The sequence below is a fragment of the Pangasianodon hypophthalmus genome, chromosome 18, assembly GCF_027358585.1.
Source record: "Pangasianodon hypophthalmus isolate fPanHyp1 chromosome 18, fPanHyp1.pri, whole genome shotgun sequence".
In the NCBI taxonomy this organism is placed as follows: domain Eukaryota; kingdom Metazoa; phylum Chordata; class Actinopteri; order Siluriformes; family Pangasiidae; genus Pangasianodon; species Pangasianodon hypophthalmus.
Genome location: NC_069727.1, coordinates 4,128,982 through 4,417,339, shown reverse-complemented (window position 1 = coordinate 4,417,339; position 288,358 = coordinate 4,128,982). Strand labels below are relative to the sequence as shown.

General features: G+C 39.3%; 2 protein-coding genes across 4 annotated transcripts; one reads left to right on the top strand and one right to left on the bottom strand.

Annotated features, from left to right (window-relative positions):
* Positions 1-25,151: 25,151 nt before the first annotated feature.
* Positions 25,152-114,216, bottom strand: chchd3a (coiled-coil-helix-coiled-coil-helix domain containing 3a). Of its 3 annotated transcripts, XM_026923295.3 has the most exons (11): positions 114,169-114,216; positions 113,929-114,018; positions 110,960-111,161; positions 110,576-110,869; positions 92,607-92,700; positions 76,823-77,003; positions 53,816-53,830; positions 52,152-52,235; positions 44,219-44,289; positions 31,618-31,753; positions 25,152-25,909 (listed from the first exon to the last, which is right to left on the bottom strand). In XM_026923295.3, the coding sequence occupies exons 2-11, from the start codon at positions 114,007-114,009 to the stop codon at positions 25,886-25,888; spliced, it is 1,182 nt and encodes a 393-aa protein (XP_026779096.3). In that variant the 5' UTR covers positions 114,010-114,018; positions 114,169-114,216; the 3' UTR covers positions 25,152-25,885. The 3 variants fall into 3 exon arrangements, with proteins under 3 accessions (XP_026779096.3, XP_026779097.3, XP_026779098.3); XM_026923296.3 differs by lacking the exons at positions 53,816-53,830; positions 114,169-114,216 and having other exon boundaries at positions 113,929-114,162; XM_026923297.3 differs by lacking the exons at positions 53,816-53,830; positions 110,576-110,869; positions 114,169-114,216 and having other exon boundaries at positions 113,929-114,162.
* A 16,887-nt stretch (positions 114,217-131,103) lies between these two features.
* Positions 131,104-285,483, top strand: exoc4 (exocyst complex component 4). Its single transcript, XM_034313148.2, has 18 exons — positions 131,104-131,262; positions 134,113-134,302; positions 136,938-137,132; positions 144,389-144,576; positions 151,151-151,251; positions 155,309-155,537; positions 159,882-160,056; positions 177,963-178,108; positions 179,031-179,119; positions 196,134-196,230; positions 235,630-235,843; positions 249,829-249,965; positions 251,402-251,557; positions 262,752-262,930; positions 270,005-270,146; positions 272,013-272,191; positions 273,913-274,072; positions 283,750-285,483. The coding sequence occupies exons 3-18, from the start codon at positions 136,965-136,967 to the stop codon at positions 283,985-283,987; spliced, it is 2,598 nt and encodes an 865-aa protein (XP_034169039.2). The 5' UTR covers positions 131,104-131,262; positions 134,113-134,302; positions 136,938-136,964; the 3' UTR covers positions 283,988-285,483.
* The last annotated feature ends 2,875 nt before the right edge of the window (positions 285,484-288,358 follow it).

Genomic DNA, 288,358 nt, shown 5'->3' with positions numbered 1-288,358 from the left:
GGCTTCTGAATCACACAGCGGAATATGAAGAATCCGTTCACACAGGTGAAATAAATTGCCTTCCACTGACCCTGATCCGAAGTGGAGCACATTACATGCTTAGTGAACAGCACGCTGGCGTACCTCACTTATGACTGACACGCTGAATGCCTCACCACGATGACTGACTATCAATCAGCCTGCCTTCCCTCAACTCAATTTCACCGATGATTGTGTTTGAATGGTTATTAGACCAGAACTGGAGAGTGTGCCACTGTCATCAAGTGTGTGTGTATGTGTGAGATGTGATGCAATGTGATATAGTCATGGGAATCTTAGCAGCGTGAATAAATATTGGCATTATTGGCAAATATGGTAATGATAGCAGTAGCTACATACTGGTCAGAGGGCACACATATTCAGGAAGGATGGTGAGAGCGTTAAGAGGGATAACTACGTTTTTTTAAAAAACAAGATTTTACCCAAATGCCATTACATTGCTCTGAAAATGCCCTAAAAGGAGGGGAAAAAACAGTTGGTTAACTATCTATCCTATTATTACAACCAAATTTATGTGGCTGAATTAAACATTATTTTTAACTTATAAACTTTATAATTTATAAACTTTATCTGTTATCTGTTGCACTTTATTCTCTGATTTAACTTAATTTTATTTTACTCTTTTCATGTTCATAATGTTTATTTTGATTTACCTTTATTTTGTTTAAATTAATTCTCCACTGTCTGTAAAGCACTTTATCTTACTTTTACCTTACCTATACCCTTTTAAATTTTATTTATTTTAATTATTAAAAATTATTATTTACATTTTTAAAATTTATTTGAATTATTAAAATATATTACGTTTTTTTATTTATTTGTTTGTTTGCTTTTTGTTTGTATTTTATTTTGTATTTTTGTTTTTGCTTTTGTTTTTCATTAATTCTCATCATTCACTACTTAATGCTGATTTTTCTTTTTTTCCCTTTTTTAACTTCTCAAGAATAGACGACAATCTTTGCATTGTTATTTCTAAACCTTGTTTTGTTATTTAATAAATAAAAAAACCTGTAATCATTTTCAGATTGCTGTGGTATTAGAGGAATAAAACACTTCATAACGTGCTGTCCTTCATGGTGGCCACAATAGCTCCCGTTGTTTATTATTTTCCTCTAACAGCGTGCATCTAAGGGTTTTATTCCATATTTATAAATCATACACTGTAAATCAAACAGTCTTTGGACACAAATAAAGCCATGTCTTGTCTGTGACCCATAAATACTGCCAAAGGCTGCATGGAGGGTCAGCCATTTTTGAAATGCTTCTCTGTTTTACAGTATCAGTGTGTGAGGCAAAGAGAACACAAATCTATATATCTGATCCCAGATCAGCAGAGCCTACAGACCTTTAGTGGCACTATCAGGCCTGAAGCTGCTTTCAGATTTGCTGTGGTCACGCTTAGTGGACAGAGTGTGATATGTGGCTATACGGTATATTGATCGCAGTGGGAGTCAGTGGAGGTTAATAGGGAGCTGTGTGTGTGTGTATGTGTGTGTATTGGGGGTGTGATGGAGAGTTATGGCTTTTTCAAGGTACACAAGGCGGAATGATTGACAGCTCCATTCGGGATGTATTTTTAATGGGGTATATTAAACAGCAGAGCAGTAGAGGGGAATAAAATGCTCTGCGAGGTCTGACCAGGAAACTACTTTCAGAAGAAAGCATGCAAACAGTCTACTCAGGAATAAAAATGTGAAAAAGAAAAAGAAGAGAGAACGAAAGGATGAGAGAGAAGAGAAAGACTCGTCCGTCTGCTTGTCTTCCTTCTTCAGGGAACGCTAGCCACTCCATTTTTACATGAAAGGCCTCTTTGTGTTTTTTTGTGATTGAGGGCATCTGAGCACCCTAAGGAGAGCTCTCTGTGGTGTGTGTGTGTGTGTGTGTGTGTGTGTGCGCGCGTGTGTCTGGACAGGATGCCGGTAACTCACAACGAGCAGAAAAAAATCCAATCCAATCATTCAGGTCAGTCAAAGCGCTGAGCCCACAAAAGCCGTGCGTACTGGGAACAAACCTGACACGTTCACAGTCGATTAAAGACAATGGGTGCAAACTGAAGATAAAGATTCAGTCAGAATAACACAATAACTCTCTCTCTCACACACACACACACACACACACACACTCATCCTGAAATCCCCTTCAGGCCCCCCTGCAACATTGATAAGCGCATGTCATTTTATTCCTTGTGCTCTAACCTACATTCTTGGGTGTAATCAAAATCAATAACGGCCCGAGGCCAGCGAAAGAAAAGCAAACTAATAAGCTCATGCTAATGAGGCTGGCAGAAAGGTCAAGTCTAAACAAAAGATTCCCCTCTCTCATCCCCCCATGCAAACACTTTCCTATTATAAATATTTAAGCATGATTACTGTTACAGGAGCAGGTAATTAAGCTGTCGCTGGAGCACTGCCTGATTGGGTCACTTGAATGAAGCCCCCCTCAGTTGCCTCTAATGTGCCCCTTTGTGGCAAAACAACACAACCAAAGCCTCTCAGTTGGGAATTTCTGCTCATGAACTCGGGACGGTATTGTCAACCCCCAAGTTCAGCAAGTGATGTCAAATCAACATGGCTGCTCACAGCAACAACAGTAATCAAAGTAACACTTCTTTACTTAAACTAGCCGAAAACACTGAGGCACTGGAAAGGGAGATGCATTTTTCTACTTTTTCTCATTTCACTGTCATGCATAAGCATTTCTACCAGTACAGCCCTTATCCATCCACTCAACAATCAATGTTTTCTATCACCCAATGTATATTTGCAATATATCATAAAACAGAAACAGTTTCTGTACACTGTAGATAAAATGTCTGCACTTACTCTTTCCCTTTGTTTGCAGAAACTGATTTGATTTAATTCCTGATTTATTTACTTTAAAACAAGGACTTTATGACCACAGACTATTTTTAAAGTCCATAAAATGGCTTCATAGCTGTGATTTAAATCTGTGTGCTGAAGTATTTCCTTCTGAAACAGGAAGTCCCCCCCCCCCCCCCATTTAATTGGACATTTAGCATTTAATTGGACAATCATAAAGTTGTTAACAGGTATGAATCTCCAAAGATTTTGGTTGTTTTCCCAGAAGTGATGAACTATAAAATTAAAAGGAGAATATCCCCAAAGCCTTTTTTAAAATTTATTTTTAGATATACTATTGTACTGGTGTCCAAAACACTGAAGGACAGGTACTGTTTAAATCTTTTTAGACGACCATCAAAACACTGCAGTTTCATCAGAGGTAAGATGACTGAAGAATCAGGAGAGCAAGAGCCAGATTATAATAAAAACAGATGGTTTATTGCATGCATGAAGACAACCTGGGCATCTAAACAAAGTTGGACATAGCCAGCTTTCATACTGATGCGTGCATGCAAGAAGACATGCTTTAGGCCATATAGATAATGCTCAAGGTTAAGATAGGAGAAAAACATGAGCAAGGACAAAATATCATGACACAAGGAACAGGCATCATGAGTGAACAAAGACAATTACAAAAATCACATTAAATTGATTTGTTCTTAAAATGAATAAATCATGTATCCATTAACAAATAATCACAGAAAAATAGAAAATAATCCCACAGTACTAAAAGCTCTGAAACACCATTTTGTTCAATTTCATGGGCATTTTAAGCTAGTCACCAAAGAACACCATTCACAGACTTTTTTTCACCCACAACCTTGTTCCAAAACTAGCTCAATTTAGCGTAAAACCTTCGACCCTGGCAGTCCTGATGGACGGCCATGAAGGTGAGGAAGAAAGGTAGTGAATATTAGCATGTCAGACTACAATGACACGGTGCCACAGGGGGTGGATGTGTGGATGAAGGCTATTTTCCAGTAGATGAACCCCGCTGGAGTCCCACAGCCTCGGGACACACCGCAATAAAGAAACCATACGTGTACATCTGTCAGCTACACACCATCTGTTTCTGTGTGTGCATAATGTAAAAATACACCATACGATACAATTCTGTTCTAACAACAAATACTTATCATGACTTAGGTCAACTTAGGAAAAAAAGAGTAACTGTTTCTGTATAAAAAGATACAATAGGATGGTCTAGTCCCATGAATTACAATTGAATACACATGAATGATTTATAACATTACTGGTTTTAATCACAAAATGTAATGGCCTGATCCTAGCTAACTTGCTAAAAAAATAGATACACATTTAAATGCTAGCTACCTGGCTAACAAACTTGTAACAAAATAATTTTAAAATCAGATTGTAATTTTTTCTCCATAACCGAGCAGTAAGTATGCGAGTATGTCTACTACATGACTGTAAGTTTCTCAGCAGTATGAGGCACTTTTCTTTGAACAAGTTTCTTCATGCTCTCTGGATATTTCCACATTTATCTTTTAGTAAAATTGTGTGTAAATGTTTTTGTAAGTCGAACCCAACTAAAACGTTTTGCTAATTTCCTTCATACTCATGTGTGTATGGTGCTGAATACTAATCATCTGTAAAAAAAAAAAAGAATAAATAAATTACTGAACACATTCATGGAATAGCTGATTTACATTTAGCCACGCCCACAAAACTCCATAAAAGGCGAAGCCTACAGTCAGCTTAAGACAGTAAAATGAAGACTAAATGGTATAATTGGCTGATTATGCATTTTGAAGCCAATCAGTCGAGGTTCACATTAGCGAGTCTCCTTGTTCATTAATGTACAGAAACTCACAAGCAAAATGAAGGATATGAACATGGATTTTCATGAACACCACATTTCTTGTGTGACTGTTCCTGCTAACAATTTACAAATTAATTTGTTTGTATTCATCTTGAAAGATGAGGCCCATTATTTGTAAGCGTAAGGACAGTAAAGTTACTGAGAGGTACACCTTTGATTTCAGAAACTGATAATGATGTACTCGTTGTACATTGCAGTCTTTTCCTTATAAGATCACTAATAAACAGGAAAATCAGTACCTGTTCATATACAAACTCAGTAGAGTATATATACATAGACATATGCATATATGTTCTTATACGAAGCCAATCTCCCTGAGCCTTGTTCTTGTATAACAGAAGAATATTACAGAAATGGAGAGATGTGAGAGGTGTGTGAACGTCGAGCAGAAGGTTATACAGGAGAGTGGGGAGGGTGCAGATGAGGGCTGAAATGTCTCAAATGTAGTGGCAGAGGAGTAATTTAAAAATGCCCTGAAAGGAAGAAAACAGTTTTCCAGTCTGGGAGTAAAAGGGATTGAGAGTTCACGCATGGATGGGTTTATGTACAAAACAAGTCTAACCCCCTCCTCAAGCCGGACTGGATTAATGTCCCGATATCTCAGAAAAAGAGAAATAAATATGAAGGCTCTTAGGCATGGAAGGATCAGCAGTTTGCTCCTGTCATGCTCATACATTAAAAATGATGTCCCTTTTGTCCCTTCATTTCCATGACAAATCAGTTCCTGTAATCACAGCAAAATCCCACAATCTTTAAAACTGCACTTAACAAACTCATCCCACGTGTACAGCTTTTCCCAGTGGGAATAGTTGAAGATCATAGCACCACTTAAGGCAACATCACATGCTCCAGGTGTTCATAAATGTGCAATGAGGAGCACAGGAGAAGCTGAGACTGAGTTTGATGCATAGTTCAGACCAAGCTGCTCAGTGAAGAGACAAAAAGAATGATAGCAGTGCAGAAAAAGGTAAAGGAAGCAGCCGCTCTGCCTCTCCAGAGACTTTCCACCAGCACACTATACTCTCAAGGCTCTTTTGTAAAGCTTCATTTTTCTCATCCTGAAAGGTTCGTCGCATACACACACACACACACACACACACACACACACACCATGCAAGGTCATTCTTTCTTCACCAGGACAGCAGCACTGAAGTTCATTATCAAGACGATCTCACAAGGAAGAATGTGTGTGGACTATAACCTTGGCTTCAGTCGCAAACACTTACACACACTTACACACACAATCCCTGAGAAATAACTACAGATACACATCACTTGTATCCACGTTGCTTGAGTATGCATCAAAATAAAAGCAGAAAATCTCTGAACACAAGTAGAGGTGTTACACACCTAGTACAGCTTTCATATAGATATATTTCAGGCTAGCTAGTAAAAAGAGGCACAAGCATAAAAAATAGAGGAGAATATGTGTTCAGTGATACATATTTAACTGCTTTTTGAAAGAGTGTGTGGAGCTTGACTGCTTAATAAAAAGTAGTGTTGAAGTTTTGAAGCACAGAAAGGAAAATCTGTACCAGGTATCTGTATTGCAGTCTCGATTAAGCTGTAAAAAGTCAGGAGACACACATAAAGATGGCTTAAGATAGGTCTAAAATGGATAACTAAGGTTGGGTCCATGCTGTTGTTTTTTATTCGGATCTTGATCAAGGCAGTCTTGAAACCTTTTTGGGAAACCCATGCTTGGGACAGGGTCAAACTCATGTGTGGATCTACAACAGTTTTTTTAAGTTCTAAATGATTAATAACAAAAAGTACACCACAGCTGCTCTAGGTGGCTGATCAGGACCATCTGGGTATTTATCTAATAAAATATAGCTGTATAATAGAAGATATTTTGTCTTGACATAGTAAGACTATGACTAATTTTTTTAAAAGAGGGAAGCATTTCATTGGATGCTGCTGTAAATATACAACTAGATTTCTCAGCAATTAAAAGGTGCATTGAAGGCAGGATAGATTACTATGAAATGTAGTGGATTAAAAGTATAAAATTTGCAAAAAAGGATTACTGTCCACTGTAACACCAGTCAATCCTAGCATAATGTTTCGTTACTATAGATAACATCACCTCCCTTTTTTTGCTGTAAGGGGGTGCAAACTTTTGTACATGACTGTAGTGTACTTGAAGGAAATTTAATGCCTTGGATCCTTGTCAATAGATTTAAGGTAACCTACTGTATCTTAACATGTTCATGCCAATAAAGCATGCTTAAATTAAACTAACAAACGAAAAAATGAATGACACTGAGAGACGGAGAGAGGAAGAAACACAGACAGAAAGACATTTTGACTGTAATGCACAGGTGCTGAGTGGGGTTTAACAGATGAGTTTCTGTGCTCGAGCGAGGCAATGAGACTTTGATTTATGCCTTATTTAACCTCATTCAATTATTACTACACACTCAAAATCTTAAGCCCTAATTACATTAGGAACAATTAAAATAAATGTCTTAGGCATATTTAGCTGGTCAATTAAAAAAAATCCTTTTGGGTGACTGGAGGGACAAAAAGATTTCTTATACTTTGCCAAAGACAAATGGGAATCAGAGCCATTAAGCCGAGGAGAGTTCCTCATGAGCTGGAGCTCCTTTCAAGACAGATGCATTATTTTTCAACTGTTGATCCTAATGAATAATTATTCCACTATGGCTTCCTAGCTTGAGGCTCTGCATGAGAGAAAGAGAGAGAGAGAGAGAGAGAGAGAGGGAGAGAGGGGAAGTGAGGCAGCAGAAAGAGAGAAAAGTCTGCAGTTTATAAATAATTTGGAGAAGTCGGTGGATGGTGTAGGCCGTTGATGAATAGAGCTATCAGACTAACGGAGCCCATAGAAGAGGCTGCCATCTGGCTCCCCATTAAAATAATGAAGTGTGCGTCGCCCAAACTGTGCTGAAGCAGATCGGCACTAGATAGGGTTTCTGGGAAAGTGGTGGGCAATCAGAGCAGCTCCCGGTACGGCCCGGAGTGAGACACACGCGTCACAGTTGATTGGTCGGAGTGATGCACCAGTCTCCGCCCACCAGGCCGTTTTTTACCTTTGCGTAGGCTGAGATGAGTCAGAGAGGATGGTAGTGATATAAGTGAAGGGACAGTGCATGAGGTTGAAAATCAGATTTAAAGTATGACTTTTTGACTTTCCGTCAACTATAAAATGGTTCTTGCTACAATTTGCACTTCCTTATCAAATGGTTCTTGCCTGGTTAAGATCTTGCCTAAGTAGGGCTATAGGACTCAAGTGTGGTATCAAGGCGTTTTCTCTATTGACTTGAACTTCTCTCGGATTTCTTGGAATTTGTACTTGGCCTTTCACACTGATCTTGCTAAATATGGTCTTAGTTTTGACCAAGAGTCTGTAAAATTAATGTTCATTCATCCTCCATTTTCATTCATTCATTTTCCTTCTACGTCTGAAAAGGTCAGCCCAGACTCCTCTATTCACAGCTACAGATTCCAGCTCCTCCTAGTGGATCCCTAGACATTCCCCAAATCAGCTGTGAGATACAATCTCTCCAGAAGGACCTGAGTCTTTCTGTCTAGGTCTCTCCGATGTGCCTGATACAGTTCTACTAAGATCTGACCAGGGGCATCCTAGTAATGAGCCCAAATTGAGCAGCACCTCTACTCTGAGGCTCTCCGGGATCGTCAAGCTGATCATGTTTTTATGTGAGTAATATGTGATCACAATGAGAAAAAAAAAAAAAATGAACATGCATTTCACCAAAATAACTTGAATAATATGTGATCACATGAAAAAATAACATCTTGAAAATGTTATTGAGAAAAATCAAATGTGAAAAAATAAAAACACAAACCCTAGTACTCTGTGTGAAAAGTCCACATGTGAAAATGTGTGAAGTGTAACATGTGAAGCCTCCAATGAATCACTTCACATGTGAAGTTAGTGTGACTTTTCTGGAAGTTTGGCGTTTGTGAAGCGATGAGCTGTTCCTCAGCAAAGGGTCCAAAAGTGTACGTTAATGTAGGCTGGTAACAATGATTTTTATGAATAGGACATAAATGTGGACTTTTATTCTGGTCACGAGTCAGAGGTTGTTTTATTAACAATCCAATGCAATCACAGAGCAAACACATGTATCTGTCTATTAGCAAGCGATATGGAGAAGATATGCAGAAGGAAATATCAAAGTCAAGGATGAAAAAAACAAGAGGCAATACAGATAAAAACACTCAGAATGCACAGTTTAAATGGTAAAACTTGGCAACAAGCAATAGTTTGATGTGTAGTGTTGTTTGCTAATGAGCCGACTCTTTGAGGTGATTGATGTGTCGTTTGCGAAAGAGTTGACTCTTTGAGGTGACTGATGCTTAGTTTGCTGAACGAGATGGCTCTTTGAGTCAGATCTTTTAGGTTATGTAGAGAGACAACACATTTATGTGCTGTAAGATTATCCCGTTAACTGGAAATGAATTTACTTAATGAAGCAAAGACACAGCAGGCACAATAACATTAACGCAGGGATGCTTACTATAGGCTGTTTGTCGATGCGCAGAATATTTGTAGTGCTTTGCTGAATTTTCCAATTATTTCAACAGATTTTACAAAACACAATGTAAAGTCATGTTATTTTACTAATTAGATAGAAGAGTAAGACTTCAGGAAACAATTTCAGCTACAGTCAACAAATGATAAGCTAATTAAACCTATTTCTAAACATTTTTACTCATTTCAAGCTTGAAATAGTCTTTTTCTATCAGCAGAAATTGTTGCTTGTTTTAAGCATTTAATTCTAGAAAGAATAACTGCCAATAGTATAAAAAAATAAAGCTTGCAATTAGTAAAAATGGAGAGAAATAGGTTTAATAATCTTATATTTTTGGTTAATTGTAATTGTATAATAGAAAGTACTAGATAAAGTTGACTAGTTTTAAGGTTTTCAATGGCTGTCATTTTTTGCAGTGGTCATTAAAATATTTTCCAGCAAATGTTTCCCAGTTTAGAGAAAAGTGGCAGGGAGCTGTTTGAGAATTGGCTTGAGAGTTGACTCTTGTTTGTGATCTGAGTCATATGATGTGACTCACTGAAACGAATTCCCATCAGTAGTGTAAACACACAGCGGTTAATGAAAGGGAAATGAGGGACAGGTGTGTGTAAATCAGCGTGCTGGTGAATGGACGTGTGCTAATGTCTGAACTGGAGAGTGGATTATTGCTGGTTCCTTTTCCAGCAGTCAGATTGTTTAAAATGCCGGCTACAGATGTATGTGCTGCCTCTTAAAATGCTCACCTTCATCTCAGCAAATAGCACAAAGCCATTTTGTTCTCTCAAGCACATAGGTGGGAAATGACTGAAAGTGCAGACTGAAGAAGGAAATCTTTCTCTCTTTTTCCTTTGCTGTCAATAGTAATATGGTTTAAGATGGAAATGTAACATGTGTCTCTGCCTGATGCCCTCTTTTACCCAATCTGGTTATTTTTTTCCATTTCTTAACAGGACATTAAAAGGACTTAATGGCATTCCTCAGGATGTTCAGAGTTTGGGATAATTTTGATCGATACTTTTTCTGAACTTTGTCCCGGACTTTGTATGTTAGCTCCTTGGTCTTCACGATGCTGTATGTTTAGGTATGTTTGCTAACAATCTCTGGGTTCTTCCAGAAACAGGTGTATTTATATTGAGACTCCTTTCAGCTAATTATGTGACTTTGTGACTTCTGATGGCATAATTTTCACACATTCCCACACACACTTCAACATTATGGGCTATTTTGAGTAGAATCATGACATAATCCCAGTTAAGTCCATCTCAGTTCCATCTTGTAACACTAAAATGTTTGAGGAGAGTGAATACTTATGCAAGGCATGTAGCAAAACTAAAAACCAAGAGGTCTGATTAGCTGTTAGCAAACATCCAGCAACTGATGGCTACTAATAATAAGGCTAAATTTCAGTAATATATGACATTCACCCCTGAAAGTGCCAAATTATTGCTCAGTTATTTATCTTAAAGCATAGTATTCATTATCTATGACGAAATATTCAGTGACTACAGTGAAACCGATAGGTATGTAGTTACAAGAGCAGAGTGTCTTTCTTGTGTTTTTTTTTTTTCTAATATGCTTGTTGCATCAGAAATATAACATCCAGCTATGTCTTTAACAAGATGCACACTAGGCCTGGGGAGTCCTGACCACTTCACAGAGCGGCATCTGTGCATCTATTTAAACTAAGCACTTTAAATAAATAAATAAATAATCTATCTATCTATCTATCTATCTATCTATCTCTATATTTGGATGTTTACACCCCAATCGATTCTGGGTACAACTGAATACCAAATTTTAGCTCAACTGGTTCCTACAAAACAGCTCTTTTAAAATTTAACGTACACATTAGCACATAGATGCATCATCCAAATTTCAGCTTGACTGGCCTTCAAGGTTCATGAGAAACAGTTATCAGACTTTAGCCCCACCCCCTATGTATGACCACACCCCACCCTTTGCCCAACATGTCCTCAGAATCTTGTCATGTGTATACCTTTCAAGTTTTGTGTGAATGCACATAAGCATGTATGAGTTACAACTGTTTCAATAAATTAGGCTCAGCCTATAAATGTATATAAATGGCATCAAAGTTTGGCATCAAAAGTAGGTTTTGCATCTTATGCAAATTAGCAAAAAATCCATCATGGTGGATATTAGCGGGCGGGGTCCTGGATAAATCCTGCTTAAGCCAAGGAATACGAGGGGAAAAAATTGAGTTTAGGGTTTATAGTTCTGGAGATACAGACCAAAACATAAATTAAACACTGTAGCACCACCATTAGGCTGATTGAGCCCATCTCACATGCCTGGGTTCAGGCACAGCGTACTACCTGTTGATCAAGTTTCACATCTCTCAGACTTTTTAGCGCATGAATCTCTACCAACCGCAGGATAACATTTATTGCATTCCTATCAGAAATGACACAGCAAGTCACGCTTACACTTGTTCTGCTTCCTATTTTCTTATTTGTATTCTAACCTACTTTTATACAGTATGTTTCATGCACAGCATTAAAGAGCAACTCAGATTTAGTGAAACATAACAAAACATGATTTTAAATGGTTTTTAAAACACATTTGGATTTTTTTTACTTTAAACAAAAGTAATGTGTCGTTGCTAGTGTATTTCAATAAATAAAAACTGACCCAGGACTTGTACTGGGGAGTGGTGTTTATTTCATTACCAATTCCTTCCAAGTGCATCTTTGTGCTTGTCTATTGGACACAAAGATGCTCCTGTATCACACACTAGTGATAAACAGAAGAGTTACAAAAGTTTCAGTTGTGCTGATTTTCTTTGCCTTCAAGTGTATATGTTTATAAATGCCAGGCAATTGCAAAAATGACCAATCGCTTTCACGGCACAGGTGATTGACATTTTCTGATGGCCACAAAACTCCATAAAAGACAAAACCCACAGAGTTGAAAACAACAAAATGATGAGTAAATTGTAATGGAGCACCTCCTAGGCACAGCATGTGCTAAGTCTTCCAGTAATGTACCTCAACTACTGCAGTGCGTCAGCTCCCACAGACACACACTAACTCCTTCTTCCGTTAAATGGTGCCATTTGTCCTAATAACTAGTCTTGTTTGTGTTTGGAATTTATGGATTTATTTTGGATTGCATTCATTAAAGTCATTTTATTATATTTGGGTGTACAATTAAAATAAATATGCAATTTATACTTCAAAGTAATATATTACATTGCAAATATATATATACATATAAATATATATATATATATATATATATATATATATATATATATATTGCAGTAGCTCATTGTCAGTCACACAATTTGAAGCGAGGTTCACATGAGTGAGTCTCCTTATATGTAGATTTACACAAATATGAGCAGGTAGGATATGAACATTTTCCTGAGCTAACTGGATTTTCATGAATATCACATTTCTTTTGGAAATGCTCCTGTGAACGATTTACAAATAAGTTTGTTTGTATCAAGTTTGTGCTCATTGGCCCTTATTTATCAAGCGGAATATGAATGTATTTTTTTCGTAAATCGATCGTTTACACAGGACATTTGGTATTCATGAAAATCCCATAGTCCCATAGTGTGCTCCCGCCTGTGTGTAAATTTACACATAAGAAGCCTAATTAATGTAAACCTCAACTTCACATCATATACTTCCCATGGATTATTGCATAGATTATTATATCTTTTAATATCAAGTTTAAATTGCTTATTTAAATAAGAGGGTGAGACGGTGAGTGAGGGGGGTTGGAGAGTGAGGGGGGTTGGAGAATGAGTGAGGGGGTGAGAGGGTGAGTGAGGGGGGTTGGAGAATGAGTGAGGGGGTGAGAGGGTGAGTGAGGGGATGAGAGGGTGAGTGAGGGGGGGTGAGAGGGTGAGTGAGGGGATGAGAGGGTGAGTGAGGGGGGGTGAGAGGGTGAGTGAGGGGATGAGAGGGTGTGTGAGGGGGGTTGGAGAGTGAGTGAGGGGATGAGAGGGTGAGTGAGGGGGGGTGAGAGGGTGAGTGAGGGGGTGAGAGGGTGAGTGGGGGGGGTGAGAGGGTGAGTGAGGGGGTGAGAGGGTGAGTGAGGGGGTGAGTGAGGGGGTGAGAGGGTGAGTGAGGGGGTGAGAGGGTGAGTGAGGGGGTGAGTGAGGGGGTGAGAGGGTGAGTGAGGGGGGTGAGAGGGTGAGTGGGGGGATAAGAGGGTGAGTAAGGGGGTGAGAGGGTGAGTGAGAGGGTGAGTGGGGGGGTGAGAGGGTGAGTGAGAGGGTGAGTGAGGGGGTGAGAGGGTGAGTGAGAGGGTGAGTGGGGGGGTGAGAGGGTGAAGGGGTGAGTGAGAGGGTGAGTGGGGGGGTGAGAGGGTGAGTGAGAGGGTGAGAGGGTGAGTGAGGGGGTAATGGGGTGAGTGAGGGTGAGAGGGTGAGTGAGGGGGTAACGGGGTGAGTGAGGGGGAGTGAGGGTGAGTGAGGGGGTGAGAGGGTGAGTGAGGGGGAGTGAGGGTGAGTGAGGGGGTATGAGGGTGAGAGAGGGGGGTGAGAGAGGGTGAGTGAGGGGGTGAGAGAGTGAGTGAGGGGGGTGAGAGGGAGTGAGGGGGTGAGAGGGTGAGTGAGGGGGTGAGAGAGGGTGAGTGAGGGGGTGAGAGGGTGAATGAGGGGGTGAGAGGGTGAGTGAGAGGGTGAGTGAGGGGATGAGAGGGTGAGTGAGGGGGGTTGGAGGGTGAGTGAGGGGGTGAGAGGGTGAGTGAGGGGATGAGAGGGTGAGTGAGGGGGGTTGGAGGGTGAGTGAGGGGGTGAGAGGGTGAGTGAGGGAGTGAGAGAATGAGAGGGTGAGTGAGGGGGTGAGAGGGTGAGTGAGGGGGGTGAGAGGGTGAGTGAGAAGGTGAGAGGGTGAGTGAGAAGGTGAGAGGGTGAGTGAGGGGGGTGAGAGGGTGAGTGAGAAGGTGAGAGGGTGAGTGAGGGGATGAGAGGGTGAGTGAGGGGGTGAGAGGGGGATATGGGGGGGTGAGAGTTTGAGTGAGGGGGAGTGAGAGAATGAGAGGGTGAGTGAGGGGGTGAGAGGGTGAGAGGGTGAATGAGGTGGTGAGAGGGTGAGAGGGTGAGTGAGGGGGGTGAGAGGGAGAGTGAGGGGTGTGAGAGGGTGAGTGAGAGGGTAAATGAGGGGGGTGAGAGGGTGAGTGAGGGGGGTTGGAGGGTGAGTGAGGGGGGTGAGAGGGTGAGTGAGGGAGTGAGAGAATGAGAGGGTGAGTGAGGGGGTGAGAGGGCGAGTGAGGGGGGTGAGAGGGTGAGTGAGAGGGTGAGAGGGTGAGTGAGGGGGTGAGAGGGTGAGTGAGGGGGGTTGGAGGGTGAGTGAGGGGGGTGAGAGGGTGAGTGAGGGAGTGAGAGAATGAGAGGGTGAGTGAGGGGGTGAGAGGGCGAGTGAGGGGGGTGAGAGGGTGAGTGAGGGGGTGAGAGGGTGAGTGAGGGGGTGAGAGGGTGAGTGAGGGGGGTGAGAGGGTGAGTGAGGGGTGTGAGAGGGTGAGTGAGGGGGTGAGAGGGTGAGTGAGGGGGTGAGAGGGTGAGTGAGGGGGGTGAGAGGGTGAGTGAGGGGTGTGAGAGGGTGAGAGGGTGAGTGAGGGGGGTGAGAGGGTGAATGAGGGGGTGAGAGGGTGAGTGAGAGGGTGAGTGAGGGGGTGAGAGGGTGAGTGAGGGGGGTGAGAGGGTGAATGAGGGGGTGAGGAGGGTGAGTGAGGGGGTAACGGGGTGATGTGTCGTTTGTTGAGGACAGGTAACAGCACAAGACTCGGATTCTTAATGACTAGAGCTCTGTATTGTGACGTCCAGGTTCTAGAATTCCGGGGGACCAGAAAACGGTCTGCACTCGGTCAGTAAAGACACTCAGACACAGAAGAAGACATCTGGGGAAAAACAGAGAAAAACAGCAGGCCTCATAACAACAAACCATCTGCGAGGCTCAGAAAATCATCCTCAGTGACAGGTGAGGTGACATTTTATTATTTTATAACAATATTATTATTATTTAATGGTATTTTTTACTATTATCAGCAACTAGACCTACTAATGCGTGGGTATTATTTTTCACACAGATACTGATAACGCTGTGCTTCTGAATCATTTTCTAATCTATTTTTTGTTCGTAATATACCAGAATTTTATCCCGTAGTCTATAAAATAGGAGTTTGAGATGTTCCTTGGCTGGAAAACCTCACTTCCAGCGAAACAAACTGATCGATCCGCTCACTTTTTCCTCTGGATGGCAATTTCAGCTATGATTAGTTTCAATGGAACTTTTTTTTGTTTTGTTTTGTTTTTTTGTGCAAACAAGCATGTGAAAATGCACTTTTAATATGGCGACCATTAAAAATTACAGTGTAGAACAATAAATACAGCAATTTTCTATAGCAAATGTTACACTATATGGGATAAAGATGAAATATGTGCTAGTACAGTCAGTATCACTGATGATCGTGTGAGGTTTTTTTTGGAGAGGAAAAAGTAGCAGTGAGTATGTGACGTCATCCTCTTTGTTGCTATATATGATATAAGAAGTGGTGACAGGAATTGTTATGTTGTTTTAATCAACAGAGTCCAGTGGCCCATGTTTCTGTCCTGGTGAACGTGATGGTGTGGTTTTCAGATGTTGATGAAAGGAAGATGGTCGTATGCAGTTTACTGTGTTTTTCACACAGGCTAAACCAAAGCCCATTTCCCACCTCATCACCCATACATACTGCTCATTTTGCTTTTATTTACTGCTGCCAACTACTAAGTTCAGACCAAAAAGACAGCCTTATGCCAATGTGTGCTAATCAGAAAGTTCATTCTGCCTACCTTTCCTAGCCTACCTCACCTCACCTAGCCTGCCCCACCCAGCCTACCTCACCTAGCCTACCTCACCTAGCCTGCCTCACCCAGCCTACCTCACCTAGCCTGCCCCACCCGGCCTGCCTCACCCAGCCTGCCTCACCTAGCCTGCCTCACCCAGCCTGCCTCACCCAGCCTGCCCCTCCCAGCCTGCCTCACCCAGCCTGCCCCACCCAGCCTACCTCACCGAGCCTGCCTCACCTGGCCTGACCCACCCAGCCTACCTCACCGAGCCTGCCTCACCTGGCCTGACCCACCCAGCCTACCTTACTGAGCCTGCCTCACCTGGCCTGCCCCACACAGCCTTCCCCTCACGGCCTGCCTGGCCTACCCGGCTTGGCCCGCCCAGCCTGGCCCGACTGGCCTGCCCCGCCCGGTCTGCCCCACCCGGCCTGCCCCACTCAGACTACCTCACCCAGACTACCTTACCCAGCCTGGGCCCCCCAGCTTACCTCACCCAACTTACCTCACCTAAACTACCTTACCTAGCTCATATTTCCTAGACTACCATGTAGGTGTGTGTGTAGGTGTTTGTGTGTGCATGTATACACAGCTTTGCAGGCATGTGTGGATGGTGTGTAGGTAGGTAGGAAAGTATTTGTATAGGCAGGCGTGTGTGTGTGTGTGTGTGTGTGCACGCCAGTGCCAGATTGTGTGTAGGTGTGTGTGTGTGTGCACAGTTCGGTAGGTGTGAGTAGATGAGCAGGTGTGTGAGCAGGTGTGTAGGTGAGTAGGTGTGTAGGTATGTGTAGGTGGTATGTCAGTAAGCAGGTAGGCGGATAATTGTGTAGGTAGGTAGGTTGATTGTTAGGTGTGCAGTTAGGTGTGTGTGTGGGTAGGGGGTAGTTGGGTTGGTGGGTCAGCATGGAAGCTACATGGGTAAGTAGGTTTGTATGTAAGTACATGGATAGGTGGGCTGGTAGGTAGGCAGGTTGGTGGGTAAATGGCTAGGTGGGTGATTAGGTTATACAGGGAAATTGGCTGGTGTGTAGGTGGGTGGTTAGGAAGGTGGGTAGGGTGGGGAGGGCTTTCGAGTGTGTATGCTGGGCAGGGAAGGCTGGCGGGGTAGGCCAGTCGGGGTGGGAGGGCATGATAAGCTGGGTGGGGAGGGTGGGTGAGTGTGTAGGCCGTGTGGGACGGGCGGGTGGGGTGTGCTGGCGGGGGTGGGTGGGCGTGTTAGGCTGAGCGGGGCGGGCTAGGTGGGCTGTGCGTGGAGGGTGGGTGTCGTAGGCCAGGAGGGGCAGTTGGGTGTGGTAGGTTGGCGGGGGGGGTGAGGTAGTAGGGAGTTAGGTAGGTAGTTTGGATGAACCTCCTGTCTAGCACAAAAGGCATAAAATACATAAAATTTATTTATGTAGAAATTTATTTTGTAGAAAATTTATTTATGTAGCAGGTGTCCTTCATACTGTAACACATCATGTGGCAGCAGTGCAATAATTTTTTTTTAAAGTCTACATTTTTTTAATGATGTGTTTTTTCACATTATTCCCTTTTTCACATTATGGTCTATGATGAGGTGTCAATCCCATGATGGGTAAGACTCCCAAGACTAAACATGCAACAAACACGCTTGCCAATGAAATATAATATTTGTATCAGAATGAAGAACTGCAGGCTGACTGATGTATGTTTTTTTAATTAATTAATTATTAAATTCTTTGTAACTATTTTATTTAGTTATAGCCATATGTAGTTAAGCCAGGATTGTCAAACTCAAATTCTACCCTGGCCATGTCAGCATTTTTGTGAGAACCCAAAGGGCCGTTATATAAAACTATTAACTTTTTAATGTATTTAACATATTCTATCCATGAGCACCAGCACCTGGCTCTGAAATTAGAATAGGATGTTTCTATGAAAAAGAAAAGCTAAGAGAAACTATTGAATTATATGTACCCTTAGATGATACCAGTTATTATATTAAAGCATTTTACTGTACCAGTGTGTAACGAGGTGTTGATCTGATGATGGGAAAGACTCCTAACGCCAAAGTGGGGCAACCTAAGGCAGGACTGTTACTGGGTAGTTAGGCAGGTAGTTAGGTGGGTAGTTAGGCGGGTAGTTAGGCGGGTAGTTAGGTGGGTAGTTAGGCAGGTAGTTAGGTGGGTGGGTAGTTAGGTGGGTAGGTGGGTGGGTAGGTCGACCTCAAGTCTACCACATTAGCCCCAATACACAATGTCAAAACTTAGAAGTTATCAAAAGTTTTATTCAGTTTTATTCATAGTCTCTCCTTTTTAATAACAATTTCTACTGAAAGAAATTTGTTTGTGGCAGAGTAATGAAAACCAACTTATAGAATATGAGTTTTTTAAAAAAAGGAACTAGTTAAACTGATTCCTATAAAATCATAGAGCTAGGGTTAGGCTTCTTTAATAAATTCTTTTAGAAGTTGCACTCAAACGTTAATCATTTAAAATATATAGTATTTAAATGCAAATAATGATAGATAGATAGATAGATAGATAGATAGATAGATAGATAGATCTACTGAGCCAATAAGTTTATAAGCCAATAAGCTACAGACAGGTAGATCTACAACTTGTATAAGCCAGTGAGATTTCTGGGATTTGTTCAGGACCACAGACCATACAGGCTGCTTTGGATATAGAGTCCCATAATACATTTTATATACATTTAAATAGATTCATGCAATCTGCTACTGTTTTTTTTTAAAACACTGTGTTGATGTACATATAATATAGTATAAATATAGCAACACAGAAACAGAAAGATAGTATTAGTGGCAAATATGTTGGGAAGTTGAGAGAAATTCTAATGTAGTTGTTTGGACTGAATATTTAAAAAGCATTTCTATTTAATTACAAAGTTTCCTCAAAGGCAGTTGATCAGGATTTTAAGTGTTTATATTTCTCATTTTTAATTTTATGCAGATTTACAAGGCTAATAGGTGCTGAATCAGCTTAATGGAAGTGTGGTGTGATGATGGTATTTAGGCAACACATCAACTCAGTTAACTTAATATTTCATAATAATTTCAGAATATTTTTTAACGTATTTTTCAAAATATATTATGTCTTATAAACCTGGAGCATTACTGAAACGTAATACTCATACTTTTACTCAATTTCTTTTTCAGGAGGTAAAAGAAAACCCCACACTTTTTACTCCTTACATTTTCATTTAGATCTTCGAAGTGCCTGCTGTTACAAATCTCAAAGGCCAGTACATTTTACTGTTATTTTTTTTTCTTTTGCCAATCAGTCGAGTTCCACTCATTTGAATTTATTGATTCTTACCAATAACACAATCCTTACACACCTGATTTAACTCGTCAGCTCATTAACACTCTCTCGTTGAGGTTTAAGTAGGTGTGTGTTAGAGCAGAAGAAGTCTACAATGTGCACTGAGGGTCTATAGGAACAGGACTGAGAGTCACTGAGGACTGAAATGGAGCTCGATCTGTTCACCAGGGTTTGGTAATCAGAGGCGACCTCAATCGTCTGCACGCCAAACTGACCTCAAATGTCATTTCCACTGAGATGCCTGAGGAGATGGCAATTCTGCTGAAGGAAAAAAAATCAATTCTGGGTATAAAACAAATATTCACCTGTTGAATAGTCTGAAACCAGCCAGTATTTAGGTAACAGATAGGAAATTAGTGCTTGCCTAGAAGTAGTTTTGTTTTTGACTGGCGTTTTACAGAAACAGTTCAACTAGGAACATTGTGTCTGAAATAAAAAACCCTCTGACCTATAATCTAGAAAATCCAGAAGACTGGTGAGCAAAACAGCCCTTTCAGTAGGTTTGAAAACTACATGAGATTTTTAAAATTCAGACCCTCACTGTAATATGAAACCCGGTTCGTTTTAGTACTCAGTAACAGTTTAGAATCGTATGCGATTTGAGACACAACCCTAGTTTGTTTAGCGGAGGCAGATGGATGGGGAAAGATGTCCATTTTTATTGCTGAACTATGTTAGTGCAGCACGTCAGGATCAGTATACAATGGATATGAAAAGTCTACACAGCCCTGTTAAATCGCAGGTTTTTGTGATGGGAAAAAAAATAAAGATAAAAGATAAACAATTTCAGAACTTTTTCGACTCTCAATTTGAAATTACAACATATAAGAATTAAGTGAAAAACAATCAGAAACATTTTAGGGAAAAATAGGAAAAATAAAAAGGTTCAATAAACTAGTTGCATAAAAGTGGTTACGCCCCTATGTAAATAAAGGTGGTGCTATGTAAATAAAGACTATTATTATAAGTAGCCACTGGTACTATAAAGGTAGGAAGATAAAACAGTTTTTGAGTACCGCCCCCTTGCATTAAGCCCAATCATATTCTGCTGACATTGAAGCCTTCGGATTTTGCAAATGAAAAAAAAAATGATGGTGTGCCAAAAAACTAAGAAAACATGGTCAATGACTACGTCCAAACCAGTCTACTAACATTAGAAATACTTCCCACTGGAGTGTGATTTTGGACATATCCAGATTCAGACATTGCAGATTATGCATACATATGTGTGTAATGATTAAAAACTCAACTAAAGTCAAAAAAGTCTTTATGCTTTTTTTTTTAATAACTTGTTTGTGTGCCAGTGCTGCATCTCAGTGTGTTCCACTGGGAAGCAGCCAAATTGTAAATTCCCCCAGAGCCACAAGATTTAGCCATTAAAGTGTAATAAGAAAAAAGGACGTCCAATTCCCATCATGCCGAGTTGCAGATTGAAGGCAGAAGAGTCTCTAAGGGTCAGACACCTGGGAGTGTAATCCCCCCTGCGAGTGCTCGTCATTGATTAGAGCCTGGAGAAATACACTGCAGATTCGACACTCACACGGCAACAATCAGCAAAGCTATCAGAGAACGAGAGAAAGACTTATTGTCCTTTATCAGAAGTAAAGGGAAAGCTGTCCTAAAATCAATCAAATAACACCACACCACGCTCCTCCACACTTCTCTACCCTGACCTCTATTTTTCAAGGAGATAGTCTATCTGTGTGTACATGAAGAATTTCCCTGCTAGGCTTTAACATGCACTTTGTATAGTAACTCTCTTAACCTGCCACACGCTCAGGAACATTTCTACATTATTAGTCAGGCTGTATAAATGTCTCCCAAATACAAATACAAATAAATTACTCTGAGTGAACAGATAATGTGTTTTAAACAGATCTAGCACACTATTTAAATGTTTTCACAAGACATCTGCTTGAGACTAGAGGTGTGTATCCGAACTGGGATCCCAACAAAAGTCACACTAGTGGGAGGATCTTAATTTTCTGCAGACAATGAAAGACCATGATTTACATGAATGTGTGCCACTTGTTCATTCATCTTTAGTGGCTGCCTGGTCAGTGTGATGCTGGTTTAAACTAGGCTACTAGATTTAGCATATTTTGGGAAATTGAACCAACTAAATTTGTTAGAAAATACTGTAGGCAGGAGCAAACAAAAATAACTGTACGAGCGGTTGAGCACACATCTCTAGTTAAGACCAGTTATGAACTGAATGATGTAGCTGAGGTTGAGGATCTGTTCTTCTTTCATGTATCTATATCCCTGTCTGGATGGGATTAAACGTACATGGGGCCCTGCAGTAATTTCACAGCTGCTACTCTGTGATTTTATTTCTGTCCAGATCAGCCATGCAGGTGCTTTTTTGCTTCAAATTAAATTTTTTTAAATTGAATCTAATTGAATAATTTTCTCAAATTTTCCCGAATTATCTACTATTTTTCGCCGTACTCAGTGGTCTGATCATTTCAGTCCTGTCCGGATACACGGCAGTGATTTTCTACAAAGAAGATTTGTTGGCAAAATGGATGTTTGACTGCTGCTACTTGCTGTATTTAGCCTTGTAGCACTCATATCACCCAGGTATTAAACTCTTCCCAGTCACAAAACGAAAATGGATGCTTTAGAAGAGGCACTGAACCACATACTTAAACCTCGACTACACGCACTACCTGGGAAAGCATTTTCAGCAGGAGAAAGAAAATAAAATCACTAAGAAAAGTGAGATCTCGCAGGCTGGGTAACAGAGCCTTTATAACGGCAGCTACAGGTATAACGCATTACTTTATATTTGCATATGCACAATATCATAACTTTAATTTACTAGTTGTATCACTGCCAGATCCTTAAATATCTAACATTAAATGCTAATAAATTAATACTGTAAATGATTGAATTGTTCATATTCAAATTGCTAATCATTTATCAGATTTTAATGGTAAATATTTAAGAAACTGACCACATGAATATCTGGGTTTTAGAAAAGAAACTTGCTCCTCCTGTGGTAATTTTATTGCTGTCCAGATGCCAGAGTTTTATCACTGAGGAGAAGTGTAATAAAAATGTTTTACAGATGTCCTACTGATAAACTAATGCAATCCGAAGAGGGCTTATGTATGGTGGTTCAAATAGGGATCCAAATGCCACAGTTAACCACGTGACAAATCTACTAATACAATTTGTTTATGGCTGATTACAAATAAACATAAAGGTCATACAAATTCAATCCTTACCATCAATGCAAATCACCCAAAATATGTTTATCCCAATAGAGAGAAGAAATTATTTAAATGCCCAGATGCCAGCTTGATGTAAAATCTGATGTATTCACTGTATTAACATATATTTTCATATAAACAGCTCACTCTTGTGATCCTCGCCATTTGTAATGCAATTCTGATGTTTCTCGATACGCATGCATGCATGGACGTTCACTTGATGGTTGATGCAATTGTATGCAAAAGTGTAAAGTGTAAATGTCTCTCTCTCTCTCTCTCATTTTTTTTTTTTTTTTTTTTTTTTTTAGAAATTTACCCACTTATCTGCAGAAAATGTGGAAAAAAAAATCTTCTCCTCTCCTTTCCGGTGTTATTCTGCCTTTAGAATGTCCATATAAAAAACTTCACAATTGTCTAAACAACCTGTCAGCGTCTATTAGAAGCTACTTTACACTTGCCTTCCATATTTCCCAGTTGCCTTTCCCAGTGTTCCTACAACTGTAACCATTTAAACAATGACCATATTTTGTGTTCGCCGTCCCATGTTGAAAGCACAAATTCACACGATCCATCTGAAGTGTTTTTGCATCATAAAATATTAAATCCCATCAGACTTTACTATGCAAATGCATTCTTTTATCACTCTGGTTTACCAGAAGAAGCAGGTGTGTGTGTGTCGGGGGTGTTTTTCAATTTGCATATTCATCCAATCTGGATTTCTTGATGAGGGTGAAAGTGTAAGCCCCCTCTGTGCTTTTGCAGAGAAATTTAAGAGTCTCCAAAACATTTTAAATGACAAGATGCTTAATACAAATATACAGCAGACAAGTGAGTGCAAAAGTTTATATACCGTTAGGAAAAAATGGAGGCGAAGGTTATTTTGGATTGTTTTTTCTGTTGATTTGTGCTTATGTTGTTGCATGATACGTGTGTAATTCAACTTCGGAGAATTCTTTTTACATTCATTGTAGAATTTTTGAGGATTAATTGCAACATACACTATATGGCCAAAGTCAGGTGTACACAAACTTTTAGTCATATTGTGTAGACACAAACTGCACTAAACTTTGTCTATCTATTTTGATTGTTTCTTTCAATCTAACATGGGAAATTAGACTGTATTGTATTGTGAATGGAGTTAAAGTGAGGCAGATGGTGTTTTCTTTGCAGTGGCTCTAGAGTCCATGACCCTCGGAAGGTCTGATACCAACCTAAAATTTATAAACAGGTCGTTTCTTCTCTCTCATTTTAGCCACCTTAGCCCCAGTGCTTCTCTTCCATTCCTACAGCATCCAAGCAGTTTTAGCTGGCACCACATGGGAAGAGAGAAGAGCAGAGGAACCCACAACTCCCAGACACAATGATGAATAGCATACACACACACACACACACACACACACACACACACACACACACACACACACACCTTGTTAGCCATGTAATCACTTTTGGGCAATCTGGACAACTTTCTGATGCTCTCGATCTCGATTTTCATCCAGAGGGAGTGAAAGTAAAGCAGTACATTTTCTATATTCTAATAAAGCACTTGCCTATGTAGGAAACCAGAGTGTGTGTATCCATTGGGTTTTATAGTAATCACCAGGCATTTGGGGGGAAATAAGCTGCCACTTGTCTGTTTAAGTTAAGATTTAGACACTAGAAAATTTGACAGTCACACCTTTTTCTTCATTTTCTAGGACATTAGGTACAGCAATTTATAAGACCATGTGCAGGTAAACTTTTCTAGTGTCTATGACTTAACTAAAGCAGACGAGCAGTAGCTTTTACCGTAAAACCCTGTATGTATATACAGTACACTCCAGTTCCTACCACGATAGGCTTCATTACCATTAAAATTATTGTCAAAATGCTTTGACAATAAATGTTAATGAACTCAAAACATTCTCTAATTACCGTGACACAAAGCCAGAATCCATCTTTCAAGTAAGAAAACCGAGGTGAGACGAGGCGAGAGCCCCGGAGGAAAGATTGCTAATGTGAGATGGGGAAGTGGGCGGGGCTATCCGAGAGTTCAAAACACCTACTCAAGCGTCAATCATTCCTGATTCATTTGCAGTTGGCTCATCTGCTGTCTTTATTGGGGGAAATTTTAAAAAGTCACTTTTGGTGCATTTTTGAGTGAAAACTCAGCCGCGTTCTCCGATGTTAAAATGCGGAGCTCCTACGCAAAATGCATAAAGGTTGTCAGGTCTGGGAATGTGGTTCAGTTCGAATACTGTCTCCTAGCGACAGGCGTTAGTTCACTGCTCTTAAACTGTGAAGAGTTTTTCACATCTCGGAAGTTAGAAAAGAAGGCTGAAATTTAAATAAGAGGAAAGAAGGATGAGAGTGTGTGTGTGCACGAGTGAGACGCAGAAAGAATACGACCACAATCTGTCATTTTGTCTGAGGTGCAAAACAGCAACAATGATCGCATTAATAAAAGTATTTCTTGTTGCGCACACACACATACACACTCACACACACACACAATATCACTTAGGGGAAGGAAGAGGGGGGAAGAAAAAAAGACAAAAAAAAAAAAAGAACAGTGATGCGACAACAGTGATTCGGGTTTGCAATTTGAGCCTTTTATTCTCCCAGACAGATCACACTGTCTTTGTGCAGATAAAAAGCAAAAATAAAGCAGAAACATAATCAGCACTGTACACACACACACACACACAGACATGATGAACAGTTGCGCAGTAAGAGCCTGGGTCGAGACTGATGAGGACAGAAGTGTATTAACTTACACGATTATGTGAAGTTTGTGTGAATGAGGTGCCAAAACTTTTGCTTTACCGTACAATTCAAAGCACAAATCAATCTGAAGTTTTAGTGCAATTAGACAATAACAGTGTTTACACTGAAACAGCTTCCAGCTTCACACTAACAAAAATTTGACCCTTGACATTTGACACCCTCGCTAACTGCTGCTATTGAGTTTGTGAATTTTTTTTTAAAGCTGTGTTTTATTCCCCTGAGACACTCATTTGTTTTTCTGGTGTTTGGCACATTATAATACACATCTACACTGCTGCTGGTTCTCATACCTGTAACACTGCCCTACTCTGTAGAAGTGAAACATGGCCTCTTCATTGAGAAAGCAGAGAAGTATAGAGAGAGGGAGAAAAAAAAGAAAAAAGAGCAGTTCCCCTCTCTCCAGGTGCTGCAGTTTTCCATACTGTTCCTCTGAGTCAGGTGTGTATCTGTACGGTGCTCTATGTCCTCTAATCTTCTTTACAAACTTTCAGTAAGGTGACGCCACAAACATGGCTGCTTCTCCTATGTTCCTCAGAGCTAGCCTCCAGTCCTCAACTTGTTCTGGAAAAGAAAGAGAGAAGTTAAGAAATTGTACAAAACTGGACAAAAAGAAGTTTGCATGGGAAGGGATATGTGCAAGCAGAAGTCCTAAACACTCTGCCCTCTTCATCTATCAATAAAAATTTCATACTGGATACTGCAATGAGACAGAATGGGAGCTCCTGATGAGAGAAGGATAGTGTAATGAGAAATAGCAGAGCTACACAGAAAGCTATTTCCAGTCTTTATAAATGAAACACTGGTAGAAATTTGTCAAACAGTAGGGATTCTTAAGTACAGTTCTCATTAGGGACGCACCGATTCGATATCAAAGCTCTGGATGCTGGCCCGACACTGAACTGACACTTAGTTACCGAGCCAAAGCCTTCACAAGCTTCTGCAGTGCGAGGTGTGACTGCAGGAGGCTTTAGGACAAATGATGTCCTAGGTTCACATCTAAGCTCTGCCCTGTTTCAGTCATCACATGCAATCACAGGGTGCAATGTAAGTAGCTTGGACTGGAAAATATTCACTGGCATCGTGAATAAGCAAAAGTGTAAAGCCAACTGATGCTTTTGCCTAAAAATGTTACTCGTTAAAAAAGAAAAAACACTGTACATAGATTTGTTCTCTTGCTTGTTTCAGTAATACGAGTGGCCAATAAATAAATCAGTTTAAAGTTACATAAATGTAAACGTCATACAGGTCAGTCAGTAGTCAGTAGTTTTAGCTTGTGAGTTCATAGAAAATGTGTATACTTTGATATATAATGTTACTTTTTCAAAATTGTAGGAAATTGTTCGATGGATAGGGTTCCCAGGTAGAGCAACAGAAAAGAGTGCAAGAGAACAAAATCAGCCATGAGAGGAACGGCATAATCTCGGTCCCCTGTCAATCACAGTGACGCTAGCCAATCATGGGCATCTGTGAGTTCATGTATGTGGAAGAGGGTAGATAGCGCTTTCCTTAAAGAGTGTTACGCCGTCCCGTGATGCAGCATGAGCAGCAGTTCGAAAAGATGTATAAAGATATATATATAAAAAAAACATATATATGTATACTTTGACACATAAATTTATCGTCAAATTTGTCATTATGATGATACTTGACAAGACTTTATATGCACCATAATATTTGTTTTGTTGAGGTTTGCCAAAAAAAGTGACAGTAAAACAGTAAAAAGCTGAAAACTAATAATAATAATAATTTGTTACTGAAATTGTGGCGATACCTGCGATACTCTCATAAAGCTGAATCATCGTGTAAATAATTACGATATTAACAGTCATACTGACATTGTGCTCATGTCTACTGTCCTAAGATTTTGGTGAAGGACAATTTCATAAGAGAGAAGAAAATTTGACTCAAACAGGTGTTAATGCTAAATCCTAAACTCCTTCACCACAGAGAAAAAAAAAAATTAAAGTCAGTCTTGTAACAAAGAATAAAAATAGAAGGGAAAAATGGAGCTGTTGATGATAAAGTCTTATTGAGTGCAGTCCTCAGAGGCTGGGTGTGAGTTTTTATCTGCCTCTCTTCTCCTCTCAGTGTGCTATCAGCAGCAGGGCCTCTGCAGCGTCCATATTACAGAGAGCTGGAGTGGAGAGAGACGGTCAGAGCTAAATGTTATCAGTTCATTATTGATAAGCTGGAGGGCAATTACTCTCACAAAGCCACAGTGATGACGGCAGGCTGGCTTTAACCCTGCCTGAGAAGCATGTGTATCGGGTTCACGTGATCAAATGGATGTACAGGAGATTAGCACCAACAACTATAAAAGTTGTCACTCGTGCATGTTTATTTTATTAAACGTAATGTGAAAAGATCAGGATTGTCATAACTTGGCTGTGTTTCAACAAGTTCATACAGAATTAAGGGTGGCCAGTATAATGATACTGAAAAAAATATATTTATTGTATTTAGTTTTGCAAATAATGGACCACAATAAATGAGGCTGAAGCATGTGATAATTGTTCTTAATAACTGTGGCAAGTTCATCTCCTTGAGACTCCTCGACATGTAAAGCTGAAACATCGATTATCAGTTAAGATACCTTATGTACACTTTTCTGGCGATGATCTTTAGAATCTTGAATGTAGCTCTGCTAAGTTAATTCAGCATTTAGCGTGGGCAATATGGCAGTACTTTTAGATATTTTGCTTTAGTTTGGCAATATTGCAGTACTTTTAGATATTTTGCTTTAGTTTTGCAATATTGCAGTACTTTTAGATATTTTGCTTTAGTTTGGCAAACAAAGAACTGACTTAATTTCAAAAGATATATTAACATTTATGGGAGAAAAGTTCTCAGTCTTCATACATGAATTTCACAGGAGCTTCATTATTGGATTGTTCATTCTGATTATTGAAATTACCTGCATGTATTTCATGCTTTCGAGGTTGCCGGATTTTTTTTCTTTTTGGTAGAATTGTTGAGGCAAGATTCTAGACCTTTAAATCAAGCACTTGCCTTTACGCCAGAAAAAAAAATGCAATATGACATAACCTAAAAGCAAAAAACAGCTAGATTGCTGTGATAAACAAACAAAAGGTTGTCAAAGATTCAAATCTAATATATTGAATCTAATATACTGATATACTGCAATTTTGGTATTAACTCACGACACATGCTTACTTAAAGCACAAACAGGTCAACTATCAAAGATCAGAGGGTTTTATAGCTGAATGCAAGTAATTAATGAGAAATATGAGAGTAATAAATACAGTTTTAACATCTGATCACATATTACAGCACAGAAATGTGTCACTGTATTATGATAAGCCCTATAGTAATGGTACTCTGTAAATACAGACATAGGATGCGGCCTGATTTTATACATTTACCCATTGGATTTTGTTCAGAGTACTTGGCTATACCAAGCTGTGCACGCGCACACACACACACACACACACACACACACACACACACACACACACTCCTTGAATTTAATATTACGTTTTCTCTACATTATTTCATGATCTTTTGATGCAAGTCATAAAAATCAGATTTCCCTGATAACCGGGGCAAACATGAATGCACTTTAGAGCATGCATCTGATAAAAAAAGTGTTACAAGACACTACAGTCAGACTGGGTTTCAAATTTACAAAATAATAGCACACAGAAATGGTAGGAATGCTAAAAAGGTTACCTTGCACATACACAATAATGAATAAAACATGCGCATTTACATGATGCATTACTTAAACCCGGTGGAAATCGAGCAGCACTTTTTTTTTTATAACAACAATACCCATGAGAAGGGAAAAGGGCAGAGTAGCCAGTGCTCTGATGCAACTGTTACATTGTTCAAATCTAATAGAAAAGCTATCTGAATGTAAATCAAGCTGTGTTCTGGGAAACTCTCAGCGTGTGCTAAGGAACGCAGATGAGATAGTCGGAGTTACGCTCCAGTCTGAGGTTCGGTCCTCAACAGGAGGCCGAGTGAGAGATAATGGGAGAAAGCAGAACACACTCGCCTCGTCTTATTTCATTTAACACACACTTAAGCAGGACTGAGCGACGTCCTCTGTGCACCGGTGTTATGCAGATGGACGTTTTAGTGACTGACAGCCTGCAATTACAGGGGAAACTCGGAAGCGTCTGTAGCCAAGCGGAAAAGAAGAGGACGCTCCCGGCACAGAGCCAGCGTTCAGAAATGGAGGTTTGTGTCACTGAGGCACACAGAGTGTGTGTTTTATTACAGGGTTTCGCTGACAAGAGTGGCTGAGCTCTCGCTTGAGGGACAGAAGCAGGAGTTCAATGAATCTCAATGCAGTGGAGGAGTGCGCGAGTACTTGCGGATAACACATCTGCTCGATTGAGGTGACAGCTGGTTATTCTGGATATGGCACGTATACCTATAGCTCTCTCTAAAACAAGACCATCTCTATCCACATGCATACACACAGCGAAATAACTAAATGCTACGCTCCATTAGTTTGTTGGAATTTGAAGGCTCTGTAAGACTTTTCTGGTGAAAATGAATTAAGATTATAAATGTGCAGCGGTATGGGAAAATCCTTTGGGCATTGCTGTGGCTAAATTCCGGAAAATCGTTTTTAAAAAATGCAAAGAATGAATGAATTTATTGAATTTACTCTGCCTATGACATTCTTTTTACTTTAAAAACTTGTCTAGACTTTCTGCAAAAATCATGTTAGATAAACAACAACCGTAAGCTATGAATAAAGTAAAGGTATGGGTATAAAGCTAGGCATCAATTTCTTCGTTTTATTTTTATATTTAAATCAATAAACAGCAGTTGCTTTTAGACAACCACTGTATTGAGGTCTCCCTTCTCTTTTTTCACTTTTGGGGGCAACCCAAAAAAAAAATAAAAATAAAAAAAAATAAACTTTACTTCTGATTGAGAAACATGTTTCTACGTAGTTCAGAGAAGTGTGTAGTTTCAAGAAATTGTATCCTATATATAGTTCATCATGTGAAGAGTTTTTCCAAGCGTCCATATGTATAAATTTCTTAAAACATTAAATATTTCTTAAAAAATTTAAAAAATTGATGGAAGACCCTGCAGTTGACCTCATTCATTCATTTATTTATTAATGAATAAATCCTGATCAGGGTCACGGTGGGTCCGAAGTGGCACACTAGGCCATTGTAATATATGAAAATTTTTTATTTATTTGTTTGTGCCAAACAGTCATCATAAATGAACTTAAATCATACAAACCAGTTATATATACATATTTTTGGCCACTTATAGTTTCTTGCTCTTTTCCCACTCAAACCCGGATTTACTAAGTACTAATTAGTGTGTTACAAATTGTGTGTGCAAAATTGTCAATATTACACAAATGATGTCATGTGAAAAGAAGAGGGAAAAGAAAAGGGGACATGACAAGGTTTGAAAGAGGTTAAAGTGCGATGTGGCGAGCTTGGATCTCAAAGAAACCCCCGGAAGAGGAAAAACGTATCAGTTGTCAGTTGTGTGTGATTACATGTCACATGATATCTTTTGTACACTTTTCTGGCCACAAGCTTCAGTATCTGGGAGGATGCAAACTGACCGGCTGTCTGTACTTCTGTGTATACATTTTGCTGAACTTCTGAACAGAGCGATTATTTGAAAAATTTTCCCAGAGTGCCATCTTTAAGAATTATTAATGAGTTGATGCGTAAAGGAGAGAACCTCACACGTTTGCTGATTAGCTAGAGGAAAAAGTCAGCCTGCCTCTTTTCGTTGTTGGTCTTATACGGCATACAAGACTAACCTCAGTTACATACTAAAATCACCATCTAACAGTACGTAGTCCATAAATACATCTCTGAAATAAATACACCAGCAACACAAAAATACACACTGGCAGCTGTGCTCTCACTGATCAGTGCAGCGTAGAAAAACATGATTTGTTGTGTGGAACTTGTGTATGTGTTTATTCTGTATATGTGGATATACTGGAGTATGTTTATGTATGTGTATATATATGTGTGTGTGTGTGTGTGTGTGTGTGTGTGGATATGTATATTTCTCTTTCTCCTGTGTATTTCTTTGTTTTGCTGCAAAATGGTTATTTGCACAAGGGCATAACATTTCTTTTTCACTCGTTTTTCTTAATCATTTTTTCTTTAATATAAAATGTTCTTCTCTTCATGTACTTTTTCTCTCATCCTTTTCTTTCCTCCCCAACTGAGCAAACCTACTTTAGAAATACGCTCTAAATGGTATTTGGAAACAAAATGATTTAAAATACGCTCTCACACACTCACCTGTTTAGCGCTGTTGACACACTGCAGGTAGAGAGAGGCGATATTGGAGCAGAGGAGTGTTTTCCCAGCATTCTCTCTGTAGCACTTCAGAATCTGACCCTGCAGGTCGGCACACACAGGACTGATTTCATACCGCCTGTGAATGACCAGAGAGAAAGAGCAAGACACCGTCAGCGCCATCGTCCATCATCGTTACATTTCTCAGCTTGTAAATGAGACGGCAATATGAAAGCCTGACAGTGACGGAGGACCTTAAAATGACATTCTCGGTGCATGTTCTCTCCTAAACATCTGATCAATCGCTAATCAATGCTCAGGACTGATCAGTGGAGATCAGGTGTGGGGGATAATTGACTGCTCTCAGATGCAGAACTAAAGTGTAACGACATCGAGTGGGAGTTTCGCTCGTACAGAGAGGTGTGGGAGGCCCGAACGACAGAGATGGATTTCAGTACCCATTAACTTTGTGCACACATATGGATTTAATGAACTGACACACACTCTGACACTGAATGAGTGGATGTGACTTCATACTGAAAGCTACGATGTGAAATATATTCTAAAATAAAACTAAAGCAGACTATTTAAAAGTGGCTATGACCGAATATGAATAGTGTTTTTTTTTTTTTCAACAATATATAACAGTAATGGCAATTTTCTCTCCTTAAGCCAAATAGCAATAATACTGTGCAATATACTGTATATAGTTATATTTATTGCTGCTTATTGCACAACACTTTTTATTTTGTAAATCTGCCAAAAAACAGCCACAATGAGTATATCTTCCTTAATGAGAAAAAAAAACTATATATACACACACACACACACACACATACATATACATATATATATATATACACATATATATATACACATATATACATATATATATATATATATACATACATATACATATATATATATATATATATATATATATATATATATATATATATATATATATATAAAAAAATAACTTCTGCAAGTATAAGGCCTATAACCACCTTAAACTTTTCTTTACACAGAAATATTTTTCTATTAAGCCCACTACATGGTGAGGCTGAATCCCAAATATTCCCACATACCCTATTCTCTACATAGGGCATAACTTACATATGTAACTGACAGAACAACATTTGAGATTTGGCCACTGGTAATAAAAATGAAGCAGGAAGTCATTTTTGTATCCACATATTTAAAATAATTTCAAAAGCAACATTTTCTAATGAAACTATTATAAGTAGTTTTAAAGTTTTTAAGTACAATTTCTTTTAAACTTGATTAAAAAATTCCAGCTAGGATTATTTTATACAAAAGCTGGGACTGAAATACCACATTGTTTAAACACTGAAGTAGTGTCTCTGCTTTTATGTACCAGGTTCATCCTCAGGGAATGTGATTCCTTAAAACCACTGCCACTGAACAAAAAGAATTTAACCCAGAGTGTCCTGAGACTTTCAGCCAAGAATTTTCATTTCATTTCACTAGTAACATAGCGTATCTGCCACACAAAGTTAAGATGGATCTGTAAACCAGTTTGACTGATTTGGAAAAATAATCAATTCAAAAGAACGATTTGTTTCACGAATTGGATATCAGCATTCAACAACTATAATGACTCTGAGTTATCTGAGTTATAGACCAATGTGCCTGATTCATTAAAAAGAATCATTTCAAAAGAATGATTTGTTCACAAACTGGGCACTACCTCTGTGGCTCTATTTTAAGACACAGATACAGAGACGCACACACACACACACAAATTGACATCGTTGAAGAGTTCACTTTGCCAGTTCAACTGATTCATTAAAAGGAATCATTTCAAAAGAATGATCTGTTCACAAATCAAACAGAAGCTCTGTGGCTCTACTTTAACACACACACACACGCACACACACACAGTAGAAGCGTTCATGTTGGATGTGTAAACCAATCTGACTGATTCATTAAAAGAAATCAAGTCAAAAGAATGATTTGCTCACAAATTGGACAATACCTCTGTGGCTCTACTCTAACTTCTCACACACACAAATTAACACTGTGGAAGGGTTCACTCTAGACTTGTAAAACGATTTGTTGGATTCATTAAAAGAATCATTTCAAAAGAATGATTAATGTTATCTAAATAGTAAATAAAGTTTCTTTGGATAAACTACAGTATACATCGAGTGGAAGCAGGAAAACCTTTTTGCCTCCCCTCAACCCCAAACTACATTGAGTCGTCTAGAAAATACACAACTCCCTGCTGCCCCAGGGAAAACAAACACACAACCCCTTCATTTATCCACCATGACCTTTAGGGGAAGTAAAAATTAGGAGGAGACGTTATCTTCCTCTGTTCAGCGCTCTGCTGTGTTGATTTTTGGGCTCAGACATCAGCATAAGCTGCCTTGCTCTGATAGAGCATCATTAATATGACACGAGGAGGTCTAAAGGGAAATGAACGGAGGACGGCTGTCAAGCCTGTGAAGCACTATCTGATCTCTCTGTCTGATCTCTCCCCATCTCAGAGAAGGGATTCACCCTCTCTTTTTCTATCCATCTCTCTCTGTCCATTCTCCAGTCTGCTCTCAAACTGCACAGCTCCTGTCAATCACACATGCTCCCGCTTTTAACGAAAACACACTCTTGGGGAAACTTTAATAGGAAACTATTACGAAATGACAAGTTAAAAAAACAAAACAAAACAGGGAAATGCGAGATGCACAGTGCATCAATAGATGCAAAGACATTCACCTTTTTACCACCAGTTTATTTCATCAAAATATTTATTTACACCCAAATATTCCATAAAACACAATAGGATATATGCTGTATAACATAATATGGTTTTATTCCCCTTACACGTTAAGCAAGACTCCTATTCCGACATATAAAGGACAGATCAAGACAGTGTTTTTATCATCCATGATCCATAATGCATGAGTATTGAAGATATCTATAATCCCCCGTCTCTCTCTCTGACACACACATACACACACAGTATATATGAAGAGCTCTCTAAGGATGGAGAAAAAGCAATACAGGCTATAGATCATAGCAGAAAGGCAAAGAGTCAGATATGACACAGCACTGAAAGAGGCAACGATATGAGATGCTTTATCAGAGAGAAAAGAGGTGTGGGAGACCGAGAGAGAGAAATGGGAGATACATACATACACAAATCATTTAAAGGAGCTCAAGATTCATTCAGAGAAGGGTAGTGAAAAAAAGGGAGCGTGCAGTGTGTATGAGCAGGGAATGATTTTATACAGCAGTTGGTTGGTTATGAGCAGTTCTTCATTTTTACATTTCATTCATTTTTCAGTATTTTTATTTTTAAAAGCACATTTGGAGTGTTATACCTGTACCAATGAACTGGTGCCTTTTCTATCCTACATCCTTCAGAATCCAAGTCCACCGGCTTTAAAGACACATCAACTTTTTAAAAATACGCTCAGAGAAAATAAAGATGTGTGGAGAGTGGAGTGCCTTCTCAGAAGATTTTTGATCATATTTTATGACTTAAGCCTGTGGTATACTGAAATCCAATCCACTCCAACAGTCCTGAGCCCAATCCAAATGATATTGGGAAAACATTTGGCTATAAATTGGATGATTTAAATGTCCAATAAGTAAGATTGATTTCTGCATGGTTACCATAGTGACAGCAGTTAGCACTAATAAGGATTATAGATATTAAAAATGTTCAACCACGAATAAAACCATAAATGTTTCACCATGCTTATGTTTTATTTTTTGCTAAAACACTATATCTAAAGAAGTTGAGAACTGTTCAAGTCGATATTTACATATACAGCATTCTGCAGACACTTAAGTAAGCGTTCAGACGATCAGCGTTTTGCGCTTTGCTCACCGCTATGGTAGGTGCACTCTACGAATGATGAATGTTTTTACCGCAAGGTTGAAGCACTGATACATTACCAAGACACATCTGAAAGCATACGACATTTATAAGGCTGGCCCAGTCTGTAGCATCCCGGTTGCCACGTTGACCATTATTTAGGTACTGAAATGCACGAGTGACAGCAAATCTGCACCAACTATTAAGAGTGTATTCTGGATTAAGGTAAGCAGTATATAGCTAGCTAGTTTGTTTAATAAACACTAATAAACTAGACAGCTAGGGTTAGCAACAATCAGGGCATGTGCAGGGCATGGTGAAAATTGTGAGAGTTTTTCTGACTTTTCTGCCCTTGTGAAAAACATTTTGCCAGAGAACAAATGTTTGGCCTGTCCATTCAAACAGCCCCACGTTTCTGCCCAGTAGTTGTCCAATAGTCAGATTCTTTGAAATGCTGCCCACGGACGTAGGAGCTGCCTCTTAAAATGCTCACCCTCATTCCAGTGAATATCACAAAGTCATTACTTTCTGACAAGCACATCAGTGAGAAATGAGGGAAACCTCAAGTATGGAAGTTTGCATGAATTATTTGTGCATTTAGGAACGCTGCAGTGGTTGCAAGCTGCATTTGTTGCCATTGTTCACTATCTCTCTGGAATGCTGCTACTCTTTCAATGCTGCTGTGAAAGAGGTCCATTGGTTGGACTTTTGAAAAGGTTAGCATAACCTGTTTGAGTGAAAACTCAAGGTGTCAAATCCAAGCCCAGAGCGGTGTTGCCTGTTGGCAAAGAAGTACTGCTCTCTAAACTGAAAAACACTGTCTTCACCGATGGTTTTACAGCAGACTATCTGTAGGCGGTCTTACCCAGAGCGACTTACTGATGTACTTTTTACTCTCCACTGAAAAACATCCTCTTGATAGTATGAATAAGCCAAACTCTGAGAAGACTGGTTGTGTATTCTTCTCAGTGTTTTCCACTTTTGCCCAAAGCATTTGTCTGAGTATTACTGTCCTCTCAGCAGTGCTGAACAACTCCATCTATTAAACTGTCATAATCAAGAAAAAGTGTAGTCAGTAAACCTATACCCCTCGCCCCATTATCTCCATGACAGTCCGTATAGCTGTGCCACACATTATCAATAACTGAAGTAGCTTTAAAGTTAAGCTTCAGCGAGCGAGGATGACTTTAATGGCAAATAGGTTCGCCACCGATTTCTTGGGTCTTTTTTTCTTGCATCCTCAGAGAGAGAGAGAGAGAGAAGATCTAAGACTTAAGGAAATAAAACACAGAAAGGAAAAGTGGAAACCCAATTAAAAACACAAGGACCTACTGGTCACCTAATAAGAAACAGTGACACACTGGTCTGCAGTTAAAATTAAATTAGCCTGAAGAAGAATCGACAATCATACACTCATATCTCTTCATGGAAGTTAAATTAAAATAAGAGAAACTATATTTAATATGGTTTCCTTACACTGAGGACTGAAAAGAGGGCCACAGTGTTGTGTCGGGGGGGGGATAATGAACTGCAGAAATGTTTGTTGGTACTGGTGGGTGTGGTTTTAGAAAGGGTAACATTAGCTAGCTATTTTTTCCCCCAGATGGGAAACAGTAAGTAAGACCCAAGTAACAGTAAGAAAACAACAAACACTAACCAATCACAAGCATCTTTGAGCTCATGTATGCAGAAGAGGGGAGATAGCACCTCTGAGAGTCTTACACTGCATAAGCAGCAGTTTGAAAAGGAACGGATATTGGCTTCACGTGACTTGTACTTAACTAGTGGGTGAGAATTAGCAAGATCTCAAAAAAAAAAAAATAAAATAATGCTTCACTAAACTGTACGATATCTGTGTTTAGTTTAAAAGAAGATCAGACTAGAAAGTTAAACTGCTTCTGGGTCGTGATTTAATGAAGAAGGACAAATGTAAGTCCTGAGGCTGTTATAGAGTAGAAACATGAATGGAATATGAAATAGAGAGAGACTAAACCTCCACTTTGGCTTAAAGAAATACATATGGCATGTCCAGTGCAATAACATGGACTAATGGAACAGAAGAAACAAAAAATCTGCCTTTAAACCCAGTGTACTCAGCTTATTAAATACCACCACACATTTCTCAAAAGGCTCTGGACCGCTTGCCTTGACACTCATCTCTGTGTGTGTGTGTGTGTGTGTGTGTGTGTGTGTGTGTGTGTGTGTGTGTGTGTGTGTGTGTGTGTGAGAGAGAGAGAGTGTTTTGTCCCATGTCCAGAGTGCGGGTGGCCTTAAATGAACCGTCATCAATCTCTTAACAGACACGCGCCGATTTGTCATTGTTTACAACCACTTACACACTAATAAGGTTAAGAGGTGAAGCTTGCACTTGAAGAAAAAGAATCTGGAGTGGGACAAGCTGCGTGACTTAGAGAGACAAATAAAAACAAATGAAGCAGTTAAAAAGAAAAATGACAAGGTATCATTTTCATTGTTCATTTTTTTAAAAATAGGATCCATCAGTCCCACTAGAGCAGAAAGAGAGTGTGACCACATGCCTGACCTCTAACACACACTCATACCATTCCATTGCCAAGATAGATGAACGGAGATGGAGACAAAAATGATTCAGAGGAATAAAAAATGTGGATGACTGAAAGAATCAGGCAAGGGAAGAGATAAAAAGAAAAATAAATACAGTCAGAAATGAAATGAAAACAAAGAGAGAGAGCGTGGAGATTGAAGGTTAGAGGCAGAGAAAAAGAGAATGAGAGAGATAAGAGAGCGATATATATTGCCAATCTCGCCTCGTCACAAAAATCATCAATAAAAATCTAACGGGGAGCTACAGTGTAGTTATAGCTGGAGTCTGGGGAGCGGTTTAAAGACGAGTTTCATAACCTGTAGTAACACTAAGTGTGTGTGCGTAAGATCTATATTCATTACTACTCAATATCATTACAGGTTACAGAACAATAATGCACTATAGCAAAAACTACAAAATAAATTTGTACTCATGTATTACATTACATCATCTACAGACGGGTGACAAATTAAAGTAAAAAACAACAAACTGGTGAATCTGTTATGTTGTCATGGGGGGGATTTATTTTGCTGTCTGGTTTGAGAGAGGTATCACTGCATTTCAGTATAAACTTCTATCACCTTTATCCTATGCCTGATGGGCGTGGTCTCTTCCAGGATGACTCCGCCTCTATCCCAGGCTCAATGAATCGCTTGATGAGGATGAAACTGTTGTAAATCGTATGCTATGGCCTTCACACTCACCACATCTCAACCAAACGCCTATTGAAGATTTTAGAGTGACGTGTTAGACAGCGCCAGCGCTCTCCACCACCATCATCGCAACACCACCTGAGGAAAAATCTTTTGGAAGAAAGGTGTTCATCGCTCCAGTACAGTTCCAGAGACGTGTAGAATAAATAACAAGGAGCACTGAAGCTGTTCCTGTGACTCATGGCTGGTCAAACACCTTATTAACACACTATGTTGGATTTTGTCCAATATTTCAGTGTGAGCATCTAAATTATAACTCCAGTAAATATTGTTTGTACTATTACTATTAATTATGACTTAAAAATACAAGAAACTTCATAGATCAAAGTAAATAATTAAAATATGCTGTGATTAAATTATGTTAAGAAACAAACTGATGTTGTGGAACATTTGTGATTTGATACAGGCCTCTCTTATTTCCTCCAGCTTGTCAGGGTTAAAATTAAAAGTTACAGCTATACCCGTGACTGTTACCAAGCACTGACACTGGAGACTCCTTCCATAAATATTAAATAAAACTCTCCTTACAGAAAAAAACACCAAATCAACGACTAAAAGGGTTTTTTTTGTTAGACTTAGATTATGTCCCTGTGAATAATTTTTATCTTTAGTAGCAACTCAATCATTAATCAACACCTCCTGACCAATCAATCACATTGAAGAATATTACATTGCTGTGGTTTAATCATGCATAAACAATGCCATAATTCTGGGATTTCGGGGTCAGTAAATTGTCAGAGCAATAAAGTTGATGGATGGGTTATTAAAGAGAAAAATAAATGGACAAGGTTAGAAGGGGAAATGAGGTCATGAAGCAGCAGTGATCTGAGGTATAGGTTTATGGTTTAATCACAATCACCTGAAATAACCCCAATAACCGATTAGATGATTATGTAATAACTGTGACAGGTGTAATCTGTGTGTGTGTGTGTGTGTGTGTGTGTGTGTGTGTGTGTGTGTGTGTGTGGGGATAAGTAAGGAGTCCAACCACACAGTCAATCTAATACGCTCAACTATATTTCTCACTAATAGCTCTAATTGCATCCTTTCAGTGTAGGTCAAGCTGTGCTTCAGTAAGTGCTCATACAACATGATGTTTTTTTTTTTTTTTTAAAGGTTATAGCTGCTGAAGAGCAATATGGCTTCCCCGCTGTGTATTACAGCACTTTAGGACAGATGATATGAAGATGTGAGATCTCACTTTGCTGCACTGAGCGTTTGATGGATCATGAATAAGACACAAAACGTGAGACTCGAGTCTCGGGCCAAGATCAGACTGATCACATAGCATGGGTTTGAATATTCAGCTGAACATTAGGACTGTCTCTGTCTCACTGTCTCTGTGTGTGTGTGTGTGTGTGTGTGTGTGTGTGTGTGTGTGAGAGAGAGAGTGTGTGAGAGAGAGAGCGAGAGAAGTTTAAACGATAACTATTTTTTTAAAATACCCAACATATGCAAAAACATGGATGCTTCATTGGTCTGAATATCAAATGATGCACACTGCATGTAGCGTACTATGGAAAGTGTACAAGGCAATTAGATTATACACGAGGTACAGCACAATAAACCCAGATCTAATATCATTTTTAAAATGAACGTAACATGATATTGTCCGACTGAATGTTGATACCTGTGTAAATACATTGTTATTTGCGTGAGGAGTGATTTGTTCTCCGTGAAGACATGGCCCCATGTCAAATCGAATTAATGAGCCATTCTATACACTGTAAGGAAGTGTGAACATGGTAATGATGTCACTGCCGTGCTTCCTCTACTATTATCCCCCACTCACCCGCCCTCCCTTAAAAACACATTAATATAGTAATCATTACAGCTGTGGCCAGGGGGTATAACTACATAAAGACTGTATTTATATGCAGCTTTCTCATTTGTAGAATGAAGAAAATGTATACGTAGTTAATGGACAAAATGCATGCTAGATGTCTGGCATCTTAAAAGGGATTAACATTTTAATTAAAATTGCACTGTGAGCCAATAGAAGTCTATAGAAACACAAGTCAACCCTGATAAAATCAGTGATAACTCACCTTATATACATTACATTCACACAGTTTGCTTTTATCACAATTTTTTTTAATTGAGTGGAACTCCTGAGAACCGCCAGCAAAGCAGTATATGTCTGTTAGGACAGAAATAATCACAAATAAAAATAAGTGATGGATCCCATCCACTCCCGAAAAAATTACGACCAATCCCACCCACACATGAAGAAATCCTGGTCCCAAAGGAATTCTGACCAGTCCCACCAGCTCATGAAGAAATTCTGTCCAAGCCCTTATCCCACCTACTCCTGAAGACATTCTGGCCCATTCTGCTTGCTCCCAAATTTGCCTACTCCTGAAGGAGTTCTGACCAATCCCACCTGCTGCTGAAATCATTCTGACCAATCCCACCAACACCCAAATGAATTTTGGAATTCTGTCCAATTCCGTCCACTCTGAAAGGAATACTGATCAATCCCACTCATTACTGAAGAAATTCTGACCAATCCGACCTGCTGCTGATGAAAATCCACCCCAGTCTCACCCACTCTTACAGAACGTTGAACCAACCTAGCCCGCTCCAGAAGAAAACTGGACCAATCCTGTCTACTTCTGCAGTTTTTTTTTGTACCTGCCCTTGATATTTTCTAACAAACTCAGTTGGTTCTATTTCCCAATAAAGCTGGTTAATAAATTACTAATGATGATTGAAGAAAAGCAGTAAAAGCCTTTCTTTGTCCCACAAGTTTGAAGTTTCATATCTAACCACCCGATCCCTCAACTTTTTTAGTTCCATAGGATCCCAGTCCTGATGGACATCCCTATTCGGTGATTAAGTCTCTGAGTTAGAGGTCGGTCATTAGTTCATATCACAGCATCACCAAATTGCTACTGTCAGACCCTCGAGCAAGGCCCTTAACCCTCTGTTTGCAATTTATCATGGCACCTAAAAAAATCTCTGATATCTGGGTAAAATTATTTCACTGTACTGTACTTGAATACGTGACACAAAAGGTTGTCCATCTTCTTTCTAAAATTGGAGTACATGATCATAAGACAGTTATCTATCAGAAATCAGCAATAAGATTTCATAAAATCATAGTTTCATGTACTCCAATGTAAAAAGAACTTTACAATATATTTATTATAACCTGATCATGTGATGTAGTATTAGATAAAGTTAGTGTGTAGCACAGTGTTCTGGCATTTTTTGGCAAAAATGCTTAGCTCTAAAATCAATTAATCACAATGGGAATCAACCTCGAAGAGTCAGTGAAGTGTCAGATCTTACAGAGCCACATCTAGAAACATCACCCCGACTAGCCATCACTTCACTCAGCTCAACATCAAAGCCGATCCACTACAGAGGAAATGAACTTGTTCAAGCAGCAGGCATTTTCAGCTTCAAAAGAGCAATTATCATATCAAATTCATGTTAATTCTTTCAATTATGCAGATTTGTGCCATATTTATCTCGGGGACGGTTTCGACTTTCAGGAAATCAAAAGGCTCTGACTAAATTTTCGGGATTATTATTTTAACCGAATCCACGATAGCATCTTATCTCCGCTTCTTGTTATGGAACCCGACTAGAGCGGCCCGATCCGCTGGGACGGCCAATACAGATTTATTTGTAGTCTAATGTACAACCCAAATACCCCTGCTCTCGCTCTCTCGCTCTCTCTCTCTCTCACACACACACACTCACACACACACAAACCTAATTAGTCTGTTGCAGGCTGGATATCTTGTGCCTCTCCGGCTCCAACAGTAACACCAGAGCCTGGAAACATTTCATTATACGAGGAAAAAAAAGTTACACATATCCTCCTACCTCTACTCAGTAATCCAATCCTAACGCTGCTAATGCACTGCTCTAATGCAATCAGCCAATCGTAGCACTCACAGCAAGCCTCGCTGGTCACATGACACCCCAGCCCACTCTGAGGTTGCTTTGGGAAGGGTAGCTATGTCATGCTAATGCTGTTTTAATGCATTTCCTAATGCAATTCCGCCCCTCCTACGTCCTCCCTAGCCCCACCGGAGTTCACTAATCAATTTCAGGCATTTCGGTAGAGACGATGATCCCCGTGTTAGCGCTGAGGAAGGCGGCCTAATGATGGCCTAATGTGATTTGGGAAGCCAGGCCAGTACTGGAACAGCCTGCCCTCTCTTCCCATTGCAGCCACTCACAGGCATTAATATGAGGGGCTAATAGGCCACATTAAGACATATACGGCCAAAATGGACTCATACCGCCATGTTCTTTAGTTACAGCTGTGGGCTAATGGTCAAACATCGATGAGCTAGAGATGCCTCACACGTGTGAGGTTGAAGAACTGTATTTGTAAAGCACATGGCACATGACTGGGGTACACATGACTTTCCTATAAAAGTGCATCCTAAGGTATTAAAGAATAGCATGCTGTACTTTTTATCCATTTATAATTACATTTAAAGTTGGAGATCATCCATGAAACAAGTTAGTTCCTGTTATATATTGCATTATAGAGCAGCTGTAAACAGTTGTTCCCTCAACGGCCTCTCTTTTTTTTATTCTCTTTTGAAATTTGTAAGAAAACAAAAATCTCATCTTGTCATGTTACCCAGAAACTGGAAAGATGCTGAAGACTTTCCTGTGGTGGAAAAGGCAAAGGAACAGCTTTACGTCTGACTGTTACAAATCCCTGACACTGGAAACTTCGTCCAAAAATAAACATAAATGTGTCAATTGTAAAAAATGAATGCAAAAAATAAATGTAAAAAATAAACGTCAATTGTAAAAAATGTGTCAATTGTATGTAAATGTACAAACTTGAACAATTTCAATGATTACACAAAAAAAATGGCATGAGTATCTGCTATACAAGTGAGTTAGTTGTTACTATGGAAACTAGAGATGACACAATACTATTTTTTCTTTTCTGATATTGATACTAAACCTTGAGTATCAGTTGATATTGATATATTTTTTTTCTTTAAAAACTACTAAGCTTTAAAATGATTTTTATAACTGAAGCACTTACAGGAAAAAATATATCATTCAAATCATTCAAATATATGATAAAAATCATCCATAAAAAAAAAAACACCACCTTTTTTTTTTTGGAAAAATCCTCTCCAAATCCAACTCCAATCTTTTCCATTCATTAAAGGATCAGATCAAAATCAATCTTTTTTTTCCACTGATATCCAATCCACCATTTTTTTCTGGTATGAAACAATAATGTATTAGAAACGAGTGCATTAACATAAACCTGTCAGAGCTGATGGTATAGCAAATGAATTCGACACTTTCTGACCAATCAGGACTTAAAGCATTCCATGTCTTTATATTCCCGCAGAAGTGGTTTAAATGCTTCTGAGTATAAAGAATGTGATGAGAAATTTAGTATCTGACCCTAAGGCAGATTTTTTAAGTGATGCACTCGGCCATCATCTCCACAGGCCCAGGACTACACCGCCTTTCTGAACTCACCTAAATTTAGCGTTCACCTCGTCCGCAGCTTTGTGATAGTTCTCATTGGTGACCTTGTAAAACTGGGTGCTCTGAAAAAGAAAAAAGGTAGAGAGAGAGAGAGAGAGAGAGAGAGAGAGAGAGAGAGAGAGATTAGATGATGCATCACATCAAATGCAGTCACATCTTTCACTTTAGTTGCAGGTTTTTTTTGTTTTTTTTTTTAAATGTGTGAGAAACAAAAGGAGAGTTCTGTTCTTCCTCACACAAACAACTTTTTTTTTTTTTTTTTTTTAAATGGGGCTTTGCACCACCTCACCATACTGTACAATTTAAACTCCATTAAAGGTTTATGGAGGGGGATATTGAGAGCACTAAGGCGTGAAGTAGTGTGTGTGTGCTGAAAAGGAATTTCCTTGAGGTGTGTAAAGCTCGAGGTCATGAAGTTCCCCAGGTCATGCTGGCCAAGCCGCCCCGAGAGACTGGACTGATAGGCCCTTCGAGAAAGACGACCACATTTAACCAGCAATTCCAATCTGAATGATGTGCACACAATTAAAAACGTATTATTCTGAAATTACAATAAAACAGTTAATGACATGGTACCAGCTGAAAAAAAATCCATTAAACTTCAGCATGAGGCTGATCATAAAGCTTAAAAAGAGATTAAAAGTGTTTTGGTGGTTAAGAAGACTTGAACGTGGTTATTTTAAAAAGGCAGAAGTGATGAACAGATGAAAGTGTAAAACTGGCATGTGGAGGTGGTTAAGTACTTACGCATCATCTCAGAGGATTTGTACTTTTGAGGATTTGAAAATTAATACTTATAATCTTGATTGAATTGAATTTACAAATAAATATATATAATATTTAAATATATAATTTCAATTAAAAAAACAGTATATTTTCAAAGATCCTGATAATATTGCATTTCTGTCCATCATTACATTATTTATTAAATATGTATATATTTTTTAAATCCAGGTAAACCTGTACCAGTTTGTATAGATACATTTGGTCTCATCTGCTCAGGTTTGTGACTTTTTAAATAATTTCAAACATGCAAATAATTACAACCTGGGTGTCAAATCATTTTCTCCCGTTAAATAGAAACAAAACGGATCCACATGGCATAATAAATGACCTATTACAGCTGTCACTATATCTATATCAGCCTCATGTCAGGAACTCATAAGGCTGACCTCTTGACCATTTACTTCTTAGAGTAAGTTATACATGCTTTTATACTTTCATCTCGTCTAGACGTACTGTAGCGCCTTGTATTTAGGTGTCCTGTCCATTACAGGATCAGGTTTAAGATGATTTTATTTGGGTTTTAAAGCCCTTTAAGGACTTCATGCGCCTCACTACGTCACTGATATACTCAGACCGGATTCTGCCTCCAGGCCTCTCAGGTCTTTTCTCAGGTCTACTTCTTTTGGCTGTTCTATGATCGCAGCTAATATTCTAGCATAAATGAGACGTTGCAATCGATGACTAAAGACTAGACTGCTCGTTCGGCCTGTTTTAAAAGCATTTTAAAAGGCAGAATTCTTCATTTAATTGTATCTATATAATGTCTACTCCTAAATTGTAACTATTAAAACACAACTAGGCCTGAGAAACAGGGCGATGTAATCAGAGATATGACTGACATGTGACCCTGGTGATATTTGACAGGCCATAATCGCCCACACTGAATGAGGGGGAAAAAAGCTAACAGAGATAGTAGCATTTTTGCAAGCACTGCCTGGAGCATGATGAAAAAAAAAATGGGTGACGCTACAGCACACTGTAACCATAACAACATGACACACCCACTGTAATCATGACAGAAAAAGACAACGATTGCAGTGCATGTTTTTTTTTTTTTTTTTTTTAAAGCTGCTGCTTTCTGACTGCTTCAAATACAATTAACTTAATAAGACGGCTTAATATTAACCTGTAATATATTTCAGATTACCATTATTAACCAGTGTGGACTGAAACTAGGCAAGCCATCAGGCTACACAAAGCAATTTGGACGATATTATCATTTATCACAACATTTTAATAAGGAAATATTGTGATCATTATTTTCATATATCATCCAGCACTAAACACAACATAAAATGTTTATTTCGCTGTTTTTGTCCGCTCGTGACCGCCGCATTTTTTGCAACTCAGCAGCTCTGAAGAAGGCTTTAAGCTCCGCCCATTCACAATCACATCACGCCATGTATCCCAGAAAAGCTTGTAATTTTAAGTGTCATTATAATATATATGTGCCAGTTTCGACTCCAATTGTATACTGAAATGGCATAAAATATTTTTTAACAGTGTGCAGTGTTTTCTTTATTAAACAAATAGAAAATATTTCAACAAACATTTAGGTAAAAGATGCTCTCTTGGGAACGTCTTCACGTTGAAATAAAGTCTACCATCATCAAAAGAATTGATTTTTGTTTTATTGTGTATGCAAATGTATGCATATTTAATCAGACAAATTTGCATAAAAATAAAATCAATAAGAAATATCTATTGTTTTAAAGATTACGCTATTCGCTTGTAATGGATGTCTGTGTCTTTTTCTTTTTGTTCTTGTTGCAATTGTTTGTACAGCACCTTTAGATTAAATGTGCTTTATAAATATAATGACTTACTACTGACTTCCTTTCAAAATTTGCAAACGTGAGGCTGGTCTAAAAAAAAAAACAAACAAAAAAATCTCTGGTCCTGAGTGAGGACAAAATGCTAATGACCATGGTTGTATCAGAAACCACAAACATGTATGTCAGTGCACGATTAGTATGCGCAGACGATGGGATTGAGAGGTCACAGTTAACCCGAGTGCTTATGAGGCTGTTAGCGATATGTTTGACTCTATAACAGGCGTAGCAGCAGTGAAAGAGATGTAGGAAAATACAGAGTGTGTCTGGGTCTAATCACAATCACAGGACGTGGAGGAGAGAGAGCGACTCATGCTCTGATTGCTGGGGCCGTGACTTTGACCTCGAAAAATACACACGTATACACACACACATGCACACACGCAAACAAAAGCCAATCCTAAGCCCACATCCAGCGTCTCTCTTAGTCTTATATACAAAACACACAAGTGGGGCTGGAGGACACTGTGCAATTTGAGTCCTCTCCTTCTGTCCTTGATTAACAAGCAACTGGGACAGGCGCTGATTTTGATTTTGAACAGATAGTGATGTAGAGGTCCTCCATCAACCCCAGTGAGAGCCTTAAAAAAACCCTCCTCTCTTCCCTTTCCTTAAAAGAGCTTAGCGCTAGCCTGGAGACTGATCTTTCTTTAATCCTTGTTTACAAAGAAGTAGCTGGAAATGTACGTTTCCTTAATCTTGCACACCGGGAGGGTTTCACTGACTAATAAAGCAATCAGCTAAAATATTAATCCCGCCACAGAGTGAATGTATGCATGGCTTTAAAATAAATAAAAATAAAAACAACACTACCATGTGTTTTAAATGGAATCCCCCTGCTTGATGATGGGGATGCCGGATGAATGCTGGAGTAAAGCTCCAGAGATGTGTTATCACTCACAGACCAGAGAAGAAGCAGAGGGGAAACCACACTGTGACAGCCATTATGGCACGGCAGCGCGGTGGCCATATTGGCTCCATGGTGCGCCGCCACACACTGCAGACACTAGAGACCAAGCTTTTATAAATAAAACCCCAAAAGCACAAAGAGTGCCAAGCTCTAAATCAGAGGAAACCATAAAATGGAGGAATGTTTTCCTTGCTTAAGTGATCCTCCATAAGAATTAGAGATTTATCTGTGGTAATAAAGTAATGTAAAAGTGCATTGCTGAAAGCTGAAAAACACAAGCACATAAGACGCCATTTCTGTTGCTGTTTTCTTTGAAATGATAGTCTGAACTATTCAAGCTAGCTGGAGGAACATGCTAAATACCACAATCTCAGCTCAGTGATTAGACAATCTACAATAACCTAACCCTGCGTACATTTTGTCTGAACACCATTGGCTGTCACTTCAATATCCCTACGCTCAGAGAGTAGCTAGCTAGGTAGTAGCATTCAAACAGAAACCGGGAAAAACGCCCGATTTCCACAGGTTACTCCGGCTACTCAGTATCATAAAATATGATTAAACACACTAAGGGAAGCATTCCTTTGACGTTTGGGGAGGTTCAGTATGGAGGAATCGTAATGATAACTTTGTTGATCATTTACAGATGTCATTACAGCATAATCATGGCGTAAGACTACACAAAATATGTATCTGGATCGGTCATAAAATATTCCAGAGAGATTCAAATCTGAAACCCCCCCTGAGCTGGCGATCTACAGGGACAGGAGGCAGAGCTCCTGTATATCTCAATGATAATAGTTTACATCACTCATTGTTTTCCCTCTTACATTACTGTATTTTTGAATATTGTATTGCTAATATTTGTTTAAATTAGGGTGCGGCTGTGTTCTGTACGTGTGTTGTATATTTTGTGCCTATTAATATTACACCTAAGCAATTTACCCGAGCCTCATCATGAGCATGTCCTGGAATACTGTGCACCTTGACTTGAGGAGCAAAGCAAAGTGGTAATTACCAGTGCGAGTGAAGAGACAGAAGAGACTTTGCATTGGTAGGCTTGAATATGCTTGAATTTTTTTTTGACCTACTATGTAAAAAATATCCATGTAAAATATTTTAATGCCCAAGACTCTAAAGATAGATAGTTAACCAGCTAGTTATTTGGAAATATTTCAATTCCAAATAGCTAGCTGGCTAACTATCTATCTATGTAGTAAAAGAGACAAATTTTGAAACATACAATAATAATTTAAACTAATTAATGGGCTCCCAAGTGGCACAACAAGAAAACAGATCACGAGTTTAAAGCCCAATCATGATACAGCCACGCGGCCAGGAGTCCAAGAGAACATAACTGATCAGACAGACGACATCCAGTAGCCAATGGTGAGCGTCTTTGGGCTTACATATGCGGAAAAAGTGGTGTCACGTGTCTTGGGGTAGTATGTGCTAGCTGTCATGCTCGCTGGGTGGTAGCTGATGTGCCATAGGGGACAGCTGGATAGTGGTAAAAATTAACAAATGATCAAATTCAGAGAAAATTTAGGAAAAATCGAAAAAACTAAACCATTTGGCAGGCACCAAGTTAGCTAGCCAGCTAAGCATGCAGGATCCTGCATATGACCATAATCTTGGATATGACTGGTCCTAATTGAACGTAACCCTCGCCAAACAGCTAAACGCATACATAACGAATAAACTCCAACTTCAATTACTTCAGCCCTCTTTAGCAAAGAAACTCCAAACAATGTTCTCATGACCACTGTTGTCCAGGGTTGCTGGGCTACAGCGGAGTAAACACACCAGCGGTATCGCCGAGACTCAGAGAGCGTTAGAAACTTGTAAGCAGCTCCCTGACATACTTCAGTACTCGCAAGCTTTTGTGTGCGACAGAAACCCGAGGCTTTACTGTGCTGCCATCAGGAGAAAGCATTGATCAGGCTGAGACGCAGAATTAACGAGCATCCTCATGGCCAGCTTCTACTGCCATCAAAGCAGTCGGAGTGCGTTTTTCTTTCTTAGAGGAACCATCTCTTTTTTTTTCTCTCTCTGTCCAACAGGACACCGTCCTCGTCAATAGTTTCACACGGAAAAAGAATAGCAGTACACAAAGCAACGACAGGAAGAAAAGACTTTAGAGGAGCTTAATAATGAGATAATTTTACAGCTAGTATTAAAGGATGATGTGATAAATAAATAAATATAGATAGATATAGATATAGTTTTAAAGGCAATTTGGTGGCCTGGGCTGATTCGGGTGCTGTCTCTGCGCTGTGATGACCTGTCAGACACAGGCTTCTGATAAACGAGCGGCCTGAATTGAAAGAGACGTGTAATATATATCAGCCTTTTATATTCTCTCACACTCTCTCTCTCTCCGTCTATCCTCTATCTATTCCTTTCCCTGTTTATTTCTCGCTTCGTCACTTGCTCTCCTAGAGGCAAGAGGCAAGGAGGAACAAGACAGTGTTGAAAAAAAAAAACACAAGAGAGAGAGCAAAGAGAGGAATGGCAATCAAAATCTCAACTCTCCTGCAGACATGAAAGCCAAAACAGATCAACACGTGCTGATGAATAATTAAAAATAAGCGAGCAAGGCTGTTCTGCTACATCACTTTGCAGAAACAAGATTAAACTCCTGTCTGCATTCCCTCGCCTCCGGTGAGAAGAAATTTAAACACTGTATTGTCTGAAAGTGCCGTGTGTCAGTACATCCAACGATAAATTCACTTTTTAAAAAAGAGAGGAAGACTCAACGAAACGGGCGTAACCAGCAGCAATCAAACGCTTCATTCATCACCATCCTCGTGCTCCCGTGCCATTTGTTTTAAAGTATTCTCCTGCACTCAAGGCCTGCGATGTTTAGGACATTTATCTTATGAACCCAGATCCATAAATCCATAGGGGCTAAAAAACGAAGTCGGGTCCGGCTCACAGGGCTCCCCTCTGTCTCTATTTGAGACGAGACGGTGAGCTGTTGACACGCCGCTCTGCGTATTGAACAAGGATCTATAGCTGATTTATGAGGCAGGAGGAGATCAATAATGTTTCTGTCACTGTGGGGAAAGAAAGGGAAAGAGAGAGAGAGAGATGGAGAGAGAGAGAAGAGGAGAAGAGAAAAATAGAAGGAGAGAAAAAGAAGTGAAAGAGAGAGAGGGGGCAGAGAGAGAGAGAGGAGATAGAGAGATTTAAGCCAATGAAGTCCATCTCTACTCCAACGTCATGCTTCCGTTTAAACTCCATTTAAATGAAATGATAGAAGAAAAGATAGAAGAGGACAGCAGCAGCACTCTAAGTTTCTTCATCTGGAATCAGATGTGGAACAAGTGTTTGCTCTCAAGGGAAAAAAAAAAGGATATTGTGTACGTGATAAACGTGCCAGTGTGAGATGTTACAGTTTCGTACCCAGTGTAGCTAGCTAGTAACTCTGGCTGTGCCGTTGTGCTCCCATCAGCCTTTAGCTAGTCAGTTAAAGGTGCGGTTAATATCTGGCATAACTCAGAGATGTACTTCCACAGGATATCCATTTCAGTGACATCCAAATGTTCCTCAAAAACACCAACTTTAACTGTTAATCCCATCAGACAGCATACAGCTTAATCATAATTATATAACTGACTATAAAGTGTATCTAATTATTACTTGCTCTTCTAGATGGCCACTTGAGCATTTAATTCATTCCCTAATTATTAAATGTAGCTGTAATTCTAACTTTAAAGTACATAAAGTTTGTTGGTAACCTTGAGGGATCTGGTAGAGGATATTCTAAACTAAAGCAACACAGCGTGCAATTAATAACGAGACAAAGACTGCTGCTTTAGGGAGGCAAAAACCGCTCCTTCAGCACTTTCACAACACCTCCACAACCAATATCAGAGCCCATTTAAAATAGGTCATATGAAGCCGACAAAAACATACACGCACACACAGCCTCTGGAGAGCAGGCCTGTCATGTAGCGCAGTGTGTGTGCATGTGTGCGTGTGTGTGTGTGTTTGTGTGTGTTTTTGTGTGTGTCTGTGTTTAATAGGACAAATGGTTGCAGGTGAAGGGCTGTGAACTCCTCTCTCGGTGTTACCCAGCAGGAGAGAGAGCAGCAGGAGGATGACGGGTTAAGGACAAAATGAATATGAGATGACCAGAGACTAAAAGATGATCTGGTTCATGTGAGCCCACTGGAATCTCACTTCATCAAATCCAGGATCCCCCAAGGGGTCCGGAAAGCATAGCCATACCCCTTTTTAATTTGTTACAGTGGCAGAAATCACAACCCACCATTACGAAAGGTATTACATCAAATCTAAGATACCGACAGAAAACATAGTGGAGTAAAAGTTCCATGTCATCAATTATGGAACAGTTCTAGATTAGGCCCTGGCACCCCGTAGCTCGTACCCGTTCCTCCAGTTTGTTCAGTTGTTCTCTGTAGAAGGCGTCCTGCTTCCTCAGCTGCTGATCTCGCTCCTCCAGCTGCTTAGCCTGCGAAGGCAACAGACAAAAGAAACACGTCAGACTTGAGCTTAAAAAAGTGTACAGATAAAAAATGGAACACTTGAAATAAAACCTAATAATTTTCCTCAATTGTTACAACTTAGCATCTTTAAAAAAAAACAAAAATAACCTTCCATTTTAGCGCTCTAGATCAAACCTTGAAAGGCTCCAGCAAAAGGACAAACTAAAAAGGCCTTCAGGGTGTTAGACGAATCCATTATAATAACATAAATATGCATTAGGTCCTATGAGAAGAGTCTGGACGTCTACGTCTTGCCCTCGGATCCTTCCAAGGGCATCGGTTCATGACAGGTCTTTATCAGTGTGTCATCAGAATGTGTGCAGACTCAGTGCTGAAAAGGCTGATGGGAGGATAACATCAGCAGGAGGACAATGGAGAATCTTTATGGCTCCTCTATCGCTCCTCGCGACTCTAATGCGTCTCTCTTCTGACCTTCAGCTCATGACTTCTGCTCACGGTCGCTGTGCTTACTGCATGGTTTTATCAGAAGAGCAGATGCGAGAAGCTTCCTTTCTACAAATGATGAAGCACTCTGTAATTTTCTTTAATAATGTCTCTGGAATAGTCTGGAACAGCAGTTAACTCAGAGTGCTACAAGAAAGAAAGCTATCCTCCATTGCATTATGGTCAGAACATATTGATCTTTAAACAGAATTGGGGACTGATGTTAAGCTCACATAATGACAGTAATGACTGTAAATGTCAAACTGACCGTTACGAGCATTTCAGTAAAACGTGAGAAATTCAGCTAAAATACGGACAAAGATAACAAAAATCAAAGCCAAACAACGTGTGTTGGCAAGAGTTCAAGATTCCCAACATCACATCTTAGAGGTGGAATTAACTGGGGGTTGATTTCTGGGAAAACGTGGATTGCTAGACTTCTTGTATTTGACGTCCAGGTGAAATCATTTTGTGGTATTTCTCATGGAATAACCTGAACATTCACAGCTACATTAACTCTAGAGTAGCCAGCAAACTAGACTATGTGCTGTAGGTACTCGGGATGGAAGCACTGATACCGGTACTGGTACCAGGTATCAGTCCAGGACTATGTGACATAATCCTAGTGTACATTGTCACACTAATGAACAGACGACACAAAATGACATCGATCTGGACGTATTTCATGATTGACGACGATGATCAAAGCAAAGGAGTTCACTGCTAGCAGCACACGCTGGCCAGGTGAGTGAAAATAACGGACGAGTTGTCCTGTATGCAGGAATTTAGCTAACTAGCTATCTTTTCGTAATCCTAGATAATCAGACTTAAAAAAATTACTTCTGGGCAAGCGTTCATTTGCTCAGTGGAGTAGCTAATGAATTTACGATTCGTCTACCTTTGTATAAAGGTCAGTGTACATGATGCTGCTGAGCAGCCCATTAATTACAATATTTTTTCGTGAAACCATGGAAACCATCAATAAACTCTAGTATAAATACTACTATAGGGATTCAAGTGACGCAAGGCAGAAAAAAAATCACCACAGTAAGTAAAAGAGTGAAAAGATACAGATTCACAGTGACTTTCGGTCGTGCCTTACCTTACACGCCATCCCCTTCCGCAAGCAGATCAGGAAAGAAGAAAAGAGGAGAAAAAGAGATAGAAAGGCTATGAAAAGGACAGATTTTTCTTTAAATGACATTTCCAAGCCTTATCACTAAAAGCTGCTCAGAGAGAGAGAGAGGGAGACAGAGAGGAGAGAGAGAGTTTGCTTTCCATCTTGCATACACAGAGTGCAGTGGATTAAAGGAAGGCCCACATTTGTGAAGGAGAAACAAAGAAAAATGTGCTTATGAAAGAAAAATCTAATCTAAATCCAATCCCAGTTGGGTGATAAGCATCAGAGTTGAGATAGTGTTTTCTCTGAGAGACGTTCTCGGCACATATTAATGAAATCCACACCGACAAAACAATCATCAGTCTGAGGAAACAGAGTACTGCCAATTCACTCTGTACATGTTACACACTCGCACAATGTTTATTCTCAGCTGTATAATAATTAGCTGATGAGAAAAAGCGGGTGATGAGAAAAAGCGGGTGATGAGACAAAGCGGGTGATGAGACAAAGCGGGTGATGAGACACAGCGGGTGAGGAGACACAGCGGGTGATGAGACACAGCGGGTGATGAGACACAGCGGGTGATGAGACACAGCGGGTGATGAGAAAAAGGAGGAGATGAGACACAGCGGGTGATGAGAAAAAGGAGGAGATGAGACACAGCGGGTGATGAGAAAAAGGAGGAGATGAGACACAGCGGGTGATGAGACACAGCGGGTGATGAGACACAGCGGGTGATGAGATAGAGCAGGTGATGAGAAAAAGGAGGAGATGAGACACAGAAGGTGATGAGAAAAAGGAGGAGATGAGACACAGCGGGTGATGAGAAAAAGGAGGAGATGAGACACAGCGGGTGATGAGACACAGCGGGTGATGAGACACAGCGGGTGATGAGATAGAGCAGGTGATGAGAAAAAGGAGGAGATGAGACACAGAAGGTGATGAGAAAAAGGAGGAGATGAGACACAGAAGGTGATGAGAAAAAGGAGGAGATGAGACACAGCGGGTGATGAGAAAAAGGAGGAGATGAGACACAGCGGGTGATGAGAAAAAGGAGGAGATGAGACACAGCGGGTGATGAGAAAAAGGAGGAGATGAGACACAGCGGGTGATGAGACACAGCGGGTGATGAGACACAGCGGGTGATGAGATAGAGCAGGTGATGAGAAAAAGGAGGAGATGAGACACAGAAGGTGATGAGAAAAAGGAGGAGATGAGACACAGCGGGTGATGAGAAAAAGGAGGAGATGAGACACAGCGGGTGATGAGACACAGCGGGTGATGAGACACAGCGGGTGATGAGATAGAGCAGGTGATGAGAAAAAGGAGGAGATGAGACACAGAAGGTGATGAGAAAAAGGAGGAGATGAGACACAGAAGGTGATGAGAAAAAGGAGGAGATGAGACACAGCGGGTGATGAGAAAAAGGAGGAGATGAGACACAGCGGGTGATGAGAAAAAGGAGGAGATGAGACACAGCGGGTGATGAGAAAAAGGAGGAGATGAGACACAGCGGGTGATGAGAAAAAGGAGGAGATGAGACACAGCGGGTGATGAGACACAGCGGGTGATGAGACACAGCGGGTGATGAGATAGAGCAGGTGATGAGAAAAAGGAGGAGATGAGACACAGAAGGTGATGAGAAAAAGGAGGAGATGAGACACAGAAGGTGATGAGAAAAAGGAGGAGATGAGACACAGCGGGTGATGAGAAAAAGGAGGAGACGAGACACAGAAGGTGATGAGAAAAAGGAGGAGATGAGACACAGCGGGTGATGAGAAAAAGGAGGAGACGAGACACAGAAGGTGATGAGAAAAAGGAGGAGATGAGACACAGAAGGTGATGAGAAAAAGGAGGAGACGAGACACAGAAGGTGATGAGAAAAAGGAGGAGATGAGACACAGCGGGTGATGAGATAGAGCATGTGATGAGAAAAAGGAGGAGATGAGACACAGAGGGTGATGAGAAAAAGGAGGAGACGAGACACAGAAGGTGATGAGAAAAAGTGGGTGATGAGATAGAGCAGGTGATGAAATGAGATGTGGTTGTGTAAAAACTCTGGGATGTCAATAATAAATAAAAAAAAAATCCTGCACTGGTACAATACAATTTATTCTTCTCCCCATACTGACTCTGAGACTGTGTGTGTAAGTGTGAGCTGATGACCAGCCTACTGAGCTTACAAGGAGCTAAATAAATAAATAAATAAATAAATAACTGTAATTTGATGTAATTTGAGTACAACATTATATACTAAGTACCATAAATAAATAAACAAACACATAAAATAAATTGAAAAAGAACTGTAACTCTAGTGCAATATTATATAATTACATGCTATAAATAGTAAATGAATATAAATAAGTAAACGAATGAATGAATGAATCCTAAAAGTTCCTGAAAGAAAATAATTAGGATGCTGTATTGGATTGGATTTATTGCTATTTTTCCCCAGAAACATTAAATTCAGTGTTTTTAGCTGATCCTGGCCTGATGTGAGATATTAGATCTACGACATCTCTACAAAACACACACACACACACATACAGGAGTGCAGCCCCTGAGAGCAGACTGCAGCTCACTAACTGCTCCTAACTAACCCTCATGTCTGTAGACTCAACACTCACACTAACACACATCTCTGGTCTTTTCCAGGCCTCTGCGTGGGTGAGTTTTACTGATCTGTCCATGTGGAGCTTCAGCTGTGCAGCCGGGATGAAAGAAAAAGTGACTCTGTCATTGACCTTCATCTTGACTCTGCGACACACACACTCTCAGAGCAGCTGCCTTCGCAGCCTGATAGATAAAAAGCGTAACCGATGCGCAATTAAAAGCAGGGAGGCGCAGACATCTATGTGCATCCAGGGATTTTCTCTCTCGTGCTCTTTTCTCTCTCTCTCACAATGGATCAGATGGGGCATATGGCAGTCTCTCCGTCACGCGACGTGTCAGGATTACTTCCATCTGATTAAACCCATTCAACCCCCGCCCAGCTCATCTAATCACTTTACAACCCTGACAAAACACTGCCACTTACACCACCCATGATGCACCACTGTGCCCCCTAATGAAGAACAGGCCTGGCAATTAATCACAAGAACGGGGAAGTGAACAACAAATGCATGAGACACATGCACCAGAGACACAGAACAGGAGGAGGAGGAGGAGGAAGAAGAGGAAGAGGAGGAGGAGGAGGAGAAGGAGAAGGAGGAGGTGATGGTGAGGAACTGACGGAATGAAAGAGAAGACAACAATGGAGGAAATTTATCATACGAAGCTGCCACCACTCAAAAGACATGTGGTTTACATCAGAGGATGGAGAAACGAAACAGGAGGAGAGAGGAGATTAGAGAAAAGAGGAGAGAAAATGAGAGAAGAGAGGAGAAGAAAAGCGAAGCTTGAAGAAAAGAGGAGAGGAGGACAAGACGAGAGAGGACATGAGAAGAGAGAAAATAAGAAAAAAAGAACAGGAGAAATGAGAATAAGAAAAAGACAGAGAAGAGAAAAGAAATGAAGAGAAGACTAAAAAAATGAGAGAAGAGGAAAAAGCAAGGAGTGAAGACGAGAGAAAAGAAGTGAAGAAAAGAGAAGAGATGGAATAAGAAGAGACGAGAAGAGATGAGACGAAAAGAAAAGAGACAAGATGAGAAGAGATGAGAAGAGACGAGATGAGATGAGGAGAGAACAGAAAATACAAGATGAGAAGAAAAGAGACGAGAAGAGAAGAAGTGACATAAGAATGGACGAGATGAAGAGATGAGAAAAGAGATGCAAAGAAGGGATGAGAGAGGATGAGGCAAGAAGAAAGAAGAAGGGAAAAGAAGAGTAGACACAAGAAGAAAACAAGACAATATGAGAAGAGGAGAGGAGAGGAGAGGAGAGAAGTATGTTCATCAAAGCCAGGAGCTTGTCACTCTGATGTCAGCAGCTCCATTGTCCTTTACCTGTAGGAGGGATATTTTAATCATTATTTCAGAATGTCCAGCGTCACTTCCTTCAGCAGAAACGTTAACGAAGTGCAGCTCTAACTCTTTCCACACAGCCTCTGAGCTCTCTGAGAGAGAAGAAAGACACACGCTATGGTGGAATGAAATGGATCGTTTAGGTGGAAGAGGTTCTGGTGGAATATCAATTAGCCACTGCTGAGTAATTAAGAGTTTTTAATTAGCTGAGCTCTGCAGTTCGAGTGTGTGAATGGAAGAGAGGGGGGTTTAATGGTGGATATGTGCTGTGTCAGGGACAAGAGTGCCATATACTTCCTGCTCTCCTCCTCTTCCTCACCCAATAACACATCCATCACTCCTGTCATGTCTTCATTTCATGTGTACGTGTGAACGGTGACCTGAGGTGCAGAAAAATCTCAGTGTTGACTAGCAAAATCATTCCACTAGCATGATGATAGCAAGTCTAACACTTTCCCGTGGCGGAAAACTTAGAGTGTTTCAAAGCGCTGGCGCTGGAGACTCCTTCCATAAATGCTAAATAAACATCTCCATACCATAGAGAAAACTTGTAAAAGGTAAGATCGCTTTCTTTGTAATAATCTCTGCGAATGAGCTGTTACTATGGAAACAATAACATATTAGAAAGAGTGCATTAATATAAAACTGTGATTTATAACAGGAACTACCGTTAGAGCTGATGTTACAGAAAATTAATCAACAACATCTGACCAATCAGATTCGAGAAAACAACAGCGCTATGTAGAATAAACATCTTTGAAAAAAGGAATAATGTCACGCGACATTTCCCGCACATCAGCAAAATACCTAACTAACTAACTAAGTAGCCAAATAAATACATACATACATAAATAAAAGAAAATCTGATGGGGTTGCTGAGTGAAGCTTCATGATGAAAATATTCTACAAATATCTGACAAACTGGCCAAAATTTTCCAGCACGAATGTATTATCTGAACTTATCATTTGGGTTTAAAGTGTTTTAGGCACGTCGTATTCCATGAAAAAGTTAGGGGCTGTATAACCTGAATAAAACCTCGCTCCATAAAATCACACCGAAGCAGATTTAACCAGTTTCAATCGTGTTTTTCTGTCATGTGTGCCCAGTAACCATGGCAACCCAAGGTCAAAGTTACTTGCATCCATCACTAGCAACCATGTTAGCATAACAAACCCACAACAACTAAGTACAGGCTTGTCCAGCAGGCATAGGGCAAAGGTCAAAGGCCAGGTCACTGCTATTCTGCCCTAAGAAGGTAGAATATATCAGTGGAAGGTTGTATGTGTGAGGAGGAGTTGTTGTTGTTGTTGTTGTTGTGTGCGTGTGTGTTGGGAGTTTTACAGTTCAGGGAAGGTCAATGCAACAGGAATATGGAGATGGGATATGGAGAAAAAAATACAAAAATTTCAGGAAGGAACGGAATACTGGTATATGTTCGAGACATGATGAAAACAGTGTGTGGAAATAATCATAAAAGCAAAAATACACAAGAGGAAGGGGTCTGAACCGCAAACCTGCAGTGCAGGGAAGTCAGAATTATCCAACAATGACAGAAAGGGTCACTGGGTAATGGGGAGGGATGCTGCACAAAGGTGAAAGGTCAATCTCGTGGAGGCGTTAGGGGCAGAGGTACGTCCCAAGTGTTCGGAGCACATGTCCTCCAAAAAATAATGAACTGTGAGTGTGAATACAGATCAAATTAGCAGTAATCCATAAAGACTGTCCTTCATTATTAAAGAAGTGGGGTCTCAATCTCACAAACACACACACACACACACACACACACACACACACACGCGCGCGCACACCCCTACTGTTTTGTCCATCAACCATCAATCAGATTCTTTGTTCTACTTATAGATAATGTCAAAATCAGTTTATATACCATACCGGAGGAAACCGGAGAACCCTGAGGGAACCCGCATGGATGCAAGGAGGACATGAGAAACTCTACACAGACTTTATCTACATCCCAAAGATTTGCCATTTGACCAAGTCACTGTGTGATACAGAATATAAAATACAAAAATACCTGAAATCAATATGATAGAAGATCTTTAACATTTAACTACAGAGAAGACAATTGTTAAATAAATGTAATTATCTGCAAATACAACAAATAGTTCATAGCTGAAACAGATCTCAGTTCCACTTAAGGTTTTTTTTTTTCATGTTTCAAGCAAAAAGTCTCGATTTCCCTCAACATAGCTAAAATGCGTTGAGGTTATTTTTCACAAAATTATGTGACATTTCACAAATAAAATGAAAGCTCGATGAAGAAGGTCATAACTCTAAGCTTCATCATTTTTTTAATTTAATTTCAAATTTTTAGATTCATTAATTATAAAAGAAATGGAAAATATTAAATGTGATATATCTGACTGGATAATTTCCACACTTTATATTTACATGGTTTCAAATTCTGTACTTTTATTTATTTATTTATTTTAACCAATCATGTTCTCTGCTTCTTGTACATTCTGTACAGAATTTCTCAGACACACATTAAATTCTAGCTTCTCTTAAAAACAATGATAAATTCTTCCTTTTCCGTGTTTGGTGGTGTGCTCCCAGCGGCGTGAGAGCAGAGAACGGCGTTTCTGCTGCCTCCATCAGTCACTGGGCAACACTACAGCTCGGATGAGATAAGCATTTAGATCGGCCGGATTGATAAATCGACTGAACACTGGCCTGAGGTATTAACTGATTGATAAAGCACTTTGCGGTACAAAGTTATCTTTGCCGAGGCCGGTGGGGAGAAACCTGCGGGGAAATCTAATCGTACGTCACTTTCACACACACTGCAGCTTCTGAGCTGGGAGGCGCGATCTGAGAGATCTGAGAGACCTGAGAGATGTGAGAGGAAAAAAAAAACAAAAAACAAAAACTAAACAAAAAAAAAAAAAAAAGAAGATCCAAAGAAGAGGTCTGTGGCTTCAGAGGACACACACCGAAGCGAGACTGCTGCCTTTAGGATAAAGTCTCCTCCCAAGAGAATAAAAGAACAAAAGAGCAAGTGTGTTTGTGTGTGTGACAGAGCGAGAGAGAGAGAGAGAGAGAGAGAGGGAGAGGGAGAGAGAATGGAGACAAAACAGAGAAAAAGAAAATGGATGTGGAATTAGTGGCTCAATGGTTAAAACAGAGCTAGTGCTGGGTAATGATAAAATGGAAAATACCAAAAAAAAGAACAATATTTATGTCTATGATCGTATTTTAAAATCCAAGTATGCTGGAACGTACTCAAAATACACCAAAGAAGCCGTATTTTTATATAATAAGAATAACTGCAGATAATCCACTCGACAGCTGTGCAGGTGTTTTGAACTCGCTCATATTAACTGACCCTCTCTGGAAGCCCCGCCCACTTCCCTCACATCTTCAGCTTCGTTGGTACTCAACTCAGAAGCTTCCACTTCCTACATTAGAGTGTTCACTCGAACTCAGCCGTCTGAATCCGGAAATAAAATGAATGCTCACTGTAAGCTGGCGCTTGTCTGGCTGCTGGGTGAGCATAAAAAACTCACAAAAAGCCTTTACACAATATATACGGCCAAGATCAGAAGGAGAAGTGCTCAGTGATTAGTGTTTATGTGATTAGTGCTCAGTGATTAGTTTTAAGTGATTATGTTGTATTGTTTTGTCCCACTGTTTTTTATTAGTCTATATTACAACATTGCAGTTTATGTAACTTGAGATTAGGACAAAAAAAAAAAAAGAAAAAAAGAAAAATTTAAAAAATTAAAAACAATTTAAGCTATATATTGCTATTGTGCTTAATTTATTTTTAAAGTGGATGTGATTAATTCATTGTTAATAACAACAAAAATGAAAGGACAGATTGGTAAAATAAATAAATAAATAAAACTCTTGCAGAGAGATTAACATTAACATTTTAAGATGAACATTTTAATGATCAAGTTTCAAGTATCACCCAGTATTTAGCAATTTGAAAGATAACCAGAAACTTAAAAGACTGCTTAAAAACCTTAAATCACACAGTTATTTTATTTTTTTGTTGTTGTTCTTCTTACTTTGCACTATGAGAGCTGCCATGTTGAAGCTCAGAAAATCACTCAGAGAAGTTGGCGCTTATGGAAAGAATCTTTTCAGTTCAGAAACATCCCAGTTCCCACTTGGTCATGAACGCAGCATTACACTAGTAATGTTTTGACTCGTGTATTCACGGTGCTTGAAAGATGCACTGCTGCGGCATCAACGTAAATGAAGAATGTTTTTTTGACAGAAAACGGTCAAATACAGCACTTTATGAAGAGGAGATTAAATAAGCCTACAACAAAGTGCTACATGTTTACACTTTACAAGTAACGGTAATGCTAACATTGCTAATAATTGGACAGGGATTAAAAACTGTGTTTGCTTTGTCACAGTCAGAACTCAGATGTGTTCAGACAGTTTGAGCAGCAGATTCTTAATGATTCTTCAGGGCTGTCAGGTGTGCTATATTATAAGACACCTTTTTTCCATGTGGTTTTATTTTAATTTATTTCATTTTATTTATTTGCCCATTACTAATAGGCAACAAAAACCCTGGGCAAATGAGATGACTCGGGCCCATGTCTCAACTTTCAGCATAGTGTAAGTACATTAGGAAAACATGCATTATATTTGTCTAAAATGATAAATGTTTTTTATTTGGTTTTTTCACTCTCTAACCCTGCCTTGACCTCTGCCTGCAAACATCACATCATGTAAGGAGCCGGTTTAACAAACGCTGCAGTAAAAACAGTCGGTCTGTTTAAAGATGACTAAAACCATCACTAGATAAGTGTGATTTCCTCAGATAGCTGCTGTCAATACGCCTGCGGTGCTCCTGCGCATTCTCATCATCATCAAAACAGAGAAGAGTGCTTAGACACACTGTAAAGACGCATGTCAAAAATAGGAAATTTAGTCCCCAGGGCGCAAGTGAGTGAATGACTCAGTGATTATTTCTGCACTGATGTTAGTGTGAACAGAGATCAGTGGAGTGAAGAAGATGGTGATGAGGCTCTTGAGGGCCTTCAAAAGGCTAAAGCCTCTGGATGAGATATTATAAAAGCAAAACATCTTTCAAGTTTTCAGCATTTTTCAGGAGCAGAAAAACAATTTTGACCATTTTTGGCTATTTGTCAGAATTCAGCCACAGCAGCATCCGAGATTTTCTTTTTCCCAATCTGCCATTACTGCGAGAATTTTAAAGGGTACTGTTAAATAAATGTTTGACCATGCCGCCCACTGCTATATTTTCTCTACTGAAATAGGAGTTAAACAAGAGTCTCATCTCCACAGTTACAGGAAACTCGGTGTGAAAGGAAATGTGTTGTAGGTCTCTTCTTATTTCCTACACAGCCGTCCCTGCTGCTAACCGATGCAGAAAGTAGAGAAAGGTATCCAGATGGCAATCGGGTATTATTACACCCACAAGCTGTCTGTTTGTAACGTTTTTGAAAAGTTGACAGAAAGCAAACCAGAGGAAGAACGTTAGCCCGGTTAATTTACAGAACTTCGGCTTTGAGGATTTTAATTTATCTTAATATAATTATTTGGGAAAAATCAGACATGAAAGACAAAAAACCCACTACATTCATGTACATTTATCCAAAACCTCTCAAAGTGTCTCTCAAACCACGGTGAAAAAACACACAACCTTGTGTGAGAACTCCATGAGGTGTTTAAGATGGCTGCCAATCACCTCCTTTGCTTGCTACTTGAACTACTGGGCCTTCTCATTAAGAGAGAGAAAAGCTGCTCTCACCACATTCTCAGCAATTATCGGCGTTCTCTCTGCTCCACTGTGGAGACAGCTAATTGTTTTAATTTGCGCAGGGATTTTCAGCTTAGCAAACAAACAAGCCGGAGTTGTCTATTATTAACAGAGATGCTAGGACTGAAACGCTACGTCCCACACAAGTGTTGCTCGGCCGACGTGTTTATAGAAGACTCAAATGCCCGGGATTAGCAGCTCATAAAGAGAGCGGTGTAAACATGTGTACATTAAGGAATAATTCAGAAAAACAAGAATGAAGCTCGGTAGTAATAAAGGGAAAGTTATAAGGGGTTTGTTAGCGTTACACAAATGAGACCATGCTTGGTGATTTCTCTAACTTTCCTTAAATGTGTTTGCTTTAATTAATTGCTTAACGCTTGTTAGCGGATTTATGTACATTTACCACTAAACAATCACAGAACCTTTCTTTGTTTATTAGAGAATAATATGCTTTATCTCTTCTCTAGCCCTACCAATTTCTACCTATTTTTGTCTTAATTAGGGATAATATTTTTTCAGAATTTTTTTCTAATTGCTGTGAGTTGTGTCTCAGATGTCAGCATGGGAAGTCAGTATATTTTTTTTTTTCGATGATGAGTAAATGAGCATGGTACTGGACCTGATAGCAGTCTTGTTATCGATGCATCTGTAGTCTTAACCCCAGTGAGAGAGTTGCCTCCGTTCTACCAGCCTCAAACACAAACACGGCATATTAATTAATTACAGCTCACGGTAGTGCAGGACCATGGCCACCAATTTCAATTTCTCAGTCAAACTCTAAAAGCGGAGCCGTGTCGAAGGCAAAACTTTTCCAACCCAAGCCCACCCTCCTGCTTCTTGGCCTGGGAATTGACTTTACAAGCATCTGTGTCAGAAAGCAGCTTTCCTGACACTCGCCCCCATCCATCAATCCTGACTGGCCGTAGCTCAGTGAACGAGCGGCCGACGGAGCCAATTAGCTGCCAGGGTGAGCAGCGGGCACTAGTGCCAACCAGAGCGGCAGCCAATTAGGGCCAGATCCAGTCCAAGCAGAACACCGGCATCGCTCAACAGAGACGAGGAGCGAGAGAGCTGTGACGGGAGTGAGCTCACCGTGGAGAATATCGTGGGCATGACAGCATCTGTCTTTCACACAAATCAGCTGCAGGTGAGTCGGATCAGTAGGGGAAAGACCGTTCCTTTCACATCTCCAAACCACACATGATCATCGTCTGGTCATTATTAGAAAATAGCATTTGAATAGAATAAAAATTAGAATCAACCCTAACTAGCTACAGTCAGCTTCAGAATTATTGGCACCCTTGGTAAACTTTTGAAAGAATGTCTTTCTTTGAGTAAATCTAATTAAAGGTATGATTTTGCTCAAATTCTCAGTCCAAGAAGAAGTAAATTCTTCCAACTACAAAAAAATAGATATCAGGAGAAAAGGAGAGAAAAGAAGAGAATATGAGAGAAGACAAGAAGAGAAGAGAATACAAGAGAATACAAGAGAAGAGATTATCAGACAAGAGAAGAGAAAAAAGAAAGTAAATAAAAGAAAGAGAAGAGAGAAGACAAGAGTGGAAAAGAGCAAAAAGAGAAGAGAAGGAGAAAAGAAGAGGAAAAAAAAGAAAATGAACAAAAGGAAAGAGAGAAAAGAAAAGAGCATTTCTAGGTCATGCCCACACAGCTCGTGGGAAGATTTTGGGGGGTGGTTTTGGGCTGTGAGCCAAGCTGATGTCTTCACATCAAACCAAGAAAAAATAAAGTACAGTAATGGACATAGTGAAAGAGATACGAATTAAAACAGCAGAAAGAGGAGATTTATTTTGCAAAATGAAAATGGATAAGAGATGAGGAAGGAGATGGTATGAGGAGTTTCCGCTTAAAAAAAAAAAAATTGTTAAAGCAAGCAAATGAAGGAAATGAGAAACGAAACCGCTCCTCTGTGTAGTGATTATAAGCAACACATGATATCTGGACCGATCACCAATTGGGGGGGGTGGGCTAGGGTCTCAGAAAAGATAAAACCCATAGAGCTCTCTATGCTCTCAAAAAATCCGTCTTTATCTCTGGTCAGAAGAACCTTTTGACCATCCATGTTTGACTGACAGGCTAGAGAAGGTCAAAGCTGCCATGTTTACCAGCGTACCTCTTTTGCCCTGTGGATTTTTATTTGAAAGCTTGCTGTTTACTTAAGACTAAGGGCATATTTACAGCCAACCTTGGAGTGAAGGAGAATAAAAAACAGACTCCTTCCTACAAATAGCACAATTCAAACCCCAGCAAGTCCTCTTTAGAAGCAGGGAAATTAAAATGGCGGTGTATTATCAGTCAGGAGCAGTCGTCTGTATCTAAAACGTAACAGCATTTTTAACCTGCGGATTTGTTATTGCTGGAACTTTCTGAGGAGGCGAGGAGGAGGAAAGGGAAAAGCGTTGAGAGGTTGCACTCTTGAAATGTGTAAGCTTAGCTGGAGTGGTGTCTCTGGGCCATCCAAGCATCAAATAAAAACATCCAGAGTGGCTAATAGGAAGAGCTTATTGTAGAACCTGAAACCTGGATTACAGGTAGGGGTGAGAGGTAAGGGTTCTACAACCGACCCTGAATACACCATTAGCAGTCAATACACTGGATTAATGGTTTACACTCCATTTTACATACATAAATATACATTATACACTCATCAAAAGGTAAATATTAGAGCAGAGTTTTAATTGAACCTTCAGCAAAGCAAGCAAGAAATTACTGCTGCTCCATTGATTTACAAAATAAGAAAAAGCCAAACATATCCCACTTTTTTATTACGTAATATTCAGACAGGATTCCGAACATGTCTGTTATGTTGCAGGAGGACGTCTGTAGTAATAATGATCGATTCACACAGGATAGGCGATCTCTGTATAAATGACTACATACACCTGATCTAAATGCAAACAGCTTCCTTTGATTTTTATTATAATATGTATGCAGAACTTAATAACTTGAACTCAATAATTTCCCACAAGAACACACTAAAGAGTGTTCTCTGACTACAATAGACATTTTTGTCTCGTACTAGCACAAATAACATGGAAAAATATGTATAAATGATAAAATGTCATGGTCTAAGCCATGGCCTCAGCACAACTGTAATACGAGGCTGAGAAAAACCTGTTCAGAAAGATGCCTTCCAGTCCAGAATGCTTGTTTATGTTTGGATTGGCCTCTTGTCAGTCATTTTATAAATACTCAGTCACTCCACCCCCATCTCACTCTCAAATCAGCAAGCACCCGGTGCAGCCAGGTATCTCTCCTGTGAGGGGGAAGAAGAAAAACAACACAAAAAAAAAAAAACTTTTTTTCGAAAAAAACCTCACCGGCAGTGCTTTCCAAGATAGAATAATTTATTACTGGTGATGGGGATGAAGCTGAACACAGAACTAGCGGTGTTGCCCCTGGACAGGTCTATAAACGCAAGCTGTATTAAGCTTTGAATTGTTTGGTCAGCTTTCCATAATGAATCAAGTATATACATTTTTTCCCATTACAATATAAAAAAAGGACAGTGACTTTTTTTTGCATTTCTCATCAATCATTATGAGCAGAGTTATGTGTGTTTATAGAGTTGTAACTTGGCTTTCAGGCAGCTGAATGGCCTATCAGGTGAATATCCAGTGTGCTTCACAGTGATGTCATTAGTGTCCTTGCTAATGCCAACTCTAGTTAGCATGCTAACTCTACTTGAACCCCTATAGGTTTTGGGGGCGGAGTTTTGTGTACATGGGTGGGACTCACAAACTTTGCCACAAAGTTGGAAGCACACAACTGTATAGAAAGTCTTTGTATGCTGTAGCATTACAGTTTCCCTTCACTGGAACTAAGAGGCTCAAACCTGTTCCAGCATGACAATGCCCCTGTGCACAAAGCCAGCTCCATGAAGACATGGTGTGACATGGCACAGAGCGCTGACCTCAACCCCACTGAACACCTTTGGGATGAACTGGAACACCGACTGCACCCCAGACCTCCTCACCCAACAACAGTGTCTGACCTCACTAATGCTCTTGTAGCTGAATGAACAAAAATCCCCACAGCCACGCTCCAACATCTAGTGGAAAGCCTTCCCAGAAGAGTGGAATGGGGGAATGGGGGGAATGGGGTGTTCAATGGTCAGGTGTCCACATACATTTGGCCACATAGTGTATATTTTATTGTTTTATGTTTTTAACAACTTGGCTTCAACACCGAAAGAGTTCCTGTAAGGTGCTGGACTAGAACTCACACAGGTGATACTGGTGAGAAGATTATCTTGATAAGACAAAAAGAACCACAGTCTGTGAGAGGTTAAGCTGAAGCTGGTATTTTTTTTTTTATCCAAGTGGATGGTTGAATCTAGAAGGGTCGTGCACCGAGAGAAGAGTAGGGGGCCAAGCACCATCACCAGCAGACCCCAGTTTCTTTGTGCAACCTGTAGGACTGTTCGGAGAGGGACTACCCAAACTATTTGAGATTTATTTCCAAAAACAGACAGAAAGGACAGAAGGGTGTGGTGGTTAAAAGTTCTATTGTCTCAACAAATCACAATCCCCCGGCCATCAAGCAAGTCTCTCTCGACACTGGGGCAGGAGATTGATGACTTGCTGCTTGATTGAAACGTTTGCTCCAGGGAGTGTGCTGTGTCTGAATAAAATAATGTGCTTTATGATTGATTGGCGAGGCAATCTTTGCTGGAAGGCCTGAGTCACTGAAATTCAAAACGCTATCAGACTTGTTCCAAAATCTGCACACTTGCCAACTGGTTTGTTATAGGATAACTTTAAGGAACTTTATAGGATTTGTAAAGATATTCACATATAATCTAATCACAGGCATCCCATTTACATTCAGTAACGAGACAATGGCTGAAGAAAGACCCTTGATTGGAGAGCATGCTCGAAAACAAGAACTGGAGAAACAAAATACCTCATTACAGTCATTCATGCTAAATACATCTTATTGTGTGAGCAACAGTCTGGCCACATATACAAAAGGTGGAGACGGGAAAGAATAAAAAGTCTGAAATATATCATTAAGACGGCATCTGTATTCTATACAAAGGTAACAAGCACCACAATCAAAGGATGATATGCTTTATGAACAGTTGGCCTGCTAATACTTGCAGAAAAGTTCACCGAAAAGTCCCAACTCGGTGAAATGAAAGAATCGCAAACTTAATGTCGTCATTAATGGCCAGAAATGGTAATGTGTGTGCAATAAATATAGCACAGCTTTCTGACGTATTTTCAAAATGATTTGTTCTGAGTTAACTTTATTACAACCCTTGTAATTAACAGAAAGAGGCATTTAAGGTAAAATTACAATTTAAAAAATTTATTCAAGGCATTATTGGAATAGTATTCGACACTACAAGTACATTTCACATTTAAATTTACAACATCCTCGCAACGCAGTGAGTTAGTTAAGGCATGTTTAACTGGCAAACCACTGTTAGTCAGCTGCATACAGATGATGTGAGACAAAATCACTTCACCACCATTTTCCTATACAGAGCGAGAGAGAGAGCGAGTTGTCCCACTTTGGATTTTACGCCTTGCAGCTGTAATTAAAGTTCAATCAAACTCAAATTTGATCCCGTTTGCTGCTTACCTTTCGAAGCTCAACCACTGAGACAGACCTCTGTATGAGATGGGGCAAGAAGCGTTTTAGTTACTACAAGCATGGAGGAAAAATTCTCTCCGCTTCTCAGTTTGAATGATTCACACATTTACCGTGACACTGGCTTAAAATACAACACGGTGAATTGTTAGGAATAAGGAGAACAAGTCACAATAAACCGATACCGAGTCATCGAGTGTGCCGATGCAGAGCACATGACTTTTTAAACAATTAAATATTAATTATAACAATAATTTGAGATCATCAAGGTCAATACTAGTACTGATTAAACTTGTTTATGTCAAAAATTCCAGGTGACACTATGTGACGTAAGCCTATGGTACACTGTCACGCTAATGAATATGCGACACGAAATGACAGCAGCGTATTTCAGTCTGCTCATTAATAATGGCGTTTGAAGCAAACCAGACTGCAAATTCTGCAAAAATATCCAGAGGGGGAACTACAGCAGCTTCCTACAATACAAGCCACCTGATAAAACATCTTAAACATAAAACTCAGCATGAGAAGTTCATCACTAGCATGCTAGGATAGAGAAAAATGTCCACAGACAACGTTAGGTGAGTGAAAATAACAGCACTTTGAAGAAAAAAAAAAAACCTTGCTCTTCTCTACTCGATCCAAGGTATCTAACATAGCTAGCATTTAAAACGAACTAGCTAAAGGGTCTAGTAGCTTAAATGCAGGAACACACGTGTGCTTTAATATAAACAGAACTATATAAAAAGTTCTGTGACGTCCCTGAGTGATTTATACTAAGTAGATTACACATCTTGGTATCAGTATTAGTATCAACAAAATACTCTTGAATATCAGCTTTTCATAAATATGGACGCTTCCCAACTACTTACAGTTAAATTAATATATAGTGTGTTTTTATAGTGAAAGGAAAATCATAAACTAAACCAACAAATTAAGCATTTCACAAAAGCACACTACCACCTCAATGATGTATTTTACACCGTATACACGCTGTTAAGAGAGAGGACCACAACGGTGCTATAACCAGCAGAGCTATAAGCTTGGAATCCTGACAGAAGAACGTGTGCTGGGAGGAGAAGGAGAACCCCTGAATATCTGAACTGAAGAGCAGCAACTGACTCATGCCATCAGGAGTGCAGCAGATTTGGTCCAGGTAATTGGCGTGGCTAATTTTGGCACATTGCGGCAATTCTGTGCGAATGCAGCGGAGCAGTCACGAGCACAGATTCTATTGCAGGTGACACGGAGAGACGACAGGCCAAAGCTGGACCAGAATCCTGATGAGGGGACGATCGATATCTCCTGGGATGTGAAGGGGGAAAAATAAAAAATAAACTCTCTCTCTCTTGCACTCTCTTACATTGATATACACACAGAGCAGACGAAATATTTATCTTTTTGTTTCTGGTGCTTAAAAAGAAACAATTCCAAACGTGACAATACATCAAAACACATCAGATCAATTATAGCATGAATGTCAGATTTGTCCCCTTCAATCAAGTCAACTAAAGAGAAGAATATTATATCATATATAAAGTGATATTTTTATCAATTTGTAGGAAACACACAGGCTAAAAGCTTCAACCGAAAAGTGACTGTTTTAAAAATTAAGAGTGCAAAAGTTTACACCCCCGTGGTTACTGAATAGGGATAAAAGTCAAGTTAAACGTTATAATAATAATGAATCAAAAACTAATTTCTAGCTCGAGTAAGAGTACGTTTTTTTTTTGGTGCTTGTCGATACAGATACTGAAATGAATAACCTATTTAGTATTAATAAATCATTGAGTATTAACAATGAATGACATGATATCACTTTTTCTTCTCCAATACCGATAATGAAACCTTGAGTATCTGCCAATACTCATCCGATCCAAATTTTTTTTGATACTATCAAGAAGGGGAAAATTAAACTGAGATTAGACAATTCAGAAGTTTCACTGACCATTATAACGGCAAACAGGGGGCACAGAAGTTCATAGAGAATATTCCTATCACACTGAAATTTTTTGAAAAGATGTCATTGTAATTTTTCACTTATTTTTTAAAATATCTTACTTATTCTTTTTGTTACTTGCAGTGTGATAATGAAGGAACTTCTGGGAAATCTAACAAAATCTCCTGCACTTTTGCACTTGACTGACAAACTTTTGCACTTGACTGTAAGTGTTGTGCTAATACGTAGTGTACTCTCACCAGAAGAAGGGTACTACTCTGTACCTTTCCTTTTCAACCTTTATGTACATTTCACCTGGAGCAGAAAATTGGATACAGTAAGCCTATAATGATTAATGGTACATAAACGGACGATCCAATGGACTACATGCACCTTTCTAAGTAAAAGATAGATCCTAACGGTACAAAAAGTACCACTGATGGTACCACTCCAGCAACAAGGAATGCTATAGTTTAGTACCCTTTTTTTACTGTGTAATCCCCCACTTCATACATTAAACAGTTTGTTTATTCATGGATTAAACTCCTTAAACCCTCAAGCCTAAATACAACCACTGACCCACGTAGCTGACAAGTCAAGATGGAGCAAGGCACGCACGCCGAAGAGTCCGGCCTGATTGGACAAAGAATGAAGCAAATCATCTTTGAAAGGTCTATCTACTCAAGGCGTGCTGAGTACAGCAGAACTGCACATTACCGCCGGCAAGAACTTTCAAGCACTTATTGATGTTTTAGAGGCGATTTAAGCTCATTTCAATTTCCAATTACAAGCGTGCTACAGCCAACATCATTCTGTGATATGAGGCTAAGATATATCGATCGGCATCTTATACCGCGCTCCTGTACGCTGCTGTTCCGTTCATTAAAAACCAACTAAACATGTCCGTGCATAAATCTTTTTTTTTTTTTTTTTTTGCAATAAGGATATATGAATGCTAAGCTTTTATGTATATGGCCTTGAAAACATGAGCCATGCACTTAATCAGCATCATAAACACGTGTGCAGCAGTAATGAACTCACTGTCCTGTAGATGCAGTTGCAGGGAAGCCTTCACTTTAATTTGGACTGTACTTTAAGATGCCGGAGGTAGGATGTGAGGATTTCAGAGTGAGAAATGCTATGACTTTATCCAATAAAAAGTCAGGGCTCTGCCTCAACCTCTATACTCAACACTAAGTAGGACACCTAAATAGCTATGACACTATTGGTGTACATTAATACTATTTAATGCAGCACTGATGTTTTGAAGTCCCTTGCCCAGTCTCTTAGTTCGGTTGCCTGGGAACCTATTAGACCAAGCAAAAAAAAAAGTGCACTAATACAGAACTGAACAAGTAAAATATCATTATCTTCTAACAAAGCATTGTATTTGGTTCCTCAACAAAAACTCAGCAAGTCTTTAACCGATGTTAGCTGTGCTGTTCTGTCCTCACATTTCACATAAAAGTCTGGTTAGCGTCTTTTATTTTCCTCCTGAAACGTTTAAAACAAGAAGATGACTGTCACCCAGAGCAGGAGAGTTACATGACGGCTTTGACGCTTGATTTTTTTCAAATCTGCCCATTCCTGCGTAACGACCTTCTGAAAAGACTGACTGTCCTTGCACACTAAATCCACGTAATAAAACTGTTCTACTGTTCACGTCTTGGTTGATGCGTGTAGTGCAGCAGGTGGTTGGATTCAGACTAAATTATAAACACACTCAATTAAAACTCTGCTGTGGAGTAGGAATTTTTTTCTTACCTGTCTGCCAGGGAACTACAAATAGAAAACTATTAGCGCAGACACAAATAGTACCAATTTGTCCACCCTTGGTTTGAGACATGACCCAAATATTCACGACTTTGAGGATGTAATTATCTGCTGCAGTGATCCGTTTCCGCAGTGTTACTGAGTTATTATGAGAATGAGAACTTTACTGCTCATAGCAACACGACTGTCACATTTACTGAGTACGACGCGAAGGAGAAAGTGAAGAGAAGCTACTAAGACTTCTAAGTGAAACTGAAACATAAGCTCTTATAGAGGAAAGCATAAGCAAACAGTTCTCAGTTCTCTTTGAGACATCATTAAGCCATCCAACAATCACACTCAGCGAATGAATAGGCATGAAAATAATGAATATTAGAAATTTTATAAGAGTGAACAAAAAAACAACAACAGGGTGACATCTAAATTAGCAAAACATAATTTGTGCAGATAGTACCAATGCTGTATAGATGCTTTTGTGAAGGAGTGTGTGATTCAGAAATTCACAAAGCTGTTCATCTGGAAACACACACACACACACACACACAAGCACGTACACACACACACACACACACACACACACACACACACACTCACACTCCTGCAGACAGGAATTATAGTATCACAGCATCCTAATCCAAACAATTCAATTTGATATTACGGAGCTGGAACAATGTGTGAAATGAGCGATATAATCAATACTGCAGCTTTGTAAACAGCTCACACACTCCGGGGCATGCAGTGTTCAAAATAATCGGCCTGTCACAACCAATACAGGAAGCGCTTGTCTCAGGAATGTGTTTACAAAGTGCAATATACCGCAAATAAAATGATACCACACGTCTCTGTGTGTGTTCTTTGTTAGATTAACACAGATGTTTATTGATTATCTTCAAGCTTCATCAGCCTCATTCTTCTATTAAAAAAAACACAAACAAAGAAAACATGTAGCATATTTTTATGCACCTGTTTGTAGGAAGGAAGCTCTCCAGAGTCAGGAACACGGCACATCTGTTAGACTCGTACGTTTGTTTTCACGCGCGGTTCACGAGCAAATCAATTTCCACTTGGCCATGGAGGTCTCAAATCTCATAAAGGCCATTAGGGGAGAAAACTAATCTTATAAGTAATCAGTGAACGGTAAACACCGCTGTTTAAGTAATCATGTCATTAAAAAAAACATTTTGATTTCAATCAGTATTTATAGATAAATGCTAAACTAGGGTTGTTACGCTGTCACTGTGTAAGATCGGATGGTTACCTCACTGCTGGTGTTTTCAAAAATAGTGATTAATATGAATTTCCGTTTTTTTCTGGTCACTGTACAACAACTCTTCCTCGCAGCCACTCTCTCTTTCACCTTATAACAACAACGTTATAAATACTGACAGTTTCACAGATTTTATGGCTTTCATTCTCAAAAATATCTTTCTATACGTCAGTCATTTTTGAACAGACTGTGCAAAGACACACCACAACCCGCGTTACAGTATTGAGTTCCTAGCACAAGTAGCTGTTACAGCCGACATCATGTTACCTACTAATGATCAAGCTCACAAATCCTACAGCAAGGCTAATAATAAAGGCCAAAAAATAAATGTATTAAATGAGGTATATGTAGTGTGGATGGGATTTTTAGTGTCTACACTGTGAACACACTCCAAAGTAACAGTAACAAAGTGACTTAAAAATAGACAAGAGTATTGAAACAGGTAAATTAAGAAAACGTACAATCACCTTTGGTGCGCAGACCCCTAAAAAAATAATAAAACACATAAAATACAAATTACAAAAAAAAAAAAAACATTAAATAAAAAAAGAAACTAAAAGAAAAACATGACAAAGTGACCTTGCTGGATCTATTTCAGGATTTATTTCCTCTAACAGAGCAAAAATAAACATTTGGCCATATTGTGTCTGAAATGTCACATCTATATTAATTTCGTGTTTATAGAACTGTTGTATAAAAGCAATATCGCACAATATGCCAGTTTTACTGAATATCTGCACGACTGTGATTAGCTACAGCACTCAGCCTGCGGGCTCGTGCTTACGCTGTATCACAGCCGCGCTGATATTCAGTATAAGCGCACTCTTGTTCTTGCGATATTGCTTAAATATGTACGCCACTTCCTGCATTAACAGAACGCTTAAGACAAATTCAGGGTGAGATGCACATGCGGGCACATGCGCACGCACAGTATCAGTCGCACATAACCAATCAGACCTCCTGATCTGCCATCAGACCTCACAGTCGGCCAATGAGACCCTGACATTTCACCCCGTTCTGGTCATGACCCGCCCATTACGGCCGCTCTGCTACTCGCCTGAAGCTACACTAGCGTGATGGAGCACTGAGCCAATCTGTGCTACTTCATAATTTGTAATTATACTTCATCTTATTCACTGCAGTCCATAATTAGCCACATTCACTTGCGGAGGTGTGCTGAAGGTTACGTTCTTCCCTAAAGCACTCCTGAACGTGGAGCAAATTACAGTTTTATGAGCCAGCTAAAACATAAAATTGGGTTAGAAATGGATTTATATTACAAATAAATGTTTTATGGCAGAATTGGAATAATAAAGATTTCAGTACAGCAGAAATGACATTGTAAGCCTAGGGATTAAAGCAGGACTGTATTTTAAAAGCTGTACTAATTCACTTATTATATAACACTGTTATTATTCGAAAAACCAACATGACCTGTGAATGTGTCGTCTTAAACCGCTAACCGTCATCATAAATACTCTAACATTGAGCAGTAACTGCAGAAACTACCAAAAAGAACTTTACTTTTTTATGTATAAAGAGATGAGGATGTTTATGATGTTATTTATTAAGCAGTTCTAGGTATATGAAAAAGATTTATGCAATATTTTATAAAATAAATAAAATGGACAGATTTCTGTATTACTATTAAAATTGCAGTAACCTTTATTAATTTATTAACCTTTATAATTCCATTAACCGCTGTATTGTTAATCAAAGCTAATTTCTTTTCTTTCTTTTTTTAACGCTAGACACTAGTGGCAGACGACACGCAAAGAAAATCGTATGTTTGCCTGGCTACACTACAAAATAAATTTCTAACTGATGAAATTTTGAACTTTATAATGATCATACACAGCTGTAATGCATATTTATAATAATCTGGCGGTCAGTACAGATATCATCATGTTTACACATTTACTAAACCAGCACAACGAAGCACAGAAATAACTGCTCGACATCCTGATGTGTGCAAGCTGCATTGCTTATTTGGTGTAAAATTGGTGTTACACTCATGAAAATATGACATTAAATGCATAACATGACCATGATTAGACCGACAAACCAAACTGTTGGCATCAGCACGCAAATATTATGCCAAGAGCTTTACATATGCATGATATGCAAATTTGGAAGAAAAAAAACCCCTACATTTTCCTGCATTTTTATTCTATGCTATTAGCTATGTAATATTACACTATTACAAACAGGGAAGAGGCCACTTTGGGCAAAATGTGACATCTGAATATCAGACTCAAGAGTCCAAAGATGACACCAAAAGTTGAACAAATTTCAGTTTAGTACCGGCATTGTTCAGTGCTTCTGTAACTGTGTTGTCTTATAATGTTAATGCATCACTAGCTGGCTGGTTAACCGCTAGCAAACGAACTCGCTTTTGTTCAGCATCCGAGTCTCAGTTTGCATAAAGTCTCAGACCCAGGTTCTGTGCCTCAAAAAGTACACCATCCTCTAAAAATTTGCATACTGGATATGACTGGTGAGCCGATATTGTTACAGAATCATCCACTTACAAAATAATGAAATTGTGATGAATGTGAAATAGTGTTTCACCATTCATAACCAATATCCGAAACAAAAAACCCCACAAGTGTGAAAACAGCCTAATGAACAGGTCAGTGTATGATCTGTGGATTAGTCACTCACTAAGAGCTTAGTTCGGAGTCGCTCCTCCTCGGCGGAGACCCTCTCTCTGACCACGGCTCTCTGCACGCTGTCCAGAGCGGCCGCTCTCTCCGAGGCCAGGATTCTGTTCACCTCATCCTGCACGTGGGCCTGAGCGTCTGCGTGGGCCTGCGCCTTCACCCGGGCACGCTCCTTCTCCAGCCTATACACAAACAACAAAAAAGTTAAAGAGCAAAGAAAGTCAGACATAACAATCAGTCCATTACCTCTCTAAGAATGCTACATTAGACCCAAGAAGAAATACAGAGTTCTTCCACAGCAGTTCGGTAAATTGACCGTGAATGCACATTTTGACATTGTTTCCACTGCCAAGTCAGCCGTACTGTACCTAATCACCCGTAGCTCGGGTTACTTTCTTGCCCAAGTATCAGGAGAAATGTGGGTGGAGCCAGAACGACTGCACACCCCTGGCTAGTTAGAATAAAACCATCATTATAACATCTCTGGCTAGATTTACTTTTCCACCGAACAGTACAGCACTTTTCACTAGTGTAGCGATCGTCTGCTAAACTTTATTTCTCTTTCCAAATGTCTTTTTTATCATGCTATGTAATGTTTCAGATTCACAGTAATGTTTTCTTTGCGCTGGTATTTAGCTGAATTTTACATTTCTTACTTGTGGTAAAATACTGCATCTTTAAGTTAGACCAAATTCCAAAACGGCTTCCACCTCACAGTACTTGCTCACTACACAGGGTGTAACATAATGCCACTGTTGAACATACTGTACGCAGGGTACTACATGCAATATATATAGGGGCATATGATGATATGGATATTATCATTAATTATGTCCAAATATACTTTTCTCGGATATCATAATATCTTTTTATTTATTATTATTATTCATTTTAATTGGAATTCATAAACTGGAAGCAGCTGATGTGATGTTAAAATTTTGTACATTAAATCTTTCCTTATTTAAATTGTAAAATGTTGTTTTTTTCTCCTTTTGAGTGTTATTTTAATTATAAAAAAAACAACTGTAAAAAATGTACTTTCTTAATGTCAAAAGTTGTTTTAACTGTACTGCTAGGAAATTGGTACTAGACTGTATATTGGGATATACAGTCAGGTCCATAAATATTGGGACAGTGACACAGTTTTGGTAATTTTGCCTCTGTACACCACCACAGTGGATTTGAAATGAAGCAGTCAAGATGTGACTGAAGCGTAGACTTTCAGCTTTAATTCAAGGGGTTTAACAAAAATATTGCATTAACCGTTTAGGAATTACAGCCATTTTTTACAGAGTTCCTCCATTTTCACAGGCTCAAAAGTAATGGGACAATTGACTGATAAGCAGTTTCATGGCCAGCTGTGGCCTGTTTCCTCCTTATATCATGACAAATTAAGGAGATAAAAGGTCTGGAGCTGTTTCCAAGTGTTGAATTTGCATTTGGTAGCTGTTCATGGGAACTCTCAATATGCCGTCCAGAGAGGTGTTGATGCAAGTGAAGGAGGCCATCATTAGGCTGAAAAACCAAAACAGGCGTATCAGAGAGATAGCAGAAACTTTAGGAGGGCCAAATCAACAATTTGGTACATTCCTAAAAAGAAGGAATGCACTGGCGAGCTCAGCAACACCAAAAGGCCTGGGAGACCACAGAAAACAACTAAAGTGGATGATTGCAGAATTCTTTTCTTATTGAAGAACAACCCCTTCACAACATCTAGCCAAGTCAGGAACACTCTGGAGGAGGTAGGCCTATCATTGTCAAAGTCTACAATCAAGAGCCACCTTCATGAATGTAAATACAGACGGTTTACCTCAAGATGCAAACCTCTGGTAACACTCAAGAACACAAAGGCCAGATTAGACTTTGCTAAAAAACCTGTAAAAAAGCCTGACCAGTTCTGATGCAAGATTAACTTGTACCAGAATGATGGGAAGAGAAAAGTATGGAGAAGGAAAGGAAGGGCTCATGATCCAAAGCATACCACATCATCCGTCAAACATGTGGAGGAAGTGTTATGGCATGGGCATGTTTGGCTGCCAATGGAACTGGGTCACTGGGGTTTATTGATGATGTGACTGTTGATAGAAGTAGCAGGATGAATTCTGAAGTGTACAGAGCTATACTTTCTGCTCAGATTCAGTCAAATGCTGCAAAACTGATAGGACAGCGCTTCACAGTACAGATGGATAACAACCCAAAACATACTGTGAAAGCAGCCCAAGAGCTTGGAAATTAAATGTTTTTAAATGGCCGAGTCAGTCACCTGACCTCAACCCAACTGAGCTGCTTTTCACTTACTGAAGACAAATCTGAAGTCAGAAAGACCCACAAACAAGCAGCAACTGAAGATGGCTGCAGTAAAGACCTGGCAAATCATCTCAAGGGAGGAAACTCCGCATTTGGTGATGTCCATGGGGTCCAGACTTCAGGTAGTCATTGACTGCAAAGGATTTACCTCCAAGTAATAAAAATAATCCTAATATTTATTATTATATTAGTTTGTCCCATTACTTTTGAGCCTGTGAAAATGGAGGAACTCTGTAAAAAATGGCTGTAATTCCTAAACGGTTAATGCAATATTTTTGTTAAACCCCTTGAATTAAAGCTGAAAGTCTACGCTTCAGTCACATCTTGACTGCTTCATTTCAAATCCACTGTGGTGGTGTACAGAGGCAAAATTACCAAAACTGTGTCACTGTCCCAATATTTATGGACCTGACTGTATATCATGCATCGTAGAAATGCCTCAGAGAATTGCGTTATGGTATTTTTGTCCTATCGCCCACCTCAACTATGAACGACTCTACATTTGAACATTTGTTCACTGCTAAGTAAGCTCTATGGTCTACTGGCTACTTTCTTGCCAGAAGAAATGTGGATGGAGCTCGTGCAGATCACTGTTTGACCAAAACTAAATTGCCGTAACATCTCCGGCTCTTATCACTTTTCTACTAAACAGTCATCTTCAGGAGCGTAGCGGCTTTGTTTTTCTTTTCAAATGTCCTTTTTGGCTGGCTTTCGGAAGAAACATCAAAATTGTTTCATGCAATTTAATGTTTGAGATTTGTGTTTATTTATTTAACCATGGGAATGTTTAGCTCAGTTTTACTTTACTTACTTATGGTAAAATACAACATTGTTAAGTTCTCATATGGCTTCAGATTCACTATGTTTGCTCACTACATAAGGTATAACAGTGTTGTAGAGCATTTGTAGGGCGCTATATGCTCCGTAGAATGTCTTTTGATATTCATCCACAGGTAACACCTTGTATTCTAACAAAGTCTGCACTCGAAACTTTCTGGATTTTAACTATGATTAAAGTTTTGGTACCCATGGTTATGTTTAGGTGCAGGTGCTAGCTGATATTAAAACAAATCGACTGTGTTTCATGGTAAAAACACAACACTACAAACATAATTATGTCAAATGTTATATGCCTCATGTACATCACTAGTCACAACCTCACAGCCTCCAAAAAACTCCCTGAAGACGGCATGAGGAAGAAATCTCAAGAGGAACTGGACTCAAAAGGGAACCTGTCCTCTTCTGAGACTATATTAGCAATTTAAAGATAATTTCCAACCGTGTGTTAATAACAGAAACAACTATTAAGGAAAAGGTTCATGTTTGTTGTGTTAGTTTTTATTACCTTATATATTTTGTTAGATGTTATTGCCTGCACTGATTATCCTGTGTTTATCAGGATTCTGCCATTAGTACTGCATTTCATTTTTTAACTTCCGACATGTCTAGGTGCTATAACAATGCAATTTCCCTCAAAAGATCAACCCAATAACATTCAGCCCATGGTGCTGATGCAACAGATAGTAGCACCACTGAGAACAACTAGACAGAAGCTAAAAAGTTTCATTAACAAGTTCGACTTCTTGTTTGTTTATTCACGTCTAAAAAGCGCCAGTGCGCTAAACAGTCCTCCAAAACCCTGCTGAACTCTTAGAAACATCTCCAAGTTCGGTCTGTTGCTAAGCAACGTCCCTCGCCACCATGCTGGCGGTGTGATTTGCAGTGTAAACTCGGCAAGATGTAAACTGTAATCTGCAGTGCTGTGTTTTCAATCAAACAGCCACCAATGTAAAATAAATAAATAAATAAATAAAAATACTGCCGGAGCCGGAAGGGATGGATGGGTGAACGAGCGAAAATATAATTATACCACCTATACAAACACACACAAGATGCAGGATCTAGACATACTAAGCAATACACACACACAAACTGGGGGTTAAAAAAAAAAAAAAAAAAAAACACACACCCCTAGTGTAATAGGTCAGTCTATACTTCAGTAAATAAATCCAGAAAGGGCACGTTGTGATATTTTGGGCTTGTTTGGAAAGGACACATGTTGTGTGAAGAATGAGGGAGTAGAAAATGACAGTGTGTAATGTATGTGTGTGAATAAATGCTTGGAGAAAAAAAAAAAAAAAAAAAAAAAAAAAACATTAGTATTGATGCAAGTACAGAGAAACAAGGATACACTTCTTTGCGCAGATTGCACTTGGATTCTGCATTAATTAAACTTGAAGTCTGTGGTGACTTTCAGTGAAGGAAAAATTGCCTCCCATTGACTAGTTGAAAAAAAAGCAAATAAATACATTAAAAAAAAAAAATACAATTACTATAAAACCTGGTGTTCCTGAGCCCTGGCAATATTTTTAGCCACACAAGTCATACATCATCACACTCCTATATTACAACATTGTCCAGCTTCACATTTAGCAAATAGTATCAAACAACTTGGCAAACAATGCCCAGTTAACTGAAAGAAACATTTAAGAATTCAGCTAACAAAATACACAGAAAATACAGATGGGATAATAAAAATACACACACCAAAAGTGAGCAGATGCCAGAGCTACATTCTTCGCACTGTACTTTGGCTAGGTAAAGTTAGCCGGCTAGCTCGTGATCAGCTTCAGAGACATAGAAAGCATCGTGGAGAGAAAGTAAAGAGTCTCAAGTACTTTGGCAATGTCTGAAACTGCACACTCAGTAGTGATCAATAGATCAATACGGTCATGGCTATTTAAATATTATTTTGTGAATGTGGTTTGGGACACAGCTCAAAGAAGGAAAAACCTTACATCCAGCAGCTTTAAAGTGACTTTAAAAGGAATCTGAGTTCACATATGTTTAATGTGCGTCATTCCACTTTATATATTTAATGTCCGTCAGGACGAGATAAAAGTCTGAAGTAAAAGATAATAGGACAGTCTGACCAACATAGCAGTGTGACGAAAAGCATATTCAAGTCCATCTACTAAGCGGAGCAGATCTTTCATTTCTAACCGCCTTAGCATTTTCACTCAGAGCCGAGGCCATTAAAAAGCTGAACTCAGAAGGTCAAACCACAAAGAGAACTAATGGACTGAGGCTTGTGGAAAGGACAGGGAGGCAAATCTTCGCTAAAAGCTCCTTACATCAGGAAGAAAGTGGGGCTGAGAGCTTGGCTATGCCACTGCGTTCTCCAGTCTTAACTGCAGAAAGCAAACAAGCTGGTCTGAATTATTCGACTAACCAAAAGAACTTTTCAATATGTCGCTAGAATGGCTGTGTTATAGTCATAAAGCTGTACTCAGCCATCATAGCTAATGGAATACTCCGCAGCAGTCCAGTGGAGCCTATAGCCAGCTGGCAGGAAGTCTAAAAGCTTGCTGTAACAAATGTAACATAAAACGATGTCTAAAGGCGTTACTGAAAATTAAATAAATGAAGTCAAGAGAAGGAAGTTTGATGGGGTGTTTGGAAGACATTTTGCTTGCTGCTTATTAGATGTTCAGCTTCTCAGACAGATGTCTTCTGTGATCTTAATGCCTGTGTGGTTTGCTTACAAATTGCGTGGCTCATGAACACTGTGTTATCTGGAGACAATGAGGAGTTAAAACAAATATAAAAACTTTTCAACTGTGCCTTGAGTGTCGTACATGGTTATCTCCCAGCAGGGCTCTCCCACTGGAACTTTAACTGGCTACTGGTGTTGACTGACCCTAAGTTTACACACTAGAAAGCAAAAAAGCTAATTTATTTTCTTAGTATGTGCATGACACAGAGCCACGAATTCCATGACAGTGCACCGAGACTGAGAACTTAATTCCAACCCAAATGTGAAATTTTCTCAGTTCTATACAAATTAGGTATGATGCTGTAAAGCGACAAATCAAAAGAAGAAAAACATATAACCGTGTTTATAACCGTGATCTTATTCCATATTATTATTATTCATTTCCAAGAGACATTACCAAGACAACACAGCCTGGAAGGAAGTAGCAGAGATCACCGGTGCCTTTGTGAGTGTACATAGCTAGTACAGTTAGCTTGCTTTGGTAATCCATCAATGAAGTTAGTACCAAGCCACTCATGTATCATGTAAACCAAACAATCAAAAACCAAACTACGAGTGACCTGCTAGTGGGAACGCTGGGCACCACATAATCAAGGCTAATTCATCAACAATCGATGATTGGATAGAAAACTCCAGACGTCAACAGATTTTAAACAGTCCGTGAAAAAATCTTATTATTATTTTAGGTAATAATATTGATATTTTGCAAATATTTGGTATAATTATCCTACAAAAGAAACACCAGCATACTACAAACACTCTGAATTAGGAATCTAGTGATTTGTGCAGGTTAAAAAATTGCAAAGGCAGCAGGAAATAAATATAATTATTTAATATTATTATTTATTTATATAATATAAATAAATAATACTATAATTTTAATAAAGAACAACTAAGAAGATAAACAAATTAGAAGAATGAGCTAAAATTCAATAAAATATTGTAAATTGTTATGATAAAATTGCAATTGGACCCCGGTGGCTTAATGATTAGCATGTTTTGCCTCGCACCTCCGGGGTTTCAAATCCCTCCTCCTGCTTTGTAGGCTGATTGGTATTTCCAAATTGTCTGTAGTGTGTGAATGGGTGTGTGAGTGTGTGTGCAATTGTGCCCATTTGAAGGGCTGGCCCCTCGTACAGGGTGTCCCCTGCCTCATGCCCTTAGTTCCCTGGGATAGGATGTGTAGGATAAGTGGTACAGAAAATTGAAACTAAAAACTTGGCAGGTACTAGCCATGGACATGACGAAAATCAAACAAATATAAAAAGATAAAAATGCATAAAATAAACATTTCAATTACTATGCTGGTTTTATATACTGTATAAACAAACAACTGAGTACAGAAAACTAAACTATGATTTACAGCTAATGTGATGTAAATCAATATGAGTTTAATACATCAGGTTATACCTTCTCCATCCTGAACAAACTAAATAAAGAAGTGATGATTATAGTTTGAGTATACGCTCACAACTTACATTCCTCCTCATACACACAAACACATGCAAACACACACACACACACACACACACACACACACACTGCTCGCCTCTTTTTGCTCTCATTCCTTCATTAATGCAGCGTCCTGTTTCCTGTCAACTCCCTCCTGCAATACATCTCAATACAAACTGCTCGCTACACGGATTCTGCCACACTTGCATAACAGTTATCCGCCAAACCGTTTTCTCAACAATGCATGTAATATTCATAAAGAAGAATAATGTCTGAGAAAGCACATGTTGAATTTTGCATGAGCGTGGCCTGCCCTCCTTCCTGCGGCTGCTGGGGGTTCGGGCCTGCACTGCTGTGAGGTTAGTAGCTCAGGAACAAAAATAAATAAATAAATAAATTTTTTAAAAAAAGAGACAAGACAGATATTACAACCACAAAATAAATCAATCAAAGTAATTTCTACAAACCCTCTGGCTTTTAAGCCATGTGGTAGCAAAGCAACAGAACGGGGGTGACAAAAACAAAAATAAAGGGGCATCGCTTAGAGGAAAGAAGACATAGAACACAATGTGAGACGAATCGTGAAGAAATGAGTCAACAAAGCTGTTGGGAAGTCAGAGAGAGAGAGAGAGAGAGAGAGAGAGAGAGAAATAAACATACAGAGGATACAGAGGCAGTGGTTGTGCTGAAGGCCATTTCAATCTCACCACAATAACACACACCAATTAGGCACCAAACAAAAAAATAAGCCACAAGAGACTACAAATATTACAAAGATGAAAAATGTAGATGTCTCATTAACACTCTATGCTTCATTTTTTATCTCCCGCAGGACTTTAGGCTGGGGTTAAAGCAGGGTCATCACTGCTAGCAAGGTAAGCATTTAGTGCTGCAACAACTAACGGACAAAATAAAATTTGCTAACAACGTCCTCTAAACTATGGGATCTCTTTACACTACACTACGCCTCATGACATAACTACTGTTTCATGTGTTACTGTTACTGTGAGATAGAGTGGTCGAGTTGAGTCATGCTTATTAACCACTGTGTGTTGAGTTATCAGTGTTGAGTTTTCTAGCTGCTTCATATTTATGGAGCTTTCCTGCCCTATCAGAAAACATTATGTCATGCTACACTGGCCAAAAAGTCAGTAGTTTGTACGAAAAATCAACATTGTCTCAAATGAATGATTAGGCTACGAGATGAACGTTTTCTCTGTTCAAAACAAACTCATGTCACACAGTGTTGGGCAGTGAGTAGCAAAGCTTTCGAATCAATTCCCTAAACTATTTTTTTGACCCATTAGTGCTGATAAACGCTGCATTGTTTAACTTTCTTAGCATACATAGTATATCCCATACATTCGGTATATTTTATATATATATATACATTGCCTGGCCAAAAAAAAGGTCGCTGTTTGAATAAGTTTAAATAAGCAAATACTTAAGAGCCTATGATTGGATCATTACTGCAGTGATTAATATGTTTCAGCTGGCAACAATTCTTTTAAACTTAACTGATGCAGTGTGTAGCTTCTCATTTCTTAAACAACCATGGCAGATTGCGTATCGCATGGTCGTGGAAAAGATGTTACTGAAGGGGAAAATTGTTGGCCTGCATCAAGCAAAGAAAACAACTAAGGGGATTGCTGAAATCACTGGAACTGGGTTATGAAATGTCCAGTGCATTATTAAAGCCTGGAGGGATAGTGGTGATCCGTCAACTTTACAGCAGAAATGTAGTCGAAAAAAATCTTGAATGATCGTGATCGGAGAGCTTTAAAACGCTTGGTGATGTCACGTCGTAAAAAAATCGACAGGAGAACTCACGGCTATGTTTAATAGTGAAAGTAAGAGCATTTCCACATGCACAATGTGATCAGAACTTACAGGATTGGGACTAAACAGCTGTGTGGCCACAAGAAAGCCATTTGTTAGTGAGACTAATCGGAAAAAATGACTTCAATTTGCTAGGGAGCATAAAGACTGGACTGTGGAGCAACGGAAAAAGGTCATGTGGTCTGATAAAATCAGATTTACCCTATTCCAAAGCAATGGGCGTGTCAGGGTAAGAAGGGAAATGCATGAAGTGATTCACCCATCATGCATAGTGCCTACTGTACAAGCCTCTGGAGGCAGTGTTATGATCTGAGGTTGCATCAGCTGGTCAGGTCGAGGCTCAGCCTCATTGTGTGGCAATAAAATGAAGTCAGCTGAGCACCTGAATGTACTAAGTGACCAGGTTATCCCGTCAATGGACTTTTTCTTCCCTGACGGCACAGGCATATTCCAGGATGGAAATGCTAAGATTCATCAGGCTTAACTTGTGAAAGAGTCGTTCAGGGAGCATGAGGAATCATTTTCACACATGAATTGGCCTTAGGAGTCCTTATGAGTCACACATGAGTCCTGACCTTAACCCCATTGAAAGTCTTTGGGATGTGCTGGAGAAGACTTTACAGAGTGGCCCGACTTTCCCGTCCTCAATGCAAGATCTCAGCCAAAAAATAATGCAACTCTGGATGAAAATAAATGTTGTGAAGTTGCATAAGGTTGCTGAAACAATGCCAGGACGAATGCGTGCCGTAATCAAAGCTAAACGCACTGCAACAAAATATTAGTGTGTGCGACTTTTTTTTTTGGCCAGGCAGTGTATACATCTTATGTGTCAAGTCACTAAGTCGCCTTCCTGATTTCGGCTCATATCAAAGTCCGTCCCAAAAAAGAATTGACTCACTGATTCCAGGTGCTGAATACTTTGGAGTCGATTCCACACACAGTACATGATTCACCTTGCAGTTTGCACGCACACACACTGTAAGCAAAATGCATTTAGCAGCCGAGTGTTTGAGTCAGCCAGATAGGTAGCGAATATTTATGCTGCAAAAAGTACACAGAACTACTATAAATGTACAGAATACCTTCATGTGGCGTTAGTCTGGATGTCTCATGATAATATTTGTTGTCTCATGGTAATATCTCATGACAATGTTTGTCTCATGATAATATTTTCATGTTGTGAGAGATTTGATGTCAGTAATATTGTACTGCAGTTAGTGGCCTGTTATTTAATCAAGCCTAGTTAAGAGCTCTATAGTGTTAGCTGATTGAAAAAAATATATTTTTTGTATTTAATATATTTAAAGAATAAATCAACTAATTGAAAAAAAAATTAAAAAATTAAAGTTGTCCAACTCAAATAGTTTAGAATTAGAAAAACACAGAAATCATGACTAAAAAACAAACAAACAAAAAAAACAGTTTGTTCTTTTTCTTTTGCAGCGGATGGAAAATTCACCACAGAAGCTACAGCAAATAGTAAGAAGACATTTATGAAAATAGGTTAACGGTCACCATTCGCTCATTAAGAAATGGAGGTTTCAATTCCAGAACCAGAACAGAAAGTTAACAATGATCCATCTCAGCTTCACATTTCCTCCGATGCAAATATTCCTTCGAAATATCTCCATTCAATAGCGCTTGATGACAACAGCGAGGAGGAGGAGGCTGTATGCACTTTCATTTGTTTCAATTAAAAGATGCTCATGGATCATTTACCTTTAAAAAAAACCAAAAAAAAACCCACCAGGCTCAATACCAAGCGGCGATACCAGCGAGGATGAGAAAAGAAAAAGGAGAGGAGAGAAAAAATGCTGAGTAAGAATTAAAGATAATAAATTAAAGACTTTTGGAAGTTTTTGGCTCACAAAAAAGTATAAATTATCATTAGTTTGACTGTGAATTGCTTGTTTTTCATAATTCTGATCCTAACATTAGTTCACACTAAAAGGGAAATCTAAATAAAGATGGATTATGAATTAATTAGTAATTAAGTTAAAAAAAATGAAGGAAAACAATATTTCACAGATCACAGAACAGCAAACATTCTCAAATTTAATCTAGTGCACAAATCTGCTGAATCCCTAAAACCCACAGCAGTAATAACGCCGTGCTACTGGTGGCCAGGACACGGGCAGAAATGAGACACATTCGTCAACAGGAAGACTTTTAAATGCAGCTTCTCCCTCAGATGAGCGAGAAACAAAAACAGCTAACATATTCACCTTGAAATGTTACTTACCACAAGTAAGCGGTCCCTCCAGTACAAAAATAAACACTTCTCAATGAGTGCATTTTCAAATGTAACACTATAAAAGTGTCCTGTTTGGTTTTTTTTTTTAAATAACAAATGGATTATTATTTTAATTTTATTAGTTTACATGCTACAAATATATTTGAATTTTACTCCAAACTACTAAAAGCATAAAACAGTGATAAAATTTTAAACATCTGTCTGCTTTGATCTAAGTTTGGGGTATAAAACTTTACCTCTTAAATGTTAATATATTATTAGATGGAACCTTAAAAGAGTCTCAAATACTTGGAATAAAATGTAATCTTCCGGTAAGTCATAAAAGAGCAAGGTCGGCATCCTAGTTCCCAGTTACCTAATATTTATAATAAAAAAAATCATCAAACACCATCACATCCACGTCAACTGGACACGGCAACTTAATTCCAGCCCAAATATAGAAACTTTTTAGTAATTCATAATCAGTTTGCGTAAGTACGTATAATTTGAAAGTTGAACTCAGAAGAAAGTGCGACTAGATTACACTTTAAAATGTTACAAAAAAATTAAATGTAACTATTTCAAAATGTCATACCTGAAAAAAGTTCATGAGAGTTTCAAACTATCACAACGATCAGATTTTCATAAAAATACACATACATTAATGTTGATAACACTGAAAATGTTCAACGCACCATTTGATAAAACTTCACCCATCCCGTGTTCTTCTGAGTTTAACATGCTAAACCACAACACAGGATGAGTTCAGTGAAAAAGAAACGTTAAGGAAATGACAGCAAAGGAGAAAGAGTAAAAAGTTGTACTGAATTTGTTTTCCTGTTAAATTACACTGCAAGTCACAAACACAACACACGTACCGTTTTAAAAAAACGGGGGGGGGGGGTGACTTTGCTCTTTGCTGGTGAAGAAAAAGTAAACACTAAAAAACAGAAAGGTTTATCTAGCTTTGTCCAATACACACCTCTGTATAATCCATATAGGGCTCACCTCTAATATAACTTTTGGGGAAAAAAAAAAACAATGATTTTATAACTGATTTCAATCGCTCTCCCATTAAAAAAAAAAAAAAGTTCAGAGGGCAAAAATAAACATTAGAGTCAACACCGGTGACTGAAGCACCAAACTGAGAAAATAATTTCCTCCTATTCGCTTCTATAGCCTCAGCAGGGCACTTTAAAAAACACAACCTAAGGACAAAGAGCAGAAATAAAAAACGAAATGCCGGACATGAAGATCTAAATGGAAGACAACATTAAGGAAAATATTGATTCTGTCCCTCCAAGCGTGACATCATGGTCAATAAAGCCTCTACTTTGGCTTAATGGCGTTGCCTGGGTGATGGGACGGAGCACTTCGCCTCCGCCACCTCGACAACAACGATGTAAAAACAACAGAGTCGGCCCCTAAATTTGCTTTTATGGCTGACAGAAAATAAACTCGCCGTCAATAGCAATTTCTGAGGGTCGGCGTTGTGGACACGTGCAGGGCGGGGAGGAAAGAGCAGACACGTGGGAGGGTGATGCAGGAAGTCAGCGTGTCATGTCTGAGATAATGTTATTGATTGCCTGCTTTAACACTAATGCAGTAAGACGAAGATTGCAGCATTTTTACAACTGTTTGTGTCTAAAAGGTATAATCAGCAGAAATGCCTTTTAATACTTTCACTAAGTGAAAGAAGAAGTAGAAGGCAACGCAATACAATGCAAGAACATTTGTCTTTATTCCTAATACTTTTCCAAAATAGTCTCTTAAATTAGATATCAAAAAGATCATTTGGTTCATCAAAGGCAGTGACATATAGCTGATTCTATAACATCTCTATACTCAGCCCTTCTTCCTCTAGTCATCTACACACTAATCACTGTGTTTATTATTATCTGTTTCTAACAGATGTAAGCCCTGGTTCTCTCGTTCTCTTTCTATTTGGCGAAAAGTCTTTATGACCCTCAGAGTAAAATTTTCAGCAGCCGATTACACTACTACATTTCTCCAGCGAATACACCGAAAGTCGTATTCAATATTCTGTAAAAGCCAAGCCAGCAATTTCCTGGGTCAGAGCCTAATAAGACTTCCTGAATTCATCCATTTCAACATGCACAAAATTGAAACCTTAACAGCTATAAAGAATAAAGACGGCGTATCGGTGTTGACCTTTATAGTTGCCGACTTGAAACTGTAACAGCGAGGTAATGTGAGAATGTCTAAAAAAAAAAAAAAAAAAAAAAAAGACAGCTTCACAAAAGACATGTAATGCCTGGGATATACACAAGCAGAACTGCTCCCAGATATAGTGCTCTGTCTGTCATCAAGCCTCTCGTGCTACAATATTCTCAAGAATAAACACCACACACTTTCAGATCATGCTCAGAGCCCAAACCAATAATCCTGAAACATGACTTCAAATCAAAACAAACATGGTGGCAAAAAGGGGCGACCACACGACACAGTCAGACCTCCTTCAACACTACATTAATTTGAGTAAATAATGAATTCATTACTTATAATTTAGCGTTACATACAAGAAGTGATGATAGATCATCTTCAGAATGGCCAATATGACAGAAACATTATATCACGATAATTTTAGAAGACATTTCTACAATACACAATATAGATCATAATATACAGGGCTGCTAACAAACAGCCAGCAAAACTGAGCTCAGTTATGTTTTTATTTAATGTCTACAAAAAATAATACATTCTCATAATTATATATGCAAAAAAATTGAAAGCTTCTGTATAAACGTCAGATTAGCTATTTCTAATCAGTTTGTATTTTTTTATGTTAGAAAAAAATACTAAGATATTGGCAATATCACAGAAAAGTGTATTGTGACATAATTTATTACAATATCAATATTATATCACCATATTGCCAAGCCCTAGACCATCTTAAAATATCTATAAAAGAAAGGAGGCAAAGGTAACAGAGTTTAAAGCAGAGGAATGTGAGCTAGTTGTTGGGAATAGGAAAATTACTAAATTAGGATAAAATGAAGATGCCTTTTTTTTTGGAGATGCATTCTTAAAAAAAGGAAGGAAAGAAAGAAAGAAAGAAAGAAAGTACAAGAAGAAAGAAAATACATTTCTGCAAAATGTATGATGAGCTAGTTAGGTAGCTCCATGCTTTTATACTGACTTTTGTGATTGTAATTTATCTGAGAAATAAATCAGCCAGGACTCATCGTTTGATGTGGCGGGACTGTGATGGGGGAAAAAATACGAGTAGCAGCTAGAAATATATAAACAAAGTGGAGCGGGTTATGTTTAAAAATTGCATAAATTCATTCAGCAGCAAATGACAGTAACGAGGAAAATTACTTGCTGAGCAATGACTATTTACAATTTAAGAAAGGTTCAGTGAAACTGGACAGTTTATGTTTCTAAACGTTTTACAAACTTTTTCCTTCAGCTGTCCAGTTTGAATGAGTCTGTGCCCACTGTAGCCTCAGACTCCTGTTCTTGGCTGGCAGGAGTGAAACCTGATGTGGTCTTCTGCTGTTGTAGCTCATCCACCTCAAGGTTTGATATGTCCTGAAATGCTTTTCTGCTCACCACGGCTGTACAGAGTGGTTATTTGAGTTATCGTAACCATTCTGACCATTCTCCTCTGAACTCTCTTATCAATGAGGCGTGTTCTTTGTTTTTCCGCACCATTCTGTGCATTCTCTAGAGAATTTATAGTGCGTGAAACCCCATGGAGATTTTCTGAAATACTTAAACCAGCCCTTCTGGCACCAACTAAGTCACAGAGATGACACTTATCCCCATTCTAATGTTTGACGTGAACATTAACTGAAACTCTTGACCTGTATCTGCATGATTTTGTATAGCACATGACTGGCTGAATGAGCAGACTTACAGGTATTCCTATTAAACTGGACAGTCACTGTATAGCAGCAATATCTTTCTTGACCGGTCAAACTTTGAATTACAGAGTCCTCATCAGTGGAAGTTAATAGATCTCACCATCAGAAAGGAGGAAATTACACCCAGTCTGAGTCGCTCTCCAATGATTAATTGATTTAGGAAAAAAAAAAAGCAACGGGAAAGAGAGAGTGCACTGGAGAACGGAAAAGAGGTGAACGAATCCAGGGAGATTACAACAGCTACGTCTGTGTCCCAATTTGACCAATGCTAAGATATAACATTTTAATCTGTGTAAAGGTGATTTGTCTCTGTCACCCTGTTCGAAACTTGAAATTACATTTAAACTCAGGATATTATACGCATAAAATTTCTATTAGGAAGAAAAGACATTGAAGTAAAACTATATTTAGCATTTACACTGAGCACATCATAATCATAATGCATTTTTCTCTCATAGTCCTGTGTGCATGCGTGCGTGTGTGTGTGTGCGTTTGTGTACACATTTACCACTGATGGAGCTCGTGTTGTGTTTTGCTCCTCTCCTCTTCCAGACCTTTCTGCACTTCTTCACTGATCTTCCGTCTCAGCTCTGACTCATCCACTGCAGTGAGGAGAGGACAAAAGAAGAAGCCATTTGTGAGCACAAAGAGACAAAGACAGTAAATAAATCTGATTTGGAAATATGCGATTGTGGTTATGGCAACTGTGATAAAAGAAAAACACACTGTAGTAGGCTGGAAACATGTTCGACTCGAGGGAATGAAACAGTCACGCACTGATGATCGCGCTGCCATTAAAACCTCATTACGCTTACACTTCTTTCAAACACACGCACCACAAAGTATCTCAACTTCTCACATGTCTGCTACGTTGCAAACATATATCTTGTTTTCACCTGGTGAAAGCATTAATGATGGCACAAGATTAAGATGTGTAACTGCAATGGATATTTACTAATGTTTTAAATTATTACAAAAGGAAATAAACCCAAGGGTTGAGAAGCAAAATAAAATGAACAAACCACGTTTTGTTTGTTTTTTCTTATTAATTTCAAGAGAGAAATAAGGAGAGGTTTGTGAGGGAATGGCCTCTCAGTCTATAGCTGCTATAACACAAGTAACAACAGAAACCAACTTTAGACTAATATTAAAGGTGACTATAAATGGATAAAAAGTGTGTCGCTCTTTAATAAATAAATTTTGTGAAACCACAGTGCTGCTGAATCCTCGATTTTGATTTATGTTGATTAGTTTTCTGTAAGAGAACAGCTCAGACAGCATTGTCAGCTGTAATTCAGATCTCAGGTTTATACAAATGTGCTCGTTTGAATACGTTATCATGTCTATAGTAAAAACTTAAGCACTTGCATGGCTGATGTGCCATGTAATGTAAGTCTTATAATAAATGATACATGGGTTTTTTTGTTTGTTGCTATGGTGAAGCCATATAAGGAGATGGTTATTTAACATACTTCATGGAAGGAGTGTTCAGGGTCGGTGCTTTGTAACAGACAGTAAATTCTCTCACACGAGAAGGTCTTCAGGTTTGCGCTTTCTGGTTTCTCGGTCGCATGACAAGCTGCAGTTTTTATTCCCATAGCTTAAGATCCTACCTGTATTTAGCAACCGTTAAACCATACTTGATGCTCAAAAATGTAAGACAAGGCACAATATTGCATCTACAACACAAAATACATGTTAAACAAAGATAATACGGTTGTCTGAATGAATATTACAGCAATATTAACAACTAATAACAACACATCTCAGAACTTCAGCTAAAAGCTGAACAGGCCACACCCACAAGTGACAACGTGCGGTTTAACTGGGGCTAAACACAGGTAGGAACTTAAACTGTGGGAGTGAAGGTTACCGGGTTTTTCACTTAACCGATTCATACCTAACTAACACAGAATTGAGAAAATCTCAGTTCAAATGTCGCTGGAGTCATGGCTCCTTGTCACGCATGTACAGAGAAAACTCATGCTCGCTTGCTAGTAAGAAAGCAAGGTACAGGATTTTCTATCAGTCTGTTTCTCCACAGAGCTGTACAACAGTGGCTTTCCCATTTACATACCTCTTCATAAAACTAGAACCATTAGTCTAACATTTCTTTGTCCTTGACAACTACAATAAACCTTGATTAATCATCCAAAAAAACCTCTTGAAAAACCCATTTTTTTCCATCTTAGCCTATTAAATGTGTATGCAATTCCAGACAGTCCCAACCCCATCATCACCCAGAAAGCCCTATTCATGACTTAGACTTGGCTATAGTAGCAGCTAAAGGGAGATGACTCTGACACAGAGTTATGCACTTTAGTAAATTTCATAGCAGAGTGCTAAATGTATAAACTGTTCTGCTATAATAAACACTCATTGTGTTCCACCGGCTCATATTACTGGTTATAAAAAAAAAAAAAAAAAAAAAAAAGACACAAAGTACTATGACATCATTTATGCCTGTACCACAGCGGCCACCAGTGCAGCAAACTGCAGGCAAATCTTCAGAAATAAACAGGTCCATGATTTTAATAATTCATGAGTGCCGCAACAGATGGAGATTTAATCTGTTCGGAAAACAAAACAAAAAAATGGTTCAGCAACACCATCAAAAAAGATCTAAAGAAGAAAAAAGAAGAAAAAAAAAAAAAACACCACCAGATGGAGAGTTGAGAAAAGCAACTCTTCTCAAATGTGCTCCTGATGGCTCAGTGCATAACACTTCGCCCCAATTCCCGGCACTTCCAGAAAAAGAGATTAGTTGGTGAGAGAGTGAGAGACAGAGAGATGGTGTGACACTTTTGACACTTATTACTGTTACAAAGTCATGGCCGAGTCAGCGCCCTTCTAATATAAACCTGAGGAACAGCTAATGGAGGCTGAGGAAAGATAGGAGAAAGAGAAACGCCTCCAATGTCAGCGTTTTTGCTCTGCAATATTCTACACATCACCTGTTGTTTTTTTTATCCCCCTTATGAGCTCTCAGAGATGTGCAGCTTCAATCTCGCAATAAATCACACCACGGTCACGTTTTCTGAGAGAATCGTGGGTTTTTCAGTACGTCTACAACACTGACTTAAAATCTATACCAATTACAACCAAAAGCTGATATGTTTTACTGGCTGTTTCAGATTTTCTTCTCTCATTTTTTAATTGTTTGTTACTGCAAAAATAAAATACAGAAGTTATACTACAACACCTTCTGACCAATCAGATTTGGGAATTCAACAAAACTGGTGAAAATTTTTAAATATATTGCTCCCATCCTGCTTACAAACACACTATATGGCCAAAAGTATGTGGACACCTGACCATCACGCTCATATGTGGTTCTTCAACAAACTGCTGCCACAAAGTTGGAAGCACACAATTGTATAGAAAGTCTTTGTATGCTGTAGCACTACAATTTCCCTTCACTGGAACTAAGAGGCTCAAACCTGTTCCAGCATGACAATGCTCCTGTGCACAAAGCGAGCTCCATGAAGACATGGTGTGTGAAGGTTGGAGTGGAAGAACTTGAGTGTCCTGCACAGAGCCCTGACCTCAACCCCACTGAACACCTTTAGGATGAACTGGAACACCGACTGAACCCCAGACCTCCTCGACATCCCAACATCAGTGTCTGATCTCACTAATGCTCTTGTAGCTGAATGAACACAAATCCCCACAGCCACGCTCCAACATCTAGTGGAAAGCTTCCCAGAAGAGTGGAGCTTATTATAACAGCTAAAGGGGAATAAATCTGGAATGGGATGTTCAACAAGCACATATGAGTGTGATGTCCACATATTTTTGGCCGTATAGTGTAGTGCTGAAGGAAATGTCAAATTTTCAGCACTAAGAATCTGACTGTTTTTTTAAATGTAATGAAAGACCTACTCTTTAATTTTCTCTCTAATCGGTATGATGAAGATAATAGAGAGGAGATAAGGTTTACTGTGCATTAATAAGTCTAGCCGCTATATAGGACCTCTTTATCTGTAATGACTTGCATAAGCATTCCATCCTCACAGAGAAGCATGGTGGTGGTAGCATCACAATGAGCATTACCCTTGGGCTCTTGGTTGCTTCTCTGACTAATACGCTCTTTACCCAGTCACGCTTGTTGTTTTTTTTTTTTTAATTAAAAAAAGGTTAGGAACACACATCTGGTTTATTATCTTAATCTCACAACAAAGTACGATAAAAATCTAATCATTAATTAAAGTAAATTTACTCTAAGAAAATAAATCCTTATCAAAAACTGTTTAACAAAACGGCAAGTGTTACAATTTTGCCACTACTGCATTTAGTATTATGCTTAACTTCCCTTTGTCAATAGCACTGAGGCTATAATGCTTAAATAAAGAATAAAGATACGGAGGAAGCAATCTGAGATCAGTCTTCAATACACAGTCTTTCCAGATCATCTATTGTGGACTCTCCTCTTCAGGTTTTCAGTGAGGTTTAGGTCAAAGAACTGGGATGGCCATGTCAAACGGCTGATTCTGCGGTCATTGAACCATTAAACACAGTATGAGCTGCTATTAAAAATCACCGGGAGACAAAGGTAGAGATGTACAATGTAATCATAGAGAAAAGGATAAGGCTCATTTTAAACTTTGCAAAGCGATTAATGTAACTCGATACACATTTATCCTTCTGTGTTCAACAGACTTCTAGATACTTTTAAACCTTTCAGTCCCTCTCCCGCTCATTTACACTCCTGTTTCTCATTATAACTTTAATCTCCGGACTTAAAAGAAAGCCGAGAGGTGGACACAGAGAGAAGGAGATTTAAAAAAAAAAAAAAAAAAAAAAAAAAAAAAAAAAAAAAAAAAAAAAAAAAAAAGAGAGAGAGAGAAAAAAAACTCTGAATCCTCTAATTCTGCACCATCTAAGAGCTTTGAGGAGTCCTCTGTAGGTCACACACATTTCCAGAATGACATTAGCAGTCTAGGGCTCCATGTCACTCCTGCGACATGTAAATGTTAAAAGATTAAAAACTCATCATCTTTTGATATTTCCTCTCTCCATGTCTCGCTCGCATCGGCATTAAAAGAAACCTGCGGAGTAGCTCTTGGGCGAGGAGATAATAGACAGAGGCAAATTGCGCTTCTCATCAGAAGTTTCATTAACCTCAGGACCTGAGCGGAGGGAGGGGTAATCTGGGACATTACCGCTTCCTCACGCTCCGGCTTAAACGAGTCGGAACACCTTCCAACCTGCATAAAGAAGCTCCCAGGCATATCAAAGAGCCCAGGCCTTCTAGCTTTTCTCTCCTCCCTCCACACATCTCCCTCTCTGAGTGCTAATTCTGAACCAGAAATGCTTACTTTTTGCACATCCTATTCATCCTACGTCTATGTACATGCATGAACACTAACATGGGAATGCAGAGATTCCAATCAGTCGTGTTTATCTGCACGCTACCTTTACAATGTAATTATTTGCATTAGTTAAGCATGTTAGCTGAGTTTTTCTTATGTCATAAACGATGTCAGTCTCACCAAAACGTAGAGGGCGACAAAGTGTGTTCTGCATCAGATTGCTTTAAAATGTTCACCTTTAAAGCATCCTTGCAGTTAGTTTTAAAATCTTTTGAATTCTGTAATAATTTTGTCACACATTCAGTTTCTGCAGCTACAATGTTAGTCAGTGTGCTGTGAAGCTACGTATGATGCACATATACAGAGTATAAAGAAAAAAATTCTGTAAAAGAAATGGTTATTGTTCTGTTTAACTGATTTTTTAAATGATCTGATAGAAATTTAATTCAGACTGGGCTCAATCAGTTTACCCTATGATGACTGTTTTATGTTGCGACTGAGCTGTCGGTCAGATCACAGCAAGTGTGACACGTGGCCAAACGGACAGAAGTTGTTCATTTTCAATAAAGTGCTGGTGTTTTACAGTGAAACGAGGCAGTGCAGGCAGTTGATGGTGATGAAAAGTGGGTGGGATAAGCAATGCAAAAAGGTTGAGCAAAGTTTAACTATATGCAAAACTTTGAGAAGTGAAGCAACATGGTGACCACATATGTTGCTAGTCGCAGCTCCTGAACCAACCGGTAATGCTCTAGAGTTGAACCTGTGTTTTTGCTGCAAATAGACAGCAGCTACCGCAAATGGTTTTGCCTGCATTTCCCTGTAGATTTTTTAAATTTTCATCAGAAATACATTATTTGTTATTACACTTATTTGTGGCTGTATGAGTGGTTTTACATCTGTTCTGTACCTATGCTATGTAGTTTGTGCTGCCATATTGCACTAGCCAGGTGATACTAGGGAGACCATGGCAATATCAGAGAAACCACTGTCATACCGTCAAAGTCATTGTGATACTACTGAAACCATGGCCATAGCAGGGAAGCCGAGACCGTACCAGGGACCCTGTGGAGATGTCAGGGAAACCATGACGATACCAGGAAAACGAAAAAAGGCAAATTCAGGGAAGCCATGGCCATATCGGCAAAACCACAGTCATGCCAGGAAAACCATGGCAATACCAGAGAAACCGAAAACCATGGCGATACCAGGGAAACCAAAAACCATGGCGATACCAGGGAAACCAAAAACCATGGCGATACCAGGGAAACCAAAAACCATGGCGATACCAGGGAAACTAAAAACCATGGTGATAATAGAATGAATGGAATAGAATGAATAAAAGTCTGCATATAACTATAACTAGTGATCCATCAGACAAAAGTCAGACAACTTCAAAAACCAAACTGAAAACCCATCAAATCTAGACTTCCTGCATTAGTTCATAGTTCCCTGAAAGAAAGACAAATGGTCTTACTGTAATATATTTCAAAGACCTTTGCATAAGAGATTCCTAATTTGGCTGCTGTAATTATCTGAATGAACTGGTTTGCAATCTGGGCTAATGAGAAGACTGTATGCACTGATGATGCAGGTGACACAATGTGCTGATTAGGACATAAGCACACCGATTAAACCATGACGAGACACAATATGGCGTTTTAATGTGCAGTTCAGATACGGTGTGAGGGGATTATTTCATTACAGGCAATGGCTGCACAAGTGTATCTTTAATGCATTTTTGTGTCTCCCTGCTGAACCTGCTAGTGATCTTGAAAAAAGGTAATTAGCGTATAATGGTGAGAGGTGCGTGGGCTCTGTGTATGAATATTTATGGTGAAGAGAAAAGCGGTGGGAGGATCAACCTTGGCCGCCCTCTAATCAGCTCACCCGGCGACTGCTGCCTTGATTTCGAGACAGACCCGGTCTCAGAGAGCCCAGCACTCGTGGGCACACATAATCAATTTCCCTCATTAAGGTCATGACCTCTGGATATTAAGCTGGCAGCCAGAGAAGTGTGACACAGACAGGGAAAATGTCACCTGCTTGTACTGAACGCCTGGACTGACAGATTACCTGATGTTTACCTTTTCTTTTTTTAATAGTTCAACCTTCATCCTGACTCAGTCATCTTTTTTTTTTATTCACTGATCTGAAATGAAAACTCAAGACAATGTCTGTCCAATAACTGACAGCTTTAACAGATGCTTTAAAGCAGCCTATATGAATGAAATGATACACCAGTCTCTCCTGACGCATCGCACAGCCAAAATGAAAGATCTGTCAACTTTAAGCAGATGAGAAGAGTAAAATAAAGCAGGACAGCCAGAGAGAGAGAGAGAGAGACAGAGTGAAGCAGTATGAGACGGCTGGTAACAAATTGAGAAAGAGAGAAAGAGAGTGTGAATGTCTCTGTGGCTAAGCTCATTAAGCTGATCTGTGTCTCGTTAACAGGAAGCCGTCTCATTATGTTTTATGTGGTCAGGTGACTTGCACGCTGAGCGAGAACCGGCCCTGCGTCTCATCTCTTGCACTTGGAGACTGTGGATAAAAGCAGTGGTAGATTTTTTTTTTGCACCTTTTTCACGCAGCACATGGTGGTTTTAGATAATGATGTGGAAAGGAGACTGTAGAAGATCAACACCATCACGCTGGTCGCTTTCGAAATTCTCTCTCCCTTTTATCAGAGGAGTATATAGTTACCGACTTGGCCTAAAACTTTTCTTTGTAATGTTGTGTTGTTTGGACATGCACCATAAACCTACCATATCTATTCAGGTCCAGGGGGAAAAAAAAAAAATCAACCCCAAACACCACAAAATATGAAAGCATACTAAAGATTACTAAAGTAAAGTCTCAACTTTAGATGCTCTTTTGTATACTTTTCTGGCAACAAGCTTCAACATTTTGAAGGTTGAAATCTGACTGGCTCAACACTTTCGTGTGTATGCACCAGTTTTCAGTAGGAAAACCCTTTGAACACCATGACAAAGAGCGTGTTACTGAACAAAATATAGTCACTGGACTAAAAAACTAAAAGAGATTTTTCTAAGAAAGTTATCAGTGACTAACCTCGCAAGTTTGCCCAAAGTCTGCGGTTGGCCGTCTGCCACGTCAGTCAAACTGCCTCTTGGCTTGAAAGCTTGATTTATGCGTTCTTCCGAAATAGGTGTCCGATACTTTCAGAGGTTCAGAAAAAAATGTTCCACCCTAGTAGCATTTGTCATTTGAAACAATTCGGGAGGATTGGGGAAAAAAATGTACCATTATTCCGACTTTAAGCATCGTGGCATCATTGACTAGGCACATTATTAATTTATTAAAATTAGTAATACTAGCTAAAGCTTAGCGCACATATTCCAAATTTTAACAGAACTGAAGCAGATTTTACAGTAGATAAGGTGCCATGTACAGATATTTATTTCCTTGGGTGTGTGGAACATTCTTTTTGGCAGAAGCCTCAATTCTGGATTTGACTGAAGAAATCCAGGCATTCAGAAAGCTCCCAAATTTCTTACATTTTCACTCATAGGTGGACATGAACAGTTTTTTTTTTGCACTCAGGTAATATGATGTGAAAATGAGAGAATTAAAAAGCAAGATACATAGTATCTTGTAGTTCAAGATATGATATTACAGCCCTGTGAAACTGGCTTTCAAAACCATTTACATTTGTTTGTGCTGATAGCTACATTAAAATATGTAGATTAAATTAAAATTGAAAAAAAAAAATGTAAGTTAAAATTTAAATTTGTGCCAGTTAGGTTTTTGAGATATTATAGCATTATATAAATATAGAATCTTAATAACAATGTTTTCTTATATAGCAGTTCAAATCTAAGTGCTTTCCATAAATAAACACAAAATGAACATGAATGAATTAACTGTAATTTTATGAGAATTACTATGAATCATAAAAAAAATTAATATTATATTGTTAGTATACTGAACAGATGAAGTGAACAAAAACAAAAGTACAAATAACACAAACTAATCGTGCTAATTTGGTTAAATGGGATTTAATGCACTGTGACATCACTATATTTAAACATTGGTACATATTAAGCCTGCATTTGTTCTGAGTTGGTTCAATCCTTCAATACACGCTGATATACACTCTTTATAAAAAAGGGAAAAAATCTCTAAGTACCAATACAGAGCAGGCACAGCATCAGAGGATAAAAAGTCTTCCCCTTATGGCTCTCAGAAGCACAAACACATCCATATGTATGATATAAAATGATGACTCATGAAGTGATCTAAACTGTACTGCTCTAAGGTCTTTCAAGCTCATTAATCCTGAGTGTTTTCAGCACTGCTAACTATCTTGCAAATAGCAGTGCTGTCATGAAGTTCACTTTGTGAAGATAATGATGATGTGGTCATGGAGCTTTTAGCAGGGTTTTGGTAATCATCATTATTACACATTATTCAGTGTCTCAATTCTTTGTCATCCAGAATGGAACTCCACAGGATTAGGTGACAGAGACAGGTCCGGGTAATGTCTTTAACATACGACGTAAGAGGACAACATCACCGCTCAACAACTTAATGATGGTTTTTTGTTTTGTCAAGGGCACAAACATGATGTGCTATATTAAAAAATTTAGCTCCATAAAATCATTCTCTCCTTGGGAATTTATAAACGTTTTTGTTTCCCTTAGTCTGTATTAATGCACATACTCACTTACTAGTTTGCCAAACATTATTACATTATATTACATTAGCTACCACATTTTACCCTGGTGAATTAGGTTTCCAGGCAACCAAAACATGAGACTAGGCATCACATTAGAGTTTTTACTTGTCCTGAGGGCTAGTTAATGAATTGATTTGCCCATTCTTGCGTAGAGTAAAACTGTTTGTATAGTGGGCCTCATTTACCAATCTTTTAGTAAAGTTGCGTGTAAATGTTTTTTCTTTTGCAAAAAAAAAAACATAACAAAAAAAAATCCCACCAGATTTCCAAAAATTTTGCTGATTTTCTTCGTACTCATTTGCCTACGTTGCTAAATGCCAGTCAGCTGTAAACTATCAAGCTTCTTCACATTACAGCTGATTTACATTTAGTAACAAAACTCCATAAAGGTAAAGCTCACGGAGCTGATCACAACAAAATATCAGCTAAACTGTGAAAGAGCACCTCCCAAGAGCGGTGTGTGCTAAACCTTCCACTAATGCAGCTCAGCCATTGCAGCGTGTCAGTTACCATAAGAACATACTAATGCCTCCTCCTTATACCTTTTATAGGGTGCCATTACTTTTATCCTTTTTGAATGGCTGGAATTATTTTGTCTTAATTTATGGATCTCATTTGGATCCTGTTCTTTCAAGTCATTAATATGAAATAAGTGAACGTCATAAAATTTTCACTAAGTTGGTGTGTGTAAATTAAATAAATAAGTGATTTAAACTTGACAGCATAACTGGTATATAAAATTACAGCAATTCATCACCAGTTAATTGCTGAAGCTGATCAATCGAGGTTCACATTAGTGAGTCTCCTCATACATATATTTCAGGAGATTTCATGGACTAGGAACATTTTTCCAAACTAACTGGATTTTCATGAATACCACACTTCTTGTGTAAATCCTTGGAAAAATATGTCAGTGTTATTGAATTCTATATTATAATAAATACTGAGATAATTCAACATAGAAAAATTTATCATGACAATATTATCATAATGTCACCCAGCTCTCCTCAACTGTATGCCAATATTCTAAGATTTTTCCAACACAACAGATTTCTGATGTTCCAGGTGAGAATTTAAACCACCAAATTTAAAGTTTCTTGTTTATTTGTATAAATAGTTCCTTATTTGTACTATAAATTGGTTATTGTTACTCTAAAAGGGAATAATCATTACAATTGTTCCTTACAGTTTTGTTTTACATTATGTCACTAAGTTTAATTTTAAACTCAGAGGCCCCGCCCACAGCTCATAGAGTATCTGATATCTTTTGTACACTTTTCTGGCCACAGGCTTCAGCATCTTGAATGCTGCAATCTGACTGGCTCTTCACACATTCATGTGTATGCCCAGTTTTCTGCAGGAAAATGAACTTTTCAATGACATGGCATGAATGCCACAAGCTTTACTGAGATATAATACCTAGAGTTGAAAAACTTTTAAAGAGAATTTATACAGTTTTGTTTGAATCAGCTGGCGGTGAGTATATAACAAAATCTCACGTATTTGTTTCCGGGCAACAGAAGAAGTCTGGAAATACATACCACCATTTAATTTGCCAGATGATCTTGATTATTAATTATACTTAACTCTGACAGTGCATTTGAGTACTAAGAAAATACCTGTAGTTCCCTGTGGTTTTGTTGAGAGTTAAATACCAGCGACATTTGTTAGATCGCTTACCAGGGCCTCAGTGGGAACACCTGAGTACAAACGTCATGCAGAGCAAGCTTGGCACAAACTCATAACTCGATACAAAACACATTTTCTGAATGCAGCTGGTTATAAATAGGAGCAGAACACTCTTTATTAAACAGGTGTTTTAACAGAAAGCCTATCAGCTTTAATTTGCTAATTAGAAGCAACATGAAAATGTGTTAGTTGATTTAAAATGGCTGATTGCTGAGCTGGACTAAAAAGACAAAAACATAAGCGTTGCTTTGTCAACATAGGAACACAGGTTCAGTCGATATTCTAGAGGGAGTTTAAAAAAATGCACACATAGCAGCACTCTTAGACTCGGGGTTAAGATAACAAAGCATTGTTGTGGGCAGCGTTCCAAATTATTTGCATAATGCCACCCACACGGTGCCTAGAATCCCAGAGGCAGCATGCTGTGGGGGAAAAAAAAAATCAACCCTAAACACCACAGAATATGAAAGCATCCTAAAGTTTAGTCTCCACCTCAGATGCTCTTTTGTACACTTTTCTGGCCACAAGCTTCAGAATATTGAAGGCTGTAATCTCTCTCTTTCTTATGGACGCACTTCTGTGCACCAGTTTTCAGTGGGAAATCCTGTCAACACCTTTTCAACGGGACATGTCAAAAGGAAGAGAGCGCAAACTGGTAGAAGCTTTATATCATCACAGAGCGAATCATTTAACTTAATTTCTCCTAGCAAGCTGGAGGCGTCAATTTTTTTAAATCGGGTAGCTTGAAGAGAGTTTTTTTTTTATTATTAATGCTACATCATTTCATTTCTTTCACACTGTTTTTTTTTTAATTATGATGCATTAGAAGACCAATACAGACAGAATAAAAATAGTATGTAACCTTTCTCAGTGCTTCCAAGCAAATACATAGTTCAAAGTAAGCTTAGTTATACTAATGTTAATTTATTTTTAAAATACGTTATACTTATGTCAATTTATATTTAAAATAAGTTATACTTACATCAACTTATACTTAATATAAGTTATACCTTTTCTGTAGGTTGGTTGGAGCAAATTTTCTCTTTCAGTTCAATATTTAGGAACTGTTTTGCAGCCTAACTTTCAGCTACCTATATTTTTTCCTGTTTGTTTTGTATTCACTATTATACAACTTGTTAAAATAATTTTACAAACACCTCGTTATTAATCCACCGGTTGTGACTGTAATTGCAGAAAAAAATTGATGAATTTGTGTGAAAAAAATTTTTCAGGTTCCAGTTTTCTGGGGGCCGACCATTCAATCTGAATGAAGCGATATGCAAGTCATGGCAAAAGATAGTAATCTTTAGAATCACCCAAAAAAAGGTTCTTTAGCCAGTTTGCTGGCTTTATCTCCACGACACAGTGAGTCACAGGACAGAAACTTGCTGCCGCGGTCATGTCCGAGTAGTTTACTAGTAAACCTAATGACACTCAGCAGCGCTGCTCCATGGATTTAGGTTTTATTTTTGTGTCTTTTTTGTGTGTGTTTTGTTTTTTAATCTGTTCTAGACGATTAAATCACTAATTAAGATTCTTTTAATGCTAAATCACTAGCAGGGAAAAATCAATATTGTTCAAGCGTAAATTATAATGTAGGACAAGTCAGCTAATGCTTCACGCTTTAAATGGAGTCTGAGTAAAATTCAAAAGCTTTGAATCGCGTAATAGCGGGCAATTCCCGATTTAACGGTGAAATTCCGTGTAATTTTCAGATGAGGCCACAGCAAAACCTGCACCCATCCGTCAGCAAAAGCACCAGCATTTTATTTAAACAGGCAACAATGCATAATAATATCTCCATTATAACTATATAGAGCTCAAACAACTTATAGATTACCAGGACATCATTAACTAAGATATATATAGCGAAATCACACTGCTACTACATGTAGAAGTAAACAACATGCATTCCCAACAAACTTTCCCACAAAAAAAGAACAATCACAACACAGTGGAGGCAGAACAAGTTTAAATGGAGGTCCTAATTACCTCCAACATCAATTCATTAACACAAGTAAGAATGAATAGTTTCATTAGCGGTCTAGTGATGGCTATAAATCATAATACGAGGAACCTGAGTGTGTGCTCAATTTCCCAAAGAGCAGCTGAACTTTAGAACGAGGAAAATAAAGCACATTAGCCTGTACGGTAATCTAATCTTTGAAAATCTATAGCGTAATGGTCCTGAATTTGTCCCTTACATATTAGGAACGATGGCTTTCTGGGTAAAATTTCATGCTCTCCAGCCCTGAAGCCAGTGCTACAGTCAGAATACAACGAGACAGAATACAACCTCGTACTTTTATTTGAGTAACACTGAAGAATAATCCTCCATCTTATAGTCTCTGCACTACGACGGCGCTCGCCTACGCTACACTACCAGGGTGCACGAGTGGAAATCTGCAATAACAGCCATAGATTTAACAGTAAATTGTAGGTTGTGTAGCATAAAGTATCCATTTATTCTAATGTACAACACCCAAAAACACTTTTTAAATAAATCAGCTAAGGGGCTGTACAATGTTCTGCCAAATTTTAATGTTCAAATTAGGCTTGTGTGATATTGATTTTTTTTATTTATGATTTTACCGTTAAAAAAAAATTGTGATAAATGATTTACTCATCCAGAACCTATACTCTAAAAAAAACAAGACAGAAAAATGAGCATTTTCACTGAGCATTTCCGATTTAAGGAGTTTGCAGGACAGCGTAGTTATATTATCAGCTGTGTATTTGGGAACTGCTTCAGCGTAGACATGCTGCGTGTTTACTCAGGATTTCTGGGGGGAACAGGCGATGTCAGGAAATTGTTTTTGGTCGAGTTTTTTTTGGCATTGCTCCAGTGTTTGTTGTGTAGCAAGATTAAAAACTCGTCTGTTAAGAGAATAATAGAAATAGAAATCGAGTAAATATGCAGCATGTGCAAGTGAAGGGGAGTCGGGATTTGGCACAGGAGAGAAAAAACATCGTAATTAATCACTTTCAAATTATCATCAAAATTATCATTATTCGTAAAGTCTTACATTTGACACTTCGCTCTAGGCGTGTTTAATCTTTTTATGTCAAAACTGAATGAGTCAAAATTTCCCTTATAAATATAGTGATAACTGATGTTAATTGTCTAATATTAGCTAAGTCAAACAAACTTTTTTTTCACATTAATGAACTCAATATATTCTACATTGAGATGCGGAGAAGAAGGCGGAGCTTGCAGGTAGCTTAAGTAAATACCGGAAAGCTCAAAACACCTAAGCACCTGTCCGTCATTCCAGATTCACATGTCGATTAGTTCATCTGCTGTTTTATTGGAGAAAAAAAGGAGACCTTTGCGTGATATTTCGTACTAGCGTACTCCAATGTCAGAGTAAACGTCACTGGATATCATTGCAGTATATTATTGCGTAGAGACGATTAAAATCGTTATACAGCAGAAGTCTGATTCAGATGTACTTAAGAATTAATGAACATATATTTGGTTAAGCGTTATTTTAAGGGTCATTAATGTGGCGTAATCAACTATCATTTTGTACTGCAATTATACCTTCCTCCTGTCCAGTAATAGAGGAGAAATAATGAACAGAAATATTAAACGCTATTAAACGCTTTACTGAAGGTCAGCTCGGTGAAATTCAAACTCCGTAAAAGCCAGAGAGGAAGTGTAGGAGTGGAAATCTCATCGGATTAATGAATTTTATGTGGAAACGCATGTCTATTAGAATCTGTCGGTCGGTACAGATAGTTTCTATGCTGTATTTATTTACTAACCCAGTGAAGGATGAAAGGCTGAGCATGGGAGATGTGCCGGGTTTAAAAATATAAATGTAAATGTGAAATGTAAATGTATGCAGCATTGCTTCGAGTGTGAAATCTGCAACATCAAAGTGCTTAATTTGTGTCCATTGTAGCATAAGACTTTTTTTTTTTTTTTAAGTCCTGACACACACCTTGAGAGCGCAGCTTTCTGCAGCAGAACGTTCTCAGAAGTGGCTTTCCTTTTTCGTATGTGTATAAGGTGCATATAACGCATAAAATTTAACCGCTTAGTGACACCAATATTCGAAAACTCGTGTCTCAAAAGGTTAACTGGACAGTCAAACACCCGTGAACATCCCCACTTTTGACATTAACATTTTCTCTGCGCTACAAGACAGGAGTAATTAAAGTAACAGAACATGCATCTTATTTCGAATGCAACACATTCTTTTAACCTTTTCATGCATAAATTATTTTAAAATAAAGTCCAGATTCTTTAAATGTTTTATTACTTAAAATAATGTGTCATAAATTTTGACTAAATAATATAAATATATTAAAAATTAAACGTGCTGTCCAAAGTGAAAGGGTAATATTACACATGGTACACATGGTGGAGTGTATTCAATCAGACCCTGAATCAGAACTGGATTTGTTTTTTTTTTGGAACTGGAGAACTTTATATATAAAAAGGCATAACTGTATTTTTTGTTAGGATTGATTTTATTATACTTTATTTTACTACGTTACTATACTATATTTATTATATTTGCAACGTACATGATTTTTTGTGTGAAACAAAGCAAGGTGGAACAGAGTTTTGTGTAAGTTTTTATGTTTTGGTTGTCTAGGATTCCCATATTTTCCTTTCCTGCATAAAGTGCTTCAAGGAATGAATAAATAAATAAACTTAGTATTTTTTTAAACAAAAAAAATTTGATGATGGTCCAGCGTCATGCCATCTCTAGATAAAACCTTGAAAATTAAATAAACAAATAAATAAATTAATTAAATAATCCAATTTGTTAACATTCAGGTCTAAAATATTTAATGCTGATGACTTAAGCATTTTTTTTTAACAACATATAGCAATATTCTTAAAACAGTTTAGGATTGTTGCTTGATGCAGCTGATTTCAGAGGATTAAAAAAAAAATCAATCTATCTTCAATAAAAATACTAATTTTTTTAAAAAATTTAAATAAATAAATAAATCCTAGGATGTTAATTGGAGTCTGGGATTTATTATTATTTTTTTTTACTTAATTTTGGATTTTATGTAGAAAGTTTCCAAAGATACACCACAGATATGCTGCACTGAGAACGATTTGTGTTAAATTAAAGTGACTTGAAGGTGTACTCTCCTAAAACACAGATATAAGCATGGACGCTGTGCATGAAAGGATTAAATATGTTTCAATAGTAATAAGATAACTCCTCTTCTACCTACAAACACAAACATGGGAACAAGTCCAAGTTTAGAATCCGCACTTCCATCGGAAATAATTAATACAGAATTTATAATGTGCCTCGTTACTGCCAGCAGCAAGTCCAACTTCAGAGTAGTTTTCTGGTTTCTTCGTCCACAAACACATCTTAAAGTTCAGAAAGTTAAGCTGATTAAGTGTCGAAAAAGATGTTACTTCACTTTAAAAATAGTTAAAAAATACTGTGTCTAGATACTAATGAACTATTTCATTAGTATGAACTTTTTCATTCATGAGCTTTACAGGTTTTATTTCACTGCATTTAAAACACATTTTTATTTTCTGTTTTATGGAAAGATTTCCAACAGAACTCTTAAGAAATAACAGCTAAAGTGGTTCTCAAATGATGGTTATTTAGCAAGATGTTAGTAAAATGATAAATAGTTTCTCATGAAGAAAAATAGAGCGTTGATTTCATTTGGAAAATATGCACTTGCATTATGCCCATCGATGTTTAAGTTTTTAGGAGCAGAATGGAAATAAGCTCTATAGCTTTTCCATGTATTTATCCTCAATGATTTTAATGCACACAAGACTTTAAAACAGAGAGCATTATTACTCCAGTTCTGAAAATCGTTACACTGGCAAGTGTTGCTACTAGTGTAGAAATCACAAAACCACGGTTTGACCATAGTATTGAAACTTATAACTCAGAATTTCTGACCTCCAACCCAGAAAAAAAGCAGTCAGCATATGATGTCATCAACATGGCCGCTCACAGCGTCAACAGTAAATAAATCACCATTTCACTTCTTTAACTGAGTTTATAGTAGTATTTACTTTAGATCAATCAACATAAACACTTTCTGCAATGCCCATTTTGTATTTTAACCTATCTAAATCTGGAATACAATAACAATAATTTTTATATCAGTTCTTTTACTACCTTTTATGTTCAAATTACTTCATTCTGTCTGTTCGACTTAAAAAGCAAACCTAATGCCACTCAATCGGTAAAAACATCTGGACCAAGCAAAAATAGACAGTTTTAAAAAAAAAAAAAAAAAAAAAAGAGGGTGGTGTGATTGCTACTTAATAATTAGCACCTCCACCGTTTTTTCAGTTCTTTTTATAGACCAAAGAGACTTCAGTCCCGCCTTCTTGTTTCCTGTTGGCTCACAAGACTAAGCTCTGTGCATTCAAACATTAAAGTTAACCTAGCTAAAGCTCAAAGTCGGTACGAAATGAACACAACGACTACCAGAAATAAATGTGTCATTCACGTCCTATGTCCTTTCCCCTTTCGCTTTTGCTTCTCTGCCAGGTGATTTTTATTCATGCTCTGTCCAAGCACTGCTTTAGCGGAGAAAGCAGAAATGCATTGTTTTCTGTGTATCTCTAGCATCATAGCAAAGGAACTTTTCTGAACCCCAAAAATAAGAAATGGGATACCGTATGTCCTTACAGATGTTATGGGCGGACACAAATGAAAACCATAAGGACCATAAGTGTGTATGTGATAACTTCTGAAAACAGAGGCTGGGGTAGAGATGATGCACCTGTGTGTGTGTTTGTGGTGTAGTTTAATTTCAGCTCACCTGTTGAAGGTGGAATCACAGGTTCCTCTAAAATAGGAAGAGGCAGTGAGGGAGCAGAGGGAGCAGCGGGGGCAGCAGGCTCAGCTGGGGGGGTAGCAGGGTCAGCCGGGGTGGCACAGGGGGCAGTTATTTCCACACATGGAGGAGGAGAAGGTTTGTGAGGGAGGGGAGCAGAGGGAACAGGGACAGGAAGGGGAGTTGCGACAGCTACTGATGGAGGAGGAGGAGGCTCAGAAGCAAGGGGAGGGGGTGGAGGAGGAGGAGCTACTAAAGAGGCGGGGTCTACAGCTTCAGCTAAGGGAGATAACGGAGAGGAGGCATCAGGTTTAGCAGGAGTGACACACTCAGCAGCAGCAGCAGCAGAAGGTGGAGTGATAAACTCACCTGCAGGTGCTGAGGCAGGAGGTGGAGAAGTCGGAGGAGGTGCAGGAATCTGAGGCGGCAGAGATGTGATGGGGTCAAACGCAGGACGGCTCGGCGCCGAGTAGGGCTGAGGTTCCACTTTGGTCTGAGGTGGAGGTGGAGGAGATGATCTGGATTGTGGTTTAGAGGGCTCTCGCATACGATTGATGACATTCTCTGAGAGCTGGAGGGGGAAAAAAGCAGACAGATGTTTAAATAGGATAATGCGATCAGTATCATGGTACATTACATCGCAATGCGGTTTTCTAAGAGGATTCTCTAATGTTACTCTTTTCTATGTTGCATAAATACATAAATAAAGCCAGTATCCAGTTTCATAGATTCTTGCAGTGCTGCTGCTCTGTACCACTTACAGTCGAGTGAAAAAAATCTGCATCCTCCTTTATTATTACATTCCAGGAAGTTAAAATGTAATATCAGTGTACCCTGGAGCAACAGAACAACAATCAACAAAATAAATATAAAATACCAATTTATGCAAATTATTTAGCTGAATGCAGCTCAGTGAGAAAGAACTTTCATAGATTTTTTTTTTAATGTAACATTTCTGGTATGTTTCCCGAACTGATGATATGGCTTTAAAAAAAAAACAAAAAAAAAAAACCAACAACAACAACAACAACAACAACAACAACAAAAAACGAAGGTTTAAAGATAAATGTGTGAGAGAAGTGTGTGTTTATTCTCCAGTTTCAAAACCAGACGCAAGTCATCGGTTCAGAGTCAAAAGTGGTAACCTGAAGCGCCACTACAAAGCAAAACCACGTCAAACTGTCTTATTTATAGCTGTAAACTAAACAGTAAAGGTTAAGCACTACAAGGATCGCCATTCAGTCATGATAGTCACTTATTCACACCTTTAGTAAGAAAATTCATGTAGCTAGACCTACCTTGACAAATAATCTTAATGAATACCCCTGATCCAAGTCTCCAGCTGTTCTCTGAAGATAGTACTGTACAACATCTGGCTTATAAAATTTAGATTTATAAAAAAGCTGTCAAGATGACTAGACTCAGATTAGCCAAGCAATCCAGCACAGTCAGAAGTTATAACAGAGGAATAAAAGCTGATCAGAGGACGTCTTGCTAATGCAAATTACATTTCCTACACATCAACTTTTTCATTTTGTTAAGGTCACGCTTGTCCGTGACACTCAACTGCATCGTGATAGGATTTTTTTTAATCCCATAGTTTAGTAATAAAGGAAATATTTGCCTGGCAGTTGATCTGAAGCCGATCTGAAGATATTCCAAGAATACAAATAAACATCAAGATCCTGAAGATCAAACAGCAGCCTCATGACTCATCTTTACTGAACTGCTGACAATAAGCAAATTCAGAACTCAGCCCTAATGTTCAGGACAGACTGATCCAGTAGTTATTAACACATCCAGTGCTACGTGTTAAGCTGAGCTGCTTTATTTAAAGACTAACACCGCTGCCAAATGCCCAGGACGCAGATTTACACCACAAGCTTATTCCATTTCACCTTGGTTAAGGTTAAACCTACCAGCAGAGTGGTTTATAACCTGTACACACACTTCACACCCCGCTCGCGCACCCCACAACACGGCTCGCGCACCCCACAACCCCGCTCACTCACTCCACAACCCTGCTCGAGCACCCTACAACCCCACTCACTCACTCCATAACCTGTAGAACGAGCTTTATGGAAAGTTACTGTAAATACAACATTCATTAAATCCGTTACATAGAGTCATCAGGAAAGAAATAAACTAAACATGGCAGACATAATGTTTAAGAAAGATCACATTAATTCATTGTTTATTTACTGCTTATGGATTTCTCATACACACGTGTGCACACACACACACAACAGATCACTGTGAGCGTTACAGAGTTAAATACAGTAAATTGCACGTTAATACATAAATTATGTAACCCTGAAAACTCACAGGTGTTTTTCAACTCCTTTTCTTCAAAGTGTCTAAAATGCCAAAGCACAATAAATAGACAGATAGATAGATTGATTGATGGATGGATAGATAGATAGATAGATATTAACGTGTTTTTTTCAGTGTGAAAAAATTAATTAATTAATTAATTTTAACAAGGGTTTCATTAAGTGTGTGGCTCTGACAGCTGCAATATCTTGCAAAGATAAACATGCCAAAATACAACCAATTAAATCAACAAACAAATAAATTTTTAAAGTTTTAAAGTTTGAAAAATAAATTTAAAATTGATTTTTTTTTAAAAAAGCATGTGGCTTTGAGGGCGACAGTATCTTGCAAAGATAAAGGGGCCAAAACAGAGTAAGCAAACAAACAAACAAATAATTAAATAAATAAATAGGCAGGTAAATAGGTAAATAAGTAAGCAAATGTCAGTCAGTCAGTAAGTAAGTAAGTAAATAAATACACAAACAAATAAGTAAGAAGGTAAGACTGTAAGGTAAGAAAACAAAAAAGAAAGCAAATAAATAAATAAGCATGGAAATAAGAACATAAGTAAATAAATAAGAAATTGAGTAAGTAAGTAAATAAGTTAATGAACTAATTAATTAATTAACTAATTTACCACATGTTTTTAAGTGGCTTTGACAGCAAAGTATCCTGCAAAAATAAAGGTGGCAAAAGAAGAGAGGGAGAGAAACAGAGAGAGTGAAAGAAAGAAAGAAAGAAAGAAAGAGGGAAAAAAGAGAGAGAGAGTGAAAGAAAGAGAAAGAAAGTGTGTGACTTTGACAGCTGATGCACAAACTGTTGCTTCTGTCATGCGCGCGTGCGTCCCCTAATATTTGGCTAGTTAGCTTAGCTTAGCTTAAGTGACCACCGAGTCGGGGGTTTTCACTTTTAACAACAGCGCAGAGTTTTAAAACAAAAGCCACAAACACTTCTGCGTGTCGTTAATCGCTGAGAAGGAGCAGTGCGCGCAGTGTGAGTGAATGAGAGGAGTTCATGGCACTCACCCTGACGCCCTTCACCACCGTCACGTTCTCGTTCTCATCGCTCTCGAAGGAGACGCGGCGCGTGCTGCTACTGCCTCCCATGTCTCACACCTTAAACACACACACACACATACACACACACACAGAGTGTCACTTCATGGATGTCTGAGAAACAGGAAATAAAGCAGAACTATAGACGTCCACTCAGTCTAAAGTTTTATTTTTATTCCTGGGCCGCACGCTTTCCACTCTGACACACACCTACTTCCGCCTTGTCGCCTTCCCACTCAGCCAATCAGGATGCTCGGCGCCGCTGCTCTCCACATTCCTACTTCCGGGAAATCCGTGAGCGTAATGGAATGTAGATCGGGTGTTCTGCGACGGCAGTGACGTGTGCACTTGGATGATCTTGGAAAAAGTCAGCAAGCCCCGTGCAAGAGCAGTGTACAGTACTGGTAGTGTATGTACATGCAATATACAGCACACGTACCGGCCACTTTATTAGGAACACCATACTAATCCTGGATATTAGTAGGACCATCTTCTTTCTCTCAAAACAACCTCAGGTCTTTGCTGCACGGCTTCCACAACGTGTTCCCTCTGAGATTCTGGTCCATCACATAATTGCTGCAGATTTGTGAATCTCATGTTCTACCACATCACAATTCACCAGTCTGAACTGCTGATACAAAGCAAACTGGGTTCCTGAATTCATGCCACTGATGCCAGATTGGTGGCTTAGTGGTTGACGATTTGTGGGTTCAAGCCTCAGAGCCACCACTCTGCCACTGATGGGCCCTTGAGAAGTCTCTTAACCCTATCTGCTCTAGACCCAACTGCGCTCTGACCCAAGCTTCTTAACAGGCTGGCATATGCAAAAAAAAAAAAATAATAAAAAATAATTCACTGTACTGTACAGTATATCTGACTGATAAAGGCTTCTTCTTCTTCTGAACTGTGATGTGACCATCTGCATGTTGCACCAGGTGACATCTTTCCCATCTTCAACTATCCAGTTTCAGTGATCCTGTGCCCACTGTAACCCCAGATTCCTGTTCTTGGCTGCCAGGAGTGGAACCCTCTTGCTGTTGTAGACCACCTGCCTCAAAACTGTGTGTTCTGAGATGCTTTTCTGCTCACCACAGGTGTAAAGAGTTTCTAAAATATTCAATCCAGCCCGTCTGGCTCCAACAACCATTCCTGAGTCACTGAGATCACAATTTCCCCCATTCTGATGTTTGATGTGAACATTAACAGAAGCACTTGACTTGCATGATTTTATGCATCGTGCTGCTGCCATGTGATTGGCTGATTGGATAACTGCATGAATAAGTAGTTATCTGATCAACCAATCATGTGGCAGCAGCACGATGCAACATAGGACAAACAACATTTTACCCTCAGGGTGTGCAAACTTTTGCCCTCAACTGTACCAAACTAAACCATCTCAAATGATATGGTACATATAATTTGGGATGATTTAGTTTGGTACAGATGAGTGCAAAAGTTTGCACACCCTGAGGGCAAAATGTTGCTTGTTAGTTTTTTACTGACATTTCTTTATTATCCGGAGTTACATATAGTGAGGAAGAATAAGTATACAGACATGTTTTTTATTGAATAGACAGTGTATATATCCACTTCAAATGTCTTTTGACTTTGTATTTATTAAACATGGACGAGAAGGAATGTATTCACAGCTACACACTATTCATCATGGCTGCACTGTCATCTTGCAAAAACTGCAGAAGTTTCCTAAACTCCTCATTAATCTGATTCTTTGTGTACGTGGTGCTGATGCTTACAAGACTGAGACAAGTACAGTAAATCACGCATACACAAATTATACAGTATACAGCCAAAAGTATGTGGATACCTATGTGTATATACTACATACTGATCCTGACGTGCTGCACTAACATAGTTCAGCAATAAAAATGGACATCTTTCCCCATCCATCTGCCTCCGCTAAACAAACTAGGGTTGTGTCTCAAATCGCATACGATTCTAAACTGTTACTGAGTACTAAAACGAACCAGGTTTCATATTACACTGAGTGCTTGAATTTTAAAAATCTCATGTAGTTTTCAAACCTACTGAAAGGGCTGTTTTGCTCACCAGTCTTCTGGATTTTCTAGATTATAGGTCAGAGGGTTTTTTATTTCAGACACAATGTTCCTAGTTGAACTGTTTCTGTAAAACACCAGTCAAAAACAAAACTAATAAAAGCACTAATTTCCTATCTGTTACCTAAATACTGGCTGGTTTCAGACTATTCAACAGGTGAATATTTGTTTTATACCCAGAATTGATTTTTTTTCCTTCAGCAGAATTGCTATCTCCTCAGGCATCTCAGTGGAAATGACATTTGAGGTCAGTTTGGCGTGCAGACGATTGAGGTCGCCTCTGATTACCAAACCCTGGTGAACAGATCGAGCTCCATTTCAGTCCTCAGTGACTCTCAGTCCTGTTCCTATAGACCCTCAGTGCACATTGTAGACTTCTCCTACTCTAACACACACCTACTTAAACCTCAACGAGAGTGTGTTAATGAGCTGACGAGTTAAATCAGGTGTGTAAGGATTGTGTTATTGGTATGAATCAATAAATTCAAATGAGTGGAACTCGACTGATTGGCAAAAGAAAAAAACAACAACAGTAAAATGTGCTGGCCTTTGAGATTTGTAACAGCAGGCACTTCGAAGATCTAAATGAAAATGTAAGGAGTAAAAAGTGTGGGGTTTTCTTTTACCTCCTGAAAAAGAAATTGAGTAAAAGTATGAGTATTACATTTCAGTAATGCTCCAGGTAACTATAGCTCTTCCAGAACAATACTTCCAGAGCAATATGCCAATATGGCAGTCACATCTACCATTTTATAAGACATAATATATTTTGAAAAATACGTTAGAAAGTATTCTGAAATTATTATGAAATATTAATTTGTATTTATTTATTTTTTCATTTGTTTGTAAGGGTTGTATTCATTATTGTGCATTCTACAGCTTGTGTATAATCCTGTTAACAAGATCACTGTGTGTCTTGTGTTTCATGTTTCTTTTGATGCCTTTTGGTTGCCTAAAATTTTAATAAATTTTTTGAAGAAATCATTACCCTTTTTATGGAATCCTGCTTTGTGGTGTTTCAAACCTGTGTGTGTTAACTGAGTTGGTGTGATGCCTTAATGTGATACCATCACACCACACTTCCATTAAGCTGAACACCTAAACACCTGTTAGCCTTGTAAATCTGTGTAAAAGTAAAAACTTGAAATGTAAACACTTAAAATCAACTGCCTTTGAGGAAACTTTGTAATTAAATAGAAATGTTGTTTAAATATTCAGTCCAAACAACTACATTAGAATTTCTCTCAACTTCCCAACATATTTGCCACTAATACTATCTTTCTGTTTCTGTGTTGCTATATTTATACTATATTATATGTACATCAACACAGTGTTTTAAAAAAAAACAGTAGCAGATTGCATGAATCTATTTAAATGTATATAAAATGTATTATGGGACTCTATATCCAAAGCAGCCTGTATGGTCTGTGGTCCTGAACAAATCCCAGAAATCTCACTGGCTTATACAAGTTGTAGATCTACCTGTCTGTAGCTTATTGGCTTATAAACTTATTGGCTCAGTAGATCTATCTATCTATCTATCTATCTATCTATCTATCTATCTATCTATCAATCAATCTATCATTATTTGCATTTAAATACTATATATTTTAAATGATTAACATTTGAGTGCAACTTCTAAAAGAATTTATTAAAGAAGCCTAACCCTAGCTCTATGATTTTATAGGAACCAGTTTAACTAGTTCCTTTTTTAAAAAACTCATATTCTATAAGTTGGTTTTCATTACTCTGCCACAAACAAATTTCTTTCAGTAGAAATTGTTATTAAAAAGGAGAGACTATGAATAAAACTGAATAAAACTTTTGATAACTTCTAAGTTTTGACATTTTGTATTGAGGCTAATGTGGTAGACTTGAGGTCGACCTACCCACCCACCTACCCACCTAACTACCCACCCACCTAACTACCTGCCTAACTACCCACCTAACTACCCGCCTAACTACCCACCTAACTACCTGCCTAACTACCCAGTAACAGTCCTGCCTTAGGTTGCCCCACTTTGGCGTTAGGAGTCTTTCCCATCATCATTTCAACACCTTCTACATTTCTACATAAATAAATTTTATGTATTTTATGCCTTTTGTGCTAGACAGGAGGTTCATCCAAACTATCTACCTAACTCCCTACTACCTCACCACCCCCAACCCTCCCCTTCCCCGCCCCCCCCAACCTACCACACCCACCTGCCCCTCCTGGCCTACCACACGCACCCTCCATGCACAGCCCACCTAGCCCGCCCTGCTCAGCCTACCACGCCCACCCACCCCCGCCGGCACACCCGCCCACACGGCCTACACACTCAGCCACCCTCCCCACCCAGCTTATCATGCCCTCCCACCCCGCCTGGCCTACCCCGCCAGCCTTCCCTGCCTGGCCTACACACTCGAAAGCCCTCTCCACCCAGCCTATCACACACGCCCGCCCTAACCAGCCTACCCCACCCACCTATTCTGCCCTGCCAAACACTCCCCACCCCCCGCCCATCCTGCTACGTCCACCCACCAAGCCCAGCCGACCCCACCCTCACATCCTGCCCGATCTACCCCACCCACCAGTCCGAAATGGCCTACACACTTGCCCACCCTCCATGCCCGGCCTATCATGCCCACCTGGCCTCCCACCTACCCCGCCTGTCTTCCGACATGGTAAGCATGCACCTGCAGGCTGGGTGAGGCAGGCTGAGTGGGGCAGGCCAGGTGGGGCAGAATGGGCGGGGTAGGCTGGCAGAGCAGACTGGCAGAGCAGGCTGGGTGAGGCAGGCTGAGTGGGGCAGGCTGGGTGAGGCAGGCTAGGTGAGGTAGGCCGGGTGAGGCAGGCCAGGTGAGGCAGGCTAGGTGAGGCAGGCTGGGTGAGGCAGGCCAGGTGGGGCAGGCTAGGTGAGGTAGGCTGGGTGGGGCAGGCTAGGTGAGGTAGGCTAGGTGAGGTAGGCTGGGTGAGGCAGGCTGGGTGAGGCAGGCTGGGTGAGGCAGGCTAGGTGAGGTAGGCTAGGTGAGGTAGGCTGGGTGAGGCAGGCTAGGTGAGGTAGGCTAGGTGAGGTAGGCTGGGTGGGGCAGGCTAGGTGAGGTAGGCTGGGTGAGGCAGGCTAGGTGAGGTAGGCTAGGTGAGGTAGGCTGGGTGGGGCAGGCTAGGTGAGGTGAGGTAGGCTAGAAAAGGTAGGCAGAATGAACTTTCTGATTAGCACACATTGGCATAAGGCTGTCATTTTGGTCTGAACTTAGTAGTTGGCAAATGAGCAGTATGTATGGGTGATGAGGTGGGAAATGGGCTTTGGTTTAGCCTGTGTGAAAAACACAGTAAACTGCATACGACCATCTTCCTTTCATCAACATCTGAAAACCACACCATCACGTTCACCAGGACAGAAACATGGGCCACTGGACTCTGTTGATTAAAACAACATAAAAATTCCTGTCACTACTTCTTATATCATATATAGCAACAAATAGGATGATGTCAAATAATCACTGCTACTTTTTCCTCTCCAAAAAAGACCCCACATGATCATCAGTGATACTTACTGTACTATCACATATTTCATCTTTATCCCATATAGTGTAACATTTGCTATAGAAAATTGCTGTATTTATTGTTCTACACTGTAATTTTTAATGGTCGCCATATTAAAAGTGCATTTTCACATGCTTGTTTGAACAAAAAACAAAACAAAACAAAAAAAAGTTCCATTGAAACTAATCATAGCTGAAATTGCCATCCAGAGGAAAAAGTGAGCGGATCGATCAGTTTGTTTCGCTGGAAGTGAGGTTTTCCAGCCAAGGAACATCTCAAACTCCTATTTTATAGACTACAGAAGAAAATTCTGGTATATTACGAACAAAAAATAGATTAGAAAATGATTCAGAAGCACAGCGTTATCAGTATCTGTGTGAAAAATAATACCCACGCATTAGTAGGTCTAGTTGCTGATAATAGTAAAAAAATACCATTAAATAATAATAATATTGTTATAAAATAATAAAATGTCACCTCACCTGTCACTGAGGATGATTTTCTGAGCCTCGCAGATGGTTTGTTGTTATGAGGCCTGCTGTTTTTCTCTGTTTTTCCCCAGATGTCTTCTTCTGTGTCTGAGTGTCTTTACTGACCGAGTGCAGACCGTTTTCTGGTCCCCCGGAATTCTAGAACCTGGACGTCACAATACAGAGCTCTAGTCATTAAGAATCCGAGTCTTGTGCTGTTACCTGTCCTCCACAAACGACACATCACCCCGTTACCCCCCTCACTCACCCTCTCATCCCCTCACTCACCCTCTCACCCCCCTCACTCACCCTCTCACCCCCCACCCCCCTGACTCACCCTCTCACCCCCTCACTCACCCTCTCACCCCCTCACTCACCCTCTCACCCCCCTCACTCACCCTCTCACCCTCTCACTCACCCTCTCACTCACCCTCTCACCCCCCTTCACCCTCACCCCCCTCATTTACCCTCTCACTCACCCTCTTACCCCCCTCACTCACCCTCTCACCCTCTCACTCACCCTCTCACACCCCTCACTCTCCCTCTCACCCCCCTCACTCACCCTCTCACCCTCTCACTCACCCTCTCACCACCTCATTCACCCTCTCACCCTCTCACCCCCTCACTCACCCTCTCACTCACCCTCTCACCCCCCCACTCACGCTCTCACCCTCTCACCCCCTCACTCACCCTCTCACTCCCCCTCACTCTTCCTCTCACCCCCCCACTCACCCTCTCACCCCCCTCATTTACCCTCTCACTCACCCTCTTACCCCCCTCACTCACCCTCTCACCCTCTCACTCACCCTCTCACACCCCTCACTCTCCCTCTCACCCCCCTCACTCACCCTCTCACCACCTCATTCACCCTCTCACCCTCTCACCCCCTCACTCACCCTCTCACCCTCTCACTCACCCTCTCACCCCCCCACTCACGCTCTCACCCTCTCACCCCCTCACTCACCCTCTTATCCCCTCACTCACCCTCTCACCCTCTCACTCCCCCTCACTCACCCTCTCACCCCCCCATATCCCCCTCTCACCCCCCTCACCCCCTCACTCACCCCCTCACTCACCCTCTCACCCCCTTCGCTCACCCTCTCACCCCTCACTCACCCTCCAACCCCCTCACTCACCCTCTTACCCCCTCCTCACTCTCCCTCACATACCACCTCACATTACCCTCCCACCCTCCTCACTCTCCCCCACTCTTCCCTCTTCCCAGTAAAAATCCTTTAATGTCAATTGGCAGAAATCAGTAGAAATGATGTGTTTACTATTTTAAAAATACACAGTGTATTGCTGTCCATAAGTACACAATCCACAGATCAACATGTAACCTTCAAATAGATGAAAGCAGACAATTTAAGTAATTTACATTTGCTTAAATTGCAGCTCCCTATGTTACATTTTTGAGCTGGAGCTCTTGTTCAAAAGCCAGAACAGTTAAGAAAACGGGATCGAGTCCCAAACTCACATCAGAAGAGTGAACACTTGCATTTTTACTACACTGCCCAAAACAGCCATCAAACCCAGGTGGTCAGAACAGCAAGCCAGAGTTTTACTGGTGGCTAAATTTATATTCAGCCTAACAATCTATTACTGGAATAACCTAACTGAAAGCTTAAAAACATTCACGTAAACACTTCACTGGCTGTGATTACATGCACAGATTTTTTGCAGATTTTATATGTTTCCCAAACTGGACTCTCTTTATAAAATCTGGGTTTATCTGTATGTTAGTTGTGATCCAATCCTAAATTATGTGCATGCATGGAGTGAGATTTTATTGACCACTTTACCATAATAATATGGAGTGTGTGAGTCTGGTCAGCACGTTTAGAGAGGCATGCACTTATTTCTCCATCAGCTGAGGCCTTAGTTTACAGCTTACAGCTATGTACAGACAGAAAAAATTTCTATTTCTTTTATCATGATTAAATGTTAGATTGTTTTATAATTAAATTAATACCAATAATATAAAATGACTGGAAAATGTTCTTGATGGTACCCGACCTAGTTAAGTAGCATGAGGATGTGTTTTTGAAGCCGCTCTGGATAAGGGCATCTGCTAAATGCTGTTAAGGTGAATAAATAAGCAATTTAAACTCGACATTACCTCAATATTAAAAGATGTAATCCATGGGAAGTATATGATTTTAAGTTCATGTCCAGGTTTACATTAGTTAGGCTTCTTATGTGTAAATATTAAACACACGCAGGAGCACGAGTAGGATATGAACATTCTTCTGAAACTATGGGATTTTCATGAATAACAAATTTCCTGTGTAAACGATCGATTTACGAATAAATACATTCATATTCCACTTGATAAATAAGGGCCAGTGTGCGCAAACTGGATACAAACAAACTTTTTGTACGATTTGTAAATCGTTCACAGGAGCATTTCCACAAGAAATGTGATATTCATGAAAATCCAGTTAGCTCAGGAAAATGTCCATATCCTACCTGCTCATGTTTGTGTAAATCTACGTATAAGGAGACTCACTCATGTGAACCTCGCTTCAAATTGTGTGACTGACAATGAGCTACTGCAGTTTTATATAGTACAATATTACATATATTCAGTGTAATACTGATATTACATTGAAGTATAAATTGCATGTTTATTTTTAATTGTACACCCAAATTTAATAAAATGACTTTAATGAATGCAAAATAAATCCATAAATTCCAAAAATAAACAAGACTAGCTATTAGGACAAACAGCACCATTTAACAGAAGAAGGAGTTAGTGTGTGTCTGTGGGAGCTGACGCACTGCAGGAGTTGAGGTGCATTACTGGAAGACTTAGCACATGCTGCCCCACATTTTGTCATTTTCAGCTCCGTGGGTTTTGTCTTTTATAGAGTTTTGTGATCACAAAATGTCAATCCGTGAACACGATTTTGCAATTGCCTGGCATTTATAAACATACACACTTGAAGGCAAAGAAAATCAGCACAACTGAAACTTTTGTAACTCTTCTGTTTTACTAGTGTGTGATACAGGAGCGTCTTTGTGTCCGATAGACAAGCACAAAGATGCACTTGGAAGGAATTGGTAATGAAATAAACACCACTCCCCAGTACAAGTCCTGGGTCAGTTTTTATTTATTGAAATACACTAGCAACGACACATTACTTTTGTTTAAAGTAAAAAATCCAAATGTGTTTTAAAAACCATTTAAAATCATGTTTTGTTATGTTTCACTAAATCTGAGTTGCTCTTTAATGCTGTGCTTGAAACATACTGTATAAAAGTAGGTTAGAATACGAATAAGAAAATAGGAAGCAGAACAAGTGTAAGCGTGACTTGCTGTGTCATTTCTGATAGGAATGCAATAAATGTTATCCTGCGGTTGGTAGAGATTCATCCGATAAAAAGTCTGAGAGATGTGAAACTTGATCAACAGGTAGTACGCTGTGCCTGAACCCAGGCATGTGAGATGGGCTCAATCAGCCTAATGGTGGTCCTACAGTGTTTAATTTATGTTTTGGTCTGTATCTCCAGAACTATAAACCCTAAACTCAATTTTTTCCCCTCGTATTCCTTGGCTTAAGCAGGATTTATCCAGGACCCGCCCGCTAATGTCCACCATGATGGATTTTTTGCTAATTTGAATATTATGCAAAAACCTACTTTTGATGCCAAACTATTCAGCAGAGTGTGAACCTCAATAATGATCAAAAACATGTTGACATTTATATACATTTATAGGCTGAGCCTAATTTACTGAGGACATATGCAAAGTTTGGGGCATGGTCATACATAGGGGTGGGGTAACTGTTTCACAGGAACCGTAATGCCTATCAAGCTGAAATTTGGTATGGTGCATCTACACTCACCGTTCACTTTATTAGGAACACTTATACACATGCACATTCATGCTGTTATCTAATCATTCAATCATGTGGCAGCATTGCTTATTTGAGTTAATATGGGCTTCCTCTCTGCTCAGACCAGTCTGGTTATTCTCCTCTGATCTCTCTCTTCAACAAAGTGTTTCAGCCTGCAGACTCTCTGCACACAGGATGTTTTTTTGTTTTTCACACCATTCTGTGTAAACTCTAGAGACTGTTATGTGTAAAAATCCCAGGAGATCAGCAGTTTCTGAAATAATCAAACCAGCTCGTCTGGTACCAACAATCATGCCACGGTTAAAGTCACATTTTTTTTTTCAATTCTGATGTTTGATGTGAACATTAACTGAAGCTCTTGACCTGTATCTGCATGATTTTTTCCATTGTGCTGCTGCCACATGATTGGCTGATTAGATAACTGCATGAATGTGCAGGTGTTCCTAATAAAGTGAACAGTGAGTGTATGTGCTAATGTGTACGTTAAAAACAACAACAATGAGAAAGACATTTTCTGCTAGCTGAATTTTGGACAATTTAATTCCTGGCAGCAGTGTGAGAACTCTATGATCAGCTCATTTGTTTCTAAATGCAGCTTTTCCAGGTCCTGAATGTTTGCGAGCAGCCATCCTTGCCACCAAAATGCTGCGGCCCATTAGCTTGTTAAGCGAACATGATTAATCTGCATAATGTCATTTGGAGCATTCGCATTACTAAGATGTATTGCTGAAATGGTCCACTCACCCTAATGACACTTTTACATGTGAAGTAAGTACATAAATGTACATGATCATTATAAGTTTACTTTACTTATAATAATCATGACCAATTGGTTAATTAGGTATGGGGTGGCCAAAAAAAAACCCACTCATCCTAATGGATCTACTGCTTTTATAGCTTCAGGTTTTGAAATGCATTCCCTTATCCTTATTATCCTAAACTCCCATTCCTCACTCTGTTAACTACATACCTATCAGTTTCACTGTAGTCACTGAATATTTCATCATACATAATGAATACTATGCTTTAAGATAAATAACTGAGCAATAATTTGGCACTTTCAGGGGTGAATGTCATATATTACTGAAATTTAGCCTTATTATTAGTAGCCATCAGTTGCTGGATGTTTGCTAACAGCTAATCAGACCTCTTGGTTTTTAGTTTTGCTACATGCCTTGCATAAGTATTCACTCTCCTCAAACATTTTAGTGTTACAAGATGGAACTGAGATGGACTTAACTGGGATTATGTCATGATTCTACTCAAAATAGCCCATAATGTTGAAGTGTGTGTGGGAATGTGTGAAAATTATGCCATCAGAAGTCACAAAGTCACATAATTAGCTGAAAGGAGTCTCAATATAAATACACCTGTTTCTGGAAGAACCCAGAGATTGTTAGCAAACATACCTAAACATACAGCATCGTGAAGACCAAGGAGCTAACATACAAAGTCCCAGACAAAGTTCAGAAAAAGTATCGATCAAAATTATCCCAAACTCTGAACATCCTGAGGAATGCCATTAAGTCCTTTTAATGTCCTGTTAAGAAATGGAAAAAAAATAACCAGATTGGGTAAAAGAGGGCATTAGGCAGAGACACATGTTACATTTCCATCTTAAACCATATTACTATTGACAGCAAAGGAAAAAGAGAGAAAGATTTCCTTCTTCAGTCTGCACTTTCAGTCATTTCCCACCTATGTGCTTGAGAGAACAAAATGGCTTTGTGCTATTTGCTGAGATGAAGGTGAGCATTTTAAGAGGCAGCACATACATCTGTAGCCGGCATTTTAAACAATCTGACTGCTGGAAAAGGAACCAGCAATAATCCACTCTCCAGTTCAGACATTAGCACACGTCCATTCACCAGCATGCTGAGTTACACACACCTGTCCCTCATTTCCCTTTCATTAACCGCTGTGCGTTTACACTACTGATGGGAATTCGTTTCAGTGAGTCACATCATATGACTCAGATCACAAACAAGAGTCAACTCTCAAGCCAATTCTCAAACAGCTCCCTGCCACTTTTCTCTAAACTGGGAAACATTTGCTGGAAAATATTTTAATGACCACTGCAAAAAATGACAGCCATTGAAAACCTTAAAACTAGTCAACTTTATCTAGTACTTTCTATTATACAATTACAATTAACCAAAAATATAAGATTATTAAACCTATTTCTCTCCATTTTTACTAATTGCAAGCTTTATTTTTTTATACTATTGGCTGTTATTCTTTCTAGAATTAAATGCTTAAAACTAGCAACAATTTCTGCTGATAGAAAAAGACTATTTCAAGCTTGAAATGAGTAAAAATGTTTAGAAATAGGTTCAAGTAGCTTATCATTTGTTGACTGTAGCTGAAATTGTTTCCTGAAGTCTTACTCTTCTATCTAATTAGTAAAATAACATGACTTTACATTGTGTTTTGTAAAATCTGTTAAAATAATTGGAAAATTCAGCAATGCACTACAAATATTCTGCGCATCGACAAATAGCCTATAGTAAGCATCCCTGCGTTAATGTTATTGTGCCTGCTGTGTCTTTGCTTCATTAAGTAAATTCATTTCCAGTTAACGGGATAATCTTACAGCACATAAATGTGTTGTCTCTCTACATAACCTAAAAGATCTGACTCAAAGAGCCATCTCGCTCAGCAAACTAAGCATTAGTCACCTCAAAGAGTCGAATCATTTGCAAACGACACATCAATCACCTCAAAGAGCTGATACATTCGAAAACAACACATCACTCACCTCAAAGAAACGAGTTGTTCGAAAACGACACATCAATCACCTCAAAGAATTGAATCCTTTGCAAATGACACATCAATCAACTCAAATGTTCGACTCATTCAGAAATAACACATCGCAACACATCACACTCTTGTTCTTTGCCAGGTTTTACCATTTAAACTGTGCATTCTGAGTGTTTTTATCTGTATTGCCTCTTGGTTTTTTTATCCTTGACTTTGATATTTCCTTCTGCATATCTTCTCCATATCGCTTGCTAATAGACAGATACATGTGTTTGCTCTGTGATTGCATTGGATTGTTAATAAAACAACCTCTGACTCGTGACCAGAATAAAAGTCCACATTTATGTCCTATTCATAAAAATCATTGTTACCAGCCTACATTAACGTACACTTTTGGACCCTTTGCTGAGGAACAGCTCATCGCTTCACAAACGCCAAACTTCCAGAAAAGTCACACTAACTTCACATATGAAGTGATTCATTGGAGGCTTCACATGTTACACTTCACACATTTTCACATGTCACACAGAGTACTAGGGTTTGTGTTTTTATTTTTTCACATTTGACTTTCTCACAAGATGTTACTTTTTTATGTGATCACATATTATTCCAATTATTTTGTTGAAATTCACCTTCATGTTTTTTTTCTCCTTGTGATCACATATTTCTCACATAATCACATGTGAAAAACATGATCACGTTAAATTATGTGAGCGCATTCAGAAAGCATTCAGACCTCTTCATTTTTTCTCACATTTTATGTTGCAGCCTTATCCTAAAATGCTTTAAATTATCTTCCCTGTAATGACAAAGCAAAAAACAGATTTGCGATAACTTTGCAAATTTCTTAAAAAGAAAACGTGAAGTATCACAGTGATGTACGTATTCAGACCCCTAACTCAGTACTTATTTGAAGCACCTTTGCTTACAAGCCTCAAGTCTTTAGGGCATGATGCGACAAGCTTTGCACCCCTGGATTTGGGGATTTTCTGCCATTCTTCTCTGCAGATCCTCTCAAACTCTGGCAGGTTGGATGGGAACCATCAGTGGACAGCTATTTTCAGGTTTCATAGATGTACGATTGGGTTCAAGTCAGGGCTCTGGCTGGGCCTCTCAAGAACATTCACAGAGTTGTCCCCAAGCCACACACACACACACACACACACACACACACACACAGCTTGATGCTACCACCACCTTGCTTCATCCATTGGGATGGTGTTGTGCTGGTGATGAGTGGTGCCTGGTTTCCTCCAAACATGACCAAAAATCTTCGTGTCATCAGACCAGAGGATCTTGTTTCTCACAGTTTTAGTAAATTCCAATCAGGCTTTCATGTGTCTTGCACTGAGGAGAGGCTTCTGTCTGGCTATTCTGCCATAAAGCCCAATGGTTGACCTTCTGCAAATTTCTCGCATCTCCACACATGATCTCTGGAGCTCAACCAGAGTGACCAATGGGTACTTGGTCACCTCTCTTAGGCCCTTCTACCAAGGCCCTTCTACCAAGGCCCTTCTACTCAAGGCCTTTCTACCCTTTGACGAGGCGACCAGCTCTAGAAAGAGTCCTGGTTGTTCCAAACTTCTTCCATTTAAGGATTATGGAGATCACTGTGCTCTTGGGAACCTTCAACGCAGCAAAAACTTTTTGTAGCCTTCTGCAGATCCGTGCCTCGACACAATCCTGTCTCTGAGCTCTGCAGACAGTTTGACTTTGTGTGTCTTTCTAAATCATGTCCAATCAATTGAATTTGCCACAAGTGGACTCCGATCAAAATGCAGAAACATCTCAAAGATGATCCAGAGAAATGGGATGCACCTGAGTGTCATAGCAAAGAGTCTGAATATTTATGTTAATGTAATATTTCTGTTTTTTCTTTTTAATAAATTTGCAAAGTTATCACAAATCTGGTTTTTTGCTTTGTCATTATGGGGTATGGATTGTAGATTGATGTGAAAAAAATTAGAATTTAAAGTATTTTATCATAAGGCCACAACATAAAATGTAAAAAAAAGAAGGGTTCTGAATGCATTGTAAATCCTTTATATTGAAAATACAAATTTAAAGAGCTTAACAGCATTTTGATAGAAATTACACACCAATAGTTTTCCACAGGTACAAATGACCAAACAACAATTTTCTAGTTCAAATGTGTGTTTCAAATACATGTATCCAATATCCTGTATATAATACACATGAAATATTGCCCTTATCTGTATCTGTCTATAATAATGACCTGAATAAATGATGCATGTGCAGTCCATTATACTGAAAATTGGGGGTTTGATTAAACAATAAATAACGTGACGATTTGTAACCAGCTGCTGAGCAGACATAATGTTTATTTTTTAATATGGTGTGGCCATGAATTAATATATTAAGGCCACAGGTCAAGTTTCTTGAGATGAAATTGTGGGTTTGAGTTATATATTGAGTGGCCGTGGCATACTTAGTTTGTGGGCTTGAAGTATTTACACTTGATCTTAATATATACATTTGTGGCCATCTCATTAAAAATAACCACAGTGTCACCTCAGAAGCTCTGTGGATTTTATAAATCCCCTACACATCTATACAATAGTTCCTGGAGTCTTTATTTAGCATTGGACCCCTTGTCTTTCTCCGTCACTGCTGGAGCACCTCCTGTATTCTCAAGGCACCATAAAATACAAGTGCACCTCTAGAGTTTTTCACACGCTTTACAGACGTTTTGTCCTCATTTTCTTTAAATCCCAGTTTAGGGAGCACTACTGTAAGATGTGTGATGTGATGAGAGAAACCTCAGCGCATTGTCATCAGTAAAAGAGATCAGATTAGCCAGACTGATGGACTGCTGCCTGTAAAGGAAGCTGATAAGGCCCCTAGAATTAACCTTGGCTCCGAGAACTGGACTCAAGAGGCTTTGTGATTGTTTCTCTTTTTAGAGGAAACACAAAGATCGCCCACTTTGTTATCTGTACAGTCCACTGAGACATCAATCAAAGCGCAGACTGCCACATCGACCCTCTCCACCAGGATCAGTGGCCTTTCCTGCTTGGTTTGTTGCAGCAAAGATTGCCAAGAGATACTGAGGGGAAGGTCTGCTGCTCACTGCCAGGTGCAGACGAATGGGCTACCTCAGACCAGAATGTCAATTAATTACACCTGCTCAGACACAATGAACATCTATAATGCATTAGATACTGATTTAAAAAGAAATTAAAAAGAGAAATGTCAGACTTTGATTTCTTGTATGGTCTCATTATGCAATATTGTAATTACTGAATCTTTTAATGAAAGAGGCACATGTAGCTCTGACCTTCAGAAGATGAACCACACACCTACACTGAAAAAAAAAGAAAAAAAATTATTAGAATTACTTAAATGCATTTAAGTTCTGTAATGTAAGTGCAATTTACCTAAATTAACAAATAAAACAAACACTGAGACAAATATTAAATTAGAAATTGTACACTCAGTATGAAAAAAGGCACAACTACTGTATTAAGGACATAAACAGAACAATGTGGTTTAACAAGAACAGAGCTGAAATCATAGCCTGTGCAAATCAATGGAGAAAATGAGGGTGCGATTTAATAATCAGGATGGCGGTGATCAGATACGAGACAGTTTATTCGTCTAGCTGGAGAGCATAATTGTCACTTGGCTTAATGTGTGCTTTATGTCCTCGGATATATCTCGTATTCTCCTCTGTATGGTGTCACAGGAGATCAGATTTTTTTTTTCAGCTGATTTGTGGCAGATCTGTGCCGAGGATCTCTCCGGTCATGTCTATCGCAGAGGGAAAAAGACGGCCTTTATTTTGTACTATGATGCAAACTGATTGTTCCTGAACAGTGCACATGTTTTTGATCATTTTTTTTGTCCAGATCTTGTTGCTTTCTTTGTGAAAAAACTCACAACACACATGTCTTTATGGCTTGAGTGTTTTGTGTCTTAATTACTTTTTGGATTTTGATGGTTTCATGCTTTTCCACAGCTTGTACCTCACCGCGCAAAACAAACAGCGGTCTACACAAGTCATGCTTGTCTTCTGTGCAACTAAAGTTATAGTTTATGTCATTTTCAATTAACCATTGAATAGTTTAGGAAGAGGGAATATTACTCTGTTTATTCATGTTAGCACCAGTTGTGTACAGATGAATTAGCACCAAAATTGACAGAATTGTTTTGGATGCAAAACATGGCATGACTAAATTTTTTATTGGCTCTAACAACAGCTACAGGGACTACTCCTTTATATTTTATTTATTTATTTTATTTTTTTTAGTTTTTGAAACTATAACTTGAATTATTTTCACATTTTCAGCTGTCCACAACCCAGCAGTTGAGAAGAAACACTGCTGAACTAACAGCTGAAACCATCTCCAGGCTAAACACTACACTTCCCATGAAACCATTGCCTTTTCAACCGGAAACCGGAAATCCTTTCTCATTGGCTATCACCTTTGATTTTTGCTTGACGACGGCTTTTGATTGGCTGATTTTCCTCGGGTCAGTTGACACTGTTTGGGTGTAGAAGCGGAAAAATGGCAGCTGACCACCGGGAGATACAGGACTGCAGTGTCCAAAAGCAAGGACCCTTCCAGTTTATTAATCTCTGTTATAAGGTAAACGCAGTGTTTTTATTATCTCTGACGTCTTGGCTTTGTTTGTGTGTCGCATATTTTGAAGATGAACTATCTAAAAAAGGCAAAACAGTGACCAAAACATTAGCGTGTCAGCTAGTTAGCTAGCTAGGCTTTGCTACATCCTGTGCTAAGTGTTTACTGTTGTCTAAATATTGGACGTTCAGCAGTGTAAATGTTATAGTTTTAGTAGTTTTATATATCAGAGCATGTCAAGAAGTTAGAAATGATACAGCTACACAGTTAAAACATTCTGGAGTACATTAGCAAGCTGTGTTTATTGACAGTAAACTGTAATAATCAGCCAAAACAACACTGGGTCTCTCAATCTCATCACTTCTGTGCAAGTTTCCTCTTTTAATTGCTTTCTCTTGATGGATTTTTTTTTGTCCTGTTAGCGCCTATTTTGTGCTAATATGACTTGTCTTAAATGTTCAGGCTGTTGAACTGACATTATTGAGCAGTGAAGCACAAAACTGCAGCACAGTTGTTAAAAAGAGCTTAGAAAATGATGTAACCTGCTGTCAATGTAAATACTGTTTCTCTAGTACACAGGTTCCTCTAAAGCTCTATTCGGACGGGATTAGTTTCACATGAGGAGGTGGGGTAATAAAATTATTACCGGAGTATCTTAGGGAATTTCGTCTCATCCAAATACGCCATGTCATCAGTTTTTATTTACTTACGTACTATTGGAATGGGATTGAGCTTTCTGGAGGGATGTTCTTTACTCACTTGTTGGCCTCGTTGATCTATCTTTTAATAAAGTTGTACAGTATGTGAATGTTTTAGTGTAAGCCTAGCCAAAAAAAACTTTCGCCAACTTTACAAAAGTTTCAGAAACACTGGTTTTCTTTGTACTAGCATGTGTAACATGCACAGCGTGTTTCCGACACACACAGCTCATTTGCATGTAGTGACGCCCACAAAACTCCATAAAAGGTCAAGGGCGCAGAGAGCCGAGAGCACGAAATGAACACTCTGGGTAAAGTCCGAAAAACAGAAGTGGAAGCTATTCTGATTCGAAATGAATGACGAGAAGTAAAAGTCAGAAATGGAAGTTATTTTGACTCACTTCTATGCCAATAAAATGTTTGTTTAGACAGACCGGTCCACAATCTGTTTATATGGCGCCATTTCTTTTGTCGTAACTGAATGATTAATTTTATTAGTTTTAATGTATGGGTTTATGTTGGCTTGCTTTCTTTATCTTTTGGTATACGTTAATTAATGCCAGTAATATAAAACGATTGGGTTTCACGAAAAGGTCTCGATGGTACTCTTAGTCCCTGATGTAGTGAACTAGCATGAGGATGTGTTTTTTGATAGAGACTCTGAAGCTCTTCTATAAGTCGGTGTGGATAAGGGCTTCTGCTACACGCTGTAAATGTAAATTTACACTTGAGAGCATATTCCAGATATTTAATCATGCAGTAATGATACGATGCAAATGATATGATCTGAAGTCAAAGTTTACATTAGTTAGTGTTTCTTATGCGTTGGTTTACACACACTTGGGAGCACGAGTAGGATACGAACATTTTTGTGAATGTACAGGATTTCTTGTGTAAACACTCATACAAATGATTTGCACATAAATCTGTTCATATCCAGTGCGATCTCTGACGCGTGTGTAGGATCGGCTTGTAGCCGATTCTTACGCTCACAGGTCCTGATGTATTTTACCTTCTATTAAATAATCAGTAGGAAAACGATGATAGGTTTATACATCCTGTCCTAATTGACATGTTGGTAAAGATTTTGTTATTTTCTGGGAGAAAAGATGTTTTGTGCTTTTTCTTTTGTATGGAGACCCTCCAGGAAGCGCTCGCTCTCTTCTATACTGTTACGCTGAAACTAAAATACGTTTAAAATGCAGAATAAAAAAACATAGATTTTTGTTTTTTTTTAATTTCTTGTCAGAGAACCAACACTTGTCTGGTTATTGCGTTCCTACACACTTAGCCTAAAGACATGCTGTGGTCATGTGACATATTAATGAACAAGCGCAGCTTACTCTTTACTGGTCAAGACTTTTGTCCTCAACAATAAAAAAGAGCTACTTTGAACCTGTTTTTGCCACCTTGGTCTGCAGGAGTCGTGATGCTAATGCAGTGGATGTATGCAAATTTTCAGAAGTTTACATGGTAGTGGGTATAATGTCAAAATATCAGAATTAATCAAACAGTTTAGGAATATAACTCTCTCTTTGATGTTGGTGGTAGCGTGAAGATCTGAGAGTGTTCAGATGAGGAAGTAAGAGAGCTGGACAGTTTAAAAGGACTAAAGCGCCGCTGCATCAGTCTCTTTAGGTAGAGATGAAAAGGTAGGGCTAAATCCCACTTCACCGCTATCAGCACGGCATTCAGGGCAAAGTAGGAAACGGTTAAACAAAGTGACAACAGAGTAACGCGTCAGGAAAAGAAGTTTGAACCAAAAAAATTCTACTCAGAATTTTGTTACAAAATAAATGTTTTGTATTTGTAGCATTTTTTTTTTAATTTTTTAATTTTTTTTTTTTTGAAGATCAGGGAGATATTTTGAAGATGTTAATTATGATGGTGAATCAAGTGAAAACCTTAAAATTACAACATGAATTAGAATTGAATCCAATTTGTTTCTAGAGGAATCCAGACACTCGTTAAGGAACACTTACATTAAATTAAATGGTACAAAAATGGTACACTTTTGTGTCACTTATTTGCAATAAACAGTGCAAAACAAAGAAATTATTTGTTTAGTTTTCATTTCACTCACCTTTGCATTGACATGCGAGGCATTAAGGGTGGATTTGATCTTTAAAGCAAATCTATCTTTGCTTGTGTCGTGCAGGACTCTGTCAAACAGTGATGATGTGCAGGACCGGGAGACGGAGAAGAGCCGTCTGGAGGGGGCCTATGAGAAATGTGACCGAGATCTGGACCAGCTCATCGTTCAACACTACACCGAGCTCACCACAGCCATCCGCACCTACCAGAGCATCACCGAGAGGATCACCAGCTCGCGCAACAAGATTAAACAGGTCAAACACACACACGCACACACCACTTCAGAAGGGCTGGTGTTGAGTATTTCAGAAATGTACTGGGATTTTCATGTACAACATTCTCTACAGTTTACACATAACGGTGCAAACGGTCAGGCAGACAAGAAGGCTCAATTAATCACTCTGTGTAGCCATGTTGAGCAGAAAAGCATCTCCCAATGCACAACCTTGAGGCAGATGAGCTACACAGACGGTTCCTCTCCTGTCAGCCGAGAACAGGAATCTGAGGCTCACTGGATAAAGAGTTGAAAGAATATTGAAAAAGTCCAGTGCGCAGTGCTTTTCTGCTCACCCTGGTTGCAAAGAGTGGTTAAATTAGCTGTTAAAAGGGAAAATGTTGCTGTGAGGGAAATAATAATTTTAAAGAAAGAGATGAATCAACAGTTTTTACACTTCTTCTCTTCTCGAACGTGAGTACCGGTGACATAAGAGTGAGCAGAACAGCACCATAACTCCACTGCTGAAGCTCAATGCAGTTTTTCGGGGCGTCACATCTGTCTTCTCTTCAGCTAACACACACACACACACACACACACACACACACACACACACACTTCTCTTCTCTAGAGAAATCAGATGAAAGCATTGGGCCGAGTCTGTCTGCTGTTCACTAACGATCGTGATGAGAGCCGTCGTGGGAAAACGCAATCCCTTCTTCATTTGTGACTGAGCTGGGTTGCTGTACCCATGAACGGTGTTTGCGTGGAGGACGTTTCGCTCGCACCTTATGTGCGAGTGGTTGTGTGGTTGTGTGGTTGTGTGTGTGTGTGTGTGTGTGTGTGTGTGTGTCATAAAATATGCAAAATATGCCAAATGCGCACTAGAGCACTACTGTTGGAATTTTGACAGTATGAAAGCCGACTGAACTCAGGACTCTGACTCGAGTGTACAGAATAAAGCACTTAGTGGTGTGTGTTGGCACTTGGACTGGTGGCTGCTGTCTGATTAGTGTGTACTTAAAGCTTTTATTTTTCTTTGTGCACATTTTGTGTTTTCATCAAGCTAGGACAGTGAGCTCTCTAACCTGCTAACCTTTACGCATCTTGTATAGGAGCTCTGCATTTTGACATTGGAGTTCGCTGCTACGAGTTATCGCTCAAAAATATGCAAAAAAGAGCAGTTTTATTATTCTGACATACGAATCTGGAATGATTGACAGTCACTTATATATATATATATATATATATATATATATATATATATATATATATATATATATATATATATGTGAGTTTTGGATATTAACTATGTTCTTTGATATTAACTGACACCCCTGGAAGTTTCGCCCCCCTCCCACCATCTCAGTTTAGTAATCTCTCGTCCTGTTTTTTTTTTTTTTCCTGTCAAGGTCTAATGAGAATGTTCGTTTTAAGCTCAATAATGTGAAATATAATCCATCGATGTATGTACGACTTCACTAACATTAGACAAGTACATAGTAAACATTATTTAATGATGTTTATGAGGGATGTCACAGAAATTTTTTTTAAATGTTTAAAAAGAGAAAAAACAAACGAAAAAATGAGATTTAAAAAGGCCTAAATTGAAATAGTCAAATCTAACATTTTACAAAAATGATAATTAGAAAGTGATTAAAAACAGTGTTTGCTCTCCTGAACCGCTCAGCGCAGATACGTACAAATAGTGTAGTCAAGCCTGTTATGCTAGAAATTAGAGAGAGTGTTTGTGTCTGTGTGTGCGTGTGTGTGTGTCTGTGTGAGTGTGTGTGTGTGTCTGTGTGAGTGTGTGTGTGTCTGTGTGTGCGTGTGTGTGTCTGTGTGTGCGTGTGTGTGTGTCTGTGTGTGCGTGTGTGTGTCTGTGTGAGTGTGTGTGTGTCTGTGTGAGTGTGTGTGTGTCTGTGTGAGTGTGTGTGTGTCTGTGTGTGCGTGAGGAGCTTTTGGACCCCACTGTATGTATATAGGGTGTTTTACGGTAACCACCAAGAAAAGCTGCAGCTCATCTGTTTTAGTGAAGATGTAGACACTAGAAAAGTGCACAGCTTTATTATTAATTACTGTACTTAACATCTATTTTCTAGAATATAAAGAAAGAAAGGAAGTAAACCTTTGAAATACTTTCTTGTGTGTAAACAAGTGTGTGGCTACACGAACAAACACAAAACAGCTAACTAACACAATGTTTTTTTTTAAAACCTAAAGTGTCTGTTACTGTAAAACTCTCTCTCTTTCTCTCTCTCTCTCTCTCTCTCTATATATATATATATATATAAATAATACACTACAGTCAAGTGATTTGTGAAAGGACTATATCAAAAATTATATTCAGCATTATTCCTTTCGAAAATTTGAGGGTCTGAAACTTGTTTTCTTTCTCTGTGCACTTTCCACAGAAGCCGAAACACACGTATTCCTCCTCCGAGCCAAATTTGCCTACAGGCAGAATAAAGCATCGGTTTATTTCATGCATGTTTAAAGTTATACTCAGAGCCCTGATATTGTATTGGAGAGTGGAATTGGTGCATTCCTTAAAAATCAACAGAGAAAGTAATAGCTATGTGTCTATCATCATATTTAAGAAAAGGACCTCCTCCATCTTAATATCTCTGGGACTGCTTAGAATGATGTCAATCTGTTTTCAATCTGTTTTCCAGGTGAAGGAGAACCTGCTGTCATGTAAGATGCTGCTCCACTGTAAGAGGGACGAGTTGAGGAAGCTGTGGATCGAGGGCATCGAGCACAAACACGTCCTCGAGCTGCTGGACGAGATCGAGAACATCAAGCAGGTTCCTCAGAAACTGGAGGCCTGCATGGCCAGCAAACACTATCTGCATGCCACTGACATGCTGGTGAGTCTGTGTGTGACAGAAATATCATATCACGATACTACAGGACGTTTCTGCGATATGTATCGCGCTATATAATCTAGCTAACAAACTGTCAGCAAAACAGTGGCGTTGCATTAAAAACACTGTAAAGATTATGAATTTTTGACATAATTTATCACGATATCAATATTATACTGATACATCACCCAGGATTAGCTGGAGGTGACCTACGATGCAATTTGGATCCTGAAAGTTTTAAAAGTTCCTAATATTAGCACAGTTGATGAAGAACAGCCCTGTGTGCTGCTTGACCAAAAACAGACGTGGGTTGAGAGCGTTCATGAGCGAGACAGGAGCAGAACTGCAGGTACTCCTCGAAAGTCGTGACACTTTGATGTTTTTCATTTAGTACCTCAGTGGGTGAGAATGTTAAAACCAAGGCTTTTTAGATTTCTAGCACTATTTCACACAGACACGGGCAATTAGCAGCTATCTGTCGTACGAAGAGGGGGGCTGTCACCTGGATTAGGAGACATCATGATTATGAGAAAAAAAAACTTTTTACTAATTTCGTGATAAAGAAGATACATGAGGCAAATATTTTTACATACAGTTAAATCCAAAAAGATTTTTCTTTTAAAGAAGATTCATTCATTCATTTTTCAGTCATCAGAGCTGATTGTCTTGTTGCAGTGGCACCTGTCAAGGAGTGGGATATATTAGGCAGCAAGTGAACAGTCAGTTCTTCAAGTTGATGTGTTGAAAGCAGGAAAAATGGGCAAGTGTAAGTATCTGAGCGACTTTGACACGGGCCAAATTGTGATGACTGGACCACTGGGTCAGAGCATCTCCAAAACAGCAGGTCATGTGGGGTGTTCCCGGTGTGCAGTGGTTAGTATCTACCAAAAGTGATCCAGGGAAGGACAACTGGTGAACCGGCGACCGGGTCATGGACGCGCAAGGCTCACTGACGCGTGTGGGGAGTGAAGGTTAGCCCGTCTGGTCTGATCCCACAGAAGAGCTACTGTAGCACAAATTGCAGAAAAGTTAAAGCTGGCTCTGATAGAAAGGTGTCAGAACACACAGTGCATCACAGCTTGCTGCGTATGGGGCTGCGTAGCCGCAGATCAGTCAGAGGGCCCATGCTGACCTCTGTCCACTGCCAGAAGTGCCTACAGTGTACAGGTGAGCATCAGAACTGGACCACGGAGCAATGGAAGAAGGTGGCCTGGTCTGATGAATCATGTTTTTGTTTACATCATGTGGAAGGCCGTGTGCATGTGCATCGTTTACCTGGGGAAGAGATGGCACCAGGATGCACTATGGGAAGAAGGCAAGCTGGTGGAGGCAGTGTGATGCTCTGGGTAAATGTTCTGCTGGGAAACCTTGGATCCTGGCATTCATGTGGATGTTACATTGACACGTACCACCTACCTAAACATTGCTGCAGACCAGGTACATCCCTTCATGGCAATGGTATTCCCTAATGGCAGTGGCCTCTTTCAGCAGGATAATGCTCCCTGCCACACTGTAAAAATTGTCCATGGTTTGAGGAACATGACAAAGAGTTCAAGGTGTTGACTTGGCCAATTCCAAATTCCCCAGATCTCAATCCGATCAGCATCTGTAGGACGTGCTGGACAAACAAGTCCGATCCATGGAGGCCCCACCTCACAACTTACAGGACTTAAAGGATCTGCTGCTAACGTCTTGGTACCACATACCACAGCACACCTTCAGAGGTCTTGTGGAGTCCATGCCTCGACCAGTCCGAGCTGTTTTGGTGGCACAAGGGGGACCTACACAATATTAAGCAGGTGGTTTTAATGTTATGGCTGATCGGTGTAAGTAGTCAAATAAAGAAAGAATAAAACACTTCAAACTTTGCTGTTCTAGGAAAATAATCAACGACAGTGTGGTGTGATGAAGAAGCATTACTGTTACCACTCCAACCTTGATTATTTTCCTATAACAGCATGTCCCAAAGTGTTTTATTACTCTTATCTCACAGGAATTTGCCAATGATCACTTTTTTTTAAACTTATGAAAGAACAGCATTGTACTTTATCCGTGTATAGTTACATTAAATGTTGTAGAACATGCTTGAAATAGATTGTTATTTACGTTAATACCATGCAAGTCCCTGTGAATGGGCTGTTTCTATAGAAACGAAAGCTTATTAGAATACCAGAATACCTTCTGACTATCAGAATGAAGAATTCAGCACTGTTGTGGTATAATAAATACTTGGCAAAATATCAGCATGATGGAAAAATTCTCTTAATTTGTTTGCCTTAATAACTGCCTCCAAATATCTTAAATATCGCCTGCAGAGTGTTTCGATTGTTTCATTAATAATATTCTGCTTCTAACCTTGAAGAAATTCTTCCTGCAGTTTCTGCTTGGCCAGTTTTTGCCTGTTCTTCTTGATTTATCATTTAAAACCTCTGCCAGATGTTCTGATACTCTGCCTCCTTCAGATCAGGTCTGGACATGGAGATGGTCTGTTGATTTTGCATTATAATTGGAATTCGTGTCTTGTTGCAGGATCGACTCACATTTCATTTAAAAAAACAAACAAACGAACCAAAAAAAACCCAAAAAAACCAAACAGTGTTACGGTTCACTTTTTAAATTCACAACCCATGGGGGTACAAACTTTTGCACTTAGCTGTAAATGATGTTGCAGCTTTCTTTCTCATTCCCTTTCTCTCTCCCTAAACATGTCTTGTTCCTCACTGGGGAAATATTTTCTTATTTTGGGGGTCACGTTTGAAGGTTTTCTCAAATCAGGCCAAAAGTGCCGGTGCTGCCCAAGTCGATTACTGCACCCAAGGTGTGTCAGTTTGTAATGGTGTTAAAAAACAACTCAAGTCTTGCTTGAGTTGCTGAAACGCAGGCAGACACGCAGCTGTAAATCCATTCTGCATCTGTCACTCCCTCAGGGATCCCCAGTGTGAGCTCTGCAGGCTGCATGTCACTCATTAACTCGTGCATCTGTCAGATATGCATCGTCTTCTCTTTAGGATGTTGGACTTTCAGTCGAGTCTGAGCCGGAGTGTAAATATACTCTTCTCATCCTGTATCCTGTAGAAGGTCTTCTCTCCGTAAATGGTAGTAAATTAGCTCTGATATTCTGATCTGCTCTGTTTCCATGACTGTGTTGGATGACTGTTAAAAAAAAACTGAAATCTTGCACTGTAATATTTCTTAAAATGAATTATATTAAAAACTTCGTGCTAGTAGAAAAAAATTGCATTACTGCTGGGAAGAGTTATTAAATTCAAAAAACATGCAATAACCCCGGCAGATAAATAATAGAGTAGAGAGGCGGACAGAGAGACAGAGAGGTGGACAGATAGACAGACGGCGAGAGAGCGAAAGAGATGGATGGACAGATGGTGAGAGAAGGATGAAGGGAGAGAGATAGAGAGAGATATAGTTTGAGAGACGGATGGTATAGATGGATGGATGGAGGGGAGAGAGGGAGAGACTGATGAATAGATGAAGGAAGAGGGGGCAGAGAGGATGGACAGACAGAGAGAAATCGCAAGAGATGAACGGACGGACAGATGGAGAGTGAGATGCACTGATGGATGGACAGAGCGAAAGACAGATGAATGGACGGACAGAGAGAGATGAGGAAGGGTGGAAAGAGAGAGAGCTGCTGTCTTTTAACTGCCTTGGATGACTGTTATAATACACATGAAACTTAATAGAGTATTATTTATTAAACTGAATAACATGAAATAATTTAAACTGGTAGCCCTGTGTAAAGTATTGTGTGTGTGTGTGTGTGTGTGTGTGAGAGATGCTTCAGCTCGGAGGGAAACTCATACGTGTTCTGCCTCTGTGAATGAGTTTTGTGATACAGCTCAGAATGTACACAGTGAGTCAGTAGGACCCGGCCTCCATCGGCTCCCATTAGGAAATAACCCTGGCAGTAAAACAGACACATGGAGTTATTATGTTAGTTTGTGCACTGCAGTTAATCAGCCGAGCTCGCAGCCAATGCACTGCTCGTTTATGTGCACACATGCACTTGACCTGTGTAATGCTTCCTGTCTGCTTACGAGGGTCGACGTGCAGATATGTCAGGATGTCTCTCCAGAGTGCTATCAGTCCACCATTAACCCCTCATCATAATATACAACCTTACATTACTGCCAGGCAGATTTATTATTAACACAAACACACAGTAACCACAATGGAGAACGAGAGACACTGAGATAATGAGAGAGAGAGAGAGAGAGAGAGAGAGAGAGAGAGAGAGAGAGAGAGAGAGAGAGAGAGACAGGCAGACAGACAGACAGACATAGATTAAGGAGGAGCGTGAGAGAGAGAGAGAGAGAGAGAGACAGGAACACAGAGCGTGTCGGGAGAAACCGACAGAGACAGAGAGGGAGAGAGAGAGAGGGAGAGTCTGTGAAACAGAGATAGTCTGATGGATAGAGAGAAAGAGGCACTGTGGGAGACTGATAGATAGATAGACAGGCAAAGAGGGAGATGAAGACAGGCGCAGACTAAGAGACAGACAGGGAGAGAGAGACAGAATGACAGGCAAGGTGAGGGAGACAGCCAGACACAGGGAGACAGACAGACAGGTGGAGAGAGAGACACACACAGACAGACAGACATGGAGAGACACATATACAGAGAGAGAGACATATGGAGAGACACAGACACAAAGAGAGAGACACTAGCAGAAAGACAGAGAGAGATTCATACACATATAGATAGAGACACAGAGAGATACAGATACAGAGAGAGACGCACACAGACAGACAGAGAGACCCAGAGAGAGATGCACACAGATAGACAGAGAGACCCAGAGAGAGAGAGAGACGCACACAGGTAGACAGAGCGATACAGACAGAGACACACAGACAGACAGACAGACCCAGAGAGAGATGCACACAGATAGACAGAGAGACCCAGAGAGAGAGAGAGAGACGCACACAGGTAGACAGAGCGATACAGAGAGAGACACACAGGGATAGACAGAGCGATATAGAGAGAGACACACACGGATAGACAGAGAGACCCAGAGAGAGAGAGAGAGACGCACACAGGTAGACAGAGCGATACAGAGAGAGACACACAGGGATAGACAGAGCGATATAGAGAGAGACACACACGGATAGACAGAGAGACCCAGAGAGAGATGCACACAGATAGACAGAGAGGCCCAGAGAGAGACGCACACGGGGATAGACAGAGCGATACAGAGAGAGACACACAGCGATACAGAGAGAGACACACAGGGATAGACAGAGCAATACAGAGAGAGACGCACACAGGTGGACAGAGCGATACAGAGAGAGACGCACATAGGTGGACAGAGCGATACAGAGACAGACGCACATAGGTGGACAGAGAGACCCAGAGAGAGACATGCAGGGATAGACAGAGCGATACAGAGACAGACGCACACAGATAGACAGAGAGACCCAGAGAGACATGCAGGGATAGACAGAGCAATACAGAGAGAGACACACACAGATAGACAGAGAGAGAGACCCAGAGAGAGACATGCAGGGATAGACAGAGCGATACAGAGAGAGACGCACACAGATAGACAGAGAGACCCAGAGAGAGACATGCAGGGATAGACAGAGCGATACAGAGAGAGACGCACACAGATAGACAGAGAGACCCAGAGAGAGACATGCAGGGATAGACAGAGCGATACAGAGACAGACGCACACAGATAGACAGAGAGACCCAGAGAGAGACATGCAGGGATAGACAGAGCGATACAGAGAGAGACGCACACAGATAGACAGAGAGACCCAGAGAGAGACATGCAGGGATAGACAGAGCGATACAGAGAGAGACGCACACAGATAGACAGAGAGACCCAGAGAGAGACATGCAGGGATAGACAGAGCAATACAGAGAGAGACGCACAGGGATAGACAGAGTGATACAGAGAGAGACATACAGGGATAGACAGAGCAATACAGAGAGAGACGCACACAGATAGACAGAGTGATACAGAGAGAGACGCACAGGGATAGACAGAGTGATACAGAGAGAGACATACAGGGATAGACAGAGCAATACAGAGAGAGACGCACAGGGATAGACAGAGTGATACAGAGAGAGACGCACACAGGGATAGACAGAGCAATACAGAGAGAGAGACACACATAGACAAACAGAGAGACCCAGAGAGAGAGACACAGGGATAGACAGAGCGATACAGAGACAGACGCACTCTCTGTGTAGAGAGACACACAGCTTCGAGTCATGCAGCAGAGTGAGAGGCCAGGTGAGGTGAGTGGAGTAAGGAAATGAAGCTCAGTAACGAGATTTAAATGTGCTTTACTCTTCCTGTGCTGACACGCAGAGCAGCAGATGCAGCAAGGAACCTGAGGGGATTCGCCTCATTTACTGTTTTATCATCATCATCATCATCGTCGTATTGATAAACTCGTTTTTTTTCACAGCTTTGACCTTGTACTCTTTTATAGATCATATAACAGCCTGAGGTTTATTTAAATCCGTTTCATCTCCATTCTCCTGTGATTATTATACTCTCTAACTGTCTATAGCCTTCGTGTTATATCTCTTTATTGTATGTAAATGTGTGCGTATTGGCTTTTATATAACTGTGTCTTTTCTTACTGGACGGTGCTGCTGTTTGATTAAACTCTATGAATCGTACAGTTTGAGCACATCATTTCATTCCTATTAAAATTTTTTACGGTGCTCTTAAAAACGCACTCTCAAAACCTATGGACATGAAGGCTTAACTTTTTATTGGCCCTATAAATATGAGTGTCATGCGGCTGAATGAGGTGTCCAAGAAGTTTATATTTATAAAATTAATTTTTTATACTTATCCTTGCAAGTTGTCTTTAGTTAGTAAATCAGTGTATGGACAATATAGTTATTAGCAACCTTTACAAATACAGGTGAGATCATTTAATAATATTGAATAAAATTGAATAATAAAATTGTATAGAATTATTTATTCATTTACACGCAGTTAGGGGAAAGTACTTCTTTTTTTTCTTTAAACACAGATTTCTCTGTCTTATATACCAGCAAATTTTTCTTTAGATTTTACTCACCATGTGGAAATTTTGTGTTTTTAATCTTTTCAGTGTTATTGCTCGGTTATTTTGGAAATATTAAAGCTTTAAAAACAATAATTCTGCCGTAGCCATTTGTTTAAATCTGACACGTTCCCTGATGTTTTCTTTGCCCTTAGTGGTGAATCCAGCATGCAGTGTGTGTGTCTGCACTCAGCTGTGTGTTGTTGTGTGCAGGTGTCAGCGGTGGAGTCTCTGGAGGGGCCTCTACTGCAGGTGGAGGGTCTGAGTGACCTGCGGCTGGAGCTGCACAGCAAGAAGCTCAACATTCATCTGGTGTTGATCGATGAGCTGCACCGCCACCTCTACATCAAGTCCACCAGCCGCGTGGGCCAGCGGGGCAAGGACAAAGGACGACTCGGAGGGTAAGCACACACACACACACACACACACACACACACACACACACTTACACACTTGGACATGCATTGTACCTTCGAGGGCTGATTCACTTTTAAGCATTTTAAATCACTAGGTTTGAATATTTGATGGGAAAAATCAATCACACTAAAGCTACCAAAAACAAGAGCTACCAAAAACAAGAGCTACCAAGCTGAACTTTCTGTGTTTTTCAACAAGGAAGGAAAGCACTTTCTCTTTATGTAAAATAATGTGATTCAGACGTTCATTTAGCTGAACAGGAAGTTCTGAGATTTCATTAAACTCTAGCAGTTTGTTCTAACTGCAGTAGTCGGTGTGTTTGGAGTCATTATTTTACAATAATATTTTGAGCCTAAATAATATTTTCCAGTTAATCTGATTTAAAAGAAATCTAACTTAATGCCTGGTCGCTACATTATAACACAAACCTTACAACAAAAGATCAGGAGGCAATTTATTTTTGAATACACAGGTTTGTGACATGGAGCCTCATTTTCTGTGACAGTAATAAGCAAGATTGACAATCCTGTGGCTCGAGGTTGTCGGATATTTTCCAAATCTTTACTCGGACAACTTTGCTTACTTCACCTACTTGATTTTTAATTCTACTTTGCAAAAAAAATTAAGATAAGAAAGCATTAATTCTCTTGTGTTTTATTATGTATAGCATGAATCACTTCAGGGTGTGCTGTTATTGGAAAATAATCAACAGTGAGGTAGTTTGGTGAAGCCAAACCTGAAGCAGAGTTACTGTTACCACCCTGACGTTGATTATTTTCCTATAACAGAAGCTGCTGAAGGGTTCTTTTCCCCTTATACCACAGCAGCTGGCCAATGCTAAACATTTTTATCCATTTCTAGGTGCATTTAACATGGTGGAACATCTGCGAAACAAGTTAATTTGTTTATGAATTATGTTTCTCTCTCTCTCTCTCTCTCTCTCTCTCTTTTTTTTTTTTTTTTTCTTCCCCTCCTCAAAAAGCCAATCGCCAAGCCCTCCATCTGGAAGACTTTCTCTTTAAAACTTAACGTTAGATCTTTACCTCTGACTGTTACAAAGAGCTGACACTGGAGACTCCTTCCATAAATGATCCTTAAACACCTTCTCACAGAAAACTTCATCATATCAATAATTATACACGTTCATTTTAGAGTTGTTAACATGGAGCTTCCACTGCACAAGTCCCTGTGAACCAGCTGTAGCTATAGAACAGTAACATATTTAGAACGAGCGCATTAATATAAAACTGTGATTTGCAGCCGCACTACTGTCAGAGCTGCCGTTATAGAAAATTAATCAACACCTTCTGACCAATCAGAATGGAGAATTCAGCAGCGCTGTGCTATAAACTGTTTATAATACATTTCAGGTGAAGATTAGTGATGTGTATAAATGACACCTTACTGAATCATTTCAAATTCTCTAATAATGTGTGTTTGTTGTTTATGGTACTAGTGTCTCTTAACTCTTCTATAAATCGCTTTTGGATAAAAGTGTTATACACTGATGGACGTGTGCAATCTTGGCTTCTCAATCTTTGATTGTACAATGCACTTCACTTCACTTCACTTCACTTTTTCACATTGCAGTATGACAATTTCCTCATTTAGATTAGAAATTGCTTTAGTAGACTCCTGTTGGGAAATGGAGGTTATTATAGTGAGGAAATGCAGTGTGTAATTAACAGTAAGCTAACTGGCAGTCGTCACTCGGTTATCTTCACGTGTGCAGTAAGCTTATTAGGGAAGTCATACAGAAATGCCATGTTCCTAATGGGCTTATTTTAGGAAAAAAAAAAAAACAGTGCAGATGGTTCTGGCGATTATGTCTATCATGTAAAAGAAATGTTCACGTTATTACATGTTATCATTTAGAAAAAAAATAATCATTCGGTCATTATTCTGGCGTAATCAGGCTGTCGTGAGCAATAACGGCTCACACTTACGGCGTGTTTAAAAACATGCTCATGTGTGAAATTGTAACATGGCAGGCAGTGTTGAATCTGCTTATTGAAGCACAGAATTTCAAGGAAATATTTAATTTTTTATCTTTCTGCTTGTAAAAAGTAGGATTTGTTGCTGTTGATGGTCAAATGCACAGTACAAAATAGTTTTGTTTTACTTTTTTGTTTGTTGATTACCCCAAACAAGATGGTCGAAAGTAGTCAAGGAATTTTTAGTGTTTTTAATTTTTAAATTATTATTTTTATTATTATTTTTTTTTTTATCTGAGCTGGTGTTGCTGCAACACTTATTGCATGTTGCAGAGCTCCTATTATCATCCAGAGCCTTGGCTTCGCATTATAACGGCTATAGAGCATGTCAGACAGAAATAACAGATTAGACTAATTATGAATTACAGCACAGAGTATGCAGGAAGCTGATGTTGAAAGTAGTGAAACTAGCCCTGAAATTGGACGAAATTAATCATTCGGTGATGCCGGGAGGAAAAAAACGTGCCATAATTCTGGCTGAAAAACTCATTTATAGCTGCTTAAAGCCGATCAGGGGGTTGATTCAGCTGCCGGGATATGCTACTTTCACACCAGTGCACGAAAAGTCGCTCTTGTTGCTTGTAGTTTGTCTCTTGTGGGCGTGGAGCGAGTGCTACTGTTGTTGCCCGTGGGCATGTACAGTCTGTCCAGCTCTGATGAGAGAGAGTCATGAACAAAATGTAGCCTGCAGCACGTGATTTACTACAGGACACCATTTATTGGTCTTTAAAAGGTACTTAAAATGAAGTGTAATATTTTAATGTTGTTGTTGTTCTTTCGGCGGCTCCCGGTAGGGGTCGCTACAGCGGATCATTGATCCGAGCATTTGATATGGCACAGATTTTCCTGACACAACCCTCCCATTTTGTCCAGGCTTGGGACCAGCACTGAGAGTGCTCTCCCAGTGGCTCGGCTGGTTCCCTGTTCAGGAATTGAACCCGGGTCGTGGTGGTGAGAGCGCGGGATCCTTAGCCACTAGACCACCAGGGACCCTAAAATGTAATATTTCAATAAAGTGGAAAAAAGTGAAAAATCATTTATTTGATGTACGTTACATTCCAAGCATCTTACGTTCGTATTAACTACTCGCAGCACAAGCTAACCATACTAGCTACAAACTCTCTCCAGATACACCGATGATGTTCACTATTTTCTTTAAAGCTTTTTTTTTTGCTCATAATATCTCTATACACATTTGTTGATAGGTTCACACTTTATAAACTTTTAGCCTTTTAACCTTTACACGCTCAACTGCTAAAGGTTTTACCATTTTAAAATCAGTGACATTGAAACACTGTAATATTGTTGAACTTGTTTAGTGTGTTTAGCGCGCTGTCAAGCCAACATCACAGTTCATCCATGAACTTTAACCTTCCAGTTATTATAGTCGTACGTATTCACTATTCAGCTAAAATAATGAAAATGTTGAAAAGATTCTTCAGTTTTAAATGTATTCATGGTCAGATATTTCATTTGTAGGCTGGTTACCAAGCTAACTGCTCATATTTGCTTTTTTTGTCAGAGACTAAAGTTTTCTCTAACATTTGAACCCACCACCTTGCTGTATTATATTTTATTTTACAACTCGAACCCTGAGCAGTTTCTAATTTTACGAGGTTTTAGCATTAATCCGTGCTGACCCGAGACTCGCTCCTGCCCTCTGCCTGTTTCCAGACATAGCGCTGATCAGCACAAACACAGATAACTGTCTCACAGGCGAGTGAAGGAGTATAAGAGGAATCATAATGCACCTTTTCTTTTGTTCTTCCAGCAGCAGAAGCCTCACAGCAGTCGTCTGGAGATTACACACCCGTGTGTCGGCCAGCAGTTCCACACCGCCACCGCAGCCGCCGCAATGCTAATTCCTTTGTGTTTGTTAAGTCTCCACGTGTAGCACATTAGGCTAATGCAGGTTGGCGACCCCGCTGTGCTAAAGTGTGGTGTTGTGCCGCTGTTTTTTTATTTATTTATTTTTTTTTTAAATAAATCTCAGGAGCGCGGCAGTGTATTTTTGGTCCGTGTTTACGGCCTCGCAATTACAGCCCGCAGCTTTCATGAGACAAAGTGATTTATTAGTCAGGGTCATAAAACAGCATCAGCTGGGCTTGTGTGTTTTCTGCTCTTTCAGAAATGTGTCATGGAAGTGTTGTTCCTCTGGAACAAAATAAACACTCGATGTCTTTTTATCTCTGTCCAGATGAGCAGACATAATATTTTTTTGTTCAGAGTTAGACTGCAGGAAACAGAAGCTGTCAGTGATTCTCACAGACAGGATCAGCTGTGTATAATTAGACTATTTTTTCAATCAGGATCAACCTTTATTATTATTATGATTCTTAAGTCCAGGACCAGGATTATAAATCACATCAAGGTGTGACATGACAGCATTAAAAACACTCAGGTTCCCTCGCTAGCTTCTGCTAGTTACAGAGTTTGGTGTTGGCATGGAAAGTGCAAGCTAACGTTTGTACTGTGATAAGCAAAGTAACTTAAAACAGCTAGCTAGCGATGAAAATTTCAGGGATTTGGGATGTTGGGTAGATTAAAGTACGCTTAACGCTGCCATTTTTTTGGTAAAATTAACAAATTACATTTGAAAAATGTTAAAAAAAAAATTAACATTTGTTTTTGCGAATTTGTGGAGTAAGATGGATGGTTTTTTAAGCTATGATAGCGATATTTTAATGGCTGAGAGTTGCATCACAGTTAATTGAATGTTGATAAGTAAGGAATAAAACACTTAGGGTTGTGTTGTTATAGAAAAATAATAATAATCATGGGCTAGTGTGATGAAGCGGAGCTACCGTTACCACCCTGACGTTTATTATTTTCCTATAACAGCTGTTATGTGCTGACGTGTTTTATGCCTCATACACAACACCAGTTTACCAGCACTAACAATTTACTATTACACTTCACACTTTTTATCCGTTTATAGTTGCATTCAATGCCATGGCAAAGCAAGCTAGATCCTGTTATCACTTATGTTATAGCAGCTATGGCTATTTTCTTGTTAATAAAACAGAAGACTTGAAGATTTTCCGGGGTCAGAAAACTTAACACTACAGCTCTTACCCCTAACTAGCTCTTAACTTAACTAACTAGCTACCAAATGCTTGTTAGCATGTCACTCACCCTTTAGCTGACACGAGCTCGAATCTAATGCTTAGCCAGCAAATTAACTGGTTATGCAGTATAATAAAGTGTAAGGCTTTATTTGCCATGCAGCCACATTTTACTTTTTACTTTAGGAAGATCTCGCAGTATGATGGCATTTGGCGGACATTTTGTTCCTCGTTAATATCGTGGAAGACATGATTTACTCTGGTGATGCTCAGCTGAAGCTCATGAACTGAACTGAAGCGAAGCAGTGCGGTCATATTTCAGAACATTTATCCTATAAATGGTTGACAGAACAGTCACAGCTCAGGGGGATTCTGGGTAAAAAAAAAAAAAAAATTCCACTAAACTCTACAGCTAAGCCACACAGGAGGGTGTGCGGTGCTGCTACAGGATATCGGTGCTGGCGTGTGACAGGTTTAATAAAGGCATCAGAGTAACTGAGAGTTTATGGAGTGCGAGTGTTGTCACCATGCAGTAATGCTGTGGTCTAAGTGTAAATCTGATAATGGAGCTCTCCGAAGGTATTATCTCACTCTGACTCGTTCATTTACATGACGTGCTTAGCATTTAGTTTTGACACAATGGCAGCCAAACGTGTATTTTTACTTAGTTTTATGTTTACGGTGTGCGACTGAACATATTTTGTGTGCAATTAGTTTTATACCACAGCGCTGTTGAATTCTGGATTCTGATTGGTCAGAAGGTGTGGAGTAGTTTTCTATAACAGCAGCTCTGACAGGTTTATGTCAATGCACTCATGCTAACACATTACCGTTTATATAGTAACACCTCATGTACAGGGACTTGTATGTTGGACGGAGGATATTTTATTTTATTGAACATTTGTGGAAGGAGTCTCCAGTGTCAGACGTGTTCAAGACAGAGGAGTTTACGCTGTGCAGTTTCTCTGTAACATGTCAAGCTGCGTCTTTTTTGTCTGGTAACTGTTTATAACTGCTGTAACGGAAGTCATAGCAGAAACTAGTTTGTTCTGCAGATGTTCCCCAACCTTAAATGTAACTCTAAACGGATTAAAAAAATTATGATGTTTCATTCTTTAATGAATCAAAAATTCTAATTTGACAAGTTGATGTGGTGAAAGAGGAATAAAACACTCGGGACATGATGATAAAAGTAACTCCGCGCTACCTCATCGTTGATTATTTTCCTATTACAGCACAACCACAAGTGTTTTGTGTCAATGAAAATGTAACATGCTAACAGTCCACAGCATGGCGTATTTTGATAAGGGAAGTGGCGCCAGAACTGCAGTATATTTTCTACTACATAACTCGTATTGAATTAAAACCTTGGAAAAAACTCTTCCTGTAGTGTTTTTCTTTCTCGCAAGCCTCATTAAGATATAAAAATAAACATGTCACCTGTTGCTGTACTTGATTTCCTAATGTTTCTTGTCATTTTTTTTTTTTCTTTTTTCCAGGTCTGCTCCAAAGGACTCGTCTATTTTGGAAGTCAGCAGTCTGTCCACTCCACGGAAACTCGCAGAGACGTCCCAGTTCAGCACTCCAGCAGCATCCAGCAGTAAGAAAATAAAAACAACAACAACAACAACAACAAACCCCAGAAACAAAGAAGGAAAAAAAAAAACCACTGGCTTAGCAGCCATAATAATAAATTCATCCCTTCACACACTTCAGGGTCTTAAAGCACTCAAACAGATGGGGCTTTCACAGCTGGATTATTGTTTTCTGGTTTTAGAGAAGTGACAGCTTCTGTACAATTCATCTTTTACTCAGCTGAGCAATTTTGACAATTCTGACATTTTATCGTTATTTACTGAATATATCTCCAGACCTGCCAACATGAACAGAAAATCTTTAGTTTCTTATTTTATAGAAAAAAATAGACTATTAGACCTTTTTCTGCTTTTATTGGCTTATATTAAATGTATAGTTATGCTTTGTCATGATTGAATTTTCTGGATGAAACCGTTTGGGGCCTAGTCTCACTTGCATCTTAAATCTTAAATCTTTTCTTATTCACATTACATCTGCTATTCCATTTACACAGAAAAGGCATTTTAGGTATTTTAGGTTGGGTATTTTATTTTCATGTTTAACTGCTTTGTGAACAAAGTAGACAAGCGACACTGACACTGTTATCGCAAAATACAGCTTCATCAGCCGTACATCAAGATTAAAAATAAGCCAAAATGACACAAATAACATAAAAGTCACGTCAGACGCCAATCCTTTTGACAAAAAATATTAGATTATTGTTGTTTTGTTATCAAAATTTCCTACAGGTCTTCACATTTTAACAAAAGTATGATAAAACTCTTGTTTTTTTTCTGTAATCAAAACTTTCTTGAAGTCTTCAGGTTTTTGACAAAAAAAATATAAAATTTGTTGTAAAAATTTTTTTGTTTTCATTTTTCTGAAGGTTTTTGTAAAAGCTTGAAACAATTCATGTTTTTTATTTTTTATTTTTTTTAATTTTTTTTTAAAATCAAAACTATCTAGAAGTTTAGCTAAAAAGAAAAATACATTTTTAAAATTTAAAACTGTAAAACCATTAGATTTCTGATAAAAATATGATATGATTTTTAACAAAAAATGATTTCAAATTCTTGTTATTTTGTAATCCAAACTGTCCTGGATAAAAAAAAAACTATATTATAATAAAATATATATTTTATATAATAATATCATGCAACAAAGATTTTTACAAACTTTTAATCCTCTCAAGACATGACAAATATTTCCAATTTTACCTTCCCTTTGAGTCTGTAGTGATGAGTATCGGGCCTTAAAGATACACATCTTCCTAGTTAAGTGTGGAAACCCATTTGCAGATGTAACATGTTCACATGAGCATGTATGCGGCCTCTCCTCCCCTTTCCACATCCATAATGCCCATACCGTCATATTGTGTTCCAGTAACAGCTGTAACGAGTGTGGAGCAGCCCTGCTCTGAGGTTATTAAGCAGCATGAGCTGTCGACGCAGTAGGGGCGAAGGCCTCGTTAGCCCTGTGTGAGCTCGCCTCCTCTGGGGAACCCCACTGCTTTCATCAGCTCCGCCATCCTACCCACCGCTGGCCGCTTCTCCCACATCTGCTGTCCCAGAGCTGTTAGTTCAAACACGGCCACCATTATGATAATGCTCATTTCACTGAGTTATTAACTAATTCACTTCTTCACACACAAGCTGTCTTCTTGAGCACTCAGGGTGTTGACGGCAGTAATCTGTCATGACATCATGATAAATGAATGTTTAATTAATTAGCTTTGTTTAAAAAAAAAAAAAAAAAAAAAAAAAAAAGGTTCAACTTTTCCAAATAGAGTTTTATTTCGAAGCTTTTAGAAATGACGTTAACTTCATGACCTCGTGTTTATCATTTACACATAAAACGATGATGTACATACATGTAGGTTAGGATTTCCTAATTAGAAATGTTAATAATTAAAAAAAAGATGGCTAGAAATAACTATAGTGAGTACAATTTTCAAAAATAACCTCAGCCTTTAAGGATTAATTTTTAAGGAGGTATCTTAACTGGTATTCTCTCTCGCTGTACTTCCTGCCGCTGTCCATCAGTTGATTACTTTTCCTTTAATTGCCTCTTTCTTTTTTTTTTTAATTTCCTAAAGCACACCCAGGGCCAAAGTAATTCTTGTGCTAACTGCACTTTATCCCAGCGCTGCATGAAAAGCGTGCAATTACTGAGGCTGGCGGTACTTCAGGTGTAATAGAATGGTGCCACTAAAAGAAAAGTGCTTTCTCTCAGTGCCGTGGGGGTTCTTCCTTTTGTCACCCACTGTTCTGTCTAATGGCCTCGATGTTCCTCATTTTTTTTAGGTGATAATTGTGGTAATTATTGTGCAAACTACAGTCGACAAAGTTCATCAAATTGCCATAAACATTTAGTGGATTGAGGGGAAATTAGCAGGGATGGGGAATAAAAATTAGAACAGAAATGTAGTGGAAGAGTGTGAAAGACGAAGGATTTGGCTTGGAATCGGGTTTGGACAGTAATTTATTTTTATGTAGTGCCACAATGATAGAAAAATTAAATGATAAATTATATTTACATATAGTGCTGTGCATCTTGCTAAATATTTTAAATTAAGCAATAGCTTGGCACTAGTGTTGTCAAAAGTTTATATTTAATACAAGTGTGGCTAATTATTTGATATTTTATCCTTTATTACTTTATTTAAAGAGTATTAAGCCTGTAAATGAGTTGAATTGTGGATGCTAATTTGGCCAGCGTCAACCAAAAAGCTCCTTAGCAAGAATAGTACTAGTGTATTGTTTTTAAATGGGAGTCGGAAAACATTGGTGGTCAAAAAAGCCAAAATATTTGGTGTAAAAAGTGTACCATAAACTACAATTATTAACTGATGATATTTAAATAGACGTCAAGAGTTTTACTCAGTAGCATAAAGAGCTTTTACTATTAACAGTAAACATTAGGGCTGGGTGATATGATGGTATAAAATCGATATCATGATAATTTATATCACTATACACTTTTCTGAGATATCCTGGTTATCCTGATATGTGCATTTTAAAATGATTTTTTTAATAATTAAAAAATAGACCGTAAATGACTGATTATTGATTATTAAATCTTAAAATTTTTAGAGATTAAAAAAAAATCTCCTTTTCAGTGTTAAAATTTTTGTTTGTAAAAAATATTTTTATATAAATATACAAAATAAGAAGAAAATTATTTTTGTAGACTTTAAATAAATTGTCATGAAACATTTTCATAATGCAACTCGACTGTTTTCCCGACTGTTTGTTCACACACCTGTGTATCGTGGTATTTTGTGTATCGTAGAAGCATCTTTGAGAATCGTGGTATGATATTTTCGCATTATCTCCCCCACGTCAAATAAACATATACAAGAATCCGTTTTATATTTGATTTTAAATCCACTTCGAGATGAATGTGAGACAATAACAGATGTTTTTTTTTTTTTTTTTTTTTTTTTTAGTTGTTATCTTTATTTTGCTATCATGACACTCGTATATTGACCGTGGCACATATCACGTCTGGGCTGGGCTGTTTTATTTATTTATTTATTTTTTTAATTCGTAGTCGCATTTTGGTGTTGTAACTACTGCGCCTGCTATTTGTCCTGAATTCCAATTTGTGTGTCAGGAAATGCAAGTATGTGGAAACACTGACGCAGGGTACAAAGCCGTCATATAACTGTCCTGCTCACTACATGCAGTCAAACATATAGGAAGAAAATAGAGACACTAGCCAGATTCATAATATGTTTTATGTACGATGCGAGGACGAAACATCACATCTCACACTGGCTGAAAACTTGCTGTCTTTATTAAGGCCAAAATATAATATGCCTCATGATCACTACTCTTAGTCTGTATTAACGCTCTTAACATTATGTTATATATATAATATACACATTATATTATGCTATATTAGTCTGGTCAAAGGTTTCCAGGTAACAAAACGTGGAACTGGGCAGCACATTTTGCTTTTATTGTGATTGGTCCACTCCTTATATATGCACATTGTTTGAGATAACAACATAAAAACATACTACTATTTCTATAATTACTGTGTTCTCTCTCTCTGTGTGTGTGTGTGTGTGTGTGTAGTTCGAGATTTGCAGGACGATCTGGATGCGGACCCAGAAGAGAACAGTGCCGAGTTCATGGGGATCCTGATCAAGGCTCTGGCCAAACTCAAGAAGATCCCAGAGACCATTAACGCCATCATGGAGCGCCTGGAGCCAGAACTCAAGCAGATCCTTAAAAGATCCACCACCCAGATCGCAGACCACGCCTACCAGAGAGGAGAGAGCCTGGCACAGGACAACCAGCCAAAGTAAGGGGACAACACAGTGAAGCGCACCTACGCTGGGACTCAAACCATTGCAACCTTTATACGATCATGCTCTTTTTGGTAAAATCAGTTATTTTATAGAAATCAATTAATATTTCAGCAGCTACAGCTGACTTGTAACCAGCTTCTGGTGTTTTTTTAAATTTTTATTTATTCATTTTTTCTTTTTTTAGGGGGTGTGGCGTATATCTGGCCACACCCCCTTCTTTTCGGTCCCCTAAAACCATATCTGATGCTATCATCAATCTGTAGGTCAATCGGTAGGTCGATGGTATATCAGACACCGTCTCTGTGTAACGTTTCTGAATTAGCTAGTATGTTTGAAGTAATGCAGAAACCTGGTTTGATTTAAAAACTGACACAGTGGGGTCCAGAACAACAATTGTGGACTTGGTTTCTTGGATTGAACAAGTTTCCATAGAGTATTGCATCTTTTCCAGCATGCTCGCTGGAATATTAAAAGTATTTATTTAGAAAATGAGTCCTTATCTGCATCATACATTATTCACGAGTCAGGTTAAGAATGATAAATTTATGCTGTTGAGCACACTTTATTATTATTTTTCCTGATTATCATTCTTCCCCATCCAGGTAGCGAGTGTGTGTGTGTGTGTGTGCGTGTGTATACATATATATATATATATATATATATATATATATATATATATATATATATATATATATATATATATATATATATATATATATATATATATATGCATTATACTGTACTGTAAGTGTTTGTGTTTCTGGATATTTGATTTTTTCCCCCTCCCTCTCCTTCACACTCTCTTTCCCGTTAGGCCCTGTGGGATCGATGGTAGCCTTTCTCACATCTTATTCATAACTCCCTCATTTAGACAAATGGTGTAATCCATAAAACTACCCAGCCTGCATTTCCTTAAGTATCGCGAGTAGCGGAGAGAAACAAAAGCAGTGGAAAGAGAAGGGAGATAATGATGGCACTTAAGAGAGCACTTACCCAGGGCAGAAATGAACTCAGCTCTCTCAAACCGTTATTATTCTCCTGCTTTTCTCTGCATTCTGACACTCTTGCTCGGCTCCTGTGCTTCATTACACCGAGTGCGAAATATCTGAAAACTCTTTTTAGTTTGATATTGCGCTCCGTTTCTTTATTGCTGTGGGAACGTAAAGGGTTTTGGGTCTTGAATCTCATACCACTACATGTGCGTATTGTTTTATTTCTGAGTACTAGACATCCCCACAAGTGTAAAACTTTAAAAGTCTTTTTGTTGGTTCTCAAAAGTTTATTGTAGAGAAATATCTTATTTCTGTGTGGTCTAGGTTGAAGGAATAGAGTCAAACATCCCAAAAGCACAAAAATATTGAGTTTCACAAGAACGTTACCGGAAATACTTTGGAATAGGACAAGGGTAGAAAAAGTAAAGAGAAATTGTACTTATGTAAAAGTAAGTTTACTGCATCACAATCGTTAATTAAAAGTAGACGTGTGGAGGCAAAAATGTACAGCGACTAGCGGGTCCAAGCACCAAGGGTGCGGCAGCATCGGTTGCTTGACATCCTAATGTGATATCAGTGAAGACAGCCCATTACATGAGTGTCACTTCCTGTTACTGATAGGAAGTGCTAATACTATGTTGGAACAGTACAATAAAACTCATATGAAATATCAGCTCCAGCGCCTGACGCATATGTGAAAACAGTGTCATATATTAATTAATAGGTTTGCCATGACATTGCCATTTAACATGTAATTAATAACGTAAAAATCTCAGAGTTGTAGAATGTAAAAGACTGTTATTTAAACCACATGTTCTGTTCAGTTGTTGGCGCTGTCACAGTGTGAGAGTATCGGCATGTGGGTGTTATTACAATGTAATAACACGTTGCTTTGCACACTTGGTGCTTGGACCCTAATGAAAGTCAGACAATATCTACATTTAAATATACTCAAGTACTCAAGAGTAAAATGTAAATGTCTTTTAACTGAACAAACTAACACTACACACATTATTTTCTTTATTTATGTATGCATTAATTTTATTTTATTTTTTTTTTTATTAAACATTATGCTAATTCAGGTAAGAGCTGGTTAGCTAATGTTTATGAAGTCTGGAATAGTGCTTAATGTTTAAAATCAAAAATGCAACTGATTTCCAAAGAAAATCAGCAAGAGAGAAATAAAAGAAAAAAAAATCTTATGGTATATGACATTTTTAAAGAGGTAAAAATGTAAGGAGTAAAAAAAAGTATGTTTTATCTTCTACATTTATATATAATATACAAATATTACATTTCAGTAATACTTCCAGAATAGTACTTAAGTACATTAACAAAGTGCAATTACTGCACAATACAGTGTTTTTTATCTAGTTGGTTATGATTGCTCTCACTAATACTCAACTAAAAGCCAAGTTTCCAGTGAGGAGACCGGTGCATCCTCAAACTCACATATTTAATGTTTAAAAATGTCAACGTATTTTATATAAGAAAAGTTATTCATCATAGAGTTCATGCAAGAAACTTCAAAAGTTGAATAACCATTTTATATTTAATTATAAATTCATATTTATTTATATTCAAAATATTCTTCATAGCTCAGCTTTTCTGTCTTTTATAATCCCAGATTATAAATATTGTGATCTTGCAACATTAAACCAATCAGTGTTCGCGTGACGCATAGCACCACAGACACACACAACACGTAGTTTTGATTATATTTGTGCCTATTTGTGTGTGTGTGTGTGTGTGTGTGTTTGTGTGTGTTCGTGTAGGTATTCATGTCTTTGCGTTTCTGTGCGTGAGATATTAATGTATGTGTTTGTGCATGTGTTAATGTGCTCGCTTCATGTACAGCACATCTGACTTTACTCTCATCTCATCTCCACTGTTGTCGTCCCCGTGTTTCTGTCCTCACGTCTCCGACAGCTCGCTTAAACATTGGGGCCCTGTTGCTATGGAAACTTCAGTGCAGATGAAGCATGCTTGTATACTGCATCGAGAGAGCGCGAGACAGAGAGCGCGAGACAGAGAGCGCGAGACAGTATTGGGGAGTGTGTATCAGCGAGTGTGTATCCGAGTGTGTCTACCAGGAAGTGTCCCTGAGAGCGCGTCTGAGAGTATGCATCCGAGGTTGTGTATATCAGCAAGTGTGTATCCATGAGTGTGTGTCTCCGAGAGTGTGTTAAAGTCAAATCAGAATGCATTTAGGCTGAATGTATATTACAGTTGTGTTTACAGAGGGATTTATTTCAGTAGAAGAAGAAGGTAATTGTTGAATTCTGGATTCTCATTGGTCAGAAGGTGTTGATTAATTTTCTATACCGGCAGCTCTGACAGTAGTTCCAGCTGCAATTGACAGGTTTATATTAATGCACTCGTACTATTACGTTATCCTTTCTATAGTAACACCTCATTTAATAATCCTGTCGTGGATTATTTTTCTGTAACAGCACGTCTGTGAAGTGGTTTATTCTTAAGTGTGTGTGTGCACAAAGTCAACACAACTGAACATTTACGATCACACTAACTTTCCATCATGATGTATACGTTTGGTACAAAACGTGTTGCATTTAAAAATAAACATTACGAGTTTGAGTTTGATACTTTTTATTTATATATATAAATTAGTGCAGAAATGGAGAAAAAAATCTTTAATTTTTAAAAATTTAATTAAAGATCTTCCTAAGATTTTTTTTAAATTTACATTTTACATATTTTAAGTATTCAAAACATTCAGATTTGCTGTTTCCAGAAATTATAATTATTTTTAAAAACGTTATAAAGAGATACCTGCGATAACTCAAATAAGTGTGACATTGAGCTTATAGCATCGTATTGCCAACACACCCTTCATGTCACACACTATTTTTGCCTTCTGCTTTATTCTCCACCTCCTCCTCCACCCCCCCAACCATCATCCAAGCGAGGCAGCTTTGTGAAATCCGTGTGCTCCAGAAGTGTCCCACCGTGCCACTGAAGACAAACCTCAGACAGATGTTGGTCCCCCTAGTGGCCAGGCGAGCTTGACAGATGTCGCTAATTGTTGTTGGTGAACATCTGCTGTAGCTCAGCGGGGAGATCCTGTCAACACCCTGCTGTCTCTGTGTTCATTAGAAAGTTCTGGGGCCCTTCAGTTCAGGTGGAAGCGTCTCTGAAGGTTTACTTGAGCGCCTGAATGACTGAACGAATGCTCATATCATTTCTAGAAGTCAGGTAGAAGCAGCAGAGGAGGCGGGGTCATGAAAAAGGTCACTGTGTCATTTGACTTGACTGTATTAATTGTTCTCTCTCTCTCTCTCTCTCTCTCTCTCTCTCTCTCTCTCTCTGTGCTGCCACCGTCAGGCTGCTCCTGGAACTGCTGGAGCTGCTGTTTGACAAGTTTAACGCCGTCGCCACGGCTCACAGCATCGTTCTGAACCATCTGCAGCAGATCGTCGTGTCTCCCAGTGGAGCTCAGGAGGGCATCAAGCTCTATGAGCAGGCTGACGTCTCCGCCAAGATCCAGACCGTCCTACAGGTCAGCAATCTATTTATTTATTTATTTTCCAGTCTCACACTCAAAACTCTCGCTCCAGTACTTCTAATTAATTCTAAACGCTACTAATTATGCAGTACTGAGTGCCTGTTTATTTATGTCTTGAGTATTTTAGACATGTTTTGGCCGTCAAGTCCAAATTCAAGGAAAATGCCAGCTACTATTATGCTTACAGATAAAAACGCTTAATGAATAATTAGTGACTCCGTGACTCAATTTTCCATCAGGCGGTCACTAAAGCCAGGAATGAAAAAAGTATCTTTTGTACGTGTCAGGTGACGAAAGAACATTTCAGTAGGAATAACTGTATTCATCAAGGATTTGTGTGATAAATTTAACGCAGATTTAAACTTTTGCAGGGTTTAAATGTCCAAGAATTGAAAAAAACTGATATTATCCCACAGTGCTGTTATATTTATGGTTTCCTGGCAATGTGGCAAGATGTGTGACAAGCAAATGCATACTGGAGAGTTGACAGACATCAACAGTGGTCTTGGTATTGGTTATCAGTCCAGTACCATGCTAATTTACTCGTAAAAATACTTTCAAACAAAATGTCTTCATGAGTGAAATTAACAGCTCTTTCCCAGTAAGTTGTTCTTGAAGATCAGCCACTATTGTTCATTCAGACTCAGTAAAAACAAAAAAGTCTTTTAAGTACAGCTGCACAGAAGTGAAACAAAATTCGCTTCTCTTCCACTGGATGCTAGCTATCTAATGTAGCTAGCTAGTGCACTTCAAAATCAGCTAGTTTACCTTATAAAGAATAATGGTGTTAACTAGTAAAGAGTATATATAAATATCTAAAAGCAAAAGGCTAGTAGTGTAAGTGCATTAACACACACACACACACGTGTGCTTTTCATAGCTGCTATGTGAACCCTGGAAACGTTAACGGAGTGAATAAAATGATGATCCCTGGTTGATTATTACTCATTTCAGTATCAGTATGGACAGAAAACCCGTACTCGCTGTGAGTAAAATGTGTATTGATGGTGTTGCGTCCCTGCCGCAGCGTGAAATGTTGAAAAGAACTCTCAGTGTTTTAGAAAACACATCTCTCTCTGCCAAAACTTCCATTCCATGATTTCAGAGCTGGCAAAAAAGCAGCGTTAGTAACTAGGCGGAGTGCAATCTCATTACACACAGGAGCTCCGTGTGCTGCTGCTGTTAGAGGAGACAGGTGTGGAGCTGAGTGCAGCGCTGATATTCACTCTCTCTCTCTTCCACGCCTTGCTTAATTTGGAGCATGTTAATTCTGAAACATTGACACGTGTGTGTGTGTGTCTGTGAGAGAGAGAGTGAGAGGGAGTGAGAGTTTAGTGGCAGATTGATGGACAGGTGAGGTTAACAGCTGACACAGAACCCCACTGAGCATCATGTGATAAACGGTGCCATGCACAGTGTGTCTGTGTGTGTGTCTGTGTGTGTGTCTGTGTGTGTGTGGGTGTGTGTGTCTGTGTGTGTGTCTGTGTGTGTGTCTGTGTGTGTGTCTGTGTGTGTGTCTGTGTGTGTGTGTGTGTGTGTGGGTGTGTGTGTGGGTGTGTGTGTGGGTGTGTGTGTGGGTGTGTCCTTGTGTGTGTGGGTGTGTCCTTGTGTGCATTATATGGTGCATTCAAGAATTGTGTATGTGCATTTAAAAGTGCTTAAGAGGCTTCTCTGTGTCTAGAACATTAAATGATGAATAAATGTTGCAGTGTTTCTCTTTTCATCTCTTGTTCCTGCAGTTCCTCGTCTCTTTCTGTGTTTTATTATATTTCATCTCAGGAGAGAAAGAGGCAGAGAGTGTGTGTGTGTGTGTGTGTGTGTTCGTTCAGGAGAGCAGTTAAATGAAATGAAGGAAGGAGAGTGGCTGTGGAGGCTGAGAATGAGTAAATGGGTTTGTCATCACTCCATCAGCCAAGACGAGGAGTAACACAGCGACACACACACACACACACACACACACACACACACAGGGAAAGAGAGTGTCCATGGTTAGCTTTCAGCGGAACGTGATCTTTTATCGTGATCTCTTCTCTGGAAGAGGTAATGTGTGTATTTTAATCTATAATACTGAATGACACACAGTTTAGTCAGGTTTGTAACTCATTGTGGCGAGTGGTCACATGTAAAACACACCACACACACGCACACGCACACACACACACACACACATTCTACAGATGTGTTACACACCAGTGCAGTGTGTAGGAAAGGACTGAAAACATGGAGTCAAACCTCTCCTAGGTTGAGCTCAGGTTTATTTATTTATTTAATTAAATGTTTTTTAATCTGTCTTCTGATTACACGCAAGTCATGGATTGGATATGAAATCATGGAAAAGTTGTTCTGTTCCATTTTCTCTCTCTCTCTCTCTCTCTCTCTCTCTCTCACACACACTCAAACACACACACACACACACACACACATACACAGACACATATAGAGGCACAGAGAAATAGCATGAACACAAAAACAGGCATGGATAAAAGCTTAAAGTACTTAAAGGTCAGAAATGCTCTAAGCAGAAGTTGGTTATTTTTCTGTAAGAGCATATCACAAAGTGTTTTATCTCTTTTTACTAAAAAAAACAACAAAAAAAACAAACAAAAAACAGTAGATCAGATATAGGAGAAAAAAGAAATCCTTCCGATCCTGTAACAAATGGAAAGTTTTGAAATTGGTTTTGGAGATTAATTTGTTGGAAGTGGATATAAAGAGACTTGACTGTGTATTTTGTTAGGATTTCTTATAATATTTAAACTTTATACTTTATTTTATTTGCCAAAATGCATTTTTGTTGTCATGCTTTTATCTATATATTTTGTCCTTTTTTGAGAGATGCGAAATGCTGCCAAAAATAATTGAATAACTATCATTTTCATATCAGATGAGTACCGATATCGTCTGATACTCAAGGTATCGTTATCAGAAAAAAAGTGATTTTGTGCCATCTCTAGTTTTAGTTTCTAAAGAAAGACATGGTGTCTGTTTTATCCATTTATAGTTACGTTTAATATCGTGCAGTGTCTGCAAGGCTTGAGATAGTAAAGCAGTAGCAAGAGGAGTGTGAGCAGAGTTTTTTAATTTTCTACAAGTCTCGCAGCTTAAACTCAGCCATCACTGTGATGGCACGTAATATAATCTCTCGATTAGAATTCTCATAAAGAGAGATGAGCTTTTTTACATTTAGTCGTTTGTATTATTATTTTCTCCACCATATTCCTTTTCTCATCATTTTTTTAAGTAAGTGACAAAGACAGCTTGGCAGGTTTGGCACGCTTCTTCTGATGATTAAGCACCAGCTGCCTCGGGCAGTAGATCAGCACATACGCTGTCTTAAGAAAGAATAAAACTGATCTCAGGTCAGTGAAAAAAAATGTATCATTATAAAGAAAATTGTAATGGAGCTGGTATCACTGTGGTAGGAAGATAAAAGCAGTTTCAGGTAAAGGGAAACGCCACGAACACGAGACCCTTAAGTAAAACATCTGAGGCTTTTTCTTCCACATTTTAACTTTCTTTTTAATTTTATTTTTTTTTTACGCTCAAGGCCAAGACACGATTTTTTTTCCAGCATTTTATGACAATTTTATCCAAAGCTTGTAATGATTTCACCCGGAGATATGAACTGGTGCTGATCCCTCTATATCAAAAGTCTTCTTTATTAAAGCAAAAAAAGGAAAATGTATAATTTTTAATGCTCAACTGCTCTTGGATGGTTGGCTTTAATTATATCAGACTGTTAACAAAAAAAGTTAAATTTTAATATATTTTTTTAAATTCCCCATTTAGAACATTTTCTAAAGTATTTCTGTGCTAATTAGCTGATTACGCTAGTATTATGTATGAGCTAAGTTGGTTATGTCTCTAAATAAGCTAGTAGATATACAACTTTTTTAAAAATTTATTAACGAATGATGCATTGTATTTTTTTTTATCTGTTTATAATTATGTTTAATGTTGTGGAACAGCCTCTATTTCTGTCTCCTCTTGTAAGTTCCTTGAAATTAATACAACAATTACATTACAGAGAAACCAAAAAACGCAAACCCCTCTGTACTGAAAATGTTGTAAACCTTAAAATTGCAGCTTTACCTTTGACGCTGGTGACTATAATAAACGTCATCTTACAGAAAGTATCACCATATAGACGATACACATGTTTTTGAAATCCGTATATGTTGCGCCTCCATTATACATGTCTATAGAAACGATAATGATAAACCTATGATTTGCCGCTGCGCTACTGTCAGAGCTGATGTTATAGAAAATAAATCGGACCAATCAGAATCGAGAATTCATTGGTGCTGTGGTTTAATATGCCTTTAACAGGAACAGGGTTTATGACAAAGTGCGATGAGATTAGTGGTAATAATTTTGCTTAATAAGGCAGAAAAATGGGTGGACGTATATTAATAGCCCTGCGGTAAATCATGATGGACTAGTCAACTCTCAGCTCCCTGGATATAGTGATGAGCTGTGGTTTGAGAGGAAAAGCTTAATGAAACCCTGTCTCAGGTGAGAATGAGCCATGGGCATGGCAAACATGTTCGCATGTCGATAACCTCTTGTTCGTCTGGTGCTTAGACGGGATCTTGTTATCTTTCCCTCTCCCTCTCACTGTCTCTCTCAACTTTCATTCTGCTTCTCGGCCAGGTTTAATCTGTCTCCCTCCATTCCCACTCCTGAGAGAGAGAGATGACGTGCATTGACCTTTCAGCTGAACAGGAGACATGACACTTCTGGGTGGACGGATGAGAGAAAAACGTGATCAGTTCTGTTTGTAGGCTTCCTCCTGAGTCTTTCTCATTCTCTTAACTGCTCCCTTTTCGGTCATTTAAAGGATGTGTGAAAGTTTTTAAAATTTTTTCTAAAAGAATTATTTTTTTAAGGGAGCCAGTATTGTTTGTTTTGCTCTAAAATCTGTAACTGTATCCATATTTGAATTTAATCACTAAGTGGGTGTGGCCTAAACCAGAAGCACCCCCTCCTTACTAAAATGGCAGCACTGTCAGCATGGTGAATTCTGGCACTGACAGTTCTTCAACCTCAGCTTCATCACTCCAGTTCTCAACCAGAGATGTATGCAAAACTCATGCAGTTAGTATTTTTGTTTGTACCTGCCTGTGATATATTCTAATATCCAGTAGGCTAGTTTAAACCTCCGCGACCCCTAGCAGGCATTTACTAAGGATGAATAAACAAACACTGTAAATACATCAAGTGGCGCCACATGTTCATGTTAAACGTGGTTTTTGGTTGTCCTGCAATCTTTATATCTGACCACTTGCTCTCATTAGTAAGAAAACAAAAGCCACTGTCCTGTACAGCCTTCCAGCAAGCTTTCTTTTAAAACAATAGCGTATCTACTTTTGTATGTGTATTTGTAGAACACATTCAGAGCACTTTAAGGACTTTAAGCAATCATGGCAACAGGGACAGCTTCGTTGGCTGGAAGGAAAACTGAGCTGTGCTGCTATTGTGTGAATTTATCGTACTCAACAGAATGTGAGGATTCGGCAAATTAATTTTATGTGTTTTGGGTTAGAATTATTTTTACAGTAGATAACAACACTGTTCCTTGGTCATACCATCAAGTTAACGGACCTATCGGTATCGTATAATGCAAAACCTTCCTCTGAGATTAGTGTATTTACGAATGCATAAAACATTTATTTCTGATTTTTCTCAGTTTTCTGCCCATGTTGACCAACCTGCCAGATCTAACCAGCTGCCCTGAACCACCTACACGTGCTTCCACTGAGACACGTGACACCAGCCAACTTCTTTTCGAGCTGCTGCTCATGCTGCGTCACGCTTGGAGGAGAGTGCTATCTGCTCTCTTCCACATACATAAGACGATTGGCTAGCGTGACTGAGTGACGGGGCTAAGAGAGTAGCCTTCACTCCCACACTTGGCTCCTGGCCACAGATGGCAGTGGCGTTGTCACAGTTTGAGCTTGCGAGCTCCAGACAATAGGGTGAATGCTTTTTGATGCAAGTATTTGTATTGTTTCATCATACTCTATTGATTTATATGTTTATTTTTTATCTAATTATTTGAGATATATATATATGTATATATATATATATATATATATATATATATATATATATATATATATATATATATATATATAATATGTATATATATATATAATATGTATATATAATTTTAAAAAGTAAAAGAGGGTTTTTATAAGATGAATGAGTGGTTTAAGGATTGAGTCCAACACCTCTTCTATATTGCTTTGGGATGTGCTGCTAACTATGAAGAAGAATTTTTTTTAACACATTTTTTTTTCCCCCATATTTTTGAGTCTATTGCTTGATTATTACTGTGAAATTATATCTGCTCCAGATGTCTGTGAAACCCAAGGCGATTGGAGTCCAGCCCTACGCTGTGCTTAATGAACAGAGAATATAAACAGTTTGTAAACACAGCGGAAGACGAGCGAGAAGGAGGTTTTAGAGATCCTTTGAACCGCAGGCCCAAAGCTTAATTTTTTTATTAGCGGACACTGAATCAGTCAGGCATCTCATTGCACTTTCATTTAACCACAGCCAGTTTGGGGGAGTCGTGTTCACTCTTGTTTTGTGCACAGCTCAGTTAGCCTTTTTTTTTTTTTTTTCTTTTTTTTTTTTTCTTTTTTTTTTTTCTTTTTTTAAAGTGCTTGACGCCTGATGAATCAACGGCTTTGATGTGACGTCTCGCTGCTTCACACTTATGCATTGGGAGAACAGAGAAAGTTTGCAAAGCTGTCACTGGAAAAGACGCACGTGACTGTGTGGTTTTTAATCTCACATTGTGTGTGTATGTGTGTGTATGTGTGTGTGTGTATATGTGTGTGCTCTCGTGATCTGAGCAGCATAACTAAATGAACTGAGAATGCATGAAGCCAGAGAGAGACAGAGAAAGTGAGAGAGAGCAAAAAACACAAGGTCATTACAAATGATCCATTCTGACAACTTGTTTAGTTGTAGCTTGAGTCTCATTTCCTTGGAGAAACTGGTCTGATGCCTTTTCATTGCATGTCAGTGCTACTAAGACCCGTGGGTGGAAAAGCTAAATTACCACAGTGTTGGTGTGTGTAAACAGCAGACACATGGCAGCTAAATGCATTATTGTATTTTAGTCTAAATGATGTATTGTAAATGGCTGTAGTTTGCATCACACTCGTAGACTCATGAGAGTTTCCTGCAGAGTTAAATAATTGCGGCAGTGTGTGGTAAATTTCTTTCTGTCTCGGAGCACTCGAAGGCCCACGCTCCTCCGTCCTCAGGCTATTCACCCAAAATCTGCTGGTTGTTCTTTTGAAAAGCGCAGCCTTTGGAATTCATTAATTATGGCTGTAATCAAGCATTTTGTTGTGGCGTGTGTGTCTTTCTCAAATGACTTGGCTTGTACTGGCCGCTTTGGGAAGCATTGACTGGAATTGTAATGATCTTATGTTGCTAATGAGAGAGTTGGAATAGAAAGACCTCAAAAATGGTGCAGGTTCAACAGACTGGAGATATCAGTGCATATAAGGGCGTACTCGCACTAGGCCCGGTTGCCTTGTCCTGTGCCCAAGCATGATAGTCTCCCCTCCTCACTCCCCTACATTACACTTAACGTCCCAGGCCTGAGCACACTTATGTCATTACAATGCGACTTTTTGTTTTGAAGAAAACAGGAAGAACAGCACTCTGGCACAGCACAATGGAGTACATCATTGTAACGTTATTTACATTGTGGTTAATTTGGAGTCATTTGGGGCGTGGTGACACACAGCCCTCTCACATGCCTAACAGATTGCCTAATAGATTTATCACTTATGCAGCGTAGCGATTTTCACTTAATTGTGCTGCACATATCAGAATATTTTTACAGGGGCAGCTGACTTTGAGGGAGGAATTTGCAGCTTTACTCGCTGACTAGAACTCCTGTTCATCAGCGAGGTGAGAACCAGACATGTTATAAACCCAAATATTCTCATCCTCCCAAATGTTCAGTAAACACTGCACCTCTGCCGTAGACCAGAGTGATCCCTTTGCCGCCATGTTTGTTAAGTGGAACAGTCGCATCATTGACGTCATGTTTAGAGTTTTGTGCTAGTGATCACACTAAATGTGTACCGTGCCTGAGTCCAACTGGACTGTGCCCGAGCCCACCTCTTCAAGCGGGCCTGGACACGGTTCAGCGTACTGTGAATATACCCTAAGTCTGTTCCTTTCAAAAATCCTTCAACTTCCTTCTTAGGGACGTATCAGAATTATGCCCAACAAGAGGGCAGAATATTTTCACCTGAATAAGTTATAGCTTCCATGCTGTAAAAGTTGAATACAAGATTTCAGTATCTGTTGTAATAAGAGCTAGAAGTTTCTCTCACAGCTGTATTTGGGCGACCGTGAGAAGCACATCAGTCTCTGTGTGTAAATGTGGTGAGTCATAATTTCATAATGACTAAAGTAAGACATGGCACTGGGAGAGCTGACCTGTTAATCATATAAATTGTTGAACACATTATGGTGAGTTAGCGAAATGATGAAAATGAGAAACATTAGAAGAGTTCGGAATAGAAGCAAATTTCCAGACACTGCTCTGGAGGATGTGATTACTTATGGCTCACTTCCTCACCTGGGATTTCATTAGTCATTAGCTACTACTATTAGTAAATGTTAGTGCTATTACTATTCAATACTAATAATACAGCTAATGCTACATACTACTAAATGCTATTATTATTTTTGCTACTACTGTACGTTACTACTACCAAATGCTTCACAACTGCATACTACTACTGCTAATACTGCTACAAAATGCTACATAATTAGTACTACTACTACAATTAAATAAAAGTAGTAGTAGTAGTAGTAATAACAATATTTAGTATTAATTGTAGTACTACTATGTGAATTAATAAAGTGATATGTCTATCTATCTGTATATCTACTACTTTTTTACTACTACCTTAAAATATTGTTACTACTACTATGACAGATAGGTACTAAAAATGATCCTTCTCCATACTACTACTACTAAATACTGCTACATACTACTGCTTTTTAATACTACTGCTAATACTACTGCTATTATAATACTACTAAATAAATTATATTTCTACTACTCCATACTACTACTGCTTTTTTACTACTACTATTAATTATTGTTACTACTACAGTTAAATGCTACTACAAAATTCTACTACTACTACTACTACTACTACTGTATGTGACTGCTTTATTACTTCTACTACTAAATATTGTTACTACCACTAGGACAATTAAAACTCTTACAAAATGCTATTACTACTACTCCATAGTACCTCTGCTACTAACAAATGAGGTTATTAATACTACTACAACTATTAAATACTACTAAATTCTACTACTTTTAAATGCTGCTACTACTAAATTTTATTATCACTACAACCACTACTACTATTTTTATTACTACTATTACTAGATACTAGTACAACATAATACTAAATACTACTACTGTCCATGGCATGATTGTTGGTGCCAGATGATGGCTTGAGTATTTCAGAAACTGTTGATCTCCTGGACTTTTCACCCTCTAGTAGAGTTTACACAGAAAGGTGCAAAAAACAAAAAACATCCATTGAGCAGCAGTTATGTGGGCAGAAACAGCTTTTTGTTGCGAGAGGTCAGAGGAGAATGGTTTGAGCTGACAGGAAGGCTATGGTAGCTCAAATAACCACTCTTTCAACCATGGTGAGCAGAAAAGCATCTCAGAATGCACAGCACCCTGAATCAGAGGCAATCTGAGGCTATCATGGGCACAGGCTCACTGAAACTAGAGAGTTAAATGCTGGAAAAAGACAGCTGTATAATTTAATACAGTACAAAGCAAAAAATGTGTTAAGAATGTGAGCTAGCGTTACATAGGGGCAGTTTTTGAATCTAGAGATCCGGGTCCAGAGCGAACGCAAACTTTTATCTGAAGAAAGATCCTCACCAAGAGGCTGGGCTATGTATGTGCCTTTGTCCTTGATCAATAATAATTCCCCGAAGTTAAAGAACTAAGACTAATTTGGACCTAATTCTGTTACATTTTCCTCTAATACATATCACATCTCTGATACTGATGTAACGGGACAAATGTACTGTGTGCTCCAACATTATATATAGTAAACATTATTTAAATATTTATGCATCCTTCACTGGTAGCAGCAGTGTAATAACAGCGAGGCAGAAATGAAACGCTTAGCTGATTGATTGGTTTTTAATTAAAGATGACGTAGTCACGTTTTTGTTGTTGCTTTAACATTTTAATCAAAGTGTCATTTCAGTGTCCTGCCTGAGGCATCTTATTTGCATATTGATGTTGAGAAGTGCTGTGTAATCGATACTACATGATTAATCATGCCTCTTTTTTTTTTAATATTAACTCTTCTATTCATGGCGTGTATGTGGAGTGTATCATGGAATTTAAGGCTAATAGATTTCTACTAAAGCAGGCTATGTTTCAAGGTGCCCTCAAGTCAAAATCATGATTGAGTGGGTGCAGAATGGGGCTGTGCAATTAAATAAATTAAGTATATATTAATCAAAACACACCTTTGCTCTCTGCAGTTACCTAATCACAAAAGGCTGCAATTAGCACCTTACATTTCATAGCATGACTAGTTACACACAGCAGTACCCATTAACAGATAGTGCTAATAAGTTACAGGCATTTTTATTGTCTACAGTATGAGTGCACTCAGGTTTTTATGCTGCAGGTTCAATTATTATTTTGTCGAAGGTGCATGTGTTCACAGAGCCACCCAAAGGCTTTGGTGTAAAATGGCTGAATATCAAATGTACAAAGAGCCTTAACATAAAACTAATGCACATCACAATATTGCACAACAAATGGCAGTTGGGCATGATTTACATTTATTGATTTGGTACAGGCTTTTATCTAAAGTGACTTTGTGAAGGAGAATACAAGCATATACCGTTCACTCTAGAAGTATTCGCACCCTTCACAGAAATGAGCAAAATGTAAAATGGCAAGATTACTAGAACTTAGTAAACTAAGGAATTGTCTTTCACAGCAAAGATGTCTTTCTCAAATCAGGAACCACTTAATAATATTTTATCAGATTAACTTAATTTTGGGTGTGGTATATTCCAGAAAGAATATTAAAGTTAGATAGACATGCTGTCAGAATCTACTAGGAAGCTGGTATGAAACACTTCTGCTCTTTCTTTAATTATAAATCTATTTCATTATAATGCCAGTGTGATTTTCTAGGGTGATTTTCTTTTAATAATGATGAAGAATGTTAATTTAAGATAGACAAAAAACAAGTCCAAATGGTGAAATACTGGAAATTTCTTTGCTTTTATTTTAAAGTCTATTACTTTTTTGTCAGAATGACTTTTGTTAGAGCAAATTATTTTCTCTAGGTGTTATGGGGAAATATTGAGTCATTTTTATAAAATAATCTTTACACACACTCACAGTGCCCATTATCTTGACGGGTGCCAATAGTTCTGGAGTTGACTGCTGCTAAGTGGTTACATTTTATTCTTTCTCGTTTTCTGAAAGATGTCTTTGCACTATGTTTTGATGATTAATTAATTACATTAAAGCCTGCAGGTTTATGCCAGCTGGATGTTGTAATTATAGCAGTGTGTAATGTTGCATTTGATAGTATGGCAAAGTTGTGCACTGTAGCTCATGATAATTATCCTTTGTAAATGTCACAATTAATCGCTGAGGAAAACACTGAAGTAAGAAGCCTAACTGTTCCTACACGTAATCTTTTGTAACCAATAGTCAGAGTGGAAAGCTTGGCTGTACCTCATTTGTTGCTGATATTTAAATCCATTAAATTCAGTTGTATTTGTATAGTGCTTTTAAAAATAGACACCTTCACAAAGCATGTGGACTTAGATCACTTATGAGCAAGCCAGAGGCGACAGCAGCATCGAAAGGCTCCCTGAGATGACATGGTGCAAAGACGTCTTTCAGAAAATGAGAGAAGAAAGTTTAACCGCTTAGCAAAAGTCAACTTCAGAATTATCGGCACCCGTCAAGATAATGGGAGAAACCTTGAATGTAACCAGGCTCTAAAGGGACTCTGTCCTCTTCAGGGTGACCCTGGAATGAAGGATTATAAATCATTACAGTGTACAGGTGTAGAAGACTAAAGACAAACTGTACTAAATGTTTTGGAAGGATGTTCAGTATGCGCAGATTGTGAATAAGAGTCCTGGGAAGAGCACAGGAGAGTCTTTATGAGTACTGCAGGTTTGTACCTGCTGTATCCAGGTGAGATTAGCTACTGAAGCAAAAGTGAGACTTGGGCATAAACTGTTTCGAAAGTGCAAATCTTGACAGTATCCATGTGGGACTTTCCACATCAGTAGAAAGTTAGTTACAAGTGCAAAAGCTTTATGTCATGATCTGGCACAAACATCAGAGAACAGATGATTAGGTATGCTTTTTTCCTTCAGTGGTTTAAAAGGATGTACATTGTGAGAAGGTGTAAGCAGGGACTCTAGCTATGGCAGCATAGCAAAAAAAGGAAAAGCCAGAAAGTATGATAATAGATGTTTTTGATCCAAAAATTTTGTACCAACTTGCTCAAGACAAAAAAAAAAAAGCAATAAATAGATTTGGTACAAATATAGATATAACCCTTTAATGGCTAATAAATATAGAAATAGAAATATTTTATAAATGTACATGTGCATTAACAGGCATGAAGGCGTCCTGGGACGTGTAGTGCCCCACCACTCTATTGTCAACAACCCAGAGTGGTTACTAACCCCACAGATCTGTACCTTTACCTAAGAACAAAGCTATTTAACAAAATGGTTGACTAAACAAATAGGTTTTCAAAATAGACTTAAAGATTGAGACTGTGTGTGAGTCCCAAATGCTAAATGGCTGTTTCAGAGCTGAGGGGATTTGTTGGAAAAAGTTCTACCCCCCTGCTATAATCATCATTATTCTAGGTACTAATAAAGAACCTGTCGCTTTTGATCAAAACAGATGTGTGAGATCATAATAGACCAAAATTTCATTCACGTAATGTGACTTGAGACTATTCAGTCTATATTATAGTCAGTGCTAAATTTTACTGGGAGTCAGTGTAGTGCAGATCAAATGTCGTCAAACTTGTGTGATTCTCGTAAAGACTCTAACTGGACTAACTGGAGCTTGTTTATGCACCTACTGGAGCATCCATTAACATCCAGCAAGGCATTACAGTAGTCTAACCTAGAGGAAACAGAAGCATGAGCAGGTTTTTGTTTTATATTTTTCAGCTTAGCTATGTTCGAGATGGAAATATTCTGCCCTTGTAATGTTGTTTACATGACCTTCAAACCAACCTCTGAAATCAATAACGCCTCCAAGGTCTTTCACTGCTGCACATGATGTAACTGAAAGGCCATCCAGAGTTACTACACAATCAGAGAGCATATTTCTTTGCTGGCTTTAGCCCTAGTAGAAGTACTTCTGTCTTTCTGTCTCAGAATTAAGTAGAAGGAAGTTTCTCAGCATCCGATATCTAATGTCCTTTACACATTCCTCAGCTTTATTAAGCTCATATTGGTTTTGCTGAAACATACAGCTTGACAATAGTTGTAGATGGAACACTGTATTATGGTTAATAATATGTAAGAAATAAAATGTCTGGGCGTGCTGTTATGAGAAAATAATCAGTAAGAAGCGGAGTTACTGTTACCACCCCAGAGTCGATACTATTCCAATAACAGCATGGACTAAAGTGATTTATTCCTCTTGTACCACAGCAATTTGCCACTGCTAACAATTCATTATTTTAATTTATTAAAGAATGACACATTATACTTTTTGTTCTTTACTTACATTTAATCTTGTAGAAAGTCCATGCAAGTTAGTTTCTGTTATCACTTGTGGTTATAGCCTCTATTAAGGCTCCCTCACCAGCCTCTCCTGTGTAGTTAATAATACAAAAAAAAATCTTACATTACAGAAGAACTCCAAAGCGTAAACTCCTCTGTCCCGAAAACTTTAGTGTCTGAAATTTAAAGTTACAGCTTTACCTCTGACAGTTGCGAAGCACTGACACTGGAGACTGGAAGATTCCCATAAATGTGTAAGCAGAGATTTTGAACAGCAATATTTCTGCTATTTAATTTTTTTCTATTATTTTCTCCACTCTCCTGCAGCATTATGGTTCAGGGAAATAGAATCACAGTGTGATCTCAGTCACAACTACTATTTTTCTAATGAAAACTCTTACCCTTTTCAAGGACAAATTGGAAGCAAATGCAATTTGCTTTTCACTCTGGATTGGGTGAAGCGTGAGGAAATAAGCCTCATCATTTTCTTTAATTTCTTAATGCACTTTTTGGTGCTTGACATTAGGAGTGCATGTACACACCTGAAACTCCTTCAGCACTGTGCTCTGATTTAATTATCCTGATTTGTTGGCTAATAGACTGGAAGAGGGCTGCTTTTCTGCACTCATTACGTTAAGGACGCCACTTTCACGACAAGCTACTAGGGCTTTTTAGGGTTCATTTTGATTAACCTTTGCCTGGTTGTACAGATTTACAGCTACAGTAAAATCCCACTGAGGTAAATGCTAAGTGTACAGCGACACCAACGTTCACGCACAAACCAGTCTTAGAGCTCTTAGGGTGCTTTTATACTTGTGTTTTTTTCTTCAGGCGCTGTCCGGTTTTCCTTGAGATTTTGGTACTTTTGGTAAATTATGAAAGCTGTTTTTGAGCCTCCGAGTGGTCCAGGAGGGGTCTGTTTTCTGGTCCTCTTGAAAATGGTGGTCTGGCACACGCTTCCACAGAAACTTGGTGCGATCTACATCGTGTGTGGAAGTTATCTGGTCTTGGTGCTACATGCTGAGGTACATGATTGGTTCAACTTGTCATGTTACTTCCTGTTTCAGGACCTGGAGCTTGGACTGAGAACATCATGCAAAACGTCTCCCATTCTGGCTAAAAATCTTCGTATACAAGAGCATCTTCTCGTTTGCCAGTATTCCTGCACATCCAAAAGTGCTGTTCTTCACTACTTGAGTGTTGGAACCAAAGGAAAATAATAAAAAGCATCAAATGGATGAACCTAATGCCTATTTTGCAAACCCGGAATTGTGCAAATGATCCACAGTTGGGAAGGAATTTGTGAAAGCAAACCTATTATTATGAACCCCGCCCCCAAATGTGTGTGTGTGGACTCTGGGATTCAAGCTAAGTGTTTTGTCTGAAGTGTAAAAGCATTTGCTGTTTCTCCCAGGATTGTCTGCTCTTTTCTTGGAACAAACCATGAATATTGATTTTCTTTGTCTGGCTCTTTCCCTCCTGTGTTAAACCCGGTTATTACGAAACATTCAAAAACAGCCTGCAAAAACATGATGGTGGGATTCCTAGGAGATTGAGCATCTTCCTCATGGCAAGAGCGGTTCTATGATTTCTTTCCCCTTTCAGCTGAAAGGTCAATTGGGGCTCTTTATCAAGGCTTTATTAAATGGGTGAGAGGTTGTGATTCTCAGTGATGCCCTAATTGATGGGTCTTTTTTTTTTTTTTTTTTTTTTTTTTTAGTGGCACTTCATTTAACTTTACCTTTTTTTTTTTTTTTTTTTTTTTTAAATCTTTTATCTAAAGCCATGCCAGATAAACAGAAATGAGTCATGTTACTCCTGACTGCAACCTGTGCATTTAAAGCCATGCTGTTATGGAGAACTGTGATGATTTCACTTGGAACCACTGAAACATGAAAAGTTAAAATGATAAAGAACAAACCAAAAGCAGCCCTGAGTAAGTAAATAAAAAAAAAAAATCAATAATTCGGAGTTCTCTTTAAATCTTCAATCACTAAGTTGAAAAAAGTATAACTTTCTTTTTCTAAAAGAAATGTACATCCTGGTTAAAGACAAACTTTTTCTATTAACAACTGTGTAGACCCATAGAATCAATGCATCTATATGGGATCAAATTAGGTCCCATAGTCAAAGTTTGATATTTTCTAATATATATTGTTATGAAAACTACAGGCTTTCCTGAACTGTTTCTCTTTTGATGATATAACAATCAAAAGTAAAGTTCTAGCATTTTAAAGTCACACAAAAATGAAAATGGAGAAAATTGCATTTAAAAATTTCACTTTCAATTTCATTCCACTGAAAGACACACATGTCTACTAAAAACATTACTGCCAAGTTTTAAAGAATTATAAGCTTACAGTAGGAAATCTTTCTGTACGGAGTGTATAAGAGCTCTTCTTTGTTTTGATGATGATGCTTGCAGGATATCCGAAAACTTGATCGAACCTTGGAGAAATCACGCTTATCTAGTGAGGTTTGACATCTTTACATGTACTCACTGTTTTTTCTGCTGCGTTTGTTAAACTGGCTTCTTACCTCCCCTTTTTTTTTGCCAATTCAAGGTTAAAAAAATATTCCAAATAATAACATCTCATTGCCATTTTTGTTAAAGTATATTATTGGCAGAGATTTTTTGGTCATTTTTTTTTTTAGCAGGTTTCCAGAACCTTTTCCCCCAAACTCCATGATGTATACTGTTTTTCAGTTTTTGCTGTTTTCTCGCCTTTTGTCCAGCATTCCTGGGCTAGGCTTCGGATCCACCTTGACCCTGAGCAGCTCTGAAGATGAATGAATTGTTTTATTCTTTATTCCAAAGGAAAAGTTATTGTATGCAGAGACTCTACTGAAGTGTTCTACGCCTCGCTCACGCTGTTCTCAGCGTGAAACGTTCTTTAATAACATCCACCAAGTTATCTTGCAGTAAAGGTGACTTTGGGATATAAACTTCACAGTTGCAGATTCATAGCACTAGCTGGAAGATAGCTGTGGTAAATATAATATGAGAATTATAACCTTTTTGTCTTTCTCTTTTACTCTCGGCAATGAACTGTTGGTCTGATTTCATACACAAAGCTGGCGGGATGTTAATGATGGCCCAAGGATATGATGGTGAAAACCCAGAGCTTGGTAGCGGGAGAGCTCATGGGTCAATACTCCAAACAATTCAACCTTGTTTTTTTTTTTTTTTTTTTTGGGATAACGGAAATGCTTGAGGGGAAACAAAACTTCACATCAGTTCAACGCCTCACTGTGTATGTTCATTCGTTCAGGACTTGTTTGTCCTGGGAAATAACATCATTGATTCTGGTTTCTTTTCCACACACAGAGAAAGTTCTTTGTTCTGATGCATCTGTTGGTTGACCCTCGGACTCTTTTTCCTCTATCCGCGTTTCCTCTTCTTGTCTACTTTGGTCGCCCTTAATACTTAATTTCCTCCAAGACCAGCGTAATGTAATTTAAGTAGGCTGAAGCCCCTTCATCAGGCAGCCGTTGGCATTTAATTAAGTCGGGGGGCTTACATACTCAGCTCACTCTGTCAGTGAATCAGATGGTCATTAGTAATTAATACACTGACTCTGGTGTAACTGGCGAGTTTGAGGCCGGCTCAAATAGAGCTGTCTCTGCTTCATGTGATGCTTGATGGATGTGGATGAGACCTCGTTTTTTTCCAGGTTTAATCATGTCGTTAAGAGTCAGATGTATTTCCATGTGCCGTGTCATTCTTTTTCCTGCATGCGGGGTTGCAAATAGACCACATCATTTGGGCCACTAAATTATGGAGCACTTCAAAATTGGAGAACTTTAACTTTTTTTCCTCCTCCGTCTGTCGGAGCCTCTTTTAACAGATATTTATGTATTGGGGTTTGCCCTTTTAAACAAAGTTAATCATTCAGTTTGGCTGATCCAGGTCATGAAGATCATTCTCATTTCAGTTTTATTAACACTCCTTGGCATGAAAAATATTTATGATTTCTCACAAAATCCGCTTGAGGTGTAAAATTGTAACCTATTACTACTAGAACCTGAGTCCCTCAACATGTTATCTTTATTCATGTGTGTATTTCCGGCAGGTGCTCCTGATGGACTATCTGGATGTAAAGAACACGCGCAGTGCAGCCGAACCCTCAGCCCAGCTCTCCTACGCGAGCACCGGCGGTGACTTCGGAGCCTTTTTCGCCAAGAAGAAACCACTTCGACCCAAACAGTCTCTCTTCAAGTAAGCACAGTTCACATACCCACGCATAATGACCTTTTAAAGATGTTATACAATACGTATGAAATTATTCTATTTTGTTTTAACGTGTTTTATTTCATTCTTTAATTACATGTTCATTGACTGATACAGCACAAATATTATACAGCAGTTGAATCTCAGGCATAGCAGAGCTTGAAAGTTTGCATCCTCATTAACATGCTTTACTAACATCTCGTTATGGTGTCTGATGGCTGAAATAAATCAACACTTTGTTTACTTTAAGTCTTAGTTATTACATGAACATTTAAACCAGGCTTAAACTCTCAGGCAGTTTGCTTTAAAGTTATTAGAAAGTTTTAGACTTTTATAGATCTGGAAATGGGTAAAATTTTAGTGTGAGTGTTTAGGGACACCATTATTGAAAACTATAATTTAGAAATGGAAGAAATAAAGATGTGACTGAAGATTGGACTAAAAAAGAACAAATATTTTCAGAAATTTTTATTTCCTTGGTTTCAGTGGAGTTGCTGTCTCATGCAGCTCCAGGGTCCTGGGTTTAATCCTGAGCTTAGGTCTGTGTGGAGTTTCACACATTCTCTGTGTCTGTGTGGGTTTCCTCCAGGTTCTCTGGTTTCCTCCCGTAATCAATCAAATCCACCAGTAAGTTGATTGATTATGCTAAATTGCCCCTAGATGTGACCAAGCGTATGTATGTGTGTGGACTGGCGTCGCATTCAGGCCGTATTCCCATCTCACACCAGTGTTCCCAGGATAGACTCCTAACCAGGATAAAGCTCTCACTGCAAAAAGAATGAATGAATTAGATTTTAATATCCTATCACACGTTGTTTGTTACAAATTCACGTCTTGTTGGTTTCATCTGTATGAAGTATGATGAGGGGTGTGCAAACTTTCGCACTTATGCACAAATCTCTCTTTGCAGATTTGAGTCGTCCTCCCACGCCATAAGCATGAGCGCGTACCTGCGAGAACAGCGGCGAGAACTTTACAGCAAGAGCGGAGAGCTACAAGGTGAGTGCGAGGGTGAAGGAGGGACGGGAGGTGGAGAAAGAAGAGGGAGGGAGGGAGGGAAGGTGGGCGGGGTGGGGCAGGATGGTGACAGAGAGGAGGAGAGAAAGACAATGAAGTCCTCAAGGTGAAAAAGCTGCCCTCTGATATGTATCTGCTGTGTACTGCTTGTGTCTTCTATTCCTGATGTTTCTTCTTTGACACTTTCTCCTTTTTCCCTACACACATACGCAGGGGTGAGACAGCCACCCCAGAGAGTGTCTCAGCTCCTCTCTCTCTCTCTCTCTCTCTCTCTCTCTCTCTCTCTCTCTCTCTCTCTCTCTTCTCTCATGTCAGGATGACCTTGCAGTTTCAATCAGTGGTGCTTGACAGCAGTACTTGTGCTTTTTTTTTTCTTTCCCCGCACCCAATTCCACAGAGTCACAAGCTGTGCGAAATGATGAGCGAGAGAGGTGTTGGAAAAAAGAAACCTGAGAAAGTGAGAGTGAGGCGTGAAAGACTGATGCTTCTCAGTAAATAAAGACTTTTTTTAAACCAAAAGTTTTGATTCTGTCCAAAACATTTGGTTTCGTTATAGGAAAATAATCCATGACAAGGTGGTATGATGAAGCGAGTTTACTGTTAACACACCAAAGTTGATTATTTTCCTATAGCAGCATGTTCCTAAGTGCTTTATTCCTCTTATGCCACAGCAGTTTGCTAATAAGGACACTTTTTAGTTTATTAAACAATAATCCCTCATATTTCTTGGCTGTTACATTTAATGTTGTGGAACGTCCACAAAACAAGTTACTTCCTGTTATCGCAAACAGTCGTTTCCTCACCAGCCTCTCTTTTTTTTTCTCTCTCTTAAAGTTTATAAGACACAAAAAGGCAGCTTTAGGAGCTCGATGAAGTTTTTTAGATTTATGTAGTGCTATAGAGCAGTGCTCTAATATTTCTCCTGCCGTCCTTTTCATCAAATTGAGTATGAAAGTTGGTGTCATTCATGAACACCCGCTGAAAATAGGACGAGCAAAATGCACCGATTAATACAAAACAACAAATAGTCTCTGCACTCTGCACTTTTTACCCCCTTTGGCAGTTTTTTAAAGAGTGAAACAGAAGAAAAAAATATTTGGATGGTCGAGTGCCTTGAAGCATTATAAAAAGGAGATGAGATTTCCCTGTTTCATTTAGCCTGTCACAAAAGCAAGCGTTGGGCCTCAGTCTGAGAGGTGAATAGAGGGAAAGATGATTGAAGGACTGGAATCATTTAAAAAGTGAAATAAGTTTAGCGAGAGCTGTAGGGAAGACGTCTGGAAAGTCATTGTTTTCATCCTGCTGTCATAGGAGCCATTCAAGGGTTTCTGAAGGCGTAGATTAGAAATATGAATCGAGACTGGTGGAGAAATGGTTCACACTGGCTTTAATTAAGCTTGCAGTGGAAGAGCCGAGCTCACTGAATGGCCTCGTGTGCTTTCTAGCCAAATGACGCTCTTGGCTATAGTTTAACCGTCATCAAATTTCAGCTGACCAGAGTGCTTCGGTAAATACTGTAGCAGAGTTGATCAATGTATTTAAAAAACAAAAAAATAGCTGTAATTCAGCAGCTCCAGTTTTCCAAACTAGAATCAGCAAGGCTTCTGTTGCATTTTCTTTGTTTCAGTTTATCCAGTGTGATAAGCTGAAGGAAGCTCAGAGACCAGAGGTTAGCTACAGAGAGAGACAAACTTGTCAGAAAAGACTTGCCCTGTTGGACAGATTAGTGGAGTGATGACAGTCCAAAAATTCACTGACTTAATGTTGATGGTTTAAAGATGACTGGATAGAGAAGTACGCATATTGTTCCTGTTTCAAGTTCAAACAGGCGTCTCATCTGTTCAGAGCAGAGCTGTGCATTAGGACAAAAAAGGTGCAGGAGTCAGTGTTTTTTTTTTTTACTTTACTACAGACAGTCCGATATGAAGCTTGTGGGACAAACAAAGGCAACGTTCGGGGACTTACATGGTGGACGCGCCGCAAAATCTACGACTGATAATAAATTCAGAATAGATTAAAAAAAAAACCAACAACATTGCTTAACAAAGAAAAATTAATAATCATAGATGTGGTGAATTTTTTTTTGTTAGAATATGTTTATTTAACGTTTATGGAAAGAGTCTCGAGTGTCACTGCTTTGTAACAGCGTTGTAAAGTTTCCCAGTACGAGAGAGTCTTCAGGATAGAGGAATTTTAAAAAAAATATATGCTTTTAGGTTTCTCAGTAAAATGATAAGCTGCTTTTTTTTGAGAGTGTGAAAAAGAGGGAAAATGTAGATGCTGTAACGTAAGTGGTAACAAGAACTTGTTTCATGGATGTTCCATAGCATTAAATCTCTAAATCAAATCAGCATTAAAACAATAAACTTTGAAAAGTCGTGACATGTCATTCATTAATAAGTTAAACAATGTAATCATTGATAGATGTGGTATAAGAGGAATAACTTATGGATAGATGGATAGATCGCTGTGGTAGAAGTGGATAGTGGATAGATAGCTGTGGTATAAGTGGAATAACTCCTGATCTTGCTGATATACACTTGGCTTCATATCAGGCCCTATAACATCATCCTGGGATGGATTATTTTGTATAACTGCATGGTCTGTTGTGTGTTATTGCTTATGTACCATAGACACAGCAGGTGGTAGAGCTGTGCCTTCGTTTTACATCGTAATTGAATATGTTGTATTTGGTATTTATCAGCTCCTGTGACAGAGTAAAATCTACACATCTTGAAATCAACATCATGAATATTGCAGAATTTAATCAGGTCCTGTCTGGGCAAAACGGCTTTAGTTTTGTGTGTGTGTGTGTCTGTGTGTGTGTGTCTGTGTGTGTGTGTGTCTGTGTGTGTGTCTGTGTGTCTGTGTCTGTGTGTCTGTGTGTGTGTGTCTGTGTGTGTGTGTCACGTCACTCTCTCCTCCTGTATTCTTCTCTCTCTCTCTCTCTCTCTCTCTCTCTCTCTCTCCTCTGTCGCTTTCTCGCTACTTTCCCCCTGGGACTATGTGAAGGCACTGCTGTGGTAGTTATTATAAAAACACACATGAGCCTCTGAAGCTTAATTACAGCCTTCGCAGCTCGAGCATGACTTATACAGTTCAATTAATCCGCAACTTCCATCCGAAGGGTTCATTACCGCTCAACATGTGTGCACATCTGCATCTCTATTCCACTCTCCGTATCCTGCACTGTACTCCAGACGTGACACTCAGGTTTGAAGCACACAGGATAATGGAGGAGAAATGACTGGATGCGATGGAGGTCTCATTTCCGTCTCATTTCTCCATATAAAGCTAATGAGAAGAAGGGAGTGCTGCTCGTAATGGAGAGATGGAGACTGCTGGAAGCTTCTATGCTCCTCACGTGTAATAAACGTATCATAAAAACGTACACTAAAGGAAACAGACCAATCAGAATCCAGAATTCAGCAATGCTGTGATATATAAAGAGGTTTGTAGGGAACCGAGTTATTCACAGAAAACTAACATTCCCTGGTTTCCTGCAAACGCTGGTTATAAATTAAGTTTATACTTCAGGCCATAGAGGGAGTTAAACACAACAAAGCAGAGCGAGAACTCTGTATTAGCAATCTTGTTTATAAATAATAGCTCCATTCCCCGGAGGCATGGGAGATAGTGTTTGGCGGGTCGAGAGAACGGTCCGCGGGAGGGCAAGCGATGTTTTCTGTCAGTCTCATGAAGCACAATGGAGCAGGAGAGGTGCAAATGGAAAATTGTCTCACCGGCAGAAAGGTGTGTGTGTGTGTGTGTGTGTGTGTGTGTGTGTGTGTGTGAGAGAGAGAGAGTGAGAGAGAGATGTAAGAGAGAGAGATTAGGGAGAGCATGGGGAGTAGCTGTCTTTTAGACCTTTTTTTTCATGGTGATAGAAATGCTTGAGCATGTTAGAGAATATTTCACTGAACATCTCCTGGTGTGTTGTGAAGCTCAGCTGTTTAAAAGCTCAACAGTGGAGGACCCGTAACAGTTAGACTTTCTTCAACATCAGGTCATGCTAAATTGGGTGGGAATTGTATGAATCGTTGCCTCATATGGGCTGGCAATGAGTATATTCAAAGTGATGGACACACAGATGGATAATAAAAATCTGATTTAACTGAAATCTGATTTAAGAAACCAAAGGGCCTTTTTTTGTGATTTTTGCAAGATGTGTTTATTGTGCATATTGTAAAGCAAACATTGATTTGCCTTAGGTGTTCATGTTCTCCACGTAATAAATCTCTGACTTCTGAACACTACAATGTGGCCTCAGTGCTCACATACTCAGTTCCTCCCTATAGACTATAAAAGAAACCTACAGTAGCTGATGTGAGCTGGTATAGAGTGCCTGATCATTTTCACATCATGCGTGTTACAGGGGAAAAAAGCAGATCAGCTGGGAACGCGGCGATCAATACCTGACTTGCGCTAACCTCACTATTATGATTTATTATATAAATAATTGGTGCCTGAAATGAAATTGAACTTTGTCTGCAGCAAAGTCAATAATTGCATGAGAATTAAATGGCCTTGTGGAGTTAAAAAATGTACGATCGCTTATTCTCTTCAGAGACTCGTCCTTGTCGCTGGTCCTGAATTCGTTCCCTCCGTCCATCTTCGCTCGATTTCTTTCTTTATCAATATTTATTGCGTTGTGGGTCAGCAATATTAACAGAAATGGCACGGGATGCAAGCGAAAGAAACAACCTGATGCTAACTTCTCAATTCACAGGATTACTCTTACCTCCATCACGTACCACTTCTTCCACGGGGCTCTTCTTGTGAAAGCCATAGTTCTTTTACTCATGCAGGTCAGTTTGGGAGTGTAATCTGTTCAGAGTAGTGTAGGATATCAGCAACATTAATGTGATAATGAGAGCAACATAACATAAAATGGGGTTTGAGAGTAAGTTCGAATTGAGCAGTTGGGCCTTGTGGTGTGAAAGTACCTTACTTGATTCAGATTGAAGAAAATTTCAAATTGGCTTTTAGTTATGTAGAAAGCCCACCATGCTTGTCTTGCATGGAAGCAAAAAAAAAAAAAAAAAAAATCAGTGTGTAATAATTAAAAAACAACACTACTGAATTCAGAGTATTGAAATATATTATTGTGAGAAATCTGTATGTATTTGTTTTGAATAAACCTCATTGAAATTCAGAGTTGTTTATTTTAGCTTTCACAGATTTTTGCGTTTTAAAAGTCAAATTTTCTCAAAAAATTAAGCATTTATTATATTCATATCTAGATTCAAATCTAGATTAAATTTTTTCAGTGTTTGAAGATTCAAATTAAGGCTAGTCATTCCAGTCATACGACAGCTACTAATCAGGGATGATCAAGTTGAACACGTTCTTTAAGATATGTGAAGCCGCTGCTTCACAGGGCAGCGTAACGCACTTGGGAGAAAGCACTATCCACCCCCTTCTGCATACATGATCTTAGCAGTGCTCACAATCGGCTAGTGTCACTGTGATTGACAGTAGAGCCATCCCACCCAGAGAGCACGGCCAACTTTGCTCTCATGCACTCCCAGCCACGGATGGCTGTGGCATCGTCAGGATTCAAACTCATGATCTCTGAATGAACGCTTTTCTGCATTTTTTGCATCCATAGTCTCGATAGATTGCCTGCTGGAGTGAAACTTTGAACATTTTTACTACAACGTGACTACTTGGTAGCACAGTGGACAACCATGCCATCTGACTAATCTGCTCTGTCTTAAAAGCATCAACCTGATGACTTTGTTGTCCATAGTGTAGAATGTAGTGATTTAAGTGAAACAGTCCGACTAGTCTTGAAGAGGCAGTCTGTGCTTGGCCCTTTAAGTTCTTACCCTGGAGGCTCTGGATGCTAAGATTTAGCTGGTATACCAGGTGGAAGCTACCTTTGATATTCTGGATTGTTGCAGGGTGTAAAGATATTAAAGATGAGACTCTGAAAGGAGGGGTAGATTCACATAGCACTCCTCTTACACGCCCCTGTGTTCTGCTTTGCCCTTAAATCGTTACTGCCTGTGTGGCTGATAGTGGTGTCTTGGCTCATTGGAGATGATTTGTGAGAGAAGGGAAAGTGCATTGTTGGCTCTTGCACCCCGTATTTCTGCACCTGTGTACCACCGGGGGCAATCTGTTCTTTATTTAAGAGTTAATTAGATTGAAAATATCAGCTTTGTTTGCAGTTTATTTCGGTCTCTTGGTGTGTCTTTTGCTTCTACAGCTGCACCATAATACTTGCTACTACTGGAGCTCCTGCAGTGAGGCCTTAAACTCTTTCCTCATCTCTCTCTCTCTTGTCTCTCTTTCTCATTCTACCTTTTGTTTGAGATTTGATTGATCCACATCTTCCAACAGTTGGCCTCGGGATTGATGCATTGATGTTTCCCAGCCTCCTCTATCTGTTGATGAAGGCTAGAGACAGTGTGCAATCAAGCCTTTCTGAGAGAACGAGGAATAGAGAGGAGAGCAGGACAGAAAGCATTGTTAGACGGTAATTGTTGGCATAAATGACACAATCACGACGCTTTTTGGCGACCAATGACGAGCCCGGAAAATGATAAAAGAAGAAAGGGTCACCAGTTTGCCTCGGGAAGGAGGTGTGGCAGAGACACTCTTGAAGATTTCTCAGGATACAATGGCTGCTGATTGACTTTGATAATTGTGCCCACTCTTAGACAACACACTCACACACACACACTCACTCACTGAAACATCCTCTTCACACTTGCTCACTATACAGTCCTCATGTTGTTCATAACAAGTCTTCAGGTAACTCACGTCAGAGATAAACAAGACAGGTGGGAGAGCATTTAAATTCCCACCATGCTGCTGTGGTTTTATTCAGAATCTCCTTCTAGCCTTTAATATGAACTCAAAACAAACACACACAGCGATCAGATCTGCTGTTACAGTTAATTCAGTTCTGCACTGACCAAGGCACTGGCTTATGATGGTACAAGATTTATTTTGTCTTGTTAACATTTTTAATGCGGCTCTCAAAAGCTCAGTGCGACTTGAATTTAGTGATTTACTATTTTGGACGTTTGATTAAAGTTTTTTAGAGGAGCAGTTTGTAATTTATAGAGCCCTCTGTTGCCTGCAAGGGGAATTGCAAGGAAAAAAAAAAGACGAGCCTTCCTCAACCAAGCCTGAGATAGTGCTTGCTACAGAACCTCCTATAAGAACCCACACAATGCTGTACCACATGAAACCCCTTCCATCTCCTGGACATTTGGCTTGACTCTGCCCAGATTCACCCGTGTAGGAGGAGCTGCACCAGGTCTGACTCCACGCCATGGACTTTTAGTTTTGCAGCGAGGTGTACAGTTGAATGCACATGCTTCTTGTTTCCTATTACAGTGCCACTGTGTTCTGGCCGGGGACGGAGCTTATTTCAGGGCCAGAAAAATGCAAAAAGTCGCCTAAACTAGCTGGATCCAGGGTATTGTTATATTATTACTCTATAATTTATTGTTTAGTTTTTTAAAAATGATTATATTGATTATTACAGATCTAGGAACATTTTTAAACATTACACACTGCACCTTTAAAGGTTTCTTTCACTGTTAACTTTTTTCAGGTGTAATCGTTAGGATAAAATCTGCAGGCACATGAATTCACATGGGGCTGAAAACAAAGCTTTGGTTCACTATGTAGCTTATGCAAACACACATTATAAAAGTTTTATAAAGCAGTGTGCAATCTTTTTCATCTTGAAGACTTTTATTTATTATTTTAAGCTAAGTAGTTCTGAGAGTAACTTTCAGTCTGCAAACAGAGAGAAAATGATAAACCATTTGAGGAAAAAACATTAATTTCGAAGTGTTTATCTCTTAGGAATTGAGAAACCTGATATTTGCATTTTGCTATTATTCCATAAAATCAAATATTAAGTTGAGGCATACGTGCATCTTGATTCGGAAACCCTCGCGCTGTTGGTGGTGTCGTCGGCAGATGGTGAACGGCCCGGTCGGATGTTCCTCGCTCCATTTGTTCGGCTGTAATTTTATTGCAGCGGATGATTATTACCTCAACAACATTATGGCTTTGATTGTGTTGATGTTGTTTTTTTCTTTTCTTCATATTGATGCTGACTGTGACTAGTGAAATCCAGAGAAAGATCTCATCACGGAGAGCTGATTGAATTAGCCGAGCGCTGAAATGATGACAGTTCGTGATCGTCTGAAATGGACTGAGGAGGTAATAACACACGGACACGGCAGCGCGTATTGATGGATGGGGTAAATATGGAGGAAAAGACAAGTAACGGGCTTCTGTTGTGTCAACTGCAGATTGGATGGAGCAACTGTTCTTTCACTGATGATGTCTTGATGCTTTCTTAACAAGAGAATCTGTGTTCCTTTGGTTGTGTAGGTGATGGAGTGGTGTGGTATGGAAAAAATTGCATATTGGGATTATATTAATATATAATGTAATCGCAATACTGTCTAATATATTAAAAAAAAAACCTGACAAAACCAGGATGTTTCATGATTAAAGATTGGCCTATGCTAATTTGACAGAAATGGTGTTTATCAAAGTACATACATTTCAAATCTGAAACTTTGGAAATGGGTCACACTGGCACAAAAAATGTTAAAGGAGCAGTTTATAATTTCTGTAAGGCAAATTAATTGCAGTATAAAACTTCTTCTTATAACCAACCCCATCCACTACATGCCTTCATGTGAGTTGCCATTAAAGAAAAGACCAACAAACAAAAAGGGATCATAAACTCTGTATCTGACCCAAAAATGTTTTAAACTTGCTGTTTTTATAATTACTTTATTTATAAAAACTATTCATATACTGAGCACCGGATCTGTGTTCTCTGTGCTCGTGTAAATTTTGTGATTTCTGCACACACATAGTAAATGTTTATGTAACCTTTTCCCTTGCTATGTTGAAGGAATTTTACGAGAACGTTTTCAGCCCTTGGCCAACGTTGTTTTTCACTTATTGTTTAATTGAGTGCGAAGCTAAATAGCAAACAATTTGGACTGATTTGGAAAACAATCACTTTAAAGTGATTGGCTCATCATTTTGTTTAAAAAGCTCCCTAGAAGAAAAGTACCAAGAAGAATTCATGAAGCCCTGGAACCACCAGGCACAAAATGGCCCGAAAGAATCAATGATCTATTACTATTATTTAAACAAATGGATTTCTAATGAGAATGATTTTTTTTTTTTTTTTTATAGAAAAAGATAAGTAGTATCTCCTATTATATGAGTTGAAAATTTGAATTATTGTGTATAAATTGTGTATAATGTTTATTTTATACAAAATTTTTGCTCATTTTAATGCAGGATGCCAATAAATGGCAATAATAGCACATTATTTCTTATTCACAGTATGAAAGGGAGCAGTTTATTCAGTCTTTTGTGGTGTTTTCTATGTAAATAGGAGGTTGGGTTGTCTTTGCTGTTATTTGACAGAGGGCACACACCTAATCAAGTACTGAAGAAAAGGGATTTGTGTGTGTGTGTGTGTGTGTGTGTGTGTTTCCCAGCCTGTGCTAATTTTAATCAGCACCGAGACTGTCATTGCGCCTGTCACAGGCATGTTTACCTTTAATCTGTGTTGGGGTGATTGGAGGGGAGAGATGTAGGGAGAAAGAATGGAGGGAGAGGAGGACGGTGGTGGCTGCCTGGGTGGGTGAAACAGATAGACCACCTACACACACACACACACACACACACACACACACACACACACACACCCCAAATCAAAGGGCTGTTGAGAGCAGTTTAACTGCAGTGGATGCCCATTGCTGATTAGAGAAAGCAGTGTTTAGTGGAATAAGTGTTTGATTTGGAATGGAGGCTTTTATTTAGCTTTGTGAAATGAGTCAAACGAAGACATGGTGAAAGATAGTAATCATGAGAGTGACACAGACGCTAGGTGAAACTTTATTTGTATGTTTTTTTTAAACAGGAGAGTGGTGAATCATCTCAGCTTCATCTCACTTTTTTTTTTCCCCCCTTGCAGTCGTGTGTCACACTTACAACAAACGTATCAAAAAACAGATTGGTATGCTACTCTAATGATACCCAGCCCTATTGCTACGCATTCTGATTGTGACATGCCTTGCAACATAATATAGCGAACTGCTGGACTTGTACGGAGTCGCAGAAATTGGCCATGCTGTCTGGGTGGGAGGGGCATGCTCACTCTCCACAAGCCAGTCGTGACCATCTGTGAACTGATGTATGAGGAAGAGGGCAGATAGCGCTTTCCTCTGAATGTGTTACTCTGCTTTGTGATGGAGCATGGGCAACAGTTCAAAAAGATGTACATGACTGGCTTCATATGTCTCAGAGGAAGCATGTGCTAGCCCTCACCGTGCCCGGTTGGTAGCTGGGGAGAGCCGGGAAATGGCAGGTGACCAAACTGGGGGAGAAAATGGGGGGAAATAAAGTTTTACCTGCTGCAATTTTACCAATATTATTATTTCTGTAATGCTCGTAGAGTGCAATAACAAATATATTTTGTGTTATTAGTGTGATAATGATTAACAAATGATGTACTGCACAGCTTCTGTATGGAGCGTGTTCTTTGATTTCTGTCATATTTGAAGTGCTGGCATATTGTCGAGCGCTACATGCTCAATAATTCATTCACCTCGATTGGCTGCATTTACATATTAATTTGTATTTATTTATTTATCATTCTGCAGCAATTGTCAACCTGTTCCCTCTTTGGCCTCAGCTGTCTGCTGGCGCTGGCTGGAATATTATCCCTTCCAATTAATTTGAATAATAGACGTAGCTCATTAGGAGCCAATCATACATGAAGACATGGCAGCAGAATTGGAACCAGACGGCAGGGACTCTATGAATTATTGAGTTGGCCTGGTCTTATTAGAGCAGTGGGTTTCTGCCCAAAAGCACTGACTGCTTGCGCACACACACAAACACACACACACACACACACACACTGTTTTGTATGTGCACACCTGTTGACCTTTATGCGGCACTGAGAAGACTTGGCAGATGGTTGTGGGTTGTGGAGTGTGTTGCCTGAATGCACTAAATTGCCTTTTTCCTTTTAAGTGCCAGCTCTGTTGTTCATCACACTGGAGATGCTGGAAAAAGTCTGGAGGCCTAGGACTGTGTGTGTGTGTGTGTGTGTGTGTGTGTTAGGATGTAACTGAATACAGTTATGAACAGGAGATGGACTATTCCCATTTATTTATTTATTTATTTATTTTTATTTTATTTAAGAAAGCTGATCAGAAAGGTTCACAGAGCATCGAGTTGAGACTAGAGGATTGTAATTCCACAGGACATAATAAAAAAAAGTCACACAAGCAGTCAAGATGTACAAAAGGAGACCACAGTCATTAACATGACTGAGCTCTGTTGCAGGATGGTTTAAATTAGGCTACTAGTTTGTTTAACTCATTCTGGTTTAGGCCACACCAGCTTCAGGTTTAATGCTGTGTTTGACTAAAAGTAGTGACTTGCAATTTCGGATATCCAGCTAAGAAATATGAAAGAAAACACGTCCTCAACTTGGAATTCCTACTCGGAAAGCCTGGACGGTTTCTTCAACCCTCAGTTGAGCAGTCAAAATGGTCGCTCACAGCGTGAAGAGTAAACAAATGTGTCCCATGTTTATTTCCCACTTTGTAGCTTGAACAGATAGAGGTTTTGACGGAATGAATGAGTAATTCAGAGATCCCACTTCCCACTTCTGAGTTAAGTTGATTGCAGTGTAAATCTGAATGCAGGTACAGATACGGATATTTGGAGCACTAAACAGGTACAGATATAGCATAAGCATATTTACACTCTCTTCTCCAAGTGTGTGTGAGCCATATGTTCTATATGCTCCAAATGAACACACACTGTTTATACCTCAGATGTATCATTATCTGTATATGCTGGTGTGTATACACACACACACACACACACACACAGTATAGCTACAAGAAAGAAAAGACAAGCACACACACAGCATACGCAGCCAAGTCCACAGGGATGGTTGGTGTTATTGAAGGCGTCGCACATCTCCGTTTCTCTCTCTCTCTCTCTCCTCTCCATCGTAGCAGGGCCGAATACATCACAGATCAAGCCGTTTCTAATCAAACCCGGGGAAGTGTGGCTAATGCAATTTCACTAAGTCACTGGCTGGCTTGATTGTACGCGGGCGGGCCGGGAAGAGGCGAGCGTGCGAGGGCTGGATTTGCCCGTGTTATGTGCAGTACACTTCATTTCCACACTCAGATAGCCCCCACAGCAGACACACCCCTCCCCTCTAATCCGAGATCAGTCACTGCCACAGGGGAGAGGCTCTAACACACACACACACACACACACACACACACACACACACACACTACACAGAAGGTGCACAAATGCCCAGCAAACAAAGCTTCTCATGTTGACAAGAAATGCAAACACACAGACAAATGTTAACAATTGTTTTGTTGTGTGACAGAGGTGAACTTATTGCAAATGTGTTTGCAAATGTGTTAGTCTGCTGAAACTTTTGGAAATGCGAGTCTCACCCACGCAGGTGCTTTCATTGTTACTCCAATCACAGGCCGCTCTGTCTCTCTCTGTGTCTCTGTGTAATTTACTGCCTGACCTTTCCCTGGTTGTCCCACATCACCACTAAAATTAATTCAAAGAGACGCTTAAATCCTGAATCACTCTTCTGCTGTTTTCCTTTCACGCTTTTATATATATGATTGCTTGATTTACGATTAGTTTACATAATTTCTCTCTCCCTGTCTTGCTGTCTCTTCTCTGTGTTTGTAAGTCTGTTTCTCTCTCTGTCTTACATATTTCTCTCTCTCTCTCTGTCTGTCCATCTCTCTTCTTCTCTCTGTCTCTCTTTTTCTCTTTCTGTCTCTATCTTTTGTCTCTTTTTCCCACTCTGACTCTGTCAATCTATCTATCTCTCTCTCTCTCTCTGATGTACAATATATTGCCAAAGCATTTATGTGGGCAAGGAATAAAGCCTGAACACAGAACAAATGATAAGATGAAGAAAAAACAGACAAAACATAAAAGTACAGTCTATGGGCTATGAGTGGTGTGTGTGTGTGCGCGTGTCCGTGTGTCTGAGTTCGTGTGTGTGTGTGTGTGTGTGTGTGTGTGTGTGTGTGTGTGTGTGTGTGTGTGTGTGTGAGTTCATGCATCACTGTTTGGTTGACTCTCCGCTCTTTTTGTGGGAGGCATCGATGTAACATACCGCTAGTGAAATGCAGTCTCTTTTTTCTCCAAACAAATACTGAAGTCGTGTGTCATTCTCCAGCTTTTTGAAGTCAGAACAAATAAGTTCAAACTTGGGATAGAATTGTTTTTGAGTTTGGTTATAGTTAGGACGGGAGGTTAGGAAGTGTAACTCTGTGTCTAATACTCCTTGGCTACAGTACAGGTGCAACCTGCTCTCTGTGTGCAGCCAGCTGTGTCTAAACAACAAGGACAGATTCTCTCTGTTTCTCCATCTCTCTCACTTTGTGTGTCTCTTCTCTCCTTTCTTTCTCTCTCTCTCTCTCTCTGTCTTTTTGTCTCTGTGGCTGCCTCTCTCACTCTGTGTCTCTCTCTCACTATTTCTCTCTCTCTCTCTCTGATGGTGTGTGGCAGCAGCTTTTGTTTAGGAGACGTAATTGAGTCTTAATTGAATTGGCATCAGAGAGAAAAAGAAGGAAAGCGCGGAGGAGGAAGGAAAATTGGACGTGGGCTCCATTTCCACTTAGCAGCTCGAATTGTCTCTATAGAAATAAATTTCACGGAAGCCGCAGCAATAAAAGAAATTCTGTGTGAAAGCTTTTAGTAAGCATAAAGGTTCTGTTGTCTTTGCTTAAATGAGAAAAGAAGCAGGGAATGAAAAGGAGCTTCGTACCTTACGCTCTTATATGAATATGAATGCTGAAGTGATTTTGTGGATTCCAGCTCCGGTGGTCGTGTGTTTCACTACATACAATAACCTGACTGTAATATCCTTACGATAATATACTTACGATAATATACTTATGATTATGCACAGCGTCGATCATTAACGAAACATCACTGGTGATTGAAATCTTATGCACACAACATTCAACCTAGTGCGAATGTAAAAGTTTGTGCACTCTACATATGTGTAAGGTTTCATAAAATTGTCAAATAATATGCTAAGATATTAAAAATAATAATAATAAACAGCTCAAAACCACATGGAATACCATAGCAGCCATAGCTGCACCCTGGAATGCCATAGTAACCACTTAGCAACACCCCAGGAACCACTGAGAAACCCCCATTATCAAAAAGTTGGAATATCATAACAACCAGCTACTACTTGAGTAGCAACCACTTGACTACCGCATAGCTACACCCTAGCTACACCCTGGAATACCATAGCAACCACTTAGCAACATCCTATCAACCACGGGGATAACATAGCAGCCACATACAGTAGCTACACCCTGGAATACCATATTAACTACATAGCAACACCCTAGCAACCACCTAGCAACTTTCTTTCAACCAGCTAGTATAACAGAGCCACTATCTGGAATAACATAGCAACCATGTGGCAACACCCTAGCAACCAGTTTGTAATATCATTACAACCAGCTACTAACTGAAAGCAGCCACTTAGGGATAACATCACAATCATCTAGCAAGTCTCTAGCTACCCCCTGGAATACCATGGCGACCACATAGCAAGGCCCTAGCAACCAGGTGAAATAGCAACCAGCTACTAACTGAGTTGCAACTGCAACATCCTGCCAACCACATGGAATACCATAGCAACTATAGCACTGCCATAGCAACCACCCTCTTTTTTATTTAATCTAAACCTCACAAATGAATTTCTTATTCTTACTCAGCTTTTGACTACTTTTTATCATTTTTTTTTTTTTTTTTTACTAAAAAAAGTCCCCCCCCCCCTAATTTTTTTTTTTTTTTTTTTTTTTTTTTTTTTTTTTTTATGGCCAAAGTTTGTGCGTGTGTTTGCACGTGTGTGTGTGTGTGTGTGTGTGTTTCAGAGCAGCATGGTTAAAATGAGTCCCCTCGGTGTTGTGAATAACATTGACAGTGTGAGGAGAGACGACAGGGTGTTGTTATTTATAACCAGTGAGCCACTGGTCCATACACAAACTCTCTCGCTCCCTGTCGTTGGGAATTTTTTTTTTTTTATTGACACCACATGCGATCCCCTCCGAGTCAATGATATTGATCGTGTGGATGAGTGGAGGTAATAAGCACTGCAGCTTGGCTGGTTTCTCTAAACCCGCTGTCTAGATGACTGACTTACACAGCCATGATTTTCTTATTAACCCTGTTAATGCGGGCTGCGCAAGTGGTCACACGGGGCCACGCACACACGCACACACACACGCACACACACACACACACACACACAGGACACTCTTCTGAACCTCATTGTCTGGATAAATTTGCTAACATGGAGAGTTTTATTTATTTGGTTAAGCATTCTAATCAGTCTGTACAGAATTTCACAGATTTTTTTGTGATTGTTGCAGCCAAAAATGCTTGATTTGCCTGCGGCTTTTTTTTTCCGAAATCTGTGATGCAACTTGCAAAGAAATTTGTGGGTTTTTTTTGAGGAAAGCTACTTCAACTGGCGAAATTGCAATTGCACGAAATTCGCAGTGATGAGTTTCGCACCGTCTTTCGCAGTGATGCTTGTTGGTAAATGAGACTTTTTAGCGGTACTCATGTTCGACGCACGTGAAGCGAAGAGGGCTTTGGCTGAATGTGTGTTGTGATGATGTCACATGGCATGCCTTGGCCCAAATCTGCGGAAAATCTGCTGTATTTGGAAAAATTGCGAGCTCCTCCGAATATTGAAGAGTTGCTTGATTTTGCGTTAAGTTCTGCGCAAAAATGTTGAAATCGTGGAGGGACTGTCTAATTGGACAGCTTTTCTGTCTTCATGTTAGTTTATCACAATCAGTGCAGGAATGATGTGACTACACGTTTTATATAGAATTTCATATTGTGTATAACATATTATGATTCCATGCAATTCTGTGTTTAGATTAAAATTTATTCGTGTCCCTGGTCATATTTTGCATGATTCATCAGTATCAAAGACATAATTCCAGAATCTTCCATACAAATATAATGACATATTACTGACATATTGTAAATAAATAAATGAATGAAAGAATGAATAAATAAACTTCCACTTTTAATATTTCAACTCTACCACAGAATAGAATAAATTGGTTTATTACATCTGTAAAATACTGGTCTTTATTGTTGTACTGTTTTTCAAGAATAATCAGTATAAATCACATAAAAGACAAAATTCCTGATTTATAATGCCTTTGCCAACCTGTAAACATTCTCCAGAGATGATATACACGTACAGACGGGGGAAAGAAAACCCTAAACAGTTAATAATATTAATATTGTTTCTCTTCCCCTCATGTCCAGCCATTATCAAGGTTTATACCACAGCGCAGTTGAATGCTCGAATTTGATTGGTCAGTAGGAATACATTTTTTTTTTTCTTTTTTTTTTTTTTTTTTTTGTAGTTCCGGCTATAATATAAAAAAATAAAAACAAAGTAATTCTTATAATTGTTAATGTTTTGAACTTTTTTGTTAGGAGACGTTTATTTAACATTTACGGAAGGAGTCTCGGTTACGCTTTTGTGTGTGTGTGTGTGTGTGTGTGTGTGTGTGTGTGTGTGTGTGAGAGAGAGTGAGTGAGTGAGTGAGTGAGTGAGTGGCTGGTGAGGGAACGGCTGTTTATCGCAGCTATAACGTAAGTGAGAACAGGAATTAACTTGTCTCTCAGACGTTCCGCAACATTAAAAATAACTATATAACTGTTAAAATATATGCCATGTCATTCATTAATAAATAAAACAGTGTAATTGTTGGCAAAACTCTGGTATAAGTGGAATAACACACTCCATGTTGACGTTTTAATTAGCTGACTTTGTTTCTGTATCGACTCCTATTTGCGAACTTCTACAATTTTCCAGAAATACATTGATCACTAATCAGTTCCTCTTCATCCTGTGCAGGAGGAGCTGATGATAACCTGATCGAAGGAGGAGAGACCAAGTTCCTGTGTAAGCCCGGAGCCAGGAACATCACCGTCATCTTCCAGCCTTTGCTCAGGTAGGCTTTAGTAAACACATATCCTTGTCTTTTTTTTTTTTTTTTTTTTTTAAAAACCCTGGGTATGTCAACACACACAGTATTCATCCTTTCATCATTTTTTCCTCCCTGGTTGTTATGATGTTACCAGGCAGCGGCCTTGATTTTGCATTCCTCTGACAGCGTCAGTTGAAGGAGCCCATTTACCCTTCCCTCCACATTCAATTTTACATTCAATTTTCCAATCTGCCCCATCATCCGATCTGTCCCCACTAATGCCCTCTCATGTTACCGGCGCATTACGGAGACGTAACCAAACCACGGTCAGCCCAGCCGGAACGTGACTGCACTGCCCAGTAGTCAGAATGCTTGCAATTAGATTTGAGCTGTGCTCCATTTATTTATTTCCTCCTCTTATGTGGGCATTGGCACCGTCTGCCGGGAATCCCTGTGTTTATGGGCTTTGTTAGATTTAGCTGCATTTAAAACAAAAAAAAAAACAACCCAGAGGTTTGTTCTGATTGTTTCAGAAAGTGCTTTCTTAACCTCACCAATCTTTGAAATTGGAAATTAAGTTTCTGGAATTGATAGCTCTACAAAATAAATAAATAAATAAATAAATAAATAAAAGAGCAGAAACCTCCCTTCACTTCCTAAACTCATTTCTACAGGGTTCTGCATAGAACCTGAAGGGTTCTAGATTTGATCTTTTCACTGTATTTCGAGTTGGGGTGAGTGATATGACAAAAATATTACGATCATTTCTATGATACACGATATATAGGTTTGGTCATAAACTACCAGTTAACACTGAAAAAATTATTCAAAACATTTTTGAATTTTAAAGATTAAGCTGCTTCCAGATAGTTTGTAATTATTAAAAAAAATAATAAAAAGATATCACGATATCTACGATATACTGACATAATTTATCACAATATCAATGTTATATGATCATATAGCCCAACCCTACCTTGAGAATTGACCTTACCTTCAGATTCTCTGAATATTCAAATTAGAAACACCCCCAACACTACATACCCCACTTCCTTTGGCTAACCTGCATTTGCATATCGAACCTGATTGGCTCTTATATTTTATGATGTAATAACATTTGCCTGTGGCATGTTCAGTACAAACTCAGATTTCAAGAGATAGTGAGGCTTTTAGCAAAACTGACGCAGTGAATTTTTTTGTATTTTGACTCTTTGAAAATATTTGACCATGAAAACTATTTCTATTTCCTTGTTCTTAACTTCACCTTCAGTCAAGTTTCAGTTTGACTGTAGCATAAAGAAGTTTTATCAGTCCTTGTTTCTGTCAGACGTCTTTATGAAGAGTTATGTACAGAAATGCTTTGTAGTCTCTATCGGAAAAATATCCTCATGCTAGTACAAATAGACCAATGTCTAAATAGTCTTAAACTAAACCTTAGAGAGTGTGGGATTAGTACAGCAGTGAACACGGAGTAGAAGTTGTGTACCTTTAATGCTTAAGTGCTTAGTGAAGTGGTGTGTGTTCGGTCTTGGCTTGTAGACAGCCTGTGACTCAGCAGTTTGGACCGAATGAAGTTCATTCTACCAGCTTGATGCCAGTATAAAGTGTTGATGCACATCTTCCTGGTGCTTTGATGGATGACGGGTCATTAAGCAGTTATGAAGTAAGGAATAAAACATTGGGGTGTGCTGTTGTAGGAAATTAATCAATGACAGGGTGGTGCGATAAAGCAGAATTACTGTTAGCATTATGTAATCTATAACGGCACATCCTGAAGGGTTATATTCCTCTTGTACCACAGCAATTTTCCAATATTTATGATATATATTTTTATTTTGTTGGAAAATAACACTCATGCCCTCACCAGCCTCTCTATTTAAGTTAATAAGACAAAACAGCTTAAAGCTTGTCATGTTTCTGTGAAACGAAAGCGTAAACTTCTCTGGACCCACACTGGAGACTCCTTACCTAAATGGTAAATAAACGTCTCCTTACAGAAAACTTCACCATATCAACAATTACACATGTTTCTTATATCTGTTAAAAAGTTCCTGTGTGTCTTATTAGAATGATCGCATATATACAATATAGATTTCTCTTATAGAAAATAAATCAACACCTCTTGACCAATCAGAATTGAGATTTCAAGAGCGCTATGGTATAATTCAGCTTTGGCGTGTCTTCAATAACGGTCTCCATTATTCATCCATAATAGCTCAGGGCTCTCTGAGATTACCAGCTGGACTATTTTTTTACGTGTGTATATGTCAGGATTTTGCGTGTTTATTTATAATTGATACAATTCTGTTTTTATTTGAATCAGTGCTTGCTTTAGACAGTGACATGCCCGTCATTTGCTACATCAGTGAAAAAAAAGCTATACATTAAATCAATATTATGCAGTCGAAAAACAATTTGCCTTGCAATTCTGGGAGTCAAGAGAAGCGTTGAAGATCATGGATCGTCGTCATGAAGTTAACATTGTGTGTTGGCCGGAGAAGGACTTGCCCAGCTTTGCAGTTATTCGATACTCCCTCTGGGCAACTTCACACACTCATCCGAACTTTACACTCTAATATATTGGCTCTTCCCCCGGTATCTTCAGTACATTGGGAAGTCCAAAAACACTTATCGGAGTATCGGATCTCTCCCTGCAGATCGATCACTGTTGCTGCGTGTGTGTGTGTGTGTGTGTGTGTCTGTGTGCGAGAGAGAGAGTGTGTGTGTGTGTGTTTGGGTTTTAGGTGTCATTTTATAGCAGATATTTTGTTTGCGCTCCACAGTAAAAAGGCAAATATAAGCTGCAGGATATTGATCAGAAAGCAGTGATACTCAGGAGTCATCCCTGGAGGACGTGTGTGTGTGTCGGCATCTTTTTTTGTTTTTCCATGCCTTGTTTGATTATCTTGCATGGCTGTGTGGATTTATTTTTGTGACTGAACTCCCACTAGCGTGCACGCGCACACACACACACACACACACACACACACACACACACACACACACACACACACACACACGCACACCTGCTGTAGTGAGTGCAGCGAGGGGGAGCTGGAGCAGGTAGGAGGTAATTTAGTTTGACTTGTGTGGGGCCTCCTGCTGACATTTGAGTGGTATTTAAAGCCTCTTGCCCTGACTGAGGTTGGCATTTTGAAAAAGGGGGTGACTGTGTGGCTCACCGTAATCTCTCTCCCCTCTCCTGCATCCGTGATCACCTGTGATTACGACCAGCACAGACGTGGTACCGGACTGATTGCAGCTCTACGAGGAAATATTCGCTGGGTTCAGGGTACTCCTGAGCACTTTGAGGTGGGGGTTAAAGTGGAGAGTTAAAGGACAAATATCTGAGGTGAATAGCTCAGGAGATAGATCTGGATATTTATTTTCGATAGCCTGTTTTGCTCTCTGGACAAAAAGGAGTCTGAGGCAGGAGGTGGCACAAGGCCAAGTCACACCTTGCTGATGTGACTAAACTTTATCAGGAAGCGCTCATCTGCATCTGCAGAACATCTGCTCCAGACAGAGGGAGCTCAGCAATCCTACACTTCCTATCTAAACTTGAAATGAAACGTCATATTTTCTGTCTCCAGCAATATGAAGTGGCCTCATATTACTAAGGCCCCATCCACATGTACACAGATGTATTTGAAATGGTAGATTATACCCCTTTGTTTAAATAAAAAAAAAAAAAAAAAAAAAAAAAAAAAAAAAAACACCTCACTGCTTCATTGTTTGAACATGAACTCAGATCTTGTTTGTTGACTTTAGGTCATGTGTGGTGTCAAGGCATAGAAGCTTTGCTGAGATATGCCCTCCCTTTCAATTCATTTGGAGGTTATGAATGAAACATCACACATAAAAATCTGTTAAGCAAGTTTTGTTTGGACTGGTGTTGTGATGCTGTTCCACTTTGCACCAAGGAAAGAAGTTTAAGGATTAAGGATCTTGAAAACAAGGATGCAGGAACTTGGGGTGTAACAAAATACAAAATTTAAATTTGATTTGATACAGTAGTGTCTCGATACAATACATTTTCACAGCAAAATAATCACTGCCTGAATATGTGTTTTAGGTTTCCATTTCAACTGATTAAAACAATCAACATTATAAAAGTCCTAATATTGAAATTTAATTATGGCACAGTGTTTACGTGATCCATTCAGACTCTCAGCAGCGTATAATGAGAAAAAAAACTGTATTAGAATGGAACAAAACATGACTAACATGATTAAACATTAGCTCTGTGACCAGGTTTTCACTGGCATGCAGGGTTGCCAGGTCTCAGCAAAATTTCACCCAACTACATCTCAAAAAAAAAAAAAAAGACTTGAAACCGACGTTATTTTTTCCACATCGACACGATCCCTATTTGGCGTAGAAACTGCAAAAAACCCTTGCAACCCTGCTGTTGACTCTCAAGGGGGCGTCTGAAGTCACGCAGCTCAAACTTGTTTGTGAATCCTGCACTCTGTACTATACCTAGTGGTCTGGTGCAACGATATTGGTGCTGGCTAATATGCTAGTATATTCACACGTGAGAGCAGCATGCGTAGGACAAGCATGTTTTGAGATAAAGTAGAAGTGACTTTTTCAGTGTAGACAGTGTGGGCTTGATTAAGTGTAAATGTTTTACACCTTACATAGTGTAAGCAGTATTTCGTGATAAGTAGTCATAGTCACTTGGAAATCGAGAGCCTCATATTGAACAATACGATAATGACACACTGCATCATTACACCTCTAGCAGGCATCGTTGCTGACTACCTCAGGATATCTCGTTTCATTTGTTCATTGTAGAAACACATACCACACATGCAGCTCTTCCACCCCAAACAATAACATATATATATATATAGCTCGGCTGGTTCAGAGTAAACCACTTCCTGACTGATTGGATAACTCAGTAGAAGGTGTTTTGATCACATGCTTCTCGATACAGCTGGTGAGTCTGATCTCAGCGCTGTGTTGGACTGATCCTTGAGGATGTGTTAGCCTCCTCCTCAATCCCAATCAGCAATAAGCTGCCCTGATTGGAGGCATGCAATTTGTTTACCGCTCACTGATGGTCCAACTGAGGCTGTTTATCAGGTAGCAATAATTGTCATCTGTAATAACAGCTTTACACACACACACACACACACACACACACACACACACACATACAGAATCTCTCCACTCTCTCGATATTCTGCCTTTTGCATTCTCATTCTGTCTCTTTCTTTTTTTTTCCCCCCATCTCGTTTTCCTCGGTGTTGACTGAGATTAGAGCAAGCCATTGATCTAGTGTGTGCTATATTTATTTTGTGGTGCTCGTGTTGAACAAATGCCTCTTGTGTTCACCTCGAGGTTGGAAAGAGAAAAGTGGTCCCATTGAGACGGAGTTCTTCAGGTTGTGGTTAGAAATGTGAACACAAACTCTTTTTCCTTATTTACTTTCAAACACCTCAATAGCTGAAACTTTTCTGGAAAAAATATTTGAGGCTAAGTATAGAATAAACTTAATGTGAGCTGATGTAGGAAAATAATCAATGATGGAGGTGGTGTGATGCGGCCGGACACGAAGCCGAGTTACTGTGTGTTATTCTTCTTACACCACAGCAATTTGCCAACAATTTTTTTTAATTATTATTACAGAGTATTCATTTGTTTTATCCATTTATAGTTACACTAAATATTGTAGAATGTCTGTGAAATGTTATCAGTATCAACAATTATACGTTTTTCTTTGTTAAACTACACATTTTAAAAATCAGTTCATTATTAAGCTTCAATTATGTGACTAATTCAAACTTTTGAATTAGCTGATACTATAGAAACATTGAAATATTAATATAAATTAGTGTGTAAAATAAAGCTGTGATTTGCCTTGGTTATTGTTTCCTAATTGGTCACTTGATATAAATAATAAAAATGCATAATCTAAAACTCAATAACTAAAAAAAACAAGTATAATATATAATGTTAACTAATTTAGCTGCAATTTATACTTTCTATATAAATCTGTATGTAAGTATATATAAGCATATACATAAATATAAATAAAGTGCTTTTAGTACATCTTGATGATTGGAAATTTCAGGAATAATTTAATAAATGAATAAGTTAACACGCCAGCACATGTTTGCCATATTGTTTTTCTAAGATATAGAAAATTAATCAACACATTCTGACCAATCAGAATCACAATTCAACAGGGTTGTGATGCAAGATTTAAGAGTTCTTGTATACACTCACTGTCTATGTTACTGTATGCTCATTTATACAGTTATCCAGTGAGCCAATCATGAGGAGGGCAGGAGGACGATGTATAAATTCATGCAGCTACAGGTCAAGAGCTTCAGTTAATGTTTATATGTTTAGATGTCAAAATTATAAAACTGTTATCTCAGAAACTGCTGATCTCCTAGGATGTTCACGCCCTAGAGTTTACACAGAATGGTGAGAAAAACAGAAAACATCCAGTGTGCTGCAGTTCTGCGGGCAGAAACGCCTTGTTGATGAGAGAGGGTCAGAGGAGAAAGACCAGATTGGTTTGAGCTCACAGGAAGGTCACAGTAACTCTCATAACCACTCTTTACAGCCGTGGTGCACAGAAAAGCATCTCAGAACACTCAACATGTTGAACGTTGAGGCGGATGGGCTACAACAGGAGAAGACCACACTGGGTTCTACTCCTGTCAGCCAAGAACAGGAATCTGAGGCGCACCCAAAGGGGACAGATGAAGATTGGAACTGATCTTCAACGTCAAATGGTTCAGATTTGTGCCACAACAAAATCAGTAAAATAAGGATAGATTGCCAGAGTAATGGTTTACTAGAGCTACAACTGTCATCGATATGAGGAGGGCTCCAGAGTGTGAGATGTATTCATTTTCAAGCATCTACTCTAAAAGGTAAATCTTTTATTAGTTTTTACAGGCTTGAGAGGTTTCAGAAGTCAGCCTATTGAGCTGCACAATTAATCAAATATAAATTAGCGGTGATTCAGCCCTCTGCAATTAATCAGTCCCAAGAGGCTGTAATTAATGCATTTTTAATGTAGTGTTATCCCTGCTGCATGTATTCGTCTAAAAATAGCTTGCTAAGTGAGTGCATGATGATGAATCACTGGAATTTTCATCCTGTTTGTTACAGAAATACATTAACCAGCACTAATTGCAATCAGTGTCGTTTTACAATATTAGCTATTATCACTCGTGTCAGGATCGTGTATCTTCCGTCCTGTACACCAGACACTTTTTTTTTTTGGTTGTTTTTTTAAATGTGATTTAGGAGCTTGTGTCTGATCTCTGGTCTTGCTGCATATTTTTGTATAGTCACGCCTCGAACAGTAAGATTCTTCTCGTCTCTGCTTTTCATAAAATCTTCTCTCACTTTGTTTATCCAAGGATTTTCCCAGGTAGATGCAAAACACATCCACGTTAAGTCGTCGAGGCGTAGCTGTGAATGCGACGCTGCATTATCAGGAAGAAGAAGCTGTATTTTTTTATTTTCCTCGCAGTAAAGGTCATGTATCAGATGGCGAGGAGAAGCCTGTTTGTTTTGCGCATTAGCAGCTTCTCTTGTTTTGTCTCTCCATTTCTATCCTTTCTCTCTGTTGCTATTCTCATGGCTTTATCTTTCACATGCTCTCTCCCTCTCGTCTCCTGGCCCTGGCTCGTGCTTTATGCATGAGTACGTACGAAAGCGCTTAGAACACTACAAAAGAGTTGCTCGTAAAGAAAAACTGCCGCTTCAGCAACTTGCTTCAGTGTCCTGCTAACATTCACAAATCTAATAATGCTGCCTATGTAGGCAATATTGTATTTTAGATTGGATGTGTGGGGGGAGGGGTGGGAAAGCCCCACGTTTTTGCATTTGGAAGGTGAATCTATTTTTTTATGCACCACAGATGATGTGCGTTTCTCATAGCTTCCAGCTGTGCAGAAGATGTGCAAATCTTTCCTTGTTTTTTTTTTTTCTCCACGCTTCACAAAGTGTCTTCTGAAATGGATGCAGTGAGATCATTAGAAGACTGCATGTACACGTGATGGCAGTGTTACTAATGTATGAGCAGGAAATAAAGCACGTCAGAGTGTGCTGTCAGAGGAGAACAATCAGTGACGGGGTGGTGTGAAGCGGCCCGACGTGAAGCAGGCTTACTGTAACCACCCGATTTAGATTTTTTTCAGTAACAGCATGACCTGATGCTGTGTTTTATTCCTCTTATACCGCAGCAATTTACCAGGGATTATAATGTCTTATCTATTAAAGAATGTTAGGTGCTTTTTATCTGATTATATTTACATTTTATGTTATGGAACATTTCTTTCTTACTGTCTTCCTTCCTTCCTTCCTTTCTTGCCCGTCTCTTTTTCCTGATTCCTTTTTCTTTGTTGCTTATCTCTTTTTTCATTTCTTTTCCTTCCCTTCTTACCTTCCTTCCTTACTTCCTTCCTTCTTTTTTCTTTCTTTCTTTCTTTCTTTCTTTCTTATTTTTTTACTCTTTGGTTCTTTCTTTCTTTCTTGCCCATCTCTTTTTCCTGATTCCTCTTTGTTTGTTGCTTATCTCTTTTTTCAATCCTTTTGCCTCCCTCCCTTCCATCATTCATTCCCTCTTTTCTCTTTCTTTCTTTCTTTCTTTCTTTCTTTCTTTCTTTATCTCTTATTTTGACTCTTTTGTTCTTTGGTTCTTTCTTTCTTTCTTTCTTGCCCATCTCTTTTTTCTGATTCCTTTTTGTTTGTTGCTTATCTCTTTTTTTCAATCCCTTTCCCTCCCTCCCTTCCTTCCTTCCATTCTTCCTTCTTTTCTCTTTCTTTCTTTCTTTCTTTCTTTCATTGAGGTGAACAGAGTTTTCAGCGCAGTCATACTACACTAGGGTTCACTTGAGCATAGACCTCCTCTCTCAGACACCCTAGGTTCCATCGTTTTACTCCTCACCTGAGTGCGATCTCTGTGTTCTTACCTCTCTGAAGGAACCACAGAGAGGGGATGTGTAAACAGACCAGGGTTTGATTGAGATGGACGACACACTGCACATGTGACAGTACCTTCTGTGATGAGAGGAATGTCCACACAATGCCTTTCTAATGAAGAGCAGCTGAAGTAGAGCAGTGTGTCAGTAATGAGGAGGCAGGAAGAACTCAGGAGCAAGAGCACACAGAGGAGAACCCGAGCAGTGATTAGAGGAATGAACTGATGACCGGGAAGTGCCAGCTAAAGATAGAAATGCTCCTTCACAGCTGACTCCCCTGCCCTCCACCTCTATCTCTCTCTCACACACACATACATACACACACACACCTTCTCCTATTGCTCACCTGCAAAGATGGTTTGAGACCCCCAAAGGCCTACATCATCCGTCAAGCTCGGTGCACACTGTCTTACACGTACACACACACACAGTTTAGGTGGAAAACGAGTGGCACTGGTGGATACGCTTCCAGTCAGCTCATAAATCTTTATATCTGTGTTATTAAAAATTTAAAGAGGACAGTGCCCCTTTTAACACTATCATGGTCAGTGCAGAGGCTCCTGATACATTAAACATGGCCTCTTTTCTCCCATTCAGCTACTTCAGGATATTTTTCATAGGTACCTAGAATCTAAGCTTAAATGATTGTTTAATTTAATCCAGTGTGTAAATAATGTCTAGTGGCTTTAATCATTCCATCTCTGTGAGAGCACTGTGAGTTATAGCAGTTATGTTTGCAACCATGGAGATGCAGATGTGGTCACAGGAGTTTTTTACTAAACATTGTTGATAGTATAGTTTTATAAATATAAATTTACGTTTTTTTTTTTTTTTTTTTTTTTTGCAGTGAACTCTGCTTGCCTTTCTAGATATTGCACAATCATGGGGCAGCACAACCACTTCCCCATTTAGTGCCATTCAGTGATTATTGCACCTAGTGTTCAACAATGGGAACTGCATCAAGTGCCCATGGGGCAGGAATCATGCTGCCCCATGCCCAGGGTAGGGGCAGAAGACAGTACAATGAATAGTGTTGCCAGATAGGTCTAGTTTAAAATACTATGTGGCTGCCAGTGTCTTATTTTATAGAAAATAATTTGAATTAAATTTAATACATTTCTGCAAAAAGGCAAAGCGTATGTGTAGACAAACCCATCATTCTGCACACTGTGCATTTATTTACAGTATTACAGAATTCTTTTTAAAAAAAATAGTGTACTATAATTTCTATTGAAGGCCACTGTAGGAATTGTTGGTGGGATAATGGTTGTGGTGGGTTCAAGAGAATTTTGGGCCCTTAAAATGGGGTCACAGGCCAAAAAAAGGTTGAGAATCCCTGCTCTATAGGCTGAGTATGAAGTAAGAATAATCTCAATTCAGTGTGTTCATTGTTGGCCTGCTAGCTTATAACCTGTACCAAAGCACAAGCTAGAGATTTTCTATAAACCTGGTGCTAATACCAAACCATATAACGATATATGTGATGTTTATTTTCTGTTGTGTTAATATCGGTGAGTCAACACAGGATGAGTCATTCAGGAATTTAAACACATTGCTCATTCTCCATTCCCCAGGACATGACACAGTGCAGCAAAGTTTGTAGCACCAGCTGTTATTGCTTTCCTCTCCCAAGATAATTTACTGCTTTTTATCCTCTGGTAACTTTTCCTTGTCTTAGAGAGCAGGCTCTATCAATCTGTCAGTGACGTGAATCTTACTTTTTTTATGTTTATTGAATATCTGTTCCAAATAAAATGCTGTTTATGTAGAGTAAAGGGGGAAAAAAATCAAATGTAGCTGCAAGGAGCGATGAAGGGGGCCAGGCACCAAGAGTACAAAAGTGATTTGTGGAGGTTGAATTAAGTATTAAAGAAAGACGTATCCTTCTAAATAGAGGTTATGAGTGTATGTTTTGATAAATATAAGGCAAAACCTGGAAATTTCACACAAAGTGTCTTCCACTTAACCGTAAGAGTGCATAACATCGCACCAGTTTATCACCAGTTTAAATGCGAATAAATACGGAGCATTTGAGCAAAAAATATGTCTTTGAATGTATATTTTTCAACATTTAGAAGATATAGCATTTTTAGTATGATACCTATGTGGAGAATATTGGGCAAACTATATGGAACAAGTGCAAAAATAGGTTTGTTCGTCATGACTGGCTAACCTTATTTGCCTTCATGTGCTTAGTTGAGAGCACCAACTCCTCGGCTGCTTAGCTACGTGACTGTATGAATGTTTGTCCACCATGAACGTGAGTGACTCGGTCTTCTCAAACTGTCTTCTGGGGAATGTGTCCAGTTTCATGGATCACATTCTTTGTGCCGTCCAAAGCATGCTGGGTCACAGATTCATTTGTTTTTGCTCTCCTTTTGTGGATCATGCTGATCTTGTTTGGGTAGCTAGACGGTCAACATCTGCTTTCCTTGTACTTGGTCTTTGTGTGCGTATACCTGATGGGTGGTGTGTGTATGTGTGTGTGTGTGGCAGAAGGGGGGGAGCTGCCACTCTGTGTTAGCAACGTGCCACAGGGCTCTGGCGGCAGCATCACAGCACACTTTGATTTGCCAGCCTTTCCAGGTCGACGAGCTGATGCCTGATAATAACATTGTTTGATTGCTGGAGTGGAGATGTAATTGATTGATCCTCCAGCATGTCTGGGGTCAGGCTTCAGAGGGGATCCAGCCACTGGAGTACATTCATCAACGAGCACATCCCCCTAGTTGTACCCCCTCCCTTCCTGTATTCTCCTTTAGTCACTTTACTTTCTCACCTCCATCCTGCTGGTGATTTTAAGAGAGGCCATTTTAAAGCTTGTGGAAACAACGCAGCCAAGATGGAGGGCAGGGATGAATGGCATCTCAGGGATGTGTATAGGTTTGTAATTAGACTAGGGATTTAGAAAGTGAGAGGAAGAGAAGGAAGGAAAGATGTATGCAGACAGAGAAAGATTACGAATAAGGTCTAATTGGTTTGTTGCTTAAGATAATCAATCTTTTTCCATGGTGCTTAATTAAGGGGCAGGGGCAGCCGCTCTCGCTCTCGCCCTAATCCAATCACTGATGAACAGGAACTGGCCGGTTAAGAAATACAAATTGGAGCTGAACAAAAATCAAAGCATGTAATTGGCAATTATTAGAGATGAGTTCCGGCCTGGTTCTCGGATTCGCAGCAGGCTCATATCAGATTTGGATCTCCCTTTTGTATCCAATGCCAAGACCGAGTCTCTCACCTCACGTCATGCGTGTACAACCCCGTGCAATCTGAGATCTGTCTGTGGTCACTAGAGTGTATTTGGGGTGATGAACGTTTGAGCAGCGCAGTGTCATCATCCTGAATGCCAAATTATTTTTGCCATTGAACTGAATAGTTTGGATAACTTACAGTACATTAAACAAAAGGTGCATTGAGAAAATCTAGTGGATGGATAATAACGATTTAATTGATTTAATCAACTGTTATAATATTGAGAAACAATAGCACAGCATGACCCAATGACAGATATAGCAACTGCTTATGCAGACCAAATCCAAATGATGTTATAGCCTAATTTTAAATAAAAGTTGCATTAAGTTTGCTGCATTACATTATTGAAATTTAGGGCAACTCCTACAGCACTTTTGGGCATATTTTTATGAATGAGCTATAAATAAGTCTGCAAAGAAAGACACATACAGGCTACTTATACTACAGCAATTTTGGTGATGGATGAGAATTACATGAGATAAAGCGTTTTAAAGATAAATGCTTTCGTCATACACTTCCATGGGTGGAATGAACAAGGAATAAATAGAGAACAGCTACATTTGGAATAATAGTAGAGAGTAAAAAGATAAATAAAAATCAGTTAGAAGAAAATGGTTCCAGCCTGTGTCACTTGAGTGGTAAGGTAATAGATAACATTTAGAGAGTGATATTTTCCTTCAGTATACAGGGGGAAAGTACAGAGCAAATTGGACTGAGTATGCTATTCTTAATATGCTCATTAAAAATATTGACCACTAGTAGATCTGTGCAATTCTTGATGAAATACAAATATATATATTTTTTTTTTCTTTAGAAGAGATCACTTTTTTTTAAGGAACAGTTACTTAAGCAGAGCGTAATAGCTTTGTTTTCCTAGCGGATGTTTGTGAATGATGGCTTGTCTGCATTTCAGTTACTTTTGTACTGCAAACGCCTACATCCTGAGCAAAAATAACTTTCATTTAGTATAAAACAATAATCATATTAGTGCCAAGAGCACAGGGAGTCCTCTCAAAGTTAAAAGAAAAGCAGCAATATTAACAGCTTGTTAATTAATCAGTCATGGAAATGTTTCTGTTCTTCTGTTGAAAAAAGACTCATTTGTGGGTGAAAATTGGTCTTGATAAACACACTCTGTGCGTAAAGCATTACTGGCAAGTTTTGACTGAGACTGTGCATGCAGCCATGATTCATACACCTCATTCATTCATGCCGTACATTTAGTCATCATTTGTTTATTTGGAATTTAATATTGAACATTTGCTCAGGACAAATTTTTTCTTCTAACTACAAGAGAGTATTTAGGACATTCCAAAATTCACTCTCAGCTTAGCTTTCCTATGGTGTTTCACTCCTTTTTTTTCTTTTGTAGATTCACCACACTTCAGGTGAGAGCATGAGGTCATATGGTACAACAACAAAGCTCATTTGGTCACGGAGGATAAGCTTAGCTTCCTATGTAGTTTCTCCCTTTTTTCTTCTGTAGATTTGCGATACTTCGAGTGAGAACATGAGGTCATGTTGTAGAGCATCAAAGCTTGTTGGTCACTGCAAATTAGCTTAGCTTTCCTGCATAGTTTCTCCCTTTTTTCTTCTGTAGATTTGTTGTTTTTTGAATGCGAGCATTAGATCATGTGGTAAAACAGCAAAGCTCGTTGGTCACAGAGTAAGCTTAGATTTCCTACGTTGTTTCTCCCCTTTTCTTTTGTAGATTCGCCATACGTCAGGTAAGAGTGCAAGTCCATGTGGTACACCATCTAAGCTCACTGGTCACAGTGCTGCACGTGCTGAAGAAATGACGCTTTTTTACAGTCAAATTGTATAGAGAAATGAATAGAGAGTGCAATTATAATACGATTTTTGTGCAGCTCTAAGTGTTTGCTGTTACATTCTTACAGGCTGAAATAAAATCAGTTAATTATCAGTCCATTTCAGAGCTAAATGATGTGTTGGATGCAGAAATGTGTGATGCCAGGAAATATTACAGCTTGGACTTAACAAGTTTATCAATATACTTTATTTTCCTGAGGTATGTAGTAGTGGACTGTACACTTTTTTTCTATTTGTTCCTGTTATTGTGATTAGATTCACAAAGCAGTCCTGCATTTTGTGCTTCCGTATGAACGAAAGCTCAGCACTCAGAGTATTTGCAATGCCGACGGAGTTTGTAGCCGTTGAATCGAATTAGTATGAGGTTCCAATCCTTGGCCTCTGCTTCTCCGCCACTGATTTAATTCAGGACCATTTGTATCACCAGCAGTGGAAATAATCATATTCATCTCTTCCTGCCGAAAAGTCATCAAATGAATTAGAAGCAGCAGAACTAAACTAGGACTGTGAGCACTGGACTGAATAAATCGGTGGCTTCTTCAGCGAATATAGAGGTATTTGAAAATGACTGTGTGTGGCCGTGCTGCAGGTAATAACACCCATTTAGACTGCTTATCGTGAAAAGCAGAGCTGGTTCTCTTTGAAGAGGTGGGAGAGGCGACCGAGGCAATTAGAAAAGATTAAAAATTATGGTTCAGAATGAGGAGTTAGATATCTACTTATGAATTTGGATGGAAGTGGTGCTGTCAGTTTTCTCTCTGTGTCTCTCTCTTTCTCTCTCATATATATATATCTTACTTTTTCCTTTATGAGCCAGAAATTCTGTTTACACAGTCATCAGGTTCATCTCATCATTCTGGACAGCTTTGCTTCCACCACCTGAGCTCACGTTTACCGGAGGCGCTGGTAATTTATTCACTAAAGCATTCTGGAAAGGGCAGTTTAGGCATGAGCCAGTGTTAATTGCATCCACAAGTTGTTAATATTGTGCTTCTAGGTAATGTGTGACCTTTGGTGTTTGCGCTACTCTGATATTTTATCCTTCCTCTTTTCTGGAGCTATTTCACAAGCCTACATGACCCACTTTGGTCCACGGATATGGGTCAAATTAGCTGCTTCCTTAAGATGCTTCAACTGTCTTTTTTTCCTCAGTGTAGATTATGATGTAACCCCGTCAAAAATGAGCCGATGAGGAAGGTGTGAAAGAAATATGAGAAGAAAAACAAGAAGACAGCAAAGCGGAAATTGAAAAACGGCGGTGCAAACCTAACTAACGGAATTTCAGTCCGTTCAGCATATGGCAGGAAAAAAGTAAAAAAAAATCCATTATGTTTGATGATACTGCCTCAGCTGCAGTACGTCGCTGCCAGAAACCAGGGAAATGATATTAAGCGAGTTGTAATGCGATTTCTGTGATGTGCGAATATGAGATTCTAATGGATTTGAGAACACTGGAGCAAGTCTTTATCACCAGTATTTATTCCCCTGGTTGCAAATGTAATTTGCTAAGTACAAGGCGATCAGCCCTGATCCTGGTCTTTCCACTGAAGGAAAATGGAGGGGGGAAAAAAAAAGAAGAAGAGTCAGCGAGAGTTTGGGTATAAGAGATAGTACAGGAGAGAGACCGGTGGAGATATCAGGCTTTGTGTCTGGAGCAGGAGGAACAAAAGAAGCAGAAGTGCTCTTGGGTTTGTGAATACGAGTGATGAGGAGTCAGGTTCCTTTTCAAACACGCCGCTTCTCGTCTGAGCTGAATGAGAGGATTTTTCTAATCATAGAAGCCTGAGGAAAGATCAGTATTGTGTCCTCATGCAGTGTCTGTCTCTACACAGTGCTGCTGTTCTTATAGGCATGGCCGTGAAATACTATTATGCCATTTATGTTTACCAGCCTTTTAAAAATGTACAACTGTGTTTTGAGCTTTATTTGTAAATTAATTTTTATTTAATAAGGCTAGAATATTGATTAAATCATTAAGGGTTTCTTTGTATCGCATTTCATAGAAGTGGATTATATGTAACCTTGCAAAATATAGTATTTATATTTTTATTATACATTTTGGTATCATTTTTAGATGGTATAATCTCAGATCTTAGAACTTTTTGTGCTCAATCTGATATGGAGCTGGTATAAATGAAAATAAATTGACTGATAAATCAGCCTACTTGCTGTAGTCATTTCATTTTGCATCAAATAATTAATGCCGTGAAAGAGAAATGGAATAGTTAAAATGTTATGGAAGAAAGAAGATGGTTAAAATGCAGTGGAAAAATTAAGAATTGTTAAAAGCACATCCTTTGGGGGGAAAAATATTTTTAAAAAATAGTCTGACCTATAAAATGTTATAGCAAAAATATCAAATTATCATTCAGAATGCACTGACGTCATCATAATGAGGAGTATTACCAAGCTCAACTGCAACCCCAAACATTTATTTAATAAAAAAAAAAAAAAAAAAAAAAAAAAATTCACAGGTTTCAGAGGCACATCTGATTCATAATATGAGAAACAGATAACACTGAAACCAGGTGTGTTGTCTGAGCAGCGGTGTGACTCTTTGTAGATACAGCGTTTAGAGATGACAGGCCTTTCCCAGTGCTCCATTTCCTACAGTTTATAATTTAGTGGTAAGACGATGTCTGACAGCAGTGCGCAACCCTGAAGTTGTTTCTTTGCGAAAAATTGAAGTAAACACGGTTGTTAGCAGTGTTGGTTCATGAGTTTGCTGATAATTGGGTGCTGAAAGACATTTAGCTCATTGCCATGTGTCTTTACTTGGTTTAGAAGAGAAGTAAAGAGGAAAGACAGTGTGTGTCTCACATTTGCTTGTTGTGAATACCTTAAGGGAACCTACATTGGGCCTTCATACGAAGTTCATAAGCACTGCACTAAAATTGGTAGCACTTCTTGTGATTTGTGTGTTAATAAAGAATTACAAATGCATGTATGTCATGTTATATGTTATAAAAGCATATACACCTGTATAAATGTTTGTAAGTAGTTGATTACATTCATAACACTTTATAAAGTCAGGATGCATAATATCTTATAATATATGTTCATTTCAAGACACTAATGTGGTGATTTGTGGTATGTAGATACTAAACCAAAACGTGTGTTACAATGCATTTTAACATTAGTATGTCACTGTTCTTATGAACAGATTTTATAATGTGTTATGTTAAGAAGTGTTTAGGTTGTTGTGAGTTGTTTGATCATGATTTATAAAGTGTTAAGCATGTAACATCAACTTATAAACATTTATACAGGGTTATGACAGTCATGACACATTATGACTTTCAAACACAGGGGGAATTGCTCCCGTTAGGGGTTGCCACAGCCGATCATCGGTCCGCGTATTTGATTTAGCACAGTTTTTACACTGGATATCCTTCCTGATGCAACCCTCCCCAATTTTATCCAGGGCTTGGAACTGGCACTGAGAATGCACTGTTGCACGCAACCCCAGTAGCTGGGGTCGGTTCCCTGGCCGGGCTGAAAAATGCTCCTTGCATACGTATTCAACTCCATTTGACTAGTACTTGGTAGAGCCACCTTTTGCTGCAATAAGTTTTAAATCTGTTTCTACCAGCTTTGCACACTCTGGGAGAGATTTTCGCCCAGACATAGTTGCAGATTTGCTCCAGTTTGGTTCTTCAAGTTGGTTGGATGTTGTTTGTGGACTTCAATTTTCAAACAGTCCCACAGAGTCTCAGTGGGATTCAGATCTGGACTTTGACTTGGTAGAATATTTACCTTTTTGTTTTCAACCACTCTTGCACTGCTTTGAGAGTGAAAAGATGAAGTTTCTACCAAGCTTTGAAGCAGGTTCTCTTGTAATATCCCCCTGTATTTAGCTCCATCCATTCTCCCTTAAATTTTGACAAGGAACCCAGATTCTGAGGATGAAAATAGTCCCAAAAGCATGATGCTGCCACCACCATATTTCACTGTAGGGATGGTGTTAATTTGAGGTATGGCCTGCGTTAGGTTTGTGCCACACATTGAAACTTGTCTCTTAAAAATATCTCGATCTTTCTCATCACACCAAAGAAGCACATTCTCACTAGTCACTCTTGTGCTTTCATATGGATCTTCTTGAGCAACAATTTCTTTATCCCATACAGTCTTCAGTTATGTAGTGCTCTTGAAATAGTTGTGTGGTGCGCCTTCACTCCACTCTCAGCCACTGTACTCTGTAACTCCTTCAGCGTGACTGTTGGCTTCACTGTGGCTTCTCTCACCAGGCTTCGTCTGTTTTTTGCACTGTATTTTGAAGGAGGGCCTGGTCTTGGTAGCGCTTCAGTGCTGTGATGCAGCTTCCACTTCCTCCCTATTGAGCCAACAGTGCTTACTGGGATGTCTAACCTCTTAGATATAATTTTACACCCTATTCCTAAGTTATGAAATTATTTTACCTTTTCTTTACCTTCCTTAGAATGTTCCATAGTCTTAATTTTCACCCTTTTCCTTCAGACTGACTCTCTTCAGTGATAGTTCAACTGAGGTTTTGTTTCCTCCTTAAGACAGTATCGTTCGTCTGAAGCTTCTGGAACCTGGGCAGTCGAAATGCCTTGCTGACCAATAATTAAATTTTGAAAATTCACTGTAAGAGAACACGAGTTTGCAATAAAAATAGAGACGGCAAGAATATGTGTATGTATAATTCGTTATTCAGACAAATCTGATAAACTCCAGCTGGGTTGAATACCTTTGCAGTGTATATGTCATGTTATATGTATCAGATTACAAATCTCAAGCCGTTGGGACTTTAAGAAGCTCATACATCAGCTAAACGAATAGGACTAGTATTGATGCTTGCTGTCTCAAATCTTTATGATTTTTTTGTAGAAAGAAAAGCTAATAATTTCCAAGGTAAGGAGGAAAAATCTGTCATCCATTAGAGTCACCCATAATGATAACTTAGTGTTCTTCTGTCTTAACTCTTTCGTCTAAAGACAAGTTTTGACATTTACCTTCTGAAAGATTGCTGCGTTGCTTTATAAAAGATGTATACAGGGCGTATGAATGTTTTATGAAGTGATTTTTGAGTGTGTATCTTACAGAATGTATTAGTTTGATAAGACTTTAAGAGAGTAAGCTTTACCACTATTGTTCCTGCTCACTTGGATGGACACCAATCACTGTAGGACTCTGATCACATTTGGAACGGGCCATTACTTTCTCTTTGCATTCATTTAGATTTTATCCTCCCTTCAGGTGAGGACATCCTTCTTGTTTCATGGTCTGTTCTTGTGACTACGTCCTCTTCACTGATCCAAAGTGAACCGTATAAAAGGACAAAGGCAGTTATTCTTATTCCTGAACCCAAAGCATTGGAGCCTTGAGGCGATCTTCATTGTAGGCTTTTAAGAGACCAATGAGCACATGGCTAGATTTATTTATGGCTACAGATTTTGTTCATGTCATTCACTTTCACACATGCTAATGTGAAGTGTAGCACAGCAGCTGCATCACATTTCAGCAATGCTTTTATACTTTTTGGGGCTATGGAGACGTTTCTTGGCAACAGTGAATGCTTCTGTTTAACAGTTCAAAACATTGACAGCATAAAAGTCTTCACCTAATAGGTTGCTTTTCATACTACACTTGAGTTTTTAACACACACGTGCGCACACACACACTTCCACTTTTGCAGAAAGACCATTGTCTCTATCGGGGGGCCAAACACCATATGGAATTTTCCTCCACCGCAAGCTTATTTTACCACGGTTTTCTTTTCACATTCAATCAGCCGACAATGTACCTCGAACCAATTTCAATTTACTACCTGGCTGAGGCGATGGAGCTGCTCGTGGTCAAATTAGGGTGTAAATGGTTGCCTGGGGATAGAGACAGCACGGCTTAGAGAGAGTGAATAGAGAGAGGAGGGGGGTGAATAGAGGAATTCTTTAGTCAGATCTTTCTGTGAATGGCTTTTCCTGAATGGTCTGACACCAGGAGCCTGTCTTATTGGATGTCTGATTCTCAGGATGTGCATGAATATCACATGAAATTGTGAGTGGTCTTCACATTGAACATGCAGTTGAATGTAGTTTTTGCATTTCCTATATTCCTTATGATGGGCTATGCTTTTTTAAAAGTAGTTCTTTAAAGGGTCGTTGGAAAATTAACAGTTCATGGCCTCATAAAAGGATTCCCAATTGTTTTTTATTTTCCCAGTACCTTTCACTGCAGAACCTTAAGACTAGGAGGTGGAGTTAGACCTGAGCCAGCCCCACTCAAACCAAAAGTCCAGGGGTGGAGACAACTCGGTGTGTTTCAGAATGGATACGTGTGTTTTCCCTATTGTACAAAGAGGATGGGCAATTTGCATCATCAGGATTTAAATTCATGATCTCTCGAAAACAAGGCTGATGCTTTTGTTATGGCAGTTGAGAGCCTCTAAAACGGCTCTGCTTCTCTATCTGGGAAAATAAGGAATAAGGAGACACTCTAACTAGAACGTTTAATGGTTTCCCTGTAAGGCCAACCAAAGAACCCTATAAAACACCCTAATACATGGGTTTGGTGCAAGTTTTCTTGTCTTCTCTTTTGTACAATGAGAATGCAAACTTATGCACTCATCTGACTATTCTGTTCTCGAGCATTGTAGGGGAAGTGGTCACTTAGTAGTTAAGGCTTTGGGTTACTGATCAGAAGTTTGTGAATTCAAATCCTTGCACTGCCAAGCTGCCACTCTTGCGTTCTTGAGCAAAACCCTTCAGCTGCTCAGTTTTATCCTGTCTTAATTGTAAGTCGCTTTAGATTAAAGCACCAGCCAAATGATCAAATTTATTGAATAATTGTGGATTTTCAGGCTTGTCATTTCAAAGCTTTAGATTTTTATAACTTAGCCTTGTCCTGGTCACCTCTATTGATGCCTTTAGTCTGCTGCTTTTATTCCCAAATTACAGCTGGAGCTTTTCCCCATGCCTTTTGTAAAGAAGTTTTAATGTGCTAATATTTTTTGCACAAACATCCTCCTCTCTTGCTCTTTCTCTCTGTGACAGGCATGAGAAGTGGTTGTTAAGTTCACTCTCACAGGCTCAGGAGGCTCAGCGTGGTCAATACTCAGCTGAGTCATTCTCCGCATTATCATTTATGGCCTTTACAACATGGAGGGGGAGGAGGAGGAGTTTAGGGGAAAAGACATAAAGAGAGACGTACAACATTTATCCATCTGTCTGTCCCTCAGTAAACCGTGTGGTTGGTCGATAACTGAACAAGCCCATGAGGCTGTCCACTGGCAATAAGGACGCCCGCTAACACTAACTGCAAAACAGTTTTCCTGAATTTGCTAGTAGCCTGTAGAAGGCTGGTAGGCAACGAGGGGAATGAGGACACAGGAGGCAGCAACAAGAGAGCAATGCTGTCTTTTATTAATAAGCACTTTACAGCACTTCATTTAGCAAGCAGAATTATGTGAGTGAAAAAGGAACAAATAAAAACACATACAGCAATCCTGCCAAGGTCAACTTACCTTATGGTTCGGTGTAACCACTCACTCATTACCTGCTAGTTCTCCGAGACTCCTCCTCCCATGTATAGCTGGTGTTTGACCATGCCCTTGTTGCCACATAGCCAAAGAGAAGAAACCAGAATACAGGTTTCAGGTTGTAAATATCAAAGTGGGACAATTGTTTCTTCGTAATCAAGATATGTCTTAGATTAGCTATGAGAAATTCTGAGGAAAAGTAAAGAAAGCCCAATCTCAGCTCTCACTGGGAAATTAGGACTCTATATTGAAGCTGGGTGTTTGATGAGAAACATGAAAAACTCTTTTACAACTGAGAATATCCCAGTGCTCAGTTTGGTGGGGGAAAGAAAAAACCCGGCCCTTTTACAACCACCACCCTCCTTGTCCATCCTCTTTTTAGTCCCTGATGTCACTATTTTTGTAATATCTCTAGTAAAATTATTTAAATTATATCCATACATAAGATTTACACACCGTGTTCCCGTGGAGAAATGAGGATGTCTTCATGTTAATTGAATAAAGTTAGGATTGCTGTAAAGAACCTGGAGAGGAGTTCGTTAATGTAGAAATCAGAGTTGTCAAAACTAATCAGAGTTAAAAACTTTCCCAAATGACTACAGACGATTTTAAACTGTGGCCAAATTACATCTAAATTATATCAATCAGCACAAGGTTATTTGACTCCAGAGGAAAATGATTAAGCAGTTCCAACTTGCTGGACAAAATCAGGTAAAAATATTTTCATCTGTAGTGAAGGTAAAGGAGTTTCAACCTTCAGAAAAACGTCACAGCAAGTGAGCATTTTTACCAGTTACAAAGACGTCTGCAGTGAATTTAATTTCTGAATCTCTGAAGTTAATTCATCTTTCACATTTATTAGACTATTACATTGGTAAGTTAGCTCATTAGCTAAGTGGCTTATTGTTTTTTTTCTATACAATTGTCAAGGAAATTGTCAGTGCATTTCAGTGCCAATTGTCTTTCTTGACTTTTTTTTTTTTTCCCCCAATGTATTTTTTTTTCAATTTATTATTTTTTTTTAACTATTCAACCACCGGAGGACCCTGATTTAATCTTTTACTACCTCAGATTGGTGGTGATGTCATGCTTTGATGAAAGGAACTGCTAGTACATTGAAGGACTGGAACAAAAACTAGTTATTATTATATAGGAGCAGCTGCACTCGCTGGTTTTCGTCTACAGGAAATGAGCTTGAAGTTACTGACCTCCTGAGAGGCCCATTCACTATTTACACAACTACTTTTCCTTGCACCTGCCTGATTGTAACGTCCTAGCAAAGCGACAAACTGTAACTGGAAAGTCACGGTCTGATGAGCAAGTGCAGCGTTCATTAGTGAGAAATCAGGAATGGGCCTCTGCCATTTTCTGACCTAAATCAACACTTAATGAGGCTTATTACTGTTATTATTATTATTGTTGAGATGGGTTGAATGGATCCTCCTGCTGCATCTGTCAGTCAACTCCCATTTAACTTCACAATCAGCCGCCTCTTCTGGACCGCACTCTGATTTGGGGTACTTAAGCTCCTGTTAGGGTTTTGTCACTGGATTGGCAGCAGGCTTGCTCTCTATTTGTGTTCAGGCCCAGACAACAGTGCAACATTCTGAGTGCTGAGACTTCTACTGATTAATGACCGTCTTTTTGGGAGGTTTAAGCCTCTCAGTGTTTATCAAGCTGGACATTTGTCATAGCAGTTTTCCCTTTTCATAGACAAATATCAGCTAATTTTGTTAGTTCCGCAGACCATAAAGTAAAACTCAAAAATGCATTTAAATTTCATTATAATTTCACTATTATTCTAACAGCATCTGTTTGTCGAATGTCTGCAGACTTGTGATTGCAAGCATAAGAAATAGAAGGTGTGTGTTTTTGTACGTGAAATTTGGTGTGCTGTATCATTCTTCAACTGTGTTCTCTTTATTGTTGTTTGTAACTTGGCAAGAACTGACAACTGGGGCACTATTGGCGAAGAGTGCTTGGACCCCAAAAATTGCAGCTTGCGGCTATATTTTTAATTCATTATAGTTTCATTTTATATTCTTGGTTAGGATTTGCAAAGTGAATTTGACTGTTAGAAAAGCACATTCCTGAATCACTAAACTAATTGTTGAGAACTGCGAATTATTATATAGTTATCTATAGCATAATAATATTGTTATATAGTGAGTGTAAGATCTGAGGAAAGGGACGACAAAGAAGAGAGGGTTGCAACGAGTTAAAATGAGAGCAAATGCCATGGCGAGAGAAGAGGAAGGTGAGTCTGGGAGTATAATTTATCACCACGTGGCCAATCTCATTTCCTGTTGACTGCAGGATTCAGAGTCTCTTATTTTCTCAATGTGATAGATTCTCCTGGCTTTAATTGAGCTGGAATTCACACACATACAAACACATTGTACATGCACGGGTCCTCCCTGTGTGTTCTAGTTCAGGCAGTACTTCCACATCCATCTCCATTCATGTCTGAATTGTTTTATATCTCCATACTTTTTAATCTGTTTTATTATTAAAGCCATTCAGCTGGTTCTCATCTCACCTGATTTCACACGGCTACAGCAGTGAGTACTAGCAGGATGGATATTAGCGCTTCCTGTGATGAGCTGCGTAGCCTGAGGACACACAGTCAGTTCAGTGTTCCTCTCAGATTATATCACAGTAATGCAGAGACAATTTACTCGCTTAAATTGGAAAAATAAAAGGGAAAAAGCCTCCGAGAAATTGCTTAGAAATGGTTAGCCATACACTTTAACAACTTTAATAAATACAACAAACAAACAAATTAACAAGTCCTCAAATCATACAAATAAATAAACAAACACACACACACACACACAAAGAAATGAAATAAAATAAATAAAATAAAATATTCCACAAATATAACAATGAATAAATAAATAAATCCTGTTCAAATAAGCAAATAAATAAATCCCACATCCCCAACATGGTTTCTAAATAGATGAATAAACAAATGGTTAAATTAAGTAAATAATAAAGGAAATACATAAATAAATCCCTTAGAAATAAATCCCTAATAAATAAATAAATAAATAAATAAACAAACAAATAAATAAATAAATTTGTAGATTAATAAATAAATATTGTGCAAATAATTTTTTAAAATGCCAACTAGATAGATTGATAAGCAAACAAATTAATAAATAAACCGCACACAAATAAACAAATAATAAATAAATAGGTAAACAAGAAAACAAATCCCAGATAGATAGATTGATCGATATCTCTCTCTCTCTCTCACACACACACACACACACACACACACACACACACACACACACACACACACACACAGTCACATTGAGATCAAGACCACAAATATTTGTTTAAGTTCCTCCAAAACCGTATTAAATACTGTGCTGATCTCTTGTCTTCTAGTGTAGTATTGTTAATGTTTACTGTGTGTGTGTGAGAGTGTGTAAAGTCCTCGGCACTTTGGGAAGCTTTGTGAGCTGGTGGGCGTCTGCGTGGGTTTGACCATATTCATTTTCCTCCATTTTACCAGCGGTGGAAGCAGAATGTATCACACGGTAAAGAGAGTTCAGATCGTTCTCCGCTAAACGCAGTCTTAATGCATCCTAAAGGTTTTGACTTTATCATTCGTATTGTAATGCCAAGTGTGGCGTTCTCAGCACTGACGTACTGCCATCTAGTGGCGCTGTGGAGCATTTCAGTGCTCTGATACATGCTTATAAAGTCTTTATAACTGCACTGTAAATACCCTTTACTGCCTCACAGTGCTAAATGATCGCATTTATGCTCCATGCATTACGATTTGTCTGCCAAACTGTGGATCAAAGTTAAAAGAAAAAAAAAAGAAAAAACTGTATGGAAGCGTTTATGGTATTTAAATAAAAACTAATGTTATGTGCTCTATAAACGCCATAAAATCACCGGAGTGAGGCAGTGTTTTACGATTCAGGGATTCAGTGTGTTGAAAGGTTACTTCCCACTGCTGATGCGATGAATCTCTCTCTCTCTCTCTCTCTCTCTCTCTCTCTCTCTCTCTCTCTCTAATCTGATTACACTTCTGCTAGCGCTGCACTTCTCCTCTTCTGTTACAACACAGGAGGTGTAAAGTGCTTCATGTTGGACAGTTTTTTAACTTGCTTACTACTTCTTAACTCTCATGTACGTTTTGTGCAGTGGAAATATTCAGAAAAGATAGAAGTAGTGTTGTGTTGTACATCATCTTAAAGCTTGACTTTATTTTTAAAAGCAGTGGTTACAAATGTAAGGAATAAAACACTTGGGAGGGGGCGTGCTGTTATAGGAGAATAATCAGTGACTCGAAGCAGAGCTACTGTTCCCACCCTGATTAGTTTTTGAATTAAATTTTGAATTTTGAATAAAGTAGTTAAATAAATAAACAAATCCACAAATAATTCATATAAATTAACCAATAAGTGAATGAATGAATGAACAAACAAATAAATAATTCTTTTAAAAAAAAAATCATACAGATAAACAAACTGCTAAACAGGCAAATCCTAAATAAATGATAGACAGACAGACAGACAAATAAATAAATAAACTCTACGCATGTAAACAAATAAATTTTAAAAATATTTAAAATAAATAAACCAATGAATGCATACATAAACAACAAATGTGTGTGAGGTTCCTAAGACAAAAAAAAATGCTGTTACAAAGCATTGACACTGGAGACTCCTTCCAAAAAAAGTTCAATAAATGTTTCCTTACTGAAAACTTCAACATATCAGCAGTTTTTAAAATCTGTTTCTGTGAAGCGTCAAATCCCTCAGCAAGCTGTTACTATAGAAACAATAACGTTTTAAAGTTGTCATCCCTGCTGTCAACACAATCAGAATCAAGAGTTCGACAGTGCTGTGGTATATAACAGCGTTATAATAAATGTCCCCTGACCAGAAATGTGGCCACGTATTATATGGTATAAAGATTCGGAATCATTAAAGTAGAGGAAAAGTTTAAAAAGCTGTAGTGTGTTGTCTCATATTTTAAATGTCAGTGTTTGAAAAAAGCAGAATAATACAATAGTGTGTGCAGTTATCCCAGTCCATCTTTATTTCTCTAAGAGATACTACATTCCTCAGGTTCAGAGAGGAAAAAAAAAACCAAAAAGACCATCAGTCCTGACCTATTCTTACATCTCTACCTTCTCCATTAGTCCATTAGAGACCAGGGTTAAAGGATGTAAACGAGAGAGCGAAGTCCAGCGCACAAAATGCCTCGGTGAAAATTCATCTTTCAGCACGATTTAGCAGTTTGAGGCTGAGGGTCAGAGCTTAAAAGCTGAATATCAGTGAGAGGCCTTTCTGACTTTAACTTGGAGCTGTTATATAACTGGGAAATTGAAGCTCCAGGTCATTTGAGAAAGCTGGTATTTTTTATGGTGTGTAAAGTTTATGCTTTGCACTGTGGCGTTGAATAAGTAATAAATGGAAATGCTAATGCTAATACATTATAAGAGGGAGCGTGTCGCTGAATGCTTCCTAACTCTCGTCCAGTTTTTGCATCAGAAATATTTACGTAGTAAACCTAATTCTGCGAATTATTTTCTGAGCTGATTTTTCATTTAGGAAGCACCAAAGACTCCCAAGTCTTTGTCTTGCACATATTTTTTTGTTCTGTGTAAGTGTCCTACAACTGTTTTAGAAATACTTGTGTGCTGTTTGGATGTGAGGAATAAATCCCATTGGGGTTGTGATGTTGGAGGAAAATAATCAACACTGAGGTTGTGTGATGCTGTTTCCACGCTGAAGTTGATCATTTTCCAATAAGAGATGTATTCCTCTTATTTACAGTACAGTTATAAAAAATTCATTATTACACAATGAAATGTATTTTTTATCCGTTTATAGTTATATTCCATGTTGTGCAACATCCACGAAACAAGTTATGATTTATGTTACAGCAGCTATAAACAGTCATGCATTACTAGCATGATTAGCATTAAGCTAATTTTATGAATGCGTTATAACATGATATGAATGTGCTCATAGTTTATTGTAGCTATGACCTTCATAGAAAGTGTTATGAAGAGTAGATACACAGAAAGGAAGCCCTTAAACTTCTCACACTTTTCTGATAAGCTCCCCAGACAAAAGGGTAAAAAAATTGGTTGCATGTGTCATTTTGGTTACTCCTCCATCCTGCGCCTTAATGACAGCACCCATCCTGTCAGGTAAGGACGTCACCGCTGTCTTAAGATAGTTGCTGTCAGTGTTATCACACTCCTCCGTCCCACTCGGGGCAGACAAGTGTGTCATTAGGCTCGTTAAACACACTGATTTGGGCCCGAGCACCTGATATGTGTCATCCTGAAACGTAGGAGTGTCAGTGTTGTGTTCTGTTCAGAGCCAAAAACGAAAAAAAAAAGGTGACATCAGAGTCTGACCACCATCTGAACTTTTGTTTTTCTGCTGAGTTACTTTTTTTGTGTAGCTGAACAAACTATTCACGAGTATAATCAGACACTGGTATTGGTGGATGTTCCACTGCAATGGTCAAGTCCATCTGTGACTGTCCACCTGTCGCCTGGACACCCAGCCGTCATCTTGCAGGTGGCGAGTTCACAAAATGGCTCCACGCCACCATTTCAGCCTGCGTCGGTGGCCTGGTCACTGAGTGTTTGTCTAAAGTCACCACCCAGGAACCCTAATCCAGGCAGGATACTCTTACGTCTTTTTGGTATCTGTCATGGGGCTCAGTCTTCGAGCGACGACTTCTCTCAGAACTACTCACTAAGGGTGGCCCTACTGGGAGCATCAAACTTCCAGTGTGAGCAGCTGTATTGGTCCCACCAATAAGTACAACCAAACAAATTATAATCTAAAAAATATATTTAAAATTAAATTTTATAATAATTAATATGTTAATTTATTACATATAATAGTAGTCATGATTTTTGTCAATCAGTCTCTTCAGTGAGAATTACGGCATCTGTTCTGAACTGATGTCACACTGAGGGCCCCATCTCTCATGTCTCTCACTCCTCTCCTTTTTTTTTGCTTCTTTCTCTTTTCCTTGTTTTCCCCTCTTTTTTCTCTTTTTCTCTACTTGTCCCTCCCTCTTATTCTGTAACAATATCTTTCCTCCTTTCTTTCCCATTTTTTTTTTTTTGCCTACATGATTTTCTCTCCCTTTCAGTGTCTTTTTTCTCTCACTGCTTCTCTTTTTTTATGGCCTCATCTTTCTTTCTTTCTTTCTTTCTTTTTTCCTCACATTTATTTTCTTTGTTTTGCTTTTCTTTCTTTCTTTCTTTCTTCCTTCCTCAAATTCTCTCTCTCTCTCTCTCCTCTCTCTCTCTCTCTCTGTCTGTCTCTCTCTCTTTCTCGAGAGTCAATAGCACCCAAGTGGGCGGGACTATGGAGGAGCTGCGTTATGATTAAGAAGTGCTCACAATGAGCTCTTACTTCTCTGTTTTCTTAAACTTGCTTGATGCACATTCGGGGAAAAAATAGCCATTTTCTCCACCATAATGTACTAGGAGTTTTCCTTGTAAAAGTCTCCCTCTCTCTACCTCCTGTTCTCTTAGTAGCAAAGATCAGTTGAACAGAATTGTTTTTTGTGAGAATCGTTGTTGTGAGAGTCCTTCCTCCCCTAATTCTGTAGAAACTGTAGAAGATGCTGGACCTTGAGCTGAACTCTAAAGCTCGGTGCTTTCAATCACATCACATGAACATCAGTGTCAATCCCCACGACTCAACCCTACACCATGAGCACCTCCACACTGCAGTGTGTCTGTCAGATACATGAACAACAGCCTGAGGTCTGCTCATCTCCACACACGCACACACACACACACACACACACACACACACACACAGAGCGCAGGAAGGAGAGCTTGTGTAGCGGCCGTCCCAGTGGCTTCAGGGGAAACGGTTATCTTTTATTATTGATGGTCCGGTCAGAGCCTTTTTTTTTTTTTTCTCTCCTTCCTCTCTCTTTTCTTTCCTCCTCCACCTATTCACAAATGCATACACATATTTATGCTGAATGTATGGTTTGATTACTGAGCGTGTAATTGGTTTGGGGGTAGAGGAGGAGGAGCGTGAAAGTGGCTTTGTGCACCGGTGTGTTTATGCGAAACACACAGAGTCAAGGCCAGCCTGCACGCCGTAATCCAGCTCAGGCCTTGGGCTCACACATCTGTTTTCTAATGACAGTTAATTAGACGCTGTCGAGTGCAATCAGAAGCAGGCACCACTAATAAACTACTAGCCTGTGTGTTTGTGTGTGTGTGTGTGTGTGTGTGTGTGTGTGTGTGTGTGTGTGTGCGGCTTGATTGAGAGAACGCACATCATGGAGAAGAGTTGGAGGGTTTTTTGCTGCTTCAGACTTTAATTTGATGATGAGCAGCACATGTGGAGCGGGAGACGTCTCCCAGGCAGTAAAACCAAAATACACCCAGTTTATTGTCTTTTTTATGTTTATACCACACACACATCTCACCTGTAGTTTAACTCAATTTATTCTATCCATTTATTTTAAAAATAAATCATTTCAAATAAAAAAAAATGTGTATTTTTTTTTTCAACACAAGCACAATTATTATAATACTATAAAAATAATTTTAAAATATTGAAAAATATATTTAAAATTCCATTGTATAATAATTAAAATGTTAATTTATTACATATAAAACTTTCTAATAATTATTATAATAGTCAGGATTTTTGTCAGTCAGTCTCTTCAGTGAGATTTAAGGCGTCTGTAGTGAACTGACGTCACTCTGAGGGCCCCGTCTCTCATGTCTCTCTCTCCTGTTCCTTATTATTATTATTATTTTTTTACTTCTTTCTCTTTTCTTTGTCTTTCCTGCCTTCTTTTTTCTCCTTTTCTCTACTTGCCCTCCCTCTTATTCTGTAACACTATTATTCCTTCTGCCATTTTTGTTTCTCTGCCTACATGATTTCCCCCCTCTTTCACTCTTTTTCTCTCACTGCGTCTCCTTTTAATGATTTCATCTATTCTTCATTTAACTTGCTCCTTGCTTTCTTTCATTCTTTTTTCATTCTCTTTTTTTTCTTCTTTTAGCTGTCTCTGTGAGCTCCTTGCCAGCACTGAGTGTGTCTTTTAATAAAAACAAATCTATTCTTTCTTTCTTTCTTTCTTTCTTTCTTTCTTCCCTTTTCTGTTCTTCAATATGCTTATTCCTTACTTTCTTTCATTCTTCTTTCATTCTCTTTTTTTTTTTCCTTTTTCTTTTATCTGTCTTTTTGACCTCCATGCCAGCACAGGCCATGCCCTTTAGGAAATCTAGTTCATTTTTTACTGTTATTTTTCTTTCTATCTGCCTGTCTCACACTCCATATTTTTTTCCTTTTTTTTTTTTTTTCCCTCTAAGTCCTTCTGTATTTCTCTCCTTTTCTCGTTTCTGTTTTCTCTCTTTCTGTCCTTATTTCTCATTCTCTTTTTCATTTCCCTTTATTTCCCTCACTTTATCTCTTTCAGTTTATTGCAAGCCCTGAGAATTTCTTTCAGGCGATGCGAATCTAGTTATTGACCATCCACTTTGTCATCTTTCCTCTACTCTGTCTAGGAAAACAGAGGGATTGGAACAGGGCTGTCCCTGACCTGGCACTGCGTGGAGCATTGTCACACACCAGTGCACACAGTAAACAGACAAAGTGTATAAGCTATAAGTAGGTTGAAATTATTAAACTGGCAACTGTGCATACGCCAGCATGTGGAAAAGATGGGCATTTTGTTTATCCGTCACACCGAGTCCCTCTTCTGCCTCTTCTGCCCTGTGTGTGTCAGGCTCATTATCTGCCGGACAAATGAAGATTGCCTCTTGACTAACAATTACGGGTGCCATTTGGTCTCGATTGCTGCACAGCAATTCTGTTTCAGCAGGAGGTACGCGAAAGAACTCGCCTATAATTACATGTCATAATCTCCTTATTAACTCTGAGTTATGCATCGTCTCATACTGTGCAACCGTTGTCCAGTCCAGGGGAGGGGTGGGAACGAGAATGAGAATAAAAGGTTCTCTTTGTAGGATCAACTTCTTGGATGTTAAATCCTGAGTGAAAGACGACTGGTTAAGGAGACAGCTGATTTGCGTCTGGTAGCTGAGGAAGTCCCACCCCCAACCCCTTTTAATTCGATAAGCAGATTTGAGCACTACTTAATTAAGATTTCACAGACAGGGACGGCCCACACTGGTGCAGACGTGGAGGTGGTGTTGCCGTGGTGTCGCCGTGGAGACTGAACTCAGGTTCCGGCTGTGTAATCCACCCCGGAGTAGGGTTTTTTTTTTTTTTTTATTTGTTTTGTCAAGCAAAAAAATGAACTTACTTTGACTCACCAAATGGACTGTGGTGCCTTTTTATTGCTGAAGCTGGCACTGAGACGTTTTGTGAAACGATATAACAGTCACAAAATAAACTGTATGGCTTAAGTGATAATCAGAATTATTTATCACATTCATTCAGCCAATTTGAGAAACAAATAGTTTTTATTGCACAGAGCAGAAAACAGGCTTGTCTTTCATAATGTACACTATAAGCTGGATTTTCTGCACATGGCTAAATCTCTGAATCAGAATAAATCTTACTAATTGGGTGTTAATCTTTTAAATGCTAGATTAGACTTAAAATAAACAAACCACTACCAACCAAATACACAGTTAAAACGTATAAACGGAGAGCTGGTGATTTGATTTAAACAAACATGGTAACACTTTCTATGAAGGTCATATTTAAAATGAGCTATGAATGTGTTCATTTCATGTTATAATGCATTAATAAGGCATTATACACATTGTTAGAACAATTTATGAAAGTGGATTCTACTATTTTATTATGCATTATAGATTGTTAATATATAAGTTCATAACACGTTAAATGACCCACACTATAGTGCAGTATGAGACTGGCCTTGTTTTTTTTTTTTTTCCTTCTTTAATAAATAAATTATACCACTGCAATTATCATGAAATTCTTTTTCTAAACTTTACAACATACTACAAACTTAACAACTTCACAACATACTCTAAAATTTTACAACTTTACAACATACTACAAAACTTAACACTATAAAACCTTACAACATTCTGCAAAACCTTACAACATACTACAAAACCTTACATTTGCATTTATGGCATTTGGCAAATGCCTTTATCCTGAACGACTTACAGAAGTACTTTGAAGTATAAATCAATAAATAAATCCTGATACTGGTTCACTAGGTCAAGGACTAAGAACACCATCAGTCTAAAAACTCTGTTAGAGATGTAACCTAGTGAGAAAAGCACACAGACAACACCATTTTTTTTAAAAGTGCTAATTTAAGTACTTTAGGAAGAGGTAGGTCTGTAGACGTCGTTTGAAGACTGCCAGTGACTCAGCTGTTCGGACATCTAGGGGAAGTTCATTCCACCACCTCGATGCCAGAACAGAGAAGAGTCTTAATGCGTGCCTTCCTTCTACCCTGAGAGATGGTGGGAGCAGTCAAGCAGTGTTATAACAACATACTACAAAACCCTTAAACATGCTGCAAAACTTTACAACATACTGTAAAACTTCTATCTAAAACTCTATACAGCTGCAGTGTAGTTTTGGGCTTGATAAAATACTCCAATAGAACAGTAACAGAAATGAAACATGTGTCGATTTAATAAACCTTTTTGTGTAGAAAGTTTCACTTACAGCTGCAAATACAGTTTATAATCTGTTATAATAATCTGTCCATTAATAAACTAGACTCAGCAGATTACACTCACTTTGGTATTGGTGATTGTAACAATTATAAACTTTTTTTTTTGCATTCTGTTAACAACAATTTGTAAATGCATAATGTACATGGCTATAAACTGATGCCTTTTCATAAATCCTTATAACAGGCATGATGCATCATGACTGCATTATAACATATTATGAATGTAGACCTCTGTCATTATACATGTAGCTTTCATGGACTGTGTTACTATAAACACCAGCTAGATAAAAAATAAAATGTTTCTGACACAGGATTAGAGCAGGAGGATATGATATGATATGATATTGTCATATAAATATATTAAATAAATTATACTAAACTTTTCTGAGTACTCTAGGTGTTTGATGTTAGTACTTTTAGAATATTAGCCTCAGACATGGCACCCACAGGCCAAGGTTTTGAGTCTGACATCATTTGTGCACTTTTCTGGCCACAAGCTTCAGCATCTCGAAGGTTGCAGTCTGACTGGCTCGATGCGTTTCTGTGTATACACACTTTCAACAGGAAAAGCACATTTTTGTATGAAGCACTTAGCTGATAAACTACAGGAAGAAAGTTTGTCGCTGGACGTTAGCCATGTCAGTCAAATGGCCTCTTTCTGTGAAGGTCAGTGGCTCTTGGTCATGTTTCCTGTTGATGCGTATCAGATTCTCTAGTAAAAGCTAGCTGTCTGGCTAACAAGATAATACTTTCGTATCTCCAGTGTTGCTCACTTGTCCATGTAACTGATTGTACATAAAATCTATCGTACCGTTGTATACATTTTCCCACACATAGGTCGTACTTTGTGGGTTTGTTTGGTCCCATCACAAAACATTTTGCAGAAAGTAATGAGACGAATGTTAGAACCTGACAGATGTGACAAAAAGTTTCTATTTCTTTGCTAACTGTCTAATGTTATTTGTTTGGTAAGTATGGATGCCAAACTCCTAGTAACTCTGGACTTCCCTTCACACGTGAGAAACACTACATTTTAATCATCTATTGTATTATGTCATGTCACATCATATATCATGAGACATCTTCAAGTTATATGTTTTTGCCATATCATCTGCCTCTAAATGATATCTAATGTTAATTCTCTATATATTGCACTCAATTATGTTTAATCAGCTGAGGAAGACAAAAACTGTGCTTACATTTATAGCATGGTTAATTGCTCAGCCTTGGTTCTGACTGTATTCAATGCTAAAAGACGAGTACGTGTCATATCTTATACATTTGGACAAGTTTTCTATCCGCTCTGCTTCTCGCTGTCATGTAACTGTCATGTACCTGTGAATGCAGGAATTCTTAGTAGGGCTTTCTGCTTAGTGAATGATTTACCTTCACTCTTTTTCTTCTGCTTCTTCCTTCTGATATGTCAGAGGACGCTCGGTCTCAACCTTCAAACACACGTCAGCATGTGCAAGACTAGGTTCTGCAACACACACACTTAATACACTTAAATAAAGTTTAATATTAACCCACAGGTGTATTTTAAACATATAACATCATATAGGTAATAAAACACAACATAACCAGTATTCAAACTAAATGATTAAAGGTTTTTACATCTCTCAGTTGTTTTCTGAAAAGTATTGCTTTTTTATTATTATTTATTTATTTATAGGTTTATCATGGAGGAGACATTTTTTTCAGACAACGCCCTGAGAAAATGCTTGAAATATATATATATATTTTTAAAGTATAATCTAAAATCTAAAGTATAAAGAAAAAAGAGAAGAAAAGTAATTAAAAATATAACTTTCATTTCAAATTCTTTAGTCTTTAGAATTTGTACGTATATGTAAAGGCTCATGTTTGACAATATGTGCACAGTCGGCTCTAAAATTATTGGCACCTATAAGAGAGATAAAATTTGAACCTTGGTTAATTAGCTTAATGTGAGAGAGAATTTAAGAGAAATCTACCTTTTAATTGAAGTAAATTTATTCTAAATAAAAAAATCTAATAAAAATTTAAGAAAACCTCATGTGTGAGAATTTTTATCACCCCTAGATATTTTATGAACAACTGTAATTGAAGAAAGTATCCATTTCTATTTCACTTTTTTTGTGTGTTTATTAAACTGAGTGTTTGGGAACTCTTAAGTGGTCATCCATATTTATCACTGAGATATAAATACGAGGTGACACTAAGGTCAAATTCCCTCAGTCAACATTGCGAAGATTACAGAATACACAAACAAATTGATGAGTGATGAAAGAGGTCATGATCAGACCATGTTAATGTGGTAACAGTGTTAAAATGAAACCCTAGTAGCACTGAGATGACAAAAATCTCTTCATGCTCATTTCCATATCACGCTGTTTGCTCCCGCGTGTGTCTAATTGCTCCTCGGTGCTTTCAGAAACAGCATATGTCCTTGTTGCTATTGGATACAGAGCGCTGGCTGCATTAATCCTGCGATTGTTTTTATTATTCTGTTGATAATCTTTTCTTTTTTTCACTTCTTGACAACATTGTTGATGGCTTCCTCCTCATATTTTTGTTCAGTGCTTCCCTCCGCCAGCGTTTCTCTCAGCAGCAGCGGCGGCAGCAGCGCTCGCTCGTCTCCAATCGGATCGGGCTGAGTGGAATTTGATTAGCTTGAGAAAGCCAACGGGCCTCTGAGGCAGCCATCGCCTCGTATTTACCTCCTAATGCAAGTGATCAGGAAGATTTATGTGAGCAAAATAATAACAGAGAAGCAACGGAAGGGATCGGGGGAAACACAGAGAGAGACAAACACGGAGAGAGCAGGATGTACACACACCATATGGGATGAATAATATGGCAGAGGGCATTTACGCCAAGGACGTGATGGATTGATAATGGAGCCATCTTTTTTTATTGCCTAAACGGTGGCACTATTCAGGGACACTGGTGTCCATTAGTACATATATTTCTGCTCGTGGGGTTTACATAAGTATAATAGGGATTTCACTATTATATTTTTATAAAGCTATAATCATGATAATTATCATAAGTTATCATGGTTTCTGCAATTAGCGAGGCACAAGAGGCCATAGTTAATGATCTTAATGTTTCCAAATGTTATGCAGGTAATAACTCAATGGAGAAAGTCAAATGAATTGAATAATAAGTCCCAGTCATGGTATTAGGTAACAGGTTGCTTCTGTAACGTTAGTCATAGTCGTTTGGATTGCCTGGGATAGAGTATCGCTATAGAAACTCAGCTTAAAAAACTAGTTAAATAAGGGCTTCATAAGACATTTAGAGTTACGGGCTTGATTGTGTATGATAACAAAGATGAGATAAATTAAGAGGCGTCGATGGTGACGAAGAGCCGAAGGGTCATCACAAGGAGACATCTAACAACATCTGAGTGTTAGATAAAATGATAGCACTGACTCTTACAGATGGAGAAGCTCAGATGGCGTGTAAAGATGGAGGCACGTACTGACTGAATCAGTCTGAGGCAGCGACATTCTGGCGTGGAACAGCCTCGGGTTGGTAAATCACTCCTCTGAAATGTCGCATAACTGCCAACTCCACCCTCTGCCAAGTGAATAAACAGCAACCATTTATTCTCCACCAAGCAACGGTTGGAAAAAGAAATAGTGTATGAGAAGCAACAGCCAAAATCACTGTAACGAGCTGCTACTGTAGAGCAAGACACACCCCTGAGGGCGGGACGTATACTTTCTAGAGGGCATTTCATTGGATGAATGCAAGACGAGTACAGGACAACTCATTAAAGGTTCATCAGTTTTCCTGGAAATGATGCACAAAAGATTTAAACGAACATCTCCTAAACAGTTTTTTTGTATTTTTTTTCCTATATATACTTTCATAACACTAAGACCCCATGCCATCGGACTCCTCAATACTCAGAAACTGGACTGAAAGAACACACACACACACACACACAAAACTGTGCATCCTCCATCCTCTTTGCAATTTTTTGCACATTACATTATGCCGCTACAATATTTATTATACTGTACATAGGCTGCTACTTCTTATGTTTACACTATTTTTCAGCAACTTATATTGTACTCTTTGCACTATTGTCACTGGATTCACTTTTTAAAAGAACTGTGTACTGGTCGGCGCTGCACTGGGACTTACTGTGCCCATTGTCTATCCCAGTAGTCATTGTACTGTCTTGTGCTGTCTGCATGTTTGCACTTGTGCACATTATATATAAATTTATGTAGTCCCTTGTAGTTCTGTGTTGTTCTGTGTTTGTCTTATGTAGTACCTTGGTCCTGGAGAAACGTTGTTTCGTTTCATTATGTACTAACTGGCTGTATATGGTTGAAATGACAGTAAACTCCACCTGACTTGACTTGACCTGAAATACCAATTTTGATTTCAGGGCCACTTTAATGGACATCACTGAAACTACAGCTCTGCTTCTGTCCAAACTGCAGCTCACCTCATCATAAAAATAGCTTTGAGTTGATGAGCAGATGGACATTTGTTCTTATTGATCGTTTCACTGGTTCCTTTTTTTACCCCATTATCGGAGCACTTATAATGTTCCAATTTACACAAACCCATCTATGCTGATCTCTCATTTGATGAAGAAGGAGACCGAGATGGTGAGAGAGCTTGTTTACGTGCTCGATAATGGCCAACGTGGAATGGGCAGAACTGTGTTTTAGGACAAGTTTTACACTTAATGGCTGAACTAAGTGAGCCGAGTTTTAAGTCTATTTTTATTTTTATTCTTTTGGTTAGCTGTTTTTGTGCAGCACACATGCTGAGAGATCTCAGCATCCTCGACTGGCTAAGCTAATTGGCTGGAGCATTGCTGAGAGAAGCGGTTTAAGGTATAAGCCTCAATGTGTGTACATGGTGATCAATCAGTACTCCTGGCTGATCTATAGCCACTGTCAGTTGGTGTGGGACGGCCTGTTCCCTTAACTACACCTCCTCCCAACCAACCACTTACACACTCATTCTGTGTGCTTTACTGGGGATGTGCCAAAATGTAAAAAAAAAAAAAAACAGGCTCAATGCATTTCATTGATATCTGCATGCCCAGTTGCTCGCAGCCCCATCATGTGGGACAGAGTTATCGACAAGTTCCTGGCACTGGACCGGAGCTTGTTTTCTGCTTTTCCCTTAGATAAACCTTTAGCCATTTCTCTGTTTAACAGCACCGCATGCTGAAATTAGTGACGTGTCTGTCCATGTCAGTGCAAAGCGTTATACACTAAAGACCATTGTCTCACAGGCGAATATTCATCCATGTCCCTTACACTGAGCTATTCAGCCACCTAAGTGGCGCTACCTGAAGCTCCCTGAATTACCATTTCTAATGTTATGCCATAAATCAATCTTCACTCAGTCTGTCACGTCTTACCTGACAGCCAGTTTGGCTTCGGCTTTGACAGATGTGACAGATGCTCATACAGCAGCAGTGTGTGTTTGGTCTGGAAGCCTAGCCATGCATTACTGCTTTCTGGCTTTGTGTTTTAAACTGGCCCTGAAATCAGAATTGGTGTTGGAACTTTTTGTACCTGTCCCTTCAAGTATGGGCACCAATTCAATCATATGGTTTGTACTGGACACCGATACGATCATATGGCTCTCTAGAAGGTATGCATCCATGTGTTCCGCCCCAGGGGTGTGTCTTGCTCTACAATAGCAGCTCGTCAGTAGCAAACATGGTTTATGGTGTGCGTCTTCCTCTGTACTATTCCCTTTTCCAGCCATCGCTTGGTTGAGGAAAAAAAAAAAAAGGTGGCGTTATTCATTAGGAATAGGGTGGAATTCAGACATATTAGATTTCTCCCAGTGATGACCCTGCATTGACACATATGACACTCAACCTTGACTCAAACACGTACGACATCTCGTTGTCTAGGCGAAGGTGGCGGTGAGAGTTTATATGCCATTCTCCATATTAAGCTACCTCTTGTAGCTACTATCAAGTTTGTTTAGAGATGGTGAGAGTGTGGTGTATCTCGCTATAATGCTATTGGCTGTTGTGTAAATCAGTGAATACACAAACTATGGCTTCCTGATTCAGAAGGAAATATGTCAACATCAAGAATCAAATCATTTCAGGGGGACGTTAAGCTGCACTCAAAGTCTGAAGTACTTTAAATGTACTGAATGCTGATTCTGTCTTTTCGTACATGCTTTTCCTGTCTTTAAGTTTTTATGGTATAGGATCTTACAGTCTCCATCTCTCTACAGGTTCATTCAGGAGATTGAGTTGAGCATGGGTCCGGGGAAGCAGTGCCAGCTCCGTACTTTCCTCACCTACTACATCAATGAGCTGTTTCTGAACCAAGTGCGCACAGAGACCAATAAAGAAATAGAAACTGTCACTAAAGTGGCTGATCCTCTCAAGATCCTGGCCAGCGCTGACACCATGAAGAACCTGGGTGTCCAGAGACCTCTTCTGCAGGTAGCTTTCCATATTTTTAACCCCTTCTCTCTTCTCTCTTTTTTTCACCACTTTCTCTTTTTGTGTACTCTCTCTTGGCGTGTATTCAGAATTATAAAAACATTGGCCTGTGATCAAAACATTACACTGAATATCTAGTAAAATGCATTGAAAAAAGAAACTAGCACTTACGAAACTTTCCAGAATATACAGTCAGGTCCATAAGTATTTGGACAGTGAAACAATTTTGGTAATTTTGCTTCTGTATACCACAATGCAGCAATAAGGTATGATTAAAGAGTAGACTTTCAGCTTTAATTTAAGGGGTTTAACAAAAATATTGCATTAACCGTTTAGGAATTACAGCCATTTTCACAGGCTCAAAAGTAATTGGACAACTGACTGATAAGCAGTTTCATGGCCAGGTGTGGCCTGTTTCCTCGTTATTTCATGACAAGTTAAGGTGATAAAAGGTCTGGAGTTGATTCCGAGTGTTGAATTTGCATTTGGTAGCTGTTCATGGGAATTATCAGTATGTGCTGCAAGGAGGCCATCATTAGGCTGAAAAACCAAAACAGACCTATCAGAGAGATAGCAGAAACTTTAGGAGTGGCCAAATCAACAATTTGGTACATTATTAACTCTCCTGTGAGCTCAGCAACACCAAAAGACACATGTTCAAATGCTTATGGACCCAACTGTAATATAAGATCTGTAGATAAAATGAATACAGTTTGTTATATGTAGCTTTGAGGTCATAAGTTTAAATATGTGTCGCCACAAAAAGCTAATCTCTTCATGCAGTGTGTACCTGCAGCAGGTGTGCTGTACTTGTGAAGTCAAAACATAAGCTTCCTGCTTTCCTGATCACATGTGCACCTGAATTTCACCTTAACTCCATGTGAATCTAAACAGTTATCCCAGTGGATAACCTGGGGTCAGCAGTTAACTGCTGTTTTTTTATACGCAGCTCATTTTTGTGTTCCTCTTGGTCATTTCCTCTGACACAGGAAGACTGCTGTAGATGGGCATGTTAGACATTTGGAGAGAGAAAACAATTGCTAAACTCAGCAGCTAGTCAAAATGGATATACATATACACAAACATTTTCTGAATGTCCATTTTTTTTTTTTTTTTTTTTAGTTTCTTTCTAAATTTGTCACGGACTTAATTGACGATGGTAATGACATTCCCTCAAAATCTTCTTCAGTGAGTTGTTTTATTCCCTTTGCTTTTGTGTTACAGTTTGTTACTCATCTTTCAGTTCACAGTTAGCTGTGTGTGCTAAGATACTCATGTCTAAAACTACTCAGTAGCCATCCAGCTTGCAAGTCTGGCACCAGAGGCTTTTCATTGGATAAAAGAACAGAGATAAGAGGCATTATGGGACGTCGTGTCACTTCGTACTGCAACCTGAGCCATGTTTATCTGACTTACCCCACGCTCTTTGTGTGTGTATTCGTGCCTTCACTTTCATTTTGAGATCAGTGGCAGTTCATTACAGAAGGGACCGCGGCGGGAGTTTGCCGTCGTTTGTTTACGATTATGACTTCTCCTTAACGAGGACTGCAGCATCTTGCTAATTATCCTGCTGGGCTAATGAGCGACTCTCCAGATAGCGGCCGCTCCATAAAACCGCTCTTTTGTTTTGGGCTCTCTTTTTCTTTTATAATTACCCCAATTCAAAGACGCTTCTGCTCCGCGTCTGCCAGCCTGTGTGCCACATCCCTGGCCTTGTGCGTCTCTTTGTACTGCTACTGCAGCGCTCCTTTTTTTAAATAACTGTGTAATGAACTACTTTCTTTAAGCAGTGTGAATACCTTTCTAATATTTTCCTATTTGGCGTTAGCTTCTAGATGTGTGTTTGTGTTGACTGCTATTTTGGAAGGAGCATTTGTTACTTAAATAGTGCATTTTCTGTACTTAAATAGTGACTGTTTCAATTCAAAGCCACCTCACACAACACACTGATAAACAAACAGTAGTGTAAAATGGCTATGTGGTACTGGTGTCCTTTTCAAGACTATTTTGAGACTTCCCTTCACACCTCTTGAATAAAAGCTAATGCCCATCGAGTTCCTAAAGTTTTTTCCACAGACTTAATCCCTTTGTGGCAGCTTTAGTCTCTGTCTCACTTGCTCAGGCTTTGCAGAACTTTTTTCATTACTGCAGTAAGCAGTTTTATAGTTATAGTAGGTAAATGACATGTGGAAGAACAGCTGCAGAGAAATTGTCAGCTTTTGTGAGAAACTGGTTGGTACTAAATCAAACCAGCTCAAACTAAAACAAACCAGCTCAAACTCAACCAAACCAGCTCAGACTAAACCATACCAGTTCTGGCCAAACCAAACCCACTCAGGCCAGAAAATACCATCTCAGGCCAAACAAAACCAGCTCAGACTAAATCATACCAGTTTGGACCAAACCAAACAATGCCAGTTCATACCAGAACATACCAGCTCAGACCACATCAGACCAACTTAAAACAGATCAAACCAGCTTGGTACAAACCATACCAGCTCTGAACAGAAAAAAACAGCACAGATCAGACCAAACCAAACCAGCTCATGCCAGAACAAAGCAGCTCAAACTAAACTAAACCAAACTCTCTCTGACTAAACCAAACAAAACCAGAACAAACCAGCTCAGACCAGTGCAATCGGCTCCAGTTGTAAACATGTTCCTGACTTTATTAGACACAATGACTATCACACACACAGTAGAACATGGCATTGCTAAACCACACAACTATCTCTTTTTGGCTAAGCAGCACTGCTCACTGCTATGCTAGTTACATTATTGTTTTGTTTCGTTTTTCCTTTTTTTTTTTTTTTTTTTTTGGCTCAGCGCACCATCTTTCCTCACAATCTCTCTTTCTTTTTTTAATAATGATAACACAATAAATACTGATAACGGCAGACTTTTTTTTTTTTGAAAAAGTCATTCTCAATATTTGATCTTTTTATTTCTGTTTGGTTTTTCTTATATATACAAGGACATATGCAAAGAAACTTTAGATTTTCTAATAGATATTTACGCCTTGTGTGTGTTTAAATAGTCGATTAATACCAAGGTACAGTGAAACTGTGATGATTTTAGATTTCAAACCCTAGTGAGGAGTGTATGTGTGAATCCAGTCAGTTTAAAGGGTTGATAATTTAGGGGGTTGGTCTAAATTCATCTGAAATTTCCTTTACATTTACTTAACATTTTTAATATTATGTTTGGTAAGACACATTTTGTTTCTGTTCATCAAGTATTTTAGTCACTTTTTGTGCATCATTTTGAAATCCCAGCGCTCTTCCAGGTTCATTGTAGTATCATGATATGGAGTCCAAGTTTTTTTTTTTTTTTTTTTTTTCCTCATATGTAAAAGGCCATGGCAGTGAAGATGGAATTGACCTGGGCTCAGTAGCTCATTGCTATGAACAGTCATCCGTTACACGAGGAGCCATTTTAAAGATGAGCATGGTTTCCTCCCCATATTGTGGCATATTGTGGATTGCCTTTGTGATCACTCCCAGGCCAAATGGAAGAGTGCAATGATGCTTACAGTAGTGCTCTCCTGTGGTGGAGTTCTGCAGACAAAGACTGTGAGTGTGTGCATACACACACATACACATTTGTTATTTACCTAACGTTTCATGTCAGCTGAGAGGAAAGTACTGGTGCCTGGTTTCCTCAGTCTATAACACAAAATAGCTGTTCTACCAGGCCATGTTAAATCTGTATCATCTCTCTCCTTGTGTTTTCCATATATGATTTTTCAGCCCGAATGGTGATTTCTGCTTCTTTATTTGTAAACACTTGTGTTAAAGATAGTGTTCATAATGCTACACAAAACCTACATAAGCTCCTACTGACATAAACCTATATAAACCATTATAAAAGCTTATTAAAACTGCTTCAGCTGTAATAAGGACTGCTGTTGTCAGTATTGATGTCTACCTACTGTGCAGTGACATTTTTTCAGGCTCACTTATGGTAAAATTTTGACAACAGTCTCTCACATAAATAAAGAATAAAACACTCTGACATGCTGTTATAGGAAAATAATCAATGACGGGGTGGTGTGATGAAGCAGAGTTATTGTTGCCACCCCAGACCTGCCAACCTTTATGTATTTTTGTGGAGGAATTCCACATTTTAACACCAAAGTATGCCGATGCGAGTTCTCACTCAAAAAAAGTTATCACTGTAATATTAACTGATCCACTAGAAACCCAGTCCCTTTCTCCCCATCTCACATTGGTAGTCTCTCGTCTATTCTCAGTTTTTTTTTTGTTTGTTTTTTTAAAAGACACTGCTTGTTAGATGACAGTGTATTTGCTTTCTGTATAAATAAATGAAGAATGAAATAAAATCAGTGTATGTTTGACTTAACTAACATTAGACAAGTATATAGTTACCGTCAGTAAACTATATTTATTAGGGATGTCAGAGAAAAATCTCATTTGAAAATAGTCAAAAAGCTGCACTTTTTTGAGCTAAAAGAGATAAAAATGGCAGCTGACACTTGTTGAAATAACCCTTTGTAATAAAAAACAAATTTATTTTAATCACATTGTAAAATTAATTTTATTTTCTCCTATTTGGAGGTACGTTGCTTTCAAATTTGATGATATATAAACTTAAGAAAAAAGCAATTAGGATAGGATATAATTACACCGTTCATGAGTCTTGCTCAAGGGTCAATCAGTCATTCGCTGGCGTCCCTAGAATTTGAACCTCATTGTCCTGATATCCCGTAATGCCACCAAAAGGATGTAGCCTAGCACGTTGCAGTTTGTAGGGACGATGGATTAGAGCTCCATTTCCGATGCACAGAGAGTCTTTGGATTACCAGCTCTGAACTTTGACCTCTGTGCTACAGCTGTTTATCCTCTGATAATGCTCACTTGTAGAAACAGCTGCTGTTGAATTTGCAATAATAATATGATTAGTGCTAATACTGTGTCCAGTCTTTGGCTTAGTATTCAGCCTGGGACTCTCTCTGATAAGCGCTGAAATGTGGTGTGATCAGACAGGGTGAGTTATCAGGCCTGAACTGGACTTCTACACTCAGCATTGCAGCACTGTATTGCCTTTTTCCTTTCATAACTCATCACTTTTTTCTCCGCTATTTCTTTCCTCTTTTCATCTGGCCAGGTAATCACTGGGATGCTCTCACTCACTCTCTCTCTCTCTCTCTCTCTCTCTCTCTCTCTGTGCAGTGTGCACCTGTGTGGCTCGGTGATGCTATCTGCACTAGCTGACTGATTCATTTAATTAGAAATGTATCTGTAAAAGTGGGGGGGGTCACTCTGTAACCCAGCTGGAGATTGGCTCCATAAATCTTTACCAAAACCAGCTACTGGACTTTGACAAAGACCGGATGTTCACAGTCCAGTCCCGCCCACCCCTTACACAAACCCGCAAACTTCATCATTTCCACATGGACATTAGATTGGCCCAGTCTTCTACTGCTCTATGCTTTTAGCGCTATATATTTATATGTTAACATTTCCAGTTACAATTTTTCCCCAAATCCAATTCTAATCTTGGCCATTTGTTACAGGATCTGATATTCGATATATTTCACCACCAGCCGGTGTGTTTTTAAACGGTTAAACAATATCGTGATACTGTGAATCTGTGATGCGTTAACATGAAAATTTCAGATTTTACTTGGGACATGTCCTGCTTCCCACTTAAACCCAAGAGCAGTTCAGCATCTGGAGCCCTTGAGCTTGTGTAGATATTGAGAGAGGGCAAATTGTCATGGTTTGACTTTTTCCATGAGCGTGTTTTAAGAGATGATTGAGAACGTCATGCAACGGCAGCTAAAGTTCCCATGGAAGTGCTGACACGGACTCGGCGTCATTGCCTCACTAATGAAGCTGACCTTTTTAATCCCTCTGTATTCACTCTCTCAATCTCAGTCAGTCACACACACAAACATGAAGATAAACTAATGAGACTGACCTTTCCTTCTCTGCCTAGGCATGTGTTGCTTGGCTGATGTGTATATTTCTGTGTGTGTGAGTTGGAGGCACCTGCTGATTGGCTCCCAACAGGCGCAGCTCCATTAGGAGTGAGTCGCTCAATTGTGGCACAAATACACAGCGTGGGCCTTTATTAACGAGCACCGAGACAGCCAATCACAGAACAATGTGACCTGAAGGAACATTGTCTCCCCTCTGATTAGGGCAGTGGCACTCCAGCTACTGTCATGACTTCAGGAACACACACAGCTAAACACACAATCTGTCTGGAAGCAGCCCACACTTTTAAAATACGTCACACTTTTCTCTCACTGATCTGTTCTTACTGTATGTGCATTCTGGAAAATTCAGTTAGCACAAGAAAACAAGAAGTTGTCCTGTTTAGTTATATGAAGCTATGTTTGACTCACCATTTTGTCTGCTTGTGTGCTTAGGGATACAGCATCAGTGTTTGTTTGTCATTTATTCAATGCTGTAAGTATTCAGACACCACAAATTAACATCATTTGTACTGCAAAGCTGTTACAAAGCTGGCAATTACAGCTTCAAAACATCTACAGTGAGAAGTAATTAGCGTTTTGCAGCATTATGATTTTGGCCCATTCCTCTTGGCAAACCATCTTCAAATTTTCCCAAGGTTACAATGGTCACACCAGTGGACTTGCAAATTCAAAATCCTTCATAAATTTTCAACGGGATTCAAGTCAGGAGATTGCTTCGGCCATGCAAGGCCTTCTCAAGTTACTTTGGCTGTGTATTTCTGGTCGTTGTCTTGTTGAAGCGTCCATCCTCTCCCCAGATTGAGTTTCTAGGTTGATGAGATTAACTTCTTCTGTAATACATCCCAGTACATCGCTCCATTCATGTTTTGATGACGTGTAATGCCCGTGTACCATTTGCAGAGAAGCAGCTCCATATCATGATGATCCCACCTCCGTGCTGCTTCGAATTATTGCCAAAGATTTCTATTTTTGTTTCATCTGACCAGAGTATATTGTTCCAATTGAGTTCTGATTTGTTTAAATGCTTTCAGACGTGCATCTCTGTGCTTCTTTTTTTTTTTTTTAGCTGAGGTGTAGGAACAGAGATGATTGTGCTGCAGGTCATGCTTGTTGTTCTATGTGTAACTGTTGTTCCTGCTGCTTTCAGGTTGTCCTGCAACTCTTTTCGAGTGACTGCTGGATTCTCTCTTACCTTTCTATCGTTAGTCTGAGAGAGCACTGTTAAAACTTGCATGGCACAGACAATTAGTTGTGGCTCCACGAACTTTCCTCTTGCATATTATCGAACCAATTGTGCTGACAGAGACAGTTACGTCTTTGCTATGGCTCTGTAGCCATTTGAGTAGTATTTTAATAATTTTGTCTGTAAGAACCTTAGGAAGCTCCATCACCTTTGCCATGCTTGCTACTTGTTGCGTGAAATCTTCCAACCAAAGGTAACGTCTCTTATAATGACACCAGAGCGTTTTTTTTTTTTTTTTTTTTGAGCATTTATATCTAGAACTTGAGGCAATATTTCTAAGTTTTATGTAGAGTTAGTATATTATAAAATTAGCTGTAGTCTAATCCTGACTCACACACACACACACACACACATACACACAGGAGTTCTGTCCTGAAGCTTCCCTCCTGTACCTGTGCCTTCTAAGCTTCAGCACTGGTCTTTCTGTCTAATCTATCTGCAGCAGCACTGCTGTGACGCTCGAGGTGTGAGCACCACGTTTCTTTCAGGTAACCTGTCAGCTGAAAAGGGTCCTCTTGGAACGAGATAGAGGGAGATGGGGAAAAAGCTAATCTGTGCCTGCGGAGAGGAAAATGAGAGAATGTCACAAAAGTGTTGGGAGAGTGGAGTGCTGCAGAACAGAGCGAGGGATAAAGGTGTGTTGGAGCACAGCCCGTGCTGAACGCTCGTGCTGGGATGGGATTAGTGATTAACACGGCGTTGTTTTGATGAAGTTATTTAGGATATGAGTCGAGTAAATTAACACGTGCCTCATTGCCTTGTGTTTGTTCTTTTCTCTACACCATTAGCCCCATATGGACCTCTTTATGGAGTGTGTGTGGTTATATATGCGTCTCCATTTCATTAGGTCACGTAACAGCAATAGTGCTGAGGTTCCAGAGCTGGGAGGACTGAGTGATGGAGTCTGGAGGTGGAGTTAGGTGTAGATCTCGCCGCCTGTGAACCCATCTGTTAAAAAAGAGAGACCCGGGTACGACTCTCATTACTCAGCTGTAAAAACACACCCACACACACCCACACAGAGGCATTAATTCTGCTGATGATGCTTCATTTGCACATCACATAGCTCTCACACCTGGCTCTTCAATGTCACACACACGAGGATGTGATGGATGTAGGGGCTCATTTGCATTCGTTCAGTAATCGTCCGGCCAGCAGAGATGGCGCTGAAATGGAGTCGAGCGTTCTTTTATTGAAATTACACCCATTAGGACATGAGTAATCCCGCTCTACAGGGATTTGCATGCACCAGAGACGGGATTCGCACCTCAGGTGTTTCCAAGGTTCACACGTACGCACACCAAACACACATACGTAGAGTGTATTACTGCAGCTAAATAATGCTCTATTTCAACTCTTTATGGTTGATCTGCACTTTGCCAAAAATGAAAAGGTTTTTTTTTTTTTTTTTTTGGGTGGAGGGGATGGGAATACGTTGCTTCACACGAGTCTTTGTTCTGATTGGTCGAGCTTTGAAACCAGAACTAGTACAAAAGTACATTAGACATCAGACTTAGGTGTGACCTTATAAGCTCTTATACCCCATTGCTGTTGAATTCTGGATTCTGTTTAATAAGAAGGTGTTGATTAATTTTCTCTGACAGCAGCTCTGACAGTAGTGCAGCTGCAAATCACAGGTTTATATTAATATATAATTATATTAATTCTAATACATTATCGTTTCTATAGTAACAGCTTACTCAGGGACTTGTACAGCAGACTCTCCACATAAACATGTATAATTGTTGATATGATGAAGGTCTCTCTAAGGAGACATTTATTTAACATTTATGGAAGGAGTCTTCAGTATCTCCAGAGCTTTGTGTCATTCAGAGGTAAAGCTGCACACTGTAAAGTCTTCAGGACAGAGCAGTTTACTTTTAGTGTTTTCTTAGTAACATGATAAGGCGCATCTTTGTTTTATTAATTTCAGGAGAGGGGAAAAAAGAAAGGCTTGTGAGGGAACTGTTTATAGCTGCTGTTTATAGCTGCTGTGACATAAGTGAGAACAGGAACTAACTTGTTTTGCATAAGATTGTAAGCACTGGCAAATTGCTGTGGTGTAAGAGGAATAAAACACTTTGTTTTACATGTGGTTACTGGAAAATTAAAAAAATTCAGGGTAAAAACCTAATACATACACATCTGTCATTAAGTCATATTTCCATTTGTGTATTACTGAAGCTAAGCAATGTTAAACCTAACTGTAATGTTTCATCATAGGGATCAGACAAATGTTTACACACACACACACACACACACACACACACACACAGGCACACAGGCACACATGCTGTGGTGATTATGTTGCAGGAATGTTGCAGCTGAAACGTGGGGTCTTTGTCACACACACGGGCACACATGCTGTGAGGGTGATGTTGCAGGCATGTTGCAGCTGAAATGTTGGGTCTTGCCACAGACACACACACACACACACACACACACACATTGCCTTCACGCTGGGTTACAGGGTCTCAGAGGCACATAGTGGCTCTGACAATGATGAATGGACCATCATGATGCCATTCTCCGTGTGCGTCACACTCCTTTACCCCGGTGAGACGGGTGTGGGAGTGTGTTGTGCTTCACTGGTTTGAGCGGACGTGTGTGTGTGTGTGTGTGTGTGTGTGTGTGTGTGTGTGTCGGTCGGCGTGAGTGAGCAGCACATTTGGGTTAAATACTCTGAACTCTCCGAGCTCCAGGGTCAGGGCTGGATTAATGGGAAAAGCCCCTGACCCATTACAGAGGACAACCACACACACACACACACACACACACTCTCACACTCACACCCTACTTTTCTCTTTGCCTTACTGACTTTTCTGAGACCATGTGCCACTCTGCTCTGTGTTCACTGACATCTCTGTTACAAAAGGACGAGTCCTGACCTGAATCTGTCATCTGTAAGATGAACAGCTGGTTTGTTCCAGAGGAAAAGTGACGGCACCAGTCCGGGGGGATAGAAGTGGGTATTTAAAGCCCCTGCAAATAAGGAATAAAACACCCCAGAGCATGCAGAGGAAAATAATCAGTGATGTTACCATTACCATCCTGATTATTTTGTTGATTATTTTCCAATAACAGCATGTTCTGGAGTGTTTTATTTCTCTGATTTGCTAGTGATCACAGTTTTTATTTATTAAGGACCAAAAGTCATACTTTTTTTTTTTTTTTTTTTTTATCAGTTTATAGTTACATTTAATGGCTATGGAAGTCTGCAAACTAAGTTAGTTCCTGTTATCACTAACTTTATAGCAGCTATAAACAGTTATCGTTCCCCCACCAGCCTCTCTTTTTTCTCTGTATTGACACTGGAGACTCCTTCCATAAATCTTAAATAAGCATCTCCTTACAGAATACTTCACCATATCAACATTTACACACGGTTTTTTTTAAATCTGTTTACGTGGAGCCTCCGCAGTACAAGTCCCTCCGAATGAGCTGTTACTATAGAAACGATAATGCATTAAGAATTACTGTCCAAAACATGTTGTTATAGAAAATGAATCAACACCTTCTGACTAATCAGAGTCAAGAATTGAAGTAGCACTGTGGTGTAAAGGACACACACTGTTCATGGGAAAAACAAAACTGTTACACTCACACCAGCGTAGCAGACATTGCCGGTGGTTCTGGGGTGACAATTTTATAGCAGCTATACAGTAGGTTTGCATCATTGGTTTCATAATTGACTGGATTGTTTGCATGTCACATCACAACCCCTCAAGCGGCAAGGTCAAAGGGATGAAGCGAGAAATACACGCCGCATGGAGTCATTTGATGTAGTATAAAGGGAGTTCTATGGATCAGTTTTCTTAAAATACTCATCTTGGATTGTGTGTCCTAATGAATAAATTTACACAGATGGGGAAGCTGAAAAGCCTTATTACATATAAGCCGAGAGCACAGCTGTGCATCCACGCGTAATCAATGCTAATGTCATTGTGAAGTTGCTTTAAGTGCTGTTTATGTGTGAAGATGTACATGATATGTCAGAGGGAAGAGAGGAGTGATGACAGCTAGCGAGAGCGCCTCTTTCTCTTCTGCATCTCTCATCTGACGTCCCAGCATGGCATTTTAAATACGATGGAAATATTTTCTCTGCCGCAGGACAAATAGGCCGGTGATGGTTTGCTTTCTCTCCACCGGCAGTCTGTTGCTTTGCCTCTTTACTTCTTAGGCTCTTCCCTCTTCTGTCTTCTCTCTGCGGCTTGATTAGTTTTTAATGATTTCCTGAGCTAAGACGAATGGCTGTGTTAAATGAGCAGAATTAGACAAGTGGCGCAGAGCACCAAAGCATTTGTTACTGGAATAATTGCGCTTCGGGCTTTCATTCGCTCCAAAAAGAGAGAGATATATTAAATGATGCTGGTCAAGCTGACCAAGCGCTCTTCTTGATTATTTCAGGTTGAGATATCTGCCGAGTTTAGCTATTCCACAAACACACACGCGCGCGCACGTGAACACACCCACACACCCTTTGCAGTAGTGTGTGGAGATGATGGAGTTGTTCCAGCAAGGCCACAGAGTTGCCTGTCAGTAGTCCCCTGCTGTCACAGGCTGACACAAAACCCCGTGTTCAGCTGCAGTCACGGATCATTACCCCCCTCGCTGTACTCCTCAGAGCTGCTAGCAGAGCACATTGATATGTAGAACAGATTGGAGACGAAGTATTGTCTTACTAAGGACACTGCTTCCCCCTGCTGGTTGGGGTGTATTATAGTGTCTCAGCATGGAGGCCTGAACCCCCGACTCAAATTCTCCAACTGTTCTCTGGTTTTGGACACCACTTCTACTTCTGGCAGCACATCTTTAATTCCTAATGTCGTTCACACTACAGGCAGAGCTAACAACATGGCGTGCGTGTCATCCCTCCACATGTGATGCCTCTCCTTTTGGCTGTGATCCATTACACTATGCCAAAATGGCACTCGATGCTCCAGCAGCGAGGATATGTCAGGGACAAGAGACAGAAAGGTTGGACATAGAATGGACCTGATGAGACAGATAGAAGGATAGATGGATGGATGGATGGATGGATCCGCCATGCTGCGTTTTGTCCATTAGTTCCAGCACAGTGGTTAATCTGTAACGGCAGCCGTCCTTGTCCTCGTGTGCTCATGCATTGCCGTTTTGTGTCGACTTTCCACCATCATGCACACGCATGCATGCGTATCAATGACAGGCACTCCAGTGACGGCATCAGGCTCTGGCAGGTGAATGCGAGGCCTGATTGTGTTCCATTTATAGAGCGCTCGAAGCGTTTGCACATTGAGTATGCGGTGACTGACAGGCAACCCCATCTATGGAAAATGACTGAGCTGTCATTCGCAGTGCTTCCATTTTGAGCAGCTGAAAATGATACAGCCAGCTTGGTTTAGTCAATGGCTTCTGCCGCTACTTCGCAGACAATACCAATCATAATCAATACCTCCTTACAGTTCGGAGAAAATTGCATTTAAAATGTTTGAAGAGTAGAATTTATCAAGTTTTCTCATGTCTGTGATATGAGGGTTGTACGTGGATACCATGTATAGTGATCCACACTTCCAAGTCTCAACCTTACCTCAGTGGATAATCTTACCTGGATCCTGTACCTAAGAAATGCTGCTGGAATCATAAAGAGTGTCCTGTGTTCATGCCAGAACTCTTTTTTACAATCTGCTCATACGGAAGAGCCTTGCAACACACACAGTACTGTTTCTTTTTACTCTTCTCCACCTGTATACTCTAATGATATATAATCCCACTATCCAGTGTTACCCACAAGAGTACGGATTCCTTTTGAGTCTGGTTCCTCTCAAGATTTTTCCTCCTCAGAGTTTTTCGGTGTCACTCTCGCTTCTGGTTGGTTTGTTTGTTAGGAATCTAAGTATACATGCAGATTTCTATAAATCTGATTTGAATCAATGGCTATAGGAAAGCGCTATGTACATGCGATAGGTCCGTGCTTTGCTCATCAGCCCAAACCAAATTAAATAAAAAAGTTTCCTGCATTTATCCATGAGACAGTGTGACCCAAAATGACTTGGTAACTAATCCAAACCCAGCACTATTCATATCCAGGTCTAGTGCCTGGTGAAAGTAGGAGGAGTTTCTCTGGAGGTGAAATTTGCCAAACGGCTCCCGCACAGGGTGAGCTTTTAAAACACACTGAGCTTGTTTAAAGGTGGGAAGCAACTCAAACAAAGCCAATGGGTGCCAATACTTTGATCATAGTGAAATATGAGTTTATGTTCAAACAATGTTGGATGATATTTGATGAAACTGCATTTTTTTCCCCCATGTAGTACATCATTAAGCTATACACTATGTAGGGAACAAACCCAGAGCATAAGAAGCCATTTGCAGCCCTGTCTACCATGAAGATGGTGGATTTTATGTACATCATGTGTAAGAGCGTACAACTGATAACAAATTAACGTTACAGTAAATAATATAAATTGTGATAAAATGTTGATTTTGCCTCCTAAACAGTTGACAACAGTTGATTTTGTTTGAGCAGTCAATGATCTGCATTCTTTGTAGCTCCACCCCCCTGTCTTGATTTATCAGTTCTGGTACCTGGGCAAGAAGGGGAACCAAATTCAGCCCTGGTACTGCGGTATGGCACGGTTCAGTCGGCAGTGGAAACAATAACAACATGCAGGATGAGGTTTAATTTGTTTTGCTGTGCTGCACCGTCCAGTGGAAAAAATGCTCTCTGTCCTTTCTAGGAAACATAGCTAAATGTGTGTGTTTATGTGTGTGTGTGTGTGTGTGTGTGTGTGTTTCCAGAGCACTGTGATTGTAGAGAAGTCCATCCAGGATCTGATGAGTCTCATGCAGGACCTGAGTGCTTACTCTAACCAGTTCCTGGAGATGGTCTGTGACAAGCTGAAAGAGTACAAGGAGATCTGCAACACTGCCTACAGGTAATACATTAATAATACACAGTAATACACAATTATTCTGATTTATTAGCATCTCAATCTTCATCCTACAGTGCAGCTAAGAATTGTAAGTCGCTACTTGCTGTTTAAATGTTGAAGCACATGTCCACATTTCCTATCAAACTTCATTATTCCCAGAGTCTATCAGACTATTCTTCGTGCGCCACCTTAATTACTCTAGGCTAAGCTGTGACCATTTCAATGTAGTATGTAGTATCAAAGGCGAACGTGCATGCAGTCAGCGCTTTGAGCTTTTTAATTGCACTGCTTGTGTTGTGTTTAAAATGATTTCCATGTCAGGTAAACATTATCCAAATGTAATTATTGAACATACAGTGAGAATAAGAGTTTATGAGGGCAGTAAAGATGCCCAGCACTTCATATTTGCCTGATATTCAGGAACATGGATGCTCATGTTGTTGAAAATAACATGTACACAAAAAAATAAAATGAAATATACACAATCGCAATCGTATTTTATACTTATAAATCTTCTAATGTGAGCAGTATTAAGAGCCATTGCCTGGGACTAGTTGCACTAGCTCCCCCTCCTGCTTTTATATCTTTATATTTTATATTTATATATTTATTTACAGCAAGTCTATCAAACACTGAGCCAACTTTACTCATCCTTCACCTGCCTCAGAATATTAGTTTGATGCCCATCCCACCACCCATCCAGTAATTCAGTGAATACATTACAAGCTGAAAAGTATTTTCTGTCCAGAACGCGTGCACAAATGGTGAACGTAATCAGACACAAAGATTTCCGTGACCGTTATTCTTCTTATTCTTCTCTTTAAAGGATTATTAAAAGGATTCGGATATAGCTACTGATGCATTATCTTTTCCTGAAAACAGGTACAATGTAATTATTCCTCCGATCATTAGGACTCATGCTGGTTGGTTAATTTTGTAGGAATGCTCCAGGGCTGTGTTTCAGGACCACTTAAATTTAAGTTGATTTAACTGTAAAAAATGTTATTGTATTATTGCTCAACCTTTACTGAACTCATCTGAGTTGATTTCATGTTTGCACTGTGAAACGAGACACAGTTCTTCATTATCTTTTTCATGTTTGTCCTAAAAGTAGTATTTATTTTTCAAAATGTATCAAGTTATTTGCACTTACTTTATTCTTATAGTTATTTTTATCAGTCTATGTTATATTTGTTTTTGGCAGTCAAAAATCCATGAAGTTGTCATGATGACTGATAAAACCACCAGTCGTTTTTTCCTAACAGACTCTAATACCTTTGTTAATCTCATTCTTAAGTTAATCAGTTAAAAAAAAATAAAACACTGAAATATATAATGTGACATTCATTCATAATTCATAATTCACAAGTGTCTTTGCTGCATATGATTCTATGTGTAGCTTTGTTATTGAGTGTGTAATCAGTGTGTGTGTGTTGCAGGAGTATAGTGCAGTGTGAGGAAAAGCTGATCATCAGTGCCTCTTGGGCTAAAGACGAGGACATCAGCCGCCTGCTGCAGTCACTGCCCAACTGGGCCAACATGACTCAACCCAGACAGCTGCGCCAGAAAAGAGAGGACGAGGAGGACTTTACACGGTGAGAACACACACGCGCACACACACATGCACTCTGTGACACCTGTGGATCATTGTACTGTTTAGTGTGTGTCACAAATGAAAATGTATGTACAGTGCAAAAATGTCAAATCCTATTTATCTATGTATATCTGTCTATACACTGCAGAATTGACATCTTAGCAAGTGAAAATATCTTGAATATAGTCAAATGTATCTAATATTTCCTATTATAAGATTGCCATGAACCCAGAATAAGATTTATTTATTTATTTATTTATTTAACTTACTTCAAGTCTGAAATAGTCCTGTTCCATTGGCAGATAATTTTGCCAATTTTAAGCATTTATTTCTACAAAGAAGCAAAATTATCTGCCAAAAATGTAAATTGAGTAAAAAATGTCTGGAAATAGGTTTAATAATCTTATGGTAATCTTATAATAGGAAATACTAGATAAATCTGACTATATTCAAGATATTTTCACTTGGTAAGATGTCAGTTTTTGCAGTGTGTAAATAAGTCCATGACCCACAATGCCATTCGACTACCTGCTGGTAGAGGTGTAGTGGGATTTAGCCCTTGCTTTCTCTACCTAAAGAGAGCGATGCAGTGTCGCTTTAGTGCTTTCATCTGTCCCGCTCTTTCCTTTCCTCATCTGTACATGCTGCTCAAACAGATTAGCTTCCAATGCTTAAATTTCATGCTCGTCATCTCATAGATCGCGAAGTAGCAAAGCCGAGTGTCTGTCATAACATGTATAGCTACATTGCATTCTGGGACATTGAGTCCAGCGTTTGCACCAATATCTCAACTACATCTGTGTTTAAACGTATAGAGTATAGAATGTGTTTCAGGCTGTAGTTTCCTTTAACGACATGATGAAGTTTGATGAAAGGCTAACTTGCTTGCAACTTCCTCTGTATTTTAGGTGTTATATAGTATATTAATTTTGATCATTACTTAAATCAATATATCTCTCACTTGCTGTCTCTGTAATCACCGACACTGAAGGGAAAGTGAAGGCTGAGGGAAGCAGATTTGCATTTTTGTAATTCATTTGTTCTCCATGTAATGAAAATCTTCATCTTGAATGTACTGTTTACAGAAATGATTTTCTTGGCTGTTAACTACACTGTCATCCTAACAAACTTCACTGCCCAACAGTGAAGCCTCCCAAGTCCACTTTAGCCTAAAGTTAAAAACCTTATAAAGGCCACAGAGTAAAATATACGTGAGGGGAAAACAGTGCTGTGCATACAGCACAAGGTGCTAGAACAACATATTGCATATTTCAATAATAAGCCCCTGAGATGTAAATCTATTCAAATACAGTAGCTACTCCTACATTAGCATAAACATATGCAGCCCACACAGGTGACATAAACAGTGGCGAGGTGACAGGCAGGCAGATTTCTGCATTTTTCAAACAGGAAATAATGGAAAACTGGGTGAATTTACATAATGAGTGCCGTGCTGTCCACACGGAGTTGTTATTATGAGAGGCTGAAAAGGTTTGTCTTGTCTGCTTTAAACTCCATCACGAGACAAGGCAATAGTCAAACACATCTTTCCTTCACTTCTTTGTTGCTTTGCCATAATTGCGGTGTTCGAATTCTCTTGAAATGTGAACGTTACAGTTCCTCCGAGTATATATACGCACTTCCTGTGTTGAATACATGATCACAATTATACAGCCTCTCCCGTTCTGACGGGTTAAATCACAGCGTTTCCGTTACGTATCAGACAGGATTCATACAGGAGTCGCGCTTTGATATACATCTTTTCACTCTTTCAGTACTGACTGTACAACCTGCTGTTTGTGTTATTTTATTCTCCTGTTTATCACGCATGTCTTATTGTCATGTATTCAGTTCCACCTGTTTAAATCCAAGGTGTTTTAATAAGTTTTAAGAATAGCTAGCTAGCCTAATAACTGATGTGAAAAAGCATAATTAAATAGTTAAATTTACTCCCGACATATTTCACTGATTAATGCTGGTTTATACCACAGCAGAGTTCTTGAGTCCTGGAATCTGATTGGTCAGGAAGGTTATTATTGATTATTGATTATTGATTATTGTTGATTCATTTTTCTATAATTTTCTATAACAGCAGCTCTGACAGTATTAGTGTCACAGTATTAGTGTGCTCATTTCAAAATATTGTTATTGTTATTTAACAAATTAAAATGTACAGTCATTGATATGATGAAGTTTTCTGTGAGGAGACATTTATTTAACATCTTTTGATGGAGTTTCCAGTGTCAGAAAAAATGCTGTAGGTTTTCCAAAATGGGACAGACTTTAGGAGTTTAAGGAGAGTTTGCGCTTTGCGATTTCTCTACATGACTGAATGGAGGAGGCATGATGTTTTCGGGTTGTCCATCCTTCCATCCAAGATTCTCATTAGTGCGATATCTCAGGAACAATGGTGGTTGAATGTTTGTAGGATTTATATGGACTTATCATCATAACCGGCAGATGAACTCATTAGATTTTGGAATTGAGGCAGACAGGGTCAATGTCACAGCAAGGTCAAATGTCTGAAATAGTTTTTATAATTAAAATATTCTTAGCTCTTGATTATTTTCTCGAAGTATTTGATCCGTTACTTTTCAGGCATGCTTTTTTTTTTTTTTTTTTTTTTTAGAAACTTTTTATAGAGGACAACTGAGCATTTCTGTGAGATGTCTGGGAAAAAATTACATTGTGCAAATTACTATAACTTTTTAGTTTAGTACTAAACTAAAAATATAATTTTTAGGTTTGTAACTGGGCCTCAGTTTTAAAATCAGGATTGGATACCCAATGACTTTGTTTGTGGAGGATTTCAGCTACACCCCAATGAATACATGTTGCAATCCATTGTACTCAGAACTCAGAAACCCGACCTCTGACAGGGAGAAGCGCAATGGAACGACCATTTAACTCCAATTCAAATTCTATGTCGAATATAAACACACCTGACGTCAAAGCAGTACGGTGGCACACACTCACAGTAAACAAACTGTATTAATGTGTTTAGACCATTGTGACAGTTTTTATGAGCAAGCATGAACAAGAGTAATTGACCTGTCTTACAAGCCGTTTCTAATCAATAATCGCAGAAATAATTTACTTAGATCTTATCTGTATGTCTATCGCATTCAGAGGCTAGCCACACAAATATGACCTTGCTTCGGATGTTCGTGTTTTTCCAAGTGGAAGAAGTGGAACGTGTTTAGTTCGGAACTTGGGAAAATCGACTTGGAAATTTCCAAGTGCAATGGATTGCGGCAAAACAAAAAAAAATCACCAAAACATTCTTGTGATAATTAGCAGGGATTACTTTTACATATGAAACCAAACAGAAAGTAAGTTTATTTTTTTTTTACCTCCTTGCATCATGCAGCAATCATAAACTGTAAATATTGAATATTCAGAAATGATATTTTCTAAATTTTTTTGTCTTCAACATTTATTACCGGCATACTGTTTCAGCTGTTTTTAATCAGGGACAATAATTTCATAATAATTTAATAATTTCTTAATATTTAGGGATAAATGTATATTTACAATAAATTTTTGTGAATCCATTTATTTCTGTAAAGCTGCTTTGTGAGAATGTCCATTGTTAAAAGCGCTATACAAATAAAATTGAATTGAATTGAATTAAAATATAAGTATTATTTAGACAGAATCAAAATTCTTATATCATGCAATTTTAGTAATATGAATATATTGATATGAATATGAATAAATATGAAAGGATCTGGATATGCATATAAATAATTTATGCATGAAAGGGTTAAGTTAAAATATTGGGGGAAAATAACTTACTGATGTTATTGAATCCAAAAAGAGATGGGCAAGATGGATGATATTGTCTACAAGGTGGGTGTCACTAGAATTTTTTATTTTTTTTCTAGGTACCCAGGTAGCTGCTACAATGCCACTAACAGACTTGTTCAAATAGGATTAGATATAAATAACTACTGGTAAATGCTGTCTTGGTGGGTTTTAATCTATGTATTTGAGTCTTTTATCTGTAGAGTTAACCACTAAAAATAACAGGGAGATGGTGGGTTTAAACAGTTGCACAATTTGGAGGCTGCAAGTGCAAAACACTGTGTGTATCATAATATAATTAATTTATTTATTTGTTTAAGTTGTGCACTTGATTTAGTCTAACATGGCCATGTGATACTCAAATGATGAAATCATGATGCGTGTGCAAGGATGACTTTTTCATGCTGTCTTTCAGTTGGAGAGAAATCCTGATCCTACAGAAACATGAGGTGTAAATCTCAAATATAGATGGAATTGCAGTATCTAAGTATTGCAGTAATAGCTATATCGCATAACGTCCTGGGCTTTGAATCGTTTAGTCTCCAACCTGCACCTGCCTTTAATAAAGCGCTAATTTAGAGTCACATTGCAATCTGAGATTTTGCCAGTTAATATGCCGTTAAATACAGAGATATGGGTCTTTGGTGGAACATTTGTATAATATTTAATTGCCCTTCTGCACCTTTTATTGTCTTGTCCCTGACACTAATGGAGATTAAACTGTAATAAAGCAGAAACTCCGAGTGCTCAAAAACTTCCACTGTCAGTACATAATGGCATTTAGAACCGAACCTGAAATAAAATGTAATCTTGACCAGGCAGTAATTGTTGTGAAAATCTTTGGAATCTCTCGGTGCATACAGAGGGGTGCTTCAGGTCTATTTTTCAATCAGAATTGCTTTAGACGTGTGTTCCCCTCCTGCAGGCCTGGAACCGTAAAGGCAATAATTGAACTGACTGTGTGGACAAAAAAAACAATCCGTCTCAGCTGTTGATGCTAAACACCGAGAGCGGGCAGAAGGGCTTTATTATTTAAACCCTTGTGACAGTTTCATCAGGAAAACGGAGACCAAGGCAGCGTTACTCGAAGCGATAAAGACCCCATTAATAAAGCTTTATTTAATACACGTGGATTGTTTTATTTACGGGGAAATTACCTCCTTCTCCTTTTCTGCCATGTTGTTTTAGGTAAGACTAAGACTAAAATCCATCTGCTCTTTTCCCCCCTGCTTTTAGCTCATGTAGTGTCTTCCTTGACAAACTTTGTGCTTTGTCTGTCTGACATGCTCCATTTAAGAAGGTGAAACCAGCCATCTTGTGTTTAAAGGAGCGTGAGATTGTTATCACAATGTCTCCTCTCCTTTTCTTCTCTCCTCTCGTCCTTTTTCCTCTCCTTTCCACTCCTGTCCTCTTCTGTTTCCTTTACTCTCTCCTCTCCACTCCTGTCCTCTTCTGTTTCCTTTACTCTCTCCTCTCCACTCCTGTCCTCTTCTGTTTCCTTTACTCTCTCCTCTCCACTCCTGTCCTCTTCTGTTTCCTTTACTCTCTCTTCTCCACTCCTGTCCTCTTCTGTTTCCTTTACTCTCTCCACTCCACTCCTGTCCTCTTCTGTTTCCTTTACTTTCTCCTCTCCACTCCTGTCCTCTTCTGTTTCCTTTACTTTCTCCTCTCCACTCCTGTCCTCTTCTGTTTCCTTTACTTTCTCTTCTGTTTCCTTTACTCTCTCCTCTCCACTCCTGTCCTCTTCTGTTTCCTTTACTCTCTCCACTCCACTCCTGTCCTCTTCTGTTTCCTTTACTTTCTCTTCTGTTTCCTTTACTCTCTCCACTCCACTCCTGTCCTCTTCTGTTTCCTTTACTTTCTCTTCTGTTTCCTTTACTCTCTCCTCTCCACTCCTGTCCTCTTCTGTTTCCTTTACTCTCTCCTCTCCACTCCTGTCCTCTTCTGTTTCCTTTACTCTCTCCACTCCACTCCTGTCCTCTTCTGTTTCCTTTACTTTCTCTTCTGTTTCCTTTACTCTCTCCTCTCCACTCCTGTCCTCTTCTGTTTCCTTTACTCTCTCCTCTCCACTCCTGTCCTCTTCTGTTTCCTTTACTCTCTCCACTCCACTCCTGTCCTCTTCTGTTTCCTTTACTTTCTCTTCTGTTTCCTTTACTCTCTCCACTCCACTCCTGTCCTCTTCTGTTTCCTTTACTTTCTCTTCTGTTTCCTTTACTCTCTCCACTCCACTCCTGTCCTCTTCTGTTTCCTTTACTTTCTCTTCTGTTTCCTTTACTCTCTCCACTCCACTCCTGTCCTCTTCTGTTTCCTTTACTTTCTCTTCTGTTTCCTTTACTCTCTCCTCTCCACTCCTGTCCTCTTCTGTTTCCTTTACTCTCTCCACTCCACTCCTGTCCTCTTCTGTTTCCTTTACTTTCTCTTCTGTTTCCTTTACTCTCTCCTCTCCACTCCTGTCCTCTTCTGTTTCCTTTACTTTCTCTTCTGTTTCCTTTACTCTCTCCTCTCCACTCCTGTCCTCTTGTTTCCTTTACTTTCTCTTCTGTTTCCTTTACTCTCTCCTCTCCACTCCTGTCCTCTTCTGTTTCCTTTACTCTCTCCACTCCACTCCTGTCCTCTTCTGTTTCCTTTACTTTCTCTTCTGTTTCCTTTACTCTCTCCACTCCACTCCTGTCCTCTTCTGTTTCCTTTACTTTCTCTTCTGTTTCCTTTACTCTCTCCTCTCCACTCCTGTCCTCTTCTGTTTCCTTTACTTTCTCTTCTGTTTCCTTTACTCTCTCCTCTCCACTCCTGTCCTCTTCTGTTTCCTTTACTCTCTCCACTCCACTCCTGTCCTCTTCTGTTTCCTTTACTCTCTCCACTCCACTCCTGTCCTCTTCTGTTTCCTTTACTCTCTCTTCTCCACTCCTGTCTTCTTATGTTTCCTTTCTTTTCTTCTGTTTCCTTTACTCTCTCCTCTCCACTCCTGTCCTCTTCTGTTTCCTTTACTCTCTCCTCTCCACTCCTGTCCTCTTCTGTTTCCTTTACTTTCTCCTCTCCACTCCTGTCCTCTTCTGTTTCCTTTACTCTCTCTTCTCCACTCCTGTCTTCTTATGTTTCCTTTCTTTTCTTCTGTTTCCTTTACTCTCTCTTCTCCACTCCTGTCCTCTTCTGTTTCCTTTACTCTCTCCTCTCCACTCCTGTCCTCTTCTGTTTCCTTTACTCTCTCTTCTCCACTCCTGTCCTCTTCTGTTTCCTTTACTCTCTCCACTCCACTCCTGTCCTCTTCTGTTTCCTTTACTTTCTCCTCTCCACTCCTGTCCTCTTCTGTTTCCTTTACTCTCTCCTCTCCACTCCTGTCCTCTTCTGTTTCCTTTACTTTCTCTTCTGTTTCCTTTACTCTCTCCTCTCCACTCCTGTCCTCTTCTGTTTCCTTTACTCTCTCCACTCCACTCCTGTCCTCTTCTGTTTCCTTTACTTTCTCTTCTGTTTCCTTTACTCTCTCCACTCCACTCCTGTCCTCTTCTGTTTCCTTTACTTTCTCTTCTGTTTCCTTTACTCTCTCCTCTCCACTCCTGTCCTCTTCTGTTTCCTTTACTCTCTCCTCTCCACTCCTGTCCTCTTCTGTTTCCTTTACTCTCTCCACTCCACTCCTGTCCTCTTCTGTTTCCTTTACTTTCTCTTCTGTTTCCTTTACTCTCTCCTCTCCACTCCTGTCCTCTTCTGTTTCCTTTACTCTCTCCACTCCACTCCTGTCCTCTTCTGTTTCCTTTACTTTCTCTTCTGTTTCCTTTACTCTCTCCACTCCACTCCTGTCCTCTTCTGTTTCCTTTACTTTCTCTTCTGTTTCCTTTACTCTCTCCACTCCACTCCTGTCCTCTTCTGTTTCCTTTACTTTCTCTTCTGTTTCCTTTACTCTCTCCACTCCACTCCTGTCCTCTTCTGTTTCCTTTACTTTCTCTTCTGTTTCCTTTACTCTCTCCTCTCCACTCCTGTCCTCTTCTGTTTCCTTTACTCTCTCCACTCCACTCCTGTCCTCTTCTGTTTCCTTTACTTTCTCTTCTGTTTCCTTTACTCTCTCCTCTCCACTCCTGTCCTCTTCTGTTTCCTTTACTTTCTCTTCTGTTTCCTTTACTCTCTCCTCTCCACTCCTGTCCTCTTGTTTCCTTTACTTTCTCTTCTGTTTCCTTTACTCTCTCCTCTCCACTCCTGTCCTCTTCTGTTTCCTTTACTCTCTCCACTCCACTCCTGTCCTCTTCTGTTTCCTTTACTTTCTCTTCTGTTTCCTTTACTCTCTCCACTCCACTCCTGTCCTCTTCTGTTTCCTTTACTTTCTCTTCTGTTTCCTTTACTCTCTCCTCTCCACTCCTGTCCTCTTCTGTTTCCTTTACTTTCTCTTCTGTTTCCTTTACTCTCTCCTCTCCACTCCTGTCCTCTTCTGTTTCCTTTACTCTCTCCACTCCACTCCTGTCCTCTTCTGTTTCCTTTACTCTCTCCACTCCACTCCTGTCCTCTTCTGTTTCCTTTACTCTCTCTTCTCCACTCCTGTCTTCTTATGTTTCCTTTCTTTTCTTCTGTTTCCTTTACTCTCTCCTCTCCACTCCTGTCCTCTTCTGTTTCCTTTACTCTCTCCTCTCCACTCCTGTCCTCTTCTGTTTCCTTTACTTTCTCCTCTCCACTCCTGTCCTCTTCTGTTTCCTTTACTCTCTCTTCTCCACTCCTGTCTTCTTATGTTTCCTTTCTTTTCTTCTGTTTCCTTTACTCTCTCTTCTCCACTCCTGTCCTCTTCTGTTTCCTTTACTCTCTCCTCTCCACTCCTGTCCTCTTCTGTTTCCTTTACTTTCTCCTCTCCACTCCTGTCCTCTTCTGTTTCCTTTACTCTCTCCACTCCACTCCTGTCCTCTTCTGTTTCCTTTACTCTCTCCACTCCACTCCTGTCCTCTTCTGTTTCCTTTACTTTCTCTTCTGTTTCCTTTACTCTCTCCACTCCACTCCTGTCCTCTTCTGTTTCCTTTACTCTCTCCACTCCACTCCTGTCCTCTTCTGTTTCCTTTACTTTCTCTTCTGTTTCCTTTACTCTCTCCTCTCCACTCCTGTCCTCTTCTGTTTCCTTTACTCTCTCTTCTGTTTCCTTTACTCTCTCCACTCCACTCCTGTCCTCTTGTTTCCTTTACTTTCTCTTCTGTTTCCTTTACTCTCTCCACTCCACTCCTGTCCTCTTCTGTTTCCTTTACTCTCTCCACTCCACTCCTGTCCTCTTCTGTTTCCTTTACTTTCTCTTCTGTTTCCTTTACTCTCTCCTCTCCACTCCTGTCCTCTTCTGTTTCCTTTCCTTTCTCCTCTCCACTCCTGTCCTCTTCTGTTTCCTTTACTCTCTCTTCTCCACTCCTGTCCTCTTCTGTTTCCTTTACTCTCTCTTCTCCACTCCTGTCCTCTTCTGTTTCCTTTACTCTCTCCACTCCACTCATGTCCTCTTCTGTTTCCTTTACTCTCTCCACTCCACTCATGTCCTCTTCTGTTTCCTTTACTCTCTCCACTCCACTCCTGTCCTCTTCTGTTTCCTTTACTCTCTCCACTCCACTCATGTCCTCTTCTGTTTCCTTTACTCTCTCCACTCCACTCATGTCCTCTTCTGTTTCCTTTACTCTCTCCACTCCACTCCTGTCCTCTTCTGTTTCCTTTACTTTCTCTTCTGTTTCCTTTACTCTCTCCTCTCCACTCCTGTCCTCTTCTGTTTCCTTTACTTTCTCTTCTGTTTCCTTTACTCTCTCCTCTCCACTCCTGTCCTCTTCTGTTTCCTTTCCTTTCTCCTCTCCACTCCTGTCCTCTTCTGTTTCCTTTACTCTCTCTTCTCCACTCCTGTCTTCTTATGTTTCCTTTCTTTTCTTCTGTTTCCTTTACTCTCTCCTCTCCACTCCTGTCCTCTTCTGTTTCCTTTACTCTCTCCTCTCCACTCCTGTCCTCTTCTGTTTCCTTTCCTTTCTCCTCTCCACTCCTGTCCTCTTCTGTTTCCTTTACTCTCTCTTCTCCACTCCTGTCTTCTTATGTTTCCTTTCTTTTCTTCTGTTTCCTTTACTCTCTCCTCTCCACTCCTGTCCTCTTCTGTTTCCTTTACTCTCTCCTCTCCACTCCTGTCCTCTTCTGTTTCCTTTACTTTCTCCTCTCCACTCCTGTCCTCTTCTGTTTCCTTTACTTTCTCCTCTCCACTCCTGTCCTCTTCTGTTTCCTTTCTTCTCTTCTGTTTCCTTTACTCTCTCCTCTCCACTCCTGTCCTCTTCTGTTTCCTTTACTCTCTCTTCTCCACTCCTGTCTTCTTATGTTTCCTTTATTGTTTCCCTCCACTCACCTTCTGTGTCTTCTCCTATTTGCTTTACTGTTTCCTCTCTTCTTCTGGGTTGTCTCCTTTTTCCATAATTTACTTTTACTGTTTCCTCTGCTCTCCTTTTTTATTTAATGTTTCCTCTCATATTTCCTTGTTTTCTTTACTGTTTCCTCTACTCTCCTCTACTCTCCTGTTGCCATGTTTGCTCTTTCTTCTCCTGTTTCCTTTGTTGTTTTCTGTACTGTTTCTTTTACTTTACTGTTAACTTTGCTCTTTTCTGTACTGTTTCCTCTCTTTTCCCTCTTATGCTGTTTCCACTTCTTTACTGTTTTCTTTCTTCTCCTGTTTCCTCTTCTGTTTCCTTTACTGTTTCTGCTCCTCTCATCTTGTGTCCTCTACTCCCCTTTTTCTTTTCATTTAGTTTCCTCTTATGTTGCTTCCTCTCCTATTCTGTTTTCTCTCCTCTTCTTTTTCCTCTCCCGTTTCTCTACTGTTTCCTCTCATATACTCTCCTGTATCCTCCTCTCTTCTTTCGTGTTTCCTTTCTTCTCCAGTTTCATTTTCTCTCTTCTTTCCTTACCTCCTCACTCTTGTTTCTTTTTCTCTTCATTCATTTCCCTTTCTCTTCACTCATTTAATTTCCTCTGCACTGATGTTTCCTCTCTTTCCTCTTTTTCTTTTTTCATGTTTCTTCTCTTCTGTCCTGTTTTTGTTCCTCTACTTTCCTCTTTCTCTGGTTTCCTCACCTCTCCTTTTTCTTCATCTGTTTTTTGGTCATTTTATGTGTCCTCCCCTGTTTCTTCTTCTCACCAGATTCTTATTATCTAATTTCCCCCCTGCGCTCTTCTCTTTTTTCTCTTCTTCTGTCCTGTTCCCTCTCCTCTTCTGTTTACTGTGTTTGAGAATACTAATGGTCCATAACGAGATCCCTAACTTCAGACCTCACTTGATGTGTAATGTTGGATGTACAGATGATATGAGAGGTCAAGGGAAAGTGTCTGTGTCAGATCATTCATCAGCTGTGCCATAATGTTATTGTAGACTGTCTCTAATCAGTGTGTTTCTCTCTCTCTCTCTCTCTCTCTCTCAGAGCGGCTTTTGCTAAGGAGTCTGAGGTGCTGACAGGGAACCTGGGAGACAAGCTGATTCCTCAGAACGAGATTCTTCGGGATGTCAGTGACCTGAAGGCTCTGGCAAACCTCCAAGAGAGCATGGAGTGGCTGGCTCTTTGCCTCAAAGGCTTCTTCTTCTGCCCGCTCCAAAGCTCCAGTAAGTGTGTGTGTGTGTGTCTGTGAAAAGATAGTTGTTTTTACCAATAAGTTAGATAGTTGTTATCTTTTCTCCAGTCTGCCGTGACAGTATTTACTGCCCTCGTGTGTGTGTGTGTGTGTGTGTGTGTGTAAGTGCTTAGGGAAGTGTAATAATGATGGTCAACTTCACATATTTGACTATACAGTAATTACTCTACTACAAGTTGCACATTTCCCCTCAGAGATCACTCTGCTTCTCCTCACATCTCTGTCTTCTACTGTCCCTGAAAATAGTAAATTAACTTTTTTTTTTAAATCTATTGTTATTTTCTCACTTTTTTGGGGTGGGGGGGAGGAGCAAATAGTGCTCCAGAGAGCCTTGCTCCAGAAGTAGATAAAAATTCAATAAGAGCAGCGTGGAGGACGTGGCATAATTATCATTAATTCTGCGCACTGCCAGTAATGGAGTGTTTTATCATGGCGGGACAGCCTCAGTATTGTTCATTATTTAGTGTTTGCCGAGCTGATGGGACCGTCGGCGACGGAAAAGCCCTTATCTTTCCCCTCCTAAAGCCCCCTTCCACACCCCTCCCACCCAACTGCACTCCCTACCCAAATTGGATTTTATATTACAGAGCCAGTCAGGTATGAACAAGTCATTTTCTCGCCTCCTTGTCTTGCAGCCTCATACACGCTCGGCAGTGTAATGTGGGTGAGATTAAGGAGCTTCTCCATGCTCACTTTGGAGTGCAGCGAATGGGAAAGGCTTCTTTTCCTCTCAGGTGACCTTGAAGGAGGGAAAGATGGAATGAAACACAGAGAGATAGGCACAGAGCAGATCTTGCCAGAGAGAGATATTATTGGACCACCTGAGTGGCAGCATTCAGTCACCTGTAGCCTGCTCAGCTGTGTGTGTGTGTGTGTGTGTGTGTGTGTGTGTGTGTGTGTGTGTCTTGAAGAAGCTTTTTGTACTGCAATTTTTTCAGACAGTAGTCTGAGTGTTTTTGATGTTCAGTCTTGGAAATAAAGCCACGACTTCTCCATGACATTATCGCTCACATTTAAACCTGTTAATAAAGACAAGGATTTGTTCATTACACATTAATTCGTTGAATGGAAAAGGCCTTAACAAAAACTTTCTCATGCATCTACACAAAATAGCCTGCACTATTGAAACAAAGGGAAGATCAAAATCAAGGGGCTTCCACATGATACAATACAATTCAGATTCAGAAGAAAACGATTCAATATTTTACGATAACACTCAATCTACTACGATATGATTTGATTCATAAGGCAACGATTCAATATTTGGTGGTATCATTGAATCTGCTCCAATACAGTATGATTCAGAGTCATAAGAAAGCGATTCGATATTTGATGATACCACTGAATCTGGTACGATGTGAAATGATTCATAAGAGTCATAAGGCAATGATTCAATATTAGACAATACCAGTGAATCATCTACGATTTTGGTTCATAAGGCACCGAATCCGTATATTACAATACCACTGAATCAGTGTATAAATGATGGGGAAAAAAATTAAAGAATGATCTATAACTTCTGTTAAGGGCCTTTAGGGCTACTTCACTTCAGATGATCTTAGAAATATTTTACCTGCCTACAATGCTAATAGTGTTGACCGCGAATGACATTTAGAAGACGAGTTGGCGTCATGGAGATGAGTTAATGGTAGCTTTTGTATATAAGTGTGTATGGGTGTGACACCGCCTGGCTTTTTTTCCCCCTCCCTATTCGCAGACTTTAATGGCCCTGAGCTTTAGGGATGCACCTTAATTAAGACTAGCTCGTGTTTTGTATGTGTCTCCGGAGACCCGTTTTTTAAGAGTAAACAAATGCAGCGCACTGCAGCTCTGTAGCCTTTGGTGCTGTGTAAAGAAATTGGAGGTCAAGTGATGTGCATCTTGTTCTGCCTTCAGTGCTACTATTAAGATAATGTATGCAGAAACACACACACAAACAGAGAGAGAGAGAGAGAGAGAGAGAGAGAGAGAAGGAGATGCACACTTTGTCTTAACCTTAAATGACTGCCTCATTCACTTTTCTCATTTTTTAAAAACTTTTTTCTTTCTTCCTGGTCGTCCCGAGGGCTGAGTTATAGCCGTGGAGGCACAGAGCGAAGGTCAGAGGTCACGAGCCAGCAGAGCTATGCTCTCCTTATGCAGATGTTAGTGCTGTTACTGTAGATGAATAATCAACACTTTCAGATGAGCTCATGCATAATTCATGAGTCTCTCTCTCTCTCTCTCTCTCTCTCTCTCTCTCTCGATCTCTTGCTTTCTTTTGCTCTTGCTCTGGGATTAGCGCCAGTTCAGGCTGCAGAGGTCAGAATTCTTTTATGTTTGAGGGAACATTTTGCTGCTTTCACGATATAGGAAGAGTTAAAGAGTTGTCCTTAGGAGACTTGTACTTCTTAATCCTCTTGCTGCAGCTAAGGTCAGTTTTATATTTGCGTTTTTTTTCTCCCCCTGGACTCTTTGCCGTTTAACTGGAGAGTTCAGTACATTTGGTGGAGTGTGAAAGTTATTTTTGAGCCCAGGAGTGGACCAGAGAACTGATCGCTGTTCCTCTTGAAAATGGTGGTCTGAGTAAAGTGATTGGTTCACATTACTTGTCACATTACTTCCTGTTTCAAGCTTCATGATGGTTAGCAAAGGAGATGGACCACCTTATTGATTTATAAAACCAGACTTTCATAAGACTAGAGCTCTATAATTAGTTCACCTTTGTCATGTGAGTGCTTGTATTTAGTGAATCGCAAAAAATGGCTCCTCTTTCACAGGTATTCGTGTACGATGCCATGCCATGTGTCCAAAAAGTGCTGTTCTTCTCCACTTGAGTATTGGAACTAAAGGAAAATAATAATAATGATAAAAACATCAAATGGATGAACCTAGTGCCTAACACTTTGCAAACCTGCGTATGGAACTGCGAAATCATTTGACGATTCAGAACGAATTCTACTATGGGAAAGCAAACCTGTGATTATAAACCCCGCCCCCAAACAAGCCCAGAATCAGTCTTGAGTGCAGACGTGAGTATTCTGACCAAGTGTGAAAAAGTTTCTCTCGTTCTCTGTATGAGAATCCTGTAAGCAGTCTGAACACCGGCTTGTCTAATGTTCAGGACATGAGCTTGACTGAGTGCCAACGCTGCAGTGGAAGTAATTAGTGCAGAAAATGCTTTAAGATTCAAATAAACTCTAAGATGAGTGATTGGTACTCCTCCAAATTATAACACTAGCTATAAACAAACAAAAAAAAGCTAAAAGTTTCAGTGCCAACGTTTAGTTAAACAGATCCTCATCAACCTTTCGGAAGGCAGAAAGATATTTATAAACGGGTTATCTCGCATCACAGAGAATTTCAGAAAGCACTTTTGTCACTTCTTTAACACTCTCCTACTCTCTTTACGAGGGTCTTCCTTCCCACAGATGGCACCGACAGACGCTCCGGCAGGATACGATTTCAGAACAAATGAATAAACTCATAACAGACAGAAAAAGTGACACGCAAAAAGCATTGAACTCAAAGAGGAGGGAGAAAGAGTGACGCTTACGTGCCAGTCTGGAGGGAGATGGTGGTGTGTTCGCTTCTCCAAATTGGCGGCTCCATGCGGTGCAGGCTTGATCGCATCATCAAAGTGGGACGGGCTTTGAGGGAGAAAAAGGGTGGTTCCCTTGCTCTGTGATCTCGCAGCAGGAAGCACACACACACACACACACACACACACACACACAGGGTTTCAGCAGAGCGAATATGTCCACACACACGTGTTAACACACATGACTGTATCAGAACATGATGAAGATGGATCAGAGAATGTTTTTCATGCCAGGATTTGTGATACAAGCTGCTTGCTAGCCAAACACACACACACACACACACACACACACACGAAACTGCAACCTCATGCACGTGTTCACACTTCCAAACTTAAACCGTGTAACCCATGTTTCAGGGTTAATTGCCGATTGCGTTTGCATCCAATTAGTGTTTTTGCTTAAGACGGTGTGTACGTGGCTGCAGTCCAGAACTGTAAACTATAAGAACCAGAACAGAGACACGGCCATCTTCGCTATGCTCCTCGGTTTCTCAGTCTAATTACAGTTTATTTTTTTTTCTTTCTCTTCTCAATCTGTATAAAAATGCACACGTTTTACTTTCCTGTTTTAAATCAGAAATATACCTCAGGTCATAAAATGTGTAAATGTACATTTCACCTGATTTTTACTCTGAAAATCTTGCCTTTTTTATATTATATTCAGGTTTTTGTAGGATTGCTTTTCTCTGTCTCTCCAACTCACATTCTGTTCTCACTGTGACCACCCACTAGTCACTAATGTTCATAAGCAGACCTCCAATACTGATTTTCTATAACAGCAGCTCTGACAGTAATGCAACTACAAATCTCAGGGTTATGTCAATGCTCTTGTACTAATACGTTATTGTTTCTCTAGTAACAACTTTGGTTTAAGGTTTATGGAAGGAGTCTCCAGTGTCAGTGCTTTGTAACAGTCAGGTAAAGCTGTAACATTAAGTAATTCAAAGTTTTCCAACATGTTTTCAGGACAGGGTTTACTCTTTGTGGTTTCAGCAACATGGCAAACTGCAATTTTTATCTTTTTAACTTCAAAAATAAAACACTACAGGATATGCTGTTATAGGAAAATAGTCAACTTCGGGGTGGCAGCAGCAAGTCTCCTTCATCACACCACTGTTGTGGATTATTTACCTATTACAGCACACCGCATAGTGAATTATTCCTTATTTAGTCATTTGTAATGTTGTTGTTTCAAACTAAAAAGGAAGTTCAATCATTTGCCTGAAGTCACATGTGTGTGTATGTGTGTGTGAGCTAGGAGAGCAGGTGGGGGATCATGGGAAACAAACTTTACACAGATTACGGCGCTTTTCCCCGCACTTGTCATTATGAATTTATTTAATTAATCCCTTCCTCTAATTAGAGAAGTGTGTGTATCCTTCCAAACTGCATACTAGTGCACTAAATAGTATGTAAAAGAAAGAAAGAAAGAAAAAGAAAGAAAGAAGTGCACCAGTAGTATGTAACTCAGGACGTAGTGTGTGTACCGCTTGTGCTGTGCGTTCATTTTAGCGGTTTTAGCTGCTATTTTTTTTCCTTTTTTTAAATTGAATCTTTTATGTGATGTAGATGAAGCCAGAGATTTCACAACTCAATTTATTTATTTTTTTTTACAATATTTCTTTATTGCATATTATATATGATAAGTATTCAGCATTAATGCTCACAGGAATGGGTATGTCTACTATGTAAACATAATACAGTTAAGGAAAACTGTTCGTTAATGAAAACCTTGACAGCAAGTTGATTTATAGTAAAAGGTTTTACGTCCCTGAAAACAAAAGGCTGCTACAGCGGGGTTATTAACAGACTCTGATAAAGCCTGCTGTCTGTTCAGGACTCAGAGGGTGCTCTCCTATGAGCGAGGATGAGCGATATATTTAATCACAGTCACCCATATGATATTTGCTTTTCATCACTCGTGTTTTTAATCCCACATGTCAAATACAGCCTTATCTGTCTTCAGTTTGCTTAAAGGGGAGCTCCTTAATTAACTTAGCGAAGGAGCAAACACACAAAGTCGAACTTCTGTGCATGCCCATAGTGATGAGAAAACTGTTGTAGTGAAGACATTTCTTATGGAAAATGAATTTAAACAAAAAATAAGTTCTAATAATATCTATCAGTATCAGTAATGCTGGGGAAGCCCCTCACACTCCTGCAGCTATTGCCATTCAGACCCACCCACAATATCTTCTAACAAACTCTGTTTGTTTGTTATATTTATATTGAGGCATTTATACACTGTTAAGTATTTTATCCTGAGTTTAATAAACGTCAGAAACAGAGCAACTCATGACTGCAGCAATGTTTTTATTGTGTTAATTAAAGAGGAAAAAAAATACATTTTTAGTAGCTTGTGCCTAGCTAGCTAAAACGAGCATGCTCCAAAATTCCATCAAGTAACTTAAAGAGCTGCAAAACGTTCATTTAACAAACACACATCAGAGAAGAAGAAAAGATTTGGTAAGACTGTAATGGCAATGTGCATTTGTAAAACAGTCTGTTGTTTTTAAAGCCTGTGCCACTTGTTGGTGGGTGGACACTTTGTTTTCAGCTTGTCACCCATGTACACAAAGCTCCACCCCCAAAACTTACATTATTTCCACCTCACATCAGTGAGCTATGGGTACAACCACTGATTTTAAAACCCTGATGTAGACGTCCTGGTCCTAGTTTGTGTTGCAGCAGTCTTCTTGCTCAGTGCATCAACTGCTTCATTCATGCAAATAAATGTGTATCTGCTAAATGTGCTGTGGCTTGTGTGTGTGTGTGTGTGTGTGTGTGTGTGTGTGTGTTTGTGAGAGAGAGAGAGACCTTCAAAAGGCCGGAGAGAGACACTGCGAAAAGTTTCAGCTAGTCAATAGTTTCAGCTAGCCCATCACCGTGCCTTCTGTCTCATTGATCTATTACACACACACACACACACACACACACACACACACACACACACACACACACACACACGTCTGTTAGTCTGTGTATTAGTAGTCACTCTGCATCCCTGTGACTCATTGACTAAAATGGTTCTTAGGTGAGCCGTGGTGCCAAAATCGCTCTACTTCTGATCTGCTGTAGTGTAATTTATGGCCATTGATTTACACAAACACACACACACACATATACACACACATTGTGGTGCAGAATGCCCCATTATCCATCCCTGTCACGCCAAGGCTGTCTGGAATTTTTTTTTTTTTAAAGAAAAGGAATCAATTTCTGAAATGTATGCAGTATGTGAAGCCTAGAATGAGTCTGAGTGTGTGTGTGTGTCTGAGTGTGTGTGTGTGTGTGTGTGTGTGTGTGTGTGTTGTCACATGATATAAACTCTGCACATTTCTATTTAGTCTGTTTTGAGTTTCTGGTTAACTCATAATGTTTGTGTGTGTGTGTGTGTGTGTGTGTGTGTGTGTCTGTGTGTGTGTGTCTGTGTGCGCGTGTGCGTCCATGTGTCCGTGTGTGTAGGTGCATCACCAGGCTCGGACACACAGACGAGCAGTGAGAGCGCACGCAATAGGGAGCACATCATGCAGACTCTTTCAGACCTTGCCAGATCTTTCCAGGACATCGCTGACCGCTGCCTGCTTGTGCTGCACCTGGAGGTCAGGTAGGTTAAACCGACAGGGATCAGCCAGTCACGTCACGTCACATCACGTCACATCACATCACGTCAACAGCACCACCATCTTGGAGCCAGGTTTCAGGTTGACTTGAATTGAATTGAATGTAGGTTGTTAATGAAGGATTCTCTCCTAAAAATCCACAAGTGTGCCGCATTGAGACATAAGACTCGCCCAAAACAATTAAAGAATATATTTCACAGGTGAAAGAACATCTGAGACGCTGCTAGTATTTTTCTCTTAAAGGTTGTCTCATGTCCATTTACATTGCTTAAAGGAAGACTCCACCCTGAAACACATCAAATGTGTTTATACTGAAATATTTGTGACGTGTTTAGCTATTCTGGTATTAATTTGTTTTTTAAAAGGATATTTTCCTAATTTCTGTGAGAAACTAGTGGTTGTGTGTTGCACTGATGCTAGCACAGTTACAGTGGCATTTAAAAAGGGAAAATAACTTCCAAGATCTCAAACATTAGTGATAAAGCTCGAGTTTCACAGTGAGCTCCCTTGTTACTCTCCATTTTCCAGCAATGTTTATCATCAGGTTAATGAGGAATCCAGTGTAGAAGTAGAGGAGACATTGGTGCAAACGTTGAACTCAAAGTTTTAGAAGGCATTGCAGCCATACGGCGTTACGGCAGACTTTCATGCGGCTCGGCTAGTTATCGATCTTCAAGTTGACGAGCGGCAGTAATAGCATGAAAGTTGACACTTTAGAAGCTGATCTGTTTGCGCACAGTGTACAGATGAGGAGGTGAGACAGCTGGACAGACTAAAAGACTAAAGCACCGCTGCATCGCTCTCTTTAGGTAGATGAAGCACAGGCTCCACTATCAGCACGGCATCGTGTGCGATGGAGGAAACCGTTTAACCAAAGCAAAAAAATAGCTATTAAATTTCACACCCCACTGTATAAGCGGATTTCTATAAACATACTGTTTTGTGACAAAGTATTGTATTGTTAAAATCACTTTACACATAAAATTGAATTGAATCATGCTAACCAACCACTGCTAGCTAGCTTCTGCATTTTTTAAAAAAACGAAACGTTTTGATGCACATTAACACCCAACTCTGCTGCACTCCCCCAAGTCCTGATAATGATTAGCTTATGCACTTCTATTTGATGGTTCGGAAACAATAACTCTCGTGTCACACGTTATTGACTTTTCCTATCAAGCAAATTTCCCTTGACAGTGCTCAGGAGTAAATTAAGCCAGGGGAGGAGAAGATGGAGGCTTCACGGTTTGGTGGCAGGGTGGCGGCACTCATAGCTTTTTAATGGTGGAGAAGACTCGGGGTGTTTTGTGTGAGGCTTTCGAAGGTGTAGCCAGGGGCAGTCATTACAGACATATCTTCATCTCGATCTGGACAACACCAGTTGAGCGGGAAAAGCACACACTCTCACGTTCTCATCTTATAGGTTGTTTTGCTAGAGATTAAGCAGATGCTGTATAGTTGTAGTAATTGTAATTATAGTTGTAAAATAGTTGTAAAAAAAGTCTGCAGCAAATGAATCTAAATGCGGCCATCCTTCTCTGTTCTACGTATCCCATAATCCTGTGCATCAGCAGCATGGTGGAAAACTGGGAGCAGATTGTGTACAAATGAAATATTTGTTAATCAGATTGGCCATTACCTTGATATCTTGCTGTGATGTCTTATTGGTCTGTTTTTTAAAACGCAACTCTTCGAGAGCTATCGAGGTTCGTGTAAGAGAAACAGTTTGAGAATATGTAACGATATCAGCGTGTAGATGTTCCACTTTATCTACTCGGACAGGACTTGTTGTATTACGTGCAGTACAGAATATATTTATAAACATGATGATTCTGCGTCTCTGTCTGTAGGGTGCACTGCTTCCACTATCTCATCCCCCTGGCCAAGCAGGGCAACTACGCCATCGTGGCCAACGCCGCCAGCATGGACTACGACCCCCTGGTGGTCAAGCTGAATAAAGACATCAGCGCCATTGAGGAGGTAATGGGAGCCGCGCTGCAGCAGCACAAGTTCCAGTACATCTTCGAGGGTGAGTGTGTGAGCTTTTTTTTTTTTTTTTTTTTTTTCGTTGTGCATGTGTGCGTTTTATGTCTCTTTGACTGAAGCTGTGATAGTAATCATCCATGGACTAATAAGCTCATAATGTAGGGAATAAATTGCAGGTTATTATGGGCAGATTGTATATGACAGGTTGAAGAGTGTCTATAAAGAGTGTGCTGTAAAAACAAAATGATAGCTGGCACTTAAGGATTGATTTTTAGACGTGATGGGTTTTATAGCGAATGTTTTCGGGCTCATACAGTGCCTTTTCCGCATTTTGTAGTGTTACAACCTGGAACTAAAATGGACTTAATTGGGATTATTTATCGTGAATGTACACAAAAGAGCCCATAATATATTGTTGTGATTGCACAAGTGTTCACCCACGCTGCTGCGAATCCTCTTAATTAGTTTATTTTTTTGTAGGCACTCAGCTTTTATGCATTTGAGTACAGTAGCTGACTCAAAAATAGGCAGAAAGAGAAGTCTTCTTGCCATGCCATATATGCCATATAAGCCAATCGACACATGAATCTGGAATGACTGACAGTTGCGTATAAATGTGTTTTGAGCTCTCTGATATTATCTGGCGCTCTCTAGAAGCCCCGCCCCTTTATTTACAAAACCTCTGCATGATTGTCATCTCTTTGTAAACACACACAGAGTTGTCTCTCGCACTCATGATGAACTTGTCTTAACACATCTGCTTTTATGCGTATAATTGCATGTCCATCGCTACCTTGCAACAGCTTCCTGATCCAGGCATGAGACTGATTTCAATATGTTCTTCTTTTATCAAAGGAATTCTTAAAGGTCATCTGAAAAAACATATAATATACACGAATTATGAAAAAGTTTCGAAGACATTTTGCTAAAATAGTCTTACAACGAGGTGTTAAATTTAACAGTTTATGAATAAATAGTGATTAAAAATGTCTGTCTGTGTCTGTGTCTATGTGTGTGTCTGTGTCTATGTGTGTGTCTATGTCTATGTGTGTGTGTCTGTGTGTCTGTGTGTGTGTCTGTGTGTGTGTCTGTGTGTGTGTCTGTGTGTGTGTCTGTGTCCGTCTGTGTGTGTGTGTGTCTATCTGTGTGTGTCTATCTGTGTGTCTATCTGTGTGTCTGTGTCTGTGCGTGTGTCTGTGCGTGTGTCTGTGCGTGTGTCTGTGCGTGTGTCTGTGCGTGTCTGTGTGTGTGTGTCTGTGTGTGTGTGTCTGTCTGGGTGTGGTTTTATGGTAAACACCATGCGCTTGAAGAGGAGCTCCAGGAGGTCTGTTTTAGTTAAGATTCACGCACACACCTTATTAATTACTGTACATAACATCTGTTTTCCTACAATTTCAAGAAAAGAAAGTAAACATTTCTGCTTTCCTGCATGTAAACTTTTCTAGTATTTTGTGACTTTTTTTTTTTTTTTAAAAGAGACTATATAGAAATATACTGTGTTCCAGGCTGTACTACAAAACACTACAAAACATGGAAAGGTTATAATTAAAATATTTTCCCCTGCATTATACTCCTTTTAAATTTTCATTTTAAGCCACAGCTTGTTACAAATAACTTTGTGTAACTGATGGCTCCTGTGCTTTTAGCCCAAATCCCAAGAAAATCCAGCTTAATAACAGAAGATCAACCAAACATCAGAATTGTAACCAGGAGTGAGAGAAAGCTAGTGAGTCATGATGTTCCCTCTCTCGGTGTGCTGTACAGGTCTGGGCCATCTGATCTCCTGCATTCTGATCAACGGAGCTCAGTACTTCAAGCGCATCAGCGAGTCTGGAATTAAGAAGATGTGCAGGAACATATTTGTGCTCCAGCAGAACCTCACCAACATCACCATGTCACGCGAGGCCGATCTGGACTTTGCTAGGTAACACACACTTTACATCTGATCATTCAGTTCATTTGCCCTGTGAGCAAGACGTATGCAACATCATCACTCATTATACCATAGCACTGTTAAATACTCGATTCTGATTTGTCAAAAGGTGTTGATTAATTTTCTATTACAGCAGCTGAAAGTCACAGGTTTATATTAATGTGCTCATTCTATTATGGTATTGTTTCTATAGTAACAACTTACACGGGGACTTATACAGCGTACATAGTGTATACAGCGTTGGTGTTTTCTATAAGGAGACGTTTATTTAACTTTTATGGAAGGAGTCTCCAGTTTCGGCGCTTTGTAACAGTCAGAGGTACAGCCGTAACAGAACAGTTTAACGCTTTGCAATTTCCTGGTAACGTGACGCCTTATTAACCTCAAAACAGATTAAAAAAGAGAGAGGCTGGTGAGTGAACGACCTTTTATAGCTGCTATAACCTAAGAGATAACAGGAACTAACTTCCATCACTTTACATGTAATGATAAATGGATCAAAAGTATGACTAGCATTTGTTTTATAAATAAAAAAAAAAATGTGTTGCTGTGATATGAGAGGAATAAAACACTTACAGGATGTGCTCTTGTTGGAAAGTAATCAACTTTGAGAAGGTAACTGTTACTCATTACGCCTGCTTGTTGCTGATTATTTTCCTAGTACAGCGTCAGAAGAGTGTAGTGTTGCGATGTTGTCTCTCTCTCTCTCTCTCTCTCTCTCTCTCTCTTTGTGTGTGTGTGTGTGTGTGTGTGTGTTTGTGTGTGTCTCTAGGGGCTTGCATGTGGGAGGTGCAGATGTTGATCTAAATTATATGCTACAGTGTTTACACACAGCTGGCATCTGTTGTTTCACCAGACACATCACATTTTAGTTCACTACCTTAATCTATGTATTTATATATATATATATATATATATACGTATTCATTTATAAGCACTTTTGTTTGGTGTTTGTGCCTCGGGCTCACATCATTTAGTGGCACACACACACACACACACACACACACACACACACACACACGAAAAAGCATGAGTAAATTGGTCATTACTTTGCAGCTATTACCACCATAATATTTGCAGATGTACAGCTGTTGTTCTGGTACTTAATTTAAATATTTAAATGCTACACAATGCCTGTACACGTTATGTGCCTTTATTAATCCGTTTTCATCTTTTATACTTTATTATTGTAAGGGATGCACAGATAGCTTTTTTTTTTTCTCCAGACTGAATATGAGTAGATGTTTTATGATATTTGTTGATAATGATACTGAAATGAGTGACGTATTTGGTATTAATCGATCGCTGAATGTTTTATTTCTCACTGTTTATGTTTAAATAGCAGCCATGAAAAGCGCTCATGGTGTGTCGTTCTTTATACCGTTAGCAAGCTGATTTTAAATGAAGTGCATTAGCTAGCTAGTTACTTTGCATCGAGTGAAGAGCAGGTTTTGTTTCAGTCATGTATAGCTGTATATAAAGTACACTTTTGTTTTAATTCCGTTCACGTCTAAATCCCTTGTTGTGAATAACCGATAGAAGCTGATCGTCAAGAACAACATACTGGGTCAGAGCTGTTATGTTCACTCTCCTAGCGCTGTCTGTAGACCGTTATTCTCCTCGTGCTCAGCTTTATGTTTAAGATGTTTAATCAGGTGAATTGTGTGGTAGGAGGATGTTGTAGTTCCTCTTGATATTTTCACGGTGTGCAGTCTGCTTTGCTCTGCTCGTCATCGTTAATCGTGAGATACGTCCAGATCTCTGTGATTTGTTCATTAGAGCAACATTGTGCACTAGGCTTACGTCACATAATGTCACCTGGTATCAGATATTGGTATTAGAGCATTTTTATGAGTAAACTAGGATTTAATAAATCATTAGACACCAACAGGAATAAGGACATGACTGAAAGAGGGTCTGTACGCGTTCTCTCCAATAACATGTTTTCACAGTTTGTTCTCAAGACTCAGCGTCGCATCAGGCATTTTTTTTTCTCTCGTTTGCTAGTCATTTTTCACTCATAATGTGTGAATGTGAGAGTTTGTGCAGTAAGACGGTTGTAAATAGCAGATCTGTGGATGGCGGGAGGCAGAGAGAAACAGAGACACCCCTCAGGAAGAAGGGAATTGTTGGCCTGGCTCCCATCTGAACTCCTGCTTTGGGCAACTGGGCCAAGGACACAGTAATAACCATCGATTGGAGCTCGCACCCAGAAAGAGGAGTGTGTAGCAGTAGAACAGTGACGCCCAGCAGCTCTGACACGACGTGAACGCTTTGGAAACAGTGACATCTATCGGTGTGAAAAAAAAAATAAAAAAAAACAGCGCTGTGTGTATGAGAGACTGCAGATGATTCATTCAGAGTGTCGGTGTGAGATGTGAGTGTGTAATTGTGCGCAGACAGTCGAGTGTGTACGACTCTGATTGTGTGGCGAGGGATTCATGTTGTTAATCTGGTGGTAAGGATCTGATGTGTCTTAAAATCTTGAAATGACCTTGGAGAGGGTGCGGAGAGAACAAGAGGCAAAGTGGAAACTATTACACACACACACACACACACACACACACACACACACACACACACTTGTATTACTATACTTTTGAGGACCATGCATTGATATAATTGCTATGCTACACCTAAACCTAATGCTAACCTTAACCTGAGTAACCAAAAGGAACTATTTTGATTTTTTTTTTTTTTAAGATTTTTATTTATTACTATTATTATTATTATTATTATTATTATTATTATTATTACTATTTTAAATAAAAGCAGCCAAATGTCCCCACAAGGTAAAAACTGTCAGATATTCATATTAATGTGGGGGCATTTGGTCCCCATCAAGATATAAAAACATGTGTACATTTGTGTATACACACACACACACACACACACACACACACACACACCATCTGCTCTGAGCCTAATAGAGTCCTATTGGTGTTTCTGTAATGTCAATTCACCATCACCTGGATCAGATGAGAGGCCGCACATGTGTGTGTGTGTGTGTGTGTGTCTGTGTGTGCACACATGTATTAGTGTGCATTTTTTGGTCTTGGTGGGCACAGGGTCCCCACAAGGATAGGAATATCCGACAGTTTTGACCTTGTGGGGACATTTGGGGACATTTGTGTGTGTGTGTGTGTGTGTGTGTGTGTGTGTGTGTGTGTGTGTGTGTGTGTGTATACACGTGTGTGTGCTTCCTGTTTTTTTTCTCCGCTCTGCTGCGTCTAATTTCCAAAACTGCAGGTGGACGAGAGCTAGGATGGCTAGATCAAAGATAAAGAGAGAGGGAGAATCGATGGAATGAACTGTGTCACCTCATTTTGTCCAGCTCTCAGAAGCTCTGTGGTGCATTTATAACCTCACACACACACACACTCACACACACACACACACACACACACACACACACACCTCACAGCATTGTAGCTCACTCTTGACTCCTGACTGAAGGCGACTGGAAGGCCAGAGTAGCATGATATGGGGGGAAGAAAGCAGCGTCTCTCCTCAGCTCTCCTCACGTGTGGATCGATGAGGAAGAGGAGAGTCCTTCCTCAGGCGAGGCGCTCTGTCTGAAGCCTCCATGCCGCATTATCAGCTCTTCACTCTCGCCACACTACATTACCATTCTGTTGGTAGCAGCACTTTCCTTTTTTTTTTTTTTTTTTTCTCTCCCCTTTTCTTAATTCCCCTGCAGACTTGCCCCTGCAGTGTGAGGCGAGAGAGAGAGAGAGAGAGAGAGAGAGAGAGAGAGAGAGTTGCGCTGTGCTTGCTGCCTGGGGGATGCAGGCTTTATCGGGTTGCTTTGTGGGCTTCTTTCCGGAGGATGCGCAGCTCCAGCGTGAGGCTGCACATGTGGCTCTCTGGGGATCTGAGGAGTGTGAGAAAATGCGATCACAGCACTGGGCTAACTGAGGATACATGTGATGAGCTCAGATTGGCAACTATAGAAAGCAGAAAAACTACCAGACTGCACTGTGTCAGGAATAAAACACTTGGGAATGTGCTGTTATAGGAAAATAATCAAGGACCAGGGTGCTGGTGCGATACGGCTCGACCCAAAGCTGATCCGTTTCCTATAACAGTATGCGTTTTATTCCTCTTATACCACACGGATGTGCCAGTGATTACAGTTTTCAATTTATTAATGAACGACACGTCATACTTTTTTTTGATCATTTATAGTTACATTTCATTTTGTGCTTTGTTAAATAACAGCATGTTTTTTAATCAGTTTATTATTAGGCTTAGATTATGGAACGTCTGCTAACAAATCCCGAACGAGCTGTTACTATAGAAACGATTACAATGACCAATAAGATTTGAGAATTTAACAGCACTGTAGTATAAGACACATTTAAACAAATGAAAGGCTACTTAAAGGAAGAGTTTTTCAACATGAATATTAGCCGTGTCATATTAATTCCATGTAAATAACAGAAAACCTGTTTACACAAACTTAGTTCTAAAAATTAACCTCTCATGGTAGTTGTTAGAGCAATAAATACATTTCTATTCGAAATGCATTATCCAATACAGTTGGGTGTAAAAGTTAGTGCACCCTCAGGACAAAATAAAGAAAATAAAGTAATTTTATTCAGTTCAGTTTCTCAGAATTTTTGCAGCCACGGGCTCCTTTAACTGTAAAATAAATTCTTCTACAAATTCACTCATGGATTCAGTCCTGTAAATAAGGTAAAGATATTCATCTAAGGAAAGACTTCGAGACTAGTTTCTCAGTAACAACCTACCTTTTTTTAGCTTATTAAATTCAAGAGAGGAAAAAAAGAGAGGCTGGTGCGGAAACGAGTGTAGCCGCTATGATGTAAGTAGGAACAGAATCTAACTTGTTTTGCGGACATGAAATGTAACTATAAAGGGATAAAACATACAACATGTCATTCTTTACAAACAAAACATTGTTAGCGTAGGCAAACAGCTGTGGCATAGAGAGGAATAAAACACTTAAGGACATGCTGTTATAGGAAAATAAACAACTTTGGCTTTTTAATAGAGCCATGGAGCTTTTTATTCCTGAACTTTCCACCTACACTTTAGGTCATAGCTGACCTTATTTATACACCTAGTTGTGTATAAACCTCAGTTTGAGTTACTGAGGTTTGGGTTAAACCTGTTCAATTCATGTAATCAATCAGCAGGCTACCAACTACAAGAATCCAATAATAAATGTGAAATCTTTGAGTTGTGATGTATACAGCTTTAACAAAATAGATAATCACACACCTGCTGCTATGCTTTACAGACCCCGCTTTTGAGAACCACCGATTTACTGTGTTAAGACATTAACAGTTTTAAACATTTGCATCTTTCTTTCTGAAGAAATATTGCTATAAATTAAATAAAATCAAATAAAATTTGCCTGGTTTTTGGCTTTATACCTAAAATCAATGTCCTTCTTAGCCACTGAACAACGTTTTTTTTTTTTTCTCCCAACTTTCTCACCTTCATGCTTCCTGACGTTTCTGCTTGGACAGTTTTAGTCCAATCTTCTTGACATATGATTTAAAACGCTCTCGGATTTCATACACTGCCTGTTTCAGATCAGGTCTGGAGACTGAACTTCTGAAACTTTTGCACTCACTTTAGAAACTGTTTTATGATGTTCTTCTCCATTGTTGGAAAATTAGATTTACAAGAAGCTTTGTAAGAAGTTAAGAAAACTTTCTCGTCCTCGGAGATTTATTGTTCGTGTAATGGCACTAGTTCACCTTGTGTAGTTGCGTAGTTTAGATATTTATTAGTGAAGTTTAATGGCTGATTTTAAACTTCTGTTATAAGTCAGTTTGGTGTAAACAGTTTGGTGATTTGCTGTTGTTTTCTTTAAGCACAGAAATGTCATGAGGTTTTTTTTTTTCTGTAGTAATCACACATATGATGAGGTATATGAAAACACCGGTTGTGTGTTGCATGTCTCTGCCTGTAAGTATGTTTCAGTTTTCGGCAGGAGTTATGTTTATCCCTGCTATGACATCATTTTTTTGGGACTGGCAGGCAAAAAAAAATAAAACAAAACTGTATTTATTTGCCTTGTCAGGATGATGGCCCAGTGTGTTTACACACCACCGCTCCTCAGCACGTCCTGATAACCACAAGAACGAAACAGCAGCTGTGCCTGACAGCACTGTGGTGTGTGTGTGTGTGTGTGTGTGTGTGTGTGTTTCGGGCAAGGTCCTTATGCCTGTGTATTTTCTCCTTGTCTTCTTCACTGCAGTGAAACTGACTCTCTCTCTCTCTCTCTCTCTCACACACACTCACTTGCTCTCATTTCTTTTGTCTTTTCCTCAGGACACACCAGCATGTTCATGTTCATGTTCATCCGTCCTCCATCTTTAAAAATAAACGAGCCGTCCGGACGGATTCATTTAAATCTTAAAACCCAGATCCCCGAGTGAAAAAGTGTCACTCTGATAAAAGCAAAGCTCTCCTTCCAAATGTTTTCCCATTAACAGGAAGGCAGACCCCAAGCCGAGGGAGGCAGCATGAAGGGAAACACGCATTCGCATTTGTTACCGCGGTGACAGTCGTGTGCGTTGTGCTTGATGGAGATGATCACTCAGATCCTCTATCTCTGCCTCGCTTTTTTTCCCCTGTCATCCCTCCTCCTGTACGGTTAACTAATGTGTTGTTGAGAATGCGCTGACGGAGCCACGAACCCCTTAATGGGTTTAATATAGTGCATGCTGGGAATTAGAGGAAATGAATTGTGCTGATTCCGGTCCTTTCCGTTCTTCCCATCTCCGCACGTCCTGCATCATAAATTTGCCTAACACTCCTCTCCTGTATACAGGACACAGAAACACGGGCTAATTAAAACTTAATGGTACACAGAGAGCACGCGCGCAGGTGTCAGCCCGGTGGAGGACAAAGTGTGTTCGCTTGTGAGAGATTGTGTGTGTTTGAGAGTGAGTGTGTGTGTGTGTGTGTGTGTGTGTGTGTGTGTGTGTGTGTAGTGCTGGTTGTTCATTATCATTATTATCTGCTCCTAATGGGAAGCGGGGTGGATGGGAAAGTGCAGGGGGTTAAAAAGCCACGGAGATCGAATCTGCTTAACAACTCACTGCTGCTCTGGTAAATGATTTTAAAGTAGTTGGTAAATGAAGTGCATTAGCGCTGGCGGAGAACCCCACCAACACCGCGGTGCACATGTAACAACACTATCACACACACACACACACACACACACACTTAACCTAAGTTTTAACCTTCTAAATATGAATATTGCATCTGGTGTATTCTGCCTTCTACAGTTATTATACAATTATACCACTAGTGAGTGTGAGAGAGACTGTGTGTGTGTGTGTGAGTGAGTGTGTGAGTATGTACGTGTGTGAGTGTGAATGAATGTGTGTGGGTGGGTGGGGGTTACAGAATTACTGGTATGTCCACTCAGAACAACTTTAGTGAATAGATTTTTTAGACGTATTTGAGTGTGTGTGTGCGTGAGAGAGAGAGAGAGAGAGAGAGAGAGAGAGAGAGAGAGAGAGAGAGAGAGTGTGTGTGTTTGTGTGTGTGCGTGTGTGAGAGAGAGAGAGTGTGTTTGTGTGTGTGCGTGTGTGAGAGAGAGAGAGAGTGTGTTTGTGTGTGTGCGTGTGAGAGAGAGAGAGAGAGAGAGAGAGAGAGTGTGTTTGTGTGTGCGTGTGTGAGAGAGAGAGAGAGTGTGTTTGTGTGTGTGCGTGTGTGAGAGAGAGAGAGAGAGAGAGTGTGTTTGTGGGCGTGGGTGTGAAATGCAGGTGACGGTGTGTGTTCTTTAAGCACTGTGCTTTAGTCATGGTGCTCTTCTAATTTCTGTAGAACATAACCTCGCTAGTTGAGGATTCAGCATCACAGCCCTGAGAATAAACTCCAGTGAAGCGTAATTGTCTTTCTCGCTCCTCGCTGTGAGATCCGTGTTCAGCGTGAACAAAAGAGGCATTTATTATTATGAAAGGAAGTGTGCTCTGATAAAGGGGGGAATTTGCGCTATGCTAATTCTTTATACCCAAGGACATTTTTTTGTGGGGAGAGACAACAGACAGGCGTCATGGATCTGTGTGTGAAAATCCACAATAACACACGTCTGATTTACTGCAGGCTTTCTTCCTTTTTTCTGTAGCATCCCTAATAAATATTGAAAACTGACGTTAAATACACACGTCTAACGTTTGCTAGGTCAAACATACGCTGTTAGATTTTATTTCACCTTAATGAACTCAAAACATTCTCCTTTTACCTCGACTGTTGTTTTTAAAGCATGAAAATCGAGACGAGAAACTCATTTTTTTTTTGTGATGAGTCAGAGTGATACAAGCGTACTATGATGTTAAATTGCAGCGCTTCTACACATAATGCGTAAAGGGCAGCAGGTCTAATTTGGGGCAAACATCAGTGGATATCGTGGCAGCGTAATATCATGTCTCCTGTCAAGCCTTGTTTTACTTTATTAGAAGTATCTTACCCTCTCGCAGCGTTATTGCAATTTTAAAATGTCCAATTTGGTGTGCGAAGTGCCCAACATGCCATTTTTGGCTAACTCGCAGGTCCAGCGTCGGCCTCCTGCCTGGACTTTGAAGGTCAACTTGGCTACATGGGGAAGAAAGTCTGGATTAAGGAAGCTGAGGAGAGAGGTGGTGTTAAAACCTAGTTGGCAGCTCATTGAGAGTGCAGTCACAACGCTGAATACCTGAGAGAGAGCGTGTGTGTGTGTGTGTGTGTGTGTGTGTGTGTGTGTGTGTGTGTGTGTGTGTGTGTGTAAGATAGAGGTTAGAGAGGCAGAGATTCCTGCTGGCTCAGTGTTTTTTCTCTGGGCTTTGCTGGTCCTTGGTGAGCAGCAGCATTCTGTGCTACGGAGGAAAAAGAGAGATGAAGGAGAGAGCCGACACTCGGTGCTCTGATGAGCTCAGGGACGTACTCGGTGTTTGAGCTCTTATCGCACTAGTTGTGATTGTGCTACCACTGCAGAAATACAAGTAAAGTGTGTGTGTATGGTGAGTGCTTACCTTGACTTTACGAGGTTATGAATGTATTTGCTTTTCCCCTGCTGGCTGAAGTCACATGTTGCATCATTATCTGCAATAGATTATGCTGTTTTGTCCCCAAAAAGTCCAAGGAAGATTAATATAATTCAAATGTGTGTGTGTGTGTGTGTGTGTGTGTCGTCTACCTAGCAACTGATGCAAGGAGGGAAGTAAAATGTGTTTTCATCCGTCAGTAGAGATGTTCTGCAGCACTTCTGCCCCCTAACTGCAGAACAGTGCTACTACACCTCTCAGAAAACAGCTAACTTAATAAACATTATTTGTTAAACATTAAAGCTAAAATTAAAGCCCATACAAAGTAATAAATATAAACTGATAATGCATGTGAGGTAAAAAAAAAAATTAATATCAACATGCAGGTGAACTGAAAGTGAGTGTTTCTCTGTTTTTCTGTCTCTCTCTCTCTCTCTCTCTCTCTCTCTCTCTCTCTGTTTGTGTCTGTCTCTCTATATATGTTTCTCTGTCTCCACTCTCTCTCTGTCTGACTCCCTCTGTCTCTCTCCGTGTCTGTCTCTCTGTTTTCTTCTTCTCTCTCCCTCTCTCTCTCCCTCGCTCTCTCCCTCTCTCGCTCTCTCTCTCTCTCTCTCTCTCTCTCTCTCTCTCTCTCTCTCTCTCTCTCTCTCTTTACAGGCAGTACTATGAGATGCTGTACAACACAGCAGATGAGTTGTTGAACCTGGTGGTGGATCAGGGCGTGCGTTACAGCGAGCTGGAGTACATCAACGCACTGAGCCTCCTGCACCGCAGCCAGACGGGCGTGGGAGACCTGAGCGTCCAGAACACACGCCTGCAGCGCCTCAAAGAGATCATCTGCGAGCAGGCCGCCATCAAACAGGCCACCAAGGATAAGAAGATCACCACCGTCTGAGCACGCGCACACAAAACACATACCTGTAAAAACCTGTATATGTCAGTTCGCTTTTTCACTTAATGGCCAACACTAGAAGATGAAAGAAAGCATTGCACACATACTGTTCACACACACACACACACACACACACACACACAATTAGTTTTTAATGAAATAATCCCTCGGAGCATGTCTCACCAACCGCGGCTTCACCTCGTGGAATAAGCAGATGGAATCTGGACGCGTGACTCGAGGACACTGTCATCTCATTTTCCTGTAATATAAAATCACTGCTCTCGGTTATATGGCGCCTCACACACACACACACACACACACACACACACACACACACACACACACACACACAGACACACACAGACACACACACACACACACACATTCCAGGTTGTGTCCACAATCACACACAGCAGATTAGAGCACTGGAATTATTATCTGAGGCTTCATGCGATGTGTTTTGTTCTCTTAGGAGGAGAAAGGCATTCTTTTATTCTGCATTTCTTTGCGTTTCTTCAAAACCCTGCCGTTTATTTCAAAAGAAGGATGATTGATTGTATATCGTGTCTTTAGAGCTCAGGCTCAGTGAGGTGTGTGTGTGTGTGTGTGTGTGAGAGAGAGAGAGAGAGAGAGAGAGAGTGAGAGAGAGAGATAGATAGATAGATCTCCAGCCTCCAACTGCAGCTATTAAACCTTTAATTCGCTTCTTTTTTTTCACTTAAGTCTTACTCACTTAGTCTGTCTCTCGCTCACTCACTCACACGCTCACTCTCCCGTTCACACACACACGCACACGGAGAGCCACAAATCATTCATTCTTTCTGCCCCATGGTGTTTTTAGTTCATTAACTCGGAAGAAAAGTGCTTAACAAGAGAGGGAGAAAGAAAGCCCTGTCGATACAGAAACACGGGCACCAGGCAACGGCGCTCCCTGAAGCCAGCGCAGCGATACATCATTATGACTCGGTGTCAGGAATCAATAACGGCCTACGGGGGCTGCTGAACGTATTAACGTGGAGAAAACATCCTTAATATTCCGGCTTCATTTGAATGATCACGTGCATATGGAGAGGAAGCGACGGGGAGGTTGCAGAAATATCACAAGAGTGAAGCTCTATGGAGTGAAGCTGTTTTTCTGAGAGCTAGTTAAACCTGAAGCGTTTGACCTTAACCTCGCAGTTTCAGGCTGTTTTTTTTTTTTTTTTTTTTTTTTTATAAAGTTAATCACCAGTCCTCAGCAGAATGCCCAGAAACTCCAAACAATTTTATGTTTTTTTAGAAATCATGTTTTATTTGTTCTGTGGGTTTTCACTGTTCTATGGGTTGATGTTTTGCACACAGCTGTGTAAGATAATTAGTTACTGATTTCTCTTGCTTTGAATGTATTTTGCGTCCACTATATTCATATTTCAACATACTGAAAATTGAATGAAATCTCCCTCATTTTCATTGCAATTCTGTACAATAACATCAAAATGGAAATAAATAAAATGAACTCCTTTGTCTTTGTGTTATTTCATTATGGTTCAAATACCACAATGTTTTTTTTTTTTTATTTTCTCTCTCGCAGATGGTGCTAAAGGTGTAAGAAGAATACACAATAACTCAGCTCCTGTGCTGACTTAAAAGGATGAATATAAGTGCAGTTATGTTCCCTTAACACGTAAGATTTATTAAACATGCCTACCTTGTTGGTGCACTCTGTAGATATTTAGTAAGAGAGACTAAAGCTCATCTTTTTCCATATACAGTGTGTGTTAATTGTCCTCTTCTCTTCTTTATCAGTGTCAGGTGTAGGCTGGATAATTTTAGTTTTTACCACAGCTATGACAATGAGGTGTTTAAAAGCCTAATACACTCATACCAGTGACACACACACTACCAAGTCAGGGTCACTGATAATGGACCACCATTCCAATAATGCCCAGTTACACAGTATGTGTGCAGATTGTTAGGTAAAGAAGAGGTATAGCAGGTTACTGGGTAAGGCAATAAATAGAATGACAAAAAAAGCATAAAGTGCATTAAGATAAAAAGTTATAGATAGAAGGTTAAAAGAACAGTGATGCAGTATCCTCTCTGAGAGCCAAAACCAGTGTCTTAAACCTAACAAATAGGCAAGTTTTCCGTCTCAACTTCAAAATATCAGGGTTCTCTGAGAGTTTGTTCAATCCAAGAGCAGTTTAAAAGCTAAATTCTGCTTCTCCTTGTACTTGGCACAATTAACGAACGAGTTACTAATGACCTGAGAGTCCTGCTAAGCTTTTATTGCTTAAGCATTTCAGCCTGATACGCTGGCCCTAAACTATGAAACGATTTATAGACTAGTATCTAAGAAGTCAATTCTATAACATGCTGGGAGCCAGTGTAAGGATTTAAGAATCAGGATGATGTGATTTATTTTTTGGGTAGTAGTTTATTCCTTAGCAAGACGGTATTTTATGTGTAGTTGATCAGAATGGCCCATGAGTGTATACAGTACTGCCAAACAGTTTCATTTAAGGTTGCTTATCAGACATTGTGTGTTTCCATTAAATGCTGTTCTAATTTTAAAGAGCAGAATGCATTCTACTGTACTCTACTGATGCTACATTTTCCACCACAACAAAGTATAAAAAGTTTATTTGATACACTACATGGCCCAAGGTTTATGGACAATTGATCGTCACACCCGTATGTGCTTGTGGAAAATCCCATTCAAGATTTAGTCTTTGCTGTTATAATAAGCTCCACTCTTCTGGGAAGCTTTCCACTAGATGTTGGAGCGTGGCTGTGGGGATTTGTGTTCATTCAGCTACAAGAGCATTAGTGAGATCAGGCGCTGATGTTGGTGAGGAGGTCTGAGGTTCAGTCGGTGTTCCAGTTCATCCCAAAGGTGTTCAGTGGGGTTGAGGTCAGGGCTCTGTGCAGGACACTCGAGTTCTTCCACTCCAACCTTCACACACCATGTCTTCATGGAGCTCGCTTTGTGCACAGGGGCGTTGTCATGCTGGAACAGGTTTGAGCCTCTTAGTTCCAGTGAAGGGAAATTGTAATGCTACAACATACAAAGACTTTCTATACAGTTGTGTGCTTCCAACTTTGTGGCAACAGTTTGGGGAAGAACCACATATGGGCGTGATGGTCAGGTGTCCATCCATTTTGGTTGGAGGTATCATAAAGCGGGAGAAACTGGAGACAATCCAGAGGGTCCTGTACTCTCATAAATAAAGGTACCAAACTGTACTTTTCCTTGTAGCAGAGATAGTACCATCAAGGCTACATCTTTTGTACCTTTACTATTTATATTTTACCTGAAAATGTAAATATATTATGCCTTTAAAAATAATTTAAGGTACATATTTGTACCTTAAGGACCTCAGATGTACATTAAAACTAAACCACATGCATGGGTCTTGGGTAAAAGATACACAATAAAGGTACCTTTATTTCTAAGAGTGTATAGGATGAAATCTGCACATGGCTGAGTGCATTAACTTGTAAGGAGCTTTAGGTATGTGGCGCCATTATTATTTTTCTATATTTTTTTTATGTATTAAGAAACAGTTAAAAACAGCATTTCTGGTTGCCGGAAATGGACAGCATCCAGTTTAAAAGCCTCTGCTGCATTTTCTTCCTCTCACTAAAGCAAACAAGTAACTCGCATACCTGCTGTTGATACATGAAAATGCTTAAAGACATGGACTGGGCACAAGACATTTCACAGACCAGATCCAGATTCCTGTCATGACAGGATAGCCCTTCTGGAGGTGTACGAGGTTGTACAACAGAGTAATGACTGAACAGTCAGGCTTTCAGTTAACCCCGAATTCACAACAGACACATTACAGAAGAGAAATGGCTGTCGGTAAATAAGGAAAGAAAGAAAGAAAGAAAGAAAATAATAACACACAAATGGATGGGCAGAGCCAAGGTTATACAGGGCCAGCTGTAATTACAACACAGCTCAATAAAGCATGACATGAAAGATAAACAGCTTATTCTTATTTTCTGGTTATCTGGATGTCATTGTGTCATTTCTGTGGCTTTCTCTTTAGGTTATGCGTCACTCATGCGCATGAGTGGGGAAAAAAAAAACACTCCAAAGATAACTGACGCTAGTAACGTGGACTGATGTGTACACACAGGATCCAGATGTAAGGCACCTCTGCAGGAGAACCAAAGGAAGGTAAGTGAGTGAAATGTGTCAGGCAGATGCCCAGCCTGATGCAAAGGATCTCAAGAACTTTCTTGGTGCATATTAGAAGCAATGAGACCATCATGGAGAGTGAGCCTAGTGATGCTGTAATGGGAAACCAAGCTAAATCCTGTGGGGTATAGATCCAGTGATTAGCTCTGCAGCTAATGAAGACAAATCCCAGCCAGAATGCACAT

Excerpts from the sequence above, each read along its gene's own strand:
- chchd3a (XM_026923295.3), bottom strand. The coding sequence starts at position 114,009 with ATGGGAGGCAGTAGCAGCACGCGCCGCGTCTCCTTCGAGAGCGATGAG. Across the intron at positions 92,701-110,575 it reads TGTGATTCCACCTTCAACAG|TGGATGAGTCAGAGCTGAGA; the intron begins GTGAGCTGAAAT and ends TCCTCACTGCAG. Across the intron at positions 31,754-44,218 it reads GAGGTGAACGCTAAATTTAG|GCGGTATGAAATCAGTCCTG; the intron begins GTGAGTTCAGAA and ends GGTCATTCACAG.
- exoc4 (XM_034313148.2), top strand. The coding sequence starts at position 136,965 with ATGCTGCTCCACTGTAAGAGGGACGAGTTGAGGAAGCTGTGGATCGAG. Across the intron at positions 137,133-144,388 it reads TGCATGCCACTGACATGCTG|GTGTCAGCGGTGGAGTCTCT; the intron begins GTGAGTCTGTGT and ends TGTTGTGTGCAG. Across the intron at positions 274,073-283,749 it reads GCCGATCTGGACTTTGCTAG|GCAGTACTATGAGATGCTGT; the intron begins GTAACACACACT and ends CTCTCTTTACAG.